The sequence below is a fragment of the Phlebotomus papatasi genome, chromosome 1, assembly GCF_024763615.1.
Source record: "Phlebotomus papatasi isolate M1 chromosome 1, Ppap_2.1, whole genome shotgun sequence".
NCBI classification, from domain to species: Eukaryota; Metazoa; Arthropoda; class Insecta; order Diptera; family Psychodidae; genus Phlebotomus; species Phlebotomus papatasi.
In genome coordinates, this window is record NC_077222.1 from 26618633 (window position 1) to 26890160 (window position 271528).

The 271528-nt window shown below is 33.9% G+C and overlaps 14 protein-coding genes and 1 long non-coding RNA gene across 19 annotated transcripts; 6 read left to right on the plus strand and 9 right to left on the minus strand.

Moving 5' to 3' along the window:
* The first annotated feature begins 20828 nt into the window (after positions 1-20828).
* LOC129798344 (thyroid transcription factor 1) lies at positions 20829-81679 on the plus strand. 2 transcript variants are annotated; one of them, XM_055841459.1, is made up of 6 exons: positions 20829-21858; positions 27649-27851; positions 38377-38531; positions 56557-56652; positions 70151-70237; positions 74885-81679. In XM_055841459.1, the coding sequence occupies exons 1-6, from the start codon at positions 21578-21580 to the stop codon at positions 75254-75256; spliced, it is 1194 nt and encodes a 397-aa protein (XP_055697434.1). In that variant the 5' UTR covers positions 20829-21577; the 3' UTR covers positions 75257-81679. The 2 variants fall into 2 exon arrangements, with proteins under 2 accessions (XP_055697434.1, XP_055697433.1); XM_055841458.1 differs by having other exon boundaries at positions 20844-21858; positions 27637-27851.
* A 32332-nt stretch (positions 81680-114011) lies between these two features.
* On the minus strand, positions 114012-128945 carry LOC129798332 (5'-3' exoribonuclease 2 homolog). The gene is made up of 10 exons (XM_055841439.1): positions 128741-128945; positions 128416-128655; positions 127559-128356; positions 127201-127500; positions 121445-121801; positions 121282-121371; positions 121059-121215; positions 120777-120951; positions 120353-120699; positions 114012-114675 (listed from the first exon to the last, which is right to left on the minus strand). The coding sequence occupies exons 1-10, from the start codon at positions 128813-128815 to the stop codon at positions 114401-114403; spliced, it is 2814 nt and encodes a 937-aa protein (XP_055697414.1). The 5' UTR covers positions 128816-128945; the 3' UTR covers positions 114012-114400.
* A 2303-nt stretch (positions 128946-131248) lies between these two features.
* Positions 131249-140261, plus strand: LOC129798345 (transmembrane and ubiquitin-like domain-containing protein 1). Of its 2 annotated transcripts, none has more exons than XM_055841460.1 (3): positions 131249-131681; positions 131762-132481; positions 139709-140261. In XM_055841460.1, exons 1-3 carry the CDS (start codon positions 131474-131476, stop codon positions 139960-139962), a joined length of 1182 nt encoding a protein of 393 aa, XP_055697435.1. In that variant the 5' UTR covers positions 131249-131473; the 3' UTR covers positions 139963-140261. The 2 variants fall into 2 exon arrangements, with proteins under 2 accessions (XP_055697435.1, XP_055697437.1); XM_055841462.1 differs by having other exon boundaries at positions 131765-132481.
* LOC129798333 (ER membrane protein complex subunit 1) lies at positions 140247-152103 on the minus strand. 2 transcript variants are annotated; one of them, XM_055841441.1, is made up of 10 exons: positions 151951-152092; positions 151100-151853; positions 150728-151040; positions 150623-150640; positions 148171-148346; positions 147671-148102; positions 145268-145466; positions 145051-145203; positions 144814-144984; positions 140247-140913 (listed from the first exon to the last, which is right to left on the minus strand). In XM_055841441.1, exons 1-10 carry the CDS (start codon positions 152049-152051, stop codon positions 140516-140518), a joined length of 2715 nt encoding a protein of 904 aa, XP_055697416.1. In that variant the 5' UTR covers positions 152052-152092; the 3' UTR covers positions 140247-140515. The 2 variants fall into 2 exon arrangements, with proteins under 2 accessions (XP_055697416.1, XP_055697417.1); XM_055841442.1 differs by lacking the exon at positions 150623-150640 and having other exon boundaries at positions 151951-152103.
* Positions 152104-154605: 2502 nt separating this feature from the next.
* LOC129798337 (cyclin G) lies at positions 154606-182424 on the minus strand. Its single transcript, XM_055841446.1, has 5 exons — positions 182252-182424; positions 170698-171401; positions 160683-161294; positions 160384-160601; positions 154606-155997 (listed from the first exon to the last, which is right to left on the minus strand). The coding sequence occupies exons 2-5, from the start codon at positions 171379-171381 to the stop codon at positions 155940-155942; spliced, it is 1572 nt and encodes a 523-aa protein (XP_055697421.1). The 5' UTR covers positions 171382-171401; positions 182252-182424; the 3' UTR covers positions 154606-155939.
* A 122-nt stretch (positions 182425-182546) lies between these two features.
* On the plus strand, positions 182547-184355 carry LOC129799306 (neurofilament heavy polypeptide-like). Its single transcript, XM_055843059.1, has 3 exons — positions 182547-182756; positions 182819-182995; positions 183053-184355. The coding sequence occupies exons 2-3, from the start codon at positions 182821-182823 to the stop codon at positions 183808-183810; spliced, it is 933 nt and encodes a 310-aa protein (XP_055699034.1). The 5' UTR covers positions 182547-182756; positions 182819-182820; the 3' UTR covers positions 183811-184355.
* A 2993-nt stretch (positions 184356-187348) lies between these two features.
* On the plus strand, positions 187349-212268 carry LOC129799532 (carbonic anhydrase 2). The gene is made up of 3 exons (XM_055843495.1): positions 187349-187929; positions 208887-208996; positions 209061-212268. Exons 1-3 carry the CDS (start codon positions 187860-187862, stop codon positions 209832-209834), a joined length of 954 nt encoding a protein of 317 aa, XP_055699470.1. The 5' UTR covers positions 187349-187859; the 3' UTR covers positions 209835-212268.
* On the minus strand, positions 194273-204821 carry LOC129799538 (uncharacterized). Its single transcript, XR_008751517.1, has 3 exons — positions 203983-204821; positions 203794-203911; positions 194273-194700 (listed from the first exon to the last, which is right to left on the minus strand). It is a non-coding gene; the product is annotated as an uncharacterized LOC129799538 (long non-coding RNA).
* On the minus strand, positions 211967-216262 carry LOC129799526 (N-sulphoglucosamine sulphohydrolase). Its single transcript, XM_055843487.1, has 2 exons — positions 216130-216262; positions 211967-213673 (listed from the first exon to the last, which is right to left on the minus strand). Exons 1-2 carry the CDS (start codon positions 216260-216262, stop codon positions 212241-212243), a joined length of 1566 nt encoding a protein of 521 aa, XP_055699462.1. The 3' UTR covers positions 211967-212240.
* A 185-nt stretch (positions 216263-216447) lies between these two features.
* On the plus strand, positions 216448-217388 carry LOC129799535 (phosphomannomutase-like). Its single transcript, XM_055843499.1, has 2 exons — positions 216448-216507; positions 216575-217388. The coding sequence occupies exon 2, from the start codon at positions 216584-216586 to the stop codon at positions 217334-217336; it is 753 nt and encodes a 250-aa protein (XP_055699474.1). The 5' UTR covers positions 216448-216507; positions 216575-216583; the 3' UTR covers positions 217337-217388.
* On the minus strand, positions 217318-218926 carry LOC129799533 (methylglutaconyl-CoA hydratase, mitochondrial). The gene is made up of 2 exons (XM_055843496.1): positions 218771-218926; positions 217318-218709 (listed from the first exon to the last, which is right to left on the minus strand). The coding sequence occupies exons 1-2, from the start codon at positions 218861-218863 to the stop codon at positions 217924-217926; spliced, it is 879 nt and encodes a 292-aa protein (XP_055699471.1). The 5' UTR covers positions 218864-218926; the 3' UTR covers positions 217318-217923.
* Positions 218927-222958: 4032 nt separating this feature from the next.
* LOC129799527 (oligodendrocyte-myelin glycoprotein) lies at positions 222959-235854 on the minus strand. 2 transcript variants are annotated; one of them, XM_055843488.1, is made up of 6 exons: positions 234906-235854; positions 232150-232929; positions 224639-225104; positions 224306-224581; positions 223729-224227; positions 222959-223669 (listed from the first exon to the last, which is right to left on the minus strand). In XM_055843488.1, the coding sequence occupies exons 2-6, from the start codon at positions 232203-232205 to the stop codon at positions 223509-223511; spliced, it is 1458 nt and encodes a 485-aa protein (XP_055699463.1). In that variant the 5' UTR covers positions 232206-232929; positions 234906-235854; the 3' UTR covers positions 222959-223508. The 2 variants fall into 2 exon arrangements, with proteins under 2 accessions (XP_055699463.1, XP_055699465.1); XM_055843490.1 differs by having other exon boundaries at positions 235517-235851.
* Positions 235855-258796: 22942 nt separating this feature from the next.
* LOC129799528 (mitochondrial-processing peptidase subunit beta) lies at positions 258797-264463 on the minus strand. The gene is made up of 5 exons (XM_055843491.1): positions 264273-264463; positions 263284-264016; positions 259300-259698; positions 259123-259211; positions 258797-259053 (listed from the first exon to the last, which is right to left on the minus strand). The coding sequence occupies exons 1-5, from the start codon at positions 264339-264341 to the stop codon at positions 258913-258915; spliced, it is 1431 nt and encodes a 476-aa protein (XP_055699466.1). The 5' UTR covers positions 264342-264463; the 3' UTR covers positions 258797-258912.
* Positions 264464-264466: 3 nt separating this feature from the next.
* Positions 264467-266015, plus strand: LOC129799529 (2-(3-amino-3-carboxypropyl)histidine synthase subunit 2). Its single transcript, XM_055843492.1, has one exon. It carries the CDS (start codon positions 264556-264558, stop codon positions 265972-265974), a length of 1419 nt encoding a protein of 472 aa, XP_055699467.1. The 5' UTR covers positions 264467-264555; the 3' UTR covers positions 265975-266015.
* Positions 266016-269223: 3208 nt separating this feature from the next.
* Positions 269224-270103, minus strand: LOC129799536 (uncharacterized). The gene has a single exon (XM_055843500.1). It carries the CDS (start codon positions 269953-269955, stop codon positions 269302-269304), a length of 654 nt encoding a protein of 217 aa, XP_055699475.1. The 5' UTR covers positions 269956-270103; the 3' UTR covers positions 269224-269301.
* Between the last annotated feature and the right edge of the window lie 1425 nt (positions 270104-271528).

Genomic DNA, 271528 nt, shown 5'->3' on the forward strand with positions numbered 1-271528 from the left:
AAAGTTCACAAAATTCAAAAAATCATATCTCCGGTTCTATGTGACCGATTTTAATAAATGAGGGCTTAAACGAAAGATCTCACCAAATGCTACAACTTTCTAGAATATTTGAACTTCGTGGGACCAACACCAGGGGCGCCACAGTCGAAAAACCAATTTCAATATCACATAACCTCAATTATCTCGACTGTCGCTAAACCGATTTTGATGATTACTTCGACACAATTGTAGAACACATTTGTCTCTACATTTCGTCCATACATTATTTTCCGCTCAGACTACGCTATCACTCCGATTTTGCCGTTTAAGTGTGAAAAAAATGATTTTTCCCATAATAACGCTTTGAAATCACTCAGATGCCAATTTGACTGCCTCTACTCCACCAAGACACTTAAAATAGGGTTTTAAATGGAAAGTCCCACAAAATACAACAATTCTTTGAAATAGTTGAAGCTCAACAAATGAACACTTGGGGCACTCTGGATGAAAAAACGAGTTAAGAAACAAAAAACCTCGCTTATCTTGGCTTCTGAGTAATCGATGAGATCATGTTCTATGGGAAAATTATAGAGAACATTCTGGTCTACATTTCACCCATATATCACTTTTCTGCCAGTTCATCCAAATCCTTGATATTTTGGTTTAAATACAAAATTTGCATAATTTCACGAATTTGATTCAAGATAACTGAATGGCGACTCACAACTTCAGCTCTAAATCGAATTTGCATGCACTCCGAGCTAGCTCACGTTAAGAATCTCACCTACATAAGCCGGTTAGGATTATCTGTCCCTTTTTTCAAAAAATCCTTGGGGGCGGAAAAACAAAATCAAACTAAAATTTCTCAAAAATGACCTAAGAAAGGAACTTTGAAAAATCATATAAACTAAACTAAACTAAACTAAATATTAATGTATACTCTCTTCAGCATATAATAGATTTCACTGAGGACTACATTTTTGTTATAGAAAATATCCTGCTCCGATACCTCTAAATGCCTTATTTTTTGATTTTTGTCAGAAAATTTTCCAGAAGAAATGCTGCTCTTCTGAACAGATTATTAGCATGTGCAAGAAGAAGAGGTCGGGCGTCTTTAGAATGTATGGATGAAATGTCCGCTAGGATGCTCTCTAAAACATATTCAAAAATGAAAAGCATAGATGGTTTAGTTCTTCAGATATTCCTAAAAGAGTGGTTTCTGGAGGGGAAGGATAGACGTTGGGATGAAATTGAAGTGACATTTGGATTCCTTGGATGAACTTATGGGGGGGGGGGTACTCAGAACATTCCAAATCGATATCATCAACAGTTTGTTGAAAAAAAATTTTTTTTGGCAAAAATTTGCAAGATTTCATATGTTTTGAAAATGACAAAAATCAAAAAATAAGGCATTTGGAGGTATCGGAGCAGGATGTCTTCTATGGCAAAAATGTAGTCCTAAGTGAAGTCTATTGTGTGCTGAAGAGAGTATATTAATATTTAGTTTAGTTTAGTTTATATGATTTTTCAAAAGTTGCTTTCTTAGGCCATTTTTGAGAAATTTTAGTTTGATTTTGTTTTTCCGCCCCCAAGGATCTTTTGAAAAAATATCAAATCATTTTCAAGTTGAAGCACAACTACTTACCTTTCCAACGGATGCCCATTTATTAAATTCTGTATACTAGAACCGGAGGAATAATTGATAATATGAGACAAAACAGCAAAAACAAAAAAAAATAATAATTAAAGAAAATTGTGACGTATAGGAGAAAAACCAAGAACAGATTCTTGAACAGGGGACTCGACTCTACCAAACGTACCATGTGAGATCCGTGTGCCAAAAAAAAGTTGTCAATTTGTTGCATAGTGTAATGATAGAAACAGGTTCAGGAACATAAAGTCCTCCTTATACTCCTCCTTCACTTTTGGCATCATTAAGATCGTCCGGGTCTCCGAGTCTCTTACAGGACTGTTCAAAGATTGTTCTGTAACCTCTGATGGGAAATTAATAAGGTCCAATCCTTTCCCAGAATGATCCTGGAGATCCCAGAGCTCTGAATCATCCTTAAATCTGAAAGGAGCCTCAAGAATTTTCCAACCATTCATGGAAGACATAACCTCAATTACCACTTTACACTGAAAAACATTAAAATGCTTTTTTATAATACACAAAGAATTTTTTCAAGCCTAATAATAACTCTTTCACTCACTAATTACCTTATGAATATGAATTACAGTAGACTCTCGCAAATTCGGCTCTTTTAAGATCGGGCTACTTTTAAATTCGGGCAGCGGTTACATTTGAAAAAAGTTTGTTGTCATTTTTAAAGTTTGATTATGATTATCAAATGAATCAAATATGCTCAAATTTGGCATGGTTTGTCTTAGTTTTGATGTGATTTTGCATTATTGAGGGATTTTCATGCAATTTACGTTATATATGAGTGTGTAAACTCAATATCTATATGCACATGAATAAAAAATCGTTGCATTTCAAAAAGTTTGTCGCCCGAATTTCTGTCTAATTCGGCTGACATTTCGGTCTCATATGCCCGAATTTGAGAGAGTCTACTGTATTACAATTTTTCATAATTTTTCACGATTATATACTGTTTCCTGTTCAACCGCGTCGCTAGTATTGTTTAAAGATCAATAACAGAGAAGCATTTACTTCGCACTATGCTCTCTGATAATAAATGTCCAAAATTAGTATTTTTGATAAAATTGCAAAAAAAAAATATTTTAAAAAATCTAGAATTAAATAATAGATATTCTTTTACAAATTTACTATTAATATAATTTACATTTGTATTTTAATTATTCTCTTTGAGTCTGTAAAAAGCATTTATAATTATTTTCTTGAGATGAATTACAATATCGCTTCAAATTTCAAGTAGTTTCTCTGAGCATAAGAAGTTACGATAAATGTTGAAAATCGAATGCATATTATTGTGACAGTTACGAGAAAGTTACGAGAAATGCTGATTAGAAAAAATTTTGTAGGAAAATTTATCGTAACTTCCTCAAAAATGGAAGTTACGAGAAATGCTGATAAATTTTATCAAATTCAATGTAGTTACGATAATTTTTATTTTAAATAATTTTTAATTGAGGTTTAGAAATTTTTTTTTCTCAAATTAGTTTAATAAACAAAATTACGCTGATGATTCCAAAAATGTATATATCACAAAATCGCAAAAATGAAGTTACGACAAATGCTGATTTAACCGACGATTTTTCTTACTCTTCTGAGGATATTTTCCCGGAATTCTGGTAGAGGCTCAGATGGTAGGCTCTCAACTGCAGCGCCAGTGGCTATTATTGGAAGCTCTAAAAAGAGAGGGAATTTTAAAACCGTCAAAATCTCTTATCGTAACGGATTTTATCCCAACTTGGAAGAAAATGCTGATCAATTCAAAGGAAAGGATTCTAACTAGAAGTTATTTATTTTGGTAAGTCTTCTTTAATTTTATCAGGAAACAAAAGATAATATCTTTGAAAAATAGTTAAAAGCTATACTAACATAAAAGAACTTTGCCTTTTTAAGCTCATAACTTATGAATCAAAATCAACATAAATACTCCAATGTACGATTTTCCACCGCACTGACCATTTATATATGAACCACACACAACAAATGAAAAGCAGCAAATAACTAATTCCTCCCAAAACTACTTCTGCAGAGGAGGAATAATTTTGGGATACAGTTTAAAATGTTTCTGTATCAAATTCTAGTGGTAAATAGGGCATTTTCAACACTCACGAACAATAACGATTTGAAGTTGAGATTAGCGCTCCACGGTCTGTTCCCTGAAATGCGATTAAACCCCCCTGGCGTAGTTCTGAAAGGACGATCCTTTTGAAAATGCAGTTATTCATGCGTTATTGCATAAATGTTAGTCTGTATAATAGAAAATTTCTCAAGTGGATCTCACATACTCCATAATAATATCCCAGGCGTTCGCCCTCCTGCACATCAGAGACCATCAGAGTACATCAGGCTTCCTGATGGGCTTTCTACACAGAGTCCTTGCTCAGATCTTTCACCTTTTCACAGCTTTACGCAAAAAAATGAGGAAATTCATGGCATTTCTCTGTGTCTCAGATTCTGTTGCTTCTCTTCCTTTTTCAGTGATTCAATTTTAATTAAAGGACAGTGAAAGCAAAAGAAAGACACAAAGGCTTCATTCAAGTTCAATAAAAGTTCATTCTTTGTTGAATTTTCCTTTATTTTCTTGTTTATGTCGTGAAGAATCCTATTTCTTAGCCAAGTTGTACTACTTTTTCTACATTTTATTTGTCTTTACAATCTCAATCTCATCTTCTGGAATTAATGTGGCCCAATAAAATGTAAAAATAATCATTTAAATCGAATTAGGAGAGAGAGCGGCAGTTTTAACCTTCGAATTGCAAATTGGATATTTAGGTCACTTTTTAAAATAAAAATAAACAAGAATAAAACCAAATATATTCAATTAATGTGAATTTCAGATGGGATTATAGTGGGATTAGTATTAATAAAAATAGCAACTGTTATTCTTTAATTTCATTGATCTACAGTACCGTTCAAAATATTAAATACACCATTCTTAAGTTTAAATACATCTGGTTTGGACCGGGAAAACGTTGTAATATCCAGTTCTATTGATTGAAACAGTTTCATATAATAAACCTAAGAACAGTTTTAAACAAAATTTGCGTATATACATGGGCTAAAAAAATTATAATTTAAGGATCAGTCAAAAAATGAGCTTTTTGGACAAAAATGATCTAATACGAAAAGTAGCCCAACATACTAAAACTGAACTAATCTTTTAATAATTATTAAATATAAGCTAAATACTATTAGTTAATATTATTAACAGTCAGAAAAACTGAAAATTATGCCGAGGGATTATTTTTCGTACGGCTTGTTGTCGGTATCCGGTGTGATCTATTCTGAAAGGGGTTTCTTCTTTGAGTATTAAAATTTCTAGCCCAAATTCTACATTTTCATATATTTTTATTATTTTTCAAATTACTTCTTATTATTGTCGCAATTTTATTTCTTTTATTTCATTGTTCTATTTTGAAAAGCATGAATGAAATCATTAAATTGGGTTCTCCTCGAAGAATCCTCCTTTAGCTTTGATAAGCGATACAGATTTGGGGCATCCTGATGATCAATTTCTCCAAAATTGACGGTGTTATCGGTTTAGGCGGTTTAGGTGTAAAATTTTCAAAAATTATCAATCTTTTTATTTATTTGTTTTGGTTATTCTAGTAAAATATATTATTGTTTTACAACATATTAATCATGGAATAAAATTGAAATGACTGCCCAGAATATCGCTTCTCGGCTTAACGGCTAAGATCAAAGTGTAGACTACCGCCCAGAATGAGTAAAATGGTTGATTTCTGCGAATTAAGCGAAATTGTTTTAAAAAAAAAGCAGACTTCGGTAATGATAACTTCCTTAATTTCGACAATTAATGTCCCAGATCGTGAAATAAGGCCAGAAAATGAGCAATGTATTTAAAAGTACCTTCGAATTATACAAGAAAGAGACATTTTCATGCCTGACCCGTGACCTATTCGTTAAAAATTAGTCTCAATGACACACCTTCACTCAGTTTCATTAACGTCTAATTCTAAAAATTCTAAATGTTTTTTTTTCACTAAAAGTTATCATTGTTTTTAGATAAATCCATAAAAACTTTTAAAATTGATTTCTTTTACTATTTGTTCACTATTTTTCAATAAAAACATTTCAATCTTTTAACACAGAAATTGACTTACACAGAAATGAATTAAACAGAAAACTGTTTGAACTTACACAGAAACAAGCGCCTGGCAAGTTGGCCTTTTTATATGGAGCTATTTGAAGCCAATTCCTAAATTGATCTCGGATTCAGCTCACAGTGCTCCAAGGAAAAAAATTTATTTAAACAAAAATTTAGTATATTTATCCCTCCATCCGGAAAGGTATCTTATAATACTGAAAAACTTCTCACTTTCATGAAATTTATAATTAATATGAGCATGTAAATTTAATATCAGTATGCAGGTGAACAAAAAATCGATGGATTTGAAACAATCTGATGCCCGAATTTCTCTCTAATTCGGATGACATTTCGGTTCCAAATGCCCGAATTTGAGAGAGTCTACTGTATTTCAAAGTTTAAACATCGACCAGTTAAAATTATCACTAATGCTGCCATCGTTAGAATACGCAAAAAAACGACTTATTACTGATTTTTCAGTTTTATTCACAAAGAGACTTTTTTTTTATTAATTGGGGAGACTGGAAGTTCATGGTAATTAGCGTTCCTCAACTGTTACCCGGACATAAAGGAGGCATTAGCATAACCATCAAATGTGCAAGTATACAGAGAACACCCTCAACATTTGATTTTTTACATATTTTGTATGATATTTTGTCATTAATATCACTATGTGCAACTTTCCAAAAATTTTTGTCCCGCTTTCCAAAATTTTGTCCATCTTTTCAAAATGTGTTGTTTTTTAATTTGATGGAATATTCTAATTAATTGATTGGAAATTCTAATAAAACTGTTAAGATTCTGTTAGAATATTTCACAAGGAATCTCATGATACAAAATAAATGAAAAAATAAAGGGACAGATAATCCTAACCGGCTTATGTAGGTGAGATTCTTAACGTGAGCTAACTCGGAGTGCATGCAAATTCGACTTGATGCTGAAGTAGGGAGACGCCATTCAGTTATCTTGAATCAAATTCGTGAAATTATACAAGTTTTGTATTTGAACCAAAATGTCAAGGATTTGGATGAACTGACAGAAAAGTGTTATATGGGTGAAATGTAGACCAGAATGTTCTCTATAATTTTGCCGTAGAACTTGAACTCATCGATTACTCAGAAGCCAAGATAAGCGAGGTTTTTTGTTTCTTAACTCGTTTTTTCATCCAGAGTGCCCCAAGTGTTCATTTGTTGAACTTCAACTAAATCAAAGAATTGTTGTATTTTGCGGGACTTTCCATTTAAAACCCTATTTTAAGTGTCTTGGTGGAGTAGAGGCAGTCAAATTGGCATCTGAGTGATTTCAAAGCGTTATTATGGGAAAAATCATTTTTTTCACACTTAAACGGCAAAATCGGAGTGATAGCGTAGTCTGAGCGGAAAATGATGTATGGACGAAATGTAGAGACAAATGTCCTCTACAATTATGTCGAAGAAATCATCAAAATCGGTTCAACGACAGTCGAGATAATTGAGGTTATGTGATATTGAAATTGGTTTTTCGACTGTGGCGCCCCTGGTGTTGGTCCCACGAAGTTCAAATATTCTAGAAAGTTGTAGCATTTGGTGAGATCTTTCGTTTAAGCCCTCATTCATCAAAATCGGTCACATAGAACCGGAGATATGATTTTTTGAATTTCGTGAACTTTGACCCCTCATATCTCCGGTTCTGTTTTAACCACAGCGCGCATACGCACCATTTTGGAAACGTCCTAGACTGGACTACAACATACTAAAATTTCATTAACTTGCACAATGCCGTTTTTGAGAAAAGTGACTTTGAATTTCGATGAATTTTGACGCTATCACAGCGCCACCTGTGGTGACTTTTTGAACTTCCATCTGAAAGTGCTCATCGAGACGAAACCAAAAAGGTAAAATTTAGGTCGCTATGTTAATTAGAACCGGAGATAGAGGCCGGTCAATGTTCGAACTTTGACCCCTTATAGCTCGGGTCAGGGGTTATGGATCGACTTAAGGTTTTTTTTGTTTGATAGGTATAATCAACGGCTACAACATACTAAATTTTCAGCCCGATGCACAATGGAATTTTTGAGTTATTTAACTTATAAGATTTAAAAATTTTCTTTTTAAAAAAAGCGCCCCTAGCGGTGGTTTTATGAACTTGCGATGTTAGAAGAAGAAGTGGCATTTCACGAGAGCTTTCCAAAAAGCCCTCACTTTTTAAATTCTGACAATTAGAACCGGAGTTATGGCCATTTTAAGAAATGTTTTTTGGACCCTTATAGCTCGGGTCAGGGGGGTCGGGGGACCTTAAGTTTGGTATTGATGGAAAGCTCTAAGGCCCAGCTATAACATACTAAAATTTGAGTCCGCTGAATGCCATAGGGGCGGAGCTATTGAGAAAACAAAAAAAGGGGGGTCTTCAAAATGGCGGAAGGAGGGGTGGGGGGTGGGGAGTCTATGCACCAAGTTGCAATTTTCACCCGATATATAACCTTTGCCGAAAACCGCAAGTCGATATCTTTTTTAGTTTAGGAGCTATTAAGCTCCAAAGAGCGGCCGGCCGGCCGGCCGGCCGGCCGGGAACGTAAATTAGCCACATATATATTCGTGATCAGGAAGTGCTGAAACACATTTTGGCCAAATTTGAGGTCGATCGGACGACATGAAATTTTGTTAGGATTATAGTAGGTGAGATTGTTAAGAATCTCACCTAATATTTATTCGACTTTCAAATGCATTTGAAATTTAACTTTTTCTTAAGTGTCTCCATTTCCACAATCCACCCTAATCTTAATTCCGTGGTTCTTCGAAATTATTTTATGACACAAAATGTAGAAATAGTATGATTTTCACAAGATTCTTATTTTAAAGCAAACTGTAACATCCCCCTGCCTGGTTCTCTCTGTGGCTAATTCTGCCCCAGTCTCTCCTAATGGGTAAGATTTTTAATAATCTGATGATTCGTCGTGTTTAAATATTTCCTTAAGGAAAGGAACAATTTTTTAATCATTATTAAAAGAATTAATATTTATATAAGCTTGTCTAAACCAGGAATACGAGAAGTGCCCTCACTTTCCTACGATGTTTGTTAAATAACGAATCATATAATACGGCAATATTTTTTTTTTTGAAATGTCCAATAAGTGAAATTCAAATGGAAACATAAGGCTATAACATGTTAATTTACGTAAAGAAAATTTTATTAAGAAAATTTTTAATCACATTCAATCACACAAACAATGAATAGAGTATACAATGTCTCGTGATAGTAATTTAAGAAAAATAAACACCTATGCTGCCCGCCCTTTAAGAGCTCTTACATTTTGGAACATTATTTTTAATATTCTGTTATTGAAAAATAAATAATGTTCTTTCTCTTATACAGCCCATTCAGTTTTGAGATATTGAGTAAGACTTTTTTACAACCCCTTTATGAATCCCCAATATGCTCCCATTCACTATTTTTTCTGTAAGTTTACAATTCTCTAAAAATAAATGTAGTGATTTTTATTTTTCCATTAGAATAGGGAGAGGTGGGGCTACTTTGAGCTATGAGGCTACATTGTTATACGATTTTTTCGCATATTTCTAAAAGAAACTGGGTTTTAACATGATGTAATTTGGTTACACAAAATAATTGTGGATGTAAATAAAATAATTGTAAGGACCAGTTTCATTTAGAAATAGGCGGAAAAGTCGTATAACAATCTAGCCCCACAGCTCAAAGTAGCCCCACCTCTCCTTATGCGTTAGAAATTATTATAATTGATTTATTGATTTTAATTGGTGCAAATTATTTAAGTATTTATGGTTGATGCTTGAGATGTATTTGAATTTGTGTAGTGTTTAGTAGAACAAGAATTTATTATCCTTCCTCCTCCTTAATAATTGTTAATCGGCCCATCACGCCCTTAAATTAAATCCGTAGGATTACTGACAATAATGATCACTCGTGTGAATTGCAAAGCAGAGCATTGCAGAAGAGATTGAGAGGCTCCTATGTAAGGGCCAAATTGTCCTCCCTGACGTCATAGTGTCTGAGATATAAATCACCGCGATAGAGCCTAATCTCATTGGTTTGGCCTATAATCATGGCATGAGCCGCCGGGTGCAGAGAAGTTTCTCCCGGGGCGTCGAATGGCAAAAGGAAGTGGCTCGATGATGGCATCAAGTGATGTCATGCATAATATTGCCTCCGGGGCCAATCCATCATTTATCATCCCCTCGTTCACATCAATGGGTGGGTGAATGCATATAATTGGTGTTTTGTAAACATCAACTATTGCTGTTACAACAATACCCATGACGGGGAATTCCTTTGTGGCCTTCTTTTTACTAACAGTAGCAATTTCTTTCAAATAATCTCCTTTTCTTCCAGCTCTTTTTCTTGACCCAAAAATATACCCTCAATTCATCACTCTTTTTTAGGATCTCCTTCTTTCTCTCTTAATTTGTAATTACAGGGCGACTATTGATAGCTTCATTGAATCCATTGAATACGTTGTTATTAATAATAATACCTATTTTATGGGAGGAATTGTCACAGGTATAAGACATGTCTTTTAGCAAATAAATTATGCTACTGACTACATTTATATGCAAGATAATCCAGAATTTAAATCTAAGCTTTTTACTAATCATAAATCCACAATGTAACGCACGAGCCTAGTTTCTCCATTTCTCCTCTGTGTTCTAATTATCTTTGCAATAGGATTTAATTTGTTACAGAAACTTCCTGATCTCGTAGAAAATAAAAAAAAATATCATTACATATGACAGATGACGCGTACAGCCTAAGAAGAAGCATTCCGCTGTTTGGTTTTATAGAGTTGTCAGTAAGACGGCGGCAGACTCATGAAATTAACCTCATTGGTTTTTCTACATGAATTTTATACCAGCGTAATAAAGAAATATTAATAGTTATTAAACTAATAGAAGCAAAAAATCATCAGAATAGGAAAATTTCATAAGATGACGCCTTGTTTAAAAATTTGGGGACAAGGCCTTGACTGAAATCTTCTATCCTTTTGAAAAGGAATTAAATTTAATGTAATTTTTTGCAATATGTAAACTTTTTCACTTACTAAATATTTCATAGGGTAAGATGGGGTACTTTGGAATCATGTCTAATTTTGAACTTTGAGATTTCCTGAGTTTTCCTAACAGTTTCAGGTGACGAAGGATAAAAAAACGAAGAAGTATTCTGGAATGTAAGATCTTGTAGGTCCTCGTAGTTTTTTTTTCTCCTTGTCCATCTGAAATAGTAAGAAAATCTCAAATTTCCAAAATAGACATGATTCCGAATTACTCCATTTACCCTATAGGGTAACGTGTGGTATTTCTGGACAATGTGCTTTTCGGGACATAATATGGATATTTTGAGACACATCAAAAATCCTATAAATATTTGTTTTCTAATTATTTTTAAGTTCTTTACGAAATATTAAGCTCTGTACGTATCAGATAAACATAAAACATCTGAAATTTTATTTAATATAAAGCGTGAAATACGCGTGAATTGTTGAGTGTCACATTCCACTTTTCACAAAACCTTCAGTGTGGTCAATTTTGCAGATGTCAACACAAACAGTGTTTAGTTTTTTTCGATTTAAGTCACTTTACAAGTGAAATTTAAACAAATTTTTTTATGAAAAAGTGAAGTTTTGACCTTCTACTTAAAGGTCAATAATCAGGTTCAGTGAAATTTATTTGCATAATAGCAACTATCGTCTGTCCCAAAATACCCAACTGTCCCGAAATATACCATTCTTACTTCTTTAAATTTTTTGCAATTTTGTATAACAAATGATGCATTTTTCAGTATTTTTCTATAAGAATTTTATTCCGGATAGCATAAGAAACATAAATATTTGTATCAACAAAGAAAAAAATAATTTGAGAAGTCGTTAAGCTGTTTGAAACTTGAAAGTGCTAAAAAGTGTCCCGAAATACCACACGTTACCCTATTCCTTTGATATAAAAAAGTAATAAGGTGAATGAAAAAGTTTGGTGAGGACGAGGAGATCTGGCTAGAGTTGGGAGTTTAATAAAAATACCTAAATTATCGTTTCGAAGAAAGTGATCTTTCTAATATGGACTTCAGTCAGACCCAAGGATTAGACAATGGCTTAAGGGGAAGCCTGACTTAGAAGGTCAAAACTTAGCTGTTTTCCGTAATTTTCTTTGAAGGAGAAGGAAAATATAAAGCTTCATGAAGTACTCGGTAATATTTTTATATATACATCTCAAGTTCTTAAATTAATTGTTTATTAATTATTTTCATTAATTTTCATCTTAAAAAGGGTAAATATTTTATTTTAACAAAAAACATTTTTCATTATGAAGTGCAAACAAGCAAATTTCTAAAACATTGCTACTAACAAATTCCTTTCTACACCAAAAGACACTATTTGTCTCAGCAATGGCGCTGGCGTCTGTTCTCAATCTTTAATTTTCAAGCTTTTAGTAAAAAAGGGCACTCAATGTCAATAAGTCAAGTGGTAGAGCACTCGCTCTACAATGTAAGTGTCCCGGGTTCGAATCCCCTTTAGGTCACCAGGAGTTTTTCTGGAGTTAAAGGCGTTCGGATTGGATCCAGTGAGCTTCATTGCAATTGATTCCACGGACATGGGACTGACAACTTCATCCTGTACAAGAAAAAATAGTAATGCATCTCTAGAAATCCCCTTGCGGGAAGGCCTTGTTCCTTTATGGCAGAGGCGTGCAAGAACCGTTGAAACCGAATAAACGTCAAATGAAACATGTACGTCAATGGTCAAAACGCTACCAGAACAAACTTTTTTTGACGTTTATTCGGTTTTCAACGGTTCTTGCACACCTCTGCTTTATGGAATGTTGTGCCAGCATTATTATTATCATTAAGGCGTCTACACATTGCGTTTTTGACAGAAATTTGACGTTTCCCCCTACAACGCTGCAGGGAATTTCCTTCAAAAAAGCAATTTTTGACAAAAATTGCTCCCAATGTGTAGACGTAGAGGCCATTAGTAAAAAAAAAATGCTGTAATTTTAAAAATCACAAAAATTCTTGAAATATTTTATTTATTTCTATTATGCAGTTGCTTTTTTTTCTAACACATTTCATCTGAATAATCACAAAATTTATAACGGATTTTCTCAAATTGTTCTGTTCTCGATTAAACGTATAAACTATAAACGTAATCAAATTCCTAATTAAAAAAAGTCAAACCGAATTTTATCAATCCGAAATTTATGTTTGACAAAGCCTTTTCCCAATAAGCATCGTATTCCAATTCTTGGACAAGAAGTTACTCAACAAAAGTTAAACTCCTCGACAAAAGTACCCAGTACCAGTGGAAAATCGATATAGGAAATATTAAAAGTCTGGAGGAGAAAAGTCGTCTACCGTTTATATTTCCGTGTGATGCACTCGAGGAGAGAGAGCTTTCCGTTGTCGGTGGTCAGAAGAAGTGGCGAGATGAGTGGAATAAAGGTGAATTCCATAAAACACCGCACAAGGATTATCGAGTGCAGAGTGCAGGAAGTGAGAGGGAGCAAGTGATACTCGTAGCACATATAAGTAGCATATAAAAGTTGTTGACGTCGAAGGGCTCCTCCAAGAGCTCTCAACTCTCCAGAGTCTCATTGACCGACGGAGCTGGAGGATCCTTGTCTCTCACGCGCGCACTTTTCATCCTCGACCTGTCCCTCCTGACTCACTTTTTCAATTCTTCCGTTGCCAGATTTCTTCTGCACACACAACTTCCTCAGCATCCTGAAAACTGCCCGTGTCTTTTAGCGTTTCACCTAAAGTTGCTTTTTCTTTTTTTTTTTTACTCGCGCAACACATTTCCCATCCATTTGTTTATTTTCCTCTTGATATTTTGGAGTCTGTGCAATTATTTTAATTGCTTTTCACCCTCGTTGGCACAATGTTTGTTTTTCATCCTGAAAATTACATGGGAAAATTCTCCGTGGTGGACACTGTGACAGAGTTTTAGCAAAGTTACCTTGTACAAAGTTTTATGATTTTCTATTTTAAAAAAAAATATTAGAGAGAGTAAAATAATTTAAAAATGTAATGTTCCAAAATAATTTTAAAGAGACGAAAATATTTTAATGGTAAAGTTATCACGAGTCATCTAAACTCTAACTTAACTGTAGTCTGTTTAAAAGCTATTTTCCTCAATTTTGAAATAAATTATTAAGCCTTAATCCTTAATCCTTAAATAGATCTTTGACAGCTACTTCCTATTCTGTCTGATTAAGATTTTTAATTTTAAAATACCGAATTTTTTAAAGATTTCTTTAACTTTAACTAGAACTGATCGGAAATACCTTTCAAACCTTTAAATGAATGAAGAAATGAAGTGCCATTAGGGCTATAGGGTAAGTGTGCCAAATTCCGACCAGCTTGCAATTTCGGCCACCTTTTTTGTTCCTCGAATTTCCATGAACTTTTAGATTTTACGTACTCTAGAGATTATACAATGCAAAAGAATAACAAAAAACGTAGCTTCGACAAACAAGATGACGTGAAAAAGATATTGGAAGAATTCCTGAAGGGCAAGGAACTATGAGAATGAAGGTGGCCAAAATAGGGCACCAAAGCTATGTCTATATTTTTATTCATTTTAAAATGTATTTAGAATGATTTTAGAATACATAAAGACGGTAAACTCTTTACAAGATTCCAACAACACTCTTACAAAAGAAAGAATAAAAAAATATCAATTTGTATTTAAAATATAACATTTCAAACTTGAGACTTTGACGCTTGCATGCAACTATGCCGAAATTTGACACACTTACCCTAAGACTTATTGAGAAAATTAATTTAGAATAAGTAACTCCCGCCCTATTCATTGAAATATTTATCAATGTGATTCAAACATTTTTTACACAAATTATAAGCAATGAAAAAATTCATTTGCTGGATAATTCTGCACCGGTCTCCCCTAGCCTTTAGTATAGAAACGTATTTTTTTATTTCACCACTGACTTGAATCCTAAAGCGTCAGTTATCTCAGAATTGAGAGGATTAGAGGAAAGTTCTCTCGCTTAGAACGTTCATGCCATCTAATAACATGAATTTTCTTTTATTTTTCCTAAGAGATTTTACTTAATTATCACATAATTATTAATAAAATTGATAATAAGGTAACTAATATTTAATATAAATGTGTAAGTCTCTTTAGAAAAGTAAAAGAAAATTCACATTATTCGAACACTGAGAGAAATCCGAAAAAGTTAAAATAACATTCCGGAAATGTTAATTTTACCCTGCAGTATTGATCCGAAATTGGTATAAATATTATGCTTTTTAGGTGTATTAGGGGTTAAAGTTACCCTTTTCCATGTAAATTTTACCCATTAAAAATGTGTAAAATGAACATTAAAAAATGTTGATATATTTTTACACCTAAAAAGTGTTAAAGTTATTAGGAAAAAAAATTTAATCGCATCCCCATTTTTTTCTCAGTGAAGGCATGAACGTTCGAAGCGAGAATACTTTCCCCTATCGATTATCCCTTATTCCTGATCCGCATGAAGCGCATCAAATATATGCTAATTATGCAATTCTTAATAAATTTATTTGCATCTCAATAAATGCAAACTCTGTACCTCTTCTAAGCATTTTTGACGGTTAAGAAAATATATCGATCTCTAAATACTTCCTTGGTCGCACTCTCAAATCTTATTAGATCCATATCAGTTTTAAAACAAGATTTCATTCATTCTCAAATCAATCGAAAAGCAACTCTTATAAATATTTGCTTCATTCCATCTTGGAGTGGCATCTTGGGCTTCATTGCCCGCCTCCACATATGATCTCTATGCCAGAAATTTAGAGATCCGATCAGTTGTTTGTACTTGGCACACACGGGAGCGAATTGAAGCACATCTTGAGGACCCTTCCTTTTGCCACTCGCCTTTAGACCTCCCGTTGATTTTTGCATTCTCCGAGTGCCTTACAGTTACGCAATGTCTCTAAAATCAGAAAATTTTACAACAAAAAAATCCATTCTGACGCAATTACGTACTGTAGAAAAATATTATTCTATCGCAATTTATTTATTGTTTACTTACGGCAGAATTTGGTTGTTTGAAATTGCCGAAAAAGCAAATTGAAACTTTGTGCCTGATGGAATATAATATAAATAAAATACAACATTTTCTCTTATAGCTGAGATACTTGAGGATTTTCCCATTTCGACGGCAGACAGAGATAAAATGTTATTAAAAAAAATCCTCAACAAGATTCCCAATGACAAAATTTAAGGTGAAATTCAGAAGTTAAAATGTTATACTCGTGTCTTAATCAATCAATAGAAATATTCAGGATTAATTTTTAATTTTATTCTAATAGCACGACTGAAATCATCATCATCAACATAAAGATTAAGAAATTTAAATTATGAAAATGTGTTATTCAACTTATAACGTTTTTAAAATGTTACACAGAACGTATTTGAAATTTCGCCGTATATCAATTGTATTTCTGCACAAAACATTCATAAAGTGCAATTAATTATAAAGATTAAATTTGTCTTCAGACTTTAGTTTTAGCTGAGTTTCCGAAGGTATCAAAATTCTAAAAAGGAAACAATTTTATTATTAGATTACCAGATTATAAAATGGATCATTGGCCCATAATAATCAAATTATGACTCAAAATTTTTTGAAACAATTTTGACTGATAAGAAATTAGAGATGTTAAACCATATGGCTATAAGCCTTATCTAAAGCCGATATAACACGCTTCAGACTGTAGGTTTAATTCAGTTCCTGAAGATCTTTAAATTAAAAATAATAACAAGATTTTTTAAAGTGTAATAAATTTTTTGTCCCTGGTAGTAATTTCTAACCAAACATTTTTCTAAAAACCCTGGAAAACCAATTTTATTGGTTTTCTAAGTTTTCTCTAACAGGTCATTTGTCTTTAATAATCCAATCCTAAAATAAAAATTAATTAAAAATGTTTAAAAACTAATTTAACAATTTAAAGCTAAAACATAGTTTACATAATAGACAGAATATAGAAAGAACTTAACAAATTTTATGTTAGTTTTTATTTTTATAAAAAATGGATTTTTAGGATACAATTTAATAGCAAGAAAGGTAAAAGAAAAATTTTATTAACAATTGCTGATTAGGATAAACGTCATTCGCAAATGTATTAAATCTTCATAATTTTGAACAAAATTATTCAACACGTAATTTGTTGTCGGATAATCAGTTCTGTCTGATAAATCATAATACAATAAATTATCCTTCTACTATTTATCTGATAATGTTTATAAGAACAATATGCCAAAAAATTGTTTAAAGCTACATTTGAAACAATTTTAATTTATTCAGTTTTATTTCATATTTCGGCCTCATAGGGCAAAGTGTTCCAAATTTCGGCATAGTTGCATGCAAGCGCCAAAGTCTCAAGTTTGAAATGTAATATTTTTAATACAAATTGATGTTTTTATTTTTTTATTTAAGTTATGTTCTTTGGAACCTTTTAGACAGTTTATCGTCTTTTTTTCTGTAAAATCATTCTTAATACATTTTAAAATGAATAAAAATATAAACATAGCTTTAGTGCCCTATTTCGGCCACTTTCATTCTCATAGTTTCTTGCCCTTCAGGAACTCTTCCAATGTCTTTTTCACGTCATCTCGGGTGTCGAAGCTATATTTTTTGTTATTCTTTCGCATTGTATAGTCACTAGAGTATGCAAAAACTAAAAATTCATGGAAATTCGAGGAACAAAAAAGGTAGTCACAATTGCAAACTGGCGGGAATTTTGCACACTTACCCTAAGTTATTTTAGAATATTTAACCAATTCACATTTTTTTGTGAAAAATATTGTTAAATAGAAAAAGTAATTTTGCCCAAAGTAAATCGTAAAGCAGTAGATTAATTATTACCGTTACTCTACCACCGTGTTTTTTTTTTTGAAAATACATTCTAAAAGAAAATTTAAAGTTAAATAAATTAATTTAAAAAGTTAAAATAAAATTTGATCTCTACACGGTTACCTGTTTTTCATAAAAAATAAATAAATAAATAAATAAATAAAATAGTTTACAATGTCTATGCGGTCATAGTATATCCCTTTAACGACGAGACAGTTTTCGTGGACCGAAAATTAGAAATAAAAATGAAACCCATTAAGAAAATTAGTAAAAGGTCTAACATCTAGGCTTAGAAAATCCAACAGTATCTAATTCGGTGTATTTTTTACCTCTATAAACGATAGGGACAAAAATAGCCCAAAAAATTAAGTAATTTTTCTGAAAATACCAATTAATGATAATATTCACTCTAATGAAAAATATTATGTTTGAGTATTGTAGTTTCTTGTTCCAAAACGGTTTTGCTTAAAAAAATTGGAATTACAAAAAATATTTAAAATTAATTTTCATTATGAGAATTTAAAAATTCGTCAGTTTTTGAGCTTAAAAATTTACTATATATATAGCAAATAGTTGGAGACTTGCAAAAATATCCTAGATTCCTTCAATCCTCTACTTTCCAATTACGTACAAGCATAAGGAAAAAATAACTTCAGGTAGTCAGGAAAAATTATTTTCTTTATGGGACACCGGTGTTCCAATCGTCCTTGAAGGGATAAAGGCATTCGCCAATAAGTCTTACGGTAGGAAAGGTAAAAAAAGGCTGAAAATGTTATGGATTTTGAAAAAAAACCTAATTCTGATTCAAAAACGTTAAATGATAATATTTTGGTACCTTATAATCAAACTCTTCGAAATAACTTATAGATTTAAGTTACTTGTCTTCAGACAAGGGGTTTTAGCCATATTGTTGAACTACTCTATTTTTGATAAAGCAAGGTTTTGAAGAAATTATGGCTTATCAAGGATAAATTATGACAAAAATTGCTTATTTAAATTTTAAATTTCCATTTGGGTTTTGGACTTACTGGTTTTACTAACAAATAAACGAATGGACTAATTTAAAAAATACTTTTTTTTTTTTCAAATCAATAATTTAGAAGACTATCCACCAAGTTGATTTTTTTCATAAAATTTCGAATTATGGTTTAATCGCATCTTTTGCCAATTATGCATCTATGGAATGTACCCAACGGAGATATCGACTTTGATTGAATTACGGCATCACATGTTCCAATAGATTAATGATAAGACAAGTACAAAATCAAACCCGATTAGCTGATATTAAGAAATTTAAATTTTAGTTTGTTGAGCTTGTACTTCAATTGGATTGACCAACGTTTTATTAGTGGATTAGTATTTTCCTTAGGGCCTACCTAAATTACAAAATACAGTGCCCGCTTTCTAATCCAGATAGATTTTTTGAATTTGTTCAACGTCTCGAAAATATAATACGAGATTTTTTTGTAGAATTAGAATAAAAGTTTTAAAGAACATTAAATTGCTATATGCTATTATACTTCATTTATTAACACTAAACCTACCGAACGTTTTTGCTCGTTTTTCGGTCAAATGTCAAACCGCAGTAGGGTAGGATACTCAACAAATTTGTCTCGGAAAAGAGAAAAAAATTAAAATGTAAACATTTAAAAAAATATATTACATGCATATTTTAAGAAATTTATAAACTTTGATAGCGACATTGTACCGTTTAAGTATGTGTTAATTTGAAAGCGGGTAATATAACCTGGTTTTGGTAGGTTTAGTGTTAAACAAAAACATAATAAGATAATTCATTTTCATTGGTGAAGACACATGCATACATGACCTCCAAAATTATTTTAAATGTAACCGTCGATAACTCGTCCGGATTACGCCGATCCGGATTAGAGAGCGGGCACTGTATCTGAATTCCAGTTATACTAAAACTTTATTTATTGTAAGTTCAATTATTTAAAGCTTATCAAAACCATTTAGTCAGACCGTAGATCAGAGGTGTGCAAGAACCGTTGAAACCGAATAAACGACAAAATAAGTTTGTTCAAGTAGCGTTTTGACCACTGACGTACAAGTTTCTTTTGACGTTTTTTCGGTTTCAAACGGTTCTTGCACACCTCTGCCGTAGATCCTAAAATTCGAATATCGTAGATACCAACGGTGCTGAATACTTAAAAAGTGCAGAAGGATAAGATCGTCTATTAAATTGGTGCTCGTTCGAAAATTGACTCTACTAAGCACTTGCATGCACACAATTGAAAAGGACTCCTTAGAAACTGAAATGGAAAATCCTAGTTGGAATGCGTCTCATCTGCGCAATTTTCCCTCCATTTGATCCTTCGCGACGGGCTATGGCTTTTGTGTCGAAAATACCTGATGGAAATTAAATTGCAGCAAAATGATGAATTTCCGCTTTCTCTGCTCCAAGGATTTTGCCTCGTACACCAGAAAACTCCCCATAAAGTCCCTGAAGATGCGGAGTTGGAAATCCACCCGTTCTAAATTGCCTGTGATTGGGAGGGTGAGCGGTGGTTTGGGGTATTCTGGGTTCCTCTTCTTGCATATGTTACTGGTGAGTGTGTCAGAAAGCAGTATTTTTCTGCACAAGAGTCCTCTTTTTTTTATTATATTCCTTGCCAGGAGGGAAGATTGTTGGTGTATGTGTGTGCATATGAGGAAAATCCTCGAAATTCTGGTATTCTGTAGTGAGTATCTGGCGTGTGTGTTGAGACTCAAGTGCCGTCCAGGGGGTACATAGCACCAAAACCAATTGCCATCGAAATCACTCACAGACCCAATCTGGTTGGATAGCATCATCGAAAGCCCCGCCTGCGTGGAGAGAGCTTCACAGTTGGAGTGCAAGAAGAGTGCTTATGGTTCGGCGACTCTTGTATATTTGAAGCTGGGATGTTTCCCATGCCATACCCTCCTTATATACCATCGATGACATTCTCTACGGGTATACAAGGAGAGAGAGACGCTTCAGCTGCTGGGTTTTTGGGCAAAAACAGGAGGTGAGGATGAATGTAGGATAATGCCTGTCGTTCCATGGGTGTCAGGAGGACCCTGCTTTTGCACATAAGCACAGAGGGGTATTGGGTTTTTTGTGCAGTTGCGGCAGTGCTGGAGAACGAGGGATCTCCTCTCTCTCCCAAATGGCAAAGGTGTGTACTTAGCTTGTCGACGCCCCGACTTCTCGTCATCATCCTATACACGGCAGCGACTATACAACAAGGCAAAAAGTGGTGTTCATATGGATCTGGAGTGCTATCACAAGCAATCTGAGAAGCACTCGTCCTCAGTACTGTGTAGACCTCTTGTTTCATTTGACGGACTTTTGTGTCGAGTGGCCACCATCCAAAAATCCTTCAGAGGTGTTCAATTTTGTTATTGTTATTAATTTTTCATACAACCACAATATTTTTTTTTACATCTTCTACCTTCAACCATCAAACTGGATCTCTGAAAAATCTCCTTATAGAGAACCAGGCCACAAGCCTTACAACAAGCATGGCCAATTGATTTTCAAACAACAAAGGATCATACAAGAAGTTATGAGAACTATTCAGTGGAGGAGTGTGGATCTTTTATCCTTATCATTCTTAAACATATCCATCCAGTGACATTGACAACAAAAAAAACAAGAATAAGGATTGTGCATCTGCAAAATATTCCTATCGAGGAATTGTCGAAGTACTTTTGTGAATTAAATCAAGGAATTTTAAACTAGGATAATTAACGGTTAACGTGTTTTTAAGAACAAAAATTAGTGATTTATCTCTAGTACAAGTGAAAGAAAAAACCAATCCTCCAATGTGGAGGACAAAGCAGTGGAATTAACCCCTAATGGATATATACAAATTTTCGTGAACATAAACCAGGTTTTAGTGAAGTGCTTTTAGTCCTCTTATAAAAGTGTTGTGAGTAAAGAGCGCACGAACGCAAAGAGAGCACGAAAGTGGTAAATCACCTTCGTGACGCATGTCCACTACACTGGCCACCACAAATTCTGGAGCCTTTCCAGAGGATCCCGATCAGGAACATGGGCTCCTGCCCGATCTAAATGGTGTGGACTTGGTTATGAGCTTGTCGCCCAAGCACAATCATCATCACAGTCTCACGAGTCTCCAGCACTTGCAGTCACTTCAGCACAATTCACTCCACAGTCACTCTACACCCTTCTCAGTCACGGATATTCTAAGTCCCATCGAGGAGTCATATAGGAAGTTAGAACTTAGCGCAAATCCGCCTTCGCCTTACAGGTTCGTGGTCCCATACAAGTGCTTTTTTTGTTTTCCAATATAGGGTCGAAAAAATACCGTAGATTTGGGTGACTGCACTCCGGTGGTGACTTTGACTTTACACTCATGCTTTTCTTAAGCTTTTCTTTAATTCTAGCATTTAAGGATGATCTTTTGACCATTCTTAAGTCCTAGAATTAAAGTAAAGCTTTCGAAAAACAGGCGTGCAATGTCATCCGCATCTACGGTAACCATTAGCACTTTAAGAACTTGTGTTATGACCCATTGGTACCCTATTCTGTAGGGGAGACTGGGGCAAAAAGTCACAAAACGGATATATCATTTTTTTACAAGCTACCCGAGCACCTCCAAAATTTCTAATTAGCACAGTTTTATAGGAAATTTACCGCTCTATAACTCTGTGAAAGCCATTTTCCTCTATTTTTTAAGGAAATATATTTATTGAGCCATTTTCTAAAATGTAATTTTGTGATCATTCTCAAAAATGCTGGGGCAAATAGTATCAGGCATAAGATACTATCACATTTTGATTCGCTTTATTACGGGATACCGTAAATTTAAGTAAAATACCTAAATTACATATTTTTATAGGAAATTTATTCTTCTACACCTTTGTAAAACACCATTTTCTCTATCTGAGCGAGAAAAACGTATTTTAAGCTATTTTACAAAAAAACACAAAAGACTGCAAATCGTTTGACCAATGCAAAAACAAGCGGCGACACATAGCATTGACGTTTCTTTTCACAGTGGGACATATCAGAAATTGTTTCGGTTTTTGGTACTTTTTGCTCCATAGCCCTTGTTACTTTTTACCCCAAGTGGTCGTTTTTAATAAAAGGATTTCTGCAGAAAAGTATCTTTGTAAAATTCTAAAATAGATAGCAGATTCGTATTCAAAGAATATCCAGATAATTTGGGAAATATTCACCAGTGCATCAAATTTATTATAAGTAGCTAATAATTGATATCTTCTGCACGGAAAATATTTCAAAAATAGGGATAAAAATTTCGATATTTTTTATTTTCTAAATTCCTTGTTCAAATTCTAACAAACTTACGACATTGAAGAAGACTTATGGCGATTTCGATTTGTGACTTTTTGCCCCAGTCTCCAATACCGTTTCGGATATAAAATTTGAACACCTCTATCTTTGAAGGAAAAGGTGGATTAATAAAAAAATATATTACTTGTATTTTAAAAGATACGTTAAATAAATTTCAACATTTTAACGAAATTGCCAACAAATGTCCCCTGCCGAATAGATCTTACTTCTTCTTTGGAATCTTAGTGACAAAATTGTTTCGATCACTAAAAACCTAAATTTCGTCAGAAAATTTTATTAATAGAAAAAATTTTAGTCTTGCAAAAATGCATTACATAGCTTTCTCAAAATTTGTATAATGATTTTCATCTTTTATGCCCCCGGTGTACCTTTTATATTAACCAGAAAAATTTCATGAAATCCAAATTTTATGTGATCATCGAGAAAAATTCAATTTAGATTCGACTGTGAACATTATTTGAACATTATTCAAGGTGTTTGAGAAAGAGAGGGTTAAAAATTTAATTTCATGAAATATTCCTGATCTAAAAAGTGCGACGGTGGCATAAAATTTCAAACTGTCTGCAAATCAGACGTTATTTTTTTGCTGGTCAAATTTTATTTTATACCGACCAAAAGATCACAGCCAAAGTTAGTGTTAGATGGGAGGAATTCAAAATCTCGCAATCTCACTTCCTTTCAGTGAAAAAAAAGGAAAGCGTAAAAAAGAAATAGTGGAAATGAAGTAGTGCAAAAGTCTGAAACGGTTCAACCCAAAAGAATTGTTTGGCTAGAAATTTCTTAAACAAAAAAATCGAACTCAGTTTTTGAACTCGGTCTAATTCTATTAACGGTTTAAGAGTTAACAAAAACGTTTTTTCTTAATAAAAAGATAGATATATTAAATATAAAGGAAGATTATTTTAGCAATTTGTAAAGGATATTGTTCGTTTAAAAAAAAAACGTGAAAAATAAATTTTAGATTTCAAATTAAAAAAAATGGAATGGGTAATCATGAATATTCCGACATTTAAAAGAAAAATAAAGTAATAAATTGAATACAGAAATATGTGTATTAAAACAGGAAGAATTTTCGTATCTGAACGAATCGCTGAGTTATCACGCAAGAACGGTTGAAATCTTAAATATTAGTGTGGACCGTAACAAACTTTTGATCGATGAAATGTTGCATTATTTGTTTTTAAATTAATTTTATTATGATAATGGAACACTTTTTCAATTGAGTGAAATTCAATCGATTGAAATTTTACCTCTTACTTACTAATTGTGTTATTTATGCACAAACATTTCTGTTTTGTTATGTTATTAAAAAAAGAGCCACGACAAGATATAATAATAAAATATTAAAGAGATATTTTAGAAATCTAAATTGTTTTAATTTAAAAACTCTTTGAATTTGGACGATATGATATTCACTCTTAAGCGGCAAAGAACAGATTTAAAGGTTTAGTTAAAATTAAAATGTGCGAAAGTGACTGTAAAATAATCTTATTTGATCCGTAAATCTTTGAAAATAGAACGTAAACGTAATACCGAAACATGTTTTCTTTTTTCTAACTATCAAATATTAAGTTCCCAATTTTACGTGATTTTTCTTCAACCCACTTCCATGCTTTTAATACACATAAAAACTTCTTAATTTTCTTTATGAAATAAAATAAAATAGAAATTATAAGAATTATAGAGACTTCATCGAGATTGATCATTATCTTTAAGAGAGTTGACCAAACTTTTGATTGATTTATCTGAATGATCAGTCTCTGCGATCATTCGGAATTTTAAATTTTGTTCTAATAAGTAATTAGTTTGAAATTTAAAGACAGTTTAGTCGTATGAAATTAGTTACAGGATAAAATTTAAAATGTTTAACAACAAAGAATTCCCAATAAATCGATAAAAATCGTACGCTTATTAACCCTTTAACGACGAGACAGCTGACCGAAAATCAGCAATAAAAATGAAATTGATAAACAAAACTTATGAAACGTATTACAAAAACACCCAAAAATTTAAATAATTTTTCTGACAATACCAATGAAAAATGAAATCTCGAGAGGCCCCTGATTGTAGTTTCTTATTCCAAAACGGTTTTGCTTAAAAAGAATTGGAAGTATAAAAAATAATTAAAATCAATTTTCAATATGAGTCTTTAAAAATTCGTCATTTTTTGAGCTTAAAAATTTACTATATAACAAATAGCTGGAGTCATGCAAGAAATCTCCTAGATTCCTTCAACCTTCTACTTTGCAATTATATACAGACATAAGAAAAAAAATAAATTTAGGTAGTCAGGAAAAATTATTTTCTTTATGGGACACCGGTATTCCAATCGTCCTTAAAGGGTTAAGCAGCTTTAGAATTTAATAATGATTCTATTTTGTATTTAGATTATTTTTACGTTATTTTCTCAAAACTAATAAAACCCGCACTTATGCTAATTTATATCTAGTTTGAATCAGTATTAAAAATTTCACTAATCTCAGTATTAAAAATTTACACTAATAAAGTGTCGCTTCATAATTTTTTTTAAATATCTTACATATCGTCTTTTAAATAAAATCTTTGTGAAACGCATTACTGTTCTTGGTAACGAGGAAGCATTTTCAGGTCTATGGATAAACTAATACAAAATTCGATTTTACAAAAAGTAAAAAAAAATCCGTTTCATTTTGTATAAATGTCGGTAATTAGGGGAGACTGGGGCAAAATTTGTAAAAACGAAAATTTCAATATTCACTATTTTCTAAAATAAAAAAGACTGAGGCTTGAAATTTTTATTATAGATAGCCTTCAAGAACATTCTTAAACTTACAAAGTTTCAAGGGATTTGAGGAAGGATTATATAAAATAAAAAATAATGAAATTTTGAATCCTATTTTTGGAATATTTTGCTTACAGAAAATATCAATACTGATTAGCTCAATTTAAGCACATTTTTCGTTAAGATAGATAAAAATTATTTTCGATAAAGGTGTAGAGGAATAAATTTCCTATAAAAATATGTCTATTTGATATTTTTAACGTTTCCGAGAGTAAAACGTCACAAATTATCCGAAGATTGACAAAATTTCTCCCAGCAATTTTGAGAATCTCCACAAAATCGACCTTTAGAAAATGATTTGAAAATCACATTTCTTTCGAGATAGAGGAAAGTAGTCTTCTGCAATGTTGTAGAGCAGTAAATTTCCTATAAGAATATGCTGATTATAAAAAAGTTTAAGTTTTCTCATAACTCGTGAAAGAATTAAATATGCGTTTTGACAAGTTTTGCCCCAGTCTCCCTTATTTAAGTAGAAATCTTAAAAAAAACAACATCCTAAAACCTTTGCAAACCTTTTAATAATTTAATACATACAACTTAAAAAAATTTTAAACCATTCAGTCTTCTTTTTTTTAAAATTCTTTTCAGTATGTTTCTATAGAGAATAAAAAAAATAATTTGAAAAAATGGTGGAAAATCTTATTAAAGAAAATAATATAAAGGCATCTACACATTGGTAGTAATTTTCGTCAAAAATTGTTTTTTTTTTAAGGAAACTGCCTGCATCGCTTAGATGGAGGCGTCAAAATTCTATCAAAAATGTAATTTTTGACGAAAGTTGCTTCCAATTCTGTAGCGACGATAAACCCCAATTAATACAAAAAGTTTTATAAGTGTCTGGTGTCTAATTTATTTTATTTATTTTCTTTACTATTTTATTTATTTATATACATCTTTGTAGTTAATTTTTATACTCGGATTTCAAGAGCGCAAGCTTAAAAATAGTGCATGAATTAAATAAAAATTTAAATTAAAATAATTTTACCATTCGAAAATTTTGTTTTACAAAATAATATATGAAGAACTTAATTATATTTCTTAGTCTTACTGTGTTATCACACTTGCACATTATAATTTTAATATGATTCACATTAATTGTCGCTGATGAAAGTCCAAATGTGTAATTTGTGTGTTTCAATCATTTTATATTCAAAATTTGATCTATTTATTGATTAAAAGGCAGACTTGGCCCGCAAAATTTGATATAAATTGATATATAGCATTAATGCAAAACATTAATTCGATTTTCTCTTTAATTTTTTAATGTGAAAAATATTTATGTTTTAGGTAAATTTAAATTTACTTTTGCAGGCCAAGTCTACTACTTTATCAATAAATAGAAAAATCCCAAATATTAAGTGACTCAAAGACACAAATAACATATTTGGACTCTCACAAGCGACAATTAATGTGAATCACATTAAAATGTTAATGTGAAAGTGTGATAACGCCATTAAAATATTTAATATAATTTGAAGTAGAAGTTATAACAATGTCACACAAGCGTGAATTTTGAAATTCGAGAACAATGAATTAACATTAAAACATTATGCTAAATCTTAAAAGATAACTGAAAAACAAAAGATACGAATAGGACCTAATTAATTTGAATGCAGTAAGAATTGAAGTCGTAAGAGTAATAAACTACTTGAACTGCCCTATCTCCCCTTAACACCCAGACCAAGAAGGAAAGTTTAATTCAATCTTACATTTATCAAAAGCTATTCCATAAAAAATTTATGATAGAAAAAGAATTTTTCCGATTCAAAAAAATTGAGTCCTTCAAAAATTTCGTCCCTAGGTCGAGAAAGTTAATGAATAAAATTTCGATTTTAGAACAATATTAAACAATGTGTTAAATAAAAAGTGACAGTGTTTCTAAATTATTAGGTCCAACTCCAGCGGCAGCAGCGTCAATTCGCCAAGTGCTCTGGGGCCAAGTACGGGGATGGCGAATCCCTATGCCATGGGGCCTTTGTATCACAGTCCCGGTGTGCAGAGCTACTGTACTCCGGCGGACAATCTCTCCCTCGCTGGCCACTACACTGACATGAGGAGTTCCGCCGGCTGGTACGGATCCACAGCCAACGATCCCCGATTTGCAAGTAAGTGATCTTTCTTCATCTCAAACACAACGAAAAATCTCTTTGATCTCAGAGAGCTAACTGATGGGATTCTACAAAGGATCCTAAGGGTGTCTCCCTTCTGAGATTCCCATCTTTTCTTACTTTTGCCATCACTGCAGAATTTCTTATGTACCCCAGTCTCGCGAAAATCTCTGCATGCTTCAGCAAACACTCAAGAAGCTCGCAATCGATCAGCAATCTTTGTTCACATACCCGACGCTCAGCAGGATGATACGCGCTAAAATGTTTGCCAGGATATCAATGAGATTATCTGGGTAGGATGAGTGGCAATTTTTTCATGTCACAGCTCCCGATGGAGGAAGTGTGAGCACCAATTGAATATTTATGCAAACAAATTTATTCGCTGATTCCTGGCAACAAAAAAATTATACACAATTTGCACCCTCACTTTTATCGCCCCCCAAGGGAAAGCTATCTTCCTAACCAACTTCCACGCCCCAATACAATAGAATAATCTTTTGGAAATTGATTCCTCAATCACGCTCTAAATTTATTGTGAGGCGATGAGATGGAAAATTGGTGATAATTGTTTAGTCAAAATATATTTATTTGGATGGAATTACATTTACTCTCCATTCACTCATTTTATATCCATGAAATACGATCCTCCTCATTCCCTGAAGGTGGATTTAAGAAAAAAATGCAGTGTTTTCTTTAGGGAGGAATAATATGTGTGAAAAATTTCTTTTTCATGTGCGGTTTTAATATCCCAAAATGAATAAGGGAGGCACGCGGTATCCCTTATTTGATCTTGATACACGCAAATGAAATCTGATCCTGTGATTCAAGTGCGTCCTCCTGGCACAAACCATAGGAAACTAATAAGTGTCAGAAACACTAAACTTCAATCATTCTTGATGAATGTTTAAAGTGTTATTTGAGATAAATTTGTGTCATTTGTGCTCACAATTCGGCGGTAAAAAAACCTAGTTTTTTTTGGAATTTCTGGTCTCCAGAGAAAGAGATTTAACTGAACTACTTACAGTATTGAAGCAAACTGAGTTATTTTGTAGCTTTTACAAGTTCATTTTATATTGATAGAGGCAACAAAATTATATTTATAGCCTCATATGTCATCGCAAATTTCAATAAATTTGATATAATCACATAGAGAGATATGAACAATAGCGTTTTATTAAATATTTATTTTATTTTATTAAATAAAAATATACAAATAATATATAAATATATATATAGGGGAGACTGGGACAAAACTTGTCAAAACCATATTTAATTCTTTCACGAGTTCTGAGAAAACTTAAACGTTTTATAATGAGCATATTCTTATAAGAAATTTACTGCTCTACAACATTGCAGAAGACTATTTTCCTCTATCTTGAAAGAAATGTGATTTTCGAATTATTTTCTAAAAGTCGATTTTGTGGAGATTCTCAAAATTGCTGGGGCAAATTTTGTCAGTCTTCGAATAATTTGTGACGTTTTACTCTCGCAAACGTTAAAAATTTCAAATAGACATATTTTTAAGAAGGTTTATAAAGGCTCGATAATAAAAATTTCAAGCCTCAGTCTCTTTAATTTTAGAAAATAGTGAATATTGAAATTTTCCTTTTTGACAAAATTTGCCCCAGTCTCCCCTATAAATAAATAATATAAAAATATATATACAAAATATATATTATTTATTATACAAATATATATACAAAAAATACAAATAATATAATTTTCACTAGCTGAAACAAGAGGTAACTCATATTGAGAAACCCTTGTCAATTGTCCGCGAAACGCTTCGCGAAACCCGGGAAACCAGAAAAAAATGGGAATGAGGTATTCCTTGAGCTGGAACAAGTAAATTTCAAAATTGAAACATCCAGCTTCATAGAATAGCCTTAAATGTTAGGGAGAAGTGGGGCACCTTTAAAAGTGGGGCACCTTTGAAATTGGGATTTTTCTTATATGTTTAAGTATGATGTAATTTAGCCTCTCAATCTATTTGTGCACCTAAATTGTTTCACGGTTTAACGTAAATATAACCAAATCCCATCAATTTCGCACTAAGCTATCTTTCGGCTAAAGCCGTAAGTCTATCCAGGACATTATATCTTGCTCACTTGAAACTTTTTACCTTATTTAACAAATACCTATGTTCAATTTGAACAAAAAAAAACAGAATGTTATTTGAAAGATTAATTTGTTTACAAAGCCAATTAGCCAATTAGCACTCCAATTCTCACGACTTAGAAGAACTTTTGAATTTCCGTAATGAAATTTCATGCTTAAAATATGCCACTAAAAATTTGTAAAATAATTAAAATATTATAAATATGCCATTAGAAAAATGGATATTCAAGATGGTTATGAAATATTAGGTAATTGCAAAAAGTTTAGTAAATATCCTGAAATATGACTATAAACCTTTCTTATTTGTTTCGAACTTCTATGCATCAAAGCCATCAATGCTTCGAAATCGTAATGGAATCCGTAAGTCTCATTCTATTATTCTTTGCGGAAGTGAGAACGAAATATTCAATTTTAGGGGAGACTGGGTTAAAATGTCATTAAACGAATATTTTTTGCTGGCTTCCATAAGACTTGAGAAGAGAAGTTTGTAATCAGAGAATTCTTATTGGAAATTTACTACTCTACAACTTTGCTGAAGACCCTTTTTCTCTATCGAAAAGATATATGTACAGTAGAGTCTCGCTCTGCTCTTTTAATATCGGGCTACTTTTTAATTCGGGCGGCAGTTAAATTCGAAAAAAGTTTGTTGACATTTTTCAAGTTTGATCATGATTATTAAATGAATCCAATATGCTCAAATTTGCCATGGTTTATCTGAGTATTGATGTAATTTTGCATTATTAAGAAATTTTCATGAAATTTACCATAAGTATGAGTATGTAAACTCAATCTGTGTATGGAAATGAATAAGAAATCGTTGCATTTCAAAAAATTTGTTGCCCGAATTTCTCTCAAATTCGGGTGACATTTCGGTCCCAAATGCCCGAATTAATATAATAATTAATATAATATAAATAATTTGAAAAATATTCTTATTTTTGTGTGTCTAACTTATTATTTTACAGCATGTCTTGATGAATTTGTTTTTAATATCAGTTCATTTATTAAGTTATTTACTTATAGCAAACTTAAGAAACCCAACCATGGATCCAAGAAAATTTGACTTATTTATTAATTGATCAAATAATATTTTAAATAAATAAGTTTGGAAAATTTCAGTAGAATATGGGAATGGGTTTCTTTTTTAATTAAATAATGAGGGTTTAATCAATATTCCTTCTTAAACAAATCACAACATTAAACACAATGTGTAATTCAGGTCCTTACTTACGGCTTAGACTTAAGCCGAGAGATAAATTAGTGAAAAATTAATGTATTTGTAGTCAAATCATAATTTTGATTACAATTACGTTAAGCTGTCTATCGGCTTGAATTGTAATCTGTCCAGCACATAAGCTAGCCCCAGTTTCCTCTATTTTGTTACTTCAGTATAGAAACTGAGATTGTAAAGAATCTCAGCTATAACTGATTAGCTTTAAATCTAAGCATCAATTTCTTTATTCTTAACGCAAAAATAAGTTCAGTGCATTACAATACGCATTCCTATAAAATTCTTCTCGCTGTATTCTTCTTGGAAAAGTAGTCTCACTATGAAAATAATTAAATAATCACTAGAATTTATCTAATATTGAATTTTTCCCCCAGAAATCTCAATGGAGATTTTTTTTCTTTCCTTCCACCTTACATCGCCTTCATATCAATGATTTTATTTACATACCTCTTTTATTATTCTTTCAACGCCAGCACAAATAAGGTGAAAAAAAGTTCGAAAAAGAAGAATATGTAAAAAAAAGAGAGTGGACGTAAAAAAATTAATAATCACTGGTATTGTTGGGTTAACGAGGCTTTTTGGGATCTTTTTTGGACTGTTTTTTTTTGCTCTCTTCCATTTCTTGCTTGTGGTTTGTATTGGAAGATATTTTTCTTAAAAAATGAATTTACATTCAGCATCTCCTTTCAATGTGCGTGATATCGAATTAATGTGTGTATATATCCATTTTAGAGTATATTTTCATTTCCATATGTTTCTCCGTGTCATGGGGACTGTGCAGGAATAATAGAGAAAAATTCTTAGCCTAGCCATTATTTGTTTTGGTGACTCAATATTTTCTCTCATCTGCAAAAGATTCTATTGAGCATCACATGAGCAGTTAACATATATTACAAGAATGGGGAAGTGGTGGTATGTAAAATGTGATTCTTCAACGAGAAGGAACGTAAGGATTTTGTGGTAAAGTGAGTGGAAATGAAGATATCTAACCACGGGTTTTACCACAAATTGCCAAGAAGTATTCCACATTGAGGTAGAAGATTTTCTTGCAAGCAGCATGTAGCAGAAAAGTGGCAAAATGGCCAATTTAGGAAATCTAATTTTCACCCCAATTTTACTGCACCCACCCTCAGTTTCTTTTAGCACGCCTGTCGCTGACAGTGTCCTCTTATTCCACCATTTATCCTGGACCCAGTCACACCGTTTTATTAGTTTTACCATCACACACAATACATTGAATTATCCTCGGATCTCATCACCAGATCCCGAGGGTGAGCCCTCTGCTTGGTGTGTTAAATTGGAGGTTGTGGCTAGAATAATATTTTCTCAGCATGTTCCTCATCCTTCGACTACTTCTGTGGTCTCTATTTTGAACCATAAAACATACAGGACAAAATTGTACAACAATAATATTTAATCTTTATTAATTCCTGTGACAGGGTGACTAATTAAAAAGCAATCATCTATGTTATTTCTAATACTCAATGAGAAAAGTATAAGGAATATTTCAAGGCTTAAAATACAAAAGAAATAATTAATGAAAACTTAATAGTAGAAGCACAAAATATTAATAGTAGGAGAAATTGGGGCAGTAGTAAACACGGGGTAGTTGTAAACACTGATATTTATGTCTAATTTACTTGGACTAATGTCGACCAGTTGTTCAAGGAACAGGAGTTCCTATACTATCTATAAATTTATATAGGTTTCGCTCTCTGATATTCAATATTTAATTAAAAACATCGCAGTGTTTACAGCTACTCCGTGTTTACTACTGCCCCAGTTTCCCCTAATTGTGGTTGCAAGAAATTGAGCTAAAAGCCCAATTTCAAAGGTGCCCCAATCCCTTCTACTCTACAACCTGATTTGTGAACGTAATATACGTTTGGAACTACAACTTTTAATAATTATGACAAATTTAGTGGATGAGAAAGAAACTTACTATCTGTTTTTTATACTCATTTTATCGAAAAATATTAAATACGCAGCTCAGTCTTGATTTTAAGCGGTCGCAGAAGGATCAATATAATCACTGTGTACTTCAAAACTCGAAAATGGAAAAGAAGATTTTGATGATCATCAAAAATATAATCGAAAAACAAAATTTGAACGAAATTAGGTAGTGCAATTAATCTTAACAAGTACACAAGAACTCATATTTTATATAAAGATTTAAAGCTAAACCATGGACATTGACGATATAATAGAAATATACCATATAATTTTTATTCACAAGAAATAGAAACGGCAAAGTGTTCCAGGCGGAATGCTCGAACTCATGAGATAGACTTCTCCGTGAATTATTCTTTTTCGCATGGTCTATTAAGGCCTCAACACACTAGTAGAAATTTCTTTAAAAAATGCCTTTTTAAATAATATTTCCCCTATCCTTGTAGGTAGAAACGTCAGATTTTTTTTAAAACGGCAATTTTTGACGAAAACTGCTTCTAGTGTGTAGACACCATTAATGCTCACTGGTCTACTAGCAATTAATTTTAGTCATAAATCACGAAAGCATTTCAAAATAAGGAATTTGTAAAGAAAGGAATTTGCAATGATCATTCTATAATGTTCTGGCATGAGTTACAAACATACGGACAAACAAAAAAGTATGAATACAAGAAAGATAAGTTATTTACGCATATCTTACCGACTTATTATTGATTTCACACATTTCTAAAAAAATCCAAATTTAATCAAATCGGTTAAAAATATGTAGGCTCTTTGGAGTGACTAAACTTTGATCTTCAAAAACTCATGATGGCGATTTTTTAAGTCATAAGTAATGTTTGGACGAAATGATCACGTGGACTACCACCAAAACATAGGGGAGACTGGGGCAAAAAGTCATAAAAAGGATATTTTATTTTTTTACAAGCTACCCGAGCGCCCCAGAAATTTCTAATTAGCGCAGTTTTATAGAAAATTCACCGCTCTAAACTTTGTGAAAGTTATTTTCCTCTATTTTGTAAGAAAATACATTTATCGAGCTATTTTCTAAAAGATCATTTTGTGACCATACTTAAAAATGCTGGGGCAAATAGTACCAGGCATAGGATATTATCACAATTTGATTTGCTTTATAACGGGCTTCTGTACATTTAAAAAAAATACCTAGATAACATATTTTCAAAGGAAATTTATTCATCTACACCTTTGTAAAACAGCGTTTTCTCTATCTGAACAAAAAAAGCTCCTTTTAAGCTAATTTTAGAAAAAAAAATCGTTTTACCAATGCAAACAACAAGCGGCGACACATGGCATTGACGTTTTTTTTTGCCGTGAGACATCATAAATTGCTTCGGTTTTTCTTTCTTTTTACTCCATACGTTTTGTTACTTTTTACCCCAAGTGGTCATTTTTAATAAAAGGAACTTCTGGAGATAAGAATCTTTATAAAATTCTAAAATAGATAGCGGCTTCTTATTCAAAGAATCCAAATCATTTAGGAAATATTCACCAGTGCATCAATTTTGAAAATAAAATAGGTAAAAAATGATATCTGCTGTAAGGAAACTATTTTAAAAATAGGGCTCAAAATTTCAATATTTTTTATTTTCTAAATTCCTTGTTCGAATTCTATGAAATTTACGACATCGAAGAACGTATATGGAGGCTATCTATGGAAAAAAATTTAAGCCACTATCTTTTTTATCTTGGAAGATATTGAATTTTGAAATTTTCGGTTTGTGACTTTTTGCCCCAGTCTCCCTTATTCAATAATAAGAGAAGTCGTAGTAACTGTTTTCCAAATAAACTAAAAAAAACATTATTTTAGTGGGGATATAAATGGGGATGGAGATGAAATTAAGGTCATAATAATAATCCTTGGATCGAATTATACGGTGGTTCCATAAAGACCGGAAATTCCTAACTATTACCGTTTGGCCTTTAGTTGGGTTACAAGTTTACGGACAGAAAAAAAGAATATCTAAAAATTATAGGCCATAATGGCTAGCAATGGACATAGATGGATCATATTTGATCCTCTGAAAGGATCACTAGTGTTTATTAATTAATTACTCATATCATATTTCCCTCATCTGAGCGAACACCAAAGATGACTTTTTCATTGTCTTAATCTTTTATTCCGGAGTTAAATAAGTGTCAAAACAAACATACTTTGAAAGGATTCTCGGTGATCCTTTCATTTTTAGCAGTGGGTTGTAACAATAAAATAGAATTAATTGTATAATCTAATGAAAAATATATGATTAACAAGATGGGGATACCAAAAAATAATGGTTTTACAATTATATGCATTCGTAAGATACTGAGTGTGACATTAAATTGAACTGAATTGAATAGTTCTAGTACGATAACACCGTTCAACAAAATTAGCCCTTTTGTCAGTTCTTTTGTTAAGAGTGATAAAAATTGTTAAAGGGTTTTTTAAGGATCTTAAATTCGTTTGCCACAATTAAATTCTATCAAACAAAAAATGATTTATTGACATATGGCTTAACTGTTCTAATTTTTTATTATTTGTCAAGATTTTTTTGAAAACAAATGTAATTTATTTAGAATTAAACTATTAAAGATATATACTTGCTATATTCTGATAAAGCAATAAAATTTGTTGCTTTTTAGGATTTTGAGACCTTCGGGAACTTGGCTTAACCATTAATCTGAAAACCGATTTGAAACCCTTATAGATTCAGGCTGATCTTCGAAAATACTTAGCCTGTAAAATTTAGCAGTAAACGATTAAGTAAAAAAAAATGTAATGATCTTCTAATAACCGATCTTAAGCCCTCAGTGTATAACAATTTAAGATAATCTTTACTGCCAAATTTTACAAGCCAAATTTACCCGAGTATCAGCTTGAGTCTATTCAGGCCTTAAGCTATAATGACAGTATTATCTTAATTTGTTTTCATTGAAATATTCTAAGCTATCTTACTCTCATAAAGATTATTAGCAAAACATTTCAAATTTAAATTAAAACATTAAACAACAAGTCACAATCTTGCAATGCATAAATTCCTGGGAATGCCATATTTCAAGAGCTCACAAGGAGGGCTCTGATGAAGAAGTTGAATAGAGACTGAAAAGGTTAAAAATTTGTGCCAATTGTATGCAAAATGGTGCCTCTACAGAGTAACTTCACCCCATGGAAATGTATATAAAATGTGTTGTAATTAAAAAATGATAGCGTATTTGCTCAGCTAATGACTTTGTCACATATTGATTTAGCAATGGTCATTGAATAGTGATAAATGCATCATCCAAATGAGATTCCCGTGCACTTGCAATTACTTGAGAAACTGTTTGAAGTATCAACAATTTCATAAATGCACAATCTCCTTTTAGCATATTTACACAAATATCTCTTTTTCTCCAGGCGCATTTTTCATCACATGCAAAATTGTATGCGTCTTTGGTGCATAAAACTACCTCAAGTCTCAAGTAAATATTTCTCATTGGATTCACAGATATATTGCTTATGCTGAATGAAAATTCGTGTGAATTTTGAGCGCAACATTAGATCCACATTCTGTTTGTCGGATAGAAAGTACAATATTTGATCAGGGGAGAACATTTCGTAAATGCAATTTGTGTTTGGCGCAAATCTAACATTATCATCTCACAAAATCTTCAGCAGAAAATTCAGTGGATTTGCAAGATTTCCCATTTCTCAAAGAGAGAGAGGGGTTAAGATATGGCTCCTTTTGCCATGAGAAAAGTCTCAAATGCCGCTGTGTCAATAGATATTTCAAGTTGAAATTGGAATTGTTTTTCCTCCTTGAATGCTGCTGTTCTCACACATTTTTTGACCATTCGATATACCAATTCTAAAGAATGGCTAAAATAAACAGAATTGGTCACGTTTGTGGATATTTTTCTTATTCCTTATGCGTTATCTCTTTTTTGTATTGTTACCAATTTTATGAAAGGGGACGTTATGAATGTTAGAGTGGTTTTTAGTTTAATATTTAAATATTTTTGACAATCAATTTGACAGTTAACTGAACGAAATCCATCAATGATTCCATTTTCAAGAAAATTTCCCTCTTTTTCTTTATAGAAAAAACTTTGATAATTTAATAATTTTCACATTCAATTTAACAGAAAAATTATTGAAAACTGAACGAAAACGATAACATATTATATACTTGTTCTGAAGTAGAAAAAATGTAATAAGTAATCAGATTACGAAACTCAGCGAAGGCGTTCTTCTCACAAATTAGGAAAATTTACTTTACTAATTTAAATCATTTAACGCTTATTTTGACATAAAATTGAACGAAAACTAAATAGGGGAAAGCGCGCTAGCTTCGTATGACTCAAGTTTCGGACAATTAAATTTCTTCTCTATGTTTCTTATGGATTTCACCCATAGCTCTTTTCTGAAAATTTGAGGCATTGCACTAGCTATTAAAATATAATATTATAATGGGCCAAATTCATTTACAACACATTGAAAAAAAAAATGATTTGTGCGAAGCATAAATCTTCCGAAGGTAGCGCGCTTTCCCCTAGAATGCATCGGTGGTTCGCATAACAAAAACTTCTCTTAAATATTTTTTTCATCTAAGAAACATTGACATTTGAATAAATTTAATTTTATGGTTTAATTTGATAGAAAAAAAATCAGAACAAAACTTAACGAAGACTTTCTTCCCTCGAATGAGATAAACTTTAATCGCTTAAATCATTTTGACAATCCTTTTGACAAAAAAAATAACGAAAACTGAACTGAAATACTTCAATTGTATTCTCACTACGAAATTTTCTACCAACTGATTTTCTTTTAAAAAAAAATTGATATTGAGTTTTATAGAAAAATCATTCAAAACTTAACGAAATGAAACAATGACTTTCTTTACGTTAAATAACAATACTTATTACAATACCTATTACTCAGTAAAAGAATTTTCATAATCGAATATTTTTGATAATCTATTTGCAGTATACTTAATAGAAACTAAATGAAACTCAATGAAAGTTTCCTTCCCTTCCTTCCCACGAATGGGGAAAACTTTACTACAATTTGAATTATTTTGACGTTCAATTTGACAGAAAATCCAACGAAAATTGAACGAAACAATAACTAAGTTCCCATGAATTTTCAACCCAGAGACCTCTTCTTCATGAAGGGAATTTCTTGAAGTGTAGTGAGTTAATTTTTCACGATTGATTGCATTAATGTGATATTTTCTTCTTTTTCAGTCTCAAGATTAATGGGTGGCTCAGCGGGTGGTTCCATGGGACACGCAATGAGCAACATGGGAAGTTTGGCGGCTTGCAGTGTATCTGACTCAAAGCCAATGCAATTTCCTCTGGCACAGAGGCGAAAAAGACGAGTCCTTTTCACACAAGCACAGGTCAGTGAGCAATTTTTTCCCCATTATTCAAATGCGGGCACAATATTGTGCATTATAATCATTTCCGACTTTTTCCCACTCACCACATCATTCCTTCAGTCGGGCAAAGAGGAAAAAAGGTCACGAGAGCATGATTTTGATCGACAATCTCATTTCCATTCACACACATTTTCAATATCAATTCTATGATCGAAATATCCCAAGAGGCTTGAGAATGGAAGAAGTTTCTCTATATTGGGGAAAAGAAAGGAAAACACAATTTGAGAACAAAGAGCCATAAGGGTAATTAATTTATTTGAGGAAATTCCTCCTTTATTCTTTTCTCCCTCCGTTGCTAATGCAGAACTTCTCAATGGTAACCTTAGTTACAATTCCTTCGCTTTATCATACATTTGTATTCACTACAAAGAATTTATGCAACATCTGGGAAAGGACTCCAGAAAATATTGAAATCTATCTTTATAATATGTCTTTCATTTAAAATATGAAAAAAAAATCTTTTAGTATAGAAATGGGATGATCTAAACCGGGTTTAGTTCAAAATGAAAATAAATTTTTAGATGGTCAGGGGAAGTGGGGCTACTTTGAGATACGGGGCTACATTGATAGGGCATATTTGGAACTTTGAATGTAGATTAGTTTTCTTTTATTAAAATTCAACATAGTAAAAACAAAAAAAACTAAATCCAACTAATAAAAAATTAAATAAAAAATAAAAATAGAAATAGCATAACCCTCAAGGGAATTTTGACGAATTAAATAAAAAAATTAAAAATTTTCATTTCCCTATCAATTGTTTTATGTCCTAGACACACTTACGACTTAAGCCGAGAGATGACTTAGTGGAAAATGATAGAAATGTAGTTTGATCATTATTTCTAATATAATTACGCTAAGCCGTCTCTGGGCTAATCCTCAGGTCTGTCAAGGCCCTAAGGCTTATATCTGTAAACAATTAGAAATTAAAATTTTCAAATTACCAACAATTTAAATTTCCTTTATGAAATTCGATTTTGATTGCCCTATAAACTGATCAATTTTTTATCCTTTTATTTTAAAAGATTTTTGCAATAAAGAATGAATTTCGTAAAGTATTTAATATATTATTTAAAACACTGAATTCCGCATATTTTTTTTATAATTGCTTTCGTCAAAAGCTTCAACGAGCCACAGTATGCTTTACAGTGAATATAATGATCCACATTTTGTATTGTAATTTTTATTTTGTATTTTTAGGGAAGAGCACCCCGGATTGGAATGTTAAGAGACATGCTCGATGTTTAGTTGAAAATAAAGCCTCAAAATACTATTTGGTATTTTTGTGTATGCTAATCGGTATATTAGTGATCCATTTAACTATATCTGTGCGTTTGAACTTTAAAATTTTACAATAGATTAATAAAAAGTAGATGTAATTGCTACTGTGTACTCTGTATCTCGGATCGTCACGTATTTAATCAGGTGTCTCACAGAAAATTGGTTTTATAAATAAAATCTAAACTAATGCATTGCATTCTTGTGAGAGTTAAATGGTAAAAAGTAGCTAATAACTTTTAAAAGTGAAGATAATTTAATTAAACCGAGGGATTATTCTTATTTATTCCGCGACGAGCCACCAACTCGCTTATTCTAGAACTCGCGGGAGACTTGTCTTTACCCATTGGAGGGCTAACCCCTGCGCAACCCAAACGCACTCGGTGACTGTTCACGAAAGACTGAAAGGAATAGACATGCGCATAGCCCTCCTCAAGACGTTACACCTAAAGTAACGACTTCTATCCCAGCGAGCATAGATACGAGGGTGACTGTAATACTACTTTATAGGGGACTATATTCAAATTCAAACAGAACCGTTGAGCGCTGTTCTACATTCGGCCATTCCTGACCACGTTGCCGTCCCCTGGCAACGGTCAATGGACAAGTTACGTTATACTAAGTTACTGGTATAGGGTTCATTGAATTTAAAATCCAAGTATTTTTGAGTGCTTTTAAATAATTTGACAATTAAACCCACAAACAAACTGGTAGAACAAACGCTGCAACGTATGTTGTAATCCAATCGTATAATACACGATTGTAATTAACTGTGATGCCGGTTCTTGCTATTAGATTCCGCAAAACCGATTTTCCGCATCAATTCTCCAGTGATGCCAGTTAATGCAACTGATTTTCCACATCACTTGTCCAGTACACGAATATCCGTGGACTGTTCCAGGCCTGTTGGAGCTCTTTCGTTGTTTGGCGCCGAATTCTGGAATGATATAATCTAATATTGATATTTAGATTTACGTACCTTAGTTGATTAGCCTTTCTCTTCCGGCTTATCAGATCAACTATCTGCGTTATCAGAGTTTCGAAATATAGCACATTCGACTCCGATTTTCCGACATTACTAATGTCCAGTCAATCCTTTTTAACCCGTGACCGATCAGAGGTTATGCAATCAACATTACGGCCATCAAAGAATTGAACACATTAATGTCAACTTCAAACAATGATTTTATTTCATTTCCCTATTAAATTCAGACACTTTCCTGCACAAAGAATCCAAAATTCATTTACATACATGGTAATGGAGAACATATTTCATATATGAATCTAAACCTCTTCCCAACGATCATCCTCGTCATCACTCGTGCGGAAACATTCATCCTCAACATCCTGAAGATTTCCCCATGGCTTCAATTTTTCCGCTGTGTAAATGCCAGAGAACGGTTTCTGGCTCAACTGAGTCACTTCCGTATCCACCACCTCATACCTATCAGCATTGAGAACCCGCTTAATAGCATATGGACCCCTGTATTTCGGAACCATCTTTCTGGTCGATCCAGTGGCGGGTGGCTCCCAACGGATTAAAACCAAATCGCCCTCCGAATATCGCCGCGGAGCCTTCCGTTTTTCATTAAATTGAGATACTTGTTCCCTTTGACTTTCCTCTGCCCGATTCTTTGCACGTTCACGTAACTCCGACAAGGGTATATCTTCTTCGACTTCCTCATCTAGCCTGTCACTAATCAGATTCAACAGGGTGTTGCTCATGGCGTTACGCGGCTTATATCCCAAGAGCAATTTTTGCGGAGTCTCTCCTGTCACTCTATTACGCAGGCTGTTTATTGCCCATTGCACTGTTGGTAAATTTTTAACCCAGTCACTACCTGCATCCGTCTCAGTCATAGACCGCAAAGCATCACCAACAACTTTGAATACCCTTTCTGCCTGACCATTCGCACGAGGTGTTTTTGCCGCAACTAGCGCCAGTCGAATGCCACGCTCACCGCAATACTCCTGAAATTGCTTAGCTGTAAATGCAGATCCACGGTCCGTTACGATAATACTGGGCGCTCCAAAGTATTGAAAAATCTCATTCAAAACCCTGATTACGCCACTTGTATTTGCTGATTTAACTGCCCTCAATATTGTAAATCGTGTGAATGAGTCAGTCACCACTAATATGTACTCGTTTCCTCCATGGCCCTTGGGATAGGGGCCACTGTGATCAAGATGGATGGTATGAAATGGGATTGGCTCTCTGTTCACAGTGTGTAACAGATATCTCGTCTCATCTGGCCCACTCTTACCACGTGCACATGGGATGCAACTTTCTATATACTTTCGGACAAATCCTCTCAACTTAGGAAACCAATAACCTTTGGTTAATTCTTCTACTGTTCGGTCCACTGACAAGTGCCCAGAACGATCATGACTGCATTGAACAACATGGAAACGAAGGCCTCTGGGTACATAAAACCTCTTACCATGCTTTGTCACCCGAAATACTAAGCCATCTTTCAGCTCAAAATCCCGTTCAATCTGTTTCCTCCTCTTATGTTCAACCTGAGAACCTTCAAGCACCCTTCGAATCTCCAATAGGTCTGAATCTCTGGTTTGGGCGGCTGCAAGCCAATCATCATACTTAAGTATGGCCATGATCTTAATTCTCATCACCGGGTTACGACTTAAACAGTCTACGTGTCTCATTTTCCTATTACCCCGATGGACAATATCAAAATCATATTCGATGATTTGCAACCACCATCTCGCAAACTTTGGTATCATGTCTCGTTTCCTATGAGCTTGTTCTAAAGCTTTGCAGTCGGTGACGATGACGAAATGCTTCCCAAGGAGATAATAGCGAAACCTCTTTAGGCTTTCAACAACGGCAAGCGTTTCAAGCTCGAAACTGGCCCAACGACTTTCAGCATCAGATGTCGTCCGACTAAAATAAGCAATGGGTCTCGCATCATTTTCTTTATCAATTTGTATTAATATGCCGCCAATTCCCCAACTACTTGCATCACAATGAAGCTCGTGTCTGCATTCCGGAGAATACAAGGCCAGGACAGGTCGTGAAGTGAGAGCTTCCTGTAGCAACTTAAAGGCTTTTTGTTGTTCAGCCGACCAAACGAACTTCACGTTTTTCTTAAGAAGCTGATACAATGGAACTGCTATAATGGAGTAGCTGGGTATAAACTTGCGAAAATACCCAGTGAGACCTAAGAATTGCCGAACTGCATGTTGATTCTTCGGAGTTTCAAATTTCGTGATTGCCTCTGTCTTTAGGTCTCCCGGTGTGATCCCTTCTCCACTGATATTGTGTCCTAGATATGCAACTCTTTGAGAGAGAAATTCGCACTTTCCCAAATTCAACGTTAATCCTGCTTTTGACAACTCTTTCAAGACATCTTCAAGCAGGTTAAGTAGCGAGGACACGTCAGAAGCTCCAATCAAGATGTCGTCCATGTAGAACGATACACCATCACCATTAATGGGTTTGAGGACTTTGGAAACTAGCTTCATAAAGACAGCAGGAGAATTTGTCAACCCGAAGGGCATACGACGATATTGGTAATGACCATCAGGGGTTATAAAGGCAGTATACTGCCTCGAAGATTCCTCCACTATAATTTGGTGAAAACCTGACAACATATCTAGGCTACAGAACCACTTCTTTCCTGCAAACTTGTTGATCTCCTCCTCAATATTTGGGAGCGGGAAATGCTCAACTTGGCAAATCGAATTAATTTTTCGATAGTCTACACAAAGGCGATAGCTTCCATCCTTCTTGGTGACAAGAACTGTGGGACTTGCATACTCCGATTGACTTTCTTCGATAACTCCATCCTCCAAAAGCTCATCCACAATTTCTTTCAGTTGATCCCTCTGTGAATATGCTGCTCTGTATGGTCTGTATCGTACAATCTCATCGCTCTTCAGCTTCAATGTCATCTTCACAACATCTGTTTGTCCCAATTCACGTACATTAATAGCCAAGCATTTACGATATTTATTCAAAAGATCAAGAAGCTCGTGCTGGGTAGAGACATCAACTGACGAATCGATTTTTATATCATCCAAACATAACGTTTGACACTGTGATATTTTCCAAATTTTCTTGCCGCGTTTGTCTTTCACATGAATCTCTGAGTCTTCAAAAATTACTTGAGCAAAGGGAGTATTAAAGTAGTCACGCCCTAAGAGGAGGTCTTCTGGTAAAACAGAATCTGGAACCACCAGGAAGGCGATCTTGTTCACAAAATCGTCAAGGCCAACTGACAACTCCATACTACCCAAAGAAGTTATCGTACTGCCGCCAAACCCTTCCAAAATCTGTGATTCCCCATTCTTTTCCCAATTCAGGTTTTCAGCACATGAGCTTCTCACCAATGATCTCGGGCTTCCCAAATCAATAAAAGTACGCACGCGGCTTTCCCCAATGACAGCCGTCTTAACAGGTTCTGTATTATTTTTTTCACGGGTGGCCAGAACTCCCATTACCACCCTATCGTGAAAATCCTTACTTCCATTTGTACGCTTCGGGCAGTCCTTCCTCAGATGACCTATTTCTTTGCATTTGTAGCAGCGCCGCTTCTCAGAATCACCAGCCGGTTTCTGTTTCTCCTCCTTGATCTGTTGATCACGAGAAGTGGATTTTTCCCTTGAAGTGTTTCCACTATCTCGCACACTGTCCTGCTTGCGTCTATCTTCATCTTTTTTATCTGACTTGTCACGTCGAGCTATCCAGTGCCTGGATCCCGATCCTCGCGAACGAGATCTGTCAGAGCCCTTGTAATTCCTTGCAGCACTCCCAGTCGTTTTTGATTTTTCCGCATCACCGTCCTCTTCAAGTTTGAGCATATGCCTCAAAAATTCTGGAAGGCTGCATTGAGGCACAGCACGCAAGACTTTGCGATCATTTACCCCAGGGAGACCCTTGATGAGGTACTCTTTTATGGTATCATCTCCCAAGCGGATCCTTTTTGCCGTCCTGACGACCTCATGGTAATATTCTTCCAACGTCTCATTGTATCGACGCTTCCTGTTAGCTAATTTTTCATGTACCACGGATTCACGGATACTTTGGGGAAAATTATCCTTTAATTCGGCTTTAAAGGCCTCCCAAGAGCTGATACTACCCTCCGAAGCATCCAACCAGTTTTGTGCTGGACCCTTGACCCTCAGGGATGCATACAACAACATTTGCGGAGAGGTCCATTTATACACCTTGCCGAGAGATTCAATTTTATCAAGCCACTCACTGGCAAATATCAATTTCCCGCCCTGCTCTATTCCATGGAACTCTGGAATCATCAGCTCAACCTCTTTGATTCCAATGTACGAGGATTGAGCTTGTCCACCCGAGTCAGGGGAGGGATACGTATCAATGGACTCTCCTGAACCCCAAAAAAAGAAAATAAAAGAGAACAAGGGCTATTAGGGACTTTCTGTATCTATTCGGACCACCTTATCAGTAAAATCTTCTAAAATTATCGTCAAAATTTCAAGAAAATGGCTTGGGCAATCTATAGTCATTGCTTTCAAGTTCTTTGTAACTTCAGGGACAAATAAAATTGACCACATACCAGTACCTGGAGTTTCTCTGCGCCTGGGCATTTTCCTTGTCAATCCCCTCAGATGTGAAAGAAAACTCCTGACTGTAATGAAAATTCATTTCCCAGTCATCATTAATAATTGTACAATATTTCCGGAATAAATTGTTTGAAATTCTCACCAATTTTCTTAGAACTGTGACGCAATACTTTATCAGTTATTCGCCCCCGGCACAGCACTAAGATTGCACCAAATTTGGCTGAATAAATATGTCACTCTCAGAAATTTCACTGTATTTCATTAATTTATTTGCTACTGCACTCACTTGATTTGACTTTTATCCAGAAAAATCGTAAGAAAGACTTGAATTAGAATATTTCACCAAATTTGTGCTGTTGCAACATGTGACGCACTTCCAAAAGTGACACGATCAAACTCGATCGATAGAGAACAAGAGAAGCTCTTTTCCCCTCTCCAAAAAGCACGGAATCCTCTCATTCTCGCAACCACCAATTCATCCTTGGGTGCACCCCTTTCACTCCAACACAATCTATCCACTTGTCTTATACACACAAACCACTCATTTTTATAACAAGCAATGAAAAGTTTTCGTCACAAATGGTATAAATATATATTTTTTTCTTTTTAGAATAGGCGTAATTGGATTAATTAATCTATCCTTTTCTTATCTCTTTTTTTTTCTCACCATTGGATTTCATCACCGCAGCGCGAGCGTGCATGTGTATAATACTCACAAGCCATGCAGCAACTCTCTTTCTCCCTTGCTCTGCTGCCCCACTCACACGGTGATCTCTCCAAGAGGATTGCTGCTGTCGCTCTCCGCTTCTCCTCTCAGCAGTACAGCAGGAGCAGTGGGTTGATTTTTTCCCCTTTTCACTTACTCACACACGGACACGATCGCGTGGCGCGGTGGCTCGTTTTTCTCTCCCTCGCTCAAGATCATGATTTAGGGAAATCACCGACATTAAATAAATGACGCAATACCCATTTTTTCTCTAATGCATTTTAATAATTTGGGACTTCTGCGTACCTAAATGCCCCACTCACGCGAACTCATACCTCTCTCACAAGCCACCCCAGCATGGCTACCAGAGAAAATCTTGGTTAACGGATAACTCACAGTTCACTTCAAATGGGTCTTTCTGAATCACATCCCACTTCTGAATGAAGATAATTTAATTAAACCGAGGGATTATTCTTATTTATTCCGCGACGAGCCACCAACTCGCTTATTCTAGAACTCGCGGGAGACTTGTCTTTACCCATTGGAGGGCTAACCCCTGCGCAACCCAAACGCACTCGGTGACTGTTCACGAAAGACTGAAAGGAATAGACATGCGCATAGCCCTCCTCAAGACGTTACACCTAAAGTAACGACTTCTATCCCAGCGAGCATAGATACGAGGGTGACTGTAATACTACTTTATAGGGGACTATATTCAAATTCAAACAGAACCGTTGAGCGCTGTTCTACAAAAGTTCATTTGAATTGGTGGAATATGGTAATAACCTGACGATCAGAGGAACACTGCCGATCACTATGGTGCTCTTCCCTTATCTACTTCTAGATAAACGGATTTGCTTAATTTTAAGGGGTGACGTGGGTCTCGCAGACTAAAAAAACAGTAGATTTTCTTGACATCCTTACTCGCCAAAATAAAAAAAAACATTAATTCAGCCTTTTGGAACCTGATTAGTGGAGACGGCTTTTTGAAAAAAAAAAAAACACTTTTTGGTTGACAAGATTTCTCAGAGTATAGGGTAAGTGTGCCAAATTTCGGCATAATTGCATGCAAGCGCCAAAGTCTCAAGTTTGAAATGTAATATTTTTAATACAAATTGATTTTTTTATTCTTTCTTTTGTAAGAGTGTTGCTTGGAACCTTGTAAAGTGTTTACCGTCTTTATTTACTCTAAAATCATTCTTAATACATTTTAAAATTAATAAAAATATAGACATAGCTTTGGTGCCCTATTTCGGCCACCTTCATTCTCATAGTTCCTTGCCCTTCGGGAATTCTTGCAAAATCTTTTAAATGTCATCTCGTTTGTCGAAGCTACATTTTTTGTTATTCTTTTGCATTGTATAATCTCTAAATTACGTAAAATCTAAAAATTCATGGAAATTCGAGGAACAAAAAAAGTGGCCGGAATTTGGCACACTTACCCTATTCGTCTGACGTCAAAAAATTAAATATTTCCTATTAGCCGTTGAACTGTGCCTTTTTATCTTGATCACAACTTATTCTAAAAGAGAAAACGTAGCGTAAAATACGCCGAAAATTCTTAATTTTTTGTATAAAATTCTGCCAAAAATCCTTTTATTTAAAAAAAAAAAAGAAGTACGTGTGTAACTCATCAGCTAACAGGAAATATTAAGTTTTTTAACGTGAAAAATCTTATCCACAGAACAGTATGTATTTTCTAAAAAATTTTTCAAAAATTAGGCCCCAACGGCTGAATTTTAAAGATTTTTAAATGAAAATTTCAGATAAAATAGTTTTTATTTATATTTTTGTATGCTTAAAAACTTAAATAAAAATAAAAATTTATATGTTAATATATTATAATATAATAATGATATATTATAATATATTATAAGAAAAATATTCTTAGTGTAAAGTTGAAACGATTTATTGAGATTGCAGTCACTTTGACAAGCTTTTTCTCCGCTTGAGGGCACTGTTTACTCCCACGAATGGCGCTCGCAAATGATCCTAAGTTTTTAAATTGTCAAATTTCTCTGTATTTATTCTCAAGTTAAATCAAAGTGATTTATTGCATTCTCTTTGAAATTTCCCGATAAATGAGAGTATTAGTAGAGTGACCTTTTCCCTAATTAGCTGTAATAGTTTTCACTGAAACAAGTGCTATCATGAAAGCATTTTATAGCAAAATTTTTAACTTTTTTCTTTTTACGTATTCATTACAGTTTTCTTATCTTTGATAAAGTTATCTGTGAGCAAGGCCTAAAATCTCCTGTAACATCAATTTTTCGTTTAATTTTTATCTCCTAAATAACATTTTTCTAATATAAATAACATAAAAACGTAATTAGATATTGTTAAGAAGAATACAAAAGAACTTCTGTTAAAGTTCTATTAACAAAATTTGCCAATCTAAACCGGTAATGTAGGACAACAAAAAATTCTACAAAGGTGACAAAAAATCATTAGCAATTTATTTAAAAATTAATCTAGTGAATTCATCTCTTAAATTTGTGTTTTTCCTTCTCATCTGCCCATCTGTTTTTTTTTCTTATTCTTTACTCTTCTATTTATCTCAACAAAATCCGCACACACAAAAGGCTGGAATTTGTGATGAAGAAAAATAGAAGTGAAAATCATGCATCAGAATGCGATGATGATGGTGGCTCTCTGGAATAATACAAATTTGATGTAAATGGAAGTCGTAGCATTTATATAGGAGAAGCTTTTACATACAAAATATATATAGCGACATATCTACAATATAAATTATGACCGAAATGGTGCGCATGGTAGTCCAAAGTTGGGAATTGTCTATTTGCAGAACACTCGAAATGCCAAGTTCCAACTAATACACAAGAAATACAAATAATACATTCTCGCATCTCTTGCTCACTCACAATTTTCTTTATAACCTACCCATTTTATTTCCATCGTCATTTCAATTCATGCACATGAGCTTTTATACATACATCTCAAATTTGATTTAAATGTGCGAATAGGAGGAACGAAAGACGCGCTTGCCGGAATTCTCTCCCATAAGCAATTGCAATCTCGCCCTCAAGAAAATGTTTGCTGAGTGCAGTGGAAGAAAGAATTGAAACGCGTCGCTGCAAATGTTGATGATGACACATGGAGAATAAAGTGGGCAAATAAGTCATTTTCCAAATGGATGGAAAATCAATTACAGGAAAGAGCGACAGAGATGATAAGAGGCCATGTGCAGTAGAGAAAAAAATAGCAAAAACTTGTCCCAAAAATGTCAGGAAAGTACATCAAAATCTGACGCTCTACTTTCTAATCCAAGATGACAGTGGAGACGCCCGGTACCAGGCGTACCAATTGACTCCATTTCAAATTTTAATTTCACTTGGAAATTACGGTCACATTGAGATGATGGCAAATAGTATTAAGAGGTAGAAGCACACGGTGATTTTTGCACTGCTCTGCAAGTCAAATAACAGAAATTTCCATTGGGAATGGAAAGAGAACCATCATCCCCAGCGACGGTGGTTTCCATTAAAAATAAAAATGCGAAAATGTGAGGAAAAACGAGGGTAGAATTGAAATTTAAATATTTTCTAAAACAAGCACAGTTGAATATATTGAACCAGCAAATAGGGAAGTCTGTGGCAGTTACACTCTTTTATATTTTTTGCAATATTTTTCTCCAAACGGGAATAAAACTTTGGTCATACTCCATTTATTTACTCTTGTGTTTTCTACATCGGCTACCTAAAAATTTGCAGCACGTTACTTCTAGTTATTAATTTAATATCCCAAAAATATTTTCTAAATATAAATATGTAGGGGGAATTACTTGCCCTTCGAACGTTCATGCCATCGAATAATGTGAATTTCATTTATTTTTCCAGAGAGTTATGGACTCTACACACTTGAGAAATTTATGTCCATATTGAAGTGTTTGTCCTATACTCAAGAGTATAGGAATTTGCTTCAATATGGCCATAATTTTCTCTAGTGTGAAGAGGCCATTACGGATAATTATTACATACTTATCACTAATCGATAATACGGTAACTTATTTAATAGAAATGTGTAAGTATTTTAGAAAAAAAATGAAGAAAATGCACAATTTTCGAAGGCATGAACGATCGAAGGGAGAGTGTTTTCCCCTACACGTGAAACTGCCCCAAGCTCCTCTATCACTTTACAATGGAGAAGGTAACACAATGGAAAACAGAATTTAGCCATAAGTATGCAAGTATTGATTTTTTCTGAAACCAAAAGGAATTTACATTTTGTTGAAATTCAAATTTGAAACAAAACTTCGGACAAACGAAATTTTGCAATTTGTTTTTTATAACAAAACTTTTCATGAGTTTGTTTTGAATATATTTTGTAAATAATTTTTGTATAAATATCTATTAAATTATTTATCAATTCGTTTGAATTAAAGGGTTATATTCGCCTAAAAATTGTTGGCCTTTTCTTTTTGTTTTGCGTTTAAAATGCTTAAAAATATGTTAAAAATTATGTAGGATATGATCTATTGTTGAAAAAAATTCCTAAGTACTCAAAAACAAAGCATTTTTGATGCAGTCCGAAAGGAAACGCATGTGTTTTCTCCACATTATCAAACTTCAAAAGCGTTTTTCTCGAAACTACGGTTGCAGCCGCGACTATCAGCAGAAAATGAGTAATTTTCATCCGATTGACTTAAATTTTCAGGGTAGGTAGGTGCTCAGACAAATTCTCTGTAGAAGCAAACAGGATTATCAAGATTAGTAAATAACTACACTGAGAAAAAAACGGAGGTGCGATTAACTTTTTTCCTCATAACTTTAACACTTTTTAGGTGTAAAAATATATCAACATTTTTTTAATGTTAATTTTACACCTTTTCAAGGGTGCGAAATTAACTTGAAAAAGTGTAACTTTAAGCCCCAATACACCTGAAAAGGGTAATATTTACACCGATTTCGGATCAATACTGCAGGGTAAAATTAACATTACTGGAATGTTATTTTAACTTTATCGGATTTCTCTCAGTGTACATTTGTTATTTATAAATAATTAAAGTCGAATTTTGTCCAAAAACGTCAAGTTGCTGCCAAATTTCCAAATATAAATATTTTTAATAATAGTTTGTACTTCTATAAAAAATCTTTCTACGCAGTTACTCTGAAAATTTCAAGTCTATCGGATAAGAATTAGTCAAGTTCTACTGCTACACAATCCACGCGGTGTTACACTGCCATATTGTATTCAAAATTAAAATTAAAATATTTTAGTGTTCCTCAGGACATATATGCCATAACCCTTGAAAATTTCATATTGATCGATTCATTAGCAAAGTCACGAAATTTCACAAAAAGCCCATTGATTTTGGGTCTACAACTATATAATCCCTTAAGTTTTGCTTATTGGGAAATTTGAGACGGTGTATTTTCCCAAGGTACAACTAATATGAACAGAACATACTTGTAAGATTTTTCATATTATGGGAAGTAACAGGGCCGTAGTTAGAGTTGAATTTAAGGTAGGGCATCAGTAGTTAAAGGTACGGCATTAATCAAAATTTTTGATTGATCTATTTTGGTTAGTCGATTGCCGTTCATTTCACTTGAATGTAAGTAAATGAGGTAAAGCAAAAAAATGCTTCGTCTTGTAAAATGTAGAATACGTTTTGATCAAGTGAACATAAAATCTTTCATTTAAGGATTAGTTTGACCTATCAGCTAACAGGAAATATTTGTTTTCTGGACTTTAGATGGACCAATTCCGAGAAAACTTCTTCACCGAAAAGTATGTTTTTTTTCCAAAAAAAATCTCCAAAAATATGGTTTCAATTACTAATTTTTTAAAAATTTTAAATGAAAAATTTAGAAAATATAGGTTATGTTAATGTTGTACTTTTATATGCCTAAGAGGTTTTTAATTTTTTTTAATATGCTGAAAAAAAATGAGAAATTATGTATATTTTTACCTTGATCCACATAACCCCTTAACTATATTGAGAATGCGTAAATGAGAAAAGGAAATATATTGAGTTTTTTATGTAAGAAATGTAAGAATCTTTACGCTCGTTTTGCTCAGAACCATTGAAAAACGTTATTTCATTTAATTAATCATTAAATAATTGCAATTTCAACTCATTAATAACAATTCCAAAATGATGGATAAATATTCTATTTTATTTTTTTAAGATGTTTGTGAAAATATTTAAATTTTTCACAAAATTATCGTTTGATTTTCCATGATTTTAACCAATTGCATTAAGCACTTCAATCGATAACTCTATTAGATTAGATGTATCAGGCCATTTAATAGAAGATTAATTTCTTCTCAACCATATCATACTACGAACAGTTTACTTAGAACATTATCTTAGTTTCTGGTTTTTAAGGTAGAGCATTGGAAGTTATACGGTAGGGCATAGCCTCTCAATGCCCCCCCCACGTTATGGCCCTGAAAGTAAATATCCTGAAAAGTCAAAATCCCGAATGGTCAAACTTCTAAAAGGGCCGAAACTATACTTTCCTAAATAATTTCCTAAAGCACAGAAAATTTCCCTTTACCTCTAGCAAGCGCGGGTGCAATCGTGGGAGTAGCTAATGACACTTTATGAATTCTGGATTTGAACTTCCAGGATTTTGACGTTTTCGGGAGTTTGGCATTCAGGATTTTGGCTTTCAGGATTTTGGCTTTTTGGATTTCGACCGAGACATTCACTATATTGTCGATCCTGAAAAGCTATTTTTCTATCGGACTTTTGAGTGATAATCGCTTTACTCTTACATTCACATAAATCTTTCAAAACTGCTAACTAAATTGGGAATCCAGAAATCGTCGGGAAATACAACATATTCAGGGAAAATTCGTCTTTTCTTTTTCAACTTTTCCAGAGCTTCATCAGTAGTCAAGTCTTCCAAATGTTCTCTAGAATCCTAATACAGTTATCTGCATTTCGAAATTACATTCGAAAATGAACTCTATGAGTCTGAAAGGTCTCTATCCAGAAGTATCCTTGTTTTGAAAAGTTAAGGTCTTCACATAATTTTCAGTCCTGAGATATTGAGTACTACGAGTACTACAGTCAACTGATCTTGATTTTAATTAATGCTCATTTTTGGAGTTAGAAACGTTGAAAACATATTCTGTGACTATGTGACCGATCGGAGGTGGCTGTTAAGACCACAGAATTAGAACAGTTGCGATTATGAAAGATTAATGTCTAAATCTAAATGTAATGCGTTAAAATGATAATTAAATGGCCTTATTATTTATATCTACGACAAATTTTCGAATTGTGTATTAAATAGATCTGGAACTTCGAAAGTGTAATTTGTAATTTTAAGGAGCAGTTTGCAGAGTTTGCATATTGAATGCAAAAGGTACATAAAAACAGACTGCACTTGTCCGAAGGCTTGATATTATTGACAAATAACGCTGAACAAAAATGTTAACAAACTGAATTACCTAAACATTTTCATTATTGAATAAAATTTTTGTACAAAACAATAAGCGAGCTCTGAACCAAAAATTATTATCCATTGTAATTTTTTTACTCTGTACCTGTGCTCTTGCAAAGAAATATTTGTGACTTTTTTAGTGGGTGTTCTCTATTTGCTGTCATTCACTATTGCACTTCACTGTCATCTACGAAAATTCAACATCTTAAAGCGAATTCTGTTTGAGTTACGTTTGAACCGGAAGAACAATAATGTCCCCGGAAAAACGCTCCCAAATTAAAGAACTTCTAGAGCTTTTGAATGAATGGCGGATTTTATTAGACTGACATAGTTAGTGAGAATATAGTCTGTTTCTTCCCAGCGAGCACAGTTAGCAGAATAAAATAGGATTTTCAGCATTTTTTTGCTGAATCGGTCTGCTGGCCAATCAGCAGCTCTCGAACAAAAAGTGCTAAGCAAATACATAAAAATGGCACTGTTTAGCGCTCGCAGTGGATGATGGCAGAACTAAATACTGCCGGTAGATGGCGCTAGGAAGCATTTAGCAACAAATTTTCTCTTTCATTTTTTTCTTTTTCTCTCAAAATGTCAAAATGGACTTGGAATTTCCCCTGAAATTATTTATCAACTTGGGGGATATTATAATCATGATTTTTATTACTTATATTATTATAGGAATTATGCTACGGTATGCTGCCTATAGAGAATGGTCAAATAAGAGTATTAAACATACTCCCGACCAAAAATGTTGCATTTTTTAGTGAATTGCGTCATTATTTTCCCGAGAAAAAAAAAATTTTTTTCTGAGCAAATATTCAGTCGGGGGTTATAAAATTATTCATTATTTATGAAAAATATGTTTTTTCTTTTGCAAAAAGCATATTTTCCTCAATTTTCGCAATTAAATATTGGCATCTTTCCTGGAACAGCCATTGATGTATTATGCTCACAGTCGGTCACAACTATTGTAATTGATCTTGAAACAGGATTTTTCTACTTTTTTAACTTTTTTATGGTAAATAAAGTTGCAGATGCATTTAAAAAAAAATCCATTTAAAAGTTGTGACTCCCCCACTTAACTCTTTCGCCTCTTTTGGGACTCTGAGTGCACAAAGCAGCATATGAATACTTTGTGGAAAACAATGTTTTTTTTAATTATTCAGAACTGATAAAAATCCTATTCTTATAAAATGATTACAAACTATAAGGATGTCTAAATGTAAAATATTTTATTGTAGGACCTCAATTGATTTCTGAGCAAAGATATTTTTGATTTAAAAAAAAAAGTGAAATTGGCTTACAGTATATGCTGCGGTCCGGAAAGAGTTAATGAGTTCAATAATGCCTTTTAAAAATACTACAAAAAAATTTCTATGGATACCACAAAATAAAATATAATTGTTTTATCACAATTTAAGTTGAAAAATTTACATAAAAGCGTTTTTGTTTGTTGCGGCAAATGCGGAAAATATATATTTTTTTATGTTATAAAATGTTTTATATTTTACAAGTGAAATAAATGTATGATCCGTGCACGATGCATATGCATAATGTATATGCTGCACTTTTCTATTTATAAATTTTCGATTATAAATTTTCTAAAGCGCATTTTTACGCAAAAAACTACTTTTATTATCGTGGAAAAATAACAAACCAACAATTATCGTTTTTTTAATACTGTGCGTATTCTTTTTAAATGAAAAATTTATTCAATTTGATGATTCATTTTTTAAATTAAAATGATATGCATTTATATTTTTTAGAAGAGAGTTTTTAAATACCTTTAAAGTCAGGAAAATATGCTAATTTGTTGGAAATCATTTCAAATAATTTTGAGTAGACTGTGTATACCATTAAATAAAAATGATAGAGGCTCTAAATTCTATATGTTCTTGATCTTCTTGGTATTTCCATGAGGTTCCGAAGGTTTTTCAATATTTCTCGAATTTAGAATTCATTAAATATCAAAATATCTTGAGAATTCCCAAGAATTTCTTGGGTTATTAATTTTCTAAAATCACAGCGGACAAGAATTCTTGGCAATGCAATTTTAATTTAGGTGTAGTATATTTTTTTATAAATGAATTCACAATATTTTTTGATAAAATTAGACAAAAAAAATTAAATTTATTGGTCGGAAAAGGTTTAAGAATACATATTATTCAAAATATATTATAAATATGATTTTTTAAAATTTTTGTGAATTTTAAATTTTTTGCTTTATTTTTTAATGTCAAATGTGGTTATTGTAAGAATCATAAAATTGTAATAATGGAAAAGGTTAACCTTAGCTTCTACTCAACTCAGCAAAGACAAAAACCAAGTGCATTAAAGTCTCTCACTCGATTGGGGAAAAAGAATAACTTTGACTAATTGCCACTGCGATCGCTAGTGTAACTTCGAGGTTAGCAGAGCTCAGCTGAAAAAATATATGTTTTCAGCTGATTTGAAAAAGCTTAGCATTTGGTGCTCGCTGGGTTTTGTCATTAATTTTTAAATTCAAATTGACATAACGGAAAATGTTCTAACCGATTTGTAATTAGAATGATGTTAGAATTCTCTCTGAAAGCTTACTCATTATTTGAAAATGTATCATGGAGATGTGTTGAATGAAGACCAAAAATGTGGAATGATTGTCAAATAAAATCCAATCTCTGGCCACCCCAAAAATACTCCGATTGGTAAATATTTGCATCGCTTCGCGACGTTTGTTAATCCCCGAAAGGCCTTTTAATGGCCTCGGAAATAACACATAACATTGATGTTTTATTTGAGCAAATAGCACTGGTGCGCCCTGTCTTTTGTTGCTCTCTGCAACACGAGAATGCCTCTGAATCTCCTCGAACTTCTGTTTTTGGGGGGAGACACCATGGTGAGATGGTGAATTTAATTCCATCCTCAAGTGGATGGGCGGAGGTAGAAATTTTCCGGTTAATAGAAGATATTATATAGAACTTTTCATTGAGGGTTGATTTTTCTGGTTTATCGATACAAATTTACACGATACAAAATTTTTCTTTTTTTTTCATTGCAGGTTTACGAGTTAGAACGAAGATTTAAGCAGCAAAAATACCTTTCAGCACCTGAACGAGAACATTTAGCCAGTTTGATTCATTTAACACCAACACAGGTAATGAAAATATTTGTTTGCAATTATTGGTCAAGCGTCTTCACCCTGTGTCAATCAAGTGCAGATACATATATATATATGGTGTGTTTGACCTTCATGAAAGGAGAGAAATATGTCCGGTGAAAAATGCATATTTGCCCCTAAAGTGCATGTGTCCGTCAAGCGTCTCAATGGGTAAATATTGGACATGGTGTTTCATACATCTGAGATATTTGATTGATATTATTCTTGGGACGTGGTGGATGAATATTGTGTCTCTGTCGTGAAAATCAAACATAAGCATCTCAACAATTCACTATTGATGATTTTGAAATGATCAACAAAACGTCTATTGAACGTGCTAACAAGGCAAATCGACAGTTGGAGCAATTAAGAATGAGTTCAGTGATGCCATCTCATTGAGAGAGAGATCACTTTGGAATCTCTGGGTCTCCAGTCCAGTGATGATCATTCAGAGCTATATTAATCGTCAAGATATTGAAACTCATTTATTGGAAATTAAAAAGAAAATAGAATAATAGAAAAAAAAAACGTATTTGAGAAACTGTCGAAACGGTCAAAACATATAAATTATATTAAAATTTGTGATCAACACAAATTAATAATATTGTATTACATAAGGGGAGAATTAGACAGTTATAAACAACCTGGCTTATGAATTGGATTAATATTTCCAAGAATTTAGTAGGGGAGACCGGGGAGGTTTGGGACACTTTTTCATGTTTTGACTTTGAGACACTATTACAAAAAACCACGATAGTGTATCATAATTTTATGCGGTATATAGGATACTTATGGGTATTGACTTTATAAAAAATACTCGATAGAACTTGGAAAACGGCTGAGTTTTCCTGGAGAAGATAAAACATTTAACTTGACGCTTTGTCCCAAACCTCCCTGATTTGGGGCAGTATGGGACGCAAAAGAGGATGTTTGGGACGCATTTTTTCTTGCTTAATTTGCATTATTGGAGCATGTTAATTAATTTTAAATACTAGATTAAAAATATTTCTGATAGAAATAAAAATGTTTCATCTTTAATTTCATATTTAGAAATTAATATCAGTTTTATTTGTACAGTAGAGTCATTTATTGTCAATCGATTATTTAAAGTATTTTCTTCTTATTTTCCATTTACCTTTCCTTGCTCTTTTTATTCTAAATATTGCAATCATGATCATCAACTTCCTCAGGCGAGTAGATTATTTTAACACTTTTAGTTTTGAACTCATTGGCGGATTCCTATTTGATTTTACGACAACTGCATGGTACATGTTTTTCCCTTATTTCTCTGAATAATCTCTCGCCTTGCCTTTTCTGGAGAACTTTTGAGAATTGTAGAGGATATTGTTCGAGAAAATAGTTTTTAACGAGATTGGGCTAAGATCGAAGCCCCTCTGAGAATAAATTATTGATTTCCAAGACATTGATGGTTTAATTGTCCCTGTAGTAAGAAAAATCTGCTCGACTGGTAAAGTTTGCACAAGAGGGAGATTTTCAGTAGAAACTGGGCAATATTCTTCATTTTAACAATAAACAATTGCACACAACCTACAATCTTGTGGAAAATCAACGTCCCATTCATCCCCTTTCAGGTGTCCCAAACATCCCCGCGGGTAGTTTTGGTATTTAAAACTTTTATGTAAAAAACAAGAGCATATAATCTCTGAAACTTTTATAAAAATATGTTCCCAGATTACACTGCTACCTAATGAGATAAAAAAGTTTTGATTATATATCGCTGATATAAAATACAAAGAGGAAAACTGAGAAATCAAAAAATACAATTTTTATCAATTTTTAAAAAAGTGTTCATAGAAATAAAACAATAAAACTGAGGATATCCATTCTTTTAGTCAAGATACATCTCAATATTGCCTACAATTGAGTAGTGGTTAAACCCGATTTATTAAAAAACATAATGAAAAAATCGCCTTGTCCCACACTACCCCTGTCCCAAACCTCCCCGGTCTCCCCTATAGATAATTCAAAAACTCAAAGTATTCATTGTTCATTTTTTCAAGGAATATAGTACTCCATATTACTTATGAACAGTTAAAAGATTAAACATTTTTGGAAGTCACGTTTTTGAAAAAAAAAAAACTTTTTGATTTTTAAAGATCAATGTCTTTTACTGTCAAAAACTAAATTTTAAAACATATTTCTCACGTATGCGAAGTATATTTGTTTTTGTTTCTTTTAAACAAAATGAAATTTTTGATTTTTTTTGAAAAATCAAAAAATTTAATTTCAATTTAAAAAATTAGCACATTAACACATGTGTCAAATGTATCTTAAAGTTTTATTTTTGTCATTTTTAATTAAAAATAAAAATAAATAAATAAAAACGCAAGTTCCAATAATTTTCATTTTTTACTGTTTATAGGGTAAGAGTGCCAAATTCCGGCCAGCTTGCAATTCCGGCCACTTTTTTGTTCCTCGAATTTTCATAAATTTTTAATTTTTACATACTCTAGAGATTATACAATGCAAAAGAATAACAAAAAATTAGCTTCTACAAACAAGATCATATAAAAAGACATTGAAAGAATTCCGGAAGGGCAAGGAACTATGAGAATATAGCCGAAATAGGGCTATGTCTACATTTTATTCATTTTGAAATGTATTAAGAATGATTTTAGAGTAAATAGTGACGATAAACTGTCTACAAGGCTTCAAGCAATACTTCTTAAGAAGAAGGAATAAAAAATCAATTTGTATTAAAAATATTACATTTTAAACTTGAGACTTTGCGCTTGCATGCAACTATGTCTAAATTTGGCTCAAATAACAACCAATGAACTTCACTGAACTTGATTCCATTGGCATGGGACTGACAACCTCATTCCGTTTAAGAAAAAAATAATAATTCATGCCTAGAAATCCCCCTGCGGGAAGGTCTAGTTCCTTCATGGAATGTTGTGCCCAAGGGCATGACGTTTCCTATGTTTCTTCCCATATATTTCTAGCGTGCCGAAAAAACTTTTGAGTTTATTAGCTGTTTTCTGTCATTGTAGAATGAATTAGCAAATAATACAAATACAGAATGAAAGTCAATTTAATATAGAATATGCAACCGAAAACCCCAAATTGGCAATCAACGTAGTTTTGGAGATATCTCGTGAAATATGTACGAAAACAGGGAAAAAATTACACTAAAACTGGTCGCTTTTTTCAGACCTAAGGTCTCCCCCCTAGTTGTGACAGCATTATTATTATTATTATTATTATTATTATTAAAGTACCGTAGATTCTGGTGACATTGACCTTCTGGGGTGATTTTGTCCTCCTCTGCTGTCCGTAAGCTTTTCTTTAATTCTAGAAACTATCTAATATTTGATCTATCATGCCGATCATGCCCGATTAGTGGGGACCATTCTCAAGTGCTAGAATTAAAGAAAAGCTTCCGAATAGTGGGGAACCAAAGTCACCCTCTGAATCCAAAGTCACCCGCATCTATGAAACTATTAATTTTTTGCTCTAAAAGTTTACGTACGAAACCCATGATCCCCAAGAATTGTTCCAAAATATCGCATACTTTCAATATAAATTAGAATTAAATACAGGATATTCAGTATATCAGCCACTTAGCATCACGTCTAGCTGATTAGCACATGAATTCATGAGCAATTTCGTAAGAACAAACGTTCAACCAGATGGTTGAGGACTTTCAAGTATCTGCCACACGTTCAACTGCCATTTGCTCTCTCTCGAGAATTTTTTTGCATCACACATTTTCATTATTTATTTATTATGTTTTTTTTTTCCTAACATAATGTTGGGTATTCCATTGGAAATTTTGAACAATCACCCCATCGATAGCATCAAGATCTACCATCCCTTTCCATTAGAAACTTTTATATGGTATTTCGCTTTGGCCAAAAAAAAAATCATCTAGAACTTTCTCTTTAAAAAATTAAATCAACAAGATCATGGGTGGATAACTGAAAGTATTACTTCCTGTTTGATTTGTCACCAATTGGAGACAATGACCATAAGAGTTAGAATATCCGACAAGCTTAAGTAACCCCTTCACTTGGTGGATATTGAAGATTGCCGTCTTGAGATAACTTTCCGCAAGAAAAAGGGACATACACGAGTCCGTTAATAAATTTAAAGAGCACACAAATAATAAACATCAATTTAAACTTGATGTAATTCAGACCAAAATTATCGGATGTGAACTTGAATACACTTGAATCGGCCTCTTAAAGTGTCTCAATTGGTAAATTCTTCCGGTGGTTGGACTTTCCATTCAGCTACGTATTTCTAGAATAAATTCAGTGGCACAAACCCGTGAAGTGAATCAATGGACAACTTTTTCAGAGCTTCTTCAAACCTACACGCAAAATCATGGGGATTTTATTCTTTTGCGACCTCCGATTCTCCACAAATATTTTATGTAAACCAAAAGCACAATTAAATCTCTTTATAGATATAATTGCTGGTAATTCGTATTCTCAGCTCATATTGAATTTGGTGAGTCATGTTCTTACTAATTATTTAGTAAAAAAAATGGTAAAATTGAGATATTTGATATCGAAATTTCCAAGCTTGATTTTTAGTGGAGGTAGCATGAAATTGTGATATTCCTAAGATAAAATTTGGACAATTAGAAAGGAGTTATGGTTATTCATATATATCGATACTTCTACTTCGACTCGAGTAGATCAGAGGGAGGAAATGTTTCGGTTTAATATAAGGGAAGACCACCAGCGACCGGCAGTGTTCCTCGGATCGTCAGGTTAATATCGTATTTTTGCTCAAAATAAAATGAATTTTTAAATATTATTAGCTACTTTTTACCATTTAACTCTCACAAGAATACACTACACTAGTGAAGATTTAATTTATAAACCCAATTTTTCGTGAAACTATTAAATTCGTGACGATCCGGGGTACAGCAAGTTTGCGATTACACCTATTTTTTTTTATTAAGATTAAAAATTCAAATGCATAGATATAGGGTAAGTGTGCCAAATTCCGGCCGGCTTGCAATTTCGGCCACCTTTTTTGTTCCTCGAATTTCCATGAACTTTTAGATTTTAAATACTCTAGAGATTATACAGTGCAAAAGAATAACAAAAAATATAGCTTCGACAAACGAGATGACGCGAAAAAGATATTGTAAGAATTCCCGAAGTGCAAGGAATAAGGTGGCCGAAATAGGGCACCAAGACTATGTCTATATTTTTATTCATTTTAAAATGTATTAAGAATGATTTTAGAGTAAATCAAGACGGTAAATTCTTTACAAGGTTCCAAGCAACACTCTTTCAGAGGAAAGAATAAAAAAAATAATTTGAATTTAAAATATTACATTTCAAACTTGAGACTTCGAAGCTTGCATGCAACTATGCCGAAATTTGGCACACTTATCCTAGTTAAATAGATAATTAATATACGAATTAGCAACAACAAGAATACCAAATAGGATTTTGGGGCTTATACAGTGAGTGTCAATAGTTTGTTGCCTAATGGATGTTTGAGAAATCAAGTGAAAAAAATGATAGAAAAAAATACTTTTCCAAATTTTTCTTTTTGCAGATGAGTTCCTTGTAATCCGTAGATATTATTTATAGTTTTCAAAAAAAATAATTAATTTTATTTCATATCAAAAATAATTGATTTCCAAAAGTTGGTCATTTTTGAAAAATCAAAAGTTTGTTGCCTCATTAAAAAAACTAATTCGAAATGGTGAAAACGTGCAACCAACTTTATGTAAACCGGTTACATTTTGAGCTTATGTCATTTGATAGGCAAATGGTGGATTTGTACATTTTTAAGGCTATCAATGGTAAATATATAGGTGTAAAAGTGATGATAAATAACAAGAAATAATCAGTTTTTTGATAATTCATAATTTAGGTTATAATGGCAAATTACAAAAAGTTGAAAGGTGGGATATTGTCCAGAGATACTGCTGGAAGGAATCGGCGTCGCTTAATTGCCAAATTTAATGGAAATTCATGAAAAGTTATACATAAAATGGTCAAATATTATAGTTATGAGGCACGAGTACATCTGAAAAACGCTACTGGTAGACCCAGGGTTTCGACTCAGAAAGTCGATAACCGCATTCTAGGTATCTCTGATAGTAACCCCATGATGTTTGCTTCAAAAATTCAGAGTCGGCTGGTTACAGAAGGCATACAGGCTTCAAATGCTTCGAAAATCAAACTCAAAATGAAAGAAAATATAAGAATAGGTACTTGGCTCGCAAGATTCCATTGGTAAGCAAAACCAAACTGCGTAAGAGGTTGTATTTTTACGTTTTTAGCATGCTCCAAGTGAATTTACAACCTTTTAACCAGATTGGTTTTGTTTACCAATGGAAACGTGCAAACCAAGTAATTATTCTTACCACTTTCATTAAATTGCGGTTGGTTTTGAAGCCTGTATGCCTTCTGTAACCAGCCGACTCTGAATTTTTGAAGCAAACATCATGGGGTTACTATCAGAGATACCTAGAATGCGGTTATCGACTTTCTGAGTCGAAACCCTGGGTCTACCAGTAGCGTTTTTCAGATGTACTCGTGCCTCATAACTATAATATTTGACCATTTTATGTATAACTTTTCATGAATTTCCATAAAATTTGGCAATTAAGCGACGCCGATTCCTTCCAGCAGTATCTCTGGACAATATCCCACCTTTCAACTTTTTGTAATTTGCCATTATAACCTAAATTATGAATTATCAAAAAACTGATTATTTCTTGTTATTTATCATCACTCTTACACCTATATATTTAACATTGACAGCCTTAAAAATGTACAAATCCACCATTTGCCTATCAAATGACATAAGCTCAAAATGTAACCGGTTTACATAAAGTTGGTTGCACGTTTTCACCATTTTGAATTAGTTTTTTTAATGAGGCAACAAACTTTTGATTTTTCAAAAATGACCAACTTTTGGAAATCAATTATTTTTGATATGAAATAAAATTAATTATTTTTTTTGAAAACTATAAATAATATCTACGGATTACAAGGAACTCATCTGCAAAAAGAAAAATTTGGAAAAGTATTTTTTTCTATCATTTTTTTCACTTGATTTCTCAAACATCCATTAGGCAACAAACTATTGACACTCACTGTATTTTCAACTAAATCTGGAGCGCGTCTCCTAACATTCCGATCCGTGGTACTCTTCCCTTACAACAAATTTGAACTTTGATATCGAAAAAATAGATTTTGTAATATCGATACCTTTTTTGGCAGAATCTGAACTTTAATCTGAATTTGAATTTTTCTTTTTGAAAAATCAAAAACATTTTTTTCTCAAAAAGCCATTTTCAAAAATTTTAATTTTTTTTTACTTTTGATCAGTTAAATTGTGTACTACGTCCCCAAAATCGAGAGTTTTCACTTTTTCGTTAAACTTTTTTCTTATATAATTAAAATTTTACATTTTTTTTTAAATTAAATAATGCGAGTTTAACTTAAAATTGAAAGTTCAACTTTTCAGAAAATATAGTATAACATAATACTTAAAGTAAGTGTGCCAATTTTTACTAATATTTTGAGCTATAATTATGCAAAATATGAATCCGATGTCACAAATGGTTTGGAAGTTACGAGTTCTGTATCTCGTTGCATTTTTTTCAGCCGCTCTATACATTAACGATTTTCGCAACTTATTAAGAAATACATAATCTAAATGAGCTGTTGATTTTGGTGACAAATAATTTACGACAATTGCCGATCCAAGAGATGTATTTCGAAAATCATCTATGTCATAATCCGTCCCGTCCTTCTCTATATAACAATTGTTATATATAGCAATTTTGTAATAATATTAGCTCTATGTTGTCCATTTTGTTTGTTAATTTTACTTCTGTATTTTAGCTATTTCGATTGTGATAAATCAAGGATAAACATAAATTAGGAACTTAAATATCGTCAAGCACATTTTAAATCAATTCACTATTTCATGCTAGCATGGCACTATGGCAGAAGGGAAGTTCATTCTTAACGCATTTGCCACTTCCCTTGCAAATATGCGATATATGAACGCAATATAGTTTTAATTTTAATTATTTTTTAATGAAATGCTATATGAATGCATAATTTTTAATATCCATTTATAGCCATTTAATACAGATTTAGTAGCTCTTCATCTGTGAGTTAAAACGTTTCATGTGGGTCAATTGAAAATGATATTCTTCTTTTTTTTAATAAATAAAATTTAAATATGAGTATGTGGCAGTAACTGGAGGGAGTGATTGCAGATGGGAGGGATTTGATATCAATGCATGAAAGTGTCATGAGCAGAATTTCTCATATGAAAGCGGAATAAAATGAATATGCTGTGGAAAATATTTTGGCACACGATGCAATTTATTTAAGCACTTTCTCGTCACACAACATATTTTTCCAATTATTATTTTCATATTACTATTTATTTGTTTATTGCGAGCCCAACACGCGGCCGACAACTGTCCAAACGACGAAATTTGCCATCAATGAGAGATTTGACGGTGGTTAGGGGCAAATTATGATTGTGATGTTGACAGAAGAGATAAACGATTTATAATTTCACACATTAATCCATTGGATAAACTTAAATGCTTCAACAATAATTTGGGGTGCGATTTTACCCTTGAGCATCTTTTTAGTGAATCCTTTTTTTTTTGAGGATGTTTTTCTTCCCGAGGGAGCCTCATTGTACTCTTGTTAGGATGATCCTCAGAATTTCCTCGTGGTAACATTTGGTGCGGAAGTTAGAGATTTGTCTGTCACAATTTTTTCGCGTCGATGGAAGGGTTAAGGGTTACTTGAGATGCTCTTAGCACAATGTATCAGGTAGTCACTGCAGAAGAAAGGGACATAAACTGAGCCGGCTGACGGCAATCGATCGTTTTAGCCGTCCGTTGTTATCAAAATTACAAGAAAGAATAGATAGTATGGCGTTCATATCAACAATTTCATTTAAAATTATAAAAAAAATTTAATATTGGCTGTTATTTTTTAAGGTGTGTTTAGAAATTTAGAGAAATTTTCGTCAGAAATTGCTTTGTTTTTAAGACAATCACTTGTACTACTTCAGGAAGAAATACAGTACGACTCCAATAGAGTCAACACATTTGATTCCTATTTACCTGCAATATTTTAAGTTAATAATTGTTGTAGTTAGGTACTACTTCACTCGTTAAAAATTGTCTCTGATTCTTAACAAAAGTTGTTTAAAAGTTTAACATTAAACCTCTAATTTTACATATTTTTCACGGTGTTAAACATTTTTAGGGGTTAACTCTATCGGAATCGTACTGTACTAAAATAAATTTAAAAAAAAATTTTTTGATGAAATTTCTCCCAGGGTATAGAGATCTTTAGTCAGAAAATAAATTTAAAAAATTAATAAAAATATGTATGTTATATATGTTAGTAAAAAGTTAAATTTGGCATATAAAAAACATAAAGTGATCATTAATTAGCTAATTTTGAGCAATATCAATAAAATTTTTAATTATGAGCTATGCAAAAGCGTAAAATAAATAAATAAAGATTCAAATTTGCATTAAATCATTCATTATAATTTTTTAGTGTATTAAATATCTGAACTCTATAGAAAAATGTAGTTTCTAATGCATTAAAGTGCAAAACGGACAACGTTAATAAAACATTATATTTTTATTCAATTGGGAAAGTGAAACATTGATTTTTTCACAAGAGCTTAAATAAAAATTGCGATAACTCAGACGTTCAAAATTAAAACATAAAAAAAACTTTGTTATAATAGAATAATTAAGAAATAAACAAATTTAATAATAACTTATGGGGTTTTAAATTTTCAGTTCAGACGAATTTTCCTTACCCATTGGTTATTCAAAATATATCATATTAATACCGATCAAAATATAGGGGAAAGTACTGTCCCTTCGAACGTTCATGCCTTCGAATAATGTGAATTTCTTTTGTTTTTCGTAAGAAATTTACACTAAATTATCACAGAATTATTAACAATTGATGATAAGCCAAGTAACATTTAATATAAATGTGTAAGTCTCTCAGGAAAACTTAAAGAAAATTCACATTATTCGAAGGCATGAACGTTCGAAGGGACAGTACTTTCCCCTATTAATATTGCTCGCATATTTATTTATTTCACTCATAATTATGATCCAAATTAGTTTATAAATATTTGATATAAATAAATTAAACATTTTAATTTATTTTCCAAATTTTCTAAAGCATTGTAATTTTGATAAGTTTTTGCAAAACTTGGTTCTGAGTTATTTAATTAAATGATTTTTTGCACAGAGTTTTTTTCTTTATTACATTTTAAGGCTATGTATTTTAAAGGGATCACGAGTGTAGAGGAGATTGGGGCAAAAAGTCACAAAATGGATGTTTTATTTTTTTACAAGCTACCCGAACGCCCCAGAAATTTCTAATTAGCGCAGTTTTATAGGAAATTTACCTCTCTACAACTTTGTGAAAGTCATTTTCCTCTATTTTTTATGGAAATACATTTACCGAGCCGTTTTCTAAAAGGTAATTCCGTGACCATTCTCAAAAATGCTGGGGCAAATAATATCAGGCATGGGGTAAAATTATCAAATTTTGATTCGCTTTATTACGGGCTTCCGTAACTTAAAAAAACCAAGATGACATATTTTCATAGGAAATTTATCTCTATACACCTATTTAGAACAGAGTTTTCTCTATTTGAACGAGAAAAGCGCTTTACAAGTTATTTCCCGTAGGTTATTTCCGACAAAAAATTCTATTCAGCCATTCTGAAAATGCGAAAATAGCGAATTGGGCGAGATGAATTTTATTAAATCTTTCGAAGAGTTGCCTAGTAAATGTCACTAAAGTGCTGAATAAAAACAAAATAAAAAATAATGGAAAGAAGTATTTTGTGTTCTTTTTAAACTAAATATCTCAGATTCAGTAAAGCTAGACATAATTTTTATGCTCCGGAGTATACATTTGGCTGTGTGTATTTTTCATTTTTTCGGATATTCATCACCATCGCTCTCTACAACATCGTCATTTATCGCCATGTTACATCAAAAACGGCTTCAGTTTTTGTTACTTTTTGCCCCATACCTTTTATTATTTTTACCCCAAGTGGTCATTTTTAATAAAAGGATTTCTAGAGCAAAAAATCTTTATAAAATGCTAAAACGGATCCAAAGAATCCAAATAATTTAGGAAATATTCGCCAGTGCATTAATTTTGGAAAATAAATAAGTAAAAATTGATATCTGCTGTGAGGAAAATATTTCAAAAAAAATTTCACTTTTTTTATTTACTAAATTCCTTGTTCGAATTCTAAAAAACTTACGACATTGCAGAAGGTCTTTGGAGGTTATCTATGGAAAAAATTTAAGCCGCTATCTTTTTTATCTTGGAACAACATTTAATTTTGAAATTTTCGGTTTGCGACTTTTGCCCCAGTCTCCCCTAATATTAATAATGGATGATAATAATATGTACATTATTTTTATTGCCCTTAAACCACCGACACTCAAAGTCAAAGGTTTTTTCTTTAAATAAAGAATGGTAATTGATAAAATAAAATATAATTTGTTAAAATTATTTAAATACATAAATTAGCCATTGCATTGTAAACTATAGAAATGTGCAAAAGACATAACTTCAAATTATAAGAGGATTTAAAGAAATTAGTTGCACGTGTTTTCCCATTTTGAGTTACTTTTCCAAATGTGTCAACAAACTTTTGGTCGATGAAAAATGATCAACTTTCGAAAAACTATTATTTTTGATACAAATTAATATTAATTGTTTTTTGAAATACATAAATAATTACAAAAGACTCGTTTTCAAAAAGAATTTTCTTAAAAAAGTTGTATCTAGTATCTCGAACACAGATTTGTCAAAATAGTTTTGGCCGACACTGTATATAAATGTGTGCAAGTTTTCAATATGCTTAATATTAGTCAGGTTTCAGACAAATGTTGGCTGCAGTTTCCAACGGTTTAGAAATTCTATATAACAAGCAATTTTAGTGAATTTTCGTAACCGAATGGATGATTTGCTCTTAATATTAAAGCCTAAAATACGATTTGCCTCTTGGTGATAATAAAATAGAGAAGTTTAGCCATATGGCTTAGGCCTGAAAACTGTATTAAATATTAAACAACTCTTCTTGTATTAATATTTGTTTTAATTGCACTTTGTTTATGAACATAGGAATGGCAAAAAACCATTCACGCTTATTTAGAGAGGCACTAAATATTTTAATAAATATAAATAATATATTGCGATTTACTCTTCAGAGTATTAAAATAATCTTATTCGTAAAAAATACAATATCGTATAAAATAATTTACCGCCGGCCCCTGCTTGTGACCTTTTCAAATTCTCCAGCTCAGAGCTGCCCAAAAAAATCCTTCACAAAACTGACTCATCCTAAGTAAAAAAGAATGTATTTTAGTACAATTTTCTTTCTCTTGGATGCAATTTTGAGGATTCTGCAAAACGTAAAAAAATAGTAAAAGAACCACAATTGAAATTCTCTCTTTACAATTTTTTTATCATGTTCACTTGAGAGTTTATAGAGCCAAAAGAATAAGATATACAATTGAATCAAGTGGCTACATTGAAGTTTTCTGGGATCCCCGACCTTTTTTTTTATACGAAGCATATTAAAAGGTCAAAGATTTAATCCAAGAGAAGAAAATAGCCAGAAAATCAGTGAGTGAGAAATTTGTGGTAAGTCTGAAAGTGATCTCAAAGAATGGATGGCAATCGTAGAAAAATTGAAATAGAAAGAAAATTAGAGGAATTCACTGCACCATTCTCGCAATATAGAGGTAATTTGGGATTAATCTCATTTGTCCATCGGACGGAGGATGTGCAATAAAAAATTACTCAAGTGAATTCTCAATTGAAGGGTGAGTTGTTAGAGAGTTTTTATCTGGCACCCTGGTGCGATTGAGGGGTTGCTTTTGGGTTTATTTAGTGCATGATTCGATCACCTATTGTTGTGACTGGGGCAAAAACCCAACAATAACATTCACCCTCCGGGCAATTGTCCGTTTTTGGGATTTTCACCCTCTCACCCCTCTCACCAAACGAAACTCACACAAGATTCCATGCATCATTTAATTCCCGGTAGAAGATACTCGAAATGTTTTGGGTTTTGAGAAGAACCGACGGGATTTTTACGCATCAACGAACCAACTAATTCTAATGCGAAATGCAGAAGAAATGTTGGTGAAATCTCAATACATCTTTCAATTTGAAATTAACAACGAATTTTCACCAAAGTTGAATGTAAAAACGCTAAGATGGACCAGCACGCGAGTGTAAATAGAATTTTAGGGGCAAACTGTTTAATTTGGACAAAAATTGTGTACACACCAGAGGCCTAAAGTTAGCGTATTCGGTAGCGATGACCACATTCATTCAAATATTTTTGATTGACAAACATCGTCAATCAGTGAATGCTCACTTTGCCTAAAATAGTGGGTACTTAATTGCTTTTCTTTCTCTCTCTTCCTGGTGATCTTTTGCAGGTGAAAATATGGTTCCAGAACCACAGGTACAAGTGCAAGAGACAGGCGAAGGAGAAAGCAATGGCCGAACAGAATCAGCACAATCAGGTGAATAAAATCGATATAGCTTTTTAGGATCAAAATCAAAATAAATAGGGGAATGTAGGCATGGTTCGCACAGAGTCAATCTTCAAACGTTGCGAATTTTCTCTTTGTTGCAAAGAGCTGACCTACCATTTCTCATCTCGTTTCATGAGCTTAATAATGATCTATCTCATGGCTAAGAAATGACAAATTAGCTCTTTAGAAACAAAAAGAAAATTTGCGTTGTTTAAAGGTTCACTCTGTGCGAACCATGCCAACATTCCCCTGAGGGAAGAATACAGATAGTTGACACATGAACAAATTAAGAAAGCTAATAATTTTTCGTCAATTGTGTTTTATAATTTTACATAACATTGAATGCTTTACTAAGAATATTCAAAACTAAAAGCAAAATTATGATTACAAAAACTAAGACATCTCGAGAAGAACTATATTAGATTCCATAGGCTTAATAAATCTACGTACTGCGTATAATTTTCATAGAATATCATAGCCTGATTTAAAGTATCGTCAAAGAAATACAGTTCGTGCAACAATTAGGGGATTACTACCCATTTGTGTAAAAATTCAAAGCAAATAGTATCTAAAAATTATTTTATAATAAATTTCAGAAAAACTTACTGGATTGTTGTGAAATTTTCTATAAATCATTTTTTTGCAATGGCTTCCCAAGAATGTTATTAAGGTCAAGATATCTACAGATTCTGCCGCCCTTAACAAATTAATTGTGCAAGCCAAAGGATTTTCAATGTTGCTCAAAATGATTGAAAAATTAACCCTCTAACGGGTAAGTCCGCCTCCAGGCGGTCTTCACAAAAATCACATTTACAGCGACAATAATGGTTTTATTTATTAAAAAGTGCTATAGTGTCCTCGGTAATAGTCTTATAAACATCTCTTGAAAGTTTGAACTCATTTTGACTCTTCGTTTTGTTGCTATTCCCAGTTTTGTGTGACAGGTCAGAGAAAATGCAACAAAAAATATTAGTGCAAAAAAACTCATTTCTAATTTCCATAAAAAATACCGATTTAAAGTTATCTTACTAAAATAAATTTACTTTTTTGCTGAAAGATATGTCATTCTACTTTGTATATTTTATTTTAAAAAAAATTGAAAATTGGAAAAACTAAAAATGTGAATTTTAGAAGCAAAAAGATTTTCGAAAAATTTTTATATTTTCCCACCTAGCGCCTTAAGAGAGATAATGAAGATTCGATGGTTTTTTCTACTTTATTGGATCATAATTATCCTAGAAAACATTGTTTTAGAACTTTTCTTCGCATATTAAAGAAAACACCGTTAGAGGGTTAACTCTTTCAGGGGCAGCTTAGAATAATCCAGAATCCCTCTTTTTTGGTAATAAAGATATAGGGGAAGTTTGTCAATCTTTGCACACACTCTGGCTCCAAATATTTCATATTTTTCCCATATTCCTTTAATGAAATCTATTAAAATATATTACTATAAATAGGCCAGATTCATTGAAGAACTGTGGGAAAAATATTAAAAGTTCGAAGTCATAATCTGTGCAAAACCTGAAAGCTTTCCCCTGTGAATTAATGAGTTAAATCATTGGATCTATTTTATAAATAAAATTAAATCCATGAAAGATAATACCAAAAAAAAATGAATAAAGAATTATGTGGCTAGACGGGTAACAGTGAGTGAACGAGTTACATTTAAACGAGTCAACAAGAAGTAGTAGACTTGTTTAACACTTGGTTTTCAGAGTAAATTACTATCTCAAAATAATTTGAGTTTTAAGACGAAATAATTTAAAACGGTTTATAAATTAACTCTTTCGCGTCATTAGGGTCATATATGACCCGGGGAAAAAACAATTTCTTTTGACTATTTACATTAATTGAAATCTATCAGTTTGTGCACGACATCATAATAGAAGGATGTAAGATTCTTGGCTAATTTTCTCAAGACTCCAGATATTCAGGAAAAGAAAATATTTGAGATCAAAAATCACGAATTTCGAACTTTGTAAAATGACTTTTCTTTTTCAAAATTTTTTATATTCATTTATTTTTTCAGCAAAAAGTTCTTTAGAAATACAAAATAGAATATCCAAAGATTGTATATTGCATATTTTGATATAATAAATTACTCTCAATTTTCCAGAAAAGCGTGTAGAATTTTCCGGGTCATATATGACCCTATAGTCCCCAAGGGTAACAGTGTTTTCGTCCCAAACCTGCAGCGAAATGTAGTTGGGACATTGTTTTTCTTTGTGAAATGCAGGTGGGACATCTTGCTCCTGGACATTTCATCTTATATCTGATGAATTATAACATATTTTGCAATATTTTAGAGTATTCTGCAAGCGTCTCATATTGTGCAATTGTATTATGTGTGAATAAATATGTGGATAAGTTTATTTTTGCCAAATACCACTCAAAATATTGTGACAGTGACTGTTCAAGGGATTACCAGGAAGATTCCTTGAACATTAGGAGTACAGTGTTCATCACAACAATCCAGTTTGCCATGGTTTTGGCCAAATTAATAACTTCAAGCAAAAAAAAACTCTTAAAAAGCCCGTGATATAGATTTTGAAAATGGTAAATACACTTCCCTTGAGGACAACAGGGTCATATATGACCCGGGGTTTTTCCGAGTTTTCACGCAATGGAAATTTTTTTTCCTCTCTGAACTATTATATTTGATCATAAAGCATTAGGAAAAACTCAATTTTGCATGAATTCATCTGCTGAATAAAAGTGGGACGCGAAAGAGTTAAATAACAAAATTTAAAAGTAACTAACGTTTCAAAAGCAAATTTATCTTTTGTCAAATAAATAACTTAGTTTCACAATAACTTCTAGTATGAAAGCGCTCAAACTCTCAAACATTTAGTTTTAAAGGTATTTATTACTTTTTTTTAAGATGTAATATTTTGCAAACAAGAGTCTTGAAAACTTTTAGTAGGGTGGAGTCATGGAAATCTTGCAAAAATCTTGAATTCCTACATAAACAAGCGTTTAGAAGAAAAGCAAAATTATTAATCACATCATAAACTGATAATTTTATGATTTTTCAAATCTGTTTTAGGTTAGAACTTTAGATTTTTGTAAGCTGTCTATAAATAACGCCCATAAGTAACGACTCCACCATGCGTAAAGACTATAAGAATATCTTTGAATATTTCAAAATATGAATTTTGAAATGAATGTGATAATTATGCAAGGATCACAAAATGAGATTGTTGTAAATTTTTATTAAAAAAAATCTTGACATTTAAAAATGTTTATGGCAAAATATGACTTAGTTGTTGAAGAGTTATTTAGTTTTGAAGATTAAAAATTTATTTTATATGTTTTTGAACCAAGTTTAGCTTTTATGTAGGGGAAAATGCCCAGCTCATGCTTTGTACGATCTCAAGCTTCGTAATGATTAATTTTTACTGTATTTCTGAATAAATGTAATTCCGCAATATATTTTAAAAACTAGACACATTCCGATAAGTTCATGAATCTACAGAATACGAATCAACAGAATCTAATCTAATCAATGAACTATTGATTAAAATAGATTAGCCTAATTCAAAACCTGCTCCAAATTAACTTCATAATTTCATATGGAAATAAAGATTTTTCTTTCATAAACACAGTTACTAAATTTTTATTTTTAGTGAATCTTACCTGTGTTAAGCGGTCTTCAGACTAGAGGTTTCGTCTCATTACAGAAGATCTCAAAATCCTATATAGCAACCAATTTTATTGCTTTTGCAGAAACTAAGAGGTCATTTGATCTTAAAAACCAATCCTACTGTGTATGAAATTCCAAATATTTTACATGATTTAGAAAATTTCGAATCATTATTTAAATTGTATGAACGTTTACTTTGGGTTTATTGAATTAGAATATTAATTGGCGAAAAATTCATTAATTCTTCGACTTTATTTGAAAGAAATAAAATCAATTTAGAAAATCTTTATTGATAAGGAATTAGAGCAATTAAGCCATATGATTGAGCCTTATACGAACTTCAGACCTAAGATGATACTTTTAAGAACTGGGCTATACCTCTAGTCTGAAGACCACTTTAGGTCAGGAGGCCATATTACGATCTTAATACTTGTTTCTTTGCGTTCCAGATGAATCGAAAATCCATTCATATCGATAAGTTTCAATCGAAAATTCCATTTTAAGCAGGTTCTGAAATAGGCTATTCTACCAATACCAGTAACCAGACAATACCAATGAAATGAATAATATTTTTCGCATTAATGTATTACGTATGAGTATTGTAGTTTTCATTGCCAAAAGGGTTTTGCTTAAAAAAATTGCAAGTATAAAAAATAAATAAAATCAATTATGAATTTGAGAATTTAAAAATTCGCCATTTTTTGCATAAATATTTACTACATAGCAAATAGCTAGAGACTTGCAAAAAATATTCTAGATTCCTTCAACCTTCTACTTTACAATTATGTACAGACATAAGAAATAAATAACTTTGGGTAGTCAGGAAAAATTATTTTTTTATGGGACACCGGTGTTCCAATCGTCCTTAAAGGGTAACAGTTTTCATATCATTCTGTAGATACCGAAATGAAAATAAATTATAGGAAAACCAGCAAAACACTTGATCGATATAATGAAGCTTTTAACTTATGAGACATTATTTTGAATTCCAGTCCGCAAGTTCGCCAAGACGCGTTGCTGTACCAGTTCTGGTGAAAGATGGTAAACCGTGTTCAGGAAACTCCAATAGCAGCCAGCAACAGCAGCAGCAACAACAGCAGGTGTCGGGTGGGAATACGACGGTATCAAGTGGAAGTAACCTGGTTACAGGTGAGACAGCAAACGCCCACTCGCCAGACACCTCTGCAGCCCTGCTGAGCACCTACAATGGCGCCCAGCATGCCCAGATGCTTCAGCAGCCATGCAACAATGCCCTGATGTCCAACAGCCTCGCGATGGCTTACCGCAATCAGAACAATTTTATGAGCAACAGTCACCAGCAGCAGTGCAGTAGCTATCTGCCGCTCCAGGGACGAGCCTGGTAATAGTGAGTCCGACCACTAGTGTATACCTCCTCCCCAGTTGCCAGCCAACCCGTGAATCCGGAAGTAGGCAAATATAGTGTAGGAAATATATAGTGAGAGATGATAAAGTGTTTACTGAGGCGTCTACCACTTTTAGCTAAAAGAGAAATTGATAGTGCGGAGTTCTCAAAGTCACGGTTTTGCTTAGACTAAAACAAAGGAAGAGCAAAATATTGATTTTCTTCCTCAAGTTACCCCAAAATTAAAAATAGTTTTTTTCTTCTGAGAAAAGGACCCCAAAGAAACGTTAGCAGCAGGATCGTTGAAATATTTTGAAATTCATTTTACTCTAACAGAATAATTTTTTATTTGAGAGGACATTTCATGAAGAAGCCGGCAATAATCAAATATTTACCAAGAGTTGAGTGAGAAAACATTCTCTTACAAGGTCGCTGGAGGAATTTCTGGTGTGACCATACAAAATCGTGAAAGAATTTCGGGGAAAAAATCTCGAGGACATCTTCAAAAATCAAACGGAAAGTTGTCAATATCTCATATTTCACTCAGAGAAATAGAAGATCCTCATTCTTGTGTGGTCATTTTACTCCTTTTCTTTTCGTTTAGTTTGAAAGGAATGCAAAAAAAAGAGGATAGAAATGATAGAATTGACCAGTTTGACTTTCTACCTTTCCCAATGGAATTTTCTTGTGGGAAAATGTAGACATTAACTTCCTCCCGCAATTGACGGGCGTTAAAGTGACACAGCTAAAAAGGAATTAGTCAGTCAGGATTTAAAGGAGCCCTCAATGATTTCTATTTACATTACTCCATGGAGATTTGACGGGATTTTCCTCACCATTGACGTACTTAAAAGGCTTTTAAAATTATCTTGTTGTGTACACAAGAGATAAATCTCACTATATCCTCATTCACCACACACAGTGAATCCTCAGAGGCTTTTTTTTTGTCCACACAATCAAATTTGCCTCCTTTTCATTACATCCTGCCACTAATTTCGCAATTTTCTTCAGGTTTGAAAAAAAACCACTGAAAAAAAACCAGAAGCATGGAAAAACATAAAAAAAAGAAATGTACAAAGTACAAAAAGAAGCATCATAGAAAATTTCTTTAGCAAAATGATTGAATTGACAGACATTTTAAAAGGAATAATAAAGTAAATTACTGAAATAATAAGAAAAAAGTCCCACATATAAATAGAAAAAGAAATAATAAAAGGTGTAATTTGAGGAGGAAAAATGAAACATTCAAAAGATAAAAGAAAAAAATGAAACTCATACATCGAGAATGCAATAAAATGTAACCACTTAAATTTTAGGATGAATAAACTCTTTCATTAAGTTATTTTCTTTAAAATGAAATCAAATGCAGTCCGAATTTGCCAAATCCAGCGGCATAGCATTTTTGTATTGCGATTTTGTTAATTTATTATTTAAACCTCGTCTAGACTTGAAGGGCTGCAGGTCACGTTTTTAAGGATCTCAGCTGATATTCACTGCAAATTCTTCTCAACCCTCAATAACCGGTGAAAAATCCAAAAGTAAAATTCCTAAATTTTCCAGTGTTAGGGCCTCTACAGACCTGAGGATTAGTCGAGAGACGGCTTAGCGTAATTATATTCGAAATAATGATTAAACTATTATATATCTCCATAATTTTCCACTAAGTCGTCTTTCGGTTTAAATCGTAAGTGTGTTTAGGGCATTATATTGGTAACTTTTGTAATTAGTTTGAATGAAATAAAAAGACTAGATTAGATTACAGTGGGGGCGGTTCCTCGCGGATCCGCTGCACCCAGGCCTCCTTTTGGGCCCATTATGCATCCCCGGTTAAATTAATCCCTGTTAAGGGCAAGATGGTTTAAGCCAGCCCGACTAACTATCTCTATATAACTTTTCGAAACATTCTAAATATGTAAGATCACCGCTAATGACGCAAAAACACAAATTTAACACCTTAATGCCAGTAGGGAGTTTTAAAAAATAAATTCCTTTTTTCTCTTTTTTTTAATGAGATTCGACATAGATCATTAGACAAAAACATTTTCGCTTTAGAATCTGAGAAAACAACAATTGTTGTACTGACAAAATTACCCATAACATTTGCAAAGTTAATTTTTGAAAAATCCAGTTGTTTTACGTTCCAAAAAAAATCAAAAAATTATTTTAAAAAAAATCCAATAGGGATACATCATGCTAAATTTAACATCATTAAATTGTAAATTCTTTTTGAGAATTTAAACCGCATTGTGACCAAAAATATTTGAAATAGTTAGGAATCAGGACAAATCAGATAAATAATTTTTTAATAATTTTAATTTTTGTAGTACATAATACTTAAATCGTCTGGCATTTAAAATATTGTACAATTCACAATATATTATATAACTGATCCAAAGTAATTATAAAAGCAACACCGAATACTCAGAATAAATAATTTAATTAACTAACTCAGTTTAGAAGTGAGACAATTAATCCTATCAAACCCTCAAAATAATTTTTAAATTCTGGACAGTTCTCTGGTAACTCAGAGAACTATTTAAGAATTTTATGTATATGTTCCATAAATTACGATTCATGATTTATTAAGTCATGGCTTCTACATAGTCTAAAAAATTTACGATAAAATTTAGCATTTTGACACGGAGAATTTACTTTAAAATGCTAAATTTTTACTTAAGGGGCTAAGTGAGTCAAGAAGGCTAAAAAAAACATTTTTTTTTTAAATTTTAATCAGCATAATAAGAAAGTTATTTAATTTAAATTCTCAGGCATACAGAAGTACAACATTTAAACGATATTTTCTGAAATTTTTATTTACAAATTTTAAAAATTCGGCCGTTGGGACCTGCTTTTCGGAGATCTTTTTGAAAACAAATCTTTGTTTTTTCGATCGACAAGATTTCTCAGTGCCGGTTGATCTGAAGTCATAAAACCAAATATTTCTTGTTAGCAGATAAGTTAGATAAACAAAGAATTTTTTTTCCTTGATCACAGTTCATTTTGAAAATAATTCGTCGTAAAATTCGTACATAACATAAGCCGAAAATTATTATGTTTTGTAACAAATTTTTCCTAATATCTATATTTCATTTTTTCAAAAATCCATCGTTGAAGGGCTAATTTAACTCATCTACTAGCAGAGAATATTTGGTTTTTTTGACGTCAAATGGATCTTACTCTGAGAGAAATCTTGTCAAGCGAAGAGTTAGGTATTTTCATAGAGGTCTCCGAAAATCAGATACCAGCGACTGATTTTTTTTTAATTTTTGAATGAAAAATTCAAAAATATGTAGTTCAAATGTTGGACTTTTATATGCTAAGAGCTAGAAATAAATAATTTTTTTGTTATATTGAGAAAAATAGAAAAAATATGCTATTTTTCAGAAATTTTGGCCAACATAACACCTTAAACTTCTCACAATGCCTAGAGACATCAAATGCCTTTAAAGGAAAGGATAGCTAAGGTAACTGTACCAAATTTCGCCATAGTTTCATGCAAGCGCCAAAGTCTTCAATTCGAAATGCACTATTTTTATTATAAACCGATTTTTTTGTTACTTCTTTTTAAGGAGTGTTGCTTTGAAACTTGTAGATAGTTTTCTCTAGAATCGTTCTTAATACATTTTAAAATGAATAAAAATATAGACATAGCTTTGGGTAATATTTCGGCCACCGTAATTCTCATTGTTCCTTGCCTTTTCGGAATTCTTTCAAAGTCTTTTTCACATCATCTTGTTCGTTGAAGCGACATTTTTCTATGTTTTTTTTTTGCATTGTATAATCGCTAGACAGAGTATGTAAAAATTAAAAATTCATGGAAATTTGGGAAACAAAAGAAATGGCCGAAATTGTAAGCTGGACGATATTTGGTACAGTTCTCCTATATTGTTAATCTTTTAACAATAATCATCTTATTGGTCATAATCCATAGGCGTTAAAGGGTTACTTAATTATTTATTTAATTCAACATATATGAGTTACTTCATGATTAAATAAAATAGATCAAGAAAACATTTGAGGGCTAGCACAATTACGAATACTTCTCTCTCATCAACAATTTTTATAACTTCACAACACACAAATTATTAATAAAAAAGTAAAATTTAATTAAAGTTTCAAGCAGTTTATAAACTTGAAAAAAAGAAACATTGGAATATTGTAGAAATTGTCCAATTTCTTTAGAAAGCAATCTTCAATATTTTTAACTGAACATTCTACAATAATAACTTTTTACAGCGAGTTTTTAATACAAATATATATCCTAAAATCTCCCTTAAGTTTTGCAATTGTCGAAAGCATAGTGAGATTATTTTGAGTATTTTGAGTATTGAGTATTTTGAGAGTACTCAATATTTATTTAAAATAAAGACATATTAACTTCATGTAATTAAGTATTTAATTCCTATACAATGATTTAGTCTCATAGTGATTATTAATCTAGCTAGAATTTTAAGACTTTTAAAGTTCAAAGCTCTAGCTAGACAATAATGCAATGCGATAAAACTAAGTTCAAGTTTTTCTCTAAAACTTTTAGTCCTTGGTGTGACTCTTCATCAGTCGACTGAGAAAATATATTTTTTTTTAATTTAAGAATAATTTTTTAACAATTTTTCATCCTCTTCACTTATTCAACTCAGAAACTTTTATTTATTTGAAAAACGTCTAAAGTTTCATTAAAGTGGAGAGGATGAAATATTGTTAAAAATTATTCTGAAATAAAAAATATATATATATATTTTGCCTACTCAGAGCCGAAAGCTTTGGAGGAAGGCTTGAATCTTTTATTTTGAAAGAAGAATAGTTTTCTGAAAAACATCGGAAAAGTTGAGGAGAGCATGAAATTTCTCTCAGGCTCCAGAAACAGAAGTATTACTGGCAAAATTCACGAGAAAATTCCAGCAGTTTGGTAAACAATTTGAATTTTCTTTCTCTTACATGTGCAAATATTTTCTAGAATGTTCTTTAGCAAATTGAGCTTGAATTTCACAGAACATTTCCTTTTGCATAATGCAAAAAGCTCAGAATCTTAGAGCATTTCACTGAAGTTAAATTTAGGTTCTCTATTCACTTTTTGTTGACTTCTAACTGAATATTCGCTATATTAAAAAATCGTTGCAATATTCGCAATATTTACAAAATATTCACAATATTTTGCAATGTATAGAAATATTTTCACCGTGCAGAAGTTCGCCAATAATCATGAAATTCGAAATATTCGCAATATTCTCAGTATGTTCAGTATTCACAAAATATTCACAATATTTGCAATTGTTTACGATATTAATTGCAATATTTACCAAATATTCACCATATATTCAAAAAAAAAATTTGGAATATTCGCAAATATTCACAGCATTTGCAATATTGAAAATATTCTCAGAAATTGACTACACTTGCATTGTTCACAAAAATTGTCAATAGTCGTATAAATTGTGCTCTGAATGCTCTAGTGAAATGCCCCTTGTTCTTTTGTTCTTTTTTTAAAAAAAAAATTAAAAGCTCCCTACTGATTCTGGGTAAAAAATCAAAACCTGAAATTAAAAAAAAAATACATAATGCTATTTTTGTTCATTTTTTTGTAGTCATTGCGGTTTAAACGATAAATACACTATAGTTGCTTTAACACTGGAATTTATTAACAATAGATTATTTTCCGAATAATTAGCCGTGATCGAAAATACAAGTGAGTTGAAGAGGTTGACGAGTGAAGAAAAGAGGAGGCGAAAGTACCTTTATTGAGCACTTTTTGATTTTCTCTAATTAATTAGAAATTAGTTGAGAAGTAATATTGAAAAAAACACCTGTAAATAGTGTAATTAACTCTGATAAACCCTAATTAAGGAAATTCATTCGATAGGCATTTAAAACTAATAATGTAATTATTAGTGAAAGAAAATATTAAGAACTTTTCAGTGTATTTGTATAAAAGACGATTATATAAAGAAAAAAAAACAAGAAAACATTTAAGAATTGAGCAGGGTATTAATAGGTTAATGTTCTTTCCAACAAGTACTTTTTAGAAATGAGTTTTTAGAGGCAATTCAAAGAAGTACTTGAGCAACTTCAAGGAAATTGATTGAGAAATTTCATGGAAAAAAATTGTGTGACGTGATAAATAGTTCTTTTTTTTATATATAACAAATTTACTTTCAACCAGCATTTTCTCTCCTTGAATTGAAAATTCCCCTCGTAATATAAAGAAGAAGAAAAAAAAATAGTCTGTAAATACCGTGTTAAAAAAAAGAAGAAGTATAAGGTTAAAGAATTGAAATGGAGAAAATTGCATCTCATATAATGATATAAAATGAATTTAAAAAGGAATAATAAAAAAAAATTAGTTTACTTATAATGAATTGTACTACAATTGGTGTATTTTACAGCAAAAACAAAATGAGGAAAAAAAGTGAATAAATAGCAAATAATGATCACATGTCTTTTATCCTAGATGTACATCACTCCCTCAACCCTCAAAATGTTCTCTATTTCACCCACATAACAAAAATAATAAATAAGCTCTGCAAAAAAATATAAACTCGATAGAAATATAGTTGTAAGTACAAAAGGACCACTTGAACTGCGCCAGACGTACAATTCCATCGTGGTTGAGAGAAGAAAAAAGGACGAGAAGGGTACAAGTTAAAAAAAAGGGGTTCGATTGAGTTTTTCACCCTCTTTTTGGGTTCCTTTTGTATGATTATTTTCTCACTCTCTGGTGTTTACTTTAAATTCATATCTCCGAAAGGAGTCCCTAAAATTGTGATAAATTTCTTCTTGCAGCTCTTTCTTCTTGTCGTCACATCAATTTTCTTGCTGGTGAACTCTAAATATATTTATTGCATTAAATAAGACCGCGAAAACCACCCCTTTTCTTCAGGGATTCTGCAGAGGGTGGATTTAGATAAGAAATAATTTTGTAGTGGGAGGATTAAATTTCAGTTTAAGTAAGTTTCCTTTAGAGAATTTCAATGTTAAGACCCTTACGTTTCTCTACCAAATATTCTTCAAAATTTACTATAGGAAAAAGTGCCCATGTTTCGTACGATCCCAAGCTTCCCAATAACTAAATTTTTCCTACGTTTCTCACTAAATGTGACTCATCGCACTCCTAATTTGAAAACTAAGAGAAAGTGCCCAGTTTTCCAAATACATTGCGGGGTCACATTTATTCAGAAACTTAGGAAAAATTTAGTCCTTACGAAGCTTGGGGTCGTACGAAGCATGGGTACTTTCCCCTATTCATTTAGAATGATGTATTTAAACATTCTTTACTTCACAGGGTATTTTTGTTGCAATATTCAAGCTAGGTTAGATTACAAATAATTCATGCAGATTATAGGATGTTTAACCCATCCCTCACTCGAATATAGAAGGACACAACTCATTTCGAGAGCTTTAAGGCTAAGGTTTAGTCACTTTGGTTAACTTATATAATTTCTGATCACGTACATTTTTGGCAATATTTTGCGTTGAGATTAAATATTGAAGGAAAATGATCCATTTTGATAATGAAAAATCACTAAAATTACTTTTCGAGATATTCAGTAACTGAACTAATTTTTAATCTATTAAAACTATTAAAGTGCCCGGTTAACACAAGCGGTAAGCTGTTACTGGTGCAATTGCTGTAATTGAAGGCGTTATAAATGCTCTTAAAGGAGAGTTAAATCCAAGTGCATAAAATATAAGTCCTTAATTAAGGATTTTTTGGACGAAAGTAGTAACATCGGGTGGCAAAAAGTTGAAACTGGAATAAAGTACGAGGGACACATCGACCACTCAGAATATAAGTCGGACAACTCGTTTTTTTACAAAAATCGTTTTATTCACTTTTTGGATACTTCTTTATACCCTCCACCTTCCCTGTGAATATTATACTCGTAATTGAGAGATAATTATTTTCAAAGTTATAGAGATTTTCAATCTAAAAAATCCTATAGGGTAAAGGCATATAATTTTGTCGAGTCTGCTTATAAGCATCGATGTTCCAAGTTTGAAGTGCGATATTTTCAATACTAATTGACTTTTTTGTTACTCTCTTTTCAGAAGGGTTGTTTAGAAACTTGGCAAGCTATTTATCGTCTTATTTTTACTAAAATTAGTTTTAATACGTTTAAAAATGAATTGATATGTAGAGGGGAATTTGGCTCTTATTTTGGACAACTTGGTTATTAATTTGGACAACTTGGCTGTAAATATGGACAGCTAATCCGCCTCAACAGGATTCCCATTGTTCTTCATTTCATGAACCAATCTTACCAAGTCCTCTTCCTGTTCATGTAAGGGGAACGTAGAATGTCACAAGAATCCCGGAAACTTTCCATATCATTCATTAAAATGAGTTGACTTCGGTACTCAAAGTACGTGCGGATTCGCTCATTCCCTGACCTTTCCGGGAGCCTTTCAGGGCATTTCTCGCTACAACTCTTTCGTAGAGATGATGCTCCTTTGTTTCACCAGGCATTTGTCCAACCTAGTCATCGCAAAAGCTAAAACTTCACGAAATTTCGTGAGAAAAACACCTGTCCAAAATAAGGACTATCACTTCACTGGGAAATGTCTTAAAAAATTTCCCATTTTTCTTTTAAAGCAACTTCCAAATTAATCTTCCTTAATTTATTTCTTTTCAAAAAAAAGGTAGAAAAACGTTCATACAAAACCGATTTAAATGCAATAAAATTATAACCATTTGATCTTAAATTTATTTTATCATTAAAAATATTCAGACTTATTGTTTTAGCTAGTTGGAGAAAGGTAAGAAGAAAGATTTATTAATGGTTTCAATAAGGTCGATTTATAGGGATAAGTGGGGCAGTTTTGAAATGAGGCAGCTTTGAAATAAAATCAGACTTTTTCTCCTATTTTTAATTGGAAATTGACCTTGTCATAATGTAATTGAGCTTCACAATTGGTTTATCCCAGGGACTAGGCTTATCCAGTTTGGGTCCAGTATCAATGTCCCCTAGATAACAAAATAGTAAGAACGCAAATTGGCACCTTTTGCGTTTAAATTAATGAGCTCATAACTTCCCTATCAGTTTTACTTAAAATCACCACTATATAATAGTATTGAGGTTCCAGTACTAAATTTGACAACTTTATAATCGCTTAAATAATGTGGGACAACATTGCATGAATGAATTTAGCCTTGGGTTGCGAGTCCTAAGTTTTACAGAATTAAGTAAATAAAGATCATTGATCATTGGACACCTCTAAAGCCAGAATAATTTTGGAAAACGGAAGAAGATTCGAATCCGCAACTCTCAAAAGCAAACACTATCTCAATCAATTTTTTACTGATTTTTTTGCCAAAGATATTATAAACATAGCTTTAAAACCGTTAAAGCATGAATTCAATTAAGCAAGATTAAAAAAAAAGAAAATATTAAAATCATAACAAGAATTAATAGAAATTCTGCTAATTCATCAACATACAAAGACTTTTCCTTCATTCAGTTTCCAATCTCTGTGTCATTCTCAAGAGGACGGACAAAAGTTCTATTTTAGCGGATGGTAAAAAAAACAACACCAGTGTAACAAAAGAAGTTTGCCCATCTACCATATTGGTGAGAGAGGGTAAAATTTGAGACAGACTGGTCCATTTTGGGATGCCTAAAAAAAAATTGTTTGGTGAAAAAATATCTATGAATTTTTTCCAATGTTATTTTAAATGGCCAGAATTTCTATCCATTGTCCAATATGTTGTGTTCTCACTGTTTTTCTTTCAGATTTTCCTTCGTCATTTCATATTTTTTAGATTTCCTTTTGAGAAATTTATGCAAAAGAGCCAAAACGTCCAATGCATTTTGTGCATCTTCATCTGTTTTTCTTTTCCATTGACTTTCTTCCTTGACGTTAAATTGCAGACACCTCCACATTCAATATTTTTCTTCAATCCCACTAAATACTTTATCCAAACACCTGAGTCTCTTCAATGAAAGACTCTGACGCGAGATCTGGGAGACTTGGAATAACAATAAATCCCACCTCTCGCCAACTTCTTCAGGCTTGTCATAAATGTTAAATTGTGGCTAAATGGAGGCTGTTTGGCTGAGAGAAATTCCATGGGAATCCCTTCTCGGAATGACAAACTGCAATTTTAATTAGCGTTCAATAGTTCCATGTGATGGACATGAGGCATGACAATGAAGTTTAAGGAATTTCTTGCAATATTGATTTTAGTTGGAACTGCCAAAAATTTCTTTAGTCATTTTTTGAATGTATTTACTTTTAATTAGGAGGTTTTCTCTGATTGATGGGTGCATAATGAAAGAAATTTTAGTCTTTTTAATCCTTAGGTAGATACCAGTTAGGCAACAATTACGACAATTAAAATGTGGATAAGGTTAAATGATAAGCATTCGAGGACCAATTTCAGAAAATGTTCTAATGAAATTTCTGGAAATTACGATAAGTTTGAATGAAGATATTTCGAAATTCACTAACAGCGTTATGTACCAGTAAGTCTCGGAATCTACCCTAGTAGTTCTTAAGTTAGTAACTTAATTCCGTCGTCTGTTATAATCTCTCCCAGGTGTTTCTTAACTAAAAGGGACAGATAATCCTAACCGGCTTATGTAGGTGAGATTCTTAACGTGAGCTAACTCGGAGTGCATGCAAATTCGATTTGATGCTGAAGTAGGGAGACGCCATTCAGTTATCTTGAATCAAATTCGTGAAATTATACAAGTTTTGTATTTGAACCAAAATGTCAAGGATTTGGATGAACTGACAGAAAAGTGTTATATGGGTGAAATGTAGACCAGAATGTTCTCTATAATTTTGCCGTAGAACTTGAACTCATCGATTACTCAGAAGCCAAGATAAGCGAGGTTTTTTGTTTCTTAACTCGTTTTTTCATCCAGAGTGCCCCAAATAGTCATTTGTTGAACTTCAACTATATCAAAGAATTGTTGTATTTTGCGGGACTTTCCATTTAAACCCCTATTTTAAGTGTCTTGGTGGAGTAGAGGCAGTCAAATTGGCATCTGAGTGATTTCAAAGCGTTATTATTGGAAAAATCAATTTTTTCACACTTAAACGGCAAAATCGGAGTGATAGCGTAGTCTGAGCGGAAAATGATGTATGGACGAAATGTAGAGACAAATGTGCTCTACAATTATGTTGAAGTAATCATCAAAATCGGTTCAGCGACAGTCGAGATAATTGAGGTTATGTGATATTGAAATTGGTTTTTCGACTGTGGCGCCCCTGGTGTTGGTCCCACGAAGTTCAAACATTCTAGAAAGTTGTAGCATTTGGTGAGATCTTTCGTTTAAGCCCTCATTCATCAAAATCGGTCACATAGAACCGGAGATATGATTTTTTGAATTTCGTGAACTTTGACCCCTCATATCTCCGGTTCTGTTTTAACCACAGCGCGCATACGCACCATTTTGGAAACGTCCTAGACTGGACTACAACATACTAAAATTTCATTAACTTGCACAATGCCGTTTTTGAGAAAAGTGACTTTGAATTTCGATGAATTTTGACGCTATCACAGCGCCACCTGTGGTGACTTTTTGAACTTCCATCTGAAAGTGCTCATCGAGACGAAACCAAAAAGGTAAAATTTAGGTCGCTATGTTAATTAGAACCGGAGATAGAGGCCGGTCAATGTTCGAACTTTGACCCCTTATAGCTCGGGTCAGGGGTTATGGATCGACTTAAGATTTTTTTTGTTTGATAGGTATAATCAACGGCTACAACATACTAAATTTTCAGCCCGATGCACAATGGAATTTTTGAGTTATTTAACTTTTAAGATTTAAAAATTTTCTTTTTAAAAAAAGCGCCCCTAGCGGTGGTTTTATGAACTTGCGATGTTAGAAGGGGAAGTGGCATTTCACGAGAGCTTTCCAAAAAGCCCTCACTTTTTAAATTCTGACAATTAGAACCGGAGTTATGGCCATTTTAAGAAATTTTTTTTGGACCCTTATAGCTCGGGTCAGGGGGGTCGGGGGACCTTAAGTTTGGTATTGATGGAAAGCTCTAAGGCCCAGCTATAACATACTAAAATTTGAGTCCGCTGAGTGCCATAGGGGCGGAGCTATTGAGAAAACAAAAAAAGGGGGGTCTTCAAAATGGCGGAAGGAGGGGTGGGAGGTGGGGGGTCAATGCACCAAGTTGCAATTTTCACCCGATATATAACCTTTGCCGAAAACCGCAAGTCGATATCTTTTTTAGTTTAGGAGCTATTAAGCTCCAAAGAGCGGCCGGCCGGCCGGCCGGCCGGCCGGGAACGTAAATTAGCCACATATATATTCGTGATCAGGAAGTGCTGAAACACATTTTGGCCAAATTTGAGGTCGATCGGACGACATGAAATTTTGTTAGGATTATAGTAGGTGAGATTGTTAAGAATCTCACCTAATAAGAAATCGCTCAGATCTTCTATTTTTTCTCTCTTTTCACTTAAAAAAACTGTTCTTTGAGACAAATTCTGCTCAACGATTTAGACGGATTTATAATTATTACTATTATTAAACTTTATAATTAGTGAATAACTTTTCTTAGAAGAAATTGCATTTACGCTTGATAATAGTCTCACAAGAAAAGTTCTTTTACCGTGTAAACAGACGGAATTTCCACGGGAATTCCCACGAGCAAATGGTAAATTTGCTATACAAGCGCCCTCTGCAAAAGTGCACGAAACTGCCCGAATGTCTTGAAATATTTTGAATTTCAAATGAAAATTTTCCGTTGGAGGGTGAAATATTCAATTTTCTAAAATGGAAAAAAGCTATCTCGCTCGAGATAGCTTTTTGCTTCCGGAGAATTCCGAAAATTTAATTTGGAGTATTTTTAAGCAAATAATATATGAAAAAACATGTAAAATCTCCTGTAGTGATCAAAACATTGATTTTAAAAGCAAATTAGAAATCGAATAATAATACTATAATAATTTTGAAAGGATTAGTGTTTCTGGATTAAATTAAATATTCATCAATAACATTTCAGAAGAGGTTTAAATGATTGGAAAGGCAGATTCAAAATTTATCTTTTTCAATAAATCCCATTATTAAAAAATGTAAAGAATATAATAATGTAAGATAAGGAAATACAAAGAATAGTAAGAACTATCGAAGTTCACTGATGAAAATTATAGCCAGAAACCATATAAACTGCCTTTTGGATATAAAATATTACTTCAATATTTTTTATTGTTTACTTTTTTTTGGAAATAAAATTTTAAAATATTTTACAGTCTTCTTGTTTTTTAAAACAATTTGTATTCAATTATTATACAATTAACTAATTTTTGTAAACATCTCTGTTCCGAATGAATTGACTGCTTGGTCACCCAGGGATATTTTATACATTTTCTTCCAACACTTTATAAAATTTTAAATTATCAGCACTACAATTAAACGAAAATTAATCAATAGGTCCTATCAGCAAAGATATCCAAAGCCTGTCGTTAATTTATCCACTTTAATTGGGGGTTTTTGACAAGATATTTACGCTATAACAACGTTTCTAATCATTTCTCGAGAAATTTTGAAAGATTTTCCATGAAATGTATTAATAGATAATATTACTAATATCCTTGTGGTATAATAAAGCCACTTTAATAAAATAAAGTACGTAAAATATCTTCTAAATACACATTCCGTTATTTATATTCGGAAAAAACAAAATTTGAAATTCAAATCTTCGGAGCATTTTTGTGTTGCGCTTGAAGTCCACCAGAGGCGCATAGAGCGGATGGTAAAAATTTGACAGTTCAATATGGGAATTTCCATCCGGAATTCCCATCCGGAATGGAAAATCTCATGGGAATTCCCGTGGGAATTCCGTCTGTTTACACGGTTAGTAGACAAAAACAAATGCTCTTTAAATTTTACTAGAGAAAATCAACATATTATATCCTATTTTAATCTGATTTTAATTATTATAAGTGATTCGGATAGCTTATAAACCGTTTTCATCAATTTTTCAAAGAATCAGTAAGCTCAATTTTTATATTCTCTAAGAATAAGGAATTTAAAAAAATATTAAGGGAGACTGGGGCAAAAAGTCAAAAATCGAAAATTTCAAAATTCAACATCTTCCAAGATAAAAAACATAGCGGCTAATTTTTTTTTGTAGATATCCTCCATAGATCTTCAATGTCGTAAGTTTTTAAAAATTCGAATCACGAATTTAGAAAATGAAAAATATTGAAATTTTTAGCCTTGTTTTTGAAATATTTTCCTTACAGCAGATATCAATTTTGACATACTGTAGACTCGCTAATTCGGCTCCTTTAACATCGGGCTACTTTTTAATTCGGGAAGCAGTTAAATTTGAAGTTTGTTGACATTTTTGAAGTTCGATTGTGATTATCGAATGAAGCAAATATGCTCAAAGTTACTACGATTTGTCTTTGTTTTCATGTGATTTTGCATCATTAAAGAGTTTTCATGAAATTTAAAATAAATATAAGCATGTAAATTTAAAATGAGTACGCAGGTAAACAAAAAATTGTTGAATTTCAAAAAATTTTATGTCCGAATTTCTCTCTAATTCGGGTGACATTTCGGTCCCAAATGCCCGAGTTTGAGAGAGTCTACTGTACACTAGATCCCGGCATTATGCACATTTTCGGGACCGAAAAAAACGCGCGAAATGCCATTAAGCATCGATAAAAATTGCATACACGCAGGGGCTTTCTTTTGAGTAAATCTGCCGTGCAACGAATTTCGCGCCAAGTAAAAGTAGACAAAACAGAAAGATTCAACTGTTTAATAGAAATGCATTAACAAACAGTACTTTTTGGCCAGAGTTCTTCAATAAATGGTTATAATATTTAAAAAAAAATTACCGAAATAAAAGAAATTAAATTTTTATTCTGAAAAAGAAGCATAGTGTTTTTAAATTTCCCGCGTCGCAACATAGTATACATTCAGGCGTATTTCAAAAATGATTTCATAAATTGACTCCCAAGGGTAGGCAAACTTGCATAATTGTGTGTGCATAATTCCGTCAGGTGCATAATCCCGAATGACTTAATGCCGGGACTGAGTGTATTTATTTTCAAAAATTGGCACATTATTGGTGAATATTTTCTAAATGATGTGGATTCTTTGAACATGAAATCGCTATCCGCTTTAGCATTTTCTAAAAATTCTTTTCTCCAGAAATCTTTTTATTAAAAATGACCACTTCACTGAGAGAAATCCGATAAAGTTAAAATAACATTCCGGAAATGTTAATTTTACACTGCTTTATTTATCCGAAATCGGTGTAAATATTACCCTTTTTAGGTGTATTAGGGGTTAAAGTTACTCTTTATCATTTTGATTTTATCCTTAATAAGATGTAAAATTAACATTAAAAAATGTTGATATATTTTTACACCTAAAAAGTGTCAAAGTTATGAGGAAAAAAGTTAATCGCACCCCCGTTTTTTTCTCAGTGTTAGGATAAAAAAGTAATAAAATGTATGGGGCAAAAAGTAACAAAAACCGAAGCAATTTCTAATATCTCACGGCGAAAACAAACGCCATTGCCATGTGTCGCCGCTTATTGTTGTAAGCAGCGATGGTGTTGAAGATTCGAAAAAATTAAATAATACGCACAGCCCCAATGTATACACTTTAGAGGATACAAATTCTGTTGAGTTTTACTGAATCTAATATATTTAATCTAAAAAGAACACAAAAGACTTCTTTCCATTATTTTTGTTTTTATTCTGCACTTTAGTGATATTTACTGGGCAACTCTTCGGAAGATTTCGTTAAATTCATCTCGCCCAATTCGCCATTTTTGCCTTTTCAGAATGGTTGAATAAAATTTTCTTACCAAAAATACTCTTTGGAAAATAACTTGAAAAACGCTTTTCCGTTCAGATAGAAAAAAACACTGTTCTACAAAGATATAGAGGAATATATTCTATGAAAATATGTCATTTAGGCATCCTTTAAATTAACTAGAGCCCGTAATAAAACGAATCAAAATGTGATAATTCTACCCCATGCCTGATACTATTTGCCCCAGAATTTTTGAGATGGTCACAAAATTACCTTTTAAAAAAACATTCAATAAATATATTTCCTTACAAAATAGATGTAAATTACTTTCACAAAGTTGTAGTGCGGTAATTTTCCTATGCAACTGCGCTAATTAGAAATTTCTAGGGAGCTCGGGTAGCTTGAAAAAAATTAAAATATCCGTTTTGTGACTTTTGCCCCAGTCTCCCCTAATAATATCCTATGAAATTTTGGAATGTTTCTACACGCTTTTTATGCTTAAAATTCACCATTAATCTATTTCCACATTTTGATTTTTTCATTAATATTATTATTTGTAGAAATATAGAGCATATCTACAACAATTTCTTGGGAAACATTTTCAAATGGGCTTTTTAAACGGAAAAATAAGGTGAAAACACCAATTAAAAATTAGGAAAAATTCTGAAAGCTAAATACAGACAGCCAGAAATACTTCTAATGCAATTTTGATTATTTTAGCGAGATGTGAAAAGTATTAAATATTTCTTAAAAAGCTTTTCTAAAACACCTCTTTTTTAAATCCTTCCCAAAAAAAACCAAATATTAAAGAAATATGTCCAAGAATAACAAAATTTGCTCCTTAAAGTATACTATCCCTAAATAACGTTTGAAAGTTTGAGAGCTCAATCACAGAATATAAAATATTATTGAGAATTAGATCAATTATAAAATTAGATAAACGTTATAGTGTACAAAATGTTGAAATATTCTTTGCTATTTTTTCTTTGCTATTTGTTATTTATTTAAATACTCAAAGAGCTCAAAGCGTTTTGATTAATTTCGTCTTGCTCCAAAAAAATTGTTATTCCAAAATTTTTCAATTTTCAGCATAATCTTCGAAATCATTTTGAAAATAAAAATGCCAATGAACTATTGAGTCTACAACAGGTGATATAATTGAAATCTCAATGTTTTTACAAAATTACCGTGTTTTCTTTGGCACGCCCCATAAAAAACACTAAAATTTTGAAGGATTTTTTTCGTGGAGATTATTTATGTTGGAGAAACGAAAACCCTTCTTTTGACATTGAAGTGTTGATGTGTTAATTCAAAATCCGGTGATCTTTCTTTAACCCCAATTTTATTTTTCAAGAAAAATCACACTCATTAGCATTTTCTCTGGTTGCTCCTCATTAAAATCATTTTGAAGTCTCTTTACCACTCCACAGAGGCCAAATTGGAAAATCTTCACGCTCACCACATGCCATTCGATCTTCGTGAATGTCTCTAATGCACAAAAATGTCCAATGAGAAATATTCAAGTGGGGAAAAATTTGCATAAAACACGTTTGAGAAAACACACACATAATTCAAGTGAAATAAATATTTTTCAATCGAGAAATTCTGTGTTTATTTTCAGATGTTTTTCTTATTCAAATATTTGAATTTACGTGATCTTTTTATTTCTGAGCACGAATCACCAATTTCCTTCTCCTTTGACTCATTTTTTTTTTGTGAAATATCTGGTCATATTGGGGGGTGTTGTCTGGACGTGATCAAGAGAAATTTGAATTAAAAGAAAAAAGATTAAGGATGTGTCGAAATTATCTCAATCTCGAGGTGATTTCCATTTGCAAAAGGTGAGGAACAGTCTGAAAGATGGGTCTCTATTGACGGTCTTTGTGCAGTTTGTCCATGCTCTTTGGCATGGAGTGGAAGCATTTGATGAGTGAGAGGAATTATTACAATGTGTCGAGTCAGACAATTGACGGTGTGTTCGACTCTTTAACGAGGGACCACCCGTGATGTTCAATGGCTTTTTCGAGGAGATCAACCGAATGGATGGGAAAATCAATTTGCCAGTAATTTGTCGACCCGCCGCCCAGTAGTTGCTTCTTTAGTTTTTATCTGATTGACAGTGTGAGAAAAGAAACGATTCCCCTGGATATCCATTCAGTTCTGACGCTAATCAGGGAGGAGTTAAAATATACAAAGACTCCAGTTTAGTATATAAAAAAAGATACAACCCTTATAAGTTATGTGGACAAAAACCGTTTTTGGCCATACATTTTTTTTTAATTAATGCGTTAGTCCCATAAGTTCTTATAACATATTTACAACAAAAAAGCTTTCTCATATGCAATTTTTCTAAACTTAGATTATTATTCTTATATTGCTTAAGATAGGGTTGCCAATCTGAAAAATACGTAAATGAGTTACGCCCAGAATACCTGCATCACGAAACGAATGTTCTACCTACCACCTAGGCTCCGTTCAGTAATAACCTTTCGAAGAGACAAAGCCACTCCAAAGGCAAGCCAAAGCTATTCGAAAATCTACCGAAAACCTAAAGTGCAAGTTAATACTCGCCGTTTTCAGCGCTGATTGTTCTGCCATTTCGAATTTCGGTAATCTTGACACTTCAATTGTCAACAATGTCAACAACAATGTGCAAACGTTTGCTGCAAAAAGTGAATTTTTGTGTAGTTTTGTAAGTTTCTGTTCAGGATGACATTACGTTTGAATTGCAATTTTATTAAGATAGGGTAAGGGCTCATAATTTTGACCAGTATAAGCATCGATATCCCAAGTTTGAAGTGCGATATTTTCAATACTAATTTACCTTTTATGTTACTCTCTTTTCAGAAGGGTTGTTTAGAAACTTGGCAAGCTATTTATCGTCTTATTTTTACTAAAAGTAGTCTTAATACATTTAAAAATGAATTGATATGTAGAGGTGAATTTGACTCTTATTTTGGACAACTTGTTTATAAATTTCGACAACTTGGCTGTAAATATGGACAGCTAATCCGCCTCAACAGGATGTCCATTGTTCTTCATTTCATGAACCAATCTTACCAAGTCATTTTCCTGTTCATGTAAGGGGAACGTAGAATGTCACAGAAGCCCGGAAACTTTCCATATCATTCATTAAAATGAGTTGACTTCGGTACTCCAAGTACGTGCGGATTCGCTCATTCCCTGGCCTATCCGGGAGCCTTTCAAGGCATTTCTCGCTACATCTCTTTCGTAGAGATGATGCTCCTTTGTTTCTTCAGGCATTTGTCCAACCTAGTCATCACAAAAGCTAAACTTCACGAAATTTCGTGAGAAAAACACATGTCCAAAATAAGAACCATTACCTCACTGGTAAATGTCTTAAAAAATTTCCCATTTTTCACACGAAAAATTTAATTCACAAGGCAAATCTCACTTCAGGTCAAATGTACAAATCACCATTAATGTGAATCAACACAATATTCAACGAATATTCAATAATATCACTAAAGAAAAGCAAAGAAAGAGTGTTAGTACTTCACCACAGCTAAATAAGACTGTAGTAAATACGAAGTTCTGTCATATTTCTCGTAAGGAATTGCTCACACTGAATTTTCAACAAAGCAATTTTAACTCAAATCATATTCCAAATTTAATGTATTTAGGGGAAGTGCTCATAATTTTGGACAGTCTGCATATAAGCATCGATATCCTAAGTTTGAAGTGCGATATTTTCAATACTAATTGACTTCTTTTGTTACTCTCTTTTCAGAAGGATTGTTTAGAACCTTGGCAAGCTATTTATCATCTCATTTTTACTAAAATTAGTTTTAATACGTTTAAAAATGAATTGATATGTAGAGGTGAATTTGACTCTTATTTTGGACAACTTGGTTATTAATTTTTACAACTTGTCTGTAAATTTGGACAGATAATCCGCCTCAACAGGATGCCCATTGTTCTTCATTTTATGAACCAATCTTACCAAGTCCTCTTCCTGGTCATGTAAGGGAAACGTGGAATGTCACAAGAAGCCCAGAAACTTTCCATATCATTCATTAAAGTGAGTTGACTTCGGTACTCCAAGTACGTGTAGATTCGCTCATTCCCTGGCCTTTCCGGGAACTTTTCAAGGCTTTTCCCGCTACATCTCTTTCGTAGAGATGATGCTCCTTTGTTTCTCCAGGCATTTGTCCAACCTAGTCATCACAAAAGCTAAAACTTCACGAAATTTCGTGAGAAAAACACCTGTCCAAAATAAGAATCATCACCTCACTGGTGAATGTCTTAAAAAATTTCCCATTTTTCACAAGAAAAATATAATTCACAAGGCAAATCTCACTTCAGGTCAAATGTACAAATCATCAGTAACGTGAATCAACACAATATTCAATGAATATTCAATAATATCACTCAAAAACAGCGAACAAACTTTGTTAGTACTTCACCAAAACTAAATAAGACTGAAGTAAGCCACGAAGTTCTGTCATATTTCTCGTAAGCAATTGCTCACACTGAATTTTCAACAAAGCAATTTCAACTCAAATCATATTCAAATTTTAACGTATTTAGTGTTAAAATCTTCCAAAAAGAACAAATATTTAGATAGAATTCATTATTCATCAAATATTGGAATAAAAATCCATCATTTTAATCAATTTATTTTTAGTGTCCAATGTTATCCTCAAAGTGTCCAAAATAAGAAACTGGACAAAATTATGAGCATTTTCCCTAGTGTTAAAATCTTCCAAAAAGAACAAATATTTAGACAGAATTCATTATTCACCAAATATTGGAATAAAAATCCATAATTTTAATCAATTTATTTTTAGTGTCCAATTTTATCCTCAAAGTGTCCAAAATAAGAAACTGCGCAAAATTATGAGCCTTTCCCCTAACGTCATTTGGATCAGGAACTACGCTAACTGCTTTTCTCTATAACTCTTTTTTTGCAAACGAAGTAATGAGTCGTTTGCAACAAATACTAATAACTTAATAATAATAAATAAATAATAAATAAATAATAATACTAATAGCTTAATAATAATAATAAATTTCTTGTAAAATAGAAGAAGAGATAGGAGGTTCTGAGATCATAATCATTTTGCGAAAACCATAAGTTTACATCTCTTTCCGTTCTCCCTCCAGAAATGGTTTGTTTGTATACGAAGAACTGCAGAAATGGTCACGAAAATTAATTTCTAGTGCGTTTGCGATTTAAAGAGTACAAAAACTTGTTCAAAACTTTTTTCAAGACTTGTGATCTTCCAAATAAATCTTACAGATAAATCATCAATAACGACTTATAAGGTCATCAACAAAGTAAATTTGTGTGTCACATATTAGAATGTTTCAATTCATTTTAAATTAAACTTTATGACAAAAAGCAAAGAGCATTGAAAACCCAAAAGCTCTCGATAACTTTTCATTTTCGATTTGAAATAATATCCCAGTTTGTTTCCATCTGAGTGGTTTTCCGGTGTCAATTTCCATACAAATGGAGAAAATTTGCACAAAAGCTGTATTTGAGAGCAAACCACCTCCCTTTTCGCATTAGATAAATTCAATTTAACTGTGAAATTCACGTCCAACCATTGGGTCATCCCTATAAAATGGAAAATGCTTGTTTGTTGTGCGATGAAAGGAAAATTGGGTGGCACAATGGACAAAGTGAGAAGGGGAGTGAGGTGGAATAAATGTGTGCTGATGGTCAGTTTAATATGTCAAATCCAGAGAAAAAGCCTGGGTAAATTTACAGAAAATCACCCTTGTAGCCCTTGATTTAAAAATTTGCAGCAAAAAGAAAGTAGAAATCCAGGAAAGAAATCAATTAGCGATGAATCAAAGGGAGAAGATTTCACAAAATCAAAAGAAACTTGCAGGAAAATGTAGATTTTCCTTTCAATTCTAATTGGAGGTTCTAACCGTCAATTAAAATTTTCAAGGGTTAACGATTTTTCTCCCTCCCCCGAAAGTCCCGCAGCAAGGAACAATGCCAGAGGATGGCAAGAATTGACGTCCCAAAAGGCAAATTGACTCAAGGATTGGCGAAAATTATGAACGTTGCATGTTTTTTTAATTGTCTGAGGCAGGGAGTCACTTAAAATCCCCCAATTTATCGCAAATCAACACACAAGACAACAAAGAGCGTCAGTCGAGCCCGAAGGGAAAACCAGAAGGGACTGACAATGGGAGCAGAATTGCAGAAGAAATCACGACAGGAGTGGTTGAGGAAATAAGGATGTGGATGGAGTGATGTTTCCTCCGTGGAAATTGCATTTCAATTGTTGAGTCACGTACGATGATTGAGCGCCCGTGCTAGATTAAATGACGATGAATTTATTCTATCAAACATCTTCCTCGTCACTTTATCCCACCAGCAGGAAGATGGGTTTATTATTGGTTTTGCAACAAGAGCAGTTACTGTATTGCATTGTAGTTAAACAAAATTTCTCACGAGTAAAAATAGCGACTCTTATAATGTTACAAAAATCTGGAAGATACGTTATTATATTACAATCCTCGTCAATAAATTTGCGTTTGATATTAATTAACCCTTTAGCACAATATTTCAATAAAACATATAAAAAATTAACATTACATTCGACCACACATTATATTTCAATTCAAGGTTTATCTATCATTTTACTTTGTTTTATCATTTTAAGTACTAATTTCTAATAAGACTACAGTAGACCCTCTCAAATTCGGGCATTTAGGACCAAAATGTCACCCGAATTAGAGAGAAATTCGGGCGTTTCACTGTTTGAAGTCCAACATTTTTTGTTTATTGCATGCACATATTAAGTTAATATACTCATATTTATTGTAAATTTCATGAAAATCCCTTAATAATGCAAAATCATATCATATAACTAAGACAAATCATGGCAAATTTAAGGATATTTGCTACATTAGAAAACATGAACAATGTCAATAAACTTTTTTTTCGAATTTAACTGCCGCCCGAATTAAAAAGTAGCGCGATCTTAAAAGAGCCGAATTAGCGAGAGTTTACTGTATTAGTATACTTTTAGAGAGAACTAAGTAAATATAATAAATTAGTTTTAACGATGTTTAGTGAGAGGAGACAAATTATAGCGATATTCCATAAAAAAATAAAAAGAGGATATTCTACTCCTGAACATTTTTTTTAGTACATGACAGTCCTGATGTGCTTCTGCATAACCGACTTTTCTTGTATTGTTTCCTGTTAAACTGTTAAGTGGCTTTGGAATATGATGAAGACTGGGGAAAGCAGTCGTAGGAACCAATATAAAGAAAAATCGTTTACGAAGAAGCGCATGAGAATAGTTATGTACTAAAAATGTTCGGAAGGAAGATTTCCTCTTTTCGTTTTTCATTGGAAAAGTACCATAATGTCTCCTAATTTATAAGAATATTTAACATTAAGAAAAGACTACTTCTTACCAGGAAACAGTAAGAGATCTCAACTTACGGTTCCCATTATTTTAAAATACCATCCAAAAGTTGAATTAGCTTATATTAATTCCAATAGCACAGATCAGTCTCTAATTTTAAAGCGGTCTTCAGACTAGAGGTTTAGCCCACAGTTCCCAACGGTCTCAAAATCCTAAAAGCAACAATTTTTATTGCTCTTTCAGAATTTAATAGATCCTTTGTCCTTAATAATCCAATCCTACGTCATTTTTTTTCAAAAAAAATCATGATTGTTGTAAAATTAGAGCAGTTAAACCATGGCTAAGTCTCAGATCTGAATTTTGTATAATGGATTCTAGATTAGCTTTAGGACCTACAACCTCCGTATTCCGTATAGGAAATATTAAAGTTCAATTTAAGAACTAAGAAAAATGTTACGACCCTTCAGATGATCATAAATTCATATGGGGTTCTCAGTGACGCAATAGGCAAGACCGTTGGTTCTTGACGGATAGATCCCCGGCTTGACAGCAGATTCTTCCAACACGGGATATACGACAACATGATTGAATTGTAACAAATATATCCCAATATGATTAATAATCATAAATTCATGTGACCATCACACTATAGACTGGTATTATGAGGTCCGGTAAGTGTATAAGAATGGGGCAGCTAAGAAGAAATCTGTTATTCCCAAAGCTTGTTATTCCAAGGCTTCCTCAGTGGTTAAATCTATCATTTTCTTGCTTAGGCATAGTGTCTCCTTAGTTCACAGAATCTGGGGCACTGTACTTATATTTCTAGTTATATTTTTGTAATTTTTTTAGAACCATGTTAAAAGACTCAAGTTTTCAGGAGTGATTCTATTTTATTGGCTTCCACTGTATGTCTTTCTTATGTTTTCTTTGTGAGACTGCTCACAAAGCCCCATGCAGTGTCCCAGATCCTATGTCCTGTGAACCAAGTCCTATGACTAAACAAGAAAAAAAACATATTTGACCACTGACTGAGCAAGTCTTGGACCTCGAGCCGAATGCTTTGGAAAAACCGATTTTTCTTAACTATACCCCGACGCTTACCGGAAATAATAATGCTCAAATTACTCGTCGGTAAACACCACAATATACATAAATATATATTAATCGGTAAAACGCTATTGTAGACCAACATTTTTACGAATATAGGCATTAAATGTACCCACTGCCGTCTTACTTTTGGTATCTAACCTGAATACCAAAACAGTGGACACGGTCCTTCCTTGCGAGGAACCAAGAAACAAGTAGGTACTATGTTTGTAAAATATAACGCTTCTGAAGCATTTGACGATGATCTATCTTCTATCTACCTAAATTTGGAAATTTCAAACATTAACATCATATGAAACAAGACTAGAATTTATTGAAACTTCAGTTACAAGTAAACACGAAATCTTTTGAGGACGAGATACATTCAAGACAACCCGAGTTGCAAGGAGGTAAAGTTCAAATATGGGTAAGATTGCCGAATAAACAGCAGTGGAATTGTCAAAAAAGGATCTCTACGTCCGAACGCGGCAACACAATTATTGAAGCTTTCGTCAATTAAATTGATAAAAAAACTAAACTGTTCTCCAGAGCATTTAACACTCTTCATGTCTTCCTCAGTGGTCGAGTGATGTCAAAGAGAAGTTGTCTCCTGATGATATCAAGAGTAACCAAATCCAGTATTCTTTAACATCACTCAACTTCTGAGAAAGACATGGGGCGTGTCGTTAAGATCTGAAGAAAAGTTAAGTTTTTAATGAATTGACTTGAAAGCTTGGAAAATTATGTTACTGTATCCGAACGGTAATCCTCTTTGACAATTTGAAGTTTAGTCAAGGGTTTAGTCCAGTTCGCGAAAGTCTCAAGATCCTAAATAACAACCAATCTACGGCAAACTGGAGCAGTAGTAAACATGGGGTAGATGTATACACTGATTATTATGTCTACGCTATTTGGACCTATCTCGACGATTTCTACAGTAGACAAGGATCCCTACACAATATATAAATTCTTATAGGTTTTGTCAACTGAAGTCTAATATCTAATTAAAAAATCGCAGTATACTTCTTCTGCAGTAAGCTATATTAATAGATATTACAGGAAGATAGGATAGTTTTACATATGTATATGTATATTACTTTCAAAAACACACAATTTTGAGATAAGAAATTTATTAGGGGACACTAGGCTTCCCCAAACATGGGATAGCACCAAACACTAATGTTTATTTCTAAAATACTTGGACTATCTCGATCATTTCTTCAATGGGCAAGGATTCCTATAATGCCTATAAATTTTTCTAAGTCTTGTCCTCTGAAGTCGAATATCTTATTAAGATTTCACAGTGCTTGGTGCTACCCTATGTTTCGTGCTGCCACAGTTTCCCCAATTTAAGAATTATGCTGTATAATTTCAAATAGCCAATACCGGCCAATGCCCAAGGAAACCCGAAAGGACTTATTTAATTCGAATGTGATTCATATTCGTTAAAAAAAAGTATTAACGATAAATACACAAAATTGAACTCCATACTGTATTTTCAAATTTTTACAAATAACTACCGATAAAATATATTTTGTTTAACAAATACAGGTTAAAAAAATGATATTACTTTCCCAGAAACAAGGTATAGAAATAAGCTAATTGAAACTATTTTCAAACTAATTAACCGCACAATAAACTACTTCATCGCTATCAAAATTACTTATGATAGAAACATTTTAATCCGTTTTTGAATGTTATACTCGAAATGGATGTGCTAAAAACCTTTTGTAGTGTATGCAACAATTTTATCATATTACAACTTAGTTATTTGTACCATGATGAATCATAAGCTTCTGACTCTAATTAAACATTCCACCTGGAAAGTCTCCCCTTCAACCTGCTCGACCCGTAGCATCAAAGGGGAATTATGGGGTGAAATGTATCTCATGAAAATGCATTCAGGCATGTCGTAATCCCTCCACATCTCCTTTTTTTCTGGGGAACTGCTCCATGGCAACCAAAGACTTTTTCTCCCTCTAAATACACGATTTTTCGTAGATTATTCCAATCGATTTTTTTCCCTTTTTCTCACCCTCTATCTGTGACTTCCTGGCGAGATCGTGGTAGAAATTCTCATGACCTCTTGGCAGTCATAGATGAAATCTGTGGGCTATTCTCACGCCACTTCTCGGTGGAAGTTGAATCGCGATACTAAATTCCAGTCTCTGAAGTGGTTTCCTGGCATCTCCAGGAGTATTTATTTTCTGGGACCCCCGCGGAATACTGAAAGAATACCCTGTGGCGATGCTGTCGAATATCCCACCCGATCCAATCAAGTGTCCATAATTTGTGATCAAATGCAGAAGGAAAATACCTTCAACAATCACCTGGAAATGCCGGAGGGTGATCGTCTTGTACTCTGAGACACACAGCCATAAATTGATCGAAGCGGTCAAGTGGAAAGTGGGGTTAAATTTTCACTTTTCTCACCCTCCGTTCCCCTTCACGAACCCCTCAGTCATGTGGAAAATTCAATTCAACAATTTCTCATTATGGACAAAATTAACTTTTACACCACTCTAAGGGAGGGTGAGAGATTTTCATGTTGACATCACCAGCACTTCATCATCAGAAACGAGCACAATTTAATCAAAATGCTGAACAAAAAGTCAAAAATTCAACGAATTTTCATATGGATTAAATCCCTTGTTAATTGCTAGTGAGTTTGTTCAGTGAGATGCTTGTCTCTCAAGGGTGATACTCTTGTATTCATCAAATCACGCTGAGATTCACACGAAATTTCTTTTACAGGTAGGGGAAACTAGGCTACATGTTGCAAGGGCAATATTGGACATTATATTTCGACCTGATTACTAATAATGCTCATATCTAAGGCTGTATTCCTTAATCTAACAACTCGATTTTGCATAATTTTTTTTATTATATTAGAGGGTAAAATTTAAAAATCCAAACAACGAATAATTCCGCATAATTTGTAAGTTTGGACTTTGATAATCTTAGTCATCTTAGTGATATAGTCATGGATTTCTATACTATTTCACAGATTGTTAAATTCGTATTTATTAAGTTTTAAATGAACTGTCCGAACATTCAAAGATAATGTCTGGAATTTAAAATTTTACTCTGTATATAAATTTCGAGTTCTGTGCAACTTTTTAAAACATATCTGAAAATACAAAAAAAAATTGAACCGCTTTTTAAATAAATATATTCAGTAATGTTTTTTTTAAAGATTTGAGTTCGAAGAATGAAATATCGCAAAGATTAATACCTTACCAAGAACTAAATTAGCCCCCAAATAAACTATTACAAATAAAGGTCTTAATTGACTTTTAAAATGGTTATATATTTGCAGGACTTCTGGAGGATCCCTGAACCATTATCACTGTAACACTTTTATTTAAAGGGCCACTATGACCAAATAAAAAATGATTAAAAATTTTTAAGTAAGTCCGTATTGTCATCTCAGACCAGTATCTAAATCTAAATGGACAAAACTTTGGCATTATAAAGGTCCAGAGTTCGATACTATATAAAGCCCACGTCCAAGCATTTTTATTTAAGTATTTTAAGAGTAATTGCATCAAATCACTAATTTAGAGATTCTTGGTATCCTCAAAGATTGGTGAATTTTTTTTTCATTCAAACAAATCAAAACGATCGAATAAATGAATCTTGATACGATTAAAATAACAAAAGAGACGATAACTATACAAAACATCACGCGTAAAAGAAAATGCTTTTAGCTGAGATTCCTTATTCCTTTTGATTAATATTGCAGGAATTTATATTAAGGATCAGAAAAAAATTTATTGCTCCGTAAAAAATCGTAATTGTTAATAAAAAAATAATTTTTTTTTAATAGAATTCTTACTATAAATTGTTTTAAAAAATTACTTTCAATTTTTAAATGGCTCTTTTAGTTTTTAATTGAAAATTCAGAACGAACTTACCAAAAAACTTTCACTAAGGATCACCATTATTATGATATTTTTCACACATTAAATTTTTTCCATTTTTTCTTTGTTGATACAAATATTTATGTTCCTTATGCTATCCAGAATATGATTCTTATCGAAAAATGTTGAAAAATGCATCATTTTTTATAGAAAATAGCAAAAAATGTAAAGAAGAGTGGTATATTTCGGGACAGTTGTGAATTTCGGGACAGACAAAAGTCGCTATTATGCAAATAAATTTCACCGAGCCTGATTTTTAACTTTAAGTAGAAGGTCTAAACTTCACTCTTTCATAAAATTTTGTTTAAATTTCACTTGTAAAGTGAATCGAAAAAATAAGCAATATTTATTATTATTAAAGAGTTTTTGGAAAAATTGTGTGGTGTACCATTAAACTAAGATTAATCGCATCGTTCCCAAATTATTCTTACGACAGATCATTTAGTGAATTTTTAAAATCAAAATAGATTGAGTAAATATTATAAATTTATTTGTCTGAGAATATGAGATAAAACCCCGATTTCTCATCGACTGAAGAAAGTAAAAAAAAACGTAGGGTAAGTGTGCCAAATTTCGGCATTGTTGCATACAAGCGTCAAAGTTTCAAGTTTGAAACGTAATATTTTAAATACAAATTGATTTTTTTAATTCTTTCTTCAGATTCCCCAGAAAAGCTATGCAAGCCATTGTGAGGAGACCTCGGCCTCGAGGCAGACCTAGGACAAGGTGGCTGAATCAAATTCAGAATCTTGCCTTGGAACGCCTCGGGATCGAACCCGAACATCTTCCTGAAGTGGCGGAGGATCGACAAGCGTGGGCTGCTAATTTGGATGTCATGGGCCCGCGACCCCAATAGGGATAAGCGGTTGAAAATGAATGAATGAATGAATATTCTTTCTTCTGAAAGAGTGTTGCATGGAACCTTGTAAAGAGTCCACCGTCTTTATTTACTCTAAAATCATTCTTAATACATTTTAAAATGAATAAAAATATAAACATAGCTTTGGTACCCTATTTCGGCCACCTTCATTCTCATAGTTCCTTGCCCTTTGGGAATTCTTCCAATATCTTTTTCACGTCATCTCGTTTGTCGTAGCTACATTTTTTGTTATTCTTTTGCATTGTATAATTTTTAGAGTACGTAAAATCTAAAAGTTCATGGAAATTCAAGGAACAAAAAAGGTGGCCGAAATTGCAAGCTGGCCGGAATTAGGCACACTTACCCTATAAAAAATTAATATTTAGATTATTTCCATATGCTTCACCGTTAAGAAAACTCTAAGTTTTCGGATGAATCTCGGAAGAAATATTTAGAAGAAAGTTACTGTTAATAAATCAGACCAATTCTTGTAAAGACTGGAGAATTTTACTGACCATAAAGACATCTTTTTGAATATTTAATCTCATAAAATATTTAAGTCTTATAACGTTTTGTGATTAGCTAATGTTTGGCTTAAATGCTTCGATCTACTTTAAAGAAGCATTGAGTAGACAATTTTTTTTAAACTCATGAAATTTATAAATTGATTCTTTGATAAATTGATTTGATCGAGACCTCGCCCTCTAGCTCTTTCGCGTCTTTAGGGTCATATATGACCCGGGGAAAAAGTTTCTTTTTGGCTATTTACATTAATTGAAATCTAACTGGAGTCTTGAGAAAATGAGCCAAGAATCTTATATCCTTCTATTATGATGTCGTGCACGAACAGATAGATTTCAATTAATGTAAATACCCAAAAAAAAAAAAATTTTTTCCCCGAGTCATGACATTACCCTAAAGACGCGAAAGAGCTAGGCAGACCTACTGCAAGATGGCTGAATCAAATTCAGGACCTTGCCTTGGACCGTCGTGGGATTGAACCCGAACATCTTCCTGGAGTGATAGAAGATCGACAGGCCTGGGCTGCTAATCTTGCTAAGCGGTTTAAAATGATTATGATGATGATTCTTATTGTTTAGAAGTTAGTGGAAATAGCGATTTTCCTTGTATTTCAAGTTTTATGAAAATGTTTTAAGAACAACAGGGGCAAAACTATAAAGAAATATAAAGACGGTGAGATGTTGTTTTACCAAGAATATTGAGCCTATAAGATACCACTATCTAACACGTGGTTAATTCTACCCCGATCTCCCCTAATATTTTTTCGTATTCTATTATAACTGACTTCGCTAATAAAAAATAAACAATTTTTGCGATATATTTTTCATTTCAAAAAACTACTTTACTATATATTTGGAATCTATTTAAAAAAAAAAGTCTTCATTTTAAAAAGTTTTTCAAATCTATCAACATTTCGTTGAGCAATCAGCTTGGCCCCACAAATTGGGGAATTTCCCTTTGTATAAGAGAAAATTGGGAGTGAATTTTATTAAAATATTTTTCATGTGCCATGTGCCAGTGATTATCCATCCACCCTATCGCTGAGTATGTCTCTTCTTCTCTCATCCCAGAAGGTGGCCCCAGAACGCATGCGTGGCGTTTTATGTACATTGTAGCCAATACTAATTCGTTTGAATAAATTCCTTTTCTCTCTTCGAGGGCCATTTTGATGCTTGGCGCTCTGCGTGTGGCCTCCGGACGCCATTGCGATGATCCCACCAGATGATAAAAGAATTCTCTTCCCTTGGACAAGGTTTTATTTGTCGGGTATTTTTGTAATCTGTTCTGGGACACTTTTTCCCTCAAATATCGATTGGTATTGATAAATAATTTGATGTAGGAAGTGAAATGTGAGAAGACACAAATTGACGAAGAGAATTTTACAAAGAACACTGTAGTATCAAATATCAGCACGTGCCTCTATCACTTGAAAAGTAGATTACAAATTGCGCAAGATTTTCCACAGGAGAAAAGTTACGAAAATGAAAATAGATCCAAATCTTGACACCCACAAACAGATCCAATTGTACTATTTTGACCACACAATTTGGATCATTTGCCCAGCAAATTCTCCTGGCCATTATTGAATTTCATGCGTTATTTGCTTTTTCAAAAGAGAAGATTGTCAGTCAAATTTGATTGTGGACCGCATTCACGTGAAGCATTTACAGAGGAATTTCTTGGATGGTCATTTATGCAAGTCACGCGGATGCTGGAGAATTCTCCGTATTGGCGATCAATGGGTGGCCCTTTTGTTACTCCTCTCCAGAGGCCCATTGTTTGTTTTTCACCCAAAAACTGACACAGAAAAATTCCTCAAGTACCCATCTCCAAAATTGATGCAGATGAGATATCTACTCGACACTCACCTGCAATTTCTGGCTCAAAATGCAATTGTGTGACGAATTGGGTGGCAGGTGGAATGGGGGATGGAAGTATTGCGACGAGGGATTGCTCTTTAGCACCCATGGCAATAATACTAACTGTAGCAAATTGCACCGAAATAATCCCCCATATTGATGCCAATTGAAGGACTTTGATCGATCTGAGTGGGATTCCGGGAACCCTTTTTGGGAAGATAAAGAGGGGAAGGGGTGTCACTTCCACCCTCCTAAAATTATACCAATATAATCATTTTCTCCAGGAATCTCCGCAATGCGATTTACAACTACCTCACACCCTTTGACCCATTGATTCAGGCACGATATTTAATCCTCGTTATTTAATCACCAAGCTTAACCTGTTGTACACGTGTCTCGCGCACGTGTAAATTGCCAGCTTATATTTTCATTTTCAGCAGATTGTTTATATTGAGTTCGGTGACTCCTAAGAAAAAATCAAAAGATTATCCGGAGGAGCATTCCCATCATAATTTTCTCATTATTTTGAGATTGTGGGAAAATAAATTGAGGAATTAATCTACGAGGAATCAGCGTGCAATATTATAAAATTTGTTTTTTTTCTTTAGGAATAGGATAAAAGCATTATGAACAACACAGAATATTAATATTATCTGCTATAATAAGAATTACAAGGGCGCAACTCGAGCCACAAGTTTACTTTCCAGTGCATAGAGATTAGAGAGAAATTTTAAACCCATTACACCTGAAAAGAAAATGTAACTATAATTACGAATGTGCGATATCTTATCCGTCCATTCTATATGGAAGTTTTATGTCAATGCAAATTTTTTATGCTAGTTTTTTAGTAAGTCAACCAAAATCCCGAACGCCAAAATTTCGAATGTTCAAAATTCTGAAAGGGATGAAATTATATGGAAGATGGACAATGTGTAGAATAATTTCCCAAGACACAGAAAATTTCCCTTTGCCTCCAGCAAGCGTGGATGCAATCGTGGGAGTAGCTAATGACACTTTTAAGAATTCGGGATTTTGACCGGGACTCAAAAAGAACAAACAATTAATATAAAGTGACTCAAAAACACAAATCTGGGGCAATCATCTTCTAGCTAGATGGACCCCTATAAAAAATAAAAAATAAAATAAAAAAAAACACAAATCACACATTTGAACGGCCATTGAAGTTGTTCGAAGTCGTTACCGATAGTTATTCCAACAACGGTTATATGGTTATCGAAAAGTCAGTTAACCGCCCTATCTTAAGACGGTTTTAAAATCGAGTTTTGAGCGATGAAACCGGCTTTAAAACGTGTCGTTCAAGAAGTTTTAAATAACTCTAAGCTGTGGTTTATTTCTTGAAATGCAAGCATTACTGCAAAATATTTCCGTGTATCCTCATATTCACGAGTGGTATAGGTTTCCTGAACGTTTTTTTTTTCGATAACTTACCGAGACGTTCCCAGGAAAGATCCTGAATTTGCTTGAGTCACTTTGACCTATAGGACTGCTACAAATAAAGATTTTTGACTGGTATAAATACTATTTTGTCAATTTGATAAACTTCAAACGATTGTGGACGATTACAAAATTGCCTACGAAGAGTTCCTAAAAACTTTTGTAATTTATCACACTTACTGACAGTCTTGACATTCGTTCAAGGGGTGAATAAGTATGGTCAGCAAGTGTAACGTGAGTAACAGATCGCCAAATCGCGCTATCAGTCTCCAAGATCGCGCTGATCGCACTGATCGCGCTGATCGCACTCAAAGTGTACTGTGAGTGGCAGACTTATTCACCCCCTGCATTCATTTATACCATCTTAAAATGATCTGACCATGTTAAGAAACCATATACAGTAGACTCTTCGATATCCGGCTGACTGGGGGACAAAATGACATTTAGGTTTTTTGAATGATCAACGGTTTTTCTATTTTGTGCAGTGCGAATTTATTTTCTGTCTGACAAAGAAAAAGAGAATTTTCTTCATGGTGTGCTTATGTTTCATTTTTTATCACAATTATGTATTAAAAACTTCGATACAATGTTAATAATACTTTAATTCACTCTGGACAAACTTCATGTTTAGTGAAAATAATTTTGAATATATCAACCGCCATAGTGTTTGGCAGCTGTCACCCGGATATCGAAGTGCTGGATATCGAAGAGTCTACTGTACATAGGCTGAAATCATATCAAGTAAAGGCATAGCAATTGTATCAGAATCCAAATTAGTGGTCCATGTACTTTAAAATTATAAATTAAATGCGATTTTTCGCACAAGACTTGGAACAGGCTCCAAAAATAAGGACCCTATAATAAAACATCAATAGTACGCTGTCTTTTCCGTTCAGATGCTCAAAACAACAGCAGAGACAATCGCTTAGCTGGGTCTGACAATTAGCCAAGAGACAGTTTAACGTATTTGAAATAATTAATTAAATCATATAATTTCCATTAATTTTTCAATCTGCCTTCTCTGGGATTAAGCCTCAGATCTATCGAGACCTTCAGAGAACTTCCTTAAAAACCGACCACCATACGACCTTGGTATTTCAAATCAGATTTTAAAGAACGGGTAGCTAACCTACTGTATAACCAACAACAAAAGTTTTGAATATACTGTCCAAGACGTGGACAAACTTATGTGATCTACAGACAGACGGCTTAATCCAATTCTTAAAGATCTTATATTTCTATACAAAAAGCAATTGCAGCATTTTTTTAAATCAAAATCTTAGAGATTTTTGCGCTTAATACACAATCCTGGTTGAAAATTTTCTAAAAATTTCAATCATTAAGCCATTCCGTATTAGGTAGATCTCAGGTCTGAAGTATAAGATACCCGGACATTATTAGGGGTCTCTTTACCAAACCAAAAAAAATATTTTCACTTAGGGGAATTTATTACTTCTAACATTGTGAATCCGAAAATTTGGAAAAATTGACATGTTGTCCATTCATATGTTTAAGTAGAAGAATCGAGGGAGAACTGAGCAGTATCAACTAGTTTCAATTGTTTCCCAAAGTTGACCTATCACAACCTGTATCGACTTTACTAAAGTCTGACACATCCAAAAGATGAATTTAAGTTTCTGAAATTTCTATTTTGAAATGTCAAAAATCGCTTTCGATTTTAGTGGACATCACAGTAGCTGATTATTAGGTAAAGCGGTATTTTTAAGAAGCTGATGAACGCCCTTGATTTGAGCCCTAGATCAGAATGCGCCTATTGAATTTGAAATAAAATATTTGAAAAAAAATCAGATTAAAGAAGATTAAGCGGTATTTTGATAATATTAATCAGTAAAAATGATATCTGATGAGCATAAAAATATTTTTGGCAAAAGGATAATGAAATAAATTTAGGAATATTTTTTTAGAGACTACATATACTACATGGTCAAACTTCAATAACTTCAGAGAAGATTTTCGGAGAAATTTTGACTTGAAGAGCACAAAAAAGGTAATTAAGACCTCAAACTCGTAAAATTGAAATTTTCTTCGGGAACGAGCTTGAACATTTTGTTGGAAATCTTTGATAGATCTAGTTCTAGTAGTCCTTTTGCTCGGCCATGGTAGACAGTATTGAAAAGATTTTCGAAGCTAAATATTTTCAATGAAATCCACTGACATTACAATTTCCTATATTTAATCTGTAAAGCTTCTTAAATGCAAAAAAAAAACAGTTAAAGCTGCCCGAAAAAAGCTTCACTTTGAATAACTTTCTCACAATGAGTTCCCATGAATTTTAATTTAAATCATCTTAATTATTTTCCAGAGAGAATCTTCACGAAGAGTTAGGCGCCAGTATTTTGGCGCCAATTTGCTTAGCATCGCGTGAGAATTTGGATGCTTATATGCCCAGTGAGGCATTTTTTTTACTGTTCCAATGGGAGGCTCAAGAGGAAAAGTTGTTAAAGATTTCCCAAAAGTATCTCAAGGAGAATTGTCAAGAGAGTGCCTGAAAGAAGCTAGAGGGTTCTCGTGACCCGCCTCTTTGTGCCGCATCCCAGAGTCTTACCCCATGAATTACCATGCGATTCGCTAGTTCTTTGAGTTGCACAATCAATGGAGGTCATATGGGCAGCATTAGTGCATTTGATGATTTCAATTGTTATCACCCTCTTACACTGCCAAATTCAAGGGCTCAATTGAGGCTCTTGTGCCACCCTTCGCTACCACGATATACCAGCGAGTTCCGGATGGAAATTAGTCCACCACACAGTTAACAGCGAAATCTCGGGAAAATCGTCGCAATCGCTCTATATACTCTTGATGATTGCTTGAAACTCTGTGTGCCAAGTGGGCACTCATGGATTTTTGCCCCGTACCCCAGAACAATATGAGAACAATGTGCAAGAAACGCATTTTTATGTTCATTCCGAGTGGCAGAGCGAGAGTCAAAAATTCCAACTCGGCATTGCTCTGTTCATCAAAGTGAAGTGGCAACACAGTGAGAGAAATGGTCGTTAGCACTTGAGATACATAAAATCGATTCTTTTGCATTAATCAGGAACACATTGATGGAAACAGGAAGAATAAAAACGAGAGAGAGAACATGCGGAACTAGCAGACGTACTCTTGTGAATTTTTAGATTCAACTGCTTTTAGAAAAAAAAACGGCGAAGTCTGCATGTGAAAATTCACAGGACGTACAATCCGTTACGAAATATACCAATTGAAGCTCAAGTGGGCCAGCTTTTTGTTTGTGAAGTCTGAACAAAGTCGAAATGTCTAGCTAAAACATTTGAAAATCTAGAACGATTTCTAGAGAATTTATTTATAAAACAATTTGGTATTGTAAAATAAAACACATTAATAAAAATTCAGTATTTCTAATTACAGGGTAAATTTTGGGGGTATAGAATCGCGTCGAGCCAATTTTATCCGTTTCTGGAATCGAAAACAGTTTGCTCGACGCGATTCTTTATGGCTCCAGTAGGGCAATTCCGTGACACTCTGGCAATGACATATGACAAATTGAGTTCGAATCTCAGGAGAGCTTTCTCGAAAATGCGATCCTGTAGTCATGACATTGTCATTTCAAACTCACATAGCATAGTCAGAAGTCACATATTTGAGATTTCTGGCACTTTAAATGAGAATGAATTTTATTAAATAAATCAAACAATACGGATTATTTTTGCATAATATATCATTATGTAGAGACATTCCAATAAAAAACCAATGAATTGCATTTTCGAACTCATGTGATATGTCAGAAAAGCTCGACTGACACTGTTAGGTTTCGAACTCACGTGTGACAATGCCAGAAAAGTACAGAATTCCCAAACAGTACACCTTTTAGGTCAGAAAAATTTCATGAAATCAAAATTCATATCCCTTTTCTTGTCACACGTTTTGCATGACTATCTCATTCTTTCGTGCTAAAAATTCGATTGATCTGAGGTGAATTTGATGTGATGTTTAAAAAAAGAAGAAGATTGCAAAAGATTGAGATAGACATGCAAAGCGCCTGAGAAAGAAAGGAATTCGAATTTCGACTTCGTGAAATTTTCCTCTTTTAAAAGGTGTGCCGGAGCCATTTCCCCTACAACTCCCAATCGAACTTTCACACATTCCGAATTGCAAGTACTCCAATGTCACCTGTAAAGAATCTCAGCTACAATAAGCTTACCTGGGCTTTTTTGTATTTTGTTAAGTTTTATGTGTTATCCAATTAACATTTGCTTTTACTGTCCTTCAAAACGCAATTTGAAAAAACTTTTGGGGCTATCATCGAACAAAATTCCTTTTCACTGTAATTTAAGTGGGGATCATTATTCTCAACAAGAATTCGTGTTTCAAATGATTTCTGAGAAATGTCAACCAGGGGCCCATCAAGCCTAATAAAAAGTGAAGCTATTTTTCAGTTTTCCTTGTAATAATTTTGCAGATATTGCACCGTGACTTAAACAAATTTGCTCGTAGTTCTTGTAATAATTCGGAGAACATTATGAAATATGTATTTTTCGATAGCTTTTAATGCGCGATTTCGAAATATATCAAACTGATAAGTCAATTTTCTTTAGGAAAAAACTTGCCAATAGTCTTCAGTGCCTCAATGCAAAAACGTATGGAAAAAATGAAATGTTGAGAGGCCCCTGTGTCAACACTGTTTATCCGTCTGTCCGTCCGGCTGTCGCCAGCTCTAGAGACCAAACGGTAAGAGATAGCGACTTGGGACCTTCGGGTGACCCCCCCCCATAAGTCGACCCGAGGATCGTTAACATGCTCGTCATTTCCCTGCACCCCTCCCCTTCCAAACCAAAATCATGTTCACGCGTCTTGCGATTTTATTCAATTTTGGTAATGTTTTTAGATGTTACATAGGCGTATATTTTGTCCATATACTAAAATACCGTTGAATCATTCCTAATAACGGTTTTTAAGATCAATGGTTTATATTTAGAAAGCTCTGGACTGGAGAGCGTTTTTCTCAACCAAAACGTTTCTTTCCAAGCTCATTGGAAAGATATTGAAATTCCTTGTTAAACTGAACTGGTTCCAGTTGGATCTGAACCGGGAGTGAATCGATAACTATATTTTTAACTGAAAATCAATTTTATTACTCCGAAAGCCGTATTGGTCGCTCTTTTGAGTGCTTTATAAAATGGATTATATAGATTAAATGATATTTTCTTGCGGATAAACACATAAAAAAATCATACCTCCGTCAGATTCCTTGCTTTCTTGTTCACGAGAATTCCCTGTTTTAGGGAACGTTCCCGACTTGTAGAAGTACAACTTGTACATCTTACGATTCCTCCAAAATTGCGTAACTCCGTTGCATAATTGACGATTTCAGCGTCAAAGAATCAATTGATCTTGCTGTTTGCACAACATTGTAATTTTGCTATACAATTAAGTATAGAAAAAAACTCGCAATAAAATAACTTTATTGCTAAATATTTACAATTATTTCACTGTAGAAAAAAATCTCTTTAAAATGTTTATCACACTAAAACTGCGAAAATAACCATAACCTAGAAAAGTATGAAGGAAATTCTTCAAATAGTCGAAAGGTTACGTTTTAAATTAACGTTTCCGGAACCTAATGAGATAAAATTGATTTAACCTAAGGCAATATTTGCTAGAAAAAATACTTTTCCAAACAGATAATATTCTAAAGTAAGGTTATATTTTAAGATAACCTCAAAAATATTGGAAAATTTCCACATTTTCGATCTGACTAATTCATTTAAAGTGGTAAAGATATTGAATTATAGGTTATGTACTCAGAAGTCTTTTGACATAACCTCACTTTTAATCACAGTTCCTAGTCTGGTTTTCATATCATTTTAAGGTAATTTAACTCCAATAAAACATAACCTTTTAACTATTTAATTTTTTCCTTCTAATTTAAAAAAATATTCGCATAAATAAATAACTTCAGGAAAAACATCACAACCTTGGCAGAAAAGCCTTTTAGAAAAAAGGCTTTCAATTTTATTATTATTATTTTCTTGAATATCTCAAAGACTTTGAAAGCTTTTTATCTTTCAAAATTACATATTATTTGACTATTTACAGTCTTTCTAAATTTTTTTTTCAATAATTGTTGCTACCATCAGGATTAATCCTCATGGTAAGATATCTAAAAATTATTTGTAAAATTTGTGATTTAAATTTAAAAAAAACCGCTCAACTGAGCTTTTTTTTATAATATTGGAAAATAAAATTTAAAAATATTTCCAATTGAAATATTGTAATAGAAATTTATATGAGGGAAAAAGTGGAAAATTCCTTACCTTTTTCTGCTTTCCCTCGCATTTGAGAAAAAAAGGAAAAGACCAAAAATTTATCTTCGTCCGTAGTTTTGTTGGTAGTTTCCACGACTACCCCCACCACCCCCTTGATAAGACTGTGAGTAATTTGAGAATCGAGATTGCCGATGTCCTGCTGATCGATCATCCTGATTCCTCTGCTGAGATTGCCAAGGTTGTACATTTGAAGGGCGATTGTGCTGCTGATGTGAATAGTTTGACTGTTGATGTCGCTGATGCTGATTGTAGGGCTCAAATCGGCCCTGACGATTGTAATTTGACCGATAAACCCCATCATTTCTGCTGTTATCTGAAAAGAAAAAAATTAATAAAAATTTTAAAGCTCCCCAATTTCCACTTTCTTGCAATAAAAAATGGAAAAGGAGCACAAAAACACGCACAGAAATTGTCTTGAAATTGGTGCAGAGAAGGGAAAATTGAGGGATTGAATATACAATAATTTTCATCTCCATTGAGAATTTTCCTCGAACGTGCTTGAGTATCGGATTTTCATTCAGGGCGTCGATGTTGTCGTCATTTTCTCTTTTCTCACACACAACCATCTTGAGATAACAAGCAACTCTGTCTCTGGAAAATACCATTGAAGAGACACACACCCCCACATTGCTCCCCTGTCCCCTCCCATCCCGCCCCCGTCCCAAGAAACACAGAGAAAAGCCCTCTACCTCATTTGCTAGGCAAAAGGGCGTGAGAGGGAGGATGGGCTAGGAAAAGAGAATGAATATAAATTTGAAGTCTCTCATTATTTCAGGAAGGCTGACACATGGTGAAAATGATGAGGAGGATTTAAATGAAGCATTTGTAACATGCTCCTTCATCTTGTAGAGACTTAATAAGGTAGCAATTAGAGGAATAACAATTTGTCAAATAGTCAAGAGATTTCTCATCACATCCACCATTGTCTCTCAGTGCTCATTCCCTCTTTCTCTCAGATCATCCAACTAATTTGGCATTCATGAGCACAGAGAATTTCTGCATCATCATTTATTAATAGTGAGCACAAAGTTAAAGAGCAATATTCAGGAATATCACAATTTATCATTGTGGTACTACGAAAAATTAATTAAATTTAAATTCAATAGCAAAAAAGGAACATGTCACAGAGGAACCCGGAAAGAGTTCTAGACATGAACACGGTAAAAAATTTTGGACACTGACCAAAACATTGGATCAAGTTTTCCTTGGAACAAATTTTTTTGGAATCAATTTGTACGTAGAGAAGATAATTGTTTGTTCCAAAAAGTTTTCTTTACAGTTTTGTTACAAAATATAGTTACAATTTTGTTAGAGTTTTCTTTTGGAACCGTTTTGATACAGTGGAATGTCTACAAATTTGAGTTGATTTCGTTTTATACAAATTTGTTTCCGAAATTTGGAACAGAATTTGTTGCACTCGGCTGTTTTGTTCCCACTGTCAAGAATAAATTGGTACATATTTTTTATAACAATATTATTCCTACATCTGTAACATATTTGTTCCAAAAATTTTCGATGTCCGTAGACGAGGTAATTTTTGGAACCAAATTGTTACTCATATGGGGAATCTTTTTGTTCCCATAGTCGGGAACAAATCCGTGTAAGTGATTTCGTCTTACAGTTAAGGCCTATACTTCAGTCGAGATGGATTTCGATGGCGAAAGTTCATAAGGAACATCAAATAAGAATCAACTTAAGAAGAGTGTTTTATACAGACACGTGCATGACGAAATCATGTGCGAGTGCTGGCAGCAAGAGGGGAAGGGAATCTCGAATTAAAAAAGTGAAACCATGTAGCACGAAAATTGCCACAGATTTGGCGTCCTCTTCACTTCGGTTTCGGTGACGGGTGACTGAGTGTGAGAGGAGGGATACGCTTTTATACTAGACGAGCTATTTATTGGAACAAATTTAGTACTAATATTGGGTATCTTTTTGTTCCTCCTAGACAAATTTGTTCCAAAAAATTTCGGTGTCCGTGGACGAGCTACATTTTGGAACAAATTCGTTACTAATATTGGGTATCTGGTATTGACATAAGTGTCAAAATTTTGTACGTAGCTGAACAAGTCAGGGCAATTATGCAATTATGTATGACAAAATTTTAATTTTTCTCTAGAGGAAAATAAATGGACTTTCAGGAATATTGTGAGATGGAACGGAATTGTTTAGGGGGAGCTTGTGCAGCTTCGTACGGAAAATGATGTCCAAGATTTAAGATTTTTTACTGAATGCCACGCAAATCGAATCAATTATATCATTATATCAAAAAAATTTGTTACTTATTAGACTTATTCAGCTACGTACAACATTTTGACACTTATGTACACCTCATTTTCTCCGGGAACCTTCCACGGGACACAAAAATTTACACATCACACTGTTCAGATAAAATGTTGCACATCAAAATTATGATTTTAATTTTTGCCTTTTGAGCTTAGGAAAAATACCTAGGCTCGAAGTGTTCGTGAAATGTTCGACTAGCTATTAGAATATATGGCCATGGAGGATATCTATTTAGTAACTTGGAAAAAATTAACTTTTACTCATCTGCAACATTACGAACCTGCAAAACCTTCTTCTAAATTTAGATTTTTTGAGAGGTCTTAAAAATTGCTAGCCCAACTGTACCGGCCTCAATCGGTTATGAACCGGTAAAGCACCGGTAATTGTTTTGTTTTTTTTTTTTCAATACTTCATTTTTCTTTAATTTTACAGTTTTTTTTTATATATAAGTATTTTATATTAATTAGCATCCAAGTGATAATTTTCTCGCCCAATTAATCAATAATTAATTCCACAAATTTCAAGGGAAGTAAACCTAATGCTAAAAATCTAACGCAACATCAACCACTAGTAAAAACCACCAGTGACAATAGAATTTATCTCGAAAAAAATAATTCCTCATCACTTCCATGTGATCGAGTGATTATGAGGTGATGAGAGGAAGCAATAGAGTGTTGAGGCACGTTTTTCTTCCGCCGCACAAAACACCCCCCTTCTCCTCTTCATCCTGACACATGACACCCTCAAAAACAGTGTATATGACGCGTATAATTGGTACACAATAGCATGTCAAAATTTTTCCTCTATTTACAGAGCACCGGAGAGACAAACTAGAGGCGTTTAAGGGGCAGACAAATCACCCCTCGGCATCTCTCATACTCCCAAACCACTTTTGGGTGGGCGAATCCAATGGAAAAGGGAGAGGTAGAGCGTTTGGTGCTGCTATTTATATTGCAATCACACATATTATTCACCAAAAATCATCCCTCGAAGGCACAAAGGGCGGTTCGATGAATTTTCTTAATTGCACCAATTTTGCTCCTTTCTTCACTTCTTTTCAGTTTTCTTTTTTCTTTTTAATTTATCGCATCGTACTTCCACCATGTTTTTTTTAAAGTTATATACAAATTAAGGGGCGTTGTTGGGGGTTGGAATATTTTGACAAGAACTTCACATTGACTATCAATTAGGATTTGAGGAAGTGTGCGCTTTTAATGATCTCACGCTGACTTTTCGCATGACTTTTCAATTTAAAAACCTATTTATATGACGTAAAAATTTCGATTTCATGAAGATTTGAATTTTGCATTAACTTTAATTAAATACAGTAAGGCTTTAATTTAATGGTATAAACACATATTAGTGTTTTAGTTGCAGCAGTTATCTATAATTCAACTAGATGTACCTAGTTATTTAACAACAGTTTTTTAACAGTTATTTAATAACAGTGATTTATAAGACATTTTAAGTACTATCACACATTTTCCGGAGTCATTCACAATCAAAAATATCGCGGCACTATTTAAAATTAAACAAATTTCTTGCAAAATATGTCTTGGCTGTGAGGAATTTCAAGTAATTCTAGAAATCTTAACTCTTTCGCGTCATTAGGGTCATATATGACCCGGGGAAAAACAATGTTTTTTGACTATTTAAATTAATTGAAATCTATCAGTTTGTGCACGACATCATAATAGAAGGATGTAAGATTCTTGGATAATTTTCTCAAGACTCCAGATATTCAGGAAAAGAAAATATTTGAGATCAAAAATCACTCATTTCGAACTTTGTGAAATGACTTTTCTTTTTCAAAATTTTTTATATTTATTTTTTTTTTTTCAGCAAAAAGTTCTTTGGAAACACAAAATAGAATATCCAAAGATTGTATATTGCATATTTTGATATAATAAACTACTCTCAATTTTCCAGAAAAGCGTGTACATTTTTGTGCGACTATTTATTTAGTGTGACTATTTATTCAATTTACTTAGATTTCTTATAATATGGTCTTACCGATTTAACATTATAAGGTGTATTATATTATATATAACGTAAATCAGTGAAAATTTCATAGAAATTGACTATAAAACGTTAAAAAAAGGTTAAATAATTCAACTGGCCGAGTTGAGAAACCGGCCGACTAGAGCGTACTTTACCTTATATAACCCTATTGTCGGCAAGAGAAAAGTTTCCCGTCAAATCATTGCTCTACCTGCCGATTTTACTCGGAGGTTTTTTGAATTTTAACGGTATATTCTAGTACATTCAGAGAAATTCTGTAGATTTTCGGCAGAATTTCTGTGTAGAAAATCTACAGATTCTCGGCAGAATTTCTCCCTAGAAAATCTGCAAAACCTCCATTACTTCACAAAAATATTGTTGATTTATGAAGAAACTGTAGAAGTTATAAAGAAAATGGTATGCTCTGCTTAACAAGCACTACCGAGTACACATTTTAGATACGTAAAAAGTTGCGAGCAAAAATAATAATTTCTTAAAAATCGCCAATTGAATGATACAAAAACGCGAAATTTAGGTTGAAATTCTGCTTAAAGTTTTCACTTCACTATTCTCTACTTATAACACGGCGTCGCAGAATTCTTTATTTTATATAAACACTGTGATATCACTAAGAATAACTCTATAGAATTTTGCAAACTTCAGTGAAAAATATTCCATCTTTTCTGACACATCTGTCTGGAAAGTCTGGAATGTAGAAAAATCTACAGAAAATCGGCAAAATATCTACAAGAATTCGTCAGAGTATTCACCAGAATTCGTCAGAAAATCTGCAAAAGTTTCTGACGAATTTTGTCCCAAGCCCAAATAAAATTCGTAGGAATATCTACAGATTTCTCTGCAGATTTTCGGCAGAGGTGTAGATATTTTCTGCAGAAAACTTAAAGATATCTGACGAAATTATTTCGTGCCAACAATGTAGTTGGGACAGTTGAGACATTGTTTTTCTTTGTGAAATCCAGAAGGAAAATATCTTGCTCTTGGACATTTCATCTTATATCTGATGAATTATAACATATTTTGCAGTATTTTAGAGTATTCTGCAAGCGTCTCATATTGTGCAATTGTATTGTGTGTGAATAAATATGTAGATAAGTTTATTTTTGCCAAATACCACTCAAAATATTGTGACAGAGACTGTTCAAGGGATTACCAGGAAGATTCCTTGAACACCATTAGTACAGTGTTTATCAAAACAATCAAGTTCGCCATGGTTTTAGCCAAATTAATAACTTCAAGCAAAAAAAAACACTTAAGCCCGTGATATAGATTTTAAAAATGGTATGTATACTTCCCTTGTCGACAATAGGGTCATATATGACCCGGAGTTTCTCCGAGTTTTCACGCAATGGAAATTTTTTTCCTCTCTGAACTATTATATTTGATCAGAAAGCATTAGGAAAAACTCAATTTTACATGAATTCATCTGCTGAATAAAAGTGTGACGCAAAAGAGCTAAGCCACTTTTAAATGTAAATATGAAACATAAAACATGAAGCCTGAAACATGGAATATGAAACAAAAAAAATTAAACGTGAAACATTACTCTTTCAAAAAATCTACTTTTAGGACAAAAATGGGAACAATTTCCCTTGAAAATAAGGAATAAGTATTTAAAAAAATAATAAATGCAATAATTTAGTCGCAGCTGAAATATTTTCACGCTAAAATAAAAATTTTCTTACCTGAATAGGAGGATCGCTGATAGGATTGATTCTGTTGATATTGATTGGGCGGTGGATACGATGAATACTGTCCTTGATCCCTTGACCGATCATTGGTGTAGTGATTCACCATGCGATGGCCAGCACCAGACAAAGAGGCGGTGGGCATATTTCTGTTGAAGCCAATCATTGGCTTGTAGTCACTTCCTGCTCCTGCTCCCTTCAGCACCCTGGGCGGATCCTTGGCATTTGGCAACTTCTTGGCCGGAAAAATGTAGTCATCCGCAAACTGTGGATCTTTGTACTTCACCGTGATAACAGAATTGTCACAGATGGGCTCAAGCCCAAAAACAGGCGAAATGAGCATTCTATCCCAAGAACACAAAAAAAAGTCATTGAAGAGCTGCTGAAGGATAAAAGAAAAGGAGCTGACATTGAGACTTACCCTCCAATGGATACAGCATCCTCGGCAGGAAAGGCAGTTCCCTGCATGCCATCAATGAGCACTGGAGCCCCATCCTTCCCATTAACTTCATTGCTGTAGAGTCCTTTGAGGAACTTGTAGCCTTCATTTGCAGGTCCCACGTACAATCTATCACATCCCAGTGAATTTCTTCGTTCTGAAGGAGACATAAAATTGAGTTTTTTTTCTTATCTTGATATTCTCCTGCTCCCAAAAGAGAGAAGAGAGATAAAGGCAAAAAAAGACAAAGGATAATGCAATTACTTTCTGCTTCTGTGAGTTTGTCATAGAATGGCTTAAGTGCTTTAAAGAGGCGCTTCTCATCGACAAAAGGTAACAAGGCAACACCTTGCCATGCAAATTTCTTCCCATTCAGGTCAATCTTAAAGTCCTCCGGATAGAAGTCAATTATTGTTGATTTCTACAATAAAAAAAATAATATAAAATTCTTCGCAAAAAACACCATTATTTTCAAAATTTCCCTTACAGGATCCGACATTAAAACAGCCCATGGTTCAGGAATATGAGAACTACTCGCAGCCGGAAAGACTCCCATCAATTGTTCCAAGGGTTTAAACTGCGAAAAGCCCCCAAAATTAATCTCACAAAAATTCCAGTCGGGAAAAATTTGAGAAAAAAAGAGCTCTTACCGGTTTGGTGCCTTTCTCAAATTTCGTCGAAAGCCCAGAAATGTTGACAAAATCTGAGGCAAATGGGGCATAGTGGTAGGGAAAGTACCAGTTCCATGAGGCACAGCCCTGATAGTAATATTGAAGTACCCAGCACAATCCCTTAACGTACTGCTTAGCTACAGCATAGCGGAACTCAACATTTGTGGCTACAACATCAAATTTGGACTCATAGTAGCGATCCTTGAAGCCATCCTCCCAGAGTCTCACTTCATCGACGGGTTCCTCCTCTTCCTCCTCCTCTTCTTTCTGTTGCTGCGGCTGCTGTTCTGACTCATTCTGATCGAACTTTCTCTTCGTACCACGAGCACCATCCTCCTAAGAGAGGAACGCCAAAAGAAAGTTTGGATTGCCAAAACTAATATTCATAATCCGACTGACTTAAATTCTTAAGAAAAACAGTAAAAAAATGGGCTACATCCACAGAGTCTGTTCCACTATTAAAAATATGTAGGGGAAGGTTTTGCACGTTCGTAATGTTGCAGCTTCGTAAAAGTTGATTTTTTTCCAAGTTACTAAATGAATTTCAGTCATGGACATATAATCTAAAAGCTAGTCCTACATCTCACATTTCCTGACAAACTTGGAAGCCTAAGCCTTTTTTCCTGGGTCCAAAAGGCAAAAATAAAAAATTGGCCTAAAATCGTAATTCTGATGTGTAATATTTTATGCATTTTTGCACACTGCAAGTGTCTTTTCGTAAAAGCAACTATTTCAAGTTATAGAGGGTTTATCAGGGTTAATATTTACCGTGAAAAACTTTTGCTTGAAGGGGGTCGTTTTTGTGGGTGGAGGAAAATTCATAAAAATTACCACCCTTGCAGCTCAGGAAAATTGAATTTTGCAGCTTCGTAAAAACATCTTTCTAAATTACTGACCACCGAATTTCAGAATTCCTCACTGTTTTGGGTCACACTGTGCACGCCGCTCGGGTTATTTGATTCATCAGAAATTCCACTGAATAAATTCACAAGAAAATTGGAATATTAAACAATTTTCACTAAAATCTCGAAGGAAAACACGCGCTTCCCCATCAAAATAAGACTTCATCCGATGTTTTTATTTCACTTCTGTCAAATCAAACATTAAGCCTGAATCTGCTTATGGTAGGTGTAATTCTTTCATTGCCCATGCGGTGCGTTTTGAGAATTTTTTATCCAATTTGCTTTGTTTTCAAGCGGATTTTTTCACATTTTACTTTAAATTTATCACTGGTAATTCTAAGAATCACTGATGTTCAAAAAAGGTTCTGTAAGACAGATTCGAGACGTTAGAGAAAAAATAAGGACTACAATAGGTGTGATTACTACTTTCTGATTTGTGCAGTCATGAAACTAGACTGCTTATGGTAGATGCGATTCTTTAATTGCCACTTCGATGTATTTTGAGTATTTCTCATTCAATTTTTGCTTGTTTAAAAGTGGGACTTCCCACATTTCACTTTAAATTGGTGGCTGGCCATTTTTGAAATCAGTTACGTCCGAAATATGTTCTGTAAGATCCACTGGAGGTGTTAGAGAAAATCCGAGGATTACAAAATGTGTGACTATGAGAGAATCATATCTAACCAAGGTCTTAACTGACTGTCAGAATGCAGGGAAAAAATGGTTTTCCGAGTGTCAAAAAATATGTGTTAGAAAAATAGCTTAAAATTGATTTTTAATGCGTGATACCTCCTACAAATTGTAGAAACAAGTAGATGAAAATTCCATCTAAGTAGTGATGCCCAAATTTTTGTGTCCGGTGAAAAGCTTTCGGGGAAAATGAGGTCTACAGAGGTGGGAAAAAGTGGTACGAAGCTGAGTTAACCAGGGCACCTTCGTAAAAAATGCCGCTACATTTTCATTTTCCTGTAGAGGAAAATCCAAGAACTTCCAGGAATATTGTGAGGCAGAATTATGAACCCAATAAGTAAGAGATTTTTTTGATATAGTGATATAATTGATTCGGTGTGTGTGGCATTCAGTAAAAAATTTTAAATCTTGGACTCCTTTTTTAATACGAACCTTCAAAACCTTCCCCTAAATGTGCAAATTTTCAATGGTAACGAGAAAACGTGTAGAAAGTTTTATCTATTAACTTGATATACAAAATAAGCTGAATCTAAAGATATTTATTTAAAAAAGAACGCAAAACACTTCTTTCCATATTTTTTGATTTGTTTTTATTCTGCACTTTAGTGACATTTACTCGGCAACTCTTCGGCAGATTTCGTCAAATGTATCTCGCCTAATTTGCCATTTTCACTTTTTCAGAATGGTTGAATATAATTTTCTTACCAAAAATAGCCTTTGAAAAACAACTTTAAAATCGCTTTTCTCGTTCAGATAGAGTGAACTCTATTTACCAAAGGTTTAGAGCAATGAATTTCCTATGAAAATATGTCATCTAGGTATTTTTTAAATTCACGGGAGCCCGTAATAAAGAGAAACAAAATGTGATACTTTTACCCCATGCCTGATACCATTTGCCCCAGCATTTTTGAGAATGGTCACAAAATTACCTCTAGGAAAACGGCTCGATAATTGTATTTTCTTACAAAATAGAGAAAAATGACATTCACAAATTTGTAGAGCGATAAATTTCCTATACAACTGCGCTAATCAGAAATTTCTCCGGATCATAGGTAGCTCTTAAAAAATAAAATATCCGTTTTGTGACTTTTTGACCCAGTCTCCCCTACGCAATGAAAAATTTCATTTGCTGGCTAATTCTGCCCCGGTCTCCCCTACTCGAATATTCAGAATATTAGTACTCGAACCCAAAGTTCACTTTTTTTACAACTTTTGACACGGCTAGAGGACAAATGGTAAGCGATATCGACTTCCGATTTTCGACGACCCCCCCATAAGTCAATAATATCTAGAACAATCTTTTTACCGTTTCCCCAATCCCCATTTTTCTAGATTTTTTTTTTCATTTTCGAATACATTTGGACATGGTCATGGTAAATATTTCGTTCTAAGACACCCATGTTCAAAAAATAGATCGATATCAAATTGACGAAGATCAAAGTTCAACCACTTTGGAGGACCTATTTTTCAATCGATTTGCTCAATTTTGGATTTTTTGAAAGATCTTAAAATTCCAACACGGCTGCAATGAACGCAGTCGGTAATGCAATGGTAATGTATCCGTCAGGTAAATTGAGCTAATCCAAAACCTGCTCCAAATGGAAATTTTTCGCTACTCCAAATGGAAACGTCATAGTTTTCACGATAAATACAGTACTAAATTATTATATTTATATATTTTCTATACCACAGTTTCATTATTTAGTTAATTTTGCTCCAAATAAAGCGAAAATCAATTCATATTCACAAATTTTAATTTATTAATTTCTCAGAAAAATTAAAAGTGTACCTTTTCACCATCGAATTCTTCATCGATCGATCATGATTTCCAATGAAAAACACAATAAACTGACTATTGTTTATTCGTGTTGTTTAACATTTATGTCATATTTCTGGCTAATTTTAGTTAAATTAAGTGCTAATCTTTATTGTTGAATCTTCTGTCAAAGCTAATAGGTCTGGAAATGGTTTTGAATTAGGACAGTGGTTAAAAGTCTAAAAAGAAATTTCTATTAACTCACTAAAATATGTCTTAGTAAAAAATCGTGTAAAAAAAATAACATGTAATTTCCAAATTACCACTAAAAAAATTGTAAATTTTGATTTTTACCACTATTAAAATGGTAAACTTTGTGTAAAAAATAATTTGTGTAAAAATTTTCAGCGTGTAATTCAAACATGTAATTTTTACCACTATTCAAGTGGAACAGTGTCACTTAAAAAGTGGTAAATATTCAACAACGTGTAAAATTTGGTGCATGTACTCAAAAACGTGTAAAATCGCCATTATAGTTTGACAGCTGCTGGAAGCCCACCTCGGTGAGTATTTTCTTTAGTTTTTTCAGTTTTATAGCCTCTAATTTTGTGAAAAAGACCAAATCCCTCAAGGAAAAAGTGGAATACTACTGATAGTGTGTATTTTTTTTAATGTTTTATATGAGTGATTGTGAAAAAATCCAGTATTGTGATTTACGTGGTGTCACTTTGAGTTGTATTCTATCTGCGCAAATTTTGCCTCGGAATCTTGTCCAAAGGGCAGTTTTCTGCCATTGGTGGCCCCCACAATAACCACCCCTTGTGATCATCAGTCCTTCAGTCCAATCTTTAAGAACTACAGTGTGAAATTCTGCATATATTTCAACGGGTATTGAACATGTTACAACTTGTCATAATTCCACGTTCAATTCCCGGAATAGACGATTTCCCCCAGTGTTTCTACCCCGCGGGGGGCCTTTTGTGCTCTTAGTGAGTCTCAAATCCCTAATAGATATTATTATTATCATTTTAATCTTTTCACAATAGCGTCTATGTCGCTCCTGGAACTACAAATCATAAATTTCTATTTTCCGTATTTGAAAACTGATTGTTTTTTTCTAATTTACAGATCATCATAATCTCATCCTGAATAGAGAAATCATGCCAAATAACCGAGGAAATTTGATGCTGGAACCTAAAAAACGACGAAGGAGAAATTATGAAAAGAAATTTTCAAGAAAAATAAAATTACACGCTAGAAATTACAGGTTGTTTTAATTTTACACGCTCCTTTTTACATATTTTTAAAATTACATTCTGCAAATTACACGCTAAAAACATTACACGCTGGAAATTACACGCAAAAAAATATTACACGCTGAAGATTACACGTTTTAAAAATTACACTTTTCCCAAAATTACCACTATAATAGAGATGTCAAAAATTACCTACTATTATAGTGGTACTTATTTTTTACTGTGTAGATTCGATCTTTACTCAGATCATGAAAATTTACTTTGACATTCACTATAGCACTGCACTGTATCACTGAACACTATAAACTCGATTTATTGGTTCACTTTCACTCTGAAGAACAATTTTAAAAAAAATACATAAATTGAGAAATCTCGATTTAATTCCAAATTTTGAAAGCACTTCACTTTCTCCTTAAAAAATATTCTACCACATCTATGTTAATTATTACTCTTCTGAGGCTACATTCGTTTTTGAGCCCCTTGATAGATTATCTTAAAACTCTTTTAAGACAACATTGTAGTTTTCTTTAAGAAAAGTTGATCAAAAGCTTCCCCAAAGTCCTTCCAAAAATCTATTAAGTAGATTTTGTGCAACTTACATTTTTTTAAATCACTATTAATCCATTTTTAAGTCAAATTGAATGATTTTGGAGTTTTTGGTAAGCTCATAAGATTCCCTAAAAGAATTTTTAATAATTAAGATCAGCTAATTTTTTTTATGTTATTGAATTATTTTTAGTTTTATGTTTTTCAATGATTGAATATTGTATGAGGAACGGCCCTTCCTAACCAATAAATTATTGTATAGTTTTTCTTAACAATTTAAAGTTCTTTTATTTCTCTTTGAATTTCTTTCAATTCTAAAAAATGTATTTCTTTTTTTTTCTTCGGTTTAGTAATCGATTCACTAGACAGGTATAGATAGAAAATTGTAACAAGAATTGTAGCCCTCTATATGTACCTGATTTGTTTTACATGTATATGGCTTTTTGCCGATACATAATAAATAATAATAAAGTTCATTTAGGATTCGCCATTGGCATTGAAATCAAATTTCTTCTTGGTTTCGAAACATGTTTCATGAAACTTGCATGAAGCATAAGCATGATTGAAAAGATGCTTTCTACTTACCGGAGTCACCATGGCATCCAATGGATTGGCCATCATCCGGAATCTAGCAGCTTCCTGGCGAGGATTCTGAATGGCAGCCGGCTGAATGCCCCTGCCGAGAGGCGTCGGCTTGAACTGCGAATTGTGCATTTGCGCAAAATTTGGCGCTTGCTGCTGCATCTTACGCTGCTTGTCGCGCATCTTGAACATCTGCTCCTTGCTCTGCCTCGTCTTGAAGATCTGATCCTCCACCATGCCCAAATCATGCATTATCATCTCCACACGCTTCAGATTCACATCCCCGGAATCTGTGAGGTAACCCTGAGGAAATAGGACGATCAGGAGGGGAAGAAATACGAGGAATTTTCAGGAAACTTACCCCGGTTCTGTAGACGCATTTCTTGTACAAATTCACAAGACGATCGATGGCATTCTCGCGAATCTCGAGACTCGGCAGATGCGGCAGGAAGTCATTGCCGACGAAGAAGCACATAAAGACCCAATCATCAATAACCCGGTCAAAGTCATAGGCAAAGGGAAGATTGGGCATTTCCAGTTCCCGCTCGAGATATTCCTTGAGAACTGGGAGACGCACAAAGATAAACTGCACCTCCTTGACAACGGGCGGAGGCTCATTGGATTCACTGCCATTGAGCCCTTCGCACTTGGACAGCTCATGACCAAATTGGGAACAAACCTCACAGGGACGCTCCTTGTTGGGCAGGAATTCCTCCCGGATGATCGTAAAGTTGGGCTCATGCGTGGCCAGGCCCAACATTATGAGATCCGCATCGGCTCCACAGAGCACATGCTGAGTATTTGGATCATGATTGGGCTGAGCACGCTGCCGCCGGATGTAATCCATGATCTTGTGCTCTCCCTCGCCGGGAACATTGGCATCCGACAGGATGACCTTGATACCCCTCCAACCCGGATGATTATTCAAGCGTTCGTGCACATAGTAGTGCAAACATCTGCTCAGACGCTCCATAAAGGGCGTTCCGGGCGTGATGCAATTGGAGTCAAAATGCTCCCCTTTCTCCTTTTCCGGCGGCAAAATAGCCCCACGCGCCTTCAGCTCCTCTCGCACCCTGGCAATCTCTGTAGCCTTCTCAGCAGCCTCCTTGGACGCCCTAAACCTCCTCGAACGCTGCTGATTCATCTTAGCTCTCGGAGCCTATTCCACAAATCCCATTTTTCAATCCCAATTCCCTCAAAATTCCCCATTCTACTTACCACACCATCAATAGCCATATACAGCAACTTCCTAGGCCTCACAATTGCAAACAGCCGATCGATGTACTCAAAGATCGCCACCATCATCTCCTCCTCGTTCTTGGGTGCCGGCTTATCTTCCGGATGCGTGCAAGGATGGATGATGCCATTCATGTCCAAGTACAAATTGTCAAATTCGATGCCATTGGGATTGGGAAGGGATGCATCTTCCGGGATGTCCTCTCCATCAGCCCCTTGGACCTGAAACACAGACAAAAAGGACCCCCAGAAAGCGCCAATTCAGCTTGTTTTTGCAGAAAAGATGCCGTGACAGCCGCAGACTTACCCTTTTCTCCACACATTCAATTATAACACTCGGATACTTCCGCGAAAGCCACCTGAAGAATGCTGGTACTCCCATTGTCGATCTTTACGTACTATTTTGGCGTAATTATCTTGCAAAATTGGTGTTTTTCACTAAAAATTTCACTACCTCGTTTTGGTGGCTTTTTGTGTGTTTTTTCCACACACAAAACAGACAGATTCCGGAATTTCGGAAAACGAATATGTCACATTTTATTACGCGTCTTTTATATTACACATGGGTATTAATACACAAGTATTTATACAGATGTATTTTACATATTTTACACAAGAGTACGAATTTAAATTTATCGTCATTTAAGAAAATCAAAAATTAGCGTTTCTTGTTAATAAAATCATTTTATTTTAATAAAGTTAATGAGTAAATACCTGAAAATTGGTTATTATTATCTTTATTGACAACAGGGCGTCATTCAGTGGATGGTTTTCCGTAGGAAAACTGATTAATAAATCATTTTCAAAACCACACGTCCTGGACCTGCTGAACACATCTACAACTTAAATTCAAAGACGACTAAGCAAATTCATAGCCAAGTCAGTTCCTGATACGTTAAAAACGCGGTTTAAGATTGATTAGCACTCAAAAACCATCATTTTGAGAGTTTCTATGCAGATATTTTACACTGCTAAGCCTTTAAAACTTACGTTTTTGTGAGTTAGTGAATACAAATCTCCATGTGTATAATGTGTCAGGAACTGACTTGGCTATGACCGATCTTAGACGTCTCTGTACTTTAGGTTCAAGTGTGCCCAACACTTTAGTTGAAATCAGCACTTCAGTTATCAGGAACTTGAAAGCATTTAAACTTAAAAGACTGAAAACCCTCATCAGCCAGAGAACGCATTAGAGCTGAAGTATTTTATTAGATTGAATGGAATAGCAAGAAATAGACGGAAACATAGAAAATTTCTTGATTTTCACAATTTTATTCTCTACGTACGACATTCCCAGGATGGATGTCCTCTTCATCAGGTATCGAATATGGCAGGAAAAATCACGTACAGGTGGAAGTTGTTACACTGCACTTGGACTTGGATCACAACTTGATCCGTAATGTTCACCATTCGACTGACCGACACAGAAATTATCGAAACGACGTAGAAAATAAAATCGTGAAAATCAAGAGGTTCAGTGTTTCCGTCTATTTCCTGCTACATTTCGTCGAACCGAAATTTTATTGAATAGAATAAATAAATATTAAGGCATTGCTTAATACTACTACAATTACTACTATTACTACTACATACTACAATTAGAAAACGGTATCATGCATTTTCATTTAATGCGTACAAAAATCGTTCCGATCTACCAATTTTTGTCAAAATCGCGAGAGATTCTTGACGTCTTAATTTGTTGTGAGCTATTCGCTCTTTGATTCACACGATTAATCACAATTTATTCTGTGTATTTGTAAGAATTCATATTTATTTATCGTTTTTAGGTTTTAAAAAATCCTAAATTCTGAAAATTCTTTTACCATTATTTTAAAGCTTTAAAATTGCTCAATATCTTCTTAGAGTAATTTAGGGTCGACCTATTACACCAACTGATATCCAAAAACTCTTTATTTATTTTCTAAAACAAATAACGAAATCGCGAGAGGTCTCCAGTTCAATTCTGGGTGGAGGCAGGAATTTTTCCTATCTCTACTGAGACAAAACTGGATGATTTGAGTGTCACTTTCTCTGATTGAAGATTATCTGTACATAAATACAATTAACATTAAACAAATAGTTCGCAAAAATCTTCACAATAAACCAAAATTCATGGACATCATGAGCTGCCGGTTTAATGAATATTTATCCATCAAAATTACAATGTTTGAAAATATTTTTAAAAAATTCTACTTCGAAATTTTATTATCGTCAGGGTTTAACAGGTTTAACAGCTCTTTTGTAGTCTTTTTGACCATTCGATTATTTTCTACATTCCCAAGACAAATCTTTAATTAAGCTATTTCAAGCTGTTGTGATTTTTAGAATATTTCATTTAAAGCAGAGGCGTGCACGAGCACGAACCGTTGAAACCGAATAAACGTCAAATGAAACATGTGCGTCTATGGTCAAAACGCTACTAGAACAAACTTGTTTTGACGTTTATTCGGTTTTCAACGGTTCTTGCACACCTTTGATTTAAAGTATATCTTCATGAGTTTGTTGTCAATGAACTTAAGAAGAGTTATAAGTTCTTCTATTTAACATTAATTTTTAGAAACAGACAACCTCTTTGCGATACGGTTATTAAAATACCTGAAATTTTTTCAATATAGTTGTCTGCAAAGTTAGAAAGATTTTACTCAAATAAAGTAGAAGAATTGTGAATTTTTGTTCAATGAATTTTCTAAATAATTAAAAACAATTAAATATTAGAGATATTAATGAATCGATATTTTTTAAGTCATGTAAAATACTCAAAATTTTATACACGTGTAGAATAAAACATTTTTTACACCTATGAACCCTACACGTAATAAATAGTCAGGTGGTTTTTGACACAATCTGCCAAAGAAAAAAATATTTTCTTCGCATTTTTAGTGGCCCTTTTTGTGCGTTTCTCCCCCCAGAGATCTTTTGGGAATCAATCCCAGACGCAGGACTATGTATTGTGGCATGGTGGCGTCGCCCCAATGAACATACATTCCGTCACTGTGCAATTTAGTGTGAGAAATCAGGTGGGATTGTGGTGAAAAAAATTATGAGTATCATCGTGTCCATCAGTGACTTGGTGACGGCAATTTCTGTGATTCTCCTGCTATCAATTGTGCTCGTATTTGCATGGAAATCCACCAATGTCCGGGAGCTGCATCTATCCCCAGCCTTCCTTGTAATTGAAAACAGCCGTCGACGTCTCATTGAACGTATCCACCAGTTTCAGTATCAGCAGCCCCATTCACAGGCTTCTGGTGAGTACACTTGACCCAATTTTCTGTCCAGGTTGCGTATCTCTAATCCCAAAACGTGCTGGACATTTTCTGCGGTGCAGCAGGAAGGAGTACTTCGCAGCAGTCCAATCACTCGAGTGCGACAGAAGAAGTTGAATTGGAAAACGATTCAACTCCGGCCGATGAGAGTGTGTCCAACACCCCATCGAGTCTCGAGGAGGACAATCACCACTTCAACGTCCTGTCTGAGCACCATGAGCGCTTCCTGAGTCAAGCCGAAGAGATCATCGAGAGCCTCGAAGGCCCTGACGAAATAATTCGCGAGATGGATGACATGACTGATGGTATTCGTCATAGGCACTGGCGTGACTCAGGCGCCACCCAGGCCCAGTCAGTCGGCGCTGGAAGCAGCCCAGCAGCAGCCAGTCCCAGTGACACTTCCACCATCGACAACTGTACAAACGAGAACAATGAGAACGACATATCAGAGGGTGCCAGGGACACAGTAGCGCCCCCTGAAGCCCCTCCCCTTGTGGCTGACATGAGGATCAAGCTTAAGTACTTGGATGATGTCCAGAGGATAGTCCAGGGGCGTCCCAATGAGCCCATTGGGGACTTCAAGAAGCGCAATTTCAGCGTCGAACTAGCGGCCAATAAACTCGTCCGGCTCGTGTTCAATGGACACGTACTGCAGCCCGATTCCAAGACCCTGCAGGCCTGTGGTCTGTTTGACAACTGCGTCGTGCACTGCCTCATACACAAGAAGCCCTCGAGTCATCCACAAGGAAACACGGACAACGGACAATCTGCATCAGTCAACGGTAAGTTCCTTCAAATCCTTTTCCATTTTTTTTTGTAAAATAATTTTTTTGCAAGTCCAATTTATCCAATTAGTAAAAGAATCGTTGGGAATCAATAAATATTCAAGGGGTCAATAACTCAAGAAAAATAAAAATTAGATTTACGGGCAATTTCTACCCATTTTACCAATTAAATTCAATAATTTTGGATAAAATACAGTTTTTGTGGCACTAGAGAACTTTGCAGAACACTGTAAGTTCATTTGTTTGTTGCTAGAGGTGCTAAAGTCTCTTGTGAATTAACTCTTTCGTCTCTTTTGGGACTCTTGAGTACCCAAAGCAGCATATGAATATTCTGTGAAAATTTTTTTTTTTTAATTATTGAGAACTGATAAAAATCCTATTCTTGTGGATGATTACAAACCATAAGGATGTCCAAATGTAAGATATTTTTATAGGACCTCAATTAATTCCTGAGCTTAGATTTTTTTTATTAAAAAATGGTGAAATTGGCTTGCAGCATATGCTGCAGTCCGGAAAGAGCTACAATAGACTCTCTCTCAATCGGGAATATGGGGCAAAATGTCATCCGGTTTAGCGATAGAATTGAGCGTCAAAGCCTTTGTAAATTCCACAAAAAGCGCTCAATTATAAAGAATCACGATAAAGAAGGAAGAACTACAGCGAATTTGAGCGAATTAGCTTCTTAATTAAACGTGAAAATTGTCAACAAAATTTGTCGCCCGATTGAAAAAGAGCCGATTGAGTGAGAGTCTACTGTAATTCTTTCGGAACTGCAGCATATGCTGCAAACCATTTCTTATCGCTTTTTGATCAAAAATATCTTAGCTCAGGAATTAATAAGGCTCCTACAAAAAAATATCCTAGATTAGGTGAGATTCTTAACAAAATCTCACCTACTATAATCCTAACAAAATTTCATGTCGTCCGATCGACCTCAAATTTGGCCAAAATGTGTTTCGCCACTTCCTGATTCCGAATATATATGTGGCTAAGTTACGTTCCCGGCCGGCCGCTCTTTGGAGCTTAATAGCTCCTAAACTAAAAAAGATATCGACTTGCGGTTTTCGGCAAAGGTTATATATCGGGTGAAAATTGCAACTTGGTGCATAGACCCCCCACCCCCCACCCCTCCTTCCGCCATTTTGAAGACCCCCCTTTTTTTGTTTTCTCAATAGCTCCGCCCCTATGGCATTCAGCGGACTCAAATTTTAGTATGTTATAGCTGGGCCTTAGAGCTTTCCATCAATACCAAACTTAAGGTCCCCCGACCCCCCTGACCCGAGCTATAAGGGTCCAAAAAAAATTTCTTAAAATGGCCATAACTCCGGTTCTAATTGTCAGAATTTAAAAAGTGAGGGCTTTTTGGAAAGCTCTCGTGAAATGCCACTTCTCCTTCTAACATCGCAAGTTCATAAAACCACCGCTAGGGGCGCTTTTTTTAAAAAGAAAATTTTTAAATCTTAAAAGTTAAATAACTCAAAAATTCCATTGTGCATCGGGCTGAAAATTTAGTATGTTGTAGCCGTTGATTATACCTATCAAACAAAAAAAACCTTAAGTCGATCCATAACCCCTGACCCGAGCTATAAGGGGTCAAAGTTCGAACATTGACCGGCCTCTATCTCCGGTTCTAATTAACATAGCGACCTCAATTTTACCTTTTTGGTTTCGTCTCGATGAGCACTTTCAGATGAAAGTTCAAAAAGTCACCACAGGTGGCGCTGTGATAGCGTCAAAATTCATCGAAATTCAAAGTCACTTTTCTCAAAAACGGCATTGTGCAAGTTAATGAAATTTTAGTATGTTGTAGTCCAGTCTAGGACGTTTCCAAAATGGTGCGTATGCGCGCTGTGGTTAAAACAGAACCGGAGATATGAGGGGTCAAAGTTCACGAAATTCAAAAAATCATATCTCCGGTTCTATGTGACCGATTTTGATGAATGAGGGCTTAAACGAAAGATCTCACCAAATGCTACAACTTTCTAGAATGTTTGAACTTCGTGGGACCAACACCAGGGGCGCCACAGTCGAAAAACCAATTTCAATATCACATAACCTCAATTATCTCGACTGTCGCTGAACCGATTTTGATGATTACTTCAAGATAATTGTAGAGCATATTTGTCTCTACATTTCGTCCATACATCATTTTCCGCTCAGACTACGCTATCACTCCGATTTTGCCGTTTAAGTGTGAAAAAACTGATTTTTCCCATAATAACGCTTTGAAATCACTCAGATGCCAATTTGACTGCCTCTACTCCACCAAGACACTTAAAATAGGGGTTTAAATGGAAAGTCCCGCAAAATACAACAATTCTTTGATTTAGTTGAAGTTCAACAAATGAACACTTGAGGCACTCTGGATGAAAAAACGAGTTAAGAAACAAAAAACCTCGCTTATCTTGGCTTCTGAGTAATCGATGAGATCATGTTCTATAGGAAAATTATAGAGTACATTTTGGTCTACATTTCACCCATATATCACTTTTCTGTCAGTTCATCCAAATCCTTGATATTTTGGTTTAAATACAAAATTTGTATAATTTCACGAATTTGATTCAAGATAACTGAATGGCGACTCACAATTTCAGCTCTAAATCGAATTTGCATGCACTCCGAGTTAGCTCACGTTAAGAATCTCACCTACATAAGCCGGTTAGGATTATCTGTCCCTTTTGATATCCTTATACCTCGTAATCATCCTCATGGATTAGATTTTTATCGATTCTAAATCTTCAAAAAAAATTTCTAAGCAGTCATATCCTTTGGGTACCCAGAGTACCAAAAGATGCGAGAGTTAAGAAAGCTGTAAGAAGCGTATGCATCATATGCAATAAAATTATCAAAAATGCAAAAAACAAGCTAGAGGTTAAAAATATTGAAAGAAGGGGTGGCAAAGCATCCCAAGATTTCTGAAGTGCTCGAACTCGTGACTCAAAGGCTATACCTACTTCAAAAGTAGGGGAGACTGGGGCAAAATTTGTCAATTCTAAAATTTTAAAATTCGATATATTCCAAGAGAAAAGAGACCGAAGCTTCAAATTTTTATCCTAGATTGCCTTCATGGACCTCAAAAAACGTCAAAGGTTTTAAGAACTTCGAGCAAGAAATATAGAAAATAAAAAAATATTGAAATTTTGAGCCCTGTTTTTAAAATATTTGCCCTTCAGGAGATATCAATTTTCATCGACTTACTTTCCGAAATAGATGCATTAGTGTGTATTTGCTGTATAATTTGGATATCCTGAACACGAATCTGTTGTTCATTTGCGAATTTTTCAAAGTGATTTTCCTCCAGATTCAGATTTATCAAAAATGACCACTCGGGGTAAAATTTGCTAGAACGCATGGGGCAATAAATTGGTAAAAAACGAATAATTCCGATATTTCACATGGCGAAAAAAACACATCAAGTCACTGGTTCTGATTAAACTACAGAAGATTTTTGAGACAGCACAATTCCAACAGGAAGAGATTAAATGATTTTTGGAAGAATTCCCAACATCACAAATGTGTTTTTAAGGCTTGAATTTTTCTGAAGATCAATAAACACAAAACACTCTCCTCCGCCTTTCTTCCTCTGTTTTGCTACAGTAGACTCTCGCTAATTCGGCTCTTTTAAGATCGGGCTACTTTTTAATTCGGACAGCAGTTAAATTTGAAAACAGTTTGTTGACATTTTTGAAGTTCGATTGTAATTATCGAAAGAAGCAAATATGCTCAAATTTGCCATGCTTTGTCTCAGTTGTGAAGTGATTTTGCATTATTAAGGGGCTTTCATAAAATTTACAATTAATATGAGCATGTAAATTTAATGAGTACGCAGGTAAACAAAAAAATCGTTGCATTTCTAAAAATTTCGTGCCCGAATTTCTCTATAATTCGGCTAACATTTCGGTCCCAAATGCCCGAATTTGAGAGAGTCTACTCTGTATCTGTATCTGACATTCACTCGTCAAACTTCGTTGGGTTCAACTCGCCCAATTCGCCCTTCTGCCAATTCTAAGCCGGCGAAGAGAATTTTCTTACCAAAAAACAGCTTTTGGAAAATAATTTGAAAAACACATTTCTGGTTTAGATATTAAAAAGTGGACTGCACAAAGTTATAAAGGAATAAATTTTCTATCAAAATATCTCAATTGGATATTTCTTTCATTCACGAGAACTCGTAACAAAGCGAAAGAAAATGACAAAAATACCTAAGTCTGACAAAATTTGCCCCAGCTGTTTTGAAAATTTCTACAGAATTATCCTTTGGAAAATGGCTAGGAAAGAGTATTTCCTTTTGATTTAGAGGAAAATAGCTTCGGCAGTTGTAGAGGGGTAAATTTCCCATAAGAATATGCTAAATAGAAATCATTCAGATTCACTGATAACTTGTGAAAAATAAAATATCCGTTTTGGCACATTTTGCCCCAGTCTCCCCTACTTTCGCTTCATTTACTGTTTACCGGTTCTCAAACTATTTATTCCGATTTATAAATCACCCAAAACTTCCCCTAAAATAATTTTAAGAGTAATAGAATTGATTTTCGGATAAAAATTAGTTACCGGTTATGAGCCTGTTCAGAAGTGATTAGAACCGATTCAGTTTTATGGTAAATTCTAATTATTTAATTTTTATTAATTGTATTTCATTGACAAGAAAATTATTTCAGTTTTAAGAAGGTAAAATATATACATAAATTGTGGAACTCTGAGCTCCACAATTAGGACCGGAGATATATTTTTTTTAATTTAAAAAAACAGCAAAAAACTAAAAATGCATATTTAAAAAAAATCTAGACGTGACTATCTAGACGTGATTTCAGATCTGAGAACCTTAAATGACCCTTATAACAAGTCTTATTGGTCTCAAGGAAGAGAAAAAAGTAGCGTAAGTACCCAGACGCAAAAGAACTTTAAAATTGTTGCATAATGTTATTAAATCAAAATTAGATCTTCAGCGAAAGATGAAAATTCTTTTGTGAATTCCACTCATTTAAATCTTTTTTATCTGGTTGTTTAGTCAAAATCAAAATATAAATATTACCTAAACCATTTATAATTTCATACTGCATATATTTTTTCATGTCATTACGGAATTGCTTGCTGACTGAATTTTATTATTTTATTCACTAACATAAAACACCTATCACCATTTATTTTACGTCAAGCAAAATTAAAGATTAACTTGTCACTTTAGCAGAATTTTATTGTTTAATCTTTTGTTTTCTCATTTTGCGTTCTACTTCTCGTGAAAGAGATACATTAATAATCCTTCCACGACGTCTACCTATCAGAACATTAACAAATCTAGAGGACAGAGGATTAAAGATAGAGACTTCGAGTCTTCAAAGGACCTAAAACCCGAATTATCAAGGAAAAAAGTTAAACTTACGAACTTAAGCATTCCGCAAAGTTTGTTTCACTTTTCTATGCTTTTTGTAGAGTCTCTCTTTGGGATTAATGGCAATTTATTGCGTGTCCCAGTCTTTCGCGTTTTATCTCTATTATTTGTGTTTATTTAATTTTTTGTGTATGATCGCACTTTATTACGTTTATTCTTTTAAGTTTATTAAGTTTTTTAAATGCTTGACTACATATCTAGATTTCTATCATGTCCAAATGGTTCAAATATTGGTTGGCAAAAACCAATTGTGATTTCAATTACCAGAGATTCTTTACAATCTCAGCTTCTGTAAACATGAAATGAACTTGGGCACGTTAGTTCGGTCTCAAACTTTGAGGAAATACTTTTAGATACTCATGGATCACGATTGTGATAACCTGCTAAAAATCAACTTTCGTTTAAATAACTCAGCTCCTATGGCACGATATCTATTTCAAATTTTAGTACGTTATAGCTGGGTTTAAGAGCTTTCGATTAAAAGAAAAAGTTGAGTCAATTTTCAAATAGCCATATCTCTGGTTCTAATTATCAGAATTTGAAAATTTTGGTGTTTTTGGAATGCTCTCATGGAGTACTACAATACTATTGACACCGCAACTTCATCCAATTCAATCGATGTTTCGATTAATCGAAAACTATTTCAAAAACTAGACGATGCCTTTTCTTTAAATTTTAGTATGTTATAGCTGAGGTCGAGACCTTTCCCACGGTGAGTCGCACTCCTCCCTCGATATTTCCTACCTTGAGCTATAATAAAAAAAAATGTCTAAACCTGACTGCATTTTCGGTGTTTATGATGCGATTTCGATGAAACTTTAATATACATTGTATCTTAGTTCGAGATCTTTCTAACGACGAGTCCCTCTTCGTTAGTCGTGCTAGCTTTCCCCCTCAGACTATTTAAAATAGAAAATGACCAGTGATAAACCCGGATAAGCTTATGGTAGCTGAGATTCTTTACAGGTGATCTCGAAATGCGTGCAACTCGGAATGCGTGAAAATTTGATTGATAGTTGAATTTTGGTGGTAAAGAATCGCGTCGAGTAAACTGTTCTCGGCAGTCGAAATGGATGAAATTGGCTCGACGCGATTCTTTTTCCTTAAAATTCAACTCACAATCGAATTTTCAAGTATTTAGGGTTGCAAGAACCCTAAGTTGCACGCATTTCGAGGTCGACTGTAAAGAATCTCAGCTACTATAAGCTTATCTGGGCTTATCACTGGTTTTCAATACTGGCCGTCAGGAAAATCTAAGGGTTCTCTCGCTTGAGTTAAATTTGAATTGTTATGGCTTTTTATTCCTAAAATTCAACTCGCAATCGAATTTTGATACATTCATAATTGTAAGAAATCTGGAGTGGCATTGTAAAGAATCTCAGCTACCATAACCTTATCTGGGCTTCTCAATGGTTTTACTTTATAAAAAATTCTCCAATAAATTGCGAGTCACCTTTGCTAAAATATTAAGTTTTTTTTTCAAACAATTTTATCGCACATTTCGAATAGAGCAAAATTATTAGCAAGTACAGCAAACTGTCCCATAAAAACACAAAGTTGGTATTGACCCCTTGACTCCCTCCGCTGCACTTCTCATTGTTTAGCCAACAAATCGCGCCAATGAATGCTAATTCTTCGGAATACATTTTAGTCAAAGGCGATTTTTTTCCAAGGAAATGAATAAGAAGCTTATTGTTTTGCCATTGAGCATAAATAGTCGAATTTAGTGTTTTTCTTTGCGTTATCAATGGCGTATTGTGACATCATTGACACAGATTTTCTTCGGTAAATGAAGGAAAAAAAAGATGATAAGAACTTACTTTTTATTGCAGGTTCGGAGTCCGCAGGAATTTCGCAGCAGCAGCAGCAGAGGAATGATCGATCAACGGACAATGGTTCGGGATATTTATTTGTGAGCCTTGGTCTCTTGATTTTAGCCATCATCTTCACCTGGTACTGTCGCTATCAGTACGGAAGCCTCTTCACATGGTACTCCACAATTGGTTTGGTCACCATGACCGTGATCTTTCTCATCATGATCCCCGTTATGGTCTTGATCAATCGTGAAGTTCCTGTCAACACTTAAATCCCCTCCCCGCCCTATCCCAAGAAAAACCCTCCGTTTCTTGCTTCCGAGCATTTCTTGTTTACTTTCTGGATTTCCCATTGCCAGAATTTGTCCGTTTTGCTGTGCACTTGATCGACGACGTTTTTACTTTGTCCTCTAAACCTTTAATTTTTTTTTCCTATTTTCTGGGATATATAATTGCAAATTAAAAAAAAAGAAAATCTTTAAGAGAAAGGAATACAATCTAAAAGGAGAAAAAAAGATAATTAAAATGTTGTGTAAATAAATGAAGAAAAAATATATATGAATTATAAATTAATATTTCATCTTCTCTCATTTCTTTTCACTCTGCCAAAAACACAATAAAATGTTCTATCTAGAATTTTCTAAAAGATAAAATGAAAAACTGCCTCAAAGTGCTCAAATCAGTTAACTTAAAAGTCCTTTAAGAGAAATAAAAATACCATTGGAACCCAGCTGAAAATCCCCATTTAAATAATTGCACTTTGGTACGAGAGGGACTTTTTCTCCAAAAAAGAAATTATCTAGATTACAATTTTTTTTTTAAAATTCACTTCCACGCTTGTTTGATGGCCTTCCGGGATGCCAAGTGCTTCACCACATACGACGCCACCGTGAGCCCCAGCAGGACAATGGAGATGAGAAAGTAGTCAAAGTCCTCCTTGAGCAGATCAAACGTCTTGGACGGAGCCACTCGCGTTACAAACATATCCAGGCCATGCGCAATCACCAGGCAGGTACTCTCGAGGCCACTTGGAGCTGTATAGATACCACGGATTCGTGCAATAGACTGATTGTAGTTGATGACCTGTTCACTTGGCAATGGCAATTCAGGAATGTACGGAATGACACCCTCCTCACGGGCTTGATTCTGTGTCGTCGTCACAGGACGTCGAGGATCCAACAGAGCCCACGGCATCTCTACAATGGCTCCCGTTGACAATCCAACTGAAGCAAAGAGGTTTTATCAATTCAATTTTCTTTCGTTTAAAATATTTGTGTCCTCTTTAACGAAATGGACAAACAATTGAACGCCCTACAACTCTTCAGATTATTCCTCCGAAGAAAAATGAGGTATAGTCATTCGAGGAGAGATGGAACACCTTTTTTATATTCAATATTGCGGATACGCTTTGAATGCGAGACAAAGATGAATCTCACTGGTTTATCAATTGAAGACTCTAAATTTAAGATATCAATATTAGAAAAGCCTAGATGAACATAGTCACTTCGAAAAATAGGATTAAAAAAAAGTTGTATTTTGAAGCACTCAAAAAAAGTGCGGTCGAGATGGAACACCCCTAGTTTTAGCAAAATATTTATAGTTTATTTTATTAATTTAGAATAGGAGGGAAATGATTTTAGACATGAACACTATTTCATTGAATTTATTGGAGTTTATTTTATTTTTTCAGTATAAATGATTTATTTTGTGGAATATGTGGCTCATATACTTCGATGGTAATTTCGCTGAGTGCATCAAGTCAGTCTTACCAGAAATTTAGGGAAAATAATTTCTAATATTAACTTGAAAAGATTTTAAATAACATTGATCAAAATTCCCACCGGAAGTGTTGCCAAAACTATTAAGTTCCATCTCTCCTCAACCCCCAAATACACGTATTCTCTTATGGCGAAATAAAAATTTTTGGCCATTTTTCAGACATGAAAAAATTCAATTTCAATTTTCTCGTACAATTTTAAAAGTAGAAAGCTGTTACTTGGGAGTTTTCATTAGAATGTTAAAGGGCACAAATAGACCAAATGAGGTGGAGATCGTTCATAGGGTATAGGCAGTAGGCGAAGTGGTCCATCTCTCCCACTGTTCCATCTCTCCTCGAATGACTATATTCAAAAAAAAATCTTTGAAAGGCTATAAGTCCCGTTTTTATTGTCTGAATTTAATCATGAATCGCGCAAATGAAAGGTCTCGTGAAATACTACAACTCTTTAAAATGACCAGTGATAAGCCCAGATAAGCTTATGGTAGCTGAGATTCTTTACAGCTGACCTCGAAGTGAGTGAAAATTCGATTGTGAGTTGAATTTTGGAGATAAAGAATCGCATCGAGCTAATTTTGTCCATTTCGACCGTCGAGAACAGTTTACTCGACGCGATTCTTTACCCCCAAATCAAATTTTCACGCATTCCAAGTTGCACGCATTTCGAGGTCACCTGTAAAGAATCTCAGCTACCATAAGCTTATCTGGGCTTATCACTGGTCATTTTCTATTTTAAATAGACCGAGTGAGGAAGTCCAACAAAAGAAAAAAAAGTTCATTGAAATCGGTTAATAAACATTAGAGATAGAGTCCGGTCCATAGGGATATGGTAAGGTTCGGGGTACAGTGGGTTGGGGTAGACACAGATGGGACCCATTATTAGAAAGATCTTGCTCTCGCATACAATATATGCTAAAATTTCATCGAAATCTCTTCATAAACACAGAAAATGCAGTCCGGGCAAAACTTTTTGGGCTATAGCTCGGGTCAGGGTATATCGAGGGAGGAGTGCGACCCACCGTTGAAAAGGCCTCGACCCCAGCTACAACATACTATAATTTAAAGAAAAAGCATCGTCTAGTTTTCGAAATATTCGAGATCGATTAATCGAAAATCGATTTTTCAAATTTATCGGACCCTCGATTAAATCGAATGAAATTGGTATGTCATAAGGCTTGTAGTACTCCACGAAAGCTTTCCAAAACACCAAAATTTTTCAATTTCCGATAATTAGAAGCAGATATTACGCTTTGAAAATTGAATTTTTGGCCCCCTGTAGCTCAGGTCAGGGTGGTCGGGATACCTTAAGTTTGGTATTGATCAAAAGCTCTTAGGCCTAGCTATAACATACTAAAATTTCAGCCCGATCGGTGCCAAAGGGACTGAGTTATTGAAAAATCAAAATTTGGTGGTATTCCAAAGTGGCGGAAAGGGGGGTGGGTCTGACATCATCAACTTCTAGCGGCCCAATGAATTTTAACCTTTGCCGAAAACCGCTTGTCGATATCTCTTTCCGTTCTCTCTCCAGAAGTCGAAATGTAACGGACGGGACGGGACGGGCGTCCACGAAAATCGATTTTTAGTACACATGATTTTCGTGATCTATGAGTGTGAAAAGGTGTACATCCAAAATTTGGGCCCGATCTGACGAGATCGGATTTTACCTGTGACCACAAAAGCTGAGATTGTAAAGAGTCTCAGCTAACATCATAACTTCGTACTGCAGAGACCGAGATAGGGTAAATCAACAACTTGCTGGGACACATCCAACGAATGCCAGCTGAAAGGATGCCTAAAAAACTACTAAACAGTGAAACGCGCCAGAAAACGAAGAAACGAAGTAGTGGACAGTATCCTTAAACAGCTGGCGGTGCTGAGGTGCAGGAGGGAGATGGCAGAGAATCTCTAGAAGGTCAGGCCATAAGGAGACCTGTAGGGGAATTCTGCAACAGTATGACAATGTCATATGACAAATTTTAAAAGTATTATACGAAAAATTCGGAAAAATTCATTGAAAATCAGATTCATATCAGTTATTAAGTGCTTCATAGCTCCTTGCAATGAAAATTCGGTACTCACTGGTCTTTAATGTTGTACTATTCTCGAATTTATCACGAAAATTTCTCATATGACATTGTCATATCGTTACAGAATTCCCCTACTGCGCTTACGAATTTTAGCAATTGGAATTTAAACTACTCGCTCTGTGATGCAAGTGTCCCGGGCTCCCGGGTTCGACTCCTCTTTAGGCCACCAGGAATTTTTCTAGCATTAAAGGTGATCGAATTGCATCCACTGAGTTTCACTCTAGATGATTCCACGGGCATGGGAGTAACAACCTCATCCCGTATAAGAAAAAATAATAATGAATGTCCCGAACTTCCCTTGCGGGAAGGCCTAAGTTTCTCTATGGAACCATCAGTATAATTATTATTACTCATACCAAAACTGAAAAAAAAACAGAAGAATCCACCACCACGATATTATCAGCGAGATTATCACGGAAGAGATGTCGAGAAAGGATCTGGAGATTGTGTTCTGTAAAGAGCAAATCTTCACCTTACCCGACCCGATCCAGTGGCAAAGAACCAGAATAAGTTCTTCGTGGTAGATGTCAAGACCGCCATGAGGATGGGAACAGCTTTGCCCAAGAATTCAGAGATAATGTTGAAAACTATTAATCCCTTTTCTCCCGGAGTTGGAGAAATTGTACGGTACAACATGGTATGGATACGGAGAGCTAAAATGTGACCGAGCATTTCGGGTAGAGCGCCACGTCTCCTGCAGTTTACAGACTGGTGCTCCATATCGTCGGTTGCGGCTACCTCTGTCGTATCTGCATTTGTTTTGTATCTGAATTCGGAGCAACTACAATACAGACGCCCCCTCTTGCGTGAAATGCTTTCACAAAAGAAATGCAGATACGACAGAGGTAGCCGCAACTGACGATATATCTGCTGGGCCGTGGCAACCTTCTTACCGAGAGTATTTGTTTGCGCACGAATTGCAGTGAGATATTTGGCAGCCTTCAACACCTGTGGCCAAAATATCTTTTGATTGCCTTTCTGACAATTTCTAAAAGCATTTCTTGCATCTGGGTGGGACTTTTACGGCTAAATAGTTTAAGAATCCTCCACGGTATTACAAACCGTCAAAAACTGTGACTCCTGACTTCTGGAAGCTATTCGAATAACTAAATTATTGTATGATCTTTCCCGAATTAAAATAAAATATGAGCACGTTATCATCACGAAAGATTTGATAGTTAAAGCCGTTATACCGATCTAAACCCTGTACATAAATACGTTTCTTTTCGATTAATTCGAATTAAGTGTAGTGAACTTACTTAGAACGTCCTTGTTGGTGATACCCTTCTCCGTGATTGTCTCTTTCATGGCAAAAACATTTGCAGGAATAATGTAGGATTGTCTTTCGATCTTTGGGACAGGTGGTGTAGTCAGTGAACTCCAAACTGTGCTGTTTGTCTGTATTTTTCCCTCATACAATTCAATTGTTGCTGAAATACAAGGGACAATAAAAATATCTTCCTTCAAAAATATTATCAAAAAAAAATGAAACTCACTAATTTCCGTTCGACGGACTTTATCATTGTAGTAAGAGTACACGAGCCAATTTTCCGAGTGGACCATATGAAGGGGTCCTTTAGCTCGTCTGTGAGTCAGAGACTGTACAATATATCCCGAAACAACATCAATGAGATGAACATTAATTACATCTACAAAAGGAAATTGATTATTTGCAGCAACAACTCTTGATTGGTTTGCTAAATATTTTCTTACATTTGTGAATTGCATCGAGACTAAATGTTGCAATTGCAATGAGATTTGGATTGACGTATTTGTACAAAACTGATCGATCACTCAACACTCTTCCTTGAGAATGAACATGTTCAATTGGATTCTTTCCAGCCACTTGAATTACCTGAGCATTTGATCCTCCACTCAAATTCAAATTCCAAATAAGTCTCGATTTGATGTCCTGTTGATAAAACAAACAATTCCTAATTGATAGGCTTTCTTTCTTTATAGAATTTTTGACATTTTTGAAGAAATATATAGACCACGCCTCGTTTTGCCGTTATTACATAATAGGGTGGAGTAACCACTTAACGCTACTTTTAGGAAAAAGTGAAATTAACTGCATTATAACTTTTGACCCCTTATTATCAGATAACTCAAATTTCACACAAAGTTACTTTGATGTATTGGCTGTAGATTCGTGAAAGCAATAGTCGCCCAATTTAACCCTGGACTACTTAAAAACTGATTTTTATTAACAATGCAAAAGTAACCACTTCGTCGCCACTTTTTACCACTTTTCGCCAGTTCTGTAACCACTTCTCGCCACCCATTTGGAAAGGTTCAAACTCGATTATTTTCGGCAATGTTATGAAAAATACACATTCAGCATTTCTTTTTAATCATGATCATCTTATTATTATTCACATTAAATGATTTTTCTTCACTTTTATTAGAGAAATTAAATTATTAGACTATTGCAGAAAGTAAACAAAGTAGATTAGACAACTGAGAATCTATGAAGTGAAGTTAGCGTCGCCTATTGTAAAGCTATGGCGACAGGTGGTGAATCAATTTTAGAATATTACCACTTTCCGCCATGGCTCATTTTTACATAAAAATAATATAAAATGAAATATTAACTAACTAAATACAAAATTTATGTATTCGTTGAATGTAATTAAATGTTCAATAGACAAATTATTGATTCAAAATCGGAAATTTTGTTCGATAAAAGTTTCATGACACTATATTTGGTAAGAAATATTGGACTCGATACACTTCTTGCTTAAAATATTCCTCTAAAAAATGCTCCAACATTTAAATTCAAAACAAAAAATGAGTGTTTTTCGACTCTATACGTAGCAGCAATAAAAATACAAGTAACATTGCGGCTCATTTATTTCATAAATCGTGAAAAATAGCGATTTCAATATAAGTGGCGAGAAGTGGTGATTCCACCCTAAAGTTTATTTTTTCAGCGGTAGCCAAAGGGATTCTTCCCATAAAAAATAGGCCACGCCCCCATGGAAAAAATGTTTACTAGAAATTGTTATATTTCTTGTAGAGCATTACGCGTTTTGAGAGAGAGTGTATTAAAATTAAGGGCTGCAGTTAAGCATTATGTAAGCAAGAAGATATAGTACACGAGGGGCGTAGCAATATACATTTTTCGCTTTCTCTTTTTCTCAAAACCTTAAATAGATCAATAAACCAATAACCTTAAAATAAAAGTGATAGTAAATTAGGGTGGGCTTAACTTACCATACTTCCCCTTTTGATTCGCGCCTTATTAATCTTCCAGGAAATTGATTAAAATTAGAATAATAGCAACGCACGCAGGAACGCATTTCATCTGGGTCAAACACTCGAACATGATTAAAAATTCGGTCGGAGGAAACAAATTTGGGTCAGAAAAAAGCTCAAAATAGGCGTGGAATATTAGAGGGCGTGGCTAATATAATTTATTCTTTTTCACTACCGGATTTCCGAGGCTGAATTGCGGTCTGATTTCTGTTTCTAAACTTCTTTTTTTGTCAATATTCAGCTGTTAATGGATAAGAATGTTCTCCCGCTTTTTGCGGTCTCTGAAGAAAATCACGTGCAACTTTGAATCGTTTACAAAATAAAACAAATTAATAAAACATAGAGTAAATAGAATGTCCGCCTTGACTACAATTTTCCCCTTACCCTTTCCAACTTCCAACAAGGTTACAAGATAAATGGTACAATTGAGGGTGGAGATAAGTCAAAAAAGTGGGCGTGGCTTGTAAGCAAGCTTAGAATCTTCATTTTTCCCTTCCGCTATTACCTTTTTTTAACAATATTGTAGTATACTGGATGTAAATGAGGAGCTTTGGCTAAGACAATATAGAAACAGGGTGGAGCTTCAAAAGGGGCGTAGCGTCTCAACATATTTTCCTTATTGCCTTTATAAGGGGCGTGGTCTGTTTTTTTAAGGCTCAGAACTTCTAAGCCTATCCATACTCAAAATTATTGGTCTGACTTATTCTGGGCGTGGCTTTTTTCTCCTTATTTAACATTGAAAAAAAGAACGACATTTTTTAAGAGGGCGTTACTTAAAATTCTTCCTTCAAAATACGGATTTTTTCAAAAGTAAATATATTCTTTCCTGTAGAGAAGTTTCGAAATATTAGTTCTTACCTTGTTAGTTGCCTCAATATGGTACCCTGTAACTTCTCCGGTCGTCTTCACTGTGTACAAGAACATCCCATCTGCCTGATTCTGTCCACTTTCAGGCAAAACATGCGCCTGATTATTCTCATCGAGGATAAGAATTGCACGCAAAAAATTGCCAGATTCTTCTTCATTCAGCACAGAAACCTGCTGAATTCCATGTGACAAATGGACAAATCCATTCTGAATTGGTTCCCCAGTAACCGGATTAAATTGATAAATAATACCATTCCGAGAGTCCCTTTGCTTCCCTATAACAGCATATTGAGCTGGATGGGGAAAATGTTTAGCTGTTCGCTGAACAAGAAGTTTCATTGATTGATTCTCTGTGAATTTTTCAATTTCTGGCAAAAACTTTGTCCAGTGTACTTTTCCGGAAATATTATCAATGCCAAAGAGCTACAAACAATAAATAAAATACATAAAGACCTTCAAATTGAAATAAAAATCCCAAAAAAAAACATTACTTTTCCGCTAGATGTGAGAATCACAATCATTTTGTGAAGGCCAAAAGAATCCCTGACCAATAGATCAACATTGGATGATGTTGAGAGACTTCCAAGACCCAAAACAGTCAAGAAAATATTTTTTGCTTGATGCACTTGGGTAGTTAATCGCCTGGCAATTGCTCCGAAGAAATCCCCTGTAAAGTGAAAAATTTAGCTTATTTCTTATTGAGAAACTGAAAAAGTTAATCAAGAATTACCCAAAAAAAAATAAGCCAAATTTGAAAACAAGATGGAAAACAATTGAAATTAACAATCGACAAATAGGATAGCATGGGGTAAAATTAGACAAATGGATAACTCAATTTAAAAAATATATATTTTTGCTCCGAAAGATCTTAATATGAAATTTAACAAGAAATTTACTTTGAAGTTATTTTCCAAAAACTCTTTTTATCAAGAAAAGTCTATACGCTGTTCTAAAAGAGATAGAAAAGGCGAACTGGACATGATATGCACATTTTTGTCACATTTTACCCCAAGTGGTAATTGCTGTAAAAAAAAAACTCTTAGGAAATTCCAAACACGGACAATGGATTCATTTTATTATCTGTGAAAACTAACTAAAGCAAATATTTTGGAAAATAAGTTTACCAACATTGATAAAGGTGACAAACATATTATCTTCCAAAATAGAACGTTATCAACTTGCAGTTTTCGTTAAACGTTACATATCGCCTAGAAAACGAACCTTGGTGCAACTTTTTCCGTCTCTCAACACTTCCTTTTAGAATTTAAGGACGTATTTTTTCGATGGATCCGTTATTGCCAGGAACTGAATCATATTTTATATTGTTATAGCAGACCTATTTTAGGATAAAACATTTTAACGTCTCCTGCCTTTACCTGCTGGAAAGGCAGAAAGTCATATTTTAATGCCCATTTTTTCTGTCATTATAAACATTCGAATTTGATGATTGATGGTAATACTGCAAGCTTTCGTGAAACGCTTCCAACATTAAAACTTCATACGATCACCGTAATACGGGCTTCAGATCTAAGACTGCCCTGTAGCTTAAGGCAGAATCACATTGGCAATAAAATACTCGCCGTAACCTCACCGTATTTCGTTAATTTACGCATTTTCATTGCATTTCTTACACAAATTTTCAATTGCCGTATTACCTTATCTCACACTCGGTGGCACTAGGTGAAAATAATATAAGAAAATTGGAGAAATAAAACAAAAGTTCGATAAAAGGTGAGCAATAAAAACTGTAGAGAAATTAATCATTGGGGAAAGTGCCCTGCCCATGGTCTACGTCTACACGGTCCCAAGCTTTACAATAACTAAATTTTCTGTATGTTTTTCAATAAATGTGACTCATCTCTTTCGTATTTTAAAAACTAGGGGAAAGTATCTTGTTTTTAAAATATATTACGGAGTCGTATTTATTCAGAAACATAGGAAAAATTTAATCATTGTAAAGCTGGGGACCGTGCAAAGCATGGGCACTTTCCCCTACAGTTTTTTTTGCTCACTGTTTATCGCATTTTCATTTTATTTTTTCAATTTTCTTATATTAATTTCATCTAGTGCCACCGAGTATGAGATAAGGTAATACGGTAATTGAGACTTTGCGTAAGAATTACAATGAAAGTGCGTAAATTAACGAAATACGGTGAGCATTTTACTGTCAATGTGATTCTGCCCTTAAAAGCAACCTTGAAGTGCTCGCAAGTTAGAGTGCATTCTTCATTCTAATTAACTTTGTGACTGTAAAGATTTTTATGTTTGTGAGCTAAGACGAACATTTTCACTTGACAAATCGATAACGCCGTTCTAAATTTTCAAACTCATTTTTCCCAAAACCCGTTTTGTACAATTTGATCAATTTTAGCATCTAGCATCAATTTTAGTAATCTAGACTAAAATGTTACCAAAAGGTGCAATAGCTTTTATGTAGGGGTCAAAAAATCGGAGACATGAGATTTCAAAGTTTACGAATTTCCAATCGTTTTGTCCCCGGTTCTATTTGACCGAATTTGATGAATAATGTAGCAAATGAAAGGTCTTGCAAAGTACTACAAGTTGCTAGAACAATTGATTACTTAAAAGTTCGTATTTCTTTTCCACTGCAATATTTTTTTATTGTTAAAAATACTTCAAAAAAGCCACGCTGCAAAAAATCATTCCCATGAAGCATATGCTGCATGTTACTCAAAGGACACTCAAAAATATCGCACGTTTGCAATAGCAATGGCAGTTCTTTTATCCTGTTGCTACTTTAAACGTAAAAAAATAATAATAGAATTCAGGGTTAATGGTTTTGATCAAAAAAATCTTTTTATCACAAATGAAATGGATTCCTGGCGGCAAAATGAGGACAAATGACACAAAAATGAGGAAAAACGTGGGAAAACAAGGAAGAAAAACCACACAAGAGGACAAAAACAATCACAAAACACTTACATTGAACACCATTATCCACTTTTGATGCAGAATTGGGAGAGATCAGTGAGATATTGAGACAGGAAGAGAAGTATTTTTCTAATTGTTTTTTTGTTTGTCACTTACCGTCTTTGCTGTTGAACTCATCCTCAATGGCTCCCTCGGCGTCCGACAGAGGCAGATCCACCATCTCCACGGCCACAACATGAGCCAGAGATTCCTCCCGTGTCCATTTAATCTTGCCCTGCTGCAGCAGGATCACGGATGAATCGTCTGTGTCGAGGAGAATTCTGCAAGCAAGTGGTTGGGATTCTGTCTTCCTGCGGCACTTGACGGCTTTGATTGTGGGCGTTCCCAGGGCATCAGGCAAAGGGATTGTCATCCCAATGTCATTCAGGGATTCCCCTGTGCTCAAATCCGTGGCCAGGATGTTGAGGTTCTGGAAGGCATAAAGGTTTCTCAGGCTCTGAAAAATACATTTTCTTCTTCCTGTCTTACCTTGTCCTCAACGACAGATTGCAGGAAAACCTGCCGATTCTCCACTTCACTGACAAACCATCGAGAATTGGGCAGCATCTTCAGACTGAAGCCACTGTCTTCCAAATTAATCACTTCATCATTAACAAGAATTGTCGCTCTGAGTCCGGGAATTATCCTGGGAGCTGACTGAGCTGGCTTTAGAAGGGTCTTCGAGAAGATTTGGCCATTTTCAGAGATCAAATTCACCCCAATCACTTGAGTCTCGATGGCACAGACAAAAAATGGCACAGCCAGAACACATTTCCCCTTCTTAATCCACGCAGCACTAATCTTAGAACTGCCCGGCTTCAGCTGTTGCCCCGTCGAAGCATAGTACTGCGTTAGCTCGATGTGAGAATCCCAGAATGGGATGACGTGGTAAAGCATGAGATTTTCACTGAACCACAAATCATCCCGATCCGGATAGTGCGATGTCAAGCTCCATTCCCACATGAGAAAACCCTCAGTGGGATTCCATCCACGGATCAGGGTTGGTGTCTGTCCAGAAACCGTCAGGAGGGTACTCTGGGGCGTCACAGATTGCGTGTCCATGTAGAAAGCCGCATGTTTGATGTCTCCCCTTGGGCTCTTCTCTAGCACCTGCCGCCACAGAATATCTCCCGTCTTGGCACTCAAACCAGCCACCACTCCCTCCTCCGACGTCATCAGGATCAAGTCATTGCCAACAGAATCGAAGAAACCATCCTGCAATTTGCCCACGAAGCTCCTTCGCCTGAACAGATGACCAAAGAAAATTCCCAGTTTGAGGTTAGAATACGTCAAATAATAAATATCGCATCAGTTTGAGAAAAAGGAAAGGATAATATTACCAGTCAAATTTCCCAATCTGATCCTCGTACAAACAGCACACGGAGACCAAGAGTGAGAGGAAAAAGGCAATTTTCAGTAATAAAACATTTTCTCGCGACATTTTCCGTCGAACTTTTCCGGACTACTGTTTTTACATCAGCGCCACCTCCTCCGGAAATACTGAAGTTTTCTGTTCAAAATTTTACAGTTGTAGAGTTAATTTCTACGCGTAGCGTAAAAAATTAAAATATTTTTTTACGCTTTAATTTCCTTAATAAATTTATACGGCAATTAAAAATATCTCACCAGAAAAATGCTTTGATATTACAGTGCCCGCTTTGTAATCCGGATGATTGGGAGCCAATATGACAGATGTCCGCTTCGTAATCCGGATGGATTTTTTGGATTTGTGCGACGTCTCGAAAATATATTACAAGGTTTTTTTTGTTGAAATAGAATAAAAGTTTTAAAGAAGATTAAAAAGACATCATTAGAGCATTCTATGCTATTACACTCAGTCCCGGGATTAAGCACATTTTCGGGACCGAAAAAAACGCACGAAATGGCATTACGCATCGAGAAAAATTGCATACCCGCAGTGGATTTCTTTTAAATAAACCTGCCGTAGAACGAATTTCGCGCGGAGTAAAAGTAGTTCAAACAAAAAGATTTAACTGTTTAATAGAAATGCATTAACAAATAAAATAGTATTTTTTGGCCAGAGTTATTCAATAAATGGTTGGAATATTTAAAAAACTTACCTTAATACAAGAAATTAAAGTTTTATTCTGAAAAAGTAGCAAAATAATGTTTTCAAATTTCTCGCGTCACAACATAGTAAACATTCAGGCGTATTTCAAAAATGACTTCATAAATTGACTCCCAATGGTAGGCAAACTTGCATAATTGTATGTGCATAATTCCGTCAGGTGCATCATAAAGCCTTCATAAAGTCCCAGTGTCGCAGTCGACACAATCAATCTAATCGCTTTTTTAGATAAAAAAAATCACTGTTTCTGACTTTCAAAATCAAAACCGAACTTTTGAAGGCTATAGGAGAAATTTCTTGCTTCGGCAGAACATATACTAAAATTGGAACGATACAGAGAAGATTTGCATGGCATTTCATTTTTGGGTCACCAGTGACCCAATCGTCCTTAAGGGGTTAGAGGCTTTAGAATAATTTTCAATATAAAATTACATTTGAAAGTGTTTTTATTAAAAAAAAATACTCAAATTTTTCGAATGGGCGCACCAAGAGATTTAATAAGATAATTCCTTTTATAAAAATGCATTAGAATATTCTTTTCAGTTGAAGTACATTTTTCGGGTCAGTCGCTCTGATCAGCGACACATAGCCAAGACGGCCAAGACAATAACCTTTTTCAGGTGTGTCGCGACGGAAATTTTTCGGGTGTTGCTGGGATCAACGACAAAGTGATATTCACGAATTAAAAACGCAAACGCACTTCAATTGGGAAGAAATTAATTAGGTAGTGATATTTTTAATCGAAATAATTAATTTTAATGTAATATTGTATAGAAGATTGCATTAGAATAATTTTATCAGTTGAAATAAATTTTTTCGGGTGCGTCGCTATGATCAGCGACATATAGCTAAGACAGCAGCCTTTTTTCGAGTCAGTCGCTATAATCAGCGACAGAATTTTCCGGGTGTCGTTGGGATCAGCGATAAAGTGATAATTTCCACAAACAAATATGAAAACGCGTTTGAATTAAATAGAGAAATTATGTTTTTCTACAAAAGAATTAACTCTAATGTAATTTTGTGTTAGGATTTTATTCACAGCGAACAGATTGGGCTTTTCTACATGGTCATTGCTTTTTTACGCCTTCATTGCTTTTTACATGTGGAAAAAATAATCAAAAAATTGCGGCACCAAACCAATTTTAGCACTAATTTGATATTTTTACGCCTTATGAGACAATATTCTTTAAAAAGAAAATGATATATTAGTAAAATTTTCCGATTATAAGTGCCTTGAGAAAAGAACAAAAAGCAATAGACCGGTCAACTGCTTTTTGCTCTTGATTCGAGGTGTTTCGATTTGGCAAATTTTACTAATAAATCATTTTCTTTTTAAAGAATATTGTCTCAGAGAACGGAAAAAACATCAAATTAGTGCTAAAATTGGTTTGGTGCCGCAATTTTTGAATATTTTTTCCACGTGTAAAAAAGCAATGAAAGCGTAAAAAAGCAATGACCATGTAGAAAAGCCCAGTCTGTTCGCTGTGAAAGTGCTTTCTAAACAAAGTGAATAAGAGATTTAATCAAAAGAAAATTAAGAAATAATTAAAAAAAATAAATTTATCGTTAAATGTAGTTTTTTTGCGATTGGGATTCTTTTGCATGAAAAAAATAATGGGAAGGTCTATTCATTAGCCAGGACACCCACCATTTTTCGGGTTATGTGCCTTTTTGTATAGCCAAGATACAAACCCTTTTTCGGGTGGATTTTGGTTAACATTCAGCTACGTCTTGCTCAGCCCTGCTTTACAACTTACCCAAACACCAAACACATTTGTCCTGTCGAATTATCTCCTGATGTATGAGAAGAATTCAGGTCGTCAAAGTAAATTAAATCTCAGGAAAATTCAGGGAAGGTAATCACAAAATTCCCAGCTTCCAACTCCCAAAAAAAAAGACAATGAAATGCGTCACTAATTTTCTGTATTTTATCTCAAGTTTTTTACGTTTAAAAAAAATTGCAACTTTCTCAATCTTGAAGATTTTTCTTTTATCTTTTTAATATACATAATTTTATAGACAATGAGATTGTCGCACTTTTTTCTCACAGTGACAACGATTAATCTCACAAAGAATTTCTTTTAATTTAATTTTTTGTGAACTGAAGCTGTCTTTCCAATTGGATATTTCAGTAAAGTTTTTAAGGTGAAACTTGCTTTTTTAATCTTACAAAAACAGATCTTTTTACTTCTTTTTTTTTCGTATGGGATAATAAAAAAAAAACTTTTTGTAGCTCGAGAATTTTCAGCTTTTTTTTTAGTGTCAATATATTGTGACAAATAAATCAAAGTTCTTAGAATTTATTTTTCGTAACACTTGTCAGTTTTCATTTTTTTTATTATTCTCTTCTATCCGATTCGCTCATTAGTTTTTTGTTTAATATTAATTTAGTGTCCTTTTGTTTTTGATGAGCTCCCCTAGTACGACATCTACAGTTTTACATTTAAAAAATCTTACACTTGTATCCTTAAATTACATTTAAAGAGATGTAAATATGAAGAAAAATAATGGATTTTTTTTTCTCGAAAAAAATAATTATATATGAAGTTAAATGTGCACATCACGATTCTAAGATTAATTGTAATTAGATTTTTTTTTGCAGATGAGTTTATCTTTTCACATTTTTTTTTGTATGATTTTTTTCTCTCTCTTTTAATTACTTTCTTTTTCTTGTCATTTAACACACACGCACATAAAATATTTTATTTTTCTTTGTTTTTCTTTCTGTCATTGCAATTCTTTCTTCTTTGAAGTTTTTTTTATTTTTCTTTTAATATTATCATCGTCGTGGTCTCACATGAAAGAATTTTCGAAATGCTTTTTTTTCTTTGCTCACGAGTTCTTATTTTAGTTTTTTTTTTGTTTTTCAATGATCGCACAAGAAAAAGAATAGTAAAGCCCTAAGAACTAAATTGTGATATTTTTTTAAAAAGATATTTTGTACTTTTTTAACTTTTTTTCTTTTTTCATTTTCTCTCCTCATTTATTGTGTTTGTCTTACTCCTTCTTTTTTACCTTTACTTTACCTTTTTTTTTAATAAAAATCACTCACTGTTCAAGCTCGAACCCTTCTTTGCCCATCACACATTTTTTTTAGGAGTAATGCATTTTCTTTTTCTTTTTTTTTTTTGGAAACACAACACGCACACTTTTTTTTTAAACACTTTTGTTCATTTTTTTTTGGAGTTTCATTTTAGTTTTAACTTAAAAAGGATGTGTGAAGAACTTAAGATAAGATCACTAATTATAAACCAATGTTGGCCATTCTCCATCATCATCTGAACTGAAGCTGCAACTTCTGCAATAAAATGGAAATTATGCAAAAAATTAATTATCCGTGCGATATCATAAAAGTTCTCTTTTTCCAGATGATTTAATGAATTTTGCTTGATCTTTAGTGAACAATTCTCGAGAAGATGCCAATTGTAGTTCTGTATCATGAGTAATAAAGTAAATTAAATATAAATTTAAACACTATTTTGATGATCATGAACTCTTATACATTTTTAATTAGATCAAAAACAACTATAAATTAGTTTTTCTGTAGTTCACATTCCACGTTCATTGCTAATCTTGAAAGGTTTGCGAAAATTTGGGAACATTATAACGGCTTACTAAAAAAAAAAGTGATTCTAATTCTAGCTCTAGGGATCCTCCAAATGAGATTTCCTTAAAACAGTGTGTAAAGGCGTTTATGGCTAAAGGTGTCTACACATTGGAGCTGATTTCATCAAAAATTTTTGACAGACAAATTCCTATTTTTGAAGGAATTTTTGAAAAAATAAATGCCTCCACATTAGGTTAATTTTCTTTTAAAATGAGAAAAGTTTTTGTAGAAGTTCCTCGGGGTAGTATTTAATGAATTTATGTGGGAAAATTTTCAAAAAACAAAAAAAAAACAATGCGAACGAAAAGTGTTTTCCTGGAGATGTCGTTTCTGGTGGAGCCCAGCCTTTTAAGGTACATTTCCTGTGATTTTTCTCTAGAAATTGCCGAATGAACATAAAAGGCATAGTTTTGAGGTTATATTCGTGCACTCCGGAAAGTCAATATAGATGCAAAAGAGACTGTCAATTTCCTGCTTTCCATCCATGTTGTAATCCATGGAATACGAAGTCACTGTAATGAAAAACATCTCAGGAATACACAGGTGTATTAACTTCCGGTAATTTCTAGAGAAAAATTAGAGGAAATGTTCCTTCAAAGGCTGGGTTGGATTCCACCGGAAACTACATCTTCAGGAAAACATTTCTCTAAATACAATCCGAAACGCTTTTCTCACTTTCTCTATCAGAAAACAACAAATTTTGATGAAAAACCATCTCGAATCGTGATGGTTTCCTTCGAAATTTCTGTTAAAAGTGACTTTGATGAATTATTCTGTTCCAATATGTAGCGGATAATTTCTTTCAAAAAAATTTATTATAAATTACGGTGAATTGGATATGATTTTTGAAAGAAATTGCCTACACATTAGACAAATTTTCTTTAAAAATCCATCTTTTTTGGACAATTTTTTTGAAAGACACTTCTTGAATCTCATTTTTGATAAAAAATTCTTATAATGTGTAGACACCTTAAAATAAAGTAGTAGTAGAAAATCTCATCAACTGCCAACAAAATTCCAGAATGATCAGAAAATGCACTCTCGTTGGTCGTAATTTTACAATGTAATAAATTATCTTCAAAATGGAGCAATTTGATGTAAATTTTGTCAAAATGTTCTATTTAATCAAAATAAATCAAAATATTTATCAAAATTTTTCGTCAAATTGTTCCATTATGACGAACATTTTTCTGTGAATACTTAACATAAAAGCCTTTACAGCCTACTTAGCTGCCAAGTGGCATTCAAAGTTGAAGCCATCTTTTCCCTTTCATATACAGATGCATATGGGAAATTTTCTACAATTCTTACACGAATATGAAAAAAATTGAGGCGACTCTTGTATACAGGACCCTGTCCATTGTAAAGCTGTCAACACACTAGAAGCAATTAAAACAAAATACTTTTTTAAAGAATATTTACCCTATCATTGTAGCCAAAAATGTCAACATTTTTTTAAAAGGGCAATTTTTGACGAAAATTGCTTCTATTGTGTAAACGCCACAAGGATAAATTTCTACCATAATAGTTTTCCGATCTGTAATGTGTAAGGTCAGTTTGAGATCAATTTGTGAGTTAGCTTCACACAGCTCTATATACACAAAAAAAAATTGGCCGCGGGTAGGTAAAGGAATTTGGGATCAGTTTTGAAATAGGTTTCATCAAAAGATGCTTTTTTGACATAATTTTGTCATTTCTTCCTATAGTAGTACAGACGTTTTTCTTTAATGGCGGCTACACACTAGTAGAATTTTTTTTTGAAAATGCGTTTTTTTTTTAATTTCTGACGTTTCTGCCTATAAGGATAGGGAAATTTTCTTTAAAAAGGCATTTTTTAAAGAAATTTCTACTAGTGTGTAGACGCCATAAAGGCCTCTACACATTGGAAGCAATTTTCGTCAAAAATTTAATTTTTGAAGGAAATTACCTGCACTACTATAATAGCATCTACACACTAGGAGCAATTTATTTAAAAAACGCATTTATAAGGAAAATTTCCCCTATCCTTGTAGGCAGAAACATCGGATTTTTTTTAAAAGGCAATTTTTGACGAAAATTGCTTCTAGTCTGTAGACACCATAAAGGCCTCTATACACTGGAAGCAATTTTCGTCAAAAATTTTCTTTTTGAAGGAAAGTGCCTGCACTGCTATAAGTAAATACGACAAAATTCTATCAAAAAAACCAATTTTTGACGAAAATCGCTCTGAATGTGTAGAAGCCTTCATGGTGTCTATACACTAGAAGCAATTTTCGTACAAATATTGTTTTTTTTTTAATTTTAACGTTTTTTATTAAAAAAAAAGAACAATTTATAAAATAATTGCTCCCAGTGTGGTGAGGCCTTTGAAAGCAATTTTTATTATGAGGAGCAGCATCGAACAATATAATTTTACAACTTTTATCAGAAAATTTCCTCCAATTCGCAAGGAAAATTCTGATAAAATTCATCAAAAATTCCAAAAATTATTCCCATTCACAGCTGGAGTTCTATTCTCCAATGGCTTTCAATGGTGTTCGGATCTTAGGCGGTGTGACCCCCGGTTCAACTGTCACAGTTGTTAGTTCGAGTTCCGCCCGGTGCAAATGATTGAAGCGTCTGAATCTGAATGGACATTTTTCACGAAACATTGTAATCTGAATAATAAATTTGTAAAATGAACAATGTACAAAATGGCAATAAAAACCCGGTACATCGAAATAAATAAATAATAATTTATTTGTATCTGCAATCACAGCAAACGAAATAGCAAAGGAAATGCACATAGAACAGATGCATTTTGATGAGACGAACTATCAATGGAGCAAATTGTCAATCGGGAATATGCTTTATGGTGATATTCAAATGAAAAACGAAACAGGCAAACATTTCCCCTGAACGTTTTTTTTTAGTATGTGATTGTTTGCACGTGCTTCTGCATTATCGATTTTTTTTGTGTTGGTTCCTGTCTCCACTCTTTTCCCCAATCCTCACCGTGTTCTAAAATCACCAAACAGTCGTAACAGAAACCAACACAAAGAAAAGTCGATAACGTAGAAATGATGCTAAAAACAAATTAACATGTTTTTTAGCACTTTACTGTTCAATTCAATTCAATTTATATATTTCTCCTCAATTAATGCTTGGTTCTCAAGTACTTCTTTAATAGCGATATTTTTGTGTTGGTTCTTGTCAATACTGTTTGAAGGTTTTAGAACACGGCGAGAACTGCAGAAAATAGTTGGGACAGGAACTAACAGAATGAAAAGTCGATAATGCAGAAGCAATCAAAAACAGTCATGTGCTAAAAAAAAATGTCCAGGAGAAACACTTCCTCTCTGTATTTTTCATTGGCCGTATAATTTCAAATATGGCTGAAATTACAGTAAAAAGCATAAATTCGATAGAACATTGAGACTTTGACGATCAATGTGACTCTGCCCTTATCTGAGTTGATGGGTATACTTCAATAACTAGAGCAAGGAAAAATTCGTGACCTCAGCCTGAAAAGCGATCTTACCCAAGCAGAAGCTTTATGCACTTCCAAGTGTTGTAAAGTAAAACTCTGTCCTCATCATAAGAAGAGTCTGGGAATAAATTATCTGTTTGTGGGGTTCAGTGGCCTAATAAAATTTGGTTTCAGTTTCTATGTTCGATTTCTTCCATTCATTTTTATTGGAAATAAAAATGTTTCTAATTGATCGTTTGGTTTTTTCTGAGTATCTCTTGTTTTATTTTTCTTAAATTTAGATAAATTTTTATTTTGCATAACTTTAAAATTTTCTTCAGAAATCAGAAATATTGATAAATAAATAAAATCGAAAAATCTTCTTTCCAAAATTGCACTAAAGATCAATGAACAAAATTTTGATGGGCTGTAAAGCGTTAAAAAGGAATGTAATAAGCTTCTCTACTTACTACTTTTTAATGCTTTTCAAAATGACCCTGCGCTCTTCCTCTTTCTCTCTCTCTCTTTTTCTGCACTTATAAAGCCCCCACCAAGCTCGTATGTGAATGGGAGATGTATGCGCGTGATCTTATTTTTATTTAGATGGATGTCTTGTATTTTTTTTTGTTTTGTCGGAGAAAGGGACTCACCGATGACGAGGAAGGCTTCGGCTGTTGTTGATAGTTTTGTGCTCATCAATTGTCGGCAGGTGTGAATTTAGCTTATGTGTGGGTCTCAAGATGCGCATTGTGCGTGATGACAATTTCCACACGAGACGCTGACGATATGGCATCTTCTTCTGGGCATTGTACTGCGTCAGAGTGCGAACAACAAGGCTGTGGCTGCGGAAGAAGCTCGGATCGGGAATCTATTTCAACAACAAAAAAAAAAAGAATCAATCGCATCTCCTACAAATAAAACCTGAAATTTAATTTTAAAAAAAACTTACTTTGGCCATCTTCTGGAGCTCAATGGCAAAATCCACGAGGCCAGATATCATTGGATTGGCAGAACTCACGTAGTTGTTCACATGGGCATCCATTTGTGTACAAACCAGCACCAGGGCCAATTCAGACGCCCTCACACTGACACACAATGCATCGCAGATGAGAATCTCCAGGCGCAATTCCAGATCAGCCAGTGAAATGGCCTTATCGTAGAAATCGCCCAGACCCAGCTGAAAAGCAGCATTGCGGAACATGTGATAGTAGATGCGGACAAAAGTGAGTGCCGTCACGGGAATTGTGGACGGTTGAACGCCCAATTTGTTGGATATGATGGCTGCCATTCGTTCAAGATCACCCGGTGTGCATCGGCACTGGGATATAGCCACCAGATCCGATGCATCGATCTTGGCCATATTGAGTTGGGTCACACAGAGATAGAGAGATCCAACACTGATACACGCCATATGCTTCGGTCTAGCCCTCATTCGGGCCAGGAAACGATCTACCAAATTGATGGCTGCAAACAGAACATCGGGCGGCAGATCGTACCACATTTTGAGACATCGCAGCACATGAGCTGCTCCATCTCTAGCACCAACAGTGATTTCATTGTCCTAAACAAGAAAGACGCAAAAGGATATTCCCGGTTAAAAAAGAACTTTAGAGACAAGCAGGATATTTGGCCTGATAGTAGTTCTTCATTAATTCAACCTTTGAGAAAAATTATTGTCAGGGGTTCATGATTCTAACTGTGTTATCACACTTGCACATTAAACTTTTAATATGATTCACATTAATGGTTGCTAGTGAGAGTCCAAATGTGCAATTTGTGTGTTAGAATCATTTTATATTCAAAATTTGTTCTATTTGTTGATAAAAAGGTAAACTTGGCCCGCAAAATTTGATATAAATTGATTTATAGCATTAATGCGAAAAATTAAAGCGATTTTCTCTTTCATTTTTTAATGTGAAAAATATTTATGCTTTAGGTAAATTTAAACTTATTTTTTCAGGTCAAGTCCACTTCTTTGTCAATAAATAGAAAAACCCCAAATATTAAGTGACTCAAAGACACAGATAACATATTTGGACGCTCACAAGCGACAATTAATGTCAATCACATTAAAATTTTAATGTGCAAGTGTGATAACGCCGTAAGATATTTAAAGAAATCCATACTTATATAAATTGGGAGAAAAATAAACTTTATAGAGATTATAATACTCGTTATAAAATTAAGATAAAAACCGCAGAGTTGAAACAAGTCTACGGGGGAAACGAAATAACCCAATGGATATCGCTGTATCTAATTGTCTTTCAAAGTAAAATTTATCTCGACTGAATTATATCCTTAAATGAAATTTTCGGTTTAAGAATATACTTCAGTCGAGATGATTTCCATTTGAAAAACTTCATATTTGGAATATCAAATAGAAATAAACGTGATAGTGTTTTAAGGAAATGCGGGCATCAAAAATTCAAAAATATATAAAAATAAAAAAAACAAAGCAAAAGAAAAAACAATATTAAAAATTTGTTCTCATTTTTCAATTCATCTGAAAAGTCAATTTTATTTAGAAAAGGCAGGACAAAGGCAAAGCGTCCCATGCTAAATGTTAGAACTCGTGATTTCGATGTTTTATCTAAAAAATACTTTCCCATCATTTATCATTTACCGATTGACAAGAGATGGAACCGATTATTTAGTATAATAATAATAATAGTAAGCTTATTGGTTCATGCCCAGGATACAGAAAGTAACATGTAGGACTATACAAAGTACTCAAAAAGTTGCCCAAAAATTAGACAAAATATAATTTAATTTCCAATACAAATTAAATATCGTTTATTTCTGATTCGGAAGTAATTGGAACCGACAGAGACAGACTTATAAGAATTTCCAAGACCTTTCAAAAAAAAAAAAAAAAAAAAAAAAAAAAAAAAAAAAAAGAGGGTGCGATTAACTTCTTTTCTTCAGAACTTTAACACTTTTTAGGTGTAAAAATATATCAACATTTTTTTATGTTAATTTTACACCTTTTTTAAGGGTAAAACTAGGATGATTAACTAAAGGTGTCTACACATTATGACAAATTTCTGTCAAAAATGAGCTTAAAGAAGTGTGCATCAAAAAATTTGCTTACATATTTGGTATGAATTTTTGACAAAAAGATGGGTTTTTGAAGAAAATTTATGTAATGTATAGCCAATTTCTTTCAAAAATCATATCCAATTCAAAGTAATTTCCATCAAAAATTTTTGAAGGAAATTACCCTCTACACATTGGAACTAATTTCATCAGTCATTTTTGACAGAATTCTTGAAGGAAACCATTACAATTCAATATTGTTTCTCATGAAAATTTGTTATTTTCTGACGGAAATAGTGAGAAAAGGATGTGGTTAAGTTCCTTGGGATAGTATTTAAGTGAATTTGTATGGCAAATTTTTCAAAAATGCAAAAAAAAAAGGTGTTTTTTTTTGGAGATGTTGTTCCTAGTGGAATCCGATTTGAAGGAACATTTCCTCTAATTTTTCTCTAGAAATTGCCAGAAGTTAATGCATCAGTGTACAAAGCCACTGTACTGAAGAACACCTTAGGAATACACAGTTGCAATGATTTCCGTCAATATCTAGAGAAAAATCAGAGGAAATGTTCCTTCAAAGGCTGGGTTAGATTCCACCGGGAACGACATTTCCAGAAAAACACTCATCCTTCGCATTTTTGGGAAATTTTCCACATAAATTCACTAAATACTATCCCAAGGAACTTCCACAAACATTTTTCTCGCCTTTTTTTCAACAGAGAAATAACAAATTTTCGTGAAAAGCAATTACAAGAGCAAGAGACTTGGAAATGATAGTGATCTGTCAAGAAATTAAACCCAAATGTGGAGGCATTTTTCTTCTAAAATTCCTTCAAAAATGGGAATTTTTCTTTCAAGAATTCTTGAAATAATTTTTGAACCAAATTATTTAAACCAAATAATTAAATTTCCACTAAAATTTTGCATTTTAAAATTCTCATTTCTTGTCGTTGAGATCATTCGCTACATTCGCATCCAACATCTCTCGCCTTAGTAAGACACAATGGAAAAATTTTGTGTTGACTGATAATTTAGCAAGAAAAAAAATATGCCAAAAATTTAAATGTCCTTCTCCGTCAGAGCGCAAAGTGGTTGGACTTTTTTGCTCAATGTGAGACAATTAAAACAACTTGCAGAGAAAAATAAACAACAATAATTAAAACATCATGGAAGTGGATTTAATTTTGTGTTAGAATATCTTTATGTTTAACAGTTCTTGTCTATACCAAGTGTTTTTTTTGCTGTATATCTAAACCATTGTATTCTTCTTATAACCTTGAATTGCCACGATTGGAGCCACTCCAAGACTTACGTCATTTTGTATATATTTTTCTACCTTCACCGAGAACGAGAAAAACTGCCGAAAAAAAGCACCAACGCAACAATTCGCGCCGAGATATCTCTCTCTTGAATTTATTTAGATGCTGTTTATCGTTATTCACCATCAAAATCTATATTTCTCTTTCGCTCTTTTTCTCTCTAATCAAATGGAAATCTCTTTTCTATTAAATCCCTTTGTGTACAACAAACTTGCATGAAAATTAATAAGTGGAAAAAAGAAAAGACGAGTCCATGAATATTTCATATCTTCACGCTTCTCCACTAAAATGTAGTTTACTTGAAATAATATAATTTTCCCAATGTTTAATATTTCTTAAATTATCGTATGTGGGTCAATATCAAAATGTTGCGATAATCTTGTAATTTATTTTATACTATATTTATTTTTTCTTTCCTTCAACAGGGAACAAATTTAGCCATGTCAACAGAAAAATAAAAGTCCACAGTATCATCCTTCAGCAACCCAAGTAGGTAGTACACTCTTGATAAAGTGAATATAAATATTATTCTTTCTGTTATACGTGCCTTTTACCAACAATGTCAGCATTTTATAATAAATATTTAACCATTGTTTTAAAAGAAAACCTCTTAAGCTGAATATAGAACAAATTTTCTACACAAAATGCACTATATAAATGTTTATCATCGATAAACAGAAGAAAATGTCTTCATTATCAGTTTCTTCTCTTCATTTACTCCAGTGAACTCTGCAGTGACCGCATTGAAAGCTGTATATAATTATTAAGCTTAACTAATGGTTTTTTTTTTCAAACTGTTTCCTTTCACCCAAACCCATTTTTTCCTCGATCCCAGAAATAAACTATTGTGTCTCACTTGTCTCATTTGCGTAAATGATCTCTTTATTATTCAATAGCGTTGAAAAAAAAAAACAAAGAGGAGATGAACTGAAAGAGACTTTGCAAAATGCTTCAAATTGATGAAATTGTGCTCTGAAATCTAATCGTTTTCTGTATTAAAGAGGTGTTTGTAAAGTTTTGTCAAAAGGAGTTTAATCCTGGTTTAAAATCAAATCGACTAAAACGTTGTTCGTTTGAAAATTAAGAAAAAAAATTGACAAAGTACTGCAAAGAAATAAAATATGAAATTATATTGTCCATTTGACAAACATCTGACAAATTATTTTGTTATTTGCAACAAAAATGACAACAAATGGCAGCACCATTATTAATTCTAATTGTTAATTACGAATGTCATTTATCAATATTTGTGGTAAGCAGCGAAGATTAATTTTAGTTCAAACACTGGAAATAAATCTAGATGAGCCAATTTGGAATGTCTCTAAATTTAAATTTGAGTTTATATTGGAGGAAGTAATGGTTCCGACACATCTTTTAGATCAGAAAAATTCCATAAAGTCAAAATTCACTTCCTTTTTAGAAGTTTTGCATATGCCTATCCTACTTTGTCGCACTCTTCTTTGTCTTTTGAACATCACACCAAATTAAATTTAGTTCAGTCACATTTCGAATCCGAAAGAATAGGATAGACTTAGGGTAAATGTCCTAATTCAATACCATTTCCAGACGCTTTAACTTTGACAGAAGATTCAACACATTAAGCTCATATTTTTTTCTAAAGAGAATTACATAAATTTGCTCCTTGACTCTTCTAGAATGTTATGGTTTAGTGAAAATTCTTTAGATATGATAAGTGTGCCAAATTTCGGCATAGTTGCATGCAAGCGTCAAAGTCTCAAGTTTGAAATGAATTATTTTAAATACATTATTATTTATTCTATACATTATTTATATTCTATAAATTATTTATTCTTTCTTTTGTAAGAGTGTTGCTTGGAACCTTGTAAAGAGTTTAACGTCTATATTTACTCTAAAACCATTCTTAATACATTTTAAAATGAATAAAAATGTAGACATAGCTTTGGTGCCCTATTTCGGCCACCTTCATTCTCAAAGTTTCTTGCGTTTCGGGAATTCTTCCAATATCTTTTTCATGTCATCTCGTTTGTCGAAGCTATATTTTTTGTTATTCTTTTGCATTGTATAATCTCGTAAAATCTAAAAGTTAATGGAAATTCGAGAAAGAAAAAGGTGGCCGAAATTGCAAGCTGGCCGGAATTTGGCACACTTACCCTACAATTTGAAAACTTCTTAAACTTGGAGTAGCGAAAAATTTCCATTTAGAGTACGTTTTGAATTAGCTTAATTTACCCTAAATCATTTTATTTCTGTAAAGCATTTGAAGTTTTTCTTTTGGATCATTTTTTTCCTTGATATTTTGATTGATTTTGAGTTTTTTTTTCAGCAGAAGCTAAATACGAAAATTTATTATTGATTCGTAAACTTTCCAGAAAGAATGAAATGTCGGATTTAGTGCATTGATTTACCACTTTTCACGTGTACTAAAAAATGATTCCCTGAAGATTAGGGCGTGAGAATTACAAATCTTTTCAAAAAATCGAGCCATTAATATTGCCCACTTCAGGGGGGTGACATTAGGTCTGAAAAATGCGACCGGTTTTGGTGTAAATTTTTCCCTGTTTTCGTACAAATTTCACGAGATATCACCGAAACTATATACGTAGGTTGCCAATTTGGGGTTGTCGGTTGCCTATTCTATATTAAATTGGCTTTTATTTGGTATTAGTATTTTTTGCTAATTCATTCTACAATGATAGAAAACAGCTAATAAACTCAAAGGTTTTTTCGGCTCACTAGAAACATATGGGAAGCCTAGGAAACGTCATTTCTTGCTCTAATCTCTCTCTAACTTATTGATCCGTTTCAATTGAACACTCTTCTGTAATTGGAGAGCAAAAAAATGTCTCCAAAGCTATTTTTCTTAACAGTCTACAATTAAAATGTGATGAAAATAAATTGATAATGCGGGTTTTATTGTAGACAGAACCATTGTTCAATTTTTTCTTGTCAAGCACTTTTTAGAGATAAATTTTGTGTGAAAATAAAATTCAACCAAATCGATACAAAAGCAGCAAAATGTTCCAATTGTGGCCAATCAGACCACAACAATGGGGGACTTTACTGTTAGATATGGCTTTTTGAGAGTCATATTTACATGGCATCCAGAATGCAGAGGAGCTTTTCCACAGAGTGACGCACAGAATGTTATGCAATGCTGCATATCAAGTGCTGCCAGACCAAATTTATCTAACAAATTAGCAGCAATTGTTGCATGGTAGAGTCCCTTGAATAGGCAAAGAGAATGCCTTCTATTTAAAGTGATTCTTTCAAGTTAGTGTTTTCTCTGTGTGGGAGAAAAATTCCCATAACTCAGCAACTGCAGTGCGCATTTATCAAAAACGATTGTTATTATAATGCGTTTCGTATTTCTTTCTCTTGTCTGTTTTTTTTTTTGTCATGATCGTGCGAGATACAAAAGTTATTATGAAAAATCTTGTAGACAATGAGAAAATGAGGAGACTATTTTACAGTAGAAAAGGTGTTGAAAGAAATATGTTATTAAAGACCTTTTTTTTCTTCTAAGAAAAGAAAAAAAAGAAAAATTCTAGAGGTCACTAAAGTGCATAGACATGGGTTATTTTCCATGTTTCTCCTATTCTTTATTTCTATTTATTTGTTATTCTTGTAAAAAATTGCGTATTTAGATGATAAATTTATTAAAATGGTGTGTATATATGCCTCTCAGACGGATTTTATTCATCACCGCATTTTGCTAAGCTTTGTTGCATGTATACCAACTTGATTTATGCTAATTCAAGATGGGAAAAATTAAACTTTGAAATTATTCGTGAAGATGTGTTGTAAATTTGCATAAAATGTATCTCTATCTTCTCGGCTATTTCCTCTTTTTGTCACAAAATAAAAAATTATATTGCATATTTTATTGCTCCAAACTTTGGCTGGATACAAAATAACAATAAAGGTAGATGACGATGACAAAATCCATCGACTTTTTTGGATTCGCTCCAGGGGATTATATTTTTGGATAAAAGAGCGGATTTGAGGCTTAGAAAAAAAATTATCGCCATTGAAAATCAGTGTTGCTATAAACATATAAAACAAACAGTGCGAGATAGTATCTTAAGGATTTCAGTGGACCCTACTAAAACTAACTCTTCAAATCGAAATATGATTATTCTTCCCCTTATGTAATTTTTTCTCCTGAGCATTTTTTTAGCACGACTGTTCTCAAATGCTTCAATATGATCGACATCGTGCCAATCATTACAATCTTCCCGTATTAGTAGAATTTCCATTTTTTTCCATTCTCCCGGAGTTTTTGGGGAAAAGGCGGTGCATACATGCAACTCTTTGCACCGGGCATGAATCGAGCTCACGAATGCAAGAGTAGAGCTAGGGATCTCTTTGTCAAATAGCTAAAGTTCTTATCCACTCTCCATCACGAGATCCCCAATTTTTCCTTTTTCTTTTTTACTGCTCGAACTCAAAGAGAAAGCAGTTATATAATCCACTTTTATTCAATTTGTGACACGGCTAGAGGTCAAACGGTAAAAGATATCGACTTCCAGTCTTCAATGACTCCCCCAGAAGTCAACATTAGCTAGGACAGTCTTTTTCTTTTTTCCCCTACCCTGAAAAAAAAATGTTTTTTTTGCTTTTTTCGAAAACGACTCCTACGATTTTTTTCATTTTCGGATATGTTTTAGAGGTACAGTAGAGTCTACTAAATTCGAACGCTCAGAGGGTATTTTTGACATTTATCACCTCCCCAATTCGAACGATTTTTTCAAAACTGACGAAATTTATGTGAAATTAAATTGTACTTTGAATCAAATTCCCGTAGTTTCTCACAAGTCTTAGTTAGTGATTGATAACATACTACGTTTTCATTTTATACGATCACAATGTATATAACATTCAGGAAGCTCATAAATATGATTTTTACTCATCCAGAATACGGAATTTTATAACATAACCTTACAATTGACATTTTGAATCCAAACGTCGCCGTCGTTCGAATTTAAGAGATTCAGATTTGAGAGACTCTACTGTAGTCCAGGCGAATATTTAGTCCTTGGAGACCTATGTTTGAAAATCATTTCGATATCGAATTTCCGAACATCAAAGTATAACCACTTTGGAGGGCCTATTTTTCAACCGATTTGCTTAAATTGGGATTTTTTTTGAAATGTCGTGAAATTTCCAAACCAACTGCATCAGACTTAATCGGTCAAAAAATTTTGAAAAATATATATTTCTTTATTTTTTCGAAAGCTTGTGACACGGCTAGACGCCAAACAGTAAAAGATATCGACCTCCGGTTTTCGACGATCCCCCCTCCCTCCCATAAGTCAGCATTATCTAGGACAGTCTTTTTTCTTTTTTCCTCCATCCCCTCCTTGTTCGAAAATCCTTTCGATATCGAATTTTCGAACATAATAGCTTAACCACTTTGGTGGGCCTAGTTTTCAACCACTTTGCTAGTTTGAATTTTTTAAAGAGATTTTGAATTTTCTAACCTGACTGCATCGGACTTAATCCGTCAAGAATCGTTCTTGTATACATTTCTTTCATACATTTAATATTCACAGTGTAGCGATTGATCGAAAAATGCTGAATAGCGAATACTGTATTATATTTTGAACTGATTTTGGAAAAATAAAATTGTTATGTTGGAGAAGTTAAACAACGCGTTTCACTGAAAGCGATGGATACGGATATATTCTAGTATCCGTAAATGATTTACTGTTTTATTTGTTCGAATGCTTGTTACTCATGCTGAAATATTCTAAAATCTTCTTAAACAATTTCTTATTTCTGAATGACTTTTTAAATTTATCAATAATTTTGATGGGTAGTAATTAAATGATTGTATTATTAAATTTTAAATGGGTAGTAATTAACATAATGGATAACTCGTTCTCCTGAGTTCGAGGACTCCGCAAAGCTGGAGCGCTTTGCCATCTACTTTTTATGTTTGGATCTGTTGCAACGACTTTGTAGCAGAAAATTTCGTTCGTTACGACAATGTCCTTGAACGATCTTTAATAAGAATTTTTCAAGATCAAAGGCAAATCAACGCTAAGAAACGCATATTTCTCTGTTGATTTCAGCAAATTTGGGTTCGTTAGAAAGGTCTTGGAATGCCTGATTGATTAGGTTCCAAACGAGTATAAACCGATCATTAAAATTCATTGCAAATTGAACTGTTTTACTCCTAAGGTCGTAGGAGTTTTGAGCCTAGAAAAAAGTTAGAGAAAGAAAGTTCATCCTGAATAAGTCTTTAAAGTCAATGGTACAAAATAACTGTTCAATTCGGGTTGTAAACTTAAGGAGTGATATAACGGCTGATTTCAAAGCGCACTATATATTTGATATAAATATTTGATTTTTTATGATAAGACATCAAATTGCGACGAGGCTATAAGTAAAAATAGGTCACAACAGATCCTAGAGGCTAAATGGTTTGAGATATCAAATTGTGTCCTTTAAGCGACCCCCCTAAGAAAAAATCTTTGTGTTACCTCAATACCTAAAATTTTTAACACAAAGTAGTTTAAATTTTCCCACATTTCTCTTCATAAAAAATATAAATGGCCAAATATTCCTAATTTAAAAAAAATAATAAATAAAACAAGTCAAAAAGAAAATAAAGTAATAGGAACTTACCTCAGGATCCGGTGGAAGGTAGAGATTCGCGTGGAATTTCTCTTCAAGAGCGAGCGCTTCCTCGAGTTTGGGATAGAGCTGATCATTGTTCAGATTGCCCAGAGTGCTACTCTGCAGATGGTAGTTGATCACATTATTTTCCATATACTGATAGCACAAATTTCCATTTTCCCCCCCAAATGCTCCCATTGAGCCATTATTGTTGTCGCCAGAATAGTCCATTGCCGTTGCCCCATCCATATTGATGTTCCCCATTGATGTTCCCGAAGTTGATGGTGTTGATACTGATGACGATGATGAATTGTTGTTGATCCCTTGATGCGGTGGTGGTGATGATGATGTCATCATTCTCTGCGGCATTGACGACGACGATTGTTGTTGATGCTGACGACGCTTAACAGCAGCATCCGGAGTCCCAAGCCGGCCCCCCGTTGACGATGAAATCCTCTGGGTTCCACGCTTCGGTGCCGCCATCATCATTGTGTCCTCTGACACTGTCTCGGGCGCCATTGTCATCATTGCTGATGGTGCTGTTGGTGGTGGAGATTGGGGTGGTGTCGTTGACATCATCTCCTCATCACCATTGACAGCACCACCATGTCTAGCAGAGGGAATTACCATCTCTCTGCTGCTGTCAGTGACAACAATGACAGGGGCCACGGAACACTGTACAGGGGCAGACATTCTGAGGGCTGGCCTAGTACCTAGGTAACCACAATAAAACAAGATATGGCTGTTACCCCACAATCAACAGGTTTCTAGGTACCGAACACTTATTCCAATTGTCCTGTTCCTCCACGAAATTACGACAGAGAAACAATTAACAATAGAATAAGATAAAAGCCACTTTGTAAATTTCCTAAGGAAAAAGTTTGCACCTCAAATTTCTCTGTGCCCAAATTCGCTCAGATAAATTTTCTTTTTTATCTGGTACACACTGGTTGACAAGAAATCTCTCTTACAACCTTCGTACCTTTCTGGTTTAAGTAACAATTTCTCCAAAAAAAAAAAAATAAATCAGAGAAATATATGTCACTTAAAAATAGAGACAACAGTAACAAAAGGAGACAAGTTCTAATGGAAAAATCTTTCTTCAAATACCAATTTTAAGTATCTGAAAGGAAATTCCCAAAAAAAGTAATTTATTAGTATCAATTGAAACTACGAAAAGGCATTAGAAGGGATTAGGAATGGTGTAAGGAAGAGTGGAACAATTTTACGCAGGTCAATATTATTTTACGATCCTTTTTGCCAAAGCGACCAGATGTTAACTCATATTAAATCAAATTATGTCTAACGAGAGAAATCCGAAAAAGTTAAAATAACATTTCGAAAATGTTAATTTTACCCTGCAGTATTGATCCGAAATCGGTGTAAATATTACACTTTTTAGGTGTACTAGGGGTTAAAGGTACCCTTTTTCATGTTAATTTTACCCTTAAAAAGGTGTAAAATTAACATTAAAAAATGTTAATATGTTTTTACACTTAAAAAATGTTAAATTTCTGAGGAAAAAATGTTATTAGCAGCCTCTTTTTTTTCTCGCAGTGAAGGTACAAAAGGGTAACTTTGAACTGAATCTACTTTTGAGTTTCTAATGCTTCATATAAATACTCTTTTCTTTTGATATTTTTTTTGAATATTGATTAATCATTACTATTTTTTAAATGAGCCCTACATAAAATAATCCCACGTTTAACTCAATTTTAGAAGAACGACTGAGTTTGCAAACCCCTAATAATTTTTGGGAAGGAAATTTGATGTAAAAACATGACTAAATTTAATATTGAACAATATAGAAATAGGTTTAAATCATAATGAAGGTCATTCTAAATTAGAAAACAAAATTAAAATCATAACTTAGTTTCTGGGTCCCTCTCGAAATTCTGAAATCCAAAATCCCGAAAGGCCGAAAATCGCAAAAATCCAATATCCAAAATTCCGAAAATCCTACATTCAAACCCCGAAAAGCCAAAATGCCGAAAAGACCCAAAATCTCGAAAACCCAATATCCCAAAATCTTAAAAATCCAAAATTTAGAAAAGGCCCAAAATCTCGAAAATCCAATATCTAAAATTCCGAAAATCGAACATCCATAACCCGAAAAGCAAAATCCCGGATGGGCCAAAATTTTTAAAATCTAACATCCAAATTCCCGAAATGCCACTATACCCGAAAATCCAATATCTAAACTCCCGAACACCAAAGTCTCAAATAGCCAAAATCCCATTTGGGATCAAAATCCCGAATTTTTAGAAGTGTCTTAGCTACTTCTACGATTGAACCTGCTCTTGTTGGAAGCACAGCGAAATTTTCTCTGTTTCCACACATTATTTTTCGTTAAATTTCGTCCCATTCAAGATTTTCAAAATTGTTCATATTACTTTAGTGTCTTCTTAAAACCACAAGCTGTGAGATTTTGATAAAAGCTTGTAAACAGATTCCACATTTTTAATAAACAATATTACAATTCTTTCATTTAGAATCTGCCAAAATACAATTTTTTGATTGATGCTTAATTAGAAAATAAGAACTGATTGATTTTAAATTGGGATTATGTGGTGCAATGCTTGCTCTATTATGTTATGTGTCATGAGTTCGAATCCCTTTTGAGATCTTCAAAAATTTAATTAAGTTATAGGTATTCCGAACCCTTGCAGTCAAGATTTCCTCAAAAGAAGACATTCGAAAATCGGATTCAAACGCATTAAGAAGAGACATTTTAATTCTTGTTTCGCCCATCTGGTGGTTGATATATATTTAGTTCGAATTTCGAAGTTTTTGTCGAATGTCAAGAAGTGTCATTCACTTTGCTGTGATAAAAATCAACAGAACGATGCTTATTATATTCCTATCCTTATTACTAAATCCCATCGTAATGTCCTTGACAGACTGATATTTTATAATTTTGAATTCCTTGTACGAATATTTAACAAAAAAAATCAAAATTGAGTTTGAATTTTTCGAACATCGACATTTTGTGGAAATAGAAAGCTTTTTTTTATTTTTAGCCGAGACACTTTTGGAGAATCAAATTTCAGCTGTGAGCACATGAATTATTATTATTATTAATATATTAAATATATTAAATTATTAAAGAAAAATATAAAAAAAAGCCTTTTATATTAGATTCGCATTAAAAGATTTTATCAAAAATGTAAAATGTCAAAAGTGCTTCATTTTTCAAGATGAATTCTTAAAGATTGAATAAAATATTTAAGAAGAGCATAATGCCTTCGGCACACCTTTTATTTTATGTCAGGAAAATTTCCTAGTCAAAATTTATATTCCTTTCTTTCTTAAAAGTTTTGCATATATATGTTCATCCTACTCTAAAGAGTGAAATAGTCATGCAAATCTTTTGAGAAAGAAAGGTATGTGAAATTCATGAAGTTGAAATTGGAATACCTTTCTTTCTCACACATTATTTTATATGCCTGTCTCATTCTTTCGCATTCTTCTTCTTCTTTTAAACGTCACAATAAATTCAATTTAGCTCAATCGAATTTGGAGTGTGAAAGAACAAGATAGACATATGCAAAACGCGTGAAAAAGGGATGTGAATTTTGATTTCATGAAATTTTTCTGATCTAAAAGGTATGCCCGAGCTATAAGAATTAAATTTGAAATAAGGAACTGGGATCGTCTACTTTGAAAAGCACTATCCGTTGGCATTTAAACCACAAAAATTAAATAAATAAAAATCATAAAATTACATACCACTGTTAATTGATCATTTCATGTCATATTTACGAATTAATTCCTGTTTTAAGACCTTTCCATTTGATTTCAATTTTCTTTTTATTATCATAGCTAGACTGTTTTAATAAATCAATCCCGATGTTAATTATCATGCTGGATTTTCGTATTGTGAAACCTCATTGAGACATTTAAAAAATATTTCTTATCATCACTTTTTCAACTGTGTCTTTCTTTTTTTTTCTTTCCCCGTCACGACTCTTTCACTCTGTACTCTGTCTTTCTCTTTCACTATCACAAAGTATTGAAGAGTAAATAACCCCTTTAACATTAAGTGATCTCGTGTAAATATAACTCAACCGTTAAACAGTATAACTACACCGAAAACAGAAGTTATATGTTTAGGAAATGTTGAAAAACAAGCCATAAAATACAAAAAAATACATATTTAACATTCTCAAGAGGGATTTAATGTACTTGGTGTCTTTCACTACCAACTTTAAGAGATCATTCACCATCTATTAATCCTGAAAAAAAATTACTTAATTGATAAGCTAACATTTTGAGATGACTGTTGTTTTCGTGCAATTATCTCACTACACCAAAGAGAAAACAATTGATAAAGAATCGTAAGAGAATCACCTGGCATTTACAGTTCCCCGCCCTCGTGATTGACCTTCAAACATATTACACACACCTTACTTATCAGACATTTCGGCCCCAATCACATAACCCTTCTAACGGTAAAATCTTATTTTAAGTTTGAGGAAAATTTTCGTACAATTCATTAACCTTGTGGAAAATATATTGGCAAAAAAAGAGAGTCCGCGATAGCACGATTTTCAATATTTTTCACATATACTTGTCCATTTGTCTAGTGTTTGACTTCACATTTTGACGCTTAGATTAAATACATAAACGAAAGATTGCAAATATTGCGCACAATTATATTGCGTATATCACAAAATATGAAGATCACGCAATTATGTTTAGGATGAATTAACCATTTTATGCTATATTTCAAGTAAAAAGTTTATCTAATTTCATTACAACCTTTGCAATTTTGTATTTCATTAACCTACAACTACAACATTCATAAAGATATTCATAAATCGTAAAAAAATGTTAATTTCTTCGACAAAATTTGCCACTTTACTGACACGTTTTCGTTATAAAAACAAGCATAATTAACCAAAAATTAACAAAAATAAAGACAGTGAATTTTAAATAATTTTGTTTTTAATTTGTTGGTGTGTATTTATGGTTTAATTAATTGTTTATCGATTAATAAAAAAAAGACAACAAATAAATAAATTCTGAGTAAAATCTTTCGGTTCAAAATTCAATTTTTTCCCAATTTTTCACCATTCTACCTTCTATAAACGATACGAGATATGGACTTACGATTTTCGGTGACCTCCCCCACAAGTCTATATTCTCTAATTAATATTATGCCCAACGCACAATAACTCTTGTTTCTAAATATGTTTTCAAAATTTCCTATGTGAGAGAGCGAGATTACTAGATCTCTGTTTCATTCGCTCTCATTGAAATTTGAAAAACAAGTTTAAATAACAAAAATTATTGTGCGTTGTGCATTATCTAGAATAATCTTTTCCATATCACCCCCCTCCACATGTTGCAACTCCTCCAAAATATGTTTATTTCGAAATTAGCCAAAGTTTTCTCAATGATTTTCGAATATGTTTTTTAGTTGGTCTAGCTAAAGATTCATCTGTTTCGTTCAGAGACATTTATTAGCGGTTAAATCGCCATCTTGAATTATTTAAGGTAAAAGTTTATCCCCACCTCCCAGGAAGACTTCTTCTTCAATAAATTTTGTCAAATATTTAAAAGGTTTTGAAATTTCAAACACGTGATTGCATTGGTCCCAATCGGTAATAAATCGATATAATTTTCTAAAATTATTTTTAATGGTAATGACCTTTTAAAACACCCTCCTCTTGATAAATTTTCAGTTTCAAGATGGTTTTACGATGATTTATAGGCAAATTTGAAACAATATTAAATTTACATGCACCTAAAAAATATTTGTGACATAGGCAGAGCTTTTTCTTGGTAGTTCCAATAGCTCCAAAAGCCAATTATACTTTTTAAAATCAGTCACAATAAACAGAAAAAATAGAGATGTTTACTTAAATTTATCTCACTTTTTCCAAGAAAGGAGAAAACAACATGGATGGATTTCATACAAATGATAACGATGTTGGTACAACTTTTCAATTTAGTGAATTTCACGATTGAAATTTTACCTCTCATTTTTCAAATTGAAATTAGATATAGCTGTTTCTTTTTGTCAAATTCAAATCGAAATTGAAATTTCAATTTGCGTTTAACAGAAAAAGACAAACTGTATCTAATTTCAAATCAAAAGTGTAAGAGGTAAAATTTCAATCGATTGAAATTTACTGAATTTAAAATGTGTCAACGCCATAAGAATCTTCTTCTTTACTTCTCCTTTCCCAAAATCTATCGTCAAGAACATAAAATTACTAAATAAATATTTTTTAAATTACATTTTTGTTAACAGAAAATTCCTTCTCGCAATGTTTCCAAGTTAAGTAGAAAATCAGTGCAATTTTCTATTTTAGCCAAGACTCACTTCGGAGGATTTCAACAAATGGTTAAGAGATTTTATCTCAGAAACGAACCACTAGGAGACATTTTCCTAGACTCAGTAGTCAAAATTATTTAAAATTTCTTATTTCAATAGACTTTCTATTTTAAAAATAAAATCAAATATGGATAATAAACCCATTCAAATTGGCGGAAAGTGGTTATTTCACCCTTAACAAAAATTTCTCCACATTTCTCTCATATCTCAAATACTGTGTGATCATTTTTTCAAATTTCCCTGCAATTTTTTTTGTAGTATGTAAACTCTTTCTCTTTCGCAAATAGACGATAAAATTACTGGACCAGAAAAGGCTTCAACTTTGTGAATTTCGCAAAAATAAGAAGGTCTTTCGTGATGCAATTTTTTTTTTTGAAAGAGGGGACGACGAGAGAAAAAAAAAACCTCCAGACAACAATTGCAGAGGTTAGTTAGATTGAAGAAAAAATAGAGATTTTATTCTTTAAGAGTCAATTTCGTGACTTTGAGGGGTTAATTAGGCTAAAGTTGTGAATCAATTTTGCCCTGAGAAAATATCATTAACTTAATTCCATATAAAAGAATTTACAAGAAAAAAATGTGCCACGAAAACACTTCTTTTTTGAGGATCATTAATTTTGTCACCCCGGTTCAGGCTTTTGGTCATAAAAATCTTCAATATTTACTGTTAAATCTTAAAGTGATTTCTTGGTGTGTGCCCTCAGAAATTATTGGACTAACACTGTATTTCTCACTCTTTCTATCTCCATAATTTCTTTTACAGACATCTTCCATCCATTTTTGTTTTTGTTATAGAGGCACAAATTTTTTGGAGACATGAATACATAATTCACCATGACTCTACTCATCTTCACTTTTTTTGGGGTCAAAAACTCCTGCGCAAAACTGGAATAAAACTTCTTCATTTCTTTGTTCAAACATCTTTCTTGCCTCTTTTTCTTTTATACGCGTTTGCATACGATTTTCCTTCTGTATACTCTGTGTACATTTTAGAAAATAGAGATTTTTATCATAAAGTAACACTTTTTTCGTATAGAGCTCTCTAGTATAGAGTATTTTTATCGCTTCTGTTTGTCCAAGACTTTTTGATATAAATTTGTAAAAGCGGAAAGAGTAAAATAGAAAGAAACGTCAAGAGAATTTCTTGAACTAAATTGATAAGCACTTTGTGTAAATTGAAAATGTCACAATTTTTTCTCTAAATATCTTGTAGAATTTATAACAGGATATTTCATTTGCACAAGGGAAATCATCAAATTGACCAGAATGATGGAATGATTTGAGTAAATTTGGAACTGTTAAAAAAAAATTACAGTGAATTGCAAAAGTATTTGAACATTTACCTTAAATTACTTTTTTCTTGCAAACTAATTTATAGATTTGTTTAAAAGATATCACTAACAATTTGACACCAGAGACTTTTCACAGAACTGCACGTCTCAACTATTTCATCATTTAAAGAAGACTGCTACAGAATTTCAGTGAAAAGCTGAAAGTACTTTGCTGATGCAATAATTTTTTAAGGAAAGAAATTTTGCCCTTTGAGTTTGCACTAAGAAATTAATGAATGTTTCTTTTATAATAATAAATAAAGTATAATAATATTTTTTTCTAACTTAATACTCTTAAAATAATTTTGAATCAAACACGTTTCCTTTTTATATTATCGAAAACCTTAATTTTTAGTTCGATATTGCATAAAATAGTTAATTGAATATTTTAGGAAAATTATTTTATTTTCAATAAAATTAAAAAAAAAATGAAACTTCATTTCTTTAAATTATTAAATTTAAGTCAAAAATGTAATACGTTTTTAAATTCTTCAATATTTATTTAAAGTCGTATTTAATTACTTAAGCTGATCATTTATTTTGTTTTAAATTTTAGTTTAAGTATGATAATCCTTTCTAGTCATTAGGAGATTAAGTCATTACGCAGCTCGTTAAAGAGATTAAACTAGTAAAGAAGGTACTAAGAAGATATGGAAGATATTGAGGAAATTTACAACAAAAATAATAAGGGTAGTTTAACAAACTTTCCATGCTCTAAAAGAAGGTAAAAAGTTATTTAGAGCTTAAGCCAACACGTAAAGTCCTTTGAGGGTAGATTTCACAATAATTATTTCAACAACAGAAAAATAATTATTTTTTGATTACCCTAAGTAATTTCTTCGGGATTTATTTGTGAGGTGTGCAACTTTTTGAGAATAATAAGTCAAGATAGAGTAATTATAAAAGGAAAAAAGCTGAGATTGTAAAGAATCTCAGCTAACTGTTCGAGAACATCAATGAATGTATGTCTCACATTTAAAGTTTAATTGGAGAATTTTTAAAAATTCTGTTCCTGTGGTCTGAATTCTTTATAAAAATGAGTAAAATGAGTAAAAGTCTTTACCTGAGATTTAGAAATACTTTCTTACACGATAAATATTTAAACTATCTTAAATAAAAAAAAAAACGATTTATGGGCAAACCATTTATATTAAAAAAAAACAGAAATAATTTAAGAAATATTGTAATATTTTTCGATTTTATTTTTGAAACTGCAATTTTTATTAATTAGTCTTTTGAATTTTGCAATGTTTTTTATCTTGGCATTGTAACTGAGGCTAATCGCATCCCTTGAATCCTGAGATACATACCTACATCTTTATGTCCTAAATTTTTACGGTAACTTCTGAAAGCTGATTCGCAATCTCTGATAGTTTTTTTTTCAATTTTCATGTATCAAATTTCCATAGATCTTTACGCTAAACCTCGCCCAACTTTAAACTAATATACCGGAGCTTGAGACTGAAGCGCTAGTCCGGTTTCGAAAGGTCTTGAAATCAAAATTATTTTAACTTAATTAAAATAAGAAGAGAAATTAGAGAACGTGCGAGTAAGCTATATGGCAAAGTCTTACGTATGAAGTGCGTATAAATCTTAAGGCCTCTACATACTAGAGAAATTTACGTGCATATTGAAGCAAATTACCTACTCTGAAAAAAATGTTTTGTCAAATTAACAAGATAAGTTTGTAAAAAGGATGTTCTTCCATACAGAATATGAAAAAGTTTTGTCAAATCAGCGGCCAACTGGATCTTGTTAAAAGTTTGTCAAAAGGGTGTTTTTCTATATTAAATGCAAGAAAAAGTTTTGTCAAATTGCTAAATAACATCTTTTTGACAAGACTTAGCCCAGTTCTTGAAGGTCTTGAAATCCTAAATTACAGCCAATTCTAGCGGTTTTTCAAAAGTTAATGGATCAATTGGCTCTAATATTCAAACCTTAATCCTTTTTTTTCTAAAAATCTTGTCTGAGAAAAAATTAGAAATTGAAGCTAAGTCTTATGGCTCAAATAAACTGAAGCTGATTCTCGCTAATATTTAGCCTGTAAAATTTGGCAGTAGAGGTTTAGGTAAACGAAATTTATTCAAATGACATCAAGTCGATGATCGAAACCCTCAGTCTATGACAGTTTGGAATAATTCTTTACCGTCATATTTTACAAATTAATCTCGAGGATCAGCCTGAGTCTATTTGGGCCCCTAGGTCTAAAGCTCGAGTAAACCGGCTTAACACCAGATCTCAAAACCATATTAGAAGATTTTATAAATCTTTAAATTTGGAAAAATTTTGAAAATAGTTCGCAATTTGCCTCTAATTCAGAACAAGAAATCTCAAATTTGAACACTATATTAAAGTCAAATTCTAAAAACTTCTTAATTTTATAAAATTTTCAAATTTCAATAGAAGCAAGTAAGGGAAAGTGGGGTACCTTTAAAATTGAGATTTTTCACCTATTTCTAAATAAAATTGAGCCTTATCATGATATAATTTAGCTGCGCAAACAGATTGAGAAGCTAAATTACATTTTGATATGGTTTAGTTCCACTTAAACATAGGAGAAAATTCTCAATTTAAAATGTACCCCGTTTTCAAAGGTGCCCCACTTCCCCCTACAGTGACTTTACAAAATTTATTCGATCAATTTCCTCTTAAAATAAAAAAAAAAAAACTGGATTTCAATATTTTAAAAAATCTTGCTTTTTTGAGAAATTAGCGAGCTTAAGCCAAATGGCTATACCCTTCCTTAGCCCAAAACAGACCAAGGCTGATTTTAGAAAATAATTAGTACATAAAATTTAGGGGTATAAAGGAATATTATTTGGAAAGGACCACTAATCCCTGACCCTAAAAGCTTCAGTTAGTAAACAAATTTTATCAGCTAAATATTCTCGAAGATCACTTAAGGCAGGCTTCTATCCAAGATTTAAAGGGTCTGAAAAAATAACCACCCTTATTCATGTATTTCAAGAATTCCGCAAGTTTTTATTTTAAATTAAATCAAGAACCTAATTAAATTTTCAGTCTGACGTGTTGCTATTGTACCAATACTTTCGCAACCAACTGTATTTTTTTTTACTTTCACAATAAATTCCCAAATTTGTTTAAAATCGGAGAACAAAGCACAATCTTCATGGTAATCAACCTCTTGAACAAATTGTGAACAGAATGATCAGCAATTTTTACAAATTTGGGGAGAAATTGGACAATTTTGGAGCAGATTTCATCAATGACCTTTAGATGGACCTTCGCGGGAGGCCCAGTAAATAGCCCCGTTTGCCCAAAATCTACTCAAATTGTCTCCTACGAGGCCATGTAACTGGCTGATGAGAAATTACATGAACAAGAGGCAATCTTTGGTGTGAAATATTGGGAAATGCGATTGCAAGTCGAGCTCTTGAGACAATTTGTCAGCTTCATGAACAAACACGAATAATCATGTTGAGGGAATTTTCTAGAATTCCTGCTCAATTTTTGCACTTTTTTCTGCTTGGCGCCTGTGGAAGGAACCCTAATGGGTTGACTCACTGTACAACTATTATCCTCACCCTCTGTTTATGGCCGAGATAAGGGTGTCAAGGTAATTTTTACCTGGGATATCCCTTGAAGAACAAAGGGAAATACCTTTCCCTGGCTCACTCTTTTTTCACTCACATCGCCCCGGAAAGAGGGAAATTGCTATTCCGTGGGTGCTTGTGACTATAGTGCCACCAAATGAGGCATCTTTTGTGATCACTGGAGGCCATAAAATCAAATGGGAACACCAGAGATCCAAATAAAGAAAGCCAAAATGGTAAAATGGCGTCTCTTCCCAAAAAATCAACACAATCTCGCCCCCAATAAACACTCAATTTTTCCACTGAATAATTGGATTTTGATTATTTTCACCTACCCGGATGCTTCCGCAGTGTACACCCTCACTTTTTATTCACTCAATGCGATTTTAACTGGAATTTTTTCCCGAGAAATTTAAGGGAATGTCCTCTTTCTTTGTCTCCAACGCAACTTTTTCACTTCGAGTCTGACGCAATAATGGCCGTTTCCACTCGGGCTGGCGAGAGGCGCTGTCGGCTACTCCGAATATTTTCGGAATGCTGTTCGACAAGCGAAATACCTCCGAAATGTGTCTCAACTGTAGAATTCGTAGAATTGCACGCGCTAGATGGCGCTTGCAGCAAGCGGAAGTTGTATTGAAAACAAAATCGTTGCATGTCCTTTTCTTGTTCATTCCGAGTGAAAAAGGTGATTTTCTTCTAATTTTGAGCAAAAGAAAGCTAAGAAAAAGGAGTGAAATAGCTTTAAGGTGAAGTGTTTTATGGGAATTTAGAAGAATTCTGTGTTTTTTATTCCGTGAAAAAGGTGAAAAGGGCTAAAAATTTGTGAAAAATTTATTGGAGGTAAAAAAAATCAAAATGGAGGATTTTTTTTCGGGGGAAAAAATTGTGCAATTCTTGTTTAGGGATGCCTCTGCCGGCATTTCGGGATGCATTTCCCCAAAAAGCATTCCTGGAACCTCTAGATGTCATGTCCATGGAGGTGTTTATTGATCAGGGAAATGCCGTGGAAACCGTGGAAGATTCAATGGTTTTGGATGATTTTCCAATGCAGGAAATTAATATCCAGGCTTCGGATTTCGGTAAGTGCTGCATGTTTTTTTCCCATTTCCTGCCCTTATTTAGGTGTTTTCTGCCAGATTTTCTGGACAATTTGCCAGAGCCAACTCTTGAGGGACCTAAAAATCCCCCAGAAGCGACTTTAGACAAGTCCGATGAGGCTCAAAGTCCCATTTACGTGACTATTCCGAGTATTTCGGAGAAAGAAAAGCCTGTTGAGGCTTCTGAAGTCTCTGTGATTGAGAATCCAGGGAAAGAGCACAATTATGCTTTCCCTAAGCCCATAATTACGATGCGTCCGTTGCAAACTGTGGCAAAAATTGTCCAGGAAAAAGTTCCGGAGAAGATTCTTGAGGATGAATTTGCCGAATTGGCAAAGGCTGTGATATCTCTTCCAACGTTATTCCCAAGAAAGCCTAAATTGAGGGAGAGAAAGCAGAAATTAGTGTTTAGAATTGAGGATGAAGACCCAGGGACTCCCAAGAAGAAGATTGACATTAACAGGGCCAGGAAGCAACTCTTCCCAGCTGAGGAGGAAAGTCCTCAGCTGCAGAAGACAGATGAGGAAGAGGGAAAAGAGAACAAAATTGTTGAGAAGATTAAGAAGAAGATGCCAAAGAAGCAGAAGAAGAAAGAAGATTCTTTCAAGACACCAGAAATTCAAAAATCTCCGGAAGATTTTCAAGAAACTCTCGTGGAAACTCGTCGAAGTCTCCGCCTAAATACATCTTCCAATGAGCAGAAGATCAAGGAGATCTACCTCTCGTGTGACTTGTGCCAGAAGATCTTCAAGGACAAGAGGATCCTCATCTATCACCGAAAAGCTCATTCAAAATAGGCGCTTAGTGAGTACCAATTTTCCTCCTCCACTCTCTTTATTTCCTGCCCAAAAAATCACTCAAGAATCAGCTCTCAAAAACTTCTTGGTATTCCTACCGCGTTTAGTAACTTTACTATCATCTCACATAAATCAGTTTGAAGAGAAACGCCCGTGGCGTTTGAAAGAAGAAGGAAAAAAAATACTAATTTCAGTTTATAGCTTTTTGATTTATGTTTTTTCCCTTGGTTTATGTTTCCTCCGAAGAAAATCTAATGAGGTTCTTATTATCTAATTATGCTAAACAAATTTCATATTTATTCCTTTGATTTCTTGCCTGAAAAGATATTATTGTCGTTAATTTAAAAGAAATCTGTTCAAAAATACTTTTTAGGGAAAGGGTTTAAAAAAAGAAAATTTCCAGAATTCTTGCATCCTACATTCCATTCAAAACTATTCCAAGTGCAAATGTGTTATTGTGGATTTGAAACCTAAGAAATGTAGTAAAATTTTAATGTGAAATAATCATTACAAAAAGATTCCTTATTAATAAAATCTTTTACTAAGTGAAAGAAAAGGGGAAAATAATGTTTACTTGAAAAGTTATTTTTTTCTCCATTTAACATACAATAATTTGACTTTTGTCCAATTAAAATCAATGCAGAAACAAATCTGAGGTAAGACAAATTTTCTGATCATTCAAGGTACATTTGCGTGCCGCAAGGTGCGTTGAAATCGTTTAGAGCATTTATTGAAATTGATCAATACTTTCATTCAGAATTTAAAATTTATCAACTTTGGTCTCATAATAGATGTCATTCCATTATCCAAAATTGATGAACTAAATTCGAATGGGAAGCAAATTTTGAACCTAAATGGCGTTTCAGATCTGATATTCCGCCTACGGCTTATCTCCAATCGATGTATAAGAAGCGGGATTTTTAGTAAATTTCAATAACTCTTCCAGTAATTTGCCCCCTATCCCCCTCAAATACGTCAAAATGAGGTTTTTTGAATTTTTATCAAAATCAGATTAGGCGATTTCGTTAATTTTCGGATGTTTTGTTGTTAGTTCAGCTAAACATTTCGTCCTTAGACACATTTCACCGAAAAAATTCTATCTTGAAATAATCAAGGTCAGAAGTCAAAAAAATAAAATTATCCCATTCTTGATAAATTTTCAATTTTGAGATAGTTTTTTGAAGAATTATGAAACAATTTAAATCGATATTAATAAAGATATGCACCCAAAAATTCTAGCATTTTCGCTAGAATTTGTTATTCTAAATTCGTTATTTTCAGCACTTCGCAAAGCCTAGCCCGTTTTGCTACCCCTTAATAACCGATTTGATCAACTTTGGATTTAGGTCTCAAAATGCCAAAACCGACTGCATTGGTCCCAATTGGTAATGAATCGGTACAATAACGACACAGTTTTTCTAGAATTGAAAGTATGTTAATATATTTTTTCAATACTTTTTTATTGATTATTGTTAGGAAAAAAATTATTTTCCTGACTACCATAAATTATATGGCTTGAAGTTTACGGGTTTTAGGATAGGTTAACTTTTCGTTTAAAGAAGAAGCCTTAAACAACTTCTTGTTGGGGATTTCCAAGATTAAAGATTACACAACTTTATAAGAGTACATTTCTCAACTGATTGTGACTAATTTGGATTCGTTGAATAAGTTTTGAAATTACTGACAATTCTGAACCATTTAAAAATGATTAAAATTATATATTTTTCTATGTAATATTGAGTAATCTTTTATGTGATCAGATAAAATCGGTTGTGAATCGGTAAACTTGAAAAATACAAAGTTGAATAGAATTTAGTAGAAAACAGAACGCTCGAATTCGTTAGCAGTTCATTTCAGATGTATTGGATCGTTAAACTTTTTACTGCTCGAACTCAAAGAGAGAGCAGTTATATAATCGACTTTTTTTCAACTTCTCACTGTTCTGGAGCTTAAACGGTAAGAGATATCGACTTCCGGTCTTCAATGACCCCTCCTCAAATGACATTATTTCGTACCCAACCTCTTTACTTTTCCCCCCTGCATTTTCGTACGTTCCCTATCCCTCAAAAATAAAAAAGAGGTTTTTACAATTTTGCAAAAAAATGGCTTAAGCTTTTTCAATGATTTTTGGATATGTTTTAGAGCTGGACCTGGCGAACATTTCGGCCAAACATACCTATGACCGGAAAATTGGCTATTTTGAATTACTGAAGGTCAAAGGTCAAATACTTTGGAAGGCTCATTTTTCTTTTTGGTTATATTTGGATTTTTTAGAAAAGTATTGCAAATTTAGAACCCGGCTGCATCGGTCTTCATCGGTAATGAATCGGTTAAGTACCGATTTTTTGATTTTGAAATGCTTTTGTGATTTATGAATCAATTTGATCTCTATCTAGTAGATCAGTGATTCCAAAAGATTATGCAAAAAGCTAATTCACGGTGAGCTCTATCTCGTGAGTTCGAGCATTCCGCAAAGCTGGGACGCTTTGCCATCTCTTTTGTTATTGAAGTTGATTTTTAAGATGCACCATCAGATTCTCAAGTTCCACTGTTTAGCTAATTTGAGACACTTTCCATGTTATAATGGAACGAATTCGTTTGATAAAGCAAATTATCAGTCTAAAGTCCTCCTAATCTATAAAAAGATGGTATCTTTAACTGTCCTAAATAGAGGGAAGTGGGGCACCTTTGAATGTGGGGCAGCTTTGAAATTGGGATATTTCTCCTATTTAAATGGAACTGAGCTGTATTATAACGTAATTTAGTTTCTCAATCTGTTTGTGAAGCTAAATTATATCACGCTAGGCTCAATTTTATTTAAAAATAGGGAAAAAGTCCCAATTTTAAAGGCGCCCCACTTCCCCGTACATTTTTATTTAATTTGTTCTATTCCAAATAATTTCCTTTGTGCCTTGTGAGTCTTTACAAAAAAAGTAGCTTAATAAATTAATTTTCGTGGCGCTAAAATTGCATTTGGTACATAAAGCATATGCTTCAGGTGAATTAAAAATTTCCAAAAGATTTCTACTTCCTAATCGATGTACAATTATTTTTGGAATTGACTCAGAATTTTTCTTCTGTTCGTTACATTAGTGAAAAATTCAAGATCATTTGAGTGAAATTGATCAGTTACGAAACTCCCATTATCACGTGCTTAAATTGCAGAGAGTCTCTGAGTGAGAGAGGAAAAACTTGTTGTATTTGTAGAACATATAAAAGAGCATTTTTGTCAAAAACGACACAATTTAACGCTAAAGCAATAATTTGATTTGACAAAATTTGAGATCGTGACCGTGTGTGAGTTTGGATTTGGTGGCTAATTTAAAGAAGTGTGTTAATTAAGTAATTAATTTTTGGATATTATTCTCTACGAGTATATTTTTCTATTTAATATTTTACTGATGGACAAATATTTTAAATTCTATTCGTGGTGTTGTGTGTCGAAAAGAATGTGCGCGATAACTAAAAAAATCCTTAAATTATTCGCTATCAAAGTGTGATTTATTGATAGGTTTTTTTTTGTTGCTAAATTCAATTTTCTGTCCTCCCACTCTTCCATAGAACATTCTTTTTGGGTGATCTCTGTGACTTTTATTTTCTTCTTGACATCCCCACTTTGTGTCCAGGGTGATTTGAATGCTTAGCAGGTGCTTATGGTTAAGAGAAGCCCCCAATGAGATTTTCTTTCAAAGCATTCTGGGAGGGCGTAGAACGGCAAAGAGGCAAAAATTATCAATTGAGAAAATTTGAGTTTTTTTTTTGGTGGGGAGAGAGAGAAGCACTTGTATATAAAATTGTGATGTGTCAATTGCATTGCCATTCTATCGGATTTCGCAGTGAGTTTCTTTTTAGTGATGTGAGTGATAAGTGAGTGAAGAAAAATTAGAGTGAATGGCAATTCTTTTTTTGCTAATTGACAAATTACAGATATTATTACAAATTACTGGAATCATAAACAAAATATTGGAACAGTGAAAATTACTAAATAGAATTGTAAAGTGTGACTATTTTTTTGGTGAAAAAAAGGTGGACTAATAAAAAAAGTGACAATGAAAATTTACGGATCACATCAATGGCTTCATTTGTTAAGCCTATTTATTCTAGTTCAAGTATTTGAAGGTAAGATGTCATTTTATTTCATTTTATTTACTAAGAGGAAACTGGGGCACTACCAAACACGGGATAGCACCAAACACTGATTTTTATTCTAAACTACTTGGACTATCACAACCATTTCTTCAGTGGACAAGCATCCCTATAGTGCCTATAAATTTCTATAAATCTTGTCCTCTGAAGTCGAATATCTGGTTAGAAAATCGTAGTGTTTGATGCTACCCCGTGTTTCGTGATGCCTCAGTTTCCCGTAGTTATAGCGCTAGTAGGGGGAGGCTTTGATCGTTCGCATATACGCTACCTTCGGACACTTCATATTTCTCCCATATTCCTTTATGAATCTGACATATGGCTTTATATTGTAATAGCTAACCTTAAATCCCATCTTTCCTGAAAAAATTGAGAGTCTAATCCTTTTTTCCTAGTTTCAGGAAGCAAAAAATAAAAACAGGTCAAAAACTGTAATTTTGCTGTGCAATATTTCATACGATTGTGCAGAATTAATATCACTTTTCTGAAAAACTACTATCACAGAGGGTAGAAGGGTTATTAGGAATCAGATTTAAGTAAAAATCTTTTAGGCTGAACAGACACTTTTTGTGGGTGGAACAAAATTCACAAACTTGACTCAGATTCATCGATCGCACATAGAAGACTGCTTCTTTCAGATATTTTCCAGGAAACTTCATTTTAGATACGATCCCTCATATTCACATCTATTGTAATCTACCGATTTGATCCATCACTAAAAAGGAAAACTTAAAAATCGTAAAATTGATAAACAAGAAGTAATTTGCCTCAAATAGGTTGCAGTTGAGTAATTATTAAGCAATTTTGCATTTCTTTGATATAAAAATATTTTTCAAGCTTGCACAAACTGAATGTGCAATGAAAGAATCACATCTGTAATAAGCTCATACAGTTTACAACTGGTTTTTGACAATCTTTGACATAACCTCACTATTGTGTTGTTTTGCATGACAAAGAAAAGAAACTGTCCGTAAGAAGATGTTTTGTGAAAATTTTAGCTTGTTCACCTGCTGAAGCTCAATATCTGTGCTAAATCCCGATTCCTGCAGCTGCAGGAACAGAGAAATCTTCAATGATGCACATTCAAACGTTTTTGTGCATATCCGGCTCCGTGGAGGAATGGTGGAATCTTGTGTAGTCTTCTCGCTTGCAGAGTTTTAGTCAATTTTTAGCTTTAAAAACTTATTGATTCGTGTAAATTTGGTGATATTTGGACTTTTCAAGAAAGTATTCATCAGATTTAACCGTTTCCGGAGTGAAATTCTCGTAGAATCAAGCAAAAAAATGGTTTTTAATGTCAATAAAACATCTCTCAGAAAAGTTCCAAAAAAGTGATATTAAAATGTTTTATTCCTTATAAAAATGGGTTAATCAAGTAGATTAGAGTTCCCTTTAAACAATGATGTGCAACTTTTAGTGTCCGGTGCAAAATTTACGGTGAAAATGGGGTGTTCAATGATGGCGTGAATCGTGTGCGATAATAGAAACTTGATTCATCTATCGGATAAATCGCCATTAAATTTTCATTTTCCTCTGGAGGAAAATCTAAGGATTTCCTGGGATTATGTTTGGTGGGATTATGAACCTTATAAGTAAGACATTTTTTTGGCATAGTTGGAGAATCCATACGGTTTGCATGGTAGTCAGAAAAAATCACTGAACTTGAACATCATTTTAGTATGCGAAAGTTCAAAGCCTCCCCCTACATACGATAATGTCAAAATATTTTTCACACATTTTTGTGTTCTAGTATTATCCCTTAAGTTTCTTTACATCTTAGATTTAGAATAAAAGAAAAATCACTAGAATTTCTTGAACATTTTGAAAATTTAGTACATTTAGTACAAAGAGCAATATTTTTTTGTCTTGGTGTCTACACACTAGAACAAACATGAGCAAGAATTCGTCGAATTTGAATAAAAGTCAAAATGTCATTCTAAGATGGCGGGAGGTACACTGAAAAAAATGTGATGTCATTGCGCGCGAAAGTGACATAACCTCAATCGCGCGTGTTGTGTTTATTTTCATTTTTGCGTGAAAAAATTCAATTTGTGCAGTTTTAACCAATTATACCTGAAGATTATTGATAAGATGAGTGAGGAAACAGATAAAATGATAACTGAGGAACCATCTGATGAAGAAAGCAGCAAGAATGATTCCTATGATTGGCAAGTAAACAGAGATGAAGGAGGGCCCAGTATTTGCTGGAATGGAAACTGGTGTCCGGGCAGACTGTCACTTCCTCCATAAATTTGCCCGGCTGTTTGAAGAACATCGGCCCATGATGATATGTACCCGAATGATGGAAATTATCAAGAATATATTGAGGAAGTGGAAATATCAACAATTCACACGATCCTGGACCAGAAATTTCTCAACGTGGACAGTAAATTATCTGTCCCCTTTGTATTTTTGCCCTTAATGGGTACAGTGAGAAGCACACAGCCCATGAGGGAGAGCTCTAGCTTCAGAACCACTTCAGGAACACCTTCCGGAGGATCTGCAAGTGTGCGCACTTTTGACATCCGGGAAGCACTCAAGAAAATTCGATTTTTTCTCACCCTCTCAGCAATTTGCTGTAGGTCCAGGGAGTTTAACTTCCCTCATCCAGACAGAAGCATTTGCCATCCTAATGAACATCTCCAGTTCCAATTTTCTCTGCCCAAATGCCTGAAGGCTTCACCAGTCGTGTCTCGCGGATTCAGAATGTTGTTGTGAAGTCACCATCCCCTCATGATGGGTCAGAATCCCCCAATAGGATCATGCCTTGGAATAGTACGATGGTGGATGAGGATGAGATGCATGATGTCAGGAACATGATGGAGTCTTAGAGATACTACTATTTACGTTCAATCAGACATCAAACAGACAATACCAATGTTCTAGCTAGACTGCTCCGTTAATAGATGCATCTGTATCACGGGCAGCCAGATCCCTACTCAAGTCCTGGGCGAGTCCAATATTCACCAATATCATGACGGAAGTCTCCCCGAGAGGTACTCAAAACTCCTCTAAGCCCATCTCCTGGGGGGGAATTCAGTAACTTTGTGAACACATCACCAGTGAACGATTCACCGTGAACTGTTCACGCAAGCTGCTTCACGACTGCTAGAATTGCGATTCTGTAACTGTGAGTGAAGCAAAAATGTCAACACACTGAATAGCCATCTGCTGGAATGTCAATTTTTTGTAACTTTCCTTGTGTACACGCGGTATCGAAGGTGTTTTATGTTGAAAAGTGCGAAAAATATAAAATATACTGATTCTGAAAAGTAAAAAAAATGGATATTCTTGGTTTGATGATGATACGGCGGGCACGAGAACAGCGGAGGCAGAGACAGGCGCGTGCCTTGTTGAGAGAATTGAGGAACTCATCTAATCCTTTAGAAGATCTCTCAGACAGGGATTTTAAGCTACTGTTTCGCTTGACAAAGCCACTCTGCAGGACTTTTCTTGACCACATTCTCCCGTTCATGGAAGAGAGGCAGAGAGAAACAGGACTTACGAAAGAACAAAGAGTCTTTTGTGCCATAAGATTCTTTGCAGTCGGTGAGGTTCTTATGCATCAATGTTGTCATATCTTTTAATAAATATTCCTTGATAAATTTTTTCAGGATCCTACCAACGCCCTATTGGCCAAGAAACCCGGATTTGCCTGTCACAAGCCTCTGTCTCTCGGTGTGTGTCAGAGGTGTCAGATATAATTGATGAATTTCTAGCACCTCAATTCATAAGCTTCCCTGCAACCGAAACAGAAAAAGATGAAATAAAACAAGAATTTTATGAGAGGTTTGGAATCCCCGGAATTATTGGACTCATAGATGGTACCCATATCCTAATAAAAAGGCCACCAAACAATATTGAACACGCATATTATGCAGTTCGAAAATCATCGCACTCAAAGAACGTTCAAATTGTGAGTTTTAAACTTAAAATATCTATTGATTTTATATCCAAATATTATTATATTTTTAGATAAGTGGAGCAAATCTAAAAATTTTGAACGTGAATGCTGCCTTTGGAGGTGCTGCCCATGATAGTTTCGTGTTCAAAAGCTCCTCAGTAAGCACATTTTTAAAAGACAACTATTTCAGGGGTGATAGGAGCAGTTGGATTCTTGGTGATAGTGGATATCCACAGCTTCCGTGGCTAATGACTCCTTTGTCCAATACCTACAATGCAGCCGAAGAAAGGTACAACATTGTTCATAAGAGGACACGTTCTGTGATTGAAAGATGTATTGGGGTTTTAAAAAGTAGGTTCTAAAAGGGCAGGAGCTATAATAAACTCTTGCTGCACTCTCCATAATATTATGGTTCAACAAAATTATCCTTTACCCAGTGAAGATGACATCATGCTGGAAATTCAGGAAGATCAACAGGAATATTTTGAAGATCAGCATAATGAAACATCTACGCTTTTACAGCAAGGAAGGAGACAGAGGGAGCACCTTATAAGGAGTGTATTTTAATTGATGAAAGATTCAAATAAATTGGTGAAATTAATGAATTCAAAAACATTTTATTACATTTATATTTATACAGAATTCAATAAATTGCTCTTTTTCCATTAGAACAGTTTTATAAATATAAACGTATTTATTTATTTTGTAACGCAAGTATTGCCTTTTTAAATAATCACAAAAGAAACAAATTAGCTAATTCAATGGTTTTTTTTTTTTGGTATTGTTGAATGATTTTTCACATAAAAGTTATATTTGTTTTTTCAGTACTTGTACTTGAGCTCGCATGAGTTCAAGTTTTACCTCATGGGCCTCTCTCTTTATTTTGTCATCTTCAATTTTTCTCAAATTATCTGCTTCAAGGATTTCCAATTTGCGTCTCTTTATTTCCAACATTTCTTTGAAAAGCACCATTTCCTCATTCTCTTTGTTTCGTTTCGTGGGATTGGCTGCAGGCCTAGTGGGCTGACGGAGCTGTGGAGCGGACCCAGCTGGCGAGTGCTGTGAAGACGATGTATGCGAAGTTCCTGAAACAACTGTTTCAGGTGCATTGCTCGGTCCCGGCAAAAATTCAATGTCTGTGATGTCACTCAAAACAGAGCTCCTTTGTGCAGATCTCACTGTCGCTGATATACCGTGTTCCCTGCTTCCATCTCCTTCGAGGGCTTCAATTGTAATTATGCCCACAATCCTTTGATCAAGCTCATCTAATTCATCAACAACAGACCCGTTATTGCCGGATTGAACCATCCTTGCTTTCAAGCCAAAATATCTCTTCTTGACAGAAGTTTTGAGATCTACCCAACATTTTTTCCATTCTGCAGGATTTTTATGGGCTCCACCTTTCATATTAAGCATCTTCGTGACCTCATCCCACTTGGATTTGAGATCACCCGTGCCGTCTTCAGATTGAAACCTAAAACAATTTACAAAGCATTTTGATTGAGAATTTAGCAGGAACGCCTAAAAGTTCTACTCACTGATTGCGAGCAACCCAAAGATTATGCTCCAAGAAGTCCACGAGAGACTTTTTTTGTTCATCTGAGGGACCCCTCTTCCTTGTCTGTTTAGATGGTTCAGAATTTTCTGAATTTTCACTGTTTTCACGGTTTCCATTCATTTTCACTGCATCAGCATCACCCGCATCACTCTCAAATTGACAAGTGAAAGACATAACCTCAAACGATAGCTTCACGTGAAGTTATCACCGCTTACAGAATAGCTTTTTTTAGGACTATAGTGAACAGTTCACAAATGATCGCTTCACAACGTTACAGAATTCCCCCCCTGGACAGCCGCGGATTATGGCTCATCTGCACGTACAATGTTCGCTTACACAGCATGCTAGAGATCTCTTTCGACCGGCAAGTTTTCACTAGCGCTACAAAGGCTACATTATTGGCGTAGTCTTCAACAAAGTTGGTTGGTATCCAATGGCCGAATTTTTGCCCAAGAAGACGTATCAGGACGTGGTATTTTTTGGCGTGGGAATGCCCAATGAGTCTGTTTGGGATGGTCTCATCTGGGTCATTGTCTTTCACCAGGGAGGATATCTTATAGAGATTTTTCCCGTCATTACATGAATACTAATTTTTAGAGAAACTTCAAATTGTGGATTTTTGTATGAAGTGAAACACATAAAAATTGTAAAAATATTACTCAAAATTTTAAATATATATTTATGAACTTTAGTGAAATATTTAAGTCTGTTCCGTGCGATTTCTTTTTGATACGAAAGGAGTAAAATAATATTCTCAAAGAAAATTTTATTTAATTGGCGAAAGAATTTTGGAGAATGGAAATTTTGGAAATATAATAAATTGTATTTTGGTTTTAAATAAAAAAAAACAATATTGGTATATTTCGTAGTTTTATTATATTTATACCCAGTAGAATTAGTATCTATTTTTAGTTGAAAACAACGATTAAATGTTTCAGTAAATTAAAAAAATATATTAAAAACTTTATTAAAAATTTATTTAAAATAATCTGAGAATTGAATGTATTTTTTAGTTTCCTACTTGATTACAATAGTTCTTTTGCCATGAAATTAATTTGTATAATTTTAAAGATAATTTTTTTCCATAACAGGACACAGTTACTAACATTTATCAAAAAAAAACTTATTTATTTTTTTATTGATTGAATGTTGTTCTATTCAACGTGTGTAAGTTCCAATCGTTGCAACATTTGAATTCGGGATGTTAATATGATGCATTTTCTACTGCGGGGTGAGTGCAGAGGAATTATATTCAATCCCAATATCAAAAACTCACAGGAAATACCTAAAAAAGCAAAAAAAAATTAAAAAATATGAATAATCAATGAAGTAAGAAAGCATAACGACTGCAAATGCTTGGAAAATAATGTCAAAATCAATTATCATATTTATTTCCATCTCTATCTTTTCTTTCTATATACTACAGTGGTGGAAATAAATATAACTCCATCCCATAATTCTTAATGGACCTCAACAAAAAAATAACAAACTGAAAAATCAAAATGTTGATTTTTTATGTCGATTTCGAGACTTTTTTGTTGAGTTTTTTTTTAAAGAATTACGCAGTGGAATTATACTTATTTCCACCACTGTAGAGATCTGTGGAAAAACTTTTCTCACGGTGTGCACGCAGCTTTAAAGTAGTGTGCGATGCGCATGAAAGTTCTAAGAGAAATTTAACAGGTATTTTTTTTAATACAGTGGTGGAAATAAGTATAATTCCACCCCATAATCCTTAACCCTTTAACGACGAGACACTTTTTACGGACTGAAAATCAACAATAAAAATTAAACTGAGAAACATAATCAATGATAAGTCTTACATCTAACCTTGGAAAGTCCAAAAGAGTCTGATTTGGTATGTTTTTTGCTACTATAAACGATAGGAACGAAAATAGCCTAAAAATTTAAGTAATTTTTCTGACAATACCAATAAATAATAATTTTCGCTTTAATGAAAAATATTACGTATGAAAATTGTAGTTTTTATTGCCAAAAGGGCTTATCATAAAAAAAATTGGAAGTATAAAAAATAAATAAAATCAATTATGAATTTGAAAATTTAAAAATTCGCCATTTTTGAGCTTAAATATTTAATAATAATAATAATAAATAATGCTGGCGCGACATTCCATGAAGGAACTAGGCCTTCCCGCAAGGGGATTTCTAGACATGCTGTATTATTTTTTCTTGTACGGGATGAGGTTGCCAGTTCCATGCCCCGTGGAGTCAAGTGCAGTGAAGCTCACTGGATGCAATCCGAACACCTTTAACGCCAGAAAAATTCCTGGTGACCTAAAGGGGATTCGAAACCGGGACACTTGCATCATAGAGCGAGTGCTCTACCACTTGACCCATTGAGTGCCCGAGCTTAAATATTTACTACATAGCAAATAGCTAGAGACTTGCAAAAAATATTCTAGATTCCTTCAACCTTCTACTTTACAATTATGTACAGACATAAGAAAAAAATAACTTTAGATAGTCAGGAAAAATCATTTTCTTTATGGGACACCGGTGTTCCAATAGTCATTAAAGGGTTAAAAGAACTAAAAAAAACTTGAACTCGTGATTTAGATGCTATACTACGTCTCGAGTACTATATTTTTAATGCGAATTTCATGAATTTTAAATAATATTGTGTACCATACAATATATTAATTATTAGTACTACAATTTTTTTTAATGTTTCTAAAATATTTAAATTTTCTTATTTATTGTAAACTTAGTTATTTTTTCTTAAGTATTTTTATTTAATTTTTTTTCTTTTTTATAAATGCTCGAAAAACTAAATTATCGTTAATACTAATAAAAGAAATATTAAAAAAAACATTTTTTTTCACGGATATATGAAAGTATTGAGAAATCCTCAATTTGTATATACTTGTCAAGAAATTATCCCTCATTAACTTTGCCAAAAATCGTTTTGCTCTATCTTGAGGGAAAATGTCCTCTTATGTTAGGAAATTTATATTCCCAACAAAAAAATCTATTTTGAGTTGTTTTTATATATAGGACTCTTATACTAAAAGCAAGTTAAAGATTTTCACATTTTCTTGTAGATTATGCGTTACATTTTCTCAACAAAACGCCAATTTCGAAATGTGCGTTCTAAAGCGTTCTAGTACAAAAATCTAGTAAAAAAATCAATTTTCATGCATAATTTAAATTTATTTTATAAAAGAAATTTGAAAATGCAGAAACAGATTTTCCAACGCATGACCATTTAAAACAAATTTCAATTAAAATGTTAATTGTTTAAATGAATTTTTTGTATTGTTTTGAAATAATTATATAGGTTCTAAACTTATATTTTAATACCTAATAGTGCCTGGCATTTTAAAGTGTTAAAAAAAATCTTGGATTAACATGAAAACCGGCTAAAATTCATCAAGAAAATTTATTTGCATTGGGTGTAACATTCTCACAGGTTCAGCATAAAATAGTTCAAATTGTGTACAAAACCCGCATAGTGTAAGCATTAAATGGTTACGTTTCATCATAAAGCGGGTAGGATTGTCTATAAAACTCACGCAGCTCAAGAATATAACGTTCTAGGACAGTACTCCCAAGTGGCTTAATAATAAGACAGTTAAGATTGTGTAGAAATCACGCACACTTGTATCATAAAACAGTTCAAGTTGTGCTAAAAGAACACACAAATCAATTACAAAACGGTTAGAATTATGCTAAAATCACGCACAGCACAATCATAAAATGGTTAAAATTGCGCTTAAAAAAGCGCTCTCCGTGATTTTGAGCGCAATAACCGTTTGATGATTAAGCTGTGCGTGATTTTAAGCGCATTCACCGTTTTATGATTGAGCTGTGCGTGATCTTAAGCGCATAATATCCGTTTTGTGCCTCAGCTGTGCGTGATTTTAAGCGCATTAAGCGTTTTATGATTAAGCTGTGCGTGATTTTAAGCGCATTACCCGTTTTGTGACTGAGCTGTGCGTGATTTTAAGCGCATTAAGCGTTTTATGGTTGGACCGTGCGTGATTTTAAGCGCATTATCCGTTTTGTGACTCAGCTGTGCGTGATTTTGAGCTTATTAACCGTTTAATTATTGAGCTGTGCGTGATTTTAAGCACATTAAGTGTTTTATGATTGAACTGTGCGTGATTTTAAGCACATTATCCGTTTTGTGTTTGAGCTGGGCGTGATTTTAAGCGTTTTATCCTTGTGCTGTGCGTGATTTTAAGCACATTAACCGTTTTATGATTAATCCGTGTGTGATTTTAAGCACAATCTTGAGCGTTTTATGATTGAATTGTGCATGATTTTTAGCACATTAACTGTTTTATGATTGAGCTGTGCGTGATTTTTAGCACATTAACTGTTTTATGATTGAGCTGTGCGTGATTTTAAGCTCATTGACCGTTTTATAAGTGGGCTGCGTGTGATTTAAAACTCATTTACCGTTTTATGATTGAGCTGTGCGTGATTTTTAGCGCATTTACCATTTTATTATTGATCTGTGCGTTCAGCGCAATCTTGGCTGATTTATGATTGTTCTGAGCGAATTTTTATGTGCAATTTTAACCGTTTCGTGGTTGAACTGTGCGTGGTTTTTTTTTAGCAGAGCTTTAACTGTTTTATTATAGAGGTTTTCGAATTTGTAAGCGCAATCTAAACTTTGGTTGATCCAGCAGTGCGTGTGTTGAAAAGTTAAACTTCAATTTTTAAGTTTAACTGGTTTTATTTAATTTTGAAAATGTAGTAAAATTTTATTTATTTAAGAAAAAAAGTTAAATGCAAAAGTGGAAGCTCTCCTTTTCAGGGAATATAGTACTCAATGTTACTGATCAACAGTAAAACAAATGAAAATTTTTGAGAATGGGGTTTTTTAAGAAAAATTAATTTTGAAATTTTTTCAAAAAAAAAATCAAAAAACCGTCATGGCCTCTACACACTATGAAAAATTTCTCCAAAAAATGCGTTTTTAAAGAAAATTTCCCCTAACCTTGTAGGCAGAAGCGTCAGAATTTTTTAAAAAATGTAATTTTTGACGAAAATTGCTTCTAGTGTGTGGACACCATTACAAAAAAAATTGAGCAGATAATGCAAAATCGAGTATATCGATTTAAAGAGAATAAAATTATCTTTCGAATAAAATAAAAAAAAACAATAAGAAGAAATCTTAACCCGTTCCCGAGATAGTGCATTTTAAAATAAGGGAAGAGCACCACGGATCGGGATGTTAAGAGACATGCTTCGTATTTAATTCAAAATATAAGCTTCAGAATACTGTTTGGTATTTTTGAGTGCGTTAATTAATATATTAGTGATCAATTTAACTATATCTCAGCCTTTGAATTTTTAATTTTTACACTAACATAATAAAAAATAGATGTAATTGCAAACTTGCACTCTGTACCTCGAATCGTCACAATTTTAATCAGATGTCTCTCGAAAAATTGGTTTGATAAATAAAATCTGAGCTAATGCCCTGTAGGGGGAGGCTTTGATCGTTCGCACATACGCTACCTTCAGACACTTCATATTTCTCCCATATTCCTTTATGAATCTCACATATGGCTATATATTGTAATAGCTAACCTTAAATCCCATCTTTCCTGAAAAAATTGAGAGTCTAATCCTTTTTTCCTAGTTTCAGGAAACAAAAAATAAAAACAGGTCCAAAACTGTAATTTTGCTGTGCAATATTTCATACGATTGTGCAGAATTAATATCACTTTTCTGAAAAACTACTATCACAAAGGGTAGAAGGGTTATTGGGAATCAGATTTATGTAAAAATCTTTTAGGCTGAACAGGCACTTTTTGTGGGTGGAACAAAATTCACAAACTTGACTCAGATTCATCGATCGCACATAGAAGACTGCTTCTTTCAGATATTTTCCAGGAAACTTCATTTTAGATACGATCCCTCATATTCACATCTATTGTAATCTACCGATTTGATCCACCACTAAAAAGGAAAACTTAAAAATCGTAAAGTTGATAAACAAGAAATAATTTGACTCAAATAGGCTGCAGTTGAGTAATTATTAAGCAATTTTGCATTTCTTTGATATAAAAATATTTTTCAAGCTTGCACAAACTGAATGTGCAATGAAAGAATCACATCTGCAATAAGCTCATACAGTTTACAACTGGTTTTTTGACAATCTTTGACATAACCTCACTATTGTGTTGTTTTGCATGACAAAGAAAAGAAATTGTCCGTGAGAAGCTGTTTTGTGAAAATTTTAGCTTGTTCACCTGCTGAAGCTCAATATCTGTGCTAAATCCCGATTCCTGCAGCTGCAGGAACAGAGAAATCTTCAATGATGCGCATTCAAACGTTTTTGTGCATATCCGGCTCCGTGGAGGAATGGTGGAATCTTGTGTGGTCTTCTCGCTTGCAGAGTTTTAGTCAATTTTTAGCTTTAAAAACTTATTGATTCGTGTAAATTTGGTGATATTTGGACTTTTTAAGAAAGTATTCATCAGATTTAACCGTTTCCGGAGTGAAATTCTCGTAGAACCAATCAAAAAAATGGTTTTTAATGTCAATAAAACATCTCTCAGAAAAGTTCCAAAAAAGTGATATTAAAATGTTTTATTCTATATAAAAATGGTTTAATCAAGTAGATTAGAGTTCCCTTTAAACAATGATGTGCAACTTTTAGTGTCCGGTGCAAAATTTACGGTGAAAATGGGGTGTTCAATGATGGCGTGAATCGTGTGCGATAATAGAAACTTGATTCATCTATCGGATAAATCGCCATTAAATTTTCATTTTCCTCTGGAGGAAAATCTAAGGATTTCCTGGAATTTTGTTTGGTGGGATTATAAACCTTATAAGTAAGACATTTTTTTGGCATAGTTGGAGAATCCATACAGTTTGCATGGTAGTCAGAAAAAATCACTGAACTTGAACATCATTTTTGTATGCGAAAGTTCAAAGCCTCCCCCTATTCTTGTGAGAGTTAAATGCTAAAAAGTAGCTAATAAGTTTTAAAAATTCATTTGATTTGGAGCAGCAATATTGTAATAATCTGACGATCCGAGGAACTCTGCCGATCGCTATTGCTCTCAAGTTATTTATCAAAAATCACAAATGAGGAATGAAGCGCGAGCCGCCATCTTTGACGCCATGCATCTCCGGCTAGGAATTTTTTTTGGGCAAAAAATAGGGATAATAATATTTTATCATGTATTTTAATATATGTAAAATTCAAACACTTCTGAGACCATGAATTGCGATTTGCGATTTTTCGGTCGTATTGAGATGGATTGGCCCATTGGCATTTTCATTTTTTTTTTTTACAAAACGAATTCAAATTATTCGTGAAAATGTGAAATTGTTTTTAAGAAGATATTTTTGACGAGTTACTAGAATCTTAGCTGAATTGGTGGGAGACAGATTTTTTTAATTGTCGTTATGTTGAAAAAATTTAATGCAAAATCTACTAAAAAATGTAAAAATCTTTTAATTTTTTTTCGTTTATCAGTTCTATATAAAAACAACTCAAAATAGATTTTTTTGTTCGGTGTATAAAATTCTTAAGATAAAGAAAACATTTTTATTCAAGATAGAGCAAAACAATTTTTGGCAGAGTTGATGAGGGAAAATTTTTAATGAATATATGCATGCATATTAAAAATTTCTCAATACTTTAATATCCGTGAAAAAAAAAGTTTTTTATTATTATAGTTTTTAAATTTTTATTATATTATTGATAATTCATTTCTTTTGATATTTGAAAAAAAAAAGAAAAATTCTAAGATTAAATAAGTACTTAAAGACCAATCCATCTTAACTCAGATGGGAATAACGAAAATCGCTCCTTCACGGTCATAGGCATTTCCGTTCTGAATATGGATAGGGAATTAAGCTCACTTCTCTATGCACATTCAAAGTGGCAATGTCTTAGGTGCTAGTTTTTCATAAATTGAAATACACACAAAAATAGTATATATATATATATATATATATATATTCATTTTGCCAAAAAAAATTCCTAGTCCCAGATACAGGGTGTCAGATATGAGGTCTCGCGCTTTCTCACTTGCGATTCTGGACAAAAATTTTAAAGTGCTCTATCTCGGAAACGGGTTAAAATTTTTTCTTATTTTTTTTATTTGAAAGATAATTTCGTTCTCTTTAATGACCAGCGCACAATAACTTTTGTTTATAAACATGTTTTCAAAATTTCCCATGAGAATGAGCGAGATGACTAGATCTATATTTCATTCACTCTCATTGAAATGCTAAAAACATGTTTACTAAACAAAAGTTATTGTGCGTTGGACATAAGACGATATACTTGATTTTAGATATATGTTCAATTTTTTTCATGGCAAACTTAGGATTTCCTTTTTTAAAAAATCAAAAGCAATTTTTTATCGAAAAAGCCAATCTCAAAATTTTTGATTTTTCTTATAGTGTTGATCAGAACATTGAATACTATCCCTAAAAAGAAGGGCTTCCACTTTTACGTTTAACTTGTTTTTTAAATAAATAAGATTTATTTACAAACATTTATTATACATTTATTTAAACTTTTTAAAATTAAATAAAACCTTAAATAAAGTTAAACTTAAAATGGGAAATTTAACTTTTCAGGGAATATATTACTCCATAGTACTTACGAACAGTTAAAAAATATAAATTTTTGGAACTCGCAATTTTTATTTTTTTTTTTAATGAATATGAAAAAAGTTAATCTCCCTCCCCCTTTATGGCCCTCCGACTTGATATGTAATGGGTCAAAAATTTAATTTTTAATTAACCATATTTCCGTTTCTAATTGATCAGAATTTGTTGATTTTGGGTGATTAGGAAAGCTCTCGTTGTTGAATACCGCACCTCTTCTAAACATCCTAATACACTAGATCCCGGCATTATGCACATTTTCGGGACCGAAAAAAAACGCGCGAAATGGCATTATGCATCGAGAAAATTTGCATACCTACAGGGGCTTTCTTTTGAATAAATTGACCGTTGAACGAATTTCGAGCAGAGTAAAAGTCGATAAAAGTAGTTCAAACAAAAAGATTCAAATGTTTCAACTTATTCAACAATATAAATGCATTAACAAACAGTACATGGCCAGAGTTCTTCAATAAATGGTTAGAATAATAAAAAAAATACCTTAAAAAAAAAAGAAATTAAAATTTTGTTCTGAAAAAGTAGCAAAATGTTTTCAAATTTCCCGCGTCGCACCATAGTATGCATTCAGGCGTATTTCAAAAATGATTTCATAAATTGACTCCCGATGGTAGGCAAATTTGCATAATTGTGTGTGCATAATTCCGTCAGGTGCATAATCCCGAAGGACTTAATGCCGGGACCGAGTGTATCATTATCCAAATACCATCCTAATATCATGGAAGGTCCCATTAATCGAAAAATCGATTTGCGAAAATATGATGTCGAATCTCATCTGGGTTTTATTTTATGTTCTATCTTTGTGAGTTGCAAAACGTAACCATGGTCATTTTTTTTTAACTTTTTTGGTTTGTTAGACGCAGCGCCTTCAAGACTTTAATTTTTCCTCTATTTTGGTTCGTCAAACAATTTCCCCAAGATATTTCAGCAAAAATTTGATGTAAAACTTTTTAAAATGGATTATAATTTAATAATTTAGTTAAAAATTAAATTTTTAAAAGATATAAACCTTAAATTCATCAAAAATAAATACTCTATCGCTAAATTTATCGCCTGGAAATATAATTATTACCAGCTTAGCAGACGAAATTCTATTACATGTCTGAGGATACTAACTTAACTCTTTCGTCTCTTCTGAGACTCTGAGGACCCAACACAGCATATGAATATTGTGTGAAAAACATTGTTTTCTTAATTATTCAGAACTGATAAAAAAAACAATTTTTGTGGATGATTACAAACTATAAGGATGTCCAAATGTAAGATATTTTTTGTAGGACCTCAATTAATTCTTGAGCTGAGATATTTTTGATTAAAAAATGCTGCAAGCCAATTTCACCAATTTGTAATCAAAAATATCTCAGCTCAGGAATTAATTGAGGTCCTACAAAAATATCTTACAATTGGACATCCTTATAGTTTGTAATCATTCACAAAAATCGGATTTTTATCAGTTCTGAATAATTAAGAAAACAATTTTTTTCACACAATAATCATATACTGTGTTGGGTCCTCAGAGTCTCAGAAGAGACGAACTTTTTATATTGATAGAAAAAGGACATTATGTTGTTCGTAATTTTTTTTTTTGAGACTAGGCTTTGTTAAGTTCTTTAAAGTATTATGATTATGGGGTGGAAGTGTAATTCTTCCCACCACTGTTGTAAATTCAGTTGTTTCTTTTTTTTGTAACTCGAAAATGCTATCTTACTTTTTAAATACTGAATTCACTTTTAAATTGAATCAGGAAAATACTTACTGGGATCCTTCATTTGTGTGTACAAGCCATTAGATAAGGCAGCAGCCCAATCAGTTAAAGGAGGCAAACTTCAGTATGACCTCAAAGATACTGTCTACAATCTTAGCCAGAAATAATGCTGTGGATTGAAAATATTCATTGATTAGTAGTCTTATCCACTAGAAAGCATAACCTTCCTACAAAACATACCTGATCAAATTAAATCCAGATAGATATCCAAAAGACATTCGTCAAACTTTCATCTTGGAGGTTCTGTTCCACGAGATGTACATCCATGAGAAGTCTTTTCGAGTGAGAAGTCCAACAAGAAATACACCACGTTGGATGACGTTTACGTGATCACGAATGGAGGGTACAAATCGTCCAAAATCCTCCAAAAATTAAAGACAATCAATCGCCTTCTTCTCACCGGAACATCCCTGCAGAATAATTTCCACGAATTCTGACACTTCTATGCTGAATTTCCTCCTTCCGGACGTCTTCAACAACAGCGATGATTTCGACTCCTGTGGTACTAACGTGGTTAAGCCAGAGTCATCGTTACTTCTTTCCTGTTTTGGTACTTCAATGGGAACATCTTCTGTGGCCTGTCTGAAATTTCCGTCGTCTCTGGCTCCTTATAAAAACACCTTCCGGAAGCTTATTCCAGTATCGAATTTGAGGCTCTCCGGACTATATTTGCACTTGGATGAGCACTCAAAATTAACCAACAATATGTCCAGGAACTTTCAAATAGTATATTTTCACTTCCTAATCTTTTTGTTAGTTTCGCGCACGTACTTTATTGATGTATTGTGGTGATTTTTGTCTAAAAACTCTGTCCAGTAAATCATCATCAAAACACGTTTACACACATCACAGGGCACTTGATTTCATTCGTTTTTAAATAAATGCGGCCCTGTGATAATTTTTGCCCACAAATATTTTAATAAATATCACTAATAACTCTGAAAACTGCTATTTTAGCTGAGATTTTCACAACAAAACACTTTCATGAAATGTAAACAATGAAACATAACCTCACAATCACATGTTTTGTGTCCGGGAAGTAAAAATTGTTTTTCATTTCACATTTTCACTACAGTGCCCGCTTCGTAATCCGGATGATTGGGAGACAATTTGACAGATGTCCGCTTCGTAATCCGGATGGATTTTTTGAATTTGTTCAACGTCTTGAAAATATAATACAAGGTTTTTTTCCGAGAATTAGAATAAAAGTTTGAAAGAAGTTTAAAAGGACAAAATTAGAGAATTCTATGCTATTATACTTCATTTATTGAACAAAAACTTCACAGGATAATTCATTCTCATTGCTGAACACACATGCATACATAACCTCAAAATGATTTTAAAGGTAACCGTCGATAACTCGTCCGGATTACGGCGATCCGGATTAGAGAGCGGGCACTGTATTTCACGCACTGCTCGTGAAGTTTTTAATTAAAAAACTTAAGAATACGAACAAAGAGAGGTAAATTGTATCATATTTATACCTTTTTTTTGCAAACTCGTGTATTAATTTGTACCGAAAAAATTACAGTGTAAAAACGGTCGTTTCAAATTAGAAAAAAATATCATTTGACTTTTATTCAAATACGACGAATTCTTGCTCATGTTTGCACTAGAAGCAATTTTCGTCAAAAATAGCCTTTTTTTTTAAATTTTCTAACGTTTCTGCCTACAAGCATAGGGGAAATTTTCTTTAAAAAAGGCATTTTTTAAAGAAATTGCTCCTAGTGTGTAGAGACCATTATGAACTCGTTTTGTTTATTGAAAACGAATATAAAGTATAATGGGTCTACCCTTTATTATTTTTTCTTTAATTTTTTATAATTTTGTTTTTAGTACATGCCGGTGCTAAATGTTTGAAAATCATTGAGCCAAAATTTTGACTAAATAGGTTTTTTCAGATATTCCTTAATCGATGATTTTGTCAGGTTTGACTTTAATAAATAAATTAATAAAAGCATTGAAATACAAGATTTTATTTTTCAATAATTGTATTAACTTTTTTTAATCAGTAAATCATGAATTAAGTCAGTAATAATAATGAAATGAAATGAAATTATGCAAAGTTTAACAAATATTCCTTTAATTAAAACTATCCTTTAGTTTCTAAGCCGGTTCACAACATCTTAATTTTCTTTATGACAACAACATTGCAACTATTTTTATCTAGTAATTAAATAAATCTAATAAATCGAATTAAATTAAATTTAATAATTTTGGACTCGTTTATTTCAATGAAAAATCAAAAATATAATTATCGCAAAAAAATGTTTTTTATATCATATAATTTCTGATTTTATATTGATTGATTTCACATTTTTCTGTTTATCTATAAATTGAATGGTCGAAAGTGTTTCCAATTAAGCATGAGATTTATTTTAAGTATTTCAAACATCAAATATATAGTTTTGATTTATTTCATTAAAATGTTATTTAAAGAAAACTCGATAGAATATTTAAATGATATTTTAACATTTTTAGCACATACATGTACTAAATCTTCTCACAGCAGATACGAAATATTAAAACAAGAAATAATGAGCTGGCAAATAAATAGGAATATAATTGACTATATCCGCTTATTATTAGCTTTATTAAAATTTAATACGAAGTTTTCGTTATTTTAATATTAAAATTGCAAAACTTTGTATGTTTGTTAATTTCCTTTTACCAAAATGTTTCAATTTTTATCTTGATTATCACAATTGAAGCATTCCCCTCAAATCTGAGTTAATTTACTAGATGCTGTTAAGAGTTGATTCGTATTCTATGATAATGAGTTTTAAGTGCAAAAAAAACTTTAATTTTGATATTAGACTTCTTGTGCTCAGAATTGAGAAGAATTCGTGGTATTTATCGTCAGAGCTTTTTAGTACAAATAATTTGGTATAAAAAAGACCTAAAATGATCGACACGGAAGATCTAAGTCACTTCAAAGTCTCCAAATTAAAAGTCTTTTTGAAAGTTAGGGTAAGTGTGCCAAATTTCGGCATAGTTGCATGCAAGTGCCAAAGTCTCAAGTTTGAAATATAATATTTTTAATACAAATTGATTTTTTTATCACTCGTTCTTGAAGAATTTTGCTTGGAACGTAGACAGTTTATCGTCTTTATTTTCTGTAAAATCATTCTAAATATATTTTCAAATGAATAAAAATGTAGACAAAGCATTGGTGGCCTATTCCGACCACCTTCATTCTCATAGTTTCTTGCCTTTACGGAATTCTTCCAATGCCTTTTTCAGATCTACTTACTCGTCGAAGCGATATTATTTGTTATTTTTTTGCATTGTATAACCTCTTTGAGTATGCAAAATCTAAAAATTCATGGAAATTTGAAGAACAGAAAATATGGCCGAAATTGCAAGCTGGCCGGAATTTGGTACACTTACCCTATTTCTAGTTGTTTTTACAATTTTTTTCTCCAAGAAGTCAAAAAAGCATTATTATGGAGTGAAGACCTGACCTTCAGTGTCAATCGCTCTAGCGTTTCCCGTATAAAATATATGAAAACCAAAGTGAGAAAATAGAAAATTATTTTTCTTTATTTACATACATCAGTGATATATGATGTGCTAGCAATACGCCACTGTACTTGTACTAAAATTCCAATGAGTTCCTGAGCATGCTAGAGATTTCATGTTATTATGTTAAATCTCTTTAAATTTGAAATTTCTCTTTAATATTTGAAATATTTTACAGATTTTAAAGAAGTATAAATTTTTAGTACATGTATGTATGTACTAAAAAGAATTTGTGTTAAAAGTTTCAAGGTTTCTCAAAAAAACCAGCAATAAAAATTAAATGAAGATCTGAATCAGATCGTGTGAAGAAGAAAATTATAATTTTGTAACAAGAACAATATTATCCAAGTAGAAATTTCTTCTCTATATTGCTTTGTAGCTTTAATAGAATCCTCTAACTATGATGTTGTATTCCAGAAGATAATTCATATGGAAAAAAGAATGTTGCTCGAGTAATGCATTATTATGCTATAACAATGAAAAATGAAAAAGCGCAATCTTTCTCCTGAACATTTTTTTAGTACATGACTCCTCTAATGTGCTTCTGGATAATCGACTTTTCTTTCTGTTAGTTCATTTATTTACTTATTTATGACACGAAACTAATACAAATGATATTCGATTTGTACTGAAGCACATGAAAACAGTCATGTACTAAAAAAATATCTAGTCTGAAAAAAAATGTCTTGTTCAACGAACAAATGGATTTAGTTGAAATTTTGTCAAAAGGTTGTTATTTACCAATTTGAGAACACTTTTTCTTGTATTTTATATGGAAAGACACCCTTTTGACAAACTTTTACCAAGATCCAGTTGCCCGCCGATTTGACAAAACTTTTCCATATTCTGTATGAAAGAACATCCTTTTTACAAACTTGTCTTGCTAATTTGACAAAACATTTTTTTCAGAGATTCCCAGATTTTAGATTTCCCATTTTCGTTTTTTATTGGAATAGCACCATTACACTTGATATTAACTCAGTTATGTACTAAGCATGTACTAAATATTTCAACTACACTGCAAATATTTCTTTTTAGAACACAAAATTGCAATGTGATGGCCTTATAAGCCACATAAATTTAAATTATCCACAAATTGGAAGATGAATAATGAGAATGAATGAAATTGTTGTGTTTACTCTTTAAAGGAAATACGTCTTTTGCATGTAATCTTGTCACCTAGATTTAAATCTCAGAGTGCTTCAAATGGCAATTCATATGCAATTCAAAAGAGACTATTTTCAAAGAGGATTTTCCAATATTTTACTCAAAGTGATCTCCCTCTGAAATTCTTTTGGTTTGCACAAATTTTCCAGTGTTTGAAGAAATTATTGTCACTTTACTCAAAATGAAACGTGATGTGCGCATGTTCACGTGCAAATTAACTGGAATTGAATGCTAGATATTGAAATTCTGGCATGCTTTTTTTAAGTCTCTTGAAGATATTAGATAAGAAAAATATGAATTTCAAATGAATTTTTAGCACAAGCAACTGTTACGTTTTGCGAGTGAAAAGAAGGTGAATTGAAAGTTTATTGAATTTTCTTTTCGTTCAATTTCAGGTGATTGCCATCGATTTGGATATACTCAAGCTGAACAGAGAAGATGGGCTAAAAAACATGGATATTGTGCGGGGAAATATCAATCACCTATTGCAATAAATTCGAGAAAAGTTTGTTTTTTGGATTTTTCTTTAGATTATTGTTGGAAAATTTATTTAAAATTATTTATTTTAGGCAATTCACTTAACAATGCCAGCGTTGGAACTTGTAGGGTATCATAATTTGCTCCCAGGTCCGATTTTAATTCATAACAATGGGCATTCGGTATCCTTGACAATTCCCAAGCCATCAAAAGCTCAGGTGGACATGGGAGTTGAGCATCCGTACATTTTTGGTGGGAAACTCAAGAATCAGTACGAACTGGAGGGATTGCATTTCCACTGGGGAGATAAGAATAATCGAGGTGCTGAGCATGTTCTCAATGACATTCGATATCCCATGGAAATGCATATAATTCATCGGAATCGAAAGTACAAGGATGTAGCTGAAGCTCTGAAATATGGAGATGGATTGACAGTTTTGGGCTTTTTCTATCAAATTCACGAATACGACAGTCCAGATTTGGCCACAATTGTCAAGAATTTGAGTCCAGTTTCTGATTTTGATAGGACTTACTCCCTGAATTTCACCTTTTCCCTCTCATCGCTTATCTCAACCGTTAGTACAGAACGTTTTTACACGTACAAAGGATCACTGACAACACCACCCTGTTCTGAGGCCGTAACATGGATTCTCTTCCCTGATCCACTTCCTGTTTCAGTTGCGCAAATGAATAAATTCCGTCAGCTATCAAATGGCATCGAGGGATCAGTTCTTGTGGACAACTATCGGGCTCTTCAACCCCTCGGAAATCGACGAGTTTTTGTCCGGAAAGTCAACGAAAGGAATACTCATCTGAATACAATTGATAAGAATCTGCACTACAATAAATGGGATTGGCTGTATTGATTTAAAATTTGATCTATTTAAAAAAGTGACGAAAATACATTGATTTTTGCAAGGAAACTCAGAATTGTAGATAATGATATTACTTTTTTTTGTTAAGGGTGGGAAAATGTGCAATGAAAGAGCAGAGATGGGAAATGTTTATGACCTCTCAAGAGAGCCAACATTATCTTTATGATTTTTCGGGATCAATTAAATGACAATATTTTGTCTGGCTGACTTTGTGAAGTTGTAAAACCAAAAAATTTTATAGTCTAATTCAGTTGCTGATAAGAACTTTTTTCTTTAAAATGCACAGAGTTAACAACTTGAACGTGATCAATTGTTGATTAGCTGTGCGATTAAGATATCTGTGGAAAACTTATTGTTAATAAAAAGAGCTTGGGGCAGCTTCGTACAGAAATTACGGATTTGCATTTTAGTACAATTTTTAGTACATGCATTTTAGTACAATACACAGTTAAAGTAAGACAAAAACTTCCTACATCCTTTTTATGATGTTAGTTCGAATGAAAAACGAAAATCTTTCTCTTGAACATTTAGCTGAGTTTTTTAGCACATGACTGTTCTCAAATGGCTCTGCTTAATCGACTTTTATATTTGGATTGGTGTCTGCCCACTGAGAAAAAAAATAGTGTGCGATTAACTTTTTTTCCTCATAACTAACACTTTTTAAGTGTTAAAATATATCAACATTTTTTAATGTTAATTTTACACCTTTGTAAGGGTAAAATTAACATCAAAAAGGGTAACTTTAACCCCTAATACACTTAAAAAGCATAATATTTACACCGATTTCGTATCAATAATGCAGGGTAAAATTAACATTTCCGGAATGTTATTTTAACTTTTTCGGATTTCTCTCACTCAGTGTCAGAACTATTTCGTGGTTTTAAAACACGACGAGGACTGGAGAAAACAGTCGAGACAAGAATTAACATAATGAAAAGTCGATAATGCAGAAGCACTGGGGAATACTACTCCTGAACATTTTTTATATTTCTTAATGAAACAGTGAATAATTCTATTGATTTAGAAGAAGTAAAAAAGAATTTCGTCAGTCCAAAAACAAGCGTTTATGTAGCACTCTTCGGAAAACGATCCAGTTACCCCATCTTACTATATTTTGAGATAATTTTTTTTAAAAAATATTTCATATCTTTTTTTTATAATTTAAAATTCTGAAAATAATTATAAAATTTAAAAAAAAAATCAAGTTTAATTTGCAGAAATACACTTTAAGAGATTTTTTGTGTGTGTAACCTAATACCGGCTACGGCTTCCGACCTAAGGTTTAGCCATAGGGCTGAACTTTTCTAAATTCCCATCTAGTAAGATTATTGAGAAAATTTTGACTTAAAATTAGGGCAGATGATCCATTAGACTTTGTAAAACTAGTAAAATTGCTTGTTATTCAGAATTTCGAGCGACGGGGGAATTGGGCTAAACGGGCTAAACTTTTAGTGTAATACGGGCTTCAGACCTAAGGCTTAGCCATATGGCTTAGCTGCTCTAATTTCTTATCAATCACGACTTTTGGAAAAATTTAACTTAGAATTGGATTTTTGAAGATAAATGACCTATTAGTTTCTCAAAAACCAATACAATGGCTCGCTATTGAGGATTTTGAGACTTTCGGGAATTGGGCTAAACCTGAACTCTGAAGACCGCATAAGGCCGGCTTAAGAGAATCTACGTTCACAAAACTTTCAATACAAGAATGTCAAACTCCTATCACTTCCTTTGAATTTCAAAGGTGTTGCGAGAAAGCTTTAAATTCCAAACCTTTTTAAGAAGTGAAATTATGAAATATTAAGAGTAATCTGAGCTAATTTTTTTTTTAGTTTTTCATTAAATATTTAAGGTCCTTGTCTCAAAATTGGGAAGGCCTTTGCTATTGAAAAACAAAAACGTTTTGTAAAGTTTCACTGAACTTTATTTAGTTTATCTTCTGGGAATTGAGCAAACCAAGACGTATAATTCTGCCCCAATTTCCCTTTTAGAGAGATATAGACTTTGTTGAAAGTTTCTATAAATTCTACTTAAACTATTCCAGAAAGTTTTTAACTCTTCCAAACAAGGTCAGTCGGTGGTTTGAAAACGTGTTCAGTTCAATATAGTACTAAAAAAAAAAATTTATTTTCAAGGTCTTTAATAAGTTTACCTTACATAAAAAAGTTATTATAATGAGTATTTTAAATCTTATGCTCCTCACAGAAACTTATCAATTATTGTACTAAGCCTATCTTCAATTTTGTGAGTATTGTTAGAGAGTATGGAAGTAAATTTTAAGAAATTTGTTGATTGTGTAAAGTAATAATCTCTGCAAAAATTTATCGATTTTCGTCTCAATAAAAATTAATTGTTAAAAAATAATGTAAATAAAATCAAATGATCACTAAAATGATTTTAGAGATCAGAATGTCCCAGAGTTAAACACTGTGGATCATCTTTGAATTCTCCTTTGTCTTGAAGTACCGCATGGGGAGCACATTGCCAGGGATCATCTGTGTCTTGTTGCCATTTTTGTAGGCGTTCCTGAAGTTCTTTCTTAACCTTGTCCATACCTTTGTTTCCAGCAAGATTTCTCAATTCTCCCGGATCTTGTTTCAAATCGAATAATTCCCATTCATCTCTGAAATAGTACTTCCTGAGATTCTTATACCAGGGTAGGGGTGTCTTTGTAAGAGTTCTATTGAGAATGTCCTGGAAAGTTGGTGATACGTAGAAATCTTGATCAATGGGAAAGGGTGATTGGTAGTTTAGATTGTGGATTAGCTTGTATCGCCTAGTTCGGATGGCTCTCATGGGATAGTTCATGGTGACTTCGTGGTATGATTGACTGGCAAATATTGCGGCATCTTGATCAATGGGGGGCTCGGAGGTAAGAATTGGTAGTAGAGATTTTCCTGTCAGTTTGGTTTTGGATTTCTTGGGGTATTCCACGCCAAACCAGTCCAAGAATGTTGGAACTAGATCTAGAAGAGTGGTAAGGGTATAGGTGACTTCGTTCCTTCTCGCATCTGAAGCAGGGGATCTAATAAACATTGGTTCTGCGATTCCGGGATCGTAGAAATTTGTTCGCCCTGATGGTAGTGGTGGTCCGTTGTCTGAGGTGTAGACTACAAGGGTGTTGGAATCAAAACCGGAGTTTTGGAGTTCCTTTAGAACTAGCCCTACCCCTTGATCTAGGCGAGATATAGTTGTGTACTGGGCAGCAATGTCTCGTCGAGCTGGTTCGGTATCGGGTACATAGAAGGGTAAATCAATTTCGTCCCAGACGTAGTAGATTGGATGCCAGTCCGGTATAAGGCCCATCCCTTCCTCACCACTTCCCCAACGTTCGCAAAAGGGTCCGTACTCTGGGGTAACGTGTCCACAACGATGAGGATCGTGGAAGGCCACAACTAGGAAAAAGGGTCGAGTATCATTTGATTGAAGGAATTCCTTGACGAGGTTTTTGATATTTGTAATATTTCGTCCAACTTGATTGATTGGGTATTGTTCTTCCGTCCTTTCAAAGTCAAACTTGAACACTTCCGATGGGCCTACATGCTTCTTTCCGATAATTCCAGTTCGTATATTTCCTTTCTTGCTGAGAATATTTGGAAGACTGAGGATAGAATTGAATGAACTGAAGTGATGAACATCTTGATGTAGGCCATACATCCCGTTTTGATGACTTGGTAGACCGGTAAGTAGGGCTGCTCTACTAGGTGAGCAACTACTAACTGAAGTGTAAGCGTTGTTGAAGATTACACTTTCTTTTGCTAAGGCATCTAGATTGGGAGTTTGGACAATTCGATTCCGATAGGCTCCCATCTCAAAGCCACCGTCGTCCGCTGGAAGTATAAGTTGAATTTGAAGTTAGACTATTGTTTTAAGGACAAGATATCAGATTAGAAAATTGATAAAACAGTTCGCTAATGATAAAACAACATGACCCTCTTCAGGGGCCAATCAAGCCTAATAAAAATTGAAGCTATTTTTCAGTTCTCTTTGTAAAAATTTTGCATCTATTGCACTGCGACTTAAACAAATTTGCTCCTAGTTCTTGTATTATTTCGGCGAAATTTAGAAATATGTATTTTAATATAGCTTTTAATGCACGATTTCGAAATATATCAGACTGATAAGTTAATTCTCTTTAGGAAAATTTGGCAATAGTCTTCAGTCTCTCTATGCAAAAATGTATGGAAAAATGAAATGTCGAGAGGCCCCTGCCCTCTTTTAGTTTTCTTAATCGCTCCACTCCTATGGCATAGATCGTACTCAAATTTTAGTATGTTATAACTAGGCTTTATCTGAATTTTCGATTTAAAAGAACTTGACTCCTGACCCGAGCTATAGGGGGTCGAATTTTTTAAAAATGGTTATAGCTCCAGTTCTAATTATCATAATTTCATCATTAAGAACGTTTTGTAAAGTTCCCGAAAATTAATAACGGAGTAAAACCACCGCTAGGTATTATTAATAAATTATATGTTAGTATTCAAAAAATTGCTTTCTGACCAAGTACAGAAAGCCCTTACTCAATGATTCCTCTGAAAGATTAACGAGGATAAAATACGAGTATTGTGTACTATGGCGTAATTCCTGATTCAAAGTCAAAGTTCCTCAGATCTTCATCCCAAATTTCCGAACCTTCCTTTTTCTACGATATCATTAATGAAGAAAGATCGCCGGTTTGAACTCGAAACCAGTAAAAAGTGACTCAATGATTCCTGTGCAGGATTAAAGCAGGATAAATTACGACTCTTTTGTGCTATGGGGGAATTTCTGGTTAAGAGTCTAGGCCTCTCAGATCCTTATCTTAACTCTAGAATCTTTCATTTTCCACGTTAAAATTAAGGCAGAGGGGTTACTGGTCCGAGTCAGTAAAGCCTTACTTAATGATTCCTATGCAGGATTAAAGGAGGATAATTTACGAGTCTTTCCTGCTAAGGGGAATTTCTGGTGAAGAGTCAAGGTCTCTTAGATCCTCATCCCAAACTCCAGGACCTTCCAGTTTCCACGTTAACATTAAGGACAAAAGGTCTCTGGTCAGGACCAGTAGTTCCTTACTCAATAATTCCTGTACGGGATTAAAGTAGGATAAATTACGAGTCTTTTGTGCTATGAGGGAATATACAGTCAACAATCATGGTCTGTTATAAATCCTCATCCCAACTCCAGGATCTTCCATTTTCCACGTTAATATTAATGAAGAAGGGTCGCTGGTCAGGACTAGTAGATCCTTATTCAATAATTCTTGTACGGGATTAAAGTAGGATAAATTAAAAGTCTTTTGTGCTATGGGGGAATTTCTGGTTAAGAGGCAAGGTCTCTCAGATCCTCATTCTCACTCCAGGATCTTTCATTTTCCACGTTAACATTAAGGAAGAAGGGTCGCTGGTCAGAACCAATAGATCCTTACTCAATAATTTCTCTACGGGATTAAAATAGGATAAATTACAAGTCTTTTGTGCTATAGGGGAATTTCTGGTTAAGAGTCTAGGCCTCTCACATCCTCATCCCAAACTTCAGAAACTTTCATTTTCCACATAAACATTAAGGAAGAAATGTCTCTGGTCAGGACCAATAGATCCTCACTCAATAATTCCTGTACGGGATTAAAGTAGGATAAATTACGAGTCTATTGTGCTATGAGGGAATATCCAGTCAACAATCATGGTCTGTCATAAATCCTCATCCCAACTCCAGGATCTTCCATTTTCCACGTTAACATTAAGGAATAGGGTCGCTGATCAGGGCCAGGAAAACTTTAGTCAATGATTTTTGCGCAGGGTAAAAGTAGTTCGAAGTAGATTAAAGTAGGGGAATTTCCAGCCAACAGTCAAGGCCTCTCAGATCCTCATCCCAAACTTCAGAAACTTCCATTTTCTACGTTAACATTAATGAAGACAGGTCTCTGGTCAGGACCAACAGATCCTTACTCAATAATTTCTTTACGGGATTAAAATAGGATAAATTACGAGTCTATTGTTCTATAAAGAATTTCTGGTTAAGACTCTACGAAGGGTCGCTGATCGGTCTCAGGAAAACCTTATTCAACGATTCCTAAGCAGGATTAATGTTCCTCAGATCCTCATTTCAAACTCCAGGAACTTCAGAGTTTGTTCGCATTGTGAATATCACCTACAATAAGCCGATCCTTAAAATGACCGATGGGACAGATGGTGATGATTCTGCGGTCTCAGAGGGTTAACGAAATTCAAATAAGATTCAAACTCGGGTATTGAGAGTTTGCGCGGCGAATTAGAGGGAATGGCGAATTGGTAATCTGGGAAACACTCACCGAGAAGCAGCAAAACATTTTGCTTAGCAGGGGGCTCTGACTGTTCTTTACGTGGCACCTCCACAATTGCCGGCTTTGTTGCTGATGACAGTTCCACAGAGATGATAAGGAAAAGTAAATATTTCCACATCATTTCATCAGATATTTTTACATACACCCTCGTTAATTTCCCTGGAACTTGAGTCAATAATCCACGGTGGATGGTTCAAAGAGGGTCAAGAGTGGGAGAAATACGTATATTCAGTTGATTCTGGGATGTGATAGACACTGAAACGGAGAGACAGAGTGAAAGTCCCCGACGAAAGTGACTGAGAGACTGATTTTTTTTTTGGTCAAGTGCTTTTGGATATTTCTGTCAAGCTTCGTGCAATCCGGAAGGTGGGGTTAAAAATTTGGAGTTTTATTGTATTTTTTTGCCGGTTGGATTAATTGATGGTTGTTTTAGAGGAGAAAGATGAAAGACCTCAAGAGAGATGAGATTCTTTTGCTGTTTGACGTGGATGGTACTCTGACGGGGCCTAGAATGAGGATTGAGCCTCAGATGGAGGATTTTTTGTATGAAACTGTTCTGCCAAAGGCGTCAGTTGGAGTGGTCAGTGGATCGGATTTGGATAAATTGTTTGAACAAATCAGTGGACAGAGGATCAATCAACTGGATTACGTATTTCCAGAGAATGGTCTTGTTCAGATTGAACGTGGAAAGGAGACAGGGAGAGCATCCCTGACGACACATTTGGGCGAGGAAAAGATTCAGGATTTTGTCAATTTCAACCTGAAACTCCTCTCAACCATTAAACTGCCCGTAAAACGTGGCACATTCATCGAATATCGAAGTGGGATGATTAATATTTCGCCCATTGGGAGGAATTGTACGAGAGAAGAGAGAAATGCCTTTGCGGAATATGACAAGGAACATGGGATTCGGAAGGGGATGATTGAGGTGCTAAAGAAGGAATTTCACAATGTTGATCTAACGTACAGTATTGGAGGTCAGATAAGTTTTGATGTTTTTCCCAAAGGATGGGATAAATCCTACTGCCTTCAGCATGTCGCTAGGAGGAATTTCAAGGAGATTCACTTCTTTGGGGATAAAACCGATCCAGGTGGCAATGATCATGAAATTTTTGCTGATCCAAGAACAATTGGGCACACAGTTTCGTCGCCGGACGATACCAAGAGAATCTTGAAAGAGCTCTTAGACGTTTAATGTGAATTTTTTTATACAAAGAATTCTCCCAATATAAATGCACTTTATCACATGATTTGGCTTATTAGTCCCGAAGATCCTGCACAGAAAAAAATATTTTGTAAAATTGTTCGTAAATGTTTGTGAAATCATATGGCAGACTTACGAAATGCTCGTGAATTGTATTATAAACCATAAACAAGTTCGTAAAATTTTGTAGTTTTTTCACAAACATTGTTCGTAAAATGATCATTTGACGAACATTTTTTGTACTTTTACAAACATTTGTTCGTAAATGTTCGTAAAATTTTGTCATTTGTTTGTATTTGTTCGTAAATTTTTGTTTGTCTGGCAAAAATTTACGAACAAATGACAAAATTTTACGAACATTTTTTTTGTGTTTACGAACATTTACGAACAAATGTTTGTAAAAGTACAAAAAATGTTCGTCAAATGATCATTTTACGAACAATGTTTGTGAAAAAGTACAACATTTTACGAACTTGTTTGTGGGTTATACAATTGACGAGCAATTCGTAAGTCTGCCATAGGATTTCACAAACATTTACGAACAATTTTACAAAATATTTTTTTCTGTGTGAGCCCTTTTATTCGCCCTTGTAGATGGGCTTCCTCTTCTCAGCAAAAGCTTTTAAGCCCTCAAGTCGATCAGTTGTTGGCATAACTTGAGCGTAGCAGGCTTCCTCAATGGCATATCCAGTACTGATATCAACCTGGATTCCATTGTTGATGGCTTTCTTGGCCATTCTTACTCCTACAGGTCCATTGGGAAGGATCTCAGTGGCAATTTCCAGAGCTTTCAAGTAAGCAGCATCTTTGGTGTCATTTTGGGGAACAGTATGGGTACATATACCCATTTCTTTGGCTTCAGCCCCAGTAAAGACCTTGGCTGTGAAGATTAGTTCCTTGGCCAGGCTTGGACTCACAGTTCTGGGAAGACGTTGAGTACCTCCGGCTCCCGGAATAATGGCCAGACGTGTTTCCACGAGTCCCATTTTGGCGTCAACCGAAGCACAGCGAATGTCACAGGCCAAGGCCATCTCCAAGCCTCCTCCCAGGGCAAAGCCATCAACAGCAGCAATTACAGGCATCGGGAGTTGCTCAATCTGAGTCAAAACTCCACGGAGTTTCTTAACAAATCTCACTACTTCTTCCGGGGATTGTTTGGCGCGTTCCTTGAGGTCAGCACCTGCACAGAAGGCACCTGGGACCAAACTCCTGAGAACAACTACTCGCACATCCTTGTCATGCCACAGGGAATCCACGGAGTCTATCAGCTTGTCCACAAGAGATCGAGAGAAGGCATTCTTGGCACTTGGTCGATTGAGGGCTAGTATGGCAATTCCCCGTTTGTCTCCTTGAAGACGTTCCACCTAGTATTTAGGGAGAATAATTTAGTTTTCTGCATAGGATCCTAGATAGAGATTACCTTACCTCAACCTCTGTCTCCTTGGCAGCACTGAAGTGCCTGTTGATTGTCAGGGAAAAAGTCCTGAAGGCACGAAAATTTCTGTAGAGTTGAGCCATATTTACGTAATCAACAAATTGATATCTGCGGTACGGCGATGAAACTGTCAGAAGCACAAATGATACCCAAGAAGCAAAAAACACTGTTTTACAGAACAAAGTTATTTTCAATGATCCTATTATCTTTTAGCGCTGTCACTAATAAGAACGGGTAGTAAAAAAGCTCTGGTAAAATTAAATATTTCTAGGGTAAGTGTACCAAATTCCGGCCAGCTTGCAATTCCGGCCACCCTGTTCCTCGAATTTCCATGAATTTATAGTTTTTACATACTCTAGAGGTTATACAATGCAAAAGAATAACAAAAAATGTACTTTTGAAAACGAGATGTCGTGAAAAAGGCATTGCAAGAATTCCCGAAGGACAAGGAACAATAAGAATGAAGATGGCCGAAATAAGGCACCAAAGTTATGTCTACATTTTTATTCATTTTAAAATGTATTAAGAATGATTTTAGAGCAAATAAAGACGATAAACTGTATACAATGTTCCAAGCAACACTCTTTAAGAAGAAGGAATAAAAAAGATCAATTTGTAGAGTAAATGTCCTAATTCAAAACCATTTCCAGACGTTTTAATTTTGACAGAAGATTCAACACATTAAGTTCAAATTTTTTTTTGAAGAAAAATTTATAAATTTGCTCCATGAATCTTCTAGAATGTTACTGTTCAGTGAAAATTCTTTAGATATAATTTGAAAACTTCTTAAATACAAGAAAAATAAGCGAGCATAAGATGCTTCTATTGGAAACAAATAATCCAAATGGAGACAAGGGAAAGTTTCTAATTGGAGACAAACAGTGTATAAGTGAAACCGCGACGAAAGACTTCCAAAACCTTGCTGAGTTGCTTTTGAGTGCAGGATTTGTTCTTATTACTGGTCTTTTCTCCTTTCCCATCTAAAACAATAAGAAAATCTCTCCAAAAAATCATATTTCTGGGGTTTCCTATTGAAGAATTTGCAGATACTTCAGAAAAACTCTTTTTGTTCACGAAATAGGTAATTATTTCATTTGAAAACTTCACGTACCGTTAACAATAAAGATTAGCACTTAATTTAATTAAAATTAGCCTGAAATATGACATAAATGTTAAACAAAACGAATAAACAACAGTCACCTCATTGTGTACTGTTTGTGTACATTAGAAAACATGGTCGATCCATGAAAAATTCGAAGGTGAAAAGGTACACTTTCAATTTTTCTGAGAAATTAACAAATTAAAATATGTGAATATGAATGGAATTTCGCTTTATTTGGAGTAAAATTAACTAAATAATAAAACTGTGGTATACAAAATTTATAAATATAGGGGAAAGTGCCCATGCTTGATACGATCCAAGCTTAATAATAACTATTTATTTTCTATGTTAATCAATAGTTATGACTCATCGCAATATATTTCAATAGCTGGTGCTAAGCCTCACATTTCCTAAAAAAATTAGGATCCTAGCTCTTTTTTCCTAGTTTCACGAAGCAAAAATCAAAAATAGGTCCAAAACTGTAATTTTGATACATGATATTTTATAAGTATTTATTAATTAATGTCGCTGTTCAGGAAAACTACTATCATATGCACATAGAGGGTTCATCAGTATTAATATTTATGTAAAAATATTTTTACTTGGGGACACGGTTTTTGTGGGTGATGACAAATTCATAAATTCTACCTGTGTCCATCCTATATTTTAAAAAGGGTCCATGAATGATAATTTAATTGTGGCAACTCTATCATTAGATGTGATTCTTTCAAAATTACACCTATTGTAATCCGCCAATTTTATCGACAATTGACTGAATTTTAAGGTTGCAGAGTGACATTTTCATGGACTCAAAGTGAAAAAATGGTTTTCGCTAGCGAAACCTAATGTCATAAAAACATGGCTTAGAAAAATTACATAAAAGTGATTTTAAAACTAATAACCAGTCATACAAACGATTTAAGCAGATAGATTAGAGTTCCGTCTAAATATTGATGTGCAATTTTTTGTATCCGGTGAAATTTTTGCAGTGAAAATAGGCCTCCGATTTGTCGAATCAATTATTATACAGGAAGGCCCCGGACCCGACTTGTATAAAAGTCGCCACTGAATTTTCATTTTCTTCTTGAGGAAAATCTAAGGATTTCCAAGAACTATTTGAGGTAGGACTATGAACCTAATAAGTGAGACATTTTTTTTCATAGTGGAAGAATCGCTTCGGTTTGTGTGGTAATCAGAAAAAAAATCACAAACCTTGGATATCATTTTACAGTATCAAGCATGGTCACTTTCCCCTAATAATTTAGTACTGTATTATCATGAAAACAATGACTTTTCCATTTGGAGTAGCGAAAAATTTCCATTTGGAGCAGGTTTTGAATTAGCTTAATTTACCCTATGGCAAAATAAATAGTAAACGACAGATCGAAAAGAGGAAGTGAATAAAGATTCATGCTGATCAGTGATCACCACCGTGCTAGTATTAACATATCAGTTCTGGAAATCCAGGATCTTGTGACCAAACACCACATTTTCCTCTGCATACTGTTTTATTTCTCGAGAGCTTCTGAAAGAATTTAAAAATTCTCGTTAAAGACATTTAATAAGAATTAATATTAACCACATTCTGGCAATATTATTATTCTGTAGACGAATTTTAGCACAATAAGTCTTCCTAAAGAACGATCAGAAAACGGTCACAACGTGGCCAAAAGGTGTGCCCAAGAAGATGTGATTTTTACATGGATACAAGTGTAAGACTAATAGGTTACGCGGCTAAAGTCTCTACCATTTTATGAATTCCCAAAGAGTGATTGGGTAGGTAAACAAAGTGCTTTAGGGCGTTGACAGACCTGAGGATTAGCCGAGAGACGGCTTAGCGTAATAATATTAGAAATAATTTTCCAACTAAATTTCCATCATTTTCCACTAAGCCGTTTCTCGGCTAAGTCGTAAGTGTGTCTAGGGCATTATCCAAGGTCATTTTTATGATCGTTTTCTGACCATTCTATACCTGGAAAATGACAGTAGCAAGAGTGAAGTAAAATATGAAAAATAAAGCAGTGATAAAATTCTTTCAAGTATTACTCATTCCCGTTTTTACTGACAACGGTTTTTAGAGGTTTGCTAAGCAATTTTTCGGTTTTAAAAATCGGGTTTCTTAGGTTTCACAATGCCATTTCTCGGTTTCTCGGGTCTCACAATGTAAAAGTTGTATTTTTCGGGTATCACAATGCTAAAATTGAGTTATTTGGATTTTGCGGTGCAATTTTTGAATTTCTAAGGTTTCGCGGTGCAAGTCTTGAGTTCGCAAAGCGTTTCTCGGGCAATTTACAGGAATTTCTCAATATGAATTACTTCTTGAATCCTATATTAGGATTACATACTTAATTTATTTTGTTTAAAGTTTTTTTTTAAATCTTTTAAGTAATTATCTCAAAAAATGTGTTGGTATTTAAGAATTTCTTATAAAAGACTTCTGCCTCACTTTTGAGTTAATTTAAGAAAACCATGGTTCTTCTTTTGAAAAATTTCCAAGACTAAGTAGAGAAAAATATGTTTCTTGGGTAGCGGTCTTTGTAACAGTGCGATAGTCAACGAAAAATGTTGATTATGTTTTAGCGCGTTTGCAACAATGCTTCGAATTTAATTAATTATTTCTTACCTTGCAAAAGTCTCAAAAAATCCTTATTAATGTTTAAAAAACTACAACAAAAATGTAATGTCAATAAATGCAACAAAATAGTATAATTATTTGTTGTATTCAAAAATATCTTATCACTTTTCGTTATCGGGGTTTTCGAATAGGTCGATCCATTTCCTCAGCTCAACATGTTCTTAACATTAATGTTGACACGAAAATGGTACTTGATATTTCAAAATTTCTCATTCATTACTGACCCAGACTCTAGTTAAATATCCAACCATAAATTCCTCTCCAATGACACTTACCTAACGTTGAATAAGGTAGGGTTTGAAAGGTCAATATAATCTAAAATCATCACTTACATGGCTGGAAAATTGATGGCCGGAAGACAAGGCCTTGCCAAAAATATGATATTGATTTTTAAATCCTCAGTTTAAAAATATCCTCCCAAAAATGGTATACTCATGTTGATTAATTTATTACCTTGACGTTTTTGTTATTTTATTTATTTTTTCACAAAGGTTTCCACGTTCATTCTTCACTTTTACTTAATGTTTTTCTAGCGTAATACAAATAATTTTCTTTTAGGTATGTCTAAATTTTAAGAATATTATCTATACAAATTTTGGTTTCCGCAACTAAATCATTCACACAGTTTATACTTTCAAAAGTCCTTCAAAACCATTTTCTTTTTAATTAAATTATAATTGGTAAAAATAGGAAATATGTATATTAGGGTGTTTTATCTTAAATTATTAATAATGTGAAGGAGAAAAATGTTGATTTTAATCAACATTTTGTTCGTTGGTTTACTAATGTTGTGACTATCAACCTATTATTTACAAGTTTGGTTTTAAAAGAATTATCCTGTTTTTCTAAATTGTTCCTGCCTACAGTTTCTTCTGTTTTATAACCTGCTTCGTACTGTACTTACAAATAAAAATTCTTAAATTCGATTTCACATCCTTCTTGGGAGAAGGGAAAGCGTCTTTTTGCAGTACTGTTAGCCTTTAGGTTGTGACTAGCCTATCTTATTCAGTGGCACCTCTTCGGCTGGTCTCACTTGATCCGTTGGTGCGGGTCTTCTTGTTCGTGTTCGGCACATTTTAGTCTTAATTCCACAACAATCTCTCCTGAAGATAACACCAATCGCCAGACCGATAACGGCTATGATGATGATCCCTGTAAAATGTTGTTGTTGTAAATGTTGTAGTTGTTGTCGTGAAAAAAGAAATCATTACCTATGAGGATGTTGTTGATTGTTTCTGCTGATAGTTCAACAACACCTCTTGAATCTATTCCCTTCGCTGATGTTTCAACAGAATCGGGATCTTCTGTTGTTGCTGTAGTATTACTAGACTCAGTACTGTTGTTCACGGTTGTGCTTCTGATGCCGCTAGACATTGAATTGATGTGTTGTTGTATCTCGGGTGCAACGGTTGATGTTGTAGTCAATTGTGATGACTTCGAGGTGGTTGATTTGGTTGTTGTTGTCGTAGGGATATACGGTGTTGTAGTTGTTGGCGGTGGGGATACTGTTGATGGCGGATGTGTAGCTATACTTTCCTCAAATGTTGATCCTGATGCCAATTCAAAACAACTTAGAATGAATGTTGGAAACCGAATTTCATCAATTGATGCAAGGTTGTCACACAAATCTGGAATGTTGTCTTGGCTAATTGCGACGCTTTGAAAGTGCTGAAGATGTTCCAAGGGTTTGAATACATCAACATTTAATTCCTGCAAGGAAAATTAAGATTGAGTGGGTGTTTTGGAATAATTTCAAAAGGTTGTGCAGAATGTGCAGAATCTACTCACCTCATCGATGGGATTGTTGTTGATATTGAGTGCAACTAAACCACTTAGATTTGTAAAGGTGTCCAGATAGAGGTTGCTGATGTTGCAAGCACTCAAGTCAAGTTCCTCGAGGCTGGATGAATTCAGCAGTGGTGCATCTGTTGGAATCTCCAGTGGATTACCACTTAAATTGACTTTTGTGACATGGAGTGAATGGGCGAATGTGTCCGGAACGATGTGCTTGAGTTGATTGTATGACAGGTCGACACTATCGAGCCGGTCTAGTTGGGCAAATGCCTTTTAAAATATGACAATTATCTATCCAACATAGCATTAGATTCGGCATGAACTTACCATTTTATCAATTGATCCTATTTGATTGTCATGAAGGCGAATATCTCGAAGATGTGTGGCATTGCTGAAGTCATCAATGTGAATTGTGGTGATTGAATTGTGACTGAGATCGATAAATGAGGTGTTTTGGGGCAAATTCTCGGGGATTTGTGTCAAATTCCTTTGACTGCAGTCAACAAATGAATGTGGTAGACAAGAACACTCCATAGGACATTCTTGCGCAGGAACTTCCCCACCAGAATCACCATCTTCACCATCCAAAATTTCCCCTCCGGTAGATTCAACGGACTTTTCGCTAAATACTTCACGTACTTTTTCCGCCAATTCTGTAACATTTAACCTTTCCATCCACTTATCTGGGGCCTTATCAGTTTGATTTTCACTCTCTTCCAGATAGTCATCATCATCGTAGTCCTCGTCGTATTCCTCATCTTCGTCTGCAATGTCAGCATTTATTGGGTTAAATCTGAAAAGACAATTAGGAAAACAATTAATTTTATTTGTTAGTCTTTCATATCTGTAGATAACTATATAGTAAGGTGGGGTAACTGGATCGTTTTCCGAAGAGTGCTACTTAAACGCTTGTTTTTGGACTAATGAAATTCTTTTTTACTTCTTCTAAATCCATAAAATTATTCACTGTTTCATTCAGAAACATAATATAAAAGAAATTATCAAAAATATTGAAGAAAATTTATAAAATAATGATAATACTGAAATAAGTCAGCATGCACTAACTGGGTCGCCTTTTCGCTAATTCACTTTTAATTAAACCTTTGGATTTAAAAAACTTTTTTTCACAAGAAAATGAGCGAAAATTTAGCGAAAATATCACTGTTAGAAAATTTTTAGTGAAAAACCCAGTTGGCACAAGATTGAAATGAGTCGATTACACTCACTTATTTAATGGATAAAAATATTATTTTTGCTTTTTCTCAAACTTGAATAGTTATATTATGTTACTGTAGTGATTATATTACGGAAATAAAAGTAAAAATATTATTTTAAGTGGATTAGTCATAAACGATCCAGATAGCGAAGCGCCCGGATTAGCACACTTCACTGTATGATAGTGCAATTCAAAAAAGTTACTGTACAACTTTGGATTTTTGAGAAACTGGTTTTAAAGGTGTTTAATTGTGCTGTTCTAATGAAAAGTGCAAAGGAGAAAAATATTTTTTTAGTACATGGCTGCTCTAATGTTCTTCTGCATAATCGACTTTACTTCTTTTTGGTTTTGTCACGACTGTTCTCCCTAGATCTAGTCGTGCTTCATAACCACAAAAGAGAGTTCAATTACGCAGAAGCACATGAGAGCAGTCACTGTGAGAGAAATCCGAAAAAGTTAAAATAACATTCCGGAAATGTTAATTTTACCCTGCGTTATTGATTCGAAATCGGTCTAAATATTATGCTTTTTAGGTGTATTACGGGTTAAAGTTACCCATTTTCATGTTAATTTTACACTTAAAAAGGTGTAAAATTAACAATAAAAAATGTTGATATATTTTTACACCTAAAAAGTGTTAAAGTTACGGGGAAAAAAAGTTAATCGCATCCCCTTTTCCTCAGTGGTCGTGTACTAAAACAAAAAATATTATCCAAATTTCATTTTTCATTGGAATAGTAACATAATGGATGATTTTTGTTATTTTGTGAGATTATTTGAGACCTTCTCAAAACGTTAAGAATTTCGTATATAAGATGCTTTCGAAACATCAAATTTATTTGGTTACTTATTTATTTATTTTTGAATCCATTAAAAACATAATGATTTTAATTTAAAAAGAAATACCTTTAAACGTTAACTTGATCTCACCCATCATTTTTACTCCAGGTTTTTTATACTGGTTACTTTCTAAATTGTTATATTCCTTTGTATGTTAGGGAAACTGTACCAAATCTCGGACAGGTGGTAAGCACCAATCTTCTGAGTTTGACACACCTTGAATTTTAAATACAAATTGAAAGTTCTTGCAACGTCCTTTTTAACAGTGTTATTTACAACCTCTGGAGATTTATCGTTTTCGTTTTCTCTGCAATAATTCTGAATACATTTAAAAAACAATAAATGTGTGTACAATATTGGACACTACATTTTTCGAAAATTGTTACCCCCCTGGAACTTTTCCAATGCTTTTTTAGAGCATGTCGTCAGTACGCTATGTTTTTTTTTTGTTTCTTCGGCATTGTAAAATGTTTAAAAAGGAAAAATTTAAAATCTATGGAATTTTAAGAAGCATATCAAGTGTCCGATGTTACGAACTGTCCGAAATTTGTTAGTACAAATCATCTTCGAAATTAAATATTATTATTTTTTTTTATAATAGTTTTTCTTTTGACAAGTTTACCTGCAAAAAGTGCATGACTATATGGTTAATTTCTTCTTAAAACTATAAGCTTACTTGTACGCAACTTTAAATAGTCTAGATTTTTGAGTAATAGACCTTTCTAAAAATAATTTTATAAATTACAAAGAAATTAATTGTTTTCTAGATATAGGACTTTAAATTTATTTTTTAGAAATATAGTAAGTTCCAAGATTATTTATCTAATGGAATTATGCAAAACAATTATGGGTCTTTACTTCAATTATGTACTTTACTCTTATAATCTTTTTGAAATATTGGTTTAATAGCCTAAACTTTTTCTTTATAATTTTGTTAATTACTGTAAAAATAATCTTTAGAGGAGAGCCGGCATATTTAAGATACTTTATTTTTATGTTTTGACTCAATGTATTTTTTTCAAAATTCATGAAATTATCTTGAAGTCCTACACAGTAAAAAAATCCATAAAATTGGTCGTAAATGTTTGTGAATTCCTATTGGGGGCTGACAAAATCCTCGTAAATCTCATAACCCACAAACAAGTTTGTAAAAGTTTGTAATTTTTTCACATTGTTCATAACAAGATCACTTGATGAGTATTTATTGTACTTTTACAAACATTTGTTCGTAAATGTTCGTAAACACACAAAAAATGTTCGTGAAATTTTGTCATTTGTTTCGTAAATTTTTGTTTGCCAGGCAAACAAATTTTTTTTGAACATTTATGAACAAATAACAATATTTTAGGAACATTTTTTTGCTTACGATACAAACAAATGTTTGTAAAAGTACTAAAAATTCTGGCAAATTAATCATGTTACGCACAATATTCGTGAAAAGTACAAACTTTTAGAAACTTGTTTGTCGGTTATACGATTTACGAGAATTTAGTAAGTCCAATTTTACAATAATTACAATATCTTAAAATTTTATAAAATATTTTTTCTTGTGTATATAGCGCTTAGTATACTGGAGTCAACCCTTAGCCAGGGGTTAGACTGAATTAGTAGTTTTCTCATATTTATTTAAATAATCAAAAATAAAATCCCCGTATTTTAGTATGTTGTTAATCTCACTAAAAGTATCCTAAAAAACTGCTGAAGTTACAAATCCATTAAGTCATATCGATATAGAGCAGGGTGGATCAATTATGCGTGTGCAATTTCATCTTACTGTAATTTTATTGAAAATCACTCTACTGAAGATTCTATGGAAGAATCCCAGTTTCCATAAGCTAACACAAGCTTATCACTAGCTTTGAATTTCCCCGTTGCGCAATTTTGGCCATCTCTTAGTCTCAGGTATATAATGCTACTTTAAATATTGTTTTTTGGATTTCTTTTTCGAGATTTTTGTCTCTTTATTTCTGTTAAAATGATAAAATTTTGTCTACCAATCATATTTGGTAAAAGATAATTTCAAGAAAATTAAGAAATAACCACTATCAACGTGAGGCCAAGATATTTAATTAATATACAACAGTATTGTTGGTAGTAGAAAAGAGAATTCCACTGTATATGGAATTACTTTTTTCATAATTTTCATCTTCAACTTCATGGCACTTTAGTGTGCAACATTATTTACAACTTTACATAGACTCTTTATTCAGGGAATGAGGGGAAAATGCCTTCTTGGAGATAAAGTGCGGAAAAAATTGTCACGAAAGTCATGCTGTAGTTGAATAAGTTCAAAATGTATGGGCGCATGTATGTGAAAAATTCACGCAATGTTGTGTGAATTTAATTATACATTTTTTGAATAATATATTTGTATGTACAAAGGTCTAGTGATGAATTTTGCATAATGCACAAACTATTGATTTCTCACATGATCTCTGTGTGTTGCCCTTGAACTCTTTAGCAATTTACTCAACAAGATCAACGTCAAATACTGTGATTGAATTGAAAATAATGTTACGTTGACTATCGATGACACTGCTTAATTCCTAACATTTTCTCACTATGCAATGTATTTTGTAAACAAACAAATCAAACGAAAGCATCACAATTTAAATAACGATCATGTAGAAAGCATTTTTCTTTCATGCTTGTCAATGAATTTTACGTAATTAATTTTCAGTTTAAAAAACTTTAGGGGGAACTGGGGCACCTTTGATTTTGGGCAGCTTTGAATTTATGGTTTTTTCTCCTATTTTTAAATAAAACTGGACCTTAATATGATAAAGTTTACCTCAATAATTTGCAAATGTTCCTCAATTCCATTTAAAAATGGGACAAAAAGCCCAATTTCAAGATTGCCTACTTCAAAGGTACAACACTGCCCCCTCCAGTAAATGATTATAATGATGGTCTTTGACTTAATTTTTTTCGATTTTTATGTCAAAAGTATAAATGAAAATTTGGGAATACATGAATAATATAATAATAAAAAATAAAAAATATATATTTCGGATGTAGGGGACATTTTGGGGAATCTTAATTTTGAGATTTCCTTAGAGTTGCAGATGGATTATGAGAATAAGAAAACCACGAAGAAGTACAAGATCAACCTTCGTAGTCTTTTTCTTTTGCCCATCTGAAACACTGAGGAAATCTCTAAATTCACAATTATACTACTCAGAATTACCCTATTGTGCCCTATAAATATCTATTTTATGAAATCATGAAGTGATTACGACTGAATAGTGGAAGTAACGACATGATTCTTTTTAATTCAAGCTATTTTTGGATTAATACAAAAATAAATAAATAAAAATCCGCAATATAGACTCATAAATATGTTTTTGGCGTTTTACAAAAAAAAGAACTTTCACACCATATACTGTTTACCGTATAAAATTGTTCAGGAGTAATAGAATCGAATTTCGGATAAAATTTAGTAATCGGTCTAGGAAAAAGCACGCTACCTTCGGACAATTTAAGCTTCGCACAATTCATTTTTTTCAATTTGTTTTAAATGAATTTAGTCCATTATAATATTATATTTTAATAGGTAGGCCAATGCCGCAAAAGTTTCAGAAATAAGGTATGGGTGAAATCCTTAAGAAACAAAGAGAAAAAAATTAATTTCCCGAAGTAGCGCGCTTTCCTCTATTACCAGTTTATAACCTATTAGTACCGGTTCAAAATTGTCACAAATTCCAAGACCTTTCCAACGAGCCCAGACTTGATATCATTCTGTTGAGAAACATGCTCTCTAGAGACTAGAACCGGTTCATTACCGATTCAAAACCCATTGGAACCGGTTCAGTATTATAGGAAATTCCAAGACCTTTCCAACGACCCCAAACATGACCCCATTTCCTTGATAAATGCGCTCTCTAGTGTCTTTTTAACCTTTGATCTTGAAAAACCGTTATTTGGAATGATTCAATGGTATTTTCGTATTTTCCTAAAAATGAAAAATAAAATGGAGAGGATATAGCATTTATGGATTAATTTAATAAAATATTCTACTATCGTGTGTTGAATTTATCAATTATCTAGTAAAAACATAAAATAATACCCCTTTACATCAAAATTTCACATTTTAATTGATTTTTTCGAACTCCAATAGAGCCAACGAATCCAATAGAGTCAACAGGCCTGGAAATAATTAGTTGACTCTATCGAGGTCCCACTGTGTAAGTCTCATGGAAAAAAATAAAAGAAGATTCACATTATTCGAAGGCATAAACGTTCGAAGGGAAAGTACTTTCCCCTAAGTACATAAGTTGTTCTTGTGAAAATATTGCAATAATCCTAGCTTTTCTTAAGACAAAATTAAAATAATTAACAATATTTTGTAAATTTTATCACATGATATTATTATTGAAAATTAAATAATATCGTTTATCTTTTCTAAGTTGAATCAAAACAATGATACCCCTCATAAAAATGACTTAATCTTCGATTACAATATTTAATGAGATAATGGATAATAAAATAAACCTATAATCATGATAGGTGGAAATGCTGAGTTAATTAATAAATTATCTTATAGAACATAAATGCAAGCAGCTTGAAAAAAGTTATCTTTTGAACTTAGTTTTAATATCATGCTGCTTTTGATTATTTTGATATTTTCCTACGATAAATGGCAAAAGATGAATGAATGCATCTATGCGCAAATCTTCACTTTCTTCATTATCTTCCAATATTTTTCACTATTTCCTTCTCAAGTTTGATTTTTTGTAAGTATGTTGTCATAACAATATGAAAATAAAAATAGTTTCTTAGAATTTAGTGATATTGACCAGCTTTTCTTCCGCATGAGGGCACTACTTTCGCTCGCGTGTGGCGCTAGCAACTGTTCCCAAATTGTTTTTTCCAAGTTTTTTAGTCCAAAATTTCTGTTAAAAATTTAAGTGAACAAATTTTTTTTTGAAAATTGGTCATCATGAAAAAAAATCATCTGTGAATTTGCGTCTGAGTATTAAATTACCACAAAAATTTAAACAAATTTTAGAGCTCAATTTCGTGAGTAACATATTTTACGTTGCAAATTCAAGTCGGCTATTAGTTTACTATCAATGAGAATAATCGATATCCCCCTAAAAAGTTTAGATCTAAAATGAGATTTGAATCTTCCTATTCTAAGATTACTTTTTTTACGTAATTGTTTTGAAACTGTTCCAACTTCCAACGAGCTTAAAAAATTTGCAGATTTTGTAGAGATTTCTAGTGTAACGTGCCACACCTCCATGGGAGATTTCTTGATGGCGAACAAATCTATCAAATATTTTCCGCTTTTGATTTCTTATCAAGTATAAAGAGCTACTCATAAATTTCAGTTGCAAAATGTAGAGTCAGAAAAATTAAGTAATTTAATTGCTATATCAATGAACCTTTGGTAAATGACAAGGCTCAAAGCTTGAATTTATTGTTAGAGTCGTGTGACTAATTTTTTCAAGTTGGTTGAATCAAAATTTAAATTTCGAATTTCTGTAATGTTAATTTAAAAGTAAATAAATCTGGGAAGTCAGTGAATCATAAATGAAGACAGAGTGAATAATTTCATGAGTTCACTTGAGGTTATTGGAGAGAAAAAGTCTTTGACTATTGTAATGCTATTGAGAGGTCCTTTTAGTGAAATAAAATGACACCATACTGTGGAAAATATTACAATCAGATGGAAATCTTCCCATTAAATATTTAATTGAAAATAGAATCATGTGAAGAATTTCTCATGGAATTGAGTCATATGTGTTGGGTTAGTGACTATATACATTATATTACTCACCTTATTGATAAAATTCCTACAAATACAATCAGTCCAAGTGTTAATTTGTAATCCATTTTCAGTATAATGCACTTGCTTCCAAAAGTTATAGAGGAGAATAAATGTGTAACTTTTCACAATTTTGCACAAATTGGTCAGGAATTGGAGCAATTTGTTCTAACTCTGGTGTTTGAAACGAAGGAATTTAATTATATCAATTAATTGATGTACACGCAAAGATTGAAGTTCACTGAAGAATTGCTGTGAATTTTTTCGTTGATTCAGTCGATGATGGTTCTCTTTTGGGGTGAAGAATACGAAGAGATGGATTGACCATCCGGCACCAATCAATTTCACGCAATCACTGAATTCATGTGCGATATCAAAGATTGTAAGGGGTCTGAGCCACAAAAATGTTGCCTTTTCCTTATCATACTTGATGTATAGAGCTTTTTTTTGTGGTTGGATTTTATACTCTCACATACTTTTCACGTTTATTTTACTAGAGTTTCATTTGAGGGTTTAGATGTATTTAATAATTTGCTATATTACTTTTATTGTCGAGATGGTTTTTTTTTGTTGTACCCCAAATACACTGTGTATGCTCAAGTTTTAGGCTCTTCTTTTATCTTATCAAATTAATTTGCTGAGCCACTCTCTCTCTTTCTGACCATACCGCTCACACCCGGCATTACCTCGATGAATCTCTCGCAAATGTTAGCTGTTCACCTGCGATTCTAAGCATTATTCACTGCTGTGCTGAGCGTGTTTAATTTTCTCGTCTGATATTACGTGTATGCACTATAATGAAAAATCGTAGCACAATTTTTCTTTCAATACACATACTCTGCTAAAAATAGGTAATTAGAGAGTATATCGCACATTTTAAAAGAGAACGGCACAAATTAGTTATTAATAAATTCGTCAAAATGGATCAGTAAATCAGAAGTCATATTTTTGCTCCTGAAATTCCAGGATAGTCAAAAATGGGAATAAATAAGAGGATTTTGCTTAATTAAATCTAAGAATTAATTATTATAACATATCCTGACATGTCATATAAGTCGTTATAAAATCGACTTGTCAGAATATAGGGTAAATGTCCTAATACAAAACCATTTCCAGACGCTCTAACTTTGACAGAAGATTCAAAACATTAAGTTCAAATTTTTTCTGAAGAGAATTACATAAATTTGCTCCTTGACTCTTCTAGAATGTTATTGTTTAGTGAAAAATCTTTAGACATAATTTGAAAACTTCTTAAATACAAGAAAAATACGCGAGTGCAAAATGCTTCAATTAGAAACATATTAATCCAAATGGAGACAAGGGAAATTTTCTAATTGGAGGCAAATAGTGTAATGAAACCGCGACGAAAGACTGCCAAAACCTTGTTGAGTTGCTCTTGAGTGCAGGATTTGTTCTTATTACTGGTCTTTTCTCCTTTCCCATCTAAAACAATAAGAAAACCTCCAAAAAATAATATTTCCGGGGTTTCCTATTGAAACATTTGCAGACACTTCAGTTTCAGTTTTGGACAGTTTATATTTCATAATAGAAGTCTCATTTTCGTGCATTTCAATAATTAAAATTTATTCATCTTCCTGCTTATAAGGAGGGAGCGTAAGATGTTCCAAGGATCTTAAATAATTTATTTATGTAAAACTGTTATAACATGTGCAAAATTTGGTATATACGATCAGTGATTCAGTGGTCTCTGCCGTTTACCTGATGAAATCGGTAGTGAAGTCAGTCGGCAGCCGCAATCAAACATAGTGAGAGAATAAATTGAATTGGATCCCGGAAATTTTCCATATTTATTATAGAAAGTTGATTGTGACGCGCAGATGAACACATTCCCTTGCCTTTCTGGGACTCTTTAAAGATTTTTGGCATTTGATCTCGTTTGCAAAGGCAATACTTTTTTGTTTATAGAACCTAGTCTTCACCTCACCTCACTGTTGAACTCACAGTTGTAGTGTCCAACTTTACCCTCAAAGTGTCCGAAATTACAAGCAGTGCCACTACGCAATAAATTGAATTTTTGTGCCATCTTTTTTTATTAATCTTTAAAGTATGATTTGTTTAAATCATTTTCATTCTTTATAATTTCAAATTTTAATTAAATCATTGTAATGTCGCACTGTATCACTATTCTTTTATTCAGAATTGAAAATATTCCATCTTGATTAAAGGAAGCATCTGAAGAAATCTTATAATAATGATACCGCACAATATCTAGTAAAGGAATTCCAGCAATATTTAATTTAGGATAGGGCTGTCCTTCATTTTAAATGTGGATTTAAAGTGCAGTCAAGCTCACGGATGCAATTCGAACACTTATAATTCTTCGTACACTGAGAAAAAAGGAGGGTGCGATTAACTTTTTTTCCTCATAATTTTAACACTTTTTAGGTGTAAAAATATATCAACATTTTTAATGTTAGTTTTACACCTTTTTAAGGGTAAAATCAACATGAAAAAGAGTAACTTTAACCCCAAATACACCTAAAAAGGGTAATATTTACACCGATTTCGGATCAATACTGCAGGGTAAAATTAACATTTCCGAAATGTTATTTTAACTTTTTCGGATTTCTCTCAGTATACCTATAAAAGGATTCGTACTTGTTTGTAACACTTGCATCGTGAAGCAAGCGTTTGACCACTTGACATTTACCGTGACCCACAGAAAGTGTTAAAAATTACCAATTTAGAAAAATTAGATTTGCCATTCTATTTTAAAATGTGCGAAATATCTTCGTGAGATAAATTACCGGTTTTTCGTACACTTGTGTTGCCTCTTTTGCCGGTGAAATAAAACCAAGAACACCAGCGTGATAAGTTTCAATGAGGCCGGTTCTTGCGAAAAAAATGAGTCAAGTGTTTCGGTTATTTCTTATGCCACTTCTTTTTAGCAACCTCGCGGAATTTATAACTTTACGGTGACAATTGATGGTTAATCGTGATACTATGAACACCGCAGTTCATTGCTGAGTAATTGATGTAAAGGCTATTTTTACCATTTGATGATCTTGTGCAACCACGTGGAGGATTACTTAACAACTTTTCTTTACTGAGAAAACAAATTATTACATCGCACTCTCTCTGTTGACCTAATCTAAGTATCGTATTGTTTTATCACAAGAGGTGCACGATATAAGATTCTTCAGTAACACCAATTTATTCCAGGATTCTTCAGTTGCTGCTTTTTTTCTATTCCCACAGATATTAAGACAGTTGTTAATCTTCTCTCAATGAACTGAATCACACAATGAGGGTTTATCGGTTCAATGGCTGTTATTTTTGTTATAATAGTTGTGGCGGATGAAGTAAAAAAAAAAGCACACGAGATAGTAAAATTACGTATTTATAGACAATTTCTCACTATATCACTTGAAAATGTTTTTCTCCTCACTCAACACAATCACTTGAAATGAGACTTTGAAGCTCATGTTTCAATTTATTTAAGCACGATGATTTTACTGTGATGAATGTCTCCTTTGGGATGATTTAATGTTTTTGATTTCCCAGAGAAATTATGTTAAGTGCTTTGGAGTAATAGTTTTTATTGTCCTTGGTGCTTTGGGATGTTCCTGTTTTCTAGTTGATTTTTTTTAATCTCCTTTTCCGAAGGAGAATAATGATAAAAATATAAACTTTTGAGACGTTCCTAGAGCACCATTCTCAACGGTCGTAGCCTCACTGACTGACTGACGGACGGGGCAACTATTCGACGGTCGAAGGCGATCCGATAATAATTTTCTGTATGTTGTGTGTACTTTTGATGATGTGTTGTGTGTGCACACATAATATTCGAGAATATGTTTTTCTCTCAACTTTGAGAGAGAACCAAACGACTAAAATGCGCGCCAAAGTGTATAGGGAGCAGAGAGAGAGAAAAGTTGAGAAATAATCTGTATAAGAAATGGGATAAGAAGGAAGATGATGATGAAGAGAGTGGACTAAAAAATTTGGAGAAGAAATCTCTTTGAACAAGAAAGAAAAGAATCTTTAGAACTCCGCTAAATTCTATACAGAAAGGCGATAAAGGTGAAGAGAAGTGGGATGTAGGACGCCGTATGATGAAAAGAAAATAAGATAAAATGCAATTTGTTTCTTTGCTTCTCAATGGTTTTCTTACTATGTTTTACACACCATCTCAAGAGATTTAAATACAATGACTCTCTCATGCAGCTACTTAGTCAAGTAAATGAACTTGAGGAATTGAAAGTAATTTCTGTCTTGTGGATATATTTCAGCTGACCCTCTGAATGTTTCATGGGTTGGGAAGAGGGTTTAATGGTGCTTACTGCAGTATTCCACTTGCAAAATACAAGTGAAAGCAAAATTAGTTACATAAACTGAGATTTATAATAACTTTACTCTAAAAACTGTACATTTCAAAGTTCGCGAAACAAATATCGATGCTAGACTATAGACAAAATCAAGACCTTTCCAATGATGCCATTTTTGTCGAAATCGGTTAAGCCAATTTGCAGTTATAAACAAAAATGCACAAGAAATGAAATTGGCGGAAAAAAGCCGCCATCTTGATTTTTCCGAAAATAAATTGAATTTACAAAGAAATTCTTTGAGTTAAAAAACTGAAGGCTTCAGTCGATCAACAGAGAGTGTTGGGTCTATGGCACAGAGGTCGTTGATTTATGCGCCAAACCGCGCCCTGTGCTTGAGAAAATACTTGTTAAAAACACAATTTTCAGGTTAATCTGGTCAAGCACTTGCGCGCTGGTTACAAAGAAATTTAGTAAAGGGGGCACGGAAGAAGTACCTTTATTAAAAGATGGCGTTCCTGAGCAGTTCGTATGCAGGCTAATTTTCCCAATACGAAAATAATTCACAAAGAATTAATAGGATAAATGTCCTAATTCAAAACCATTTCCAGACGCTTTAACTTTGACAGAAGATTCAACATATTAAGTTCCTATTTTTTCTGAAAGGAATTACATAAATTTGCTCCTTGACTTTTCTAGAATGTTACTGTTTAGTGAAAATTCTTTAGATATAATTTGAAAACCTCTTAAATACAAGAAAAATACACAAATGTAAAATTCTGCAATTGGAAACAAATTAATCCAAATGGAGACAAGGGAAATTTCTAACTGGAGACAAACAGTGTAAGTGAAACCGCGACGAAAGGCTTCCAAAACCTTGTTGAGTTGCTCTTGAGTGCAGGATTTATTCTTATTCCTGATATTTTATCCTTTCCCATCTAAAACAATAAAAAATTCTCTCCAAAAAGATCATATTTCCGGGGTTTCCTATTGAAGCATTTGCAGACACTTCAGAAAAACCCTTTTTGTTCACGAAATAGGTAATTATTTTATTTGAAAACTTCACGTACCGTTAACAATAAAGAATAGCACTTAATTTAACTAAAATTAGCCAGAAATATGACATAAATGTGAAACAAAATGAATAAACAACAGTCACCTCATTGTGTTTTTCATTGGAAAACATGGTCGATCGATGAAAAATTCAATGGTGAAAAGGTACATTTTTAATTTTTCTGAGAAAATAACAAATTAAAATATGTGAATATGAATGGATTTTCGCTTTATTTGGAGCAAAATTAACTAAATAATGAAACTGTGGTATAGAAAATATATAAATATAGTAATTTTGTACTATATTTATCATGAAAACAATGACGTTTCCATTTGGAGTAGCGAAAAATTTCCATTTGGAGCAGGTTTTGAACTAGCTTAATTTAACCTACGATTTACCAACCAATTATAACATCTGCAAACCGTACACCTAAAATTTAAGTGCACCGAATCATTTTGTCTATTTTGTACATTTTTTAATTTACAAATGTGTATGCAATACACAATGTAAGAATACGAGGAATATTTCCTTTTAGTCCAGGTTCAGACGTTTAAGTCTTTTAGACGCGGCAGGACTCTAACCAATTAGGGGGGAGTGGACCAACTTTGAATTGGGGCAGCTTTAAATTTAGTTTTTTTCTCCTATTTTTAAATAAAACTGGATCTTATCATGATATAACTTAGCTCTACAAACCGGTTGTGAAGCTAAATTACATTAAGGCTCATTTCCATTTTAAAATTGGAGCTGTCCCAATTCAAAGGTGCCCCCCACATCTCCCTACAGTAAGAGATGTCTCTTTTAGTTAATTATTTAGCGTAAAAATGAATGATTTTCTACAAACATATGGTTTAGCGTCTTGTTTGTATGTCAAACTGTGGCAAATTTCGGACATGTTGGATATAAACCCTAAAAACAGTTTGATATGTAATATATTTAATATACGCTGTTGTTTCTTGTTTGCGACCATAAAAAATTATCCATTCTTGTTTTCTCAAGAAATCATTCTTAATATTTTAAAAATTGAATATAAATGTATTGCTTTGTGTGTTATATCGGACACAAACTTTCTTGAACGTCTCTTGCTTACACGAATTTATTCTAAGATTCTATCCTAATTTATTTATTCTACAACCTCTAGAAAACGAAGAAACTAAAAAAAAATGTATGGATTTCGTAAAAATAAAAGAAATGTCCGATATTTCCGGATGTCCGAAATTTGACACAATTTTTCTGGGTAATTCAATTTGCTGGGTAATTTAACTTGCATTATTAATCCTCTACGCAAAAGAATGCACTGAAAGAAAAATTTAATGATCATAAATTATGAGAAATCAAATTTTAACAAAAGGATAACTGAAGGATATTATTTGTGATTAGATTGTAATAAGCTCATTACTTAGAAACTAAGGCACACAAGGAGTTGATTGTTAGAGAATTTGTCTTCTAATGGAAGGACCCCGGTTCGAATCTCCTTTAGGTCATCAGAAGGTTTCTAGAATTACAGATATTTCATTAATATTGCAATCCATGAATAAAGCTTTACTACACTTATAATTGCATCCAAATATTCAAAAAATATTTAATTTTTCTACTAATTATGTATTATTTGATTGCAATAACCAGACCTTTCCAAACATATTCGTGTTCCCCAAATGCTATGTTTCTTGGTCAAGAGTATTGGATTTTTGCTTAGTTATTGCTTTCCAACTTTAAATTCGTATGCATGCATTTTGCAATGGATTCATTATACAATCAGTAATATTCCATATTATTTTAGAAATTAGCAAAAGAAATTATTATTATTATTAATATTATTATGTAATCTGTGATTTTTATTATTTTCTTTCTAAGAATAACTTTTTACTGCAATTTTTGCTGTTGAATTGTAATATATATTGCTTGACTCATTCCATGCTATTTGTCTGTCTGGGGTGTTTTGCGCTATTGTGGCGAAAGGGAAATTGGTCAAGTGTATTTGAGGAAAACGACCGGAACTAGAGAATTGCCCTTGAGGCTTTTTTATTACAAGAATTCCTCAAACTTTCATTCTATTTTCCTCCATGCAATTCAATCCTTGGTGTTTGTGAGATAAAATTGTTGGCATACTTTAAAAATACAAGCACGATTCATTGATTATTTTGCTTCGAGAGTAACTTCATGTATAGAATTTCAATTTATATTAATTTTGGGTTTGTGATGTGGAGAAGAAAAAAAAACAAGATGGTTTTATCAAATTGCTCACAATTAGACAGGCACAAAGTGCGACAATAAGTAAATTTGCATGGGTTGACGAGGGAGAGCGGTATAAGAAGACATTGGGTGATATTGTTCTACTCATTGACCTGTGACGTGTGTATGTTTAATAGTTCAATAACAATGAATTTCATTCATGAATAAAACAGGGTGGAAAAATATAAAATTCAGCTGAAAACTGGAAGGTGTGAAAATTAAATGGAACTCTTGTGTGTGAAATTTAACAAATGTTGTAAAAGCATCAGAATATTGCCAATGTTGCAGTTTTTCGCATCATCAATTCTCAATTATTTGAAATTTCGAGAGGTTTAGTTAAATACAGTGGCCGGCATAATAATAGAGTCACTCAGGTTTGTTTTTAAATTTTCTTAAGCCGAAATTCAATTGAAGGATTTGCTGTTAAAAGAATATTTATCAAGAGCAAGCAGAAAATTTGTCCTTATGTAATATAGGATAATTGTACCAAATTTCGGACAGCTTGTAATTTCGGACACTTTTCTTGCATCTCAAATTTCCATGAATTTTCAGTTTTGGCATGCTATAGAGATCACACAATACAAAAAATATCGCTAGGACGAACGATATGATCTGAAAAAGACTTTGGAAGAACTATTGATGGACAAAGAACTATGAAAATCATAGTGGCCGAAATGTGACTCTAAAGCTATGTCTATATTTTTATTAATTTTAAAATGTATTAAGAATGATTTTAGAGGAAAGTTAGGGATGGTGTACCGAGCTCCGGCCAGCTTGCAATTTCGGCCACATTTTTTATTCCTAGAATTTCCATAAATTTTTAGTTTTTGCATACACTAGACACACTTACCCTAGACCATAAACTATCTAAAGGGTTTAGATAGTTTATTTATGGGTTCTAATCAACACTCCTTAAAAAAAAGTAACAAAAAATCAATTTGTATTAAATATATGTAGGATAGTCAATAGATGGCGCAATCCGCGCGAAAAATCGAGGAGCGACGAGAGACGGAGAGAAGAGATTTAGTTTAAGACGAACCGCGACGCGATCAAGACGTAATATAAAATTGGTGAGTGATCTACAAATTATATTTCCCTCCTACCAAAAAACTCTTTATGGGGGCTCTCAACCGGGATAGGAGCGTGAAATATCATTTGTGAAGTGATAAGGATAGCCGTGCCTTAAGACGAAAAGACGATAAAAGTGATTTGTGCGAGACGCGTGCAATCGCTAAAGACGCAAAGTCGGAAAAATCGCGAAAAGTAGTGTTTCGGGTCGCGAAAAGTAGTGCTCGATACGCAAAAAGACGTGAAGACGAAAAATCGCGAATTTTCTGGACTCTGAAGACGGTACTTTCATAGTACAAAACGACGAAAAGACGTGCACATTTCCTCTGGAACGTGCAAAAAAGTGAGCCATATTGGATAAGACGAGTCCGCGTGGCTAAGAAAGACGACTTCCGGCATCTTGGTGTTGGAAAAAACGACGAAAGCCGAGTGTGGAAACGACGTGTGGGACAGCGAAATTGTGGAACGAGAATTAGTGTTGCCCAATTCGTGTGTGCCAAAAGTGACGTGAACGACGAAAACAAAGAAGATGGCGACCAACATCAAAACAGTGGAGGATTTGGTCACAATGATGACGAAGACGGGGCTTGTAATTGAGTGCGAGCGAAGAGGACTTCCTCAAGACGGTGATAAATCAACACTTGCCCAGCGCATTGTGGAATTCGACGAAATAAATCCACAAAATGACGATGGTGACGGCCAAGGTGATTCGAACGACGCTCCTCAAGATGTAAACAAAGGAGAAAAATCCAAAAAACACGCAAATATGGATTCGACAGACGGTGAAAGTGATTTTGAAGGTTTTGAAACAGTCGTGGAAAAGAGGAAGAAGACCTCTACACCCAGTACTCGTGTCGATGATGGATATGGAAGGATGTTTAGCCTCAAAGACATCGAAGATTCCATGGAGAAGTTCAGTGCCAGTGATGGACAAGATATCACAATGTGGATTAGTGATTTCGAAGACATTTCTGAGACAGTGGGATTGAACGATCTTCAGAAATTGGTGATGTGCAAGAAGGTTCTGACTGGAACAGCACGACGATTTATTTTCACACAAAGTGGATTGTCAACATGGGCTAAATTGAAGCGAGCATTGCTCAAGGAGTTTGCCCTGAAGCTGAGTGCTGCTGATATCCACCGCAAGTTGCAAAATCGCAAGAAGGAAGCCTCTGAGAGTCTACTAGACTACATTTACGAGATGCTACGTATTTCAAAGGCTGTAAATGTCGATGAAGTGACAGTGTGTGAATATATTTGTGATGGAATTCCCGGTGATGTTTCCAAGAAGACGATGCTGTACGAGGCCACGAGTATTCAGGAGTTAAAGAAGAAGCTGGAAACTTTCGAAAAGCTGCAGTTAAAGACGAAAAATGCTGAGAAAAAGACGATCAACGACGAAAAGAAGCCAAGTGTCAAAAAGAGTGCTGACAAATCAGTGAAGTGCTTCAATTGTGGGGAACAAGGACATAAGTCCAGTGATTGTCCTGATAAGGATAAAGGTCTTAAGTGTTTTAGATGCAACGGATTCGATCATATCGCCAAGGACTGCAAGAAAAAGGACGAAAAAGTAAAGAAAAGTGTTGCAAAAGTGAATATGATCGAAGATATGAAGAAAAAGCTCGACGTGATCCTGATGAAAATCGATGTGCATGAAGTGATTGGTGTCATTGACAGTTTCAGTGATGTGTCCTTGATGAAAGAGTGTCTATGGGACAAAGTGAAAGAGTCTTGTGCGAATTCAGAGCCATCTCATGTGAAATTGCGTGGTTTTGGAGGTGCATATGGTAAAGCCAAGGCTGAAGTGATGCTGAAAGTGACCATTGATGGAGAAGAATTCCAATTTCTGTGCCACGTCGTTAGGAATAATGCCATGGATCCTGAGCTGTTGATAGGAAGGAATTTCCTTGAGAGTGTCGACTACACAATTACCCCAGGACATGTGAGTATCAAGCCTAAGATTTCTAAAGACGATTCCAAAGACGATAAGTGTGCTGATGCTCCATCCGGAGATGTGGGTAAAGACGATTTTGTGACAGACGTGTCACATGAAGACGACCCAGTGACGAATTTTATGACGGAAGATGTCGCATCAATCATGAGGATTGAGATTGAGGATGATGTCCTCAATTGCCCGAAGCAACATGCTGACGAGATTCGAGAGATGATTGAGAACTACCATCCCAAGAAGCCGAAAGATGTAAGTACACAAACTGTGATTAATTTGATGGATGACACACCCGTGTACCAGCGCCCAAGACGCCTAGCCCCTCTCGAAAAGACGATTGTTGACAAGCAAGTAGCTGAATGGCTAGATGAAGGGATTATACGTGAATCCTCAAGCGATTACGCCAGTCCTGTTGTTCTGGCAAAGAAGAAAGACGGGTCCTATAGAGTGTGTATCGATTATCGTGAATTAAACGAGAAAGTCATGAAGGATCGATTCCCAATGCCGATAATAGAGGATCAGTTGGATAAATTATCCAAAGCTCGAGTTTATTCCACTCTAGATTTGAAGAATTCATATTTCCATGTCCCAGTAGAAGAAGAGAGCAGGACATATACTTCTTTCGTGACGCATGATGCCCAGTACGAATTCATGAAGACTCCTTTCGGACTGTGCATAAGTGGGAATAATTTCGGACGTTTTATCAATTCTGTGTTCAGTAATTTGATAAAAGAGGGCGTACTTTTGACGTTTGTTGATGATTTAATCATACCAGCCAATGACGAAAAAGACGGAATGGAAAATTTGAAGCGTGTTTTAGAAGTTGCAGCGGAGAATGGTCTCGTATTCAACTGGAAGAAATGTGCATTTCTAAGACGAGAGGTTGAATTTTTGGGATACATTGTCAGTGGGGGCAAGATTCAGCCGTCAGAGGCGAAAGTCGAGAAATTAGTGAAGTACCCAGTCCCAAAGACAGCAAAGCAGCTTCAGAGATTTTATGGTTTAGCTTCATATTTCCGGAAATTCATCAAAGACTTTGCCGTGCTGTCAAAACCTTTGAGTTCTTTACTGAAAAAAGATGTTCCGTATGAGTTCAACGACGAGCAGATGACTGCATTTGAGAAAATCAAGAGGCTACTCGCCAACTATCCGGTGCTTAAGCTTTTTGATTTAGACGACGAAACAGAAGTTCACACAGACGCCTGCAAAATGGGAATTGCCGCTATTCTTATGCAGAAAGATGGAGACGGAAAGATGCACCCATGCTATTATTATAGCAGGACGACGAATGACGCTGAGCATAAATATCACTCATATGAGCTTGAATTTCTTGCTGTTGTGGAAGCCGTAAGGAAGTTTCGAGTGTATCTGCTTGGAGTGAAGTTTAAGTTAGTCACAGATTGCTCCGCATTCAAGATGACAATGGCGAAGAAGGAACTTCACACGAGAATTGCACGATGGGCATTACAACTGTCAGAATTTGACTATACGATTGAACACCGAAATGCTGAACGGATGGTTCACGTGGATGCTCTATCCAGAGCGACAGTGATGATAGTCAAGAGGACAGATGACGTTACTTCAAAGGTGAAAGCTGCACAAAATCAGGACGAGAAGATAAAGGCTATAAAAACAGCACTTGAGAGTGGCCCGTATCAAGATTTTGTCTGCACCAATGGAATCCTTTATGTTGAGAAAGACGATAAGAAGCGACTTGTCATTCCAAGTTCAATGGAGATGGAGATTGTGAATGGAATGCATGCAAGGGGACACTTTGGGATGAAGAAAACCAAAGAGCTCATCGAAGATGAATTTTACATCCCGAGTGTTGACGATAAGATACGACGTTGCATTGAAAATTGCATTCAGTGTATTTTGGCTGAACGAAAGAGCGGGAAACGAGAAGGAGAATTACATCCCATAGCCAAAGGAGAAGTGCCGTTAGATACGCTGCACATTGATCATCTAGGACCAATGCCATCGACGAGGAAATGCTACAATTACATTCTGACGGTAGTAGATGCATTTTCAAAATTTGTGTGGATATTCCCTGTGAAATCTACAACAACAGACGAGACGCTAAAGAAGTTAAACGTGATTTCTGAGGTATTTGGTGATCCGAGACGTATTATAGCCGATAGAGGGACGGCATTCACCTCAACACAATTCAAGAAATATTGCGAAGATAGAAGGATTGAGTTGCACCATATTGCTACAGGCGTTCCCCGTGGAAATGGGCAGGTTGAGAGGATGCATATGATCATTATTCCTACCCTGACGAAGTTGTCAATCGACAAACCAGACGAATGGTTTAAATTTGTTGGAAGAGTTCAGCAATATATCAATTCATCCTATCAGAGATGTATCCAGACTACGCCGTTCGAAGTGATGACCGGTGTTAAAATGAAGCACCCGGAGGATAAGAGAATTGTCGAAATTCTCGAAGAAGAACAGCAAGTTCAATTCGGACAGCAACGAGATGAGTTAAGAAAGCAAGCACGACTAGGAATTGAAAAGGTACAGAATGAGAATCGTAAGACGTACAATCTCAGGCCGGCACGAGAGTACAATTCTGGTGATCTTGTAGCTCTCAAGAAAACACAGTTCGAGACTGGCTCAAAAGTGAAGTCGAAGTTCATTGGGCCATATGAGATTACCGAGATCCTGCCGAGAGACCGGTATAAGCTGAAGAAGACAGGTCATTTCGATGGACCAGAAGCGACGTATGGATCAGCGGATCTACTGAAGAAGTGGCCAGGCGGTACATCCGGGGCGGATGTAGTATCAGGAAAGGCCGTGTAGGATAGTCAATAGATGGCGCAATCCGCGCGAAAAATCGAGGAGCGACGAGAGACGGAGAGAAGAGATTTAGTTTAAGACGAACCGCGACGCGATCAAGACGTAATATAAAATTGGTGAGTGATCTACAAATTATATTTCCCTCCTACCAAAAAACTCTTTATATATTACACTTGGAATTGAAGACTGGCGCTTCGATACACCTACACCGAAATTTGGTGCAGTTACCCTAGCCAATTCAGAAAACAACGACCGAACTCTGCAATTTTACGAGCAATATTATACGAGAATTATTAGTCAGAATATTCGTAAAAATCTTTTGAATAAACAACTTAATTGGATCGGCTGCAATTAGCTGAATTTTTAACACTTTAAGGATGATAGGGACACCGGTGTCCCAATTTTTTTTTCTACGGCTTTTTACAAAGTTATGTTATGCTCTAAGAAGTCAGAAAAAGTTATTTTTTCTGACGCCGAATTTTTTACCCTCTCATGCTTAAAGAGGTAAGCTTTCAAATTAGTCATTCTGCATTATGCAAAGTTGTTAAAAATTTGAGCTTAAAATTTAAGCTCAAAACTATTCTCACTAGAATTAGTTTGTGTGATAATTTTCATTTTTATTCAGTATAACATCGAATTTAAATCAGAAGAGAAGATTTAGTACATGAGAATAGTAATATGAAAATAAATTGTAAGAATGGAATCACAATCTTTCTAGTAAACCGCTTAGTATAAATAGCCGTCGTATGGTGAATTATGCACTTGGAATAGCCAACGATGTACTTAAGCTAGGCTTTTATAACATATTGTTATTCCGGTCAGCGTCAGAATTTGTTAATCATTCATTCATTTTCGATTTCAACCGCTCATCCCTATCGGCGACGCGGGCTTAGGACACCTAGATTAGCTAGCAGCCTACACCTGTCGATCCTCTACCATTTCGGACAGGTGGGATTTGATCCCAAAACGATCCAAGGCAAGATCGTAAATTTATTTCATCCACCTTGTACTAAGGCTGTCCAAAGGTACTTCTTCTTTAAAATAGCTTGCATAGCTTTTACATTCCATGCTTTTTTTAAGTGCCGTTGTCGTGGTAGGCTTACCTGTTTACCAAACCAAATGCCACTTTTTTTGCAAGCAGAACAGCATGAAACAGGGTGTAAGCCTGTCATATACACAGGCCTCCTTGCACAAGAGACACGGGTTTTGTGGTAGTGGGCGATTTAGTATTCACTAAGTTCCAAAAACCTTTTTCAAAATTCTATACTGTCAATTAATAACAGTCTAATTGGATTGAACTGGGAAACATGAAGAAATTGAAATACCGGCTTCAGACCTAAGACTTAGCCATGTGGCTTAAGTTCTCTAATTTCTTATCAATTAAGATTTTTTGGAAAATTATCGTTTAAGATTGGACAGCATGGTCAAGTGATGCATTATACTTTGAAAAAGAATTAAAATTGGTTGCAATTTAGAATTTCGAGATCATCGGGAACTATGGGCTAAACCTTAGGTCTGAAGCCGGTCGAACGCTCAAAACAATAGGGATCCATCGTATATGTATTTCCCAATTGAAATAGCCTACTTTTGATCTGAGTTTTGTTAACAGATTTTGTCTTTTGAATTGGTATTTTTAGAGCATTTAGGTATAGTCAATGGGTTTAATGGTAAAACGCTCGCTCTGTTATGCAAGCGTCATAGGTTGAAGTCCGAAAGTGCGGGTGACTTTGTCCCCTGCGGGTGTCTTTGACACCTTCCTGTTCGTAAACTTTTCTTTACTTCTAGAATTTAAGGATAGTCTTTAACGATCAGACATTTTAGATCGGATCGGTAAAGATCATCCTTAAGTTCTAGAAATGAAGAAAACCTAACGAACAGAAGGCTGTCAAAGTCACATGCAGAGGATAAAGTCACCCGCATTTATGGTATTCGAAGCCCAGCAAAAGAACATAATCATATTATGACTGTACTTAATATTTTATCGTCCAGTGTATGTGTTGCAAAAAAGTAATATATAATCAGAACAAGGGAAGGGCAAGGAGGGTTTACATGAAGAAACGTTTGCCGGCCGGCTGGTGGTCGAAATGACGCGCCAAGAATCGTATGATTATTTTGGGGGTCTTCCAAGAAAGTGAGAGAGAGACACACGAAAAGTCAAAGAGAAACTCAAGGAATAAATGCAATAAAAATGAGCGAAAACAGTATGAAAGAGTATGTAAAAGTAAAGAATGAAGGAGAAGAAGTAGATGTAAGAGAATGAATAAATAAATTTACCTGGCATTTGGCCAGTTTATATTTTTTATACATTATTTCATACAATTCTCACTTCATTTCTAGCATTTTGAAGTGGTTTATATGAAAAACAATTCACGAAATTTATTAAATATTTGTTCGACTCCCTTCTTGTGAAGCAAAAGTCAATGGATATTGAATTACCTATTGATATAGCCCATACAATAAAAGCAATCTTTTATGCGACTAATTTAAGCCAATGCTTATTGTTGTAATTGACTTACGGACCGGTGTACCAACTGCTTATTATGGCGGCAAACATTAAATAAGAGGCACATTTGGCCAAAATATCCGGAATGATTCCTGCACAAATGTATAAATACTCTATTTTTTTTTTATTTTTTTTTTCGTTCTCTGGCTTTTTTTTTACTGGTGAGGAAGACATTAAATACCAGAAGCTTAAAGAGATGAAAAATCTCTGTGAGAATGATACTTGAGTCGTCAATTCACAGATTTCGAGTTGCATGTGGTTAATGCGGAGAAATCACACCACAAAATAGGGAGGTGCAAATTCGAGGGGTTAAGAACAAAGGATGAAAGACCAAGGGATACAGTGTTATTGGGTATCGACAGAGTACTTCAAGTATACTGGATGAAATATTGAGGGAAATTAAGTGGTTTTCTGTAAACGATATTCTGTATAAATTTTACGCAGTAATTGTTACGCAAATTGGGAACAAGGGGCTTCTACAATAAGCGACAGAATTTGAATCGGTTTATGAAAATTATTCATACAATTTTTTTTCTAAAATAAAATATAATATATATTTTTCGAGAGATTTTCTTAAGTATCTAGTAGGGGAATTCTGTAACGCTATGACAATGTCATATGACAAATTTAAATATGTTTATGTGGAAATTCGAAAACAAATCGAAAATCGGATTCATATAAGTTAATAAGAGCTTTATGGAGGTTCTAGCATGATCCCTGGCCTTTAATGTTGTTCTGTTCCCGAATTTACCACGAGAATTTATCATATGACATTGTCATATTATTACAGAATTCCCCTTCAGGAGATTTAATGTTATTATTAAAGTAGAGTTGATTTTTTTGCATCGAACCTTTGCAATTAAAAAGCACAACTACAAATTTTCTGATTTTTAAATACCAACATAAGAAATTTATCATATTTTCAATATTTTTAATTAATATGTACTTTCTCCGCAATATTATTCCTAATATATTTGTTGTTTTAATCTCGTATGGTATTTGTAAGTGTAAGGATATTGGTATTAAATTGTCACTTGTTAAAAAAAATTTCAATTAAATTTAGTTGTAATATTGGTTTAGTACATGCATGTACTAAATACTGACCTTGTTTATTAAAGATTTAGCATGGGTTAAAATTTCATGCTTATTGTGAATAACAGATAAAAAGAAGTTTCTTATAGTATTCGATTGAGTGTAGGGGAAAGCGCGCTACCTTCGGACGACTCAAGCCTGGGACAATTCATTTTTTTCTTTATGTTCTGATGGATTTTACCCATTTCTCTTTTCTGAAAATTTGAGGTAATGGACTACCTTTTAAAATATAATACTATAATAGGCTAAATTCATTTATAACACATTGAAAAAAAAAAGATTTCTGCTTAGCATAAATCGTCCAAAGGTAGCCTTCTTTCCCCTATATAAGATTCAATTTATTTATGTACTAAATGATTAGCTAAAATATTGATTTTTTAGCACATATTTTTAAAGAAATAAAACTTAAAATATTGAAAGAAATATTTTTTGCCGCTCTGGCCGCTATGTATCAATTTTAATTTTCATTGCTATATAATCGTATCTTTCTTCAAGTATTTTAGTACAAATATGTACAAATTTTTTCCAATATTTTTGAATATTTGCAAGATGCATTTATTCCAAATTCTAAAAACTGTGTGGGTTAGAGTTCACCAAAATAGCTTTGAAATCGTAAATGATAAATATTATAATAAATTCATACTTACGTGATATTTTGTACTAAGACCAATTTACAGTTAACTTTTAGGAAGAGATTCGAGTGATCAGATTTATGTAAATCTATAAATCTTAGTTTTAATGCATTTTTAGTTTTGTAATTCAAAGTTAACACCTGTTTTCATATCAACATAATTTTATTAAATGTTTTCGAGGTGGCTTTAAATTGAAGTATAAAATTCAATACAAAATAATAAAAATAAACTTGAAAAAATTAATTTGTTTTTTATGAAACCCCGGCAATTAACGATCATTAAAAAACCATAACATGTGAAAAACGATTAAAAATATGTTTCTTTCTAAAAATTTGCCACGAATCTTCTCACAATTTATCCACAAATACACGGAATTCCGCAAACCTTTCTCACGATACTAAGCTATCAATTAAAGTCTGGAGAAAATTAGAATTTAGTGGGTAACTTATATTCTTTTAAAATGAACTTTCTGGAACTTATATTTGCTGTAGAATATCCAAATCCTGTCAAGAGACATTTTCTAAATATATGTCCATCAATCTCTTTTTCTCATCAGCTACCACTAAAGATAATTAAATGAGCTAGGTAAAGAGAGACACAAAGTGCCCTAATTTAATTAAATAATTTAATTCTCAGTTGTTGCGTGAAAAATTTCATTATGTTAGAAGAAATCTCCCTTTTGGCTCCTTTTGTAACCTCTAGATTCTCCCACTCACCACCACCACCACCCCATCCTTTGGATGAAAATTCTCAATGCAATTTATTAAATTCTCTTGCTTGTCTCATTCACTTGTATTTTAATGATAATAATCGTAAGTTGATATGATCTCATTTTTTTCCTTATGACAGAAATTCCATTAGGAAAACTCTCACCCACGTATACCCACTTTTCGCATCCCTCACATTCTCACTCTCTCTATTCTAGCCTTTCAATATGATTTCCATTAGCTGGAAACTCTATTCATCTGTTATCATTTCTGCTTCATCTTTTATGCTCTATCGTGTCTGTCTGATTCTGTCTTTCACAGAAACCATTCTTTTATTCTCTGGGCGCATTATTTTGGACCAGGAATTGTATTTGGGGGGGATGGAGGATTTACTATGTATATGCTCTTTCCTACATATCCATGTTCACATTTTCATACATTGCATTTAATTGTTTCCCATGGGAAACACCTCCACATTTCGGAAGAGAAGTCTCCATCCTCTTCATTTGTCCACCGACATCACAAATTTCCTCTTCAATTCACATCATCATTTCCACCCCTCACCCATCCTCTTCGACATCTTTCAATCATTCGGTGTACCAGGCACCCCCAACCCTCGCATTATGGTACTTAATGGCACTTTGGGCATAAAAAAAAGAGACATGAAAATTAATATCCGAAACAGAATTTTAAATGCAAAGTGATGAACAGGGTGTAGGAATTACTCAAGAGACTGAAACAGAGACTGAGACGCATTTTCTCCTGAAATCTTCCACTCCCCTTTCCTTAAATCTACCTCTTCAGTGATGGAGGAATGACCAACGGAGAAGTACTTCACAGAATGCTTGAATTGGAGCGTTTGATGCTATTTCTTGTAATTTGACTTCGTATTAATTTTTCGAATTAGAAGTATGTAGGGAAAGGCTTTATGGGATCGCACATACTCCATGTTCCGTTAAGCCATCTCCACACTAGAGAAATTTATGTACATATTGAAGCAAATTCCCTACGCTTGTGTAGGAAAAACTCTTCAATATGGACATAAATTTCTCTAGTGTGTAGAGGCCATTAATCTTTAATGAATCAGATCTAATTATTTTCAGGAAATGTATAACTTTAAGAGTGGCTATTCAAATATATTGCTATTAGGACAGATTCATTAAACCATTCAGTCAATGTACCAGAAATACTTGAGATAGAATGTTCATATTTTAGGATAAGTTACCTACAGATAAATAGATGAATTTTTTGAAAAGAAAAAAAAAATATCTATTATGGGGGCGCGGGGATTCGCCCTCAAATACACGTCTTAACGGTCACTGAATTTAAATTCTGTGCATTAATTCATTACAAACTCTATTGCTTTAGATAAAGTAACTATTCAAGAAAACAAATTGGCTACCAGAATTCAAATCAGGAAAGAGGCCAATTTTAATAAATTCGACGGAATGTCGAATTTTCCGTCTGCCATTTTGAGCAAAAATTTTGCATAACCATCAGCGAAGCAAGAAAACAATAACAAAATGTATTTTCATCTCTGTCGAACTATTTTTCCCAAGTAATTGAAGAACTAAAGTTACTAAAAATTCATTCCCGACAGCAATTCGAGTATCAATTGGCCAGGAATAAATCAACTAAAATCACTCAATTTGCGTATGTTGTATAATACCATAGTAAGGAATGAGTTAAGACAGATTCTTAAAAGGAATATGGGAAAAATATGAAGTGTTCGAAGACTGAGTGTGTTCTAAACGTTCGAAGCCTGCTTCTACAGTGGTTCGAGTATTTGCGGTCGTTCTGTTTTTAGATTTAACGGTTTATAATCGATTTAAACCGTTTCGTACAGAGGAATTTTCTCATTGCTTGCGCAAAGATCTGCTTCATCATTCCTTTAGCCATAAGATAAATAATCATTAAACTTCAGATTAATAAACTCGTACGAACCATGGCTACATTCCCCTACTGTATCGGATATCAATCATATAATTAGAACCCTTTGAAGAACTTTTAAATGAATTCAAACTTGTCTTGATCGATTATGGAATAGACTCACTGGTTCTTCTTAGGCTTTGATCTTAAAAAAATCTTTAGGAGAAATGATGCACTTTTTTAATCAACAACCAATTACTGGCCTTATCAAATGATGACTGACTCAAAACCCAACCCATGCTGGAACCTATTACGCGCGTTATTCCTTAGTTCCGTACCCTTAATGAGATCAGAGGTGTCGTAATGAGTGTCGGTATCATCTTATCGAAGAATATAGTTGGTTTGTAATGAAGTATCTTGCAATGGAATGTATCAAAATTTAAGTCCTTATTCTAGTCATCTCTTTGTTTCAGTCCAGAAATTAAGTTAACAAACAATCCTAGTAGGGGAAAGTGGAACAACTTTCGATTGGGTAACTTTGAAATTGGGCTTTTTCTCCTACTTTTAAAGGGAGTTGAAGCTTATAATAGTGCAATTTGATTTTATAATTGGTTTATCGAGCTGAGTTTTATCATAGCAAAGGTATCTCAATTCAAAGGTGCCCTGCTTCCACCTGATTTGTAATTCCTTATTGGTCAATTCTGGGCGCTTCTATTCTATCGCTTGCTTGAATCTGGTCAGTTGTTGTTGTTGACAATAAAGGTCCGAATTGAGTGATTGGCCGTTGCAAACAGCAAAACGTTTTTGGCCGTTAATCTGGGTTTAGCAATCGTTTGAACCACAATTTTTCCGACTATTGTTCTTGCATTGCAGCCTATTCGACAACTGTTAACCCAGTAGACGGCCGAACACAGTGATTTTAATTATTCTTATGATATACAAAAGCCCTAATCAACCTCGAGAGTTGAAAGACGCACTCTGCTACTTGTTAAAAACTTCAAAGTTATTAAAAAATGTTCCAGGAGGGTTAAAATGGCTTCGTTTTCTTAAATCCTAAGTTATAGTCACTGAAGTTTTTGGTCAAAGTGTCCGCACAGAGTATCTCCAAATCTTACAAAATCATACTGATCGATCAATTGATTAATGACCAAATGGCGAGCTTCATTTTTTAGACATCTCAAAAACAAAAATGGTTCGAAGGAATTAAACGAGGTGTAGTTAAAATGAAATAACAAAATGTTCCATATGGATGTTTCATTGATAATGTCGCTTGTCTTATCAGAGTTCTCGAGAACCTTAAGTGGTCGTCTACAACCGTCTGGCTTCTAGAGCTTCCTTAGGGGTAGGAAAACAAGGCTTTGATTTTTTTTCACTCTCTCTCGATGAGGTTCGAGCAATGCAAATCTTTCAGCAACCCCTCCAGTGTCTTGCGATTTGTCTATTTTGCAAACGACTCTGCAGGAAGCACGAGAGGGTTGACGGCAGTTGGTGGTTTATGCCAAAACAACCTCACCCTCGTAACATATAACCCAAACCACCAGACCCTGAACTCTTCCTTTTAAGCCTCCAACCCCTTCAACTTCCTCTCTTTGATACACACGATGCCATGGCACCATGAGAAATATTGTTCAGTGTTTCACATTTCCTGCTGCAATAAATTCCATCGAAAACTTGGACGACTATCAAAGAGCGCACCTCCCATTCACCTCCACCCTTTTGTGACCCTTACTTAACTTTATCCAAGACAACCCCTCAGCCAGACTCTGCGTATGTGCGTGCACTTTAGCCATCACAACTAAACTTTCTCTTTTCGCCAAAAACCACTTCAATGAATTCTGCCAAGGATACCAGGCTCCATGTAGAGTACAGAGGAATGGGACACACTTAACAATTATCCCATCCTCGAAGCTTCTTCCCCATAAGAACAGTATTAGCAACTTTTTTTTACAAGTTACATTGAATGTATGATAAAGCTGAAAAGTTTCACCCTAACAACAACTTTTGGAGGGATTAGCTGAAAATCTTTTAAAATTGAAAGCAAACTTGGCTGCAAAACATACTGCATTTTCCCAATCGAAAGAACTTGTAATAGGCTGAAAAGTTATCGTAATGCTGATTTAATAGGATGGCGAATGATATAGCGGAATAAAAATTTTATGGCTGTCGACTTTAGAGGGCCTTTTATAGAAAATAAATGGTGATATTTCACAAGTTTTGTATTGATACTTTTTGGAGGGTAGAGTTGATTTTCTGAGTAAGGTGCGTCTATAAATAATTTTAGGTCACGCCCCATTCAGGACTAACTGAAGTGGATAATTCTAAAAATTTTAAATTTGCAAAGAGCCAAGAATTATTACTGCTTGAGTTTGAAAAAAGGCTAATTCATATTTTTCTGACTTATTTCGAAAATAGTTCCGGAATTTCTTTTATTTTCGGAAATGCGTAATTGAAACCATTTCTTAACCGATTTGGTTGAGATTGGGTTTAGTTGAAAGGCCTTGAATTAAATTTACATTATTCAATTTTAATTTTTTGATGATGATTAATTTGACGCAAAATTAATCACGAAAAGTACTCAATTCATGAATTCGAACATTCCGGAAGAACTGGGCACTGTCATATATTTTTAATAAGAGATTCTTCTTATTTGAAGCATTCTAAGAAAATTATTGCTAAATGAAATAAAATAATTTAATGTGAAACTATTTCAACGCAATAGCTCCATGATAAATTGCTGAAGAAACAAAATGAAGAACTTCTTGTTCACGAATTCTCGTCCAATTTGTGGGGATTACCATTGAAAATCGGCATGTTGCTCATTGAACTGGAAGACAATCGAATTGGTAAATGGTTCATTTTCTGCTTTAGAAGTGCTAAAGGCTAAAATTCGCGAAGAAGAAAAAGAAAACTCCCCTTTGCTGAACGAATAAAAGAAAATCTATTCCAATTTAGGGTCTGGAACATAAGAAGAAAATGTTTTTTTTTCTTTTATGGATAGGACACACATGAAAATCGTGCCACACTTTTGACCAGAAGAGATTACATTCACTTTTTATGTAATGTTTGGGAGGTAGGGGATGTAAAGTGTGTGAATGAGTGTTGGGTGGAAACGATAAAGATTCTTGATAGAAAGAGAGATTTGTTTAGAGATGATTTAATGGTTTGGAAGTTATGTCACACTTTATGATTATATCTCTGTTTTTATGTGCTTTAACTGCAAAAAGTACTTCTGTGCTAGAAATCAATGTTTAGCTTATCGCTGAACTTCCTGCTGGTTATATTCTTTTTTTATAGCTCGAAGCTGAAGAAAGAACAATTTGTATAATATTATTTGATTTTTGATATAATATTATATATTTTGAGATAATTAATCAATTAAGTAGATTTTAGGAAAAGGGACATCCCAGTGATTGTCATTGCCTTTGTTTTTTAGACGTTTAGAGGACCAAACGATAATAGATATCGACTTGAGGATCTGATTAGTTGACATTCCCTATTGACGTTTTGCGTTTTATTTTCTTTGCTCTCAACTAAATTTCGTAAAACGTATTTGTAAATATCAAAAGCCATTTTTAGGTGATATTCTGTTCTTCAAGGTTACTTATAATGTTTAAAATAGGGGTAAGCTTTCAGGCTGCGCACATACTCTGGCATCGAAAACTTCATATTTTTACCATGTTCCTTTAATGAATCTTAAATGGTCAACATTCGAATTTTGCATTTTTATTTTTTCCCTAAGGAAGAATTCTGTTCTATTCTTATTAATAGAATAACAACATTTGAAGGCTGATCACCTTCGCCTTACCCTACAATTCTCAGAAAAGGTCCTAGACAGACTATTTGTGAATTTAATTAAATTTACCAATATTTAATTTTTAATTGTAAATTGGATAAGAAAGTGTTCAAAGATACTTATACTCTTTCTTCAATCTAAGAAAAACAATAATAATAAAGTCTTAGGGAAACTGTACCAAATTACGGGCATGTTACACATTAGTCCTAAAGTTCTAAATTTGTAATGTAATATTTTTAATACAAATTTAGTTTTTTCGTTATGTCTTTAATGAGTGGTTTTCAAAATATTTGTCATTTTTTTTTAATAATTCTTATTATATGAAATGTGCCAAATTTCATCATAGTTCCAAATGAATTTTAAGTGTAATATTTTTTTTATACATCTTCAAATTTCTGGTTATTTCTCTTTTAGAACTTTGAACAATTATCGTCTTTGTTTTGCTAGAATTGTATAGTACTCAGGAATTACCCACCTTACCATGCGGCCATTGCCGTCTTAGCGTTGGCGTTGGTTTCCAAATTCCAGCGTAAAGCGCTGGAAAACCTCTTCCCAGGATGTATGTTTTAAATCTTTTCGGATTTGCACTTTTACATTTTTTTTATAATTATAAGTTTGGAGGCCTAGTTTTAAGCTATTTGGCCATAAATTATCAATAAAAAAAAATTACTAGAAACATTGAAAAGGGAAATCACAAAAAGACTAGCTTAGAATATTCCAAAATCAATTCCTAAAGCATTGAAAATAAATAAAAATATAGTCATTGCTTTGGATAATATTCCGTCCACTTTGAGTGGAATTTCGGCCACCTTGTTTGTGATCACTTTGTGTAAAACAATTAATGGATAGAAAATTTTAAAACGTGATATGAAATGAATTAAATATTTAGGAAATTACATTTATATGATCCACACAGTCCTGAAATCTTCTGTCTAATTTATTTTGAAGACCTAAAGAGTTAACCTTGGCACTACAAATTCACACGCAGATTCCCGTAGGTAGTGACTTGCCCTAGCTGAACTCTTCTATGACTTTTTCCACATCATATTTTTCATAAAGGCTTTTTTGTTTGGACATTTTACAACCTATAAATAAAAAAAAAACTATAATAGGAAGTGCTTATAATTTGGGACACGGTGCATATAAGCATCAATGTCCTAAATTTGAAGTGCAATATTTTCAATACAAATTCAAGTCTTGTAGCTTCCTTTACGGAAATATTGTTTGGAACCTTGACTAGCGGTTTATCGTCTTTGCTTTTTCTAAAATTAATCCTAATACGTTTAAAAATGAATAAATATGTAGATATGAATTTGCTTGTAATTTCGGATAACTGCGTCTTGTAATTTTGGACACCTAACCTAATGCACCTCATGCTCACTGTTGCCAATTTCAAGAACCTAACTTACCAAGTCCTCTTTCTGTTTAACTTTCTATATTAACTGATTTAAGGAAGTTGACTTCAGCACTCCAAGTACTCGCGGTTTCAAGTATTTCCTTGCCTTTCTGGGATTCTTATAAAGCTTTTTGCATCACATCTCGTTCGTAGATATTGTGCTTTGTTTCTCTTTTTACTTTCTTCATAAATTCCCCATACTTAAAATTAAATAAAAATATAGATGTTGTTTTGTGTAATATATCAGATATCAAGTTTCTTAAAATCCCTTGCCCCTCAGGAATTCTTCCAAGAAGTTTTCCACAGCATCTAAGAAAAAGGACACGCTCTTTGTTTCTTTGGTATTGTAGAACCTAGGGTAAAATGAGGTAATTTGGAACCATTTACAATTTCGGACACTTGAGATTTTTTCACTGTTTCAGATGAGTAAAGAGAAAACAATGACCGCAAAATAGAAGAAAAAGAGGATTAAGAAGAAAAGGAACAGATTTCTTCGAAATTTTGTCCTAAATTTTGCACAGATCTCCTTTTACTGGAAGGCCCAAAAACTGCGAGCATTCTGCGAAATTTCCTTCGTCAGTGCAGTTTTTTTTTAGATAAACAAGAAACATTGTAATAGAATTGGATGTTTTATGAGAATTATTGAAATTTCCCAAGACAGTGTTGAATGTGAAAAATACACCAATTCCAGACAGAAAGTTATGTGTTTATTTTATGCAAATACCAAAGAGAGAAAGATAAGCTTATTTGATGAGTTGGCTATATGAGATAAATTAATTTTTATTGAGAGACAATTTATTAAAATGCACAAAGACTCCGATTAATTCGTCGAGACTAACATGCAGAATAATCAATAAAATGCAATTGCCAATTGAAATTCGTTTCTTCAACTTGCCTTTTCGAAGTACAAAAGTTCACACTGTGAATCACTTTATCAGATTGATTAGTGCTAGAGTGAGTGAATTCTTTTTCAACGTCGCTGGTATTTTTTTTGTGCATGGCTTTTGTTGAGAATTCCCCGAAAGGAGGACAAAGTTCTTCAATTGATTCGCCTTCCCCTGGATTTTGAGCTTCTGTCCGCTGAAAATAATCACTGAAATCGCTTGAAAGTTCACAACAAATACAATCATTAATCTCTTGGCGTTTTTTTTTTGTTCCTTTGAGCCATGAATCGCATGTTTCTGACGCAATGTGATCAAATTCCAATTGTTTTGTCACATTCTCTGATAAGAAGGTTCTTCCATTGAGTACTTCCACCCAAAGACCAACAATAAACAGATTGATTGATTAACGAGGGGATAATTTATTAAATGTAAGATTTATTTCTTTAATCGGCTAAACACACTCAATTCTTGCTCTTCCTCCCCAAAAAGGAACTTCCTCCCTTCCTTTCCCCTTTTTAGAGTCTGAGCCAATACATTGATGATCGAATGCGATTATACTCTGGTAGATTTTCAACTGGACCAACAGCTGCAACCGCAGGACAACGATCGTAGATGTATTTCATGGCCACATCGCGAATATTCTGTGCATTGACACTCTGCAAAATAAAAATTAAATTCAAATTAATTCATCTGCTGAGAAATTTCCAATCAATTCCCTCTCTTACATCAATTCGTCTCTCCAATTCATGAAGGGGAATTCGTCGATTGTAGCAGAGCAATTGCCTGCCAATGTCTTCGCAAATTGGTGTTGTGCCTTAGAGAAAAAAATCAAATTAGTCATCTCTCAATTACTTGACAATCCCATTCTTCTCGCTTAATCCGTGCTTCGCAAAAAAACTCACCATCCAATTGCAATAGCATATTTGTCTTGAGAAGATTCTTCGCTCTGTCCACTTCACTGTCCGTGACAATTGTGCAGAGTCTCATCCATTCGCTCTGAACATTGAAGAGCATATCCTCGCATTTGAGAGGATCGCACACAAAATAGATGCCCCAAAGACCAGTGTCCTTGTAGCAAGTGTTGAAGGATTGGAAACTGTGGCAGAGGCCACTTTCGGCACTGGCACGAGCCAAATTGGAGGCATTATTGACTCCGCCGCCCTGAGAGCGATCCCATGTGCCAATCAGGGTATTGGCCACCATCAGGGGCACATTGTCCTGATCGGTCCATCCACAGCCCTCAACTGCGATGGCCACATGAGCCAGAGGGATCGAGTCATCACGAACACGCACCTCAGAACCTAAAGAAGAAATCACAATAAGGATTTTCCACGCAAGGAAATCCACGATTCTGCAAACACGCTCCTGCACTGAGATAAATCCGAAAAGTTAAAATAACGTTCCGGAGATGTTAATTTTACTCTGCATTTTTAGATTCCTTAGTGGGGCAAAAAGTCACAAATAGAAAATTTCAAAATTCAGTATCTTGTAAGATAAAAAGAGGTGGCAAAGCATTCCAGGTTTTGCGAAGTGCTCGAACTCGTGACGTACAGTCTATCCTTCAAAAGTACATTCGCGTCATTTGTTTACTGGTTCCCAAACGATTTGTAAATAAATCGAAACATCCCACAAAATAATTTTAAGATTAATAAAATTGATTTTAGGACAAAAAATACTTATCGATTCATAACCGGTTCATTACAGGTTCACAATCGATTTGAACGGATTTATAAGTCACTCAAAACATTGCTTAAAATAACTTAGAACTAATATAATTGAATTTCGGAATTATCGGTTATGAAACCGGTTCATTACTAAATTTCCTGGAAACTTAGGACTAATATAATTGAATTTTGAATAAAAAAAATAGCTATCGGTTATGTACCGGTGCAGAACCGATTGGAACCGTTTCAGTTTAGTCGGAAATTCCAAGACTTCTCCAACGAGACCAAACATGACCCCATTCGCATGACAAATGAGCTGTCTAGAGACTTTTTTTTTTAAACCTTTGACCTTGAAAACACGTTATTAGGAATGATTCAACGGTCTTTTCGTATATAGACGAAATGTTCGCCTCGGTAATCTCTAAAACATATCCAAAAATGAAGAAAAAAATGGTTTTGAAGTGGGGCATGTTAACGTTCCTTGGGTGTGACTTAGGTCCCAAGTCTCTATCTTTAACCGTTTGGCCACTAGAGCTGCTGACAGCCGAACAAACAGCGTGACAACATTTATCAGAAATCGTCTGAAACACGAAGATTTGTTGAGGAAAGTGGTCTCTGGAGATTTTTTTCCAGAAATCCTTTTATTAAAAATGACCACTTGGGGTAAAAAGTAACAAAAGGTATGAAGCTAAAAGTAACAAAAACCGATGCAATTTTTGATATCTCACGGCGAAAAGACACGTCATTGCCATCATTATTATTAATTAATTATTAATTATTATTATTGCCATGTGTCGCCACTTGTTGTTTGCATTGGTCAAATGATTTGCAGTCTCTTGTGTATTTTTTTTTCTAAAATAGTTTGAGAAGCGGTTTTCTCGTTTAGATAGAGAAAAACGGTGTTTTACAAAGATGTAGTGGAGTAAATTTTCTATGAAAATGTGATAACTTTACCCCATGCCTGATACTATTTGCCTCAGCATTTTTGAAAATAGTCACAAAATTGCTTTTAAGATAACTGCTCGATAAACGTATTTCCTTACAATCTACCGAAATTTGCCATATAATATTGCTAGAATCTTATATGGGCTTGAAACCTAAGGCTTGAGCATATTGCTTAACTGCTCTAATTTCTTACACTGTGCAACAATTTTAAACTTTTTGTCCCTGGGTTCTCATGCTATTTATTCTATTGCTAGAGTCAAATAATTTACGAAAATACTTATCATTTTGATTATATTTTGTGTTTGCGCCTGAAATCTAGGCAAAAGCGATTTTTCCGTATTTTGATACTTGGGGTTTTATATCTCTGATTCTGCTGAACCGATTTATTTCTCACTATGGAATAATTTGGTCTCCTTTACATGCCCGATAATCCTTTGGACAGATGGAGTTCACACAACTGACACCAGGGGCGCTGTAGTCTCATGTCAGAAAACATGGAAAAATCGAACTTTTTAGCAATTTAATCAAAAACATCTCAAAAACGAGAACTGTCCCTAACAATATGTTTAATAGGTTTGATAGAACATTTTATTAGCTACATTTTCATCCATGTATGTACAACTTTTCTCTCAGATTATTTTTTAACCTCGAAATCGAAATTGAGGTCCAAACGAAAATAGCAATAGAAAAAATAGCATGAGAATCTAGGGACAAACACTGAGAGAAATCCAAAAAACTTAAAATAACATTTCGGAAATGCTTATTTTACCCTGCAATATTGATTCAAAATCGGTGTAAATATTATGCTTTTTAGGTGTATTACGGGTTAAAGTTACCTTTTTTCATGTTAATTTACTCTTATAAAGGTGTAAAATTAATATTAAAAAATATTGATATATTTTTACACCTAAAAAGTGTTAAAGTTATGAGGAGTAAAAGCTAATCGCACCCCCGTTTTTTTCTCAGTGAAATCACTGTTGCATAGTGGTATCAATCAAGATTTTTTTTGAGAATTTTGACTTAAGATTTGATTTATTAAAGACAAAAGACCTATTCGATTCAGAAAAATCAATAAACTTGGGTGCTGATTGCGATTTTGAGACCTTGGGAAAGTAGGCTAAACCTCTATTCTGTAAACCACTTTACAGAATTCCCCTACTCGTTGCATCGATTTCAATTAGTGATTAATTGGATTAATTGGTTAAATGCTGGTAATAATTTTTATACTTTTCCAAAATTATATTTTTATTTGACCTTATACTTGTTACAGAACTAGAGGTCAAACAGTTAGAGATATCGCGTTACGGTCTTTGATGACCCCCTCCCCAAATGTCGTTATTATAACAAACATCACCAAAACTATATTAAGTTTGGGGGTTTTATCAAGTGTGTTTACTTTCATATATCTTTCATGTCTAATATTAAAGCACGTTAAAATTATTTCACGGAGTGTTCTCGGAGACAGAAACGGATAAAATTGGTTCGACCCGATTCTTTATGATTTCGGAATACCTTTTAGATCAGGAAAATTACATGAAGTCGAAATTTGCATCCCTTTCTTTCTCAAACCTATTGCATATGTTTATCCCACTCTTTCGCACTCTTCTTCTTCTTTTAGACGTCATAGCAAATTCAATTTAGCTCAACCGGATTTGGAATTCCAATTCAAAAATGTGTGATAAAGTAAGGGATGTGAATTTTGAATCATGAAATTTTCTTGATCAATTCACAATCGAATTTCCAAGTATTTCGAGTTGCACGGACCCCGGGTTAAATGCATTTCGAGGTAAAGAATCTCTGCTACCATAAGCTTATTTGGGCTTACCACTGTTTTCTTTTTTTTTTTTTTTTAATAAAAAGAAGCGAAAATTAGGATTCTTTGGAATCTACAGTAGACTCTCGCTCAATCGGCTCTTTTTCAATCGGGCGAAAAATTTTGTTGACAATTTTCACGTTTAATTATGAAGCTAATTCGCTCAAATTCGCTGAAGTTTTCCTATTTTATCGTGATCCTTTATAATTGAGCGCTTTTTGTGGATTTTGCAAAGGCTTTGACGCCCAAATCTATCGATAAACCGGATGACATTTTGCCCCAAATGCCCAATTGATAGAGAGTCTACTGTATTGACTCACCATAGATCTCCCGGAACCGTACTTCTAAAATTAAGTTACTGAATCTGATATCTGTTTGAGATCTAGCTTCCAAAAGCCTCTTTAGACGTGTAACACAACCGATATCTCCGGAGTTAATACAGTGATAACAAATTAAGGACTCACCAGTGAACCTGCATGGGTCGAGCTTGGGGATCTTGCCGTCGTAGGTATTCTGGATTTTTCCCAATTCCTTCTGGGCCAAACCCACGAGATCCTCATGCCTGACACCTCCAGCTCCAGCCAAGACAATCCTGGCAGCCTTGTAGTGCGTCGAGATGTAGTCCTGGAGATCCTGGCGACCAATGGACTTGATGTTCTTCGTGGGGCCGAGGATGGTGTTGCCCAGTGGAGTGCCCTGGAAGGCAGTGGCGTGCAGATGATCAAACACAACCTCCTGCAAATTGCTCTCGACTTCCTGCATTTCACGCAGAATCACTCCACGTTCACGCTCAATCTCACTCTCGCCCAACTTTGAGTTCTGGATGATGTCAGCGAGAATTTCAACGGCTTTTGGGACATCCTTTGAGAGGCATTTGGCATAGAAGACGGTCTGCTCGCGAGAAGTGTAGGCATTCAGGTGAGCGCCTAGATTCTCCACTTCGAGTTCCAGATCCGTCTGGGAGCGTTTGGAGGTGCCCTTGAAGGCCATATGCTCCAGGAAATGAGCTACACCGTTGTTGCTGTTGCTCTCGTAGCGAGATCCTGCATCGATCCACAAGCCAACGGTGGCTGTTGCTGCTCCGGAATCCTCCGTTGCGACACGCAGACCATTGTCCATTGTCGTGACATTTGTGGCTGGGAGGTTCACCAGGGCAGCGTGCAAATTGGATGCTGAAGTGGCACGACCTCGCCGGAACTGTTAAGAGAAGGGAAAATTCAACATAACCTCAAATGTTTCTTCTCACTTTTCCTGTGGTTTTCAAGGATAAATCGCAAAGATTAAGTGTTTATCTTAAATAAATTTGATTCTGCAGATTGTGAATTGCCAAATTCGAGTAAATTTTGGGCTACTTTCAGTGATTTTCGCAATTTTCCTTGCAATTACGTAATGGAAAAAAATGCAATGTTTTGCCTCAGGTTTTGGGGTATTTTTCACGGGAAAATGGACATACCTGCAGGAGCTGAGGATATTGCTGGGTAGCACGGATCACATTTGATAATTTAAGCAATCGAGATGCCATTTTTCCGGCACTATTTCACGGAAAATCCAATGGGAAAAAATGTCTCGAGTTTTTCTTCGGTGAAGTTTTTTCTGTGACAGCGAGGTCTCGTGTGAAGTTGGCAGAGAATGGCGCACGATATCGATATATCGAATATCGGTCAGCTGGTAATCGATATTTTGAGGGCATCCGGCGATATTTGCAATGCCAAGGAGTTTGAGAAAAGGGAATCACAATGGCCAGGACATTTTATTCGAGTGATGCAACTCTGGAGGAGGACACAGAGACAGTGTCGCTGCAAGAGGAGTATCTGCCGACATTGGAGGAAACGTGGAGTGAGGGAGAACTTGAGAGATGCAAGAAATGGATTACTGAGAACAACTTCAAGAGGATTAGTCTGCAGTTCCCGGATACACTTCTGAGGCAGAGTGTGGCTATCTATGAGGAACTGAAGGGAGCAGTTGATGCAGAATTCTTCATTCTGGGTGACACGAGCTATGGGAGTTGCTGCGTGGATGAAGTAGCTGCTTCTCATGTTGATTCCGACGCTCTCATTCACTTTGGACAGTCCTGCCTCAGTCGTACTTCTAGACTTCCTGTTTTGTACATTTTCCTCCGCTTCTGCATCAAAATGAATGACTACAAGGAGAAGATAAGAGCAGCTTTTCCTTTAGGAGATGAACCACTGATCATCTTCTCTGATACAGCCTATTATCACGCAAAGGACAAATTCTGGGGCAAGTTGCCTACAAGGACAAACCTGAAGGTAGCCTCTCTAGCAACAGATGACACAGTCAAGCCTGAGTACCTCTGTTGGTCTCTCAATGGCTTCGATCCTGATGAATGGATTTGTGTCTTTGTGGGTGAAGATGACCAGACATTCTTCAATCTGTCGCTTTCTGTGAAGTGCGAGCGATGGTATATCTACAATCCCAAGAAGGAGACACTGTCAATAGCCACTCCCCGGACTTCTGCTTGGTTCCGGAGACGCTACTACTACGTAGAAGTGTGCAAAGATGCCCAGATGATTGGTATCATCATGGGAACTCTCACATCAACGGGATACTTAGAAATGGCCAAAAGAATCCAGTCCCTGGCTAGAGATTCCGGCAAGAAGACCATTCTAATCTCCGTGGGAAAGATCAATCCAGCCAAATTGGCCAATTTCTCCGATGTCGACTGTTTCGTCCTCATCGGATGCCCACAGAACAATGTGTACAATTCCAAGGAATTCTACAAGCCCATCCTGACGACTTTTGAGGTCGAACTGGCGCTCAATCCGGCTTGGAAGGACACAATTCCCGAAACTTACTGCCTGGACTTCAAAGACCTCCTGCCGGCAGGAAAGTATCACAGGGAGTGCGATCCAGAGCAGAATCTCGATGTGGAAAATGATGTGAGTCTCATCACGGGACGTGTCCGGGCAGCTCATCAGAGGAATGGAGAGGATAGAGGGGCTCAGAGTGAATCTTCGGAGTTGCTAGAGAGGGATTCTGGGGCTCTGGTCAGCAATAGAGTTACAGAAGCTTTCCAGGAACGCTCATGGAGGGGTCTTGATCCTGCTCTGGGGCAGCATGAGCCGGCACAGATTGTGGAAGGGAGATCAGGCATTGCAATGGCTTACGAAGATAAGGAGGGTGAGTCAAAGAAGTGATGTTCAGAGTTTAATAAATTAAATTCTTTCATGCATAATGACTTTTTTTTTTTACTAAATAATGGTTCTAAGGGCAAGGGATGAATCATAAGAAAGAGTTCTACTCACTTTCCTTCTCGTGTTCAAGGAGAGAGCAGTGCAATCTTACGAGATATCAACCTCCAATTTTCAGTGACCCCCCATAAAAAAAGATATCTCTAGAAAAGGGGTGAATCATATTGAGAAACGCTTGTCAATTGAAAAATGCTTTGCCGAAATCCAAGAATTAAGTCGCGAAACCTTTTTGAAAGCTAAAAATTGCATCGCGAAACCCGAGAAATCCAAGAATTGTATCGTGAAAGCCCAGAAACCCAGAAATTACATCAAGAAACCTGAGAAATACACAAAAATCGCATTAAGAAACCCTAGAAACCTAGAAATTGCATCATGAAACCTGAGAAATTCAAAAATTGCATTGTGAAACCCGAAAAAAACCAAAAATTGCATCACTAAACCTGAGTAATTCAAAAAATACATTCCGAAATTGCGAGGAAACCCAAAAATTGTATCACGCAACCTGAGAAATTCAAAAATTGCATTGCGAAACCCGAAAAACCCAAAAATTGCATTACAAAACCAGAGAAATTCAAAAATTGCATTGCGTACTGCGAGGAAACCCAAAAATTGCATCACAAAACCAGAGAAATTCAAAAATTGCATTGCGAAATCCGAGAAATCCAAAAAATTGCATCACGAAACCTGAAAAATTCAAAAATTACAATAGGAAACCCGAAAAAACCCAAAAATTGCATCACAAAACCAGAGAAATTCAAAAATTGCATTGCGAAATTGCGAGGAAACCCAAAAATTATATCACACAACCTGAGAAATTCAAAAATTGTATCGTGAAACCCGAAAGGACCCAAAAATTGCATGACAAAACCTGTGAAATTCAAAAATTGCATCGCGAAACGCAAAAAACCCAGAAATTGCATCACTAAACCTGAGAAATTCAATAATTGCATTGTGAAACCCGAAAGGACCCAAAAATTGCATCACAAAACCAGAGAAATTCAAAAATTTCATTGCGAAATCTGAGAAATCCAAAGAATTGCATCACTAAACCTGAAAAATTCAAAAATTACACTGCGAAATTGCGAGGAAACCCAAAAATTGCATCACGAGACCTGAGAAATTCAAAAATTGCATTGCCAAAACCCGAGAAACCCAGAAATTTCCTAACGAAACTTGTGAAATTCAAAAATTGCATTACGAAACCTGAAAAATCTAAGAATTGTACCGAGATGCTCAAAAATTGCATCGCGAAACCCGAGGAATCCAATAATTGCATTCCGTGTAACTCAAGAAACCAGAAACCCTTGTCAGTAAAAATATGAATGAGTTACCCCTTGTCTCAAGGCCCCTATAGCCAACGGCCGCAGCGATTCCACTGGATTTCCAGCAGCCTTTTTTGCCATGTCCGCTGATTTTACCGCTAAAAATCCGGGTGGAATTCCCTGGATTTTACCGCTCAAAATCCGCGTAAGCTTCCGATGGAATTTGACGCTAAATTTCTTCCTAGCGTTCCATGGACGTTTGCGGAACACTCTGTGTAGGACCGTCTAATAAGAAATGTCCGCGAGTTTCCATGGACTTTTCTCCGACGAATATTTCCACGGCTTTTCCTATGGATTATTAGCGTATAATCCGCAGTCGGCCCTTTAAAAATTTGGAAAAATCCTCTTTATTTCCACGAAATTATCCGTGGAAATTTCCATGCAACGGCCTTAGAGGCTTTCGTGGTTTAATTACGGATTTCCACGGCTTTTCCTATGGATTATTAGCGTATAATCCGCAGTCGGCCCTTCAAAAATTTGGAAAAATCCTCTTTATTTCCACGAAATTATCCGTGGAAATTTCCTTGCAACGGCCTTAGAGGCTTCCGTGGTTTAATTACGGAATTCCACGATTTTTCCAGTGGATTTTTTTTTTAGTTTTTCTTCAAAATAATTCCTAAAATTGATTAAAAATTTCGTAGAACTTTCATTGAGAATTTCCAGAAAAAAAACATCTACAAATATGGACGATCAGTGCCAATTGGCAGCTTAGAACTTGGAGAGTATTCATCTATCAGACGAACACTCAGTTGTTCTGCATTGAGTTGAAAATATTGCTACCATATCGTTCATTTGAGTATGTCTAGCTCGCAAGAATTATAGCGTTAGGGCGCAAAATAATTGCAGAATTTTCGCGCTTACTTCCATGGAGTCTTGGTCGGAAAGATATCAGAAAATATACTCGGAATATTCAAAGGAAATTTTGAATCAATTTCCAGGGAATGCTCTCAGATATGTTGCAAGAAAATTCCTCGGACTTTTTTTCCAGGAAATCCACGCGAAAAAAAGCTGATAACACCGCAGAATTCCAAGCGGAATATTAGCGTTTATTTCCACGGAAACTCTCGCGGAAAAATAAAAGACAAATTCCAGGGAATTTTCTGTTACTGTGAAACTTTGCGGCCGATCGGCTACAGGGGCGTTTTTAAATCTCGTCCTTTCCTCTTCAAAATTATGTTTTTTTTTTGGTTTACAGTAGAGTCTCGCCTCGCTACAATTTATCGACCGTTGATTTCAAATCACTGAGGTTACGTTTTTTAGTACGCGACATGCAATGTTGTCATAATTATTTTAATATTTTTGGCAAACTTTATTGAGTAGTTGTGATAATTGTGATCCATAATGAAGAGAGCGAGAACAAGTACCACAATCGCAAAGAAAGTGGAAGCCGTCAAACAATTTCAATACTAAAAGTCGTTGATAATTTTAAAAAATGATATGGACTATAGTGCGACCCAAGTGTCAAATCTGGAACCAAATATGGACTATAGCGAGACTCTACTAAAAATTCACGTAAATTTGTGGAACAAGAAATGGCCGAAATTGCAAGCTGGCCGAAATTTTGTAGAGCTACCCTATTTTCAAAATTGCACGAGTTAAGTGTTAAAATCTTCTAAATAGAATAAATATTCAGATAGAAAATATTTTTCATTAAATATTTAAAGGAAATTCCATGATTTTAGTCGATTTATTTGCAGTGTCCAATTTTACCCTCAAGATGTCCAAAATTACAAACATTTCTGCAAGTAAATTGTACTGATTCATTATTTAAAATAAATATCACGGGTTCCCTGTGAGTTTCTCAAATTCTCAGTTGTTTCTCAAGTTCCCAAGGTTGAAAACTTCTCAGAAAGAAAGAAGGATCATAAAACACTTGAAGTCATCAAATTTTTAATCCGTTTTCTGTATAAAAAGCAATCTTTCACATTTTCACCGACTGGATTAATAAAATCTAAACTCCTAAGCTCTCCAGCTTTTTCATGTAACACCTTGCTTGATCGTGGGGAGCGGGAGGATTAAAGATTGCTTGTCCGTCGTTGTTCTTCCACTCGGCATAAGGCATGGAGAAGACACAAGTCATTCCCAATTTCTCAGCTATTCTCGATGAATAGATACTGGTACAAACAGCTCCAACAGCTCCATATCCCAATTCACGTGCATTCTCTGAACTCTTCTGCATCAGACGCAATCCGATGGATTTTCCTCGGTGCGCACAATCCACGCCAAGAACACTGAACTGAACACCTTTAGGCACATCCAAGCGGTTGCAGATGGATGATTGCTCTTCCAAATGATGCAGCAAAGTCAAAATTGTCCTCCATTTGGTGTCCTCCACTTTGGATGTTTTTATTTTTCGTTCAGGAAGTGTGCTATTGTCCACTTCGTGACACAGAAGCACTCCTACGAGTTTCCCATTGGCATCTTCAGCCACAACACTCAAACCCGTTGGAACGCAGGACACAGAGAACTCCTCATCGGGCTTTGTCGGTTCTTTAGGCAGAATACCAACTGTTAGGGCTTCTTCTGGGTAATAGTGTTTCCGAATGAAGGTCAGGATATTATCCTCATCTCCAGGAACAGCAACACGAAAATTAAAGTCACTCATTTCAATCTTTTCAGTCACTACCACGCTGTTTCAATTTTTTTTTACCGACTTAGGGGTTTTTCCATGCGTGGAATCTTCTAACCAGCTGGTTCTTAAAATAACCCGGTCGCTATAGAGATTAGGCGTCACTTCAAAACCTCGCTGATATACTATCTCTATCATTCTGATCTTTTTTCCGGTTATGTCGGTTTGTTGATAATGGTCAGTTTGTAAGCAATATCAAAAAAAAAATCAAAATTATTAAACTCTAAAATTGATAAATCTTTATCAGTTTGCAATGTGAGATATTTGCTGAGATTTTCCTGAAATAAGCGCGGTTTCAAATTTTAATCGAATTTATTACAGACTATTCTGAGATAATGATATTTGTTTTATATCGCTCCTTGGAAATTACAAGGGGCCAACTCACTTTTTGGCGATTTTGAGGTTTTAATGCACTCAGACAGAGAATTTATTAAAATTTCAGATGATATGAGTCAATAAATTTCGTTATTAGAAAAGTTTTTCAAAATTTTACTCTTTGTGATTGCTTGCGCGGTTTTGTTTGAAGTCAAGGGGCACAAAATAGATTTATCGTTCAATTTTTTGTGAAACAAGGGACTAACTCAAGCAAGTTAATCCCGTGTCATTCTAATTTCATGAAAATTTGCGCATCATTTAGAATGACAAAGAGCTAACTCATAAAAAAACATATTTTGAAAGGTAAAAATATGTATGTTTCGATGTTTATAATAATGCTCATACAAATAGAAAAAAATTAAATTGTTTTTATTAACATACTTAATTGATATAATTATTTATACAAAGTTGAATCTTTCATGCTGTCTCTTGAAAATGGCTCAGATTGAGTTGGCCCCTTGTAATTTCCAAGGAGCGATACAGTAGACTCTCGCAAATTCAGCTCTTTTAAGATCGGGCTACTTTTTAATTCGGGCAGCGGTTACATTTGAAAAAAGTTTGTTGTCATTTTTCAAGTTTGATTATGATTATCAAATGAATCAAATATGCTCAAATTTGGCATGGTTTGTCTTAGTTTTGATGTGATTTTGCATTATTGAGGGATTTTCATGCAATTTACGTTATATATGAGTGTGTATGCACATGTATCTATATGCACATGAATAAAAAATCGTTTCATTTCAAAAACTTTATCGCCCGATTTTCTGTCTAATTCGGCTGACATTTCGGTCCCATATGCCCGAATTTGAGAGAGTCTACGGTATGTTTTATAAATGAATTTTTAATGAACCCTTCGCCCAAAAATACTTCACACCCCTTCAGGAAATATTGTCAACTGCCCACCTAAGTAATTTATTTTTCTATTTTTAACTCTTTCCGGACTCTTTCCGGGAAATTCACAAAGAATACTTGAAATGGTCCTACCAATTGATTTCCATTGCGGAATTTGCAAAATCTCGACAAAAATTTTTTGACCAAAAAAATCGATAGGCTAACCCCTTACAGTTTTTTCAAAAAATCGAAAATCGGCCCTAAAAACCGTAATTCTCAAAATTTCTGGATGAAATTCACAAAGAATACTTGAAATGGTCCTACCAATTGATTTCCATTGCGG

Coding starts and splice junctions, on each gene's coding strand:
- LOC129798344 (XM_055841458.1), top strand. CDS start 21,578: ATGTCCACTACACTGGCCACCACAAATTCTGGAGCCTTTCCAGAGGAT. Junction 21,859..27,636: donor AATCCGCCTTCGCCTTACAG/GTTCGTGGTCCC, acceptor CTAAATTATTAG/GTCCAACTCCAGCGGCAGCA. Junction 56,653..70,150: donor TTCATTTAACACCAACACAG/GTAATGAAAATA, acceptor GATCTTTTGCAG/GTGAAAATATGGTTCCAGAA.
- LOC129798332 (XM_055841439.1), bottom strand. CDS start 128,815: ATGGGAGTACCAGCATTCTTCAGGTGGCTTTCGCGGAAGTATCCGAGT. Junction 128,656..128,740: donor TTGAATGTGTGGAGAAAAGG/GTAAGTCTGCGG, acceptor TCTGTGTTTCAG/GTCCAAGGGGCTGATGGAGA. Junction 120,700..120,776: donor GATGCTGTATCCATTGGAGG/GTAAGTCTCAAT, acceptor TTCTTGGGATAG/AATGCTCATTTCGCCTGTTT.
- LOC129798345 (XM_055841460.1), top strand. CDS start 131,474: ATGAGTATCATCGTGTCCATCAGTGACTTGGTGACGGCAATTTCTGTG. Junction 131,682..131,761: donor GCCCCATTCACAGGCTTCTG/GTGAGTACACTT, acceptor TCTGCGGTGCAG/CAGGAAGGAGTACTTCGCAG. Junction 132,482..139,708: donor ACAATCTGCATCAGTCAACG/GTAAGTTCCTTC, acceptor TTTTTATTGCAG/GTTCGGAGTCCGCAGGAATT.
- LOC129798333 (XM_055841441.1), bottom strand. CDS start 152,051: ATGTCGCGAGAAAATGTTTTATTACTGAAAATTGCCTTTTTCCTCTCA. Junction 151,854..151,950: donor CAGATTGGGAAATTTGACTG/GTAATATTATCC, acceptor TCATCTGTTCAG/GCGAAGGAGCTTCGTGGGCA. Junction 140,914..144,813: donor CACCAACAAGGACGTTCTAA/GTAAGTTCACTA, acceptor TCTTTGCTTCAG/TTGGATTGTCAACGGGAGCC.
- LOC129798337 (XM_055841446.1), bottom strand. CDS start 171,381: ATGTCTGCCCCTGTACAGTGTTCCGTGGCCCCTGTCATTGTTGTCACT. Junction 161,295..170,697: donor ACCTTCCACCGGATCCTGAG/GTAAGTTCCTAT, acceptor TTTCTTGTTTAG/GACAATGAAATCACTGTTGG. Junction 155,998..160,383: donor CGAAGCCTTCCTCGTCATCG/GTGAGTCCCTTT, acceptor ATTTTATTGCAG/AAGTTGCAGCTTCAGTTCAG.
- LOC129799306 (XM_055843059.1), top strand. CDS start 182,821: ATGCCTCTGCCGGCATTTCGGGATGCATTTCCCCAAAAAGCATTCCTG. Junction 182,996..183,052: donor TATCCAGGCTTCGGATTTCG/GTAAGTGCTGCA, acceptor GTTTTCTGCCAG/ATTTTCTGGACAATTTGCCA.
- LOC129799532 (XM_055843495.1), top strand. CDS start 187,860: ATGAAAATTTACGGATCACATCAATGGCTTCATTTGTTAAGCCTATTT. Junction 187,930..208,886: donor TCTAGTTCAAGTATTTGAAG/GTAAGATGTCAT, acceptor GTTCAATTTCAG/GTGATTGCCATCGATTTGGA. Junction 208,997..209,060: donor TTGCAATAAATTCGAGAAAA/GTTTGTTTTTTG, acceptor TATTTATTTTAG/GCAATTCACTTAACAATGCC.
- LOC129799526 (XM_055843487.1), bottom strand. CDS start 216,262: ATGATGTGGAAATATTTACTTTTCCTTATCATCTCTGTGGAACTGTCA. Junction 213,674..216,129: donor AAATGTTTTGCTGCTTCTCG/GTGAGTGTTTCC, acceptor TTATACTTCCAG/CGGACGACGGTGGCTTTGAG.
- LOC129799535 (XM_055843499.1), top strand. CDS start 216,584: ATGAAAGACCTCAAGAGAGATGAGATTCTTTTGCTGTTTGACGTGGAT.
- LOC129799533 (XM_055843496.1), bottom strand. CDS start 218,863: ATGGCTCAACTCTACAGAAATTTTCGTGCCTTCAGGACTTTTTCCCTG. Junction 218,710..218,770: donor CCAAGGAGACAGAGGTTGAG/GTAAGGTAATCT, acceptor CCTAAATACTAG/GTGGAACGTCTTCAAGGAGA.
- LOC129799527 (XM_055843488.1), bottom strand. CDS start 232,205: ATGGATTACAAATTAACACTTGGACTGATTGTATTTGTAGGAATTTTA. Junction 224,582..224,638: donor TAGGATCAATTGATAAAATG/GTAAGTTCATGC, acceptor ATATTTTAAAAG/GCATTTGCCCAACTAGACCG. Junction 224,228..224,305: donor ACAACAATCCCATCGATGAG/GTGAGTAGATTC, acceptor TTTTCCTTGCAG/GAATTAAATGTTGATGTATT.
- LOC129799528 (XM_055843491.1), bottom strand. CDS start 264,341: ATGGCATCTCGATTGCTTAAATTATCAAATGTGATCCGTGCTACCCAG. Junction 259,699..263,283: donor CGACCCATGCAGGTTCACTG/GTGAGTCCTTAA, acceptor TTTCTTCTTTAG/GTTCTGAGGTGCGTGTTCGT. Junction 259,054..259,122: donor AATTGGAGAGACGAATTGAT/GTAAGAGAGGGA, acceptor TTTATTTTGCAG/AGTGTCAATGCACAGAATAT.
- LOC129799529 (XM_055843492.1), top strand. CDS start 264,556: ATGGCCAGGACATTTTATTCGAGTGATGCAACTCTGGAGGAGGACACA.
- LOC129799536 (XM_055843500.1), bottom strand. CDS start 269,955: ATGAGTGACTTTAATTTTCGTGTTGCTGTTCCTGGAGATGAGGATAAT.